Here is a 268,248-nt window from a genome sequence, read left to right as displayed (position 1 = left end):
CTTAGTCCCTGGAAGCTCTGGTTGCTTGGCATTGTTGTACATATGGGGTCTCAAGCCCCTTCAAGCTCTTCCAGTTCTTTCTCTGATTCCTTCAACGGGGGTCCTATTCTCAGTTCAGTGGTTTGCTGCTGGCATTCGCCTCTGTATTTGCTGTATTCTGGCTGTGTCTCTCAGGAGTGATCTACATCTGGCTCCTGTCAGCCTACACTTCTTTGCTTCATCCATCTTGTCTAATTGGATGGCTGTATATGTATGGGCCACCTGTGGGGCAGGCTCTGAATGGGTGTTACTTCTGTGTCTGTTTTAATCTTTGCCTCTCTATTCCTGCCAAGGGTATTCTTGTTCCCCTTTTAAAGAAGGAGTAAAGCATTCACATTTTGATCATCCGTCTTGAGTTTCATTTGTTCTAGGCATCTAGGGTAATTCAAGCATTTGGGCTAATAGCCACTTATCAATGAGTGCATACCATGTATGTCTTTCTGTGATTGGGTTAGCTCACTCAGGATGATGTTTTCCAGTTCCAACCATTTGCCTACGAATTTCATAAAGTCGTTTTTGATAGCTGAGTAATATTCCATTGTGTAGATGTACCACATTTTCTGTATCCATTCCTCTGTTGAAGGGCATCTGGGTTCTTTCCAGCTTCTGGCTATTATAAATAAGGCTGCAATGAACATAGTGGAGCACGTGTCTTTTTTATATGTTGGGGCATCTTTTGGGTATATGCCCAAGAGAGGTATAGCTGGATCCTCAGGCAGTTCAATGTCCAATTTTCTGAGGATCCTCCACACTGATTTCCAGAATGGTTGTACCAGTTTGCAATCCCACCAACAATGGAGGAGTGTTCCTCTTTCTCCACATCCTCGCCAGCATCTGTTGTCCCCTGAGTTTTTGATCTTAGCCATTCTCACTGGTGTGAGGTGAAATCTCAGGGTTGTTTTGATTTGCATTTCCCTTATGACTAAAGATGTTGAACATTTCTTTAGGTGTTTCTCAGCCATTCGGCATTCCTCAGCTGTGAATTCTTTGTTTAGCTCTGAACCCCATTTTTTAATAGGGTTATTTGTTTCCCTGCAGTCTAACTTCTTGAGTTCTTTGTATATTTTGGATATAAGGCCTCTATCTGTTGTAGGATTGGTAAAGATCTTTTCCCAATCTGTTGGTTGCCGTTTTGTCCTAACCACAGTGTCCTTTGCCTCACAGAAGCTTTGCAGTTTTATGAGATCCCATTTGTCGATTCTTGATTAGAGCACATTCTTCTTAACAAAGGCAGAGTCAAGCCTATCATGGCAATACCCGACTCCTGGTACCAACTTCTGTCTTAGTTAGGGTTTTACTGTAAAGAAATGCTATAATAGCAAATATGACAGCCTTTGTGATAAGGGACTGCATGTGATTAGAAAATACTTGACATTGAGGAGAGTAATTGAAAAGCAGCCACGTTCCCAAATCAAATCCTCAATTCCAGACAAAGATGCAAACTAAAAGCTATATTCCTTTTGGGAAGGTCAGGATGGGAAACAAAATCTAAACAAATACTAAGCCTAAATTTAGTAATCATGATTAGGCATCTACCTTGCACAACACAGAAAATACCAAGAAAGAAAATGTTACTTTAAAATTTACACAACAAGAAATATCACTAGTTTATCAGCAAGGACTATGGCAATATCCAGGCAGGCATGGTGCAGGAGGAGCTGAGAGTTCTAGATCTTTATCTGAAGGCTGCTAGCAGAATATTTACTTCCAGGCAGCTGGGACTAGGGTATTAAAGCCCACACCCACAGTGACACACCTACTCCAACAAGGCCATACTTCCTAATAGTCCCACTCCCTGGCCCAAGCATATACAAACAATCACATTGGGTGTAGTGGGCAGACATATCCATTTGAGAAAATGGCTTACTCTCCAGGTGCCAAACCAAGGTAACTTAAAGACAAGCTAAACTCAGTCATGTCAGAGACCTGTAAGTCAGTATTTAAGGTTACAGGTAATGAGGACCTTATCAACCAAAGACTGCTTTGGAGAGGATTACCTAGATAATGAATGGGCATTTTCTGATTAGTATTAACATCTGTTCTTTAAAATCTTTGCATTTGTAATCCCTAGACATGGCTTAGTGTATATGGTGGGGCAAACAACGGAGATTTAAAGTGGGAAGAGCAGCCATATAGAGAATGGTTAAGAGTAAGTAAGTGTCATTGACGAGTAAATGCAAAGGCCAACAAATCATCAGGTCAGGGGTAGCTGCCATTATGAGATACCCTATTCAGGGAACTCATTCTATAACAAGAATCAGAGCAAAATGTTATGAAGTTAATTGGAACCTGCAAAATCTCGTATACCATAATATTCATATCCCCTGAATTCACACACACTGAGATGAGATACACATTAGTAATTCCACACAATAAATACTGCACGTTACCACTTCATATGCCCTTACTACTGCACATGCCCTTAAGACTTCTGTTGGTGGCTGTTCATTGTACGCCTCTATTCTCTCCGAGTATAGCCTAAGTATTGCCCCCGTGAAGCATGTTCTGCCTTCCTCTGTGGGGTGACTTGAGTATGCCATCTTTATCATACAGCACCAATATTATGATCAACCATGAGGTTGAAGTTACCTCACATTTAAAGAAGCACAGTTGCTTCATGACAAATAGACCAACTTAGTAACAGGTTTCCAGTAAGCGAGCAACAGTCCCGAATTGCACTTGTAGCCATCTGGGTAAAAAGACCTTTCTTCCCTTTACCCTTGTTTCTTCACTCAAGAACTACATCATGAACAAAACTATTAGCATGATTGTGCATGCTGCCTTAATTTTCTTTAGACAAAGAGCAAATAATAATAATAATAATAATAATAATAATAATAATAGCAATAATTTAAAAGCTATTTTTAAAAATCACTAAGATTTAAAAGCATTCAGACATACTGGGATTCCTTCTCTATTTGATCAAAGCAAAATAAAACTAGAGGGGAGACAGCAAGTATTTGCCAAGTATTGCCACCATTGAAGGGCAAGACTTGATCATATTCCCTTGGAACCCATTGAGCTCCAAAGGCATTGAGCTTTGAACCATCTAGATAAGGTTTCAACAAGGCGATCTGCCAGACCATTCACCCAAGGGGTTTTATGATGTGTATCAGTGAACAAGACTCTGAACAGCTTCCTGACAAACATGCATGTGAGCTTAGAGTCCATATTTGAAGACTTACTACGTAGACATTTTGGAACAAAATCCAAGTCACACTACAGTAGCACATATGAAGGGGAAGGAATACTCCTCCCTTGGTGAAGCTCTTCTTGCCTTTTCCCAAACCCAGAGAAGCAGAAGCGTACAAGTGATGAGGGGTAGTGAGAGAAAGGGGTAGATCTTCACTCTGCTCCTATGTCCTGAGTTGGAATAGTAGACAAGGCTGCAGAAGAGTGGAAAGGCTATATTGAATTAAAATACAGATGACTAAACAAGGAACCATAGGATCAAAATCAGTGACTGGAGAACAAGTGGACACCATTCCCCATGTTGGTACTCTATCAAGTCAAAAGTGTAGCGTGAATACTGGGCAGCTTGTCTCACATGGGCATTGGAAATAGTCATTTCTTATAAGAGTTACCTAAAAAGAGGCTTGCCCTGAAAGATGCTATGTTCTGGGCAGCTCCATTTAATTTCTCTGGATATATTTTTCTCTGACAGTGTCAGTTGTCTCCAGCCCTTGAGGAGAAATCCTAGTTGATCCCTCCAGTCCCTTAAGGGACAAGGAAAGTCCTTCATCCCTTTTCATGTCAGGTAGCAGGTCACGGTCTACCTCATCTCATTCCTCAACTGCAGTGACTTCTCCTCCTTGAGTGAATTCTCCCTGCTTTCGCAGTCAGCTTATTTATGAAATAAATATGGAGACCATGAAGTAAAACAGCTGGTTACCGAGAGCATCAAAGATCACCCTGTAATTACTCTCAAATGGTACCTGTCTCCCTAAAGAACCATTTCAATTGAAGATGCAAGGTATTGTTGTAGAAAATAAAACTCAACCGCAAGTGCCTAGGCCTAAGGCTATTCAGACATGAATCAAAACTAGCAGTGCCAGTATACTTATTCATATAAATGTTTAATCAGGTGCAATGCGGAATGTCTACCTATCTCGAATTTCCTACAAAATGTGATACGAAAAAAGTGGTTGACAGCAAGACTAATGTATCTCTATTGGGCACTTTAATCTACACTGACAATGAATCATTTATACAGTAGTTGTGGCTTAAGAAAGTTTATATTTTGCTTCCAAAATTCTGAAACTCAAACCTGTGACTCAGACCCAGTTTTCGTCATTCCTTCCCTTTACACATGGAGAAAATGGATAATCCAGAGATTCCCATGAGATGGTAAAAACAGACGAGAGTAGATCATTCTCTATTGTTACATTTATTAAGCTTATCCCACACATTAAACGTGAGAGTGAAGCCCAGAGAAATGATGTAAGAACTAGACACTCTCTTGACAGACAAGAAATGAAGTTGAGAACAAGTGACCTTTAACTGCATCATAGCAGGTGTGACTGCGAAATGGAAGTAATATTTCTTTGTTGAAGCGTGCATCTCTTCAAGTATATTTTGTTAATTGGTCAGCAGATGGTAAAACGGACACGGGCAGGTGAAGAGGTGCAGACAGCACCTGTGGTAAACAGCTAAGGTTCTTGAAAGTGGGGATGATTCGTGCTTCATGCTAATCAAACTGGCTTACAACCATTGGTCTTTCAGCAACCCACTTGGAGCATGTAGGGACACCTACTTCAACATTTTTATTTATTGTGTGCCCTAAAGAATAGCAAAGGGAAAACATGTTTCAGTCTACAGTTTCTCAGCAAAAGGAAAATCATCTTAATTGCTTCTCTCAGCGAAAACCTAATACAGAAAGGAGAACAAATATGTATTCTCACAGGTTAAATCAGAAAACATCTGTTTCATTTGTGAAGCTTTATTATGTAGGCACAGAAGCACTTTTGGCAGCTGTGCCATTAATCGGTAAGAGGCTATAAACTTGTCACGGTAAGGACACTGCAAATTCAGCTTGAATACAGTTTGCTTTTCACATTAATGACACGTAAGGACACTTGTGCCTCTCATCATCACTTCAGAGCTTTGAAAAGACCAATGTGCTTGTTCCCTTCTCAAAGGGCCACTGTCACTTCAGCTCATGACCCATCAGTTCTTTGTGGCATTAACCCTTAGATTAAATTCAATCAGAGTTGAAGATGGCTTCAAGAGCACTTACTTCTCTTTTAAAGATCACATGCATTCTTTCCACCTGGAAATTTCAAAAGTAACCAGACCCTCCACTGTTGATTAAAATCGGCCCAGATATCAATAAGGACATTCAAGCTTCATTTGCTTAGAAGGATTGTCAAGATGTTTGCTCTAAAATAGACTACAGGAAATATATTGAATCTCACAAGAGATCCAGGACGGTTGATGGCCCTTGTTCACTTTGTGCTCACCAGCTAAGGTAAGCTCTAACATTTGTGCTGGATACAAAAATTGCTTCACCTTAATTAAAATTAGCATATGCCACAAACCCTTGGTCTTGTGAGGATCCACAGGTAAACTTAAATAACATCACGTGGCTTCACCCATAGTCCTTCATATTTTAAAAGAATAATATTCTTAAGATGAAGAGGCAAGAGGACTGAGAGGAGGTACCTGGCCATCACTCATGATCATCAGAGCATACTAGCCACTCTAGTTGCAAGAGAAATCTATAGTATTAATAAAATTTGCTACCTATTTGGGGGGCTGACTAGTATAAAAATAACTAGTCCGCTCCATTCAGCGAACTCAAATCTAGCTAAGAATCATTGCCAGAAGCCATCTTAGCACAGGGACTATCAAAAGATCACATGGTCCTATAAGAAGCCTTGGACTGGTAAGGAAGTCACTGGGAAGATGACAGCACCCTCTGCATCCTGTTGCCTGAGGTCAAGAGCTACAGAGGCCCCAAGTATGCCTGGCAAGAACTAGGAGAGGTCTCCTTGAGGAGCTGATGTTGCTATGCCTCAGTTACTCCTCAGCCCTGTGAGGTTAATAAACATACCAGGAAATAAGGATTTAAAACAGACCCATCCTTAAGTAGACAAGAGAATGTGAAGCCAACCTTGTCTTCAAATACTATATGATTATTTTATATAGTAAAAATCCAGAGTCATGGGCTGGAGAGATGGCTCAGCGGTTAAGAGCACCCGACTGCTCTTCCAGAGGTCATGAGTTCAATTCCCAGCAACCACATGGTGGCTCACAACCATCTGTAAAGAGATCTGATGCCCTCTTCTGGTGTATCTGAAGACAGCTACAGTGTACTTATATATAATAAATAAATAAATCTTTAAAAAAAAAAATCCAGAGTCATGAATACGCGAGTTCATGAAAATCAAACCCACTAATGACAATCTTCTACACTGCTCTGAAACCAAATTATGTCGAGTAAGAGTGAGTAGACATATGAAATAGTCACTGAAATAGCTTACAGTAAGTTTTACCTGACTGCAAAAACCACACATTCACTACTGAAAAGCCTAATGGAACAATGAGCCATATATTTCATGAAGGCCTCCCTACCTATCTACTGATGCTGTAAAAGCTATGTCTTTTGAGTGTTTCATTTTTGTCTAAGTGATCATGAGTATCTGCCCCTCACACTGAAGTTGTCTGCTCTTCTAATAGTAGAAGAGACTGAAGACTTGAAATACAGCCATTGTTCCATAGTAATGAATAAAGGCTCTACATATTCCAGTCCAGCCGAGCCCTGTCACTCAATGAATGTGGTTACAGTTCTCACCTATACATATATTCTCCCAACAGCAAGAGAAAATGTTCTTTGAAGCCTTTGGAGTGAAGGTGTTTGTATAAATCACATTAACATGGATAAACTTGCATCTATAAACCAAGGAAGGAAGATTATCTGTGTTCTTTAGGTCGTCGACCATGAGGACCAAGGCAACCATGTTGGTATTGTGTGCTGTCACACACACAGTAAATAAACAATTAAATAAACAAACTAATAATGTAAAAGACATAATAATAGGAAGGACCACCAAAAAAGGAGATAAGGTTTTGTTTTGTTTTGTTGGAAGAGTAATTGATTGACACTAGCTAGTTGCTCCCGCTATGACTGGGAATAATGCAACTAAAAATGGGCTAAAAACATCTGAAAAACAGGTAGCAAGGGAGATTTAACAACTGCCTCTCAGAAACCAACATAGGAAACTACTATGTACAATTACACTTAAAATCTAAATGGAGTAGTAGGTTCTTGAACTTAAATATCCTGTCAACACAGAATTTTTAAAGCGAGAAAGTATGCACAAATAATAGTAGATTGAGATTGAAACAGTAATTCAAATGCCCCCATCTGAAATATTTCCAGGATTTGATGCTTTTCATAACGAACTCTAAAATACTAGTTGAAATAGAACTGACCCCAATTTCCAAACTTTTTCTGAGCAAAACAAATGGTCCTGGAGGCACCATAAATACTGAGGGCAGAAAGCTAACGCAACTGAAAGAGTTGTATACTGACTTTAAAAGTCTACAGACCCATAGCACAGAACGGAGAACCCAAAATGAGCCCATGTTAGTCTATCTAATCGATTTTGGTTAAATGTATAATGGAGGGGAAGATCTCCATAAGACAAGTGCTCTGTAAGACTGGATATGAAAAATTGTAAATGTGAAACTTGTACACAGAAAACTGTACACAAACATCTACTAAATGTGGATCGAATACCTGCTTGCTAAGCTCCCATATATGAAATCCCCACAGGATAAGATAAAATAGGCCCTTCAACAAAATAATGTAAGCATTGATGTTTTACCTAGGACCCTAAATGCATAGAAAACATGTATATTCATACCCAGTGTTTGTACACCAAAGGAAATTATCAATATATTTATGAAATAATATGGAAAATGACTTTCAATTGATTCATCTGAGAAAGTATTGGCATCCAAGATACAGAAAAACAATTTGCGATGAATATGGGAAAAAATAGGCAGCCATAAGCCATGGGCTATGTAAAGACTTAAACAGACACTCCCTAAGATGACAAAAAAAATGGCCAAAGTTTATGAAAAATGTTGAACTCACTAACAAAAGCAAGGTAAATCATAACCATAATTACGATTGTAAAATGAAATCCTAGAAATGTTTTGCAGTCAGCATATGGAGCAGTATAGATTCCTAAAGGGAACTAAAAGTGGGGCTACTATATAACTTAAAAATCGTTGTGTATAAAATCATAGGAGGCGAATTATTATACTCAACCTATCTTCTAATGCTTAGTGGATATGAGAGTTCTATGTTAGTATTAAAATACAGTATTTGCGCATCCTTGTCAGGTACATTATGCTTCCAGTATGGTCCTCAATAGCTAAAGTGTGAAACCAACAAAGATGACATTCAGGGGATGATATATGTATGTCACTGTTATTTGATCAAAAATGAAACCCTGTCCTTTGCAACAACATACATAAACTTAGATCTCATCATGTCAAGTGAAATAAGCTGGCCACAGAAGGACAAATACCACATCTTCTCACATTTGTGGGAATTAGTAAGGCAATGATGTAGAAGAACTGAGTGACTAGTGGTCAGAGGAAACAGCAGGAGAAGTGGGGGAGGGAAATGGAGACAAATTCAATATGGGTCCCTGACACAGAGTGGAGGGAGAAGCTCTTATTTCCCTATGGCGTTGGAATTAAATTATAGTTTAAAACTACCCTTGAGTTTCCTTTAAATGGCTAGAAAAATAGGAGATTCCCAACACAAAAAGCTGATTAATGTTTGGAAACAGAAATACTTATTACTATGATTGGAGTGTTACAGGTTGCAAATTAAGTACTGGATTGGCATAATGCAGCTAATGGGAATGTGTGAGTGCTTTATCTCCAAATGACACAGAATATATTCTTACAGCCTTTAAATATTTTACAAGGAGCAGGAAGCAGACCTTATCACTGATTCAGTTTTATTCTCATTTCCCCAACTTCGCTTATTACACTCTTCCCACATTTAATTCTGTCCTGGGAACCTTCTTCAAGAAATTTAATTATCTAAGTTGGAAAGTTCCCACCAAGTTTCTGGCCCCTTAACATTATTTTGTAATTTTTCTAAAAGCCATTCCACTAATAACTTTGTTGTTACATAAAGCTATACCATGCATCTTCCCTCAATGAACTCTGGCTGGAGATGGACACTTTATATGTTGAGCCACAGTGACAAGTGAGGGGATCTCCAGGACCCACTCACCATCTACATAAGAACTTTTGACTGATGTGTCTTGTACTTTTCCAAATCCAGACCTACATGGGAAAAAACACACATAAAGTTGTTGCTCAATTGTGGTTGTGAAGACCACAAACTTAACATTTATTTACCTTTAAGAACTCGATAGCAAACGAATGTCATATGATAGAGATTCTTAAATCTACCTTGTGATATCCTTTCAATAATGCCCCAGAAAGCTGCATTTAGACCTCTAGTATACTTTTTGACTAAACTTCAGCGACCCAGGAATATGGAAGTTAACACGGTTTCATGCAGAATTTCTTGGCGGCCTCTTAACCAACTTTCGGCTTACCCCACTGCTGACTTTCATGTGTTTTTAGGGAGATTAACTTTAAGCACTTACTGGTTTCATTCTGAGCGAGATGAGTGACCTTTTATTTCCATCAAGGCAGTCAGCTTGCTTTAAATCCGTTGGTGTTAAATTCTGGAAACCTAAAGATTAGCCAGTGCCTCCGGCTTTGCACTCTCGCCTGTTATCTTAAGGCTACAAAATCTCCCTGGTTGGAGAAGCCAGTGGAGCCCATGTGCCAAGAACGAACATACTGAAGAGACATTTTCATAGATAGAAAGACCTTGAAAGGCCTCCAGAGGGCCGTCCTTTTCATCTCCTTGACTCATTTTGTCCTTAAGAGATAGGCATAGAGTGCTATGCAGACCCAGGCATGCCTGGATTTCTAAGGGACCATAGACGACAGTGTAAAGTACTTATGGGTTTTTTTTTTTAGTTATACAAATTAAAATTGAAGCTTATTCTTGACATCTTGTGAGACAAGCTCACATTCAAGTTCTGTTCCAACTTCCACTGAATGTTTAGACACAAGTTTCCTCCTCTGTGTGTGTGTGTGTGTGTGTGTGTGTGTGTGTGTGTGTGTGTAGAGAAAAAGTTAGAGTCTAATTAGCTATAGATCAAATAGTATAAGATGATGTTAAAATTTTAGCCCAAACTAGAAGTCTAGTATGGTAACACTTATAGCTCCATACTTTTCCTTTTGTGAAGGCAACCTTTACTGTTTAGGGGCCCAAAAGAAATGGTATCACTCAAATATAACTAACTTGGGAATTTGGAATTTAATAGACTGGAGTACTTGCACTCACCCAACAAAACTCCCAATGAACTATCATTATTTGCAAGCTTTCATGTTATCTTTAGAGATAGTTCATTATGAATTAATATCTACATCAACTGTACGTGAGTGCTATGGGATGCATTGTATGAATTGGTTGTATGGAACAATACTCTGTAATTCTGAACTCTGCTCAGCTATTGTTATTCATAGTGACTTAGAGAGATGAGCAAACTAGTCATTACTTGTTTACTGGTCTGTAAAAAATAAAAATAAAAAACTAGCACTGTGACTCTTTTATTTTAAAGAACTTGGAAACTCTAATTGTCTTGAAGAGTTAGGAAAGAACTCTTCAAACCTAATTTGGCAGTTCTGAATCCGTGCGTTACAATATGATGCATATCATGTATTTTTTCTTCTGCTTCCTCTCCACCCAGTCCCTTTCCCCTCAACCACTCTTCCCACCCACACCTCCTGCCTGCCCCCTCATTCACTCTTCCTCTGTTTCTTCAGAAAATGGCCAAATTCCATAGATATCAACCAGCCATGGCACATCAAGTTGCAGTAAGACCAGACACCTCCTGATATATTAGCGCAAGGCAAGGCAACCCAGTAGGGGAAAGGGTCCCAGAGACAGGCAACCAAGTCTGAGACAGCTCCTACCCCCACGGTGAGGAGTCCCACAAGACTATCAACCTACACAACTGTATTTTTTTTCAGAGAGCCTAGGTCAGTTCCATGGAGGTTCCCTGATTGTTTGATCTCTTTAAGCCCAGGTTAATCAATTCTTTAGATTTTCTTGTGGTGTCTTTGACCCCTTTGACCCCCTCAGTACTTTCTTCCCTCTTATGTGAGATTCTCCAACATCCGAGTAAGGTTTGGCTGTGGGTCTGTGCAACTGTTTCCATCAGCCATTGGGTGAATCCTCCCTGGTGACACTTAGGCTAGGCACCAATCTGTGAGTAAAGCATACCTATCATTAGGAATCTTTTCATTAATATTTTTTTTGCCAGTCAGATAGTTACAATATGATTTGTATCAGTAGCAAAATTACAGTAGCAACAAAATAATTTTGTGATTGAGAGTCACAATAGGAAGATCTATTAAGGGGTCACAGCTTTTGGAAGGTTGAGATGCAGTGCAGTTTGGAAAGATGGGTTGCTTTGTCCATTATGAATGGTTGCTTTAGTGTATGGTTGGCGATTCTGCTTCTAAGGGAGAAATTGAGCCATTGGGGGAGAGTGACTTCCTCATTTGAGTCATCCCCTCCCAATCAATCTGCACACAGCAATCTGCTCCTTAGTTGCTGTTAAACTGTGGCAGCCTGCTGTGCCTGCTGTCTTGATGCCGCAATTACAGCGGGAGAACAAGACGTTATTATCAATCACTGGATGCCGAAGTGCTGACAGGGCCCCGAAAGGAAGTAAATCAAAGGAAATAGAAGGAAAGGCAGGGAGACAACCACACAGAGAGCAAGGGGATGGGGCGTGCAGGAAATAGATAAAATGATACTCTGCAGGAGAGCGAAGACATGTAAAAAACAAAAACAAATACAGCACCAAAAATTTTGATCTGGGATCAAATTTTATTTCCAATAGACACATTTGGAAGATTTGGCACATTTGATTAATATTGATGAACAAACCCTACAGAAACTGAGAGGCATCATGTGAGGCTATAATTTAGTTTGCACTGCTCAGTCACGGTTTAAGCCAGGTCTACTATCTAGCAACAAAATGGAAAGATGCCCTGGACAGTTTAGAAGATTTGCCAAGTTTTCCACTGAGTTCCTTTGGTCTCATACTGTCGTAGTGCATTGTCCATTGCTAATAACACATTACAACAGGCTTGGCAAGTTTTACCACAGAGTGGCTTACTCTGCCCCAGGTCCTAGAAGTGTAAACAAACAGGAAACATTTGGGTATAGCTTTTTTAACAGTCAGACTGGGAGGCAATTCTGGCACCACATGGCAAGGGACAATGGGTAGATCTCTACGTCTCCTCAGGGTTTCCCGTCTTATTAAGTTATCAGCAGTCAGTAAAGGGGCCCCATGCTCCTGGCCTTTATCTTTTATGAATTTATTCCAAAAGGCACACTCTCTAAACACTGCAGTGAGGTTAAGTTTCTGTTCTAATGTCTTGAAGTTAAGTATTCAATATCAGCATGAACTTTGGAGGGAATAAATCCTACTGAAACATCATATGAGGGGAACGTGCATCACTAGTTCTGATGGTGGAGTCAAGGATAGAAGTGTGATCAGTCTTTCTATTGCTGACGCTTAGCACAGGATAGTGCTACTCGGTTACACAGCCTCTCCCACTGCCTTAGAGAAGTGCTTTTTTTTTTTTTTCCGGAAAAAGTAAAACTCAGGAGTTTTCTCTTCTTTAGTTCTCCAGCTTAAGAACATCTTTTGGCAATATCTGTCATATCATGGCTCTCTGCTAGGTAACAGGCAGTTAAAAAATAAAAATAAAACACAAAAGCAAAACCAACTGTGGGATGGAAAAACACTGGAGTCAAACGGCACATGTGTAAATGACTGAACTGCACATAATGACTCTTAGAGCTTGGATCTAAAATATAACCACGGTTCATGTACAAAAGCCTTTTGGTGCCCAGCCGATGATATATTGAGAAATGGTGGAAATGTTGGGAATGAGGGTCTAGTTGCAGAAGATGGTCACTCTAATTGTGCCCTTGAAAGCATGTTAGGATCCCAGCTCCTTTGTCTCTCTTTCTTAATGCCTGTTCACCATGACAGGAGTATTTGTTCTCTCTTACACAGTTTTTACTTTGCCATCCTATTTGACAGCACATCCACAATGGCATGGATAAGCTACTATGGAAATAAATCTCTGAAACCATGAATCAAAAGGGGCATCTACTTCTATTAAACTGATGTTTTCATAGTAATGGGCTACTCACAACATCAACAAAAATAATAATTATTTTAAACTAGTGATATAGAAAGTATGAAATAAAAAAATGCCATTCTATCTCCTTGGGTTCCATGCTCGCATATTCAAACAACTATGAATAGAAAATATTCTTTAAAAAATTTAAATTGCATCTGTACCAAATTTGAACATGAATTTTTAATTGTTCCTTTGACCTAAATAATGTAACACAGATATTTAGATTGCATTAACATTACATTACAAAATCTACACATTGCTTAAAAGGCACAGGAGACCCTTATGTAAGGAATTTAAGTGCACATTTTTATATCTACTAGGACCCTGGAAATAGTTTCCTTTAGTCACTGGTGGACAACTATATAGTAAGCACTTCTAATAGGATTTCCTTTTAAATTATATTTTGTTAGAATATACTAATTGGACACACTGAGTTTTTCATTAGGACATTTTCATAGAAGTATATAACATATTTTGATCCTATTTACTCCCCTAATTACATTCTCTTGTCCCCCTCACTCCTGCTGCTCCTCTCCCATTCTTACCAGTCTTTCTACTTCCGTAACTTTTTGTTGTTTTTATTGTTAATTGGTTTTGTAGCTAATGAGTTTTTTTTAAAACATTGCTTAACTGAATGTGGGTGAGGCATTAGCAAAAGTATGAACAGCTTACCAGTTACCAGGTGTAACTTAGCAGCTACACCATTGAAGAACATCCCTTCCTCTTCCCCAATGGCCATTAACTATCAATAGTTCTTCTGGGAAGGGAGGGACCATTAAGACTCTCTTCCTTCCATGATGGAATGTTGACTGGCTTAGTTTTATGTTTTATCATAGATGCTTTTTTTGCCTTGATGTGTTTTCACTTTTAGTGAAACAGCAATATGATGCCTAAAAAATAGGAGTTCAAAATACTCTTCCTTTTCCACTGGCTCACGTATTCTAATTGGTCCTTCTTCCATGATGTTCTCTGAACTTTGGATGGAGTGACACTGATGTCCCATTTGGGGCTTAGCATTCAACAGTCACTTATTCTTGGCACTTTGACCAATTTCTTCAGTAACCATGGCCAAGTATGAAAAGAAGTATACCTAACCAAAGCTGAGGGCAGTACTAAAATATGACATGACCAAAAATATTGGAAGACAATTTGGTAAGTACAACTTAATCCTTCTAGAAAATAACATTGGTAACTTCCTTTGCGGGGCCTATCTCTTGCTCAAGCTTTCGGTATTTGAACAGGCTCACAGTACCTAACCTGTATTTCTTCTTGAGGAATGGATCTTTAGTCCAATGAAAAAGCAGTTAGTCACCCACAGGACATGCATGCATTGGATGTTGTACTTAGGCTGGTTTTGTCTGAAGATTGGGAAGGGTAGGGTCAAGGTAGAGTCAAATGGACAGTCTTGCAAGGATGAGAAACCACAGGATGAGTCTGGGCCTGGGGGCTGGATATGGTGAGGAGTACATAGGCTAGGGTGGAGCACATGAAATGTGATTTTAGTATGGAAAGATAATATGCTGAAGGTCAAACTCATGTATTTCTTAAAATTTACAGTGAAGACAAATTCATAATTCATAGGGAATAGTCTTCTATAACTGAATGCCGGATGCTAACCTATTTGTCTATCTTCTATCTCAGGTGAGTAATAACTAACAAAATAATTGTAAAACAGACCACGCTTATACCAATATACTTGTGCTTTTTAACACGCTATATTTTACTTTGTAGCCATGAAACTACTTGCCTTCCCCCTTTAGAGGCATGATGATAAAAATCTTCTAATATAAACTCACAGCAGATTATAAGGGGGGATGTATATAAACATCTCATCATGGCAACATTGAAGGATAGTGAGTACCCATGAGTGTGTCAGAAATGTGAATGTCTTTTTCATAGGAACGAGGGATATGGAGAAAATGGAGTATTTTAGAGGAGGTTTATGGTCACAGAGAATAGCAGTGTTCTGGGCTTTAGGTATAGTTCCGAATCTAGTATTTTTTCTTATTGAATACATCCGTCTTTCCTAACTGATAAGATGTCAGGGAAGAGATTCACCACAATCAATTGTCATCTGGGTGGCTCTGTGATTTCAGGGAGACAGGAAACTCCAGAAAAATCTCTTCGCTGACCTTACTACTCCCTGCTTGTTCTCTTTGGAATTCAAAGCAGTTAATTTCAAGGTGTCATTTGCTAAACTCCAATACTATTGACAGAATATTTTAAATGGCAAATGGAATTTTGAATATTACTACATTTCAACTGTAAGATCTATGTGCTAGAATGGTTTTTCATAAATGAATCTGAAGTTGCAATATACATGAAGGATTCATCAACCCTAGGACCTGAGTCACTTATAATTGAAGCAGAACAGAATTTCACGCCCTCCACTGTCTACACGTATATACATAAATGTTCTGGCCTTTGGTTTGGTCAATACTTCTATAATACTCATTGAATACCTAAGGTCAAAAACTGAGCTGGAAGCAGAAGATGCACCAAAAAAAATCTATACATTTGTCATAGATATTGTATTTGGGGAGGAATAATGTAACACAACCAAATTAAGTACATTACATCAAAGATATAGCAGAAATGAGAAATAGAAAGAATAATATAGTAGGGGATGAGATAATGCATTTGTCTCTAGATCAGCAGAAATTTTAGAACCCAAAGACAAAGAAGACTAAAATGTCAAAGGTGGCAAGTTAGTGACTACTTAATTGAAACAGGAAATGAGCTCATGTATCCACAGTGGGAAGACATTACACCACCTAACATGGCATTTAGGATTAACTACTTTCAGACCAATTATCTGATCCAGTGACCTACGAGGTATGGTTTAACTTGACCAGGTCATTTACCGCCAACGCAGTCCTATTTATCTTCTTATGTGTCTACACATTTCTCTATAACCAGAAACTGGAGTTCACTTATAAAAAACAAGTATCATTCGATTCTCTTAAAAAAAATACCTTTCCTATTTTCAGTATTTCTTCAATGGTTTTATTAATCTATTCTTTGACAATTTCATACATGTATGTCTTCTTCCCTTCTCTACTAACTCATATTCTTCCTCACATCATGTCTGCCTACCACTTTCATGTCTGTTTTGTTTTATTTTTGCTTTGTGTCCCACTGCATCTAGCTAAGACTACCTTCCAGACATGGGTATAACTTGGTCTACTAGAACATGAGTAACTCACGTGTGGCTACATTACTAAAGACAGTGACTTCCTTTCTTCTAGTAGTCCTGAAATGACCTTATGTCTGCTTCATAGATCAAGACCCTATTAGCTTCCCTCCCATCTCTGACTGAATGTTTACTACCCCAATCTTACGCAAGCTCTTATGCAAACAACAGCAGCTGTGGTGCGTTCATGCCTACAATAGTCATGTTGCACCCATATGATAGCAATTGAAAGCTCTTCTTCTATTGGTTGAATCAGCAATTTTGTTGCTTCCTCCTTATCTACAGTATCCTCAAAGTCTTGCAAGGAGGTTCGTATGAGTATCTAGTTTAATGCAGGACAATTAGCAATGAGTTGTGCCAGCACCTTCTCTGGCCATGAGTTTCTTCACTAACTGTTGTTAGCTGCAAAGAGATGCTTCTTTACTGAAGGCCAATGACAGCACTAGTCTGTGATTATAAAAATAAATATTGTAAGGGCTATTTTAACAGCATATTCATTTACTATAACAACAGTTCAGCCCTAGGGCCTATGGCATCCCCAGCAACTGGCCTTTGATCGGATCTACAGCATCCAGCATCGACCAAGAACTGTCTCCCACCGAGCATGCCTCAGATCAAATTGAAAATCAGTGTGTTGTCCCAACAACAGTTATGTCACCATAAGCATGTTTTCTTTTTCTTTCTGACAACTTGAAATGGTAGCATGTAAATCCTGAAGCTGGGTGAAAACCTTCCCTAACTTCTCTATTCTAGCTGTCTGCAGAGTAACTTCCAGAATAATGAAAACTATTCAGCAAAATAGAAGCTCCCAGCTCAATTCTCTGTATTCTACTAACAAAATATATGTTGTCTCCAACCATGGGGTTATAGCATACAAATGTAGAAGACAACCAATTCCAGTGCACATAACATTTAAAGTTTCAATGACCTTTTGGGCCTTTTCTACCAATATATCTCACTCTTGGCATAGGAGTTTACATTTAATAACCCAAGTGTCTATATTTCAAGAGTTGTTTTTTTTAAATTGTCTTTAAATCAATCAGTTTCCATATGATACATCATCTATTATTAGTTAATTATTAGCCTTAAAAACATCCTATATTCTAATCCATTATCCATCCCAGTCATTATTTAAACTTTGCCACCCCTACAGTTCTTTATATGTTATAGCATATGTATTGAACAATACTTAGCCTCCTTAAAGCCTCTGCCATGCTTATTCACAATGGCCACTTTCTCATTTCAAGGTCCTTCTCTGTCGATTTTTCAGTTTGAACAAACAAATTAAAAATTTGAAGTTATGATCCACATATGAGAAGAACATGCAATATTTGACTTTCTGGACCTGAGTTACTTTACTCAGAATAACTTTTCTAGTTTTATCTGTTTGCTTACACCATTCATTTATTAATTTCATTGCTGTTCATAAATTAATAAAGTCCCATTGGGTATATGAACCACATTACAATAAGAGAAAAGAGCCTAGCTGTGTTGTAATTTTCCCCAAATCTTATTGCAGTACTGAAGCATCTTGAGTCATTGACTAGAATATTGTAGAGTAGATAGATGGATACCCATAAAAGTTCTGTCTGTGATGTCTTGGAAATCAATCAGGAGGCCCAATTCATAGTCCCATGGCCTTGATTAGAATCTTTGAATCTCACACTGAGTTGACCTACAGCACAGTTATAATTTGGATGGAGCTGTCATTTGCCCATGTCTTTTGTAAATAACCACATAGTCTTTTCTGATTGTATTGGCCTATTATGGCCCTCAAAGAAGCCAAAGGAGATCCCTGCTTATTCAGCTTTGTTCCCAACAAGACAAATAATCTTCCCTCACACGCTTTGCAGACTTAAACCATAAGGAGCAAATTACGGCTCCACTCAACCATCATCTCAACTGGGCAGAGCATTCTATAGATTGTTCCAGGGAGGTCCTGTGACTTTACATGGAAACCTATACTTCCTACCCTGATAATGGGCACTTGTATAGTTCATGAAATACGGTGTTACCACCATAAAACCGATAGGCACATTATATCTACAGGAAGTACATCATGATCAGAGCTGTGAGCAAATACTTCCCACCTAAAGAAGCTACATCCTAGGCAGGTAATATAGTTTAAGCCATCGAGATGCTTCTGAGCATCACCAAAATTGTTTATAGTTTAAGAAGTTACATAGCTATTGATACTAAAACATTCATACGGTACCAACTCACATCTATCCAAACAAACATGAAGAACACATCAACAACAGTCTAAACCCAAGGACACATCAGCAAAACTCTCACAATTGGAGGCATGACATAGGAGGGTACTTCTTTTTCAGCACATCTTATAATAATGTCTTAATACAAAGCACATGATTTGGTCTCCCACTTGGCTCCTGCAGCACTTGATAAGTAGATTGGTACATAAATAGGTATCAAATTGGTGTCCTTGTAGTGATTTAATGAGTGGGTGATCTTAATCACAAGAATCAACAGAATATCTTACTTTATAAAATATCTTACTTTTAGGAGAAGCAACTGTCTAACTTTATGTTAAAACAAAAACAACAACAACAACACCCAGAGGACAGAAAAAGCAAAATTGTGTGACACTCCCAATGGGAAACAATAATTATCTAGTGACAGTTCACAAAGTAAGGGAAGTTGAAATCTTGTCAAAAAAGAATCCAAAGAATGTTATTTAAACAGAATCCAAAGAATGTTATTTAAACAGAATCCAAAGAATGTTATTTTAAAAAAAGATATAAAAGAACCAAGATTCAAAGAAATGAAGATGATTCATGACATTAATGAGAAAGCTAAATAGATGATAAATAATAGATAGATGATAGATATATAGATAATAGATGGATTCATAGATATATAGGTATGTAAATATTGATACAAATATAACAGATGTGATAGATGATAGATAGGTAGATATGCATATACATAGATGATAAACAGAAAGATGATAGAGAAAGAGATAGATACAGATAAATAGATGTAGATAGATGATAGATAGGTAGATAAGATACATAGATACATAGATAGATAGATACATATATGAGAAATATATAGGTGATGTGCCAAGTCCTGCATGGCCATGTGGAAAGGACAGTATAAGATTTCCCACACCTGAAGCAGAGCCAGCAGGATGGGGGATTCTACAAGTGTTGACAGTTGTTATGGGCACAGGGCTTTTTTTATATAATGTACATAATTTACTTTATGTCCCTCCTTTGGAAAACATTCTCCCTGCCAAAGTTAATGACTCTAACATAATTGAAACAGCAGGAGCCTAGAGGTCAAGTGTGTGTCTTTGCTTTTCAGAAAAAAACAAAAAAAAGGTAAATGCTGTGACCTTCAGGACAGCCCTTTAGGCGCTGGGAAAGGATTCTGAAAGCATGAGCTCAAAAATATACAATTTCTCAACAATGCAAAATAGAAGGATGAAATATCAATTGTATAAGGGCCTTCACTGGCTAAAAGAACAAATGCTGCTGCTTGTCAGAAAAATATATATGCAGGCAGATTCCTGAGTTCAATGTCAGCCTGAGACAGAGTGAGTTTAAGGCCCAGGTATGGTGGGAATGTTAATTTCAGGAGGGGATCTAACCCAGCTAGTAGGGGATCCCACCCAGCTAGCTTATTGTCTGTGCTTACAAAGATAGTCATATCTCTGATTTTAATTGCTATGTTTAAAAAAATGTGCTTGCTGCATTTTCTAAGACTCAAGGGGCTAGGCCATATGATGCTAATTCATCATATAATCAAAGGGGAACCTGGAGTGGAAGATTAAGTTTAAATGAAAATAAAACACAAGGCTTTTTGTCTGTGAGAGCTGAGCTATCTAGATGAGCTGGTTGGAGAACCAGCAGGAGCAGAGCACAGGGATGTCAGCTTGTACCCATGATTGACTTCAAGTCCTTTCTTTCACCACTCCCAAATACCCTTTCCTCAGGAATCCCTCTCCAAGCAAGGCTGGTCCTTGGCAGTAATAGATGATAGATAGATAGATAGATGACAGAAATAGATAAGATAGATAAACAGATGATATTGATAGATGATAGATAAATAGATAAATAGATACATATATGATAGATAAATGATTGATAAAAAGATGATATATAAAAAGATAGATGATAGAAATAGATAGATGATAAATAAAAGGACAGATAGATAGATGATAGATAAAGATGATATGTAGATAAATAATTTAGATAGGTAGACAGATGTGTGTGTGTGTGTTTGTGTGTGTGTGTGTGTGTGTGTGTGTGTGTGTGTGTGTATGAAGGTAGATAGACAGATAGGACTTAAAGAAAGAAAACTGAGAGAAATGCTGGAGAGATGGCTCAGATATTAAAAGAACTTGCTCCTCTTCCTGATAACCCAGGTTGAGTCCCAAAACCAACATGACATTTCACAGCCGTCTGTAACTTCCAGTTCCAGGGTATTTGATGCTTTCTTATGCCTTCAAGAGGTACCAGCACACATGTGGCACCATTTGGCACACAGATATGTTTGTAAGCAAAATACATATATACATTTAAAGAAAAAAACTGGCCAGACTCAAAAAGGTAAATACTTCATGCTTTCCTCACATATGCAGGATCTAGATTAAAGTATGTGTGTGCACGTATGTATGCACATATGAAGAACATAATATAAAGGTAATCATGTGAGGAAAAACACCTTATGAAGGTGGAGAAGAGAATATATTGACATGTATGGTATGAAAGCAGATTGAGATATTATTTGGTGCAGGAAAGGGATCCATAAGAATAGAAAAGGCATTTGGTAATGGAATGAAAATGATGTCACCAGGTCATGAATCTAACTAAGGGAACAGGTAGATCAGTACAGAAGAAAGTGAGAGAAAGCTGAAATGACAATAAATTCATTTTAAAATGACATGAGGAATTATACTTATCTATTTATACTTTCCCTACCAAAAACCCTATAATACATGTAAACATATAGTGTTTAAATAAAATTTTCTCATCTGGACAGGCAATGCTCCCTTTAAGAGCCAAGGAAACTCGCTAATGAAAACCCAAACAGGCATGAAAAGCCCTCTTTTTAATTGTTGGTTAGGGTTTTCTAAAAGATCCCCTCTAAATTACAGGCTATTGTCCTTGATTATCCCCAGAGGTAGAAGCCAAGTCTCTGTGACTGAAGACACCATGTACTTCTGGCATAGTGACTAGAAGGCCCTGAATTAGAACTGAACTGAAAACCCCACCCCACCCCCACTCCAGAGGACTAGCTTTCATGACAATGGAAGGCACCATGCAAGCTTCCAAAAGAGGGAAGCAATCGACATTCCTATCTCGTGTAAGCATCCATGATTCACCGAAGAATGAGACACCAGATTCAAATAGTATGTAAACGCAAAGATTGTTTTATTCCCCAGAACTCCAGCATGCTGGGGTCTCCCCATTACCAAGATAGAGAGACAACCAAATGAGCTTGCAGGCTAGATTTAAAGTACCTTAGGGGATTCTGGAGTAGGTGACCTCTATCTTATGCTATCTCTAAGGGCTTTCCATTACCGGGGCATGGGGGTTGGACATTGTTACTGAGGAAGTCTGGGATAGGTAACCTTTATCTTACTCCATCTCTAGGGACATTCCATTACTGGGGCATGGAGGCTGGAACCTGTTACTGGGGAAGTCTGGAAACTTGTCGATCCATTCATTGTACTTGCTACAAGCTAAGTGGGTGGGCACTTTCTAGTTTCTGACTAGTGGCCTGAAGCCTGGGGTTTTTTGAAGCTTGGGGTTTTTATAACTGACTTGCCTAGTTCTTAGAGCTATTCTTCTAGATTGCTAATTTTAAATGGAGTCAGCCTGTCTCAACTACCTATAACTCTTATGAACTATAACATCAAACACCATGGCACGATAACCATAAATTACATGCATTTGTATATTGGTAATAAGCAATAGTTCTCTAATTGGACTCAGGACCCACTTAGTAAGAAGGAAATTTTGCCTGCTACTGGAAATCTAGCCAGCTACCCAAGGCTAGTGAAATCATGGGTTTTGGAGGAGAACTTATAGCTGCCATTATACTAAGCTAACATAACTTATAAATACATTCTAAATATTTGTGTTTATACCCACATGTAAGTGTACTCCTTAACCCCCATTTATGAAACTTCTCTTAGCAACAAATGGAGAAAGCATTACAGAAAAGCACAACCAACCAAAATGTACATTCTTGGAGCTCACTCCCCATGGATATATCTGCAAAACAGCCCTGTACCTAAGATTCATGCATCATTGCAGAAAAAAGAGTAGAACGCTTGAAGATCCAGGAGATCAGAGGGTTTTCTGTGAGACTGTGTCTCCTACTATTATCAGAAGGTACACCCATAAAATCCCATCAGCATGTCTATCTAATCTTGAGTTTACCAAAGATAGCAGCAGGTTACAGAAGCTACAGATCCAGCCCTCCAGACTCATAGACTCTCATTACCTGGTCCAAAGACCCGGGAACTCTCACCATGTCTCCTGAACACAGTTGCATTTGTGTGTCCTCACCTTCACCTGTCGGGAGATTTCACATCCTTCCACCCCCCACCTTTGAATAGCAAAGTTCTTTTCATTCCTTAACCAGGGTCTTTTTTTTCTCCTACGAGTATTCTCACCCTTTAACCTCAAAAAGTCCCTTCTTAGTCTGCATGGTTACAATGTCCTGCATAATAATGACTATAATGACTTTATTACTTATCCTGATTGTCTTCTTCTTCTTCTTCTTCTTCTTCTTCTTCTTCTTCTTCTTCTTCTTCTTCTTCTTCTTCTTCTTCTTCTTCTTCTTCTTCTTCTTCTTCTTCTTCTTCTTCTTCTTCTTCTGATTCTTCTTCATTGAGGCTGGCATTGAGCTCGTGTCCTTATCTGAAACTCCTGAGTGAATCATTGTGCTCTGCTTTGCAGTTGCTTCCATGAGTTCTCGCTGAGTGCCAGTCCTGTATCTTGATTGACATTGTTCCACTTATGGCCAAGCATGATACAAGTCATAAAATTGGATCAGAGCATATGTTTTTAGAAAGGGCAATTAAATGCAGAGGAATATAGAGATTCCAATTTTAATCTGAATGGGGTCTTGGTTTGGTATTTTGATTGTTGGTTTGTTGGTTGGTTAGTCTATATTCTCTAGTCTTCAGATATTGCAAATGTTCCAAATGCCATTTATTTGTAATCTACAAAAATCATCGCATACAGAGAAAAGCTATTAAATTACAAAAGTGATATCAGTAGTAAAAGGCTTCATGTAGTATGTGGTAGAAGCAGGGATCAGATCTATTGCCTTTAATGATTATGCCATTTCACTTATGGCTGTGGTAAAAGGAAAATACACTTGAATTATCAGCAAGTAGAACCAGAGACATATAATGCAAATGACAATGCTAATCTTATAAACATTGCATTAGACTTAGGTCTATGGGGATGAAATTGATGGTCAATACTGTAGCATTTTGGATACATTTTTTCTTATTAGCATGACAATGAGAAACAGTGAGGAGTTTGAGTCCAATTTTAATTGATAAGCAGATCACTTTCTGCCAAGTATTGAGCTCTAATGGCCCAAGGTCTGCTCACTTTTGCAACATCGTCTGTGTGCAATTGAAATAAAATGATCAATTTGTCTTTTAAGCACAGCATCTGTGTTTTGAGGGCAAGTTGAGAATGGAAGCAGAAATCAATTTCATGGATGGAATCTCAGAGGGGTGCTGGCTCTCTCCCTTCGGGAAAGTTCTCATCTCTGAACAGAAGGTAGCTTCCAGAATAGAAGAGAAATGATAGATAAATGTAAGTTGGTGCCCAGCCTGTGGTGTAGCTTTAATTGAATAATAATAATTGATGTAACAGGATGCAAACCTAGAGATCACTTAGTAGAAAAATACACTGTGACCTAAGAAGAGCTTTAGCTACTCAGCATTATTCAATGAAGGAGAAAGAACTCTGCCATTTGATCCTTTCACTGACTGATAGGCCGCATTGTAATATTACAGAGAAGGAAAAATCTCCTTTGAAAAGAATCCTTTTCCCTCTTCTAGGCAATAGCTTTGACAATTCCCTGGGCTTTGTAATATGTACAAGTCCTTACAAGTATTTGGAGTGTTGTTCTTAATGAATGCATACTTGGAAAATAACATTCCAGAACATTCATACTACTATACAAATGTACACACACACATACACACACACATGATGAATATAATACTATAAGACTACAAGATATGATCTGTGGTAATTAGATGAGTAACAAATGAACAAGACAATCAAAATATGAATAACAGTATCCCAGATGATAACTCTATGCAGCAGCATAGTTTGGTAAAGTTCCATTGACACTGCAGATTTAGGATAAACATATTTTCTCCTTCATTTCACTTCAGTGATAGAATTCCCACTCAGTAGATGCATTCCTTGCCTAACACCACTGGACCATGCAGACAACTGTACCTCTCCCCCAACACTGCACATAGATGAACTCACTTGACTTCACCCTCATAAAAGGGTAAAATTCTTGATGATTTGAGTTATAATTTCAAAAATCACCTCAGTTGCTTGTCTTGGCCATTAAAGTCTTTACATAATGTCCAGGACACAAAAATGTGACCAAAAAGATGCCCATAGTTGCCACGGCTCCAGGGTTTCTTTTGTTAGGGATGATGCTCCTATTGGGTTCCATGGTAATAGACAGTCTGGGGGCTAAAGCATAGAGAATATGAATCTCATATGGTAAGCCAACTTGGATTGAGAGCTGTTAAGTAGGGATGTGGTATTTAAGCTCAAGAGATTCATATAAGAAATTAATGGTAAACATCTAGGGAAGGTCAGGAGATAAGTGAACAACCACGACTTTGTCATTTTCTGGTAAATCTCCACTGTAGGAGGACGTTATGCTTGATTAGGTGGGCTGTAGCCCCAGACACAACTTCCTACTCTGAGTGATTGTTGGCCACTCATTATGTCCTTCCAAGTAGCAGCTGCTGTCAGTTACCACACAGTGTCCCCTGGAATGTTCTGTTAGCAGATAGGGGTGCCTTATTGCCTGCAGTCAACTGACCATTTCTCTGGAGAAGAGAAGAAACTCGGATCATGTGTGTGAGCTGACACTGCTAGCCTATTTAAGATGTTTCCTGATGGGACACATATGGTCACAACCTTAACTGGTTCATTTCCTGCAGCTCCATGATCTCACACAGCCCTAAAAAGCCCATTGTTACATCTGTAGGTTGTAAATGCACTACCGTCTGTGCTTATCTTTTTTTTTGTTTTTTTATTTATTTTTTTTTATTAACTTGAGTATTTCTTATATACATTTCGAGTGTTATTCCCTTTCCCGGTTTCCGGGCAAACATCCCCCTCCCCCCTCCCCTTCCTTATGGGTATTCCCCTCCCAGCCCTCCCCCCATTGCCACCCTCCCCCCATAGTCTAGTTCACTGGGGGTTCAGTCTTAACAGGACCCAGGGCTTCCCCTTCCACTGGTGCTCTTACTAGGATATTCATTGCTACCTATGAGGTCAGAGTCCAGGGTCAGTCCATGTATAGTCTTTAGGTAGTGGCTTAGTCCCTGGAAGCTCTGGTTGCTTGGCATTGTTGTACATATGGGGTCTCGAGCCCCTTCAAGATCTTCCAGTTCTTTCTCTGATTCCTTCAACGGGGGTCCTATTCTCAGTTCAGTGGTTTGCTGCTGGCATTCGCCTCTGTATTTGCTGTATTCTGGAGAAGAATGGATACAGAAATGTGGTACATCTACACAATGGAATATTACTCAGCTATCAAAAACAACGACTTTATGAAATTCGTAGGTAAATGGTTGGAACTGGAAAATATCATTCTGTGCTTATCTTTAAAGCCAACTACAATCTCAATCAGTGGTCAGGTTTTTGCACAGGATATTTCCAGTCATACTCAAGATTTAAAGTATTGACATTTACTTCTACTCTTCAGTTCCATGATTCTAACGCATCATAAGCTGTGTCTCATCCTTCACAGAAAGTGATTTTTGAGGCAAAATATAGCATGTGGATATGGGTTATACTGTGTGATGTGGTTCTTGTTATCTATGTGAATTTACAAAATGCAAGCCTCACTTCTCTAATTCTAACATGGAGGTAATAATACAAAAGAGCAATGGATTATTAAAGTTTTAGTGACAGGACAATTGAAAATACTTATCATATAAATGACACACAGCACTGTTTAATATTCTGCTACTCTTAGTGAAGGGCTCTGGGCGCTCTTGTCCTTCCCACTTCCCTCTCCCTTGCTAAAACATCAACTACATTCCTAAAGCTAGCCTGCCAGGTCTGTTCCCTTACTTGACCTCTTCGTTATGCTCCACTCATTCCTGTCGCTGAGAAAAAAAGATAAAAGATAAAACAAATAAAAAAAGAATAAGATAAAAAAAAAGATAAAAAAAAACAAGATAAAAAAAATCTCCATTTGGTTATCCTAATTAACATATCCAATCAGAACTCATCAACCCACCCTAGCTCATTCTAATAGAGACTCTCCTCTTTTCCCTCTTAAAATTAACACTTACAAACTATTTGCTTTTTCAGATTAAGCCACCTTGACCCTTTACCTTGGTTAATAAAGGATCTTTTTGTGTTGGGAAATTGGTATTGGAGTGTGGTCTGTGTCTAATCCGGGGTTCAGAGGGGGAGCACGCACAGTGTGCAGGTGCACTATCGGCCCCCTATATCTTCGGCAGAAATTCGTACTCTAAACGTTTGGCCTGTTTTAATTCTGTCTCTGTCCCAGCCCTGCAATCTGCTTGATGATACCTACCCTTAGTAAAGTTGACACAACTTTAGAGGAGCAAGTAGCTGTGGAAATATCTCCAGCAGTGTAATTCCCTATGCCCGGATCTTGGAGGCGGAGCCTGAATGGATGGAGCCTCCCTGTGGAGGAGAAATCACATCCTGACAAAACCACTAAAGGTAGGAAATACCAGAGCATTTCCTGGATCTCACTGGGCTTCCAGACCTGATTAGGCTCAGTGAGGGATGGCAGAGATGAGCTGCTTGTCAGCTGGCTCTGTATGCCAGCTTCTTGAGAGAACAGGAGAGTCAGGACGATGAGCGGGACAATACCTCAGCACCGTTCAAACTAACTCAAGAGAGCTCACTGCTGGCTAGTACTCTTTCAGAAGAAAATGTCCATTCCTGGAGTGTAGGAATTGGGCATTAAGCACATCTGGGTAAATCCATGAACTGCTGAACAACCTGAACAACAGCTGTGAGAATGGTCTGAGCAGTACCTCATCCAGAGGGGTACAGAAGCCTTTTGTACGCAGGAGTGGGAGTGGGTGGGGTGAGGGGGGATGCGTAGCACTCACAGAGAGGACAAAATCTAGGACCAGTTGTTACAGGAGTGCCACAGAGTCCTCCTAGCGTCTCCGTTTACTGAGTTCTTCCTTTACAATGTTTTTTTTTTTTTTTTTTTTTTTTATTAACTTGAGTATTTCTTATATACATTTCGAGTGTTATTCCCTTTCCCGGTTTCCGGGCAAACATCCCCCTCCCCCCTCCCCTTCCTTATGGGTGTTCCCCTCCCAACCCTCCCCCCATTGCCGCCCTCCCCCCATAGACTAGTTCACTGGGGGTTCAGTCTTAGCAGGACCCAGGGCTTCCCCTTCCACTGGTGCTCTTACTAGGATATTCATTGCTACCTATACTCTGGTTTCTCTTCAGATCGTATAAATCTTTCGCCTTTTACAATGTTTTACAGAACGTTTTGTGCCTTGACTTGTTGCTTGCCGTTTAAGGGTATAGTTTGATCTGAAGGTGAGAAAGCTAGGCTGATTACATGACAGGCTTCACTTTGACAGTTAAGGAGACTAGGCCTATATCTCTGTTTCCAAGAACTGGGCAATTGCAGGCCATTCCTAGCCTCAGAAGCTACTCACCTTGCGGGAGGCAAGGACAATGGGTCAGCAGCAGTTTCCAGACTTCCTCAGCCACTTCCTCAGCCAACAGTTTCTAGGCGCCCCGCAGCAAGTATCCAGTCCCCACACCCCATAATGGACCCAACAGATTAACATAGAGGTCATCTACCCCGGAAATGCCCTAATGATTTAAAAATCAGGCCTCCAAGCTCACTTGGGTGTCTCTCCGTCTTAGTAATGGGGAGACCCAGCATGCTGGACTTCTGCAGAATAAAACCCTCTTTGTGTTTTTGTACTATTTGAGTCTGAGGTGTCATTCTTCAGCGAATCACGGACTATAACAAAGAAACTTCTTATTCACCAGAGTTTGTGACTGGGGTGGACTAGGGGTGAGCTAGGGAAGCCCGTCCTTGGAAGCCAGAATGTGCTCTCTTGTGGTTCTGCTACAGATCCGTCCCTATATCTGGCCATGAACTCCGAATAGTCTTTTGAGCATGATCCCCAGGCTGTCCCAATTCTTTCAGAAATGCCACCCTGCAAACCCCGATTCACGTAGCTTGCACTAGAATCTAGGAGCAAAAAAAGAGTCCTCCCACACAGGCCTGGGCTTCATCCTGGCTTGCTTTTATGAGTTTTATGTATAACTAGATTCTCATGAAAGACTAAACTGAAGCTGAAACATTAATACAAGTGCTAGTCATTTCAGACAAACCATCGAAGGGTGGTTTGTGACAGTCATTTCTAATTATTGATAATAACATTTTTATTACTGTGGCTCTTTTCTTCTAAGCAATCTTTGGTTTTAGGGTGTTTTAGAAGTCCTCTGCTATTTGCCACAGTTTATTTATTTAAAACCAAGCTGAAATGATATAGAAATAAGCAACCAAGCTTTCTTTTTTTAAAATTACGCTTAACATGCTTTTGTATTGTTGAACTTTTATATTATCAACACTGAATACCTTCCTGTTCTAGTTGAATTATATTTACTCACTTAAAGGTTAATTTCAAAGCTGTAAGTTCAAAGTAATTAATAACTACCAACAAATTCAGTAAGACTGAGTGTCAGCTTAGGTAGGAGAAAGAAAGCCATATACAGAGCAGAAGCCCCAGCCTATTCTAATGCACCACTCTATAAAACATAAATTATTTTAATATAGTAATAATAATAATAATAATAATAATAATAATAATAATAATAATAATAATAAAGGATAAGGACTGAAAGTCAGGTAAGGGCGATTCCAGGACACAGCAATTGTTTACATCATGATCTGTCATGGTTGCCTGGTGTGACAAGTGTGTGCTGTGGATAAAAAGGATCCACTCCAGCTCTTTTTGTCTTTTCCAAATGTTCCCTTTCTCTGTTCTCTATGGGTGCCCCCTCATCCTGCTTCTCTCTCTGCCCCCTCTCTCTGTCTTATGGCTTTGCTCCCATTTGTCTGCCTATCTACACATCTACTTGTCTGTCTCTGTCTCTTTCCAGGTGCCCGTGTCTCTCCCTTCATCCAATAATCTCCTTTAAACCTGGTCTGTTGCAAGGCATAATTTTCCAGAGCACTCCTTGGCATGGGCTTGTCAAAGGTACCCCACGCATGTCATTATATTTCATAACACTGAGTGTGATCAAGTGAATAAAAACTATGAAGTAAGAAGGATAATAATTCTATTTTTCTTGATAATTAGATCATAGAGACTAATCATCACAGAATGGAAGCCAACAGTAAGCTGAAACTAAGGTTTTGATGATGAACTTTGATCAGAAAGTTCATGAGTTCCCATGAACTCCCTGAAGTAATCTATAAAACTGGTGTGCTTCTGCATATGTTAGGATTCATGATGCAAATCACAAGAAATAAGCCAGAACAATTTATCTCAAGGGAATTTAAATTAATGAGAGGTGAAAACCTGGGTATCCTGGGGAAGGTGGTGTGGATCTGGAATCACCAACAATAAGGAAACTGGTTTGCTATGCCATCTTCCTTGGGTTAGGCACTATGTAGTTTAACACAATCAAATAGCTTCCTTATATTTGGTACCTTGACTCAGTTATATCATCTATAGTAGAGAAAAGCTAAAACTGATCTTTTTCAGGTCAAAGATCATCAAATGTATACAACTCCTTCTATCATGGTTAGAAAGCATCTACTGTGGCCGGGAAATATCTGGGATAAGAGATGTGATCACATGTACAATGTAAAATGAGAAGTACAAACCCTTCAGAAAAGCATAAAGGCAGCCATGGTTGGTCATACACATCGGTGATCTCCAATATAAAGGGAGCTGAGGCAGGAGGATAGTAAATTTGGACTGCTTGGGGTACATCATCAGTGAGTTCAAGGCCAGCCTGTGGTAAATCTGTGAGACACTGTTTCAAAGTAAAACTCTATAATAGTAAGAAGGATGAGGGTATAGCTCAGCATGCAAGTGCTTACCTACTGTATTCCAGGTCTGGGTTCAATCCAAACAGTGTGAAAAAATAATAACAGTGATTTAGCATTGCTCCATGAGAACAAAATTCACACATAGGGGCATTTTGTGAGGATTTTCTCTCAAATTTTGAAGTATTCATACATACTCTAGATGAGGTAACATATATATATATATATATATATATATATATATATATTTGATTTGAGAGTTTAAAAGATGTTCGATCATGACAGATACTTGTTAAGATTTCTATGAATATGTGCTTGTTTCCTTCAGTTCTATGATGATTTTAAAAAAAAGCAAAGTGTGATTATGTATAAACTTCAGACGTCAGTTAATAAATTATCAGTATTAAACAAATCATTATTATTCCGATTGCATTTCCAGAAGAACACCGAGGTTTTAGGAGTTCTCAGAGTACTCTGTAAAGCTGGCTAATGCTGTTTAACAAGTGCCAATTAAACCCAACAAATATTTGAGTTGTTTCTGCAAACGTGATTTGAAATGGCCAATGTCAAAAGGTAGTTGTAAGGGAAAAGACCTCTGTTAAGTGTGATGGTTAATATAATAATGTCGCTAGGGTGTGGGCTCCATTGTGTGGTCACTCCTTGGTGTTTGGATGCAATTACATCTAAATACATAGCCACGAGAAAGTAGTGAGCCGCACTTCTCATAGTGTGGCCAGTGTGGTAAGGTGTTTTTCTTCATAAGAATCAGTGCCTCCTGAAGATTAAAACAAAACGTCTATCCCACAGACACTGGATTCTTCCCGAACTGCTAGCCTGCTGGCCTTCTCTACAGATTTTAGACCTATTAGTTCCCACAACTGTAAGAAGATCTTGAGCCTTTCATATTTTCTCTCTGTGTGGGGCACCTGCTGCTGATTGCTGTGACAGAAACGGTGAGTTAAGCACCGTATAAACACAAGCTTTATTTTGCCTTATTACTTTGGAAGCTCCAGTACTATTCGTTGGTTCTGTTGCTAGTGAGGCAGCACGTCATGGTGGTATCACATAGCAAACAAAAAGTGCACTCCATGAGCTTTTGAATCAGGGAGACAGGGAAGAGATAAAGGGAGAAGGAGAGTGTTGTGCTTTATTAAAAAAAAAAAAAAGACAAGGCTGTGTTTTGTAGAGCGAAGTAGGGTGAGGTGATGAGGTGCGAGGGGTGCCTGAGGTACCAGCTAAAAGGCCAGGAACACGTGGGGAGGGGGGTAAGGGGAGAAAGGTAGAAAGGGGTCTGGGAGAGAAAAGAGCCAGTGAAGGGGCAGAGAGAGCTAGGAGGGGCCAAACAACCACTTTTTTTTTTATTAACTTGAGTATTTCTTATATACATTTCGAGTGTTATTCCCTTTCACGGTTTCCGGGCAAACATCCCCCTCCCACCTCCCCTTCTTTATGGGTGTTCCCCTCCCAACCCTCCCCCCATTGCCGCCCTCCCCCCAAGAGTCTAGGTCACTGGGGGTTCAGTCTTAGCAGGACCCAGGGGTTCCCCTTCCACTGGTGCTCTTACTAGGATATTCATTGCTACCTATGAGGTCAGAGTCCAAGGTCAGTCCATGTATAGTCTTTAGGTAGTGGCTTAGTCCCTGGAAGCTCTAGTTGCTTGGTATTGTTGTACATATGGGGTCTCAAGCCCCTTCAAGCTCTTCCAGTTCTTTCTCTGATTCCTTCAACAGGGGTCCTATTCTCAGTTCAGTGGTTTGCTGCTGGCATTCGCCTCTGTATTTGCTGTATTCTGGATGTGTCTCTCAGGAGCGATCTACATCCGGCTCCTGTCAGCCTGTACTTCTTTGCTTCATCCATCTTGTCTATTTGGGTGGCTGTACATGTATGGGCCACATGTGGGGCAGGCTCTGAAGGTATTCCTTCAGTCAATGTTTTAATCTTTGCCTCTCTATTCCCTGCCAAGGGTATTCTTGTTCCCCTTTTAAAGGAGTGAAGCATTCACATTTTGATCATCTGTCTTGAGTTTCATTTGTTCTAGGCATCTAGGGTAATTCAAGCATTTGGGCTAATAGCCACTTATCAATGAGTGCATAACATGTTTGTCTTTCTGTGATTGGGTTACCTCACTCAGGATGATGTTTTCCAGTTCCAACCATTTGCCTATGAATTTCATAAAGTCATTGTTTTTGATAGCTGAGTAATATTCCATTGTGTAGATGTACCACATTTTCTGTATCCATTCCTCTGTTGAAGGGCATCTGGGTTCTTTCCAGCTTCTGGCTATTATAAATAAGGCTGCAATAAACATAGTGGAGCACGTGTCTTTTTTATATGTTGGGGCATCTTTTGGGTATATGCCCAAGAGAGGTATAGCTGGATCCTCAGGCAGTTTAATGTGCAATTTTCTGAGGAACCTCCAGACTGATTTCCAGAATGGTTGTATCAGTCTGCAACCCCACCAACAATGGAGGAGTGTTCCTCTTTCTCCACGTCCTCTCCAGCATCTGCTGTCACCTGAGTTTTTGATCTTAGCCATTCTCACTGGTGTGAGGTGAAATCTCAGGGTTGTTTTGATTTGCATTTCCCTTATGACTAAAGATGTTGAACATTTCTTTAGGTGTTTCTCAGCCATTCGGCATTCCTCAGCTGTGAATTCTTTGTTTAGCTCTGAACCCCATTTTTTAATAGGGTTATTTGTCTCCCTGCGGTCTAACTTCTTGAGTTCTTTGTATATTTTGGATATAAGGCCTCTATTTGTTGTAGGATTGGTAAAGATCTTTTCCCAATCTCTTGGTTCCCGTTTTGTCCTAACCACAGTGTCCTTTGCCTTACAGAAGCTTTGCAGTTTTATGAGATCACATTTGTCAATTCTTGATCTTAGAGCATAAGCCATTGGTGTTTTGTTCAGGAAATTTTTTCCAGTGCCCATGTGTTCCAGATGCTTCCCTAGTTTTTCTTCTATTAGTTTGAGTGTGTCTGGTTTGATGTGGAGGTCCTTGATCCACTTGGACTTAAGCTTTGTACAGGGTGATAAGCATGGATCGATCTGCATTCTTCTGCATGTTGACCTCCAGTTGAACCAGCACCATTTGCTGAAAATGCTATCTTTTTTCCATTGGATGGTTTTGGCTCTTTTGTCAAAAATCAAGTGACCATAGGTGTGTGGGCTCATTTCTGGGTCTTCAATTCTATTCCATTGGTCTATCTGTCTGTCTCTGTACCAATACCATGCAGTTTTTATCACTATTGCTCTGTAATGCTGGTTGAGTTCAGGGATAGTGATTCCCCCTGAAGTCCTTTTATTGTTGAGGATAGCTTTAGCTATCCTGGGTTTTTGTTATTCCAGATGAATTTGCAAATTGTTCTGTCTAACTCTTTGAAGAATTGGATTGGTATTTTGATGGGGATTGCATTGAATCTGTAGATTGCTTTTGGTAAAATGGCCATTTTTACTATATTAATCCTGCCAATCCATGAGCATGGGAGATCTTTCCATCTTCTGAGGTCTTCTTCAATTTCTTTCCTCAGTGTCTTGAAGTTCTTATTGTATAGATCTTTTACTTGCTTGGTTAAAGTCACACCGAGGTACTTTATATTATTTGGGTCTATTATGAAGGGTGTCGTTTCCCTAATTACTTTCTCGGCTTGTTTCTCTTTTGTATAGAGGAAGGCAACTGATTTATTTGAGTTAATTTTATACCCAGCCACTTTGCTGAAGTTGTTTATCAGCTTTAGGAGTTCTCTGGTGGAACTTTTGGGATCACTTAAATACACTATCATATCATCTGCAAATAGTGATATTTTGACTTCTTCTTTTCTGATCTGTATCCCCTTGACCTCCTTTTGTTATCTGATTGCCCTGGCTAGAACTTCAAGAACTATATTGAATAAGTAGGGAGAGAGTGGGCAGCCTTGTCTAGTCCCTGATTTTAGTGGGATTGCTTCAAGTTTCTCTCCATTTAGTTTAATGTTAGCAACTGGTTTGCTGTATATGGCTTTTACTATGTTTAGGTATGGGCCTTGAATTCCTATTCTTTCCAGGACTTTTATCATGAAGGGGTGTTGAATTTTGTCAAATGCTTTCTCAGTATCTAATGAAATGATCATGTGGTTTTGTTCTTTCAGTTGGTTTATATAATGGATCACGTTGATGGTTTTCCGTATATTAAACCATCCCTGCATGCCTGGAATGAAGCCTACTTGATCATGGTGGATGATTGTTTTGATGTGCTCTTGGATTCGGTTTGCCAGAATTTTATTGAGTATTTTTGCGTCGATATTCATAAGGGAAATTGGTCTGAAGTTCTCTTTCTTTGTTGGGTCTTTGTGTGGTTTAGGTATAGGAGTAATTGTGGCTTCATAGAAGGAATTCGGTAGTGCTCCATCTGTTTCAATTTTGTGGAATAGTTTGTATAATACTGGTATGAGGTCTTCTATGAAGGTTTGATAGAATTCTGCACTAAACCCGTCTGGACCTGGGCTCTTTTTGGTTGGGAGACCTTTAATGACTGCTTCTATTTCCTTAGGAGTTATGGGGTTGTTTAACTGGTTTATCTGTTCCTGATTTAACTTCGGTACCTGGTATCTGTCTAGGAAATTGTCCATTTCCTGTAGATTTTCAAGCTTTCTTAAATATAGGCTTTTATAGTAAGTTCTGATGATTTTTTGAATTTCCTCTGAATCTGTAGTTATGTCTCCCTTTTCATTTCTGATTTTGTTAATTTGGACACACTCTCTGTGTCCTCTCGTTAGTCTGGCTAAGGGTTTATCTATCTTGTTGATTTTCTCAAAGAACCAACTTTTGGTTCTGTTGATTCTTTCTATGGTCCTTTTTGTTTCTACTTGGTTAATTTCAGCTCTGAGTTTGATTATTTCCTGCCTTCTACTCCTCCTGGGTGTATTTGCTTCTTTTTGTTCTAGAGCTTTTAGGTGTGCTGTCAAGCTGCTGACATATGCTCTTTCCTGTTTCTTTCTGCAGGCACTCAGCGCTATGAGTTTTCCTCTTAGCACAGCTTTCATTGTGTCCCATAAGTTTGGGTATGTTGTACCTTCATTTTCATTAAATTCTAAAAAGTCTTTAATTTCTTTCTTTATTTCTTCCTTGACCAGGTTATCATTGAGTAGAGCATTGTTCAATTTCCACGTGTATGTGGGCATTCTTCCCTTATTGTTATTGAAGACCAGTTTTAGGCCATGGTGGTCTGATAGCACACATGGGATTATTTCTATCTTTCTGTACCTCAAACAACCACTTTTATAGCAAGCCAGGGTTACCGGACTGTTGCCAAGTAACTGTTGGGAGGAGCCTAGAAGGAATGCCAACAGACAGAGGGAGAAAGGGAGAGAGTGAACTTAGGGTTCAACAATCCAATAAGGGCAAACCCCATTACATCAGAATCTCAGCCCTGACTCTCAAAGATGCAGCCACTTCCTGTGATACTCTGTTGAAAATGAGACAATGAGACATCTCAGTATCTACATTGTATCTCTGTCAAAAATCTTAGAAACACAAAGTAAACGAACTGACTAACCAAAACCAAAACCAAACCAAACCAAAACCAAAACAAAACCAAAAAACAACAAAAAAGTTAAGAAAGTATCCAATACCCAAAGTTAAAATTATCATTATATTGACTGAAATTAGCATAAGAAAAGTTAAAGGATTAAAACTAAACTAAGAAATATGTCCTATACATTCAAATAGCAAAAGTAAATATTGCATTACTTGGCAATACTCTGTTTAACTAAGTTAAGCAACAAGTTGAGATCTGAAATGGGAACTTATACTCATCCTTTTCTTTGACTCTTTGTCCACACAAATGTTCCAGTAGCAATGAAAACCCATATGGTTTCTAAATAAGATTTTTCAATGAAAAAAATCCCATGATAGTGGTGAACCAGCTGATTTCAGCAAGGTGTAGGTCAGTAAATGAAAACATAAACCGAATATAGACACAGTATCATCACAGGAATTAATGGTTCTTGTAGAATACTGGTTACAAAGCACAAGAAAACAAAAGATATGTGGAAAGTACTCCATTATATTGACTGAAATTAGCATAGCTAGAGATTCAAAACAAACAACTGCATCAGAGTTAAATACACAAAACATAAAAATACCATTAGTTCCTGTGAGTCACATAGAAAAGTTATTCCTTGGTCATTGTTTGGAGCTCAAGAGATGCAATTTCATTACTGCCTAAAGGGATACAAGAAGAGGCTAACATCCTCAGGGTCTCTTCTGTAGAAATTCATGTTTGAGATCGTTTCACCAAAGGTGCATATTTTACATACCAAAGCAGTCCTGTCTTCTGGGCTCTCCCAGCATCTCTCAGTCCCTACCTGGCATACCCTTACCCTAACCCTGAAGTTCCCAGTCCAGGGGCTGGGCTGCCTTTCCTCCAGAGCCTCTTCTCTACATAATTCAGACATTCTGGTCTCTCTATCTCTCTTCCTCTCTTTTTTTTCTCTGCCTGATCATCCTTTTTCTGTTTCTCTCCAACCCCTGGCTTGAATTGGCTCATTTCACCTGTAGTGGAGAAATAATCTATCAAGGATAATTAAGTAGGGTGTGTGTGTGTGTGTCTGTGTGTGTGTATGTTTTGTTTGTGTGTGTGTGTGTGCGCTGTATGTGTGTGTTGTGTGTGTATGTTGTATGTGTGCCTTTTATATTTTGAAGAACCTCCTCTAATATGTAGAGCAAAAATAAGAAAATCATCAATATTCAATTTCTAAATTATGACTGCATCTGGTCAATGATGACCAATAGTTGCTAATCTAACAGTGAAAACACTGGTGAGAAACACCTTAATAAAAGGATAAATTTGCCAGCACTTTGAACCCCATATCTAACTGAACAAGACAATTAGGTATTGCAAGCCTCTGATAGGGTTCAAAAGCAGTAGATAGACAACCTCCTCTAAGGCATAATGCACATTCGTTTATGTAATCACACCCAAATCCTTCAAGCATCAAAATCTACCCACAACTTTACAGAGACCACGGAGAGAACAGGGAGAGAAATGAGCTGAATCTATAGTTCTGGGTTGAACTTTAGAGTTTGACCTGAGGAGAGATGTGCAGGGATACATTGGAAGGGATAGAGGCACAGTTACAGAGAAGGAAAGTCATTTCTGTAGCAGCCCACCTACACTACATACTGGATACCCTGCGATATATTACCAAAAGCTGTGGAATAGCAAACGGTTGCAAAAAAAAATAATTACTGTTCATAAATAGTTTTCAGAGATCGGGCGGTAAGTTTCTGGTTCTCTCTCGTATCTACAAGAAGCCTGTGTTCAGGATTACTTATGTCATTTCAGAAGTGAAGAACGCAAGGCACCAGGAAAGTGTAAGAACTTCCTGGGAGCACCCAGAATTTCCACAGTCCAATGTCAATGAGTTCTCTACTTCAGAGTAGCAAATTCACCAACAAGAGTATTATTTCTAGTTCTCTGGTTGTTCATTCATTGTGATTTGTCCTTGGCTTGTTCTCCAGACTAGAATGATTTAAATTTCAATGACTGTAGGACTCACAATTATTTCACATACCAGAAAGTAAAAGCTGTCAATCAATTTATAAACTATGTTTCCTATCTAGTGAAAGAACTCCACTAGTATTATTTAGAAACCCATTTTCAAAATGTGAGACTTTTTCTTTGTTTCCCAGATTAGCTCTGAACTCCAGATATAAGCAATCTTTATGCCCTTGTCTTCCAAGCAGCCCTATAAGTATATACCATTTTTAAATGGATAGGTATGCATCTTTAGACATATGATACTAATATCTTCCTTAAAATAAATCAGAGTTGCAGAGTAAGGTGCCTAAAAATTCATGAACTTTTTATAATCCAAACTATGAATTTCCTACCTTGTTTTTCAATGCAAAGCCATCAAAGTCTGAGTTTCTTTGCACGTTGTACCTTGCCTTATCAAAGGTCTCACTATATTTGAAGTCCATTAGTCCTAGGTTCCTCAGTCAATTCTACAACGAAATAGAGGTATTTCACCCGTGAGCTCCATACAGCTTGCACAAGGCAATAGCATCCTCGATTTCACGTGCAACATACTCAGATTGCATTTTGCAAGTTTCAATGCTGGAACTTTTGATATTTTCATATAAAATGATAGCATTTTCATGGTGGCTGTCATCAAAGAGAGAGGTCATTGACCAGAACTACTGTCTCAATTACAAAGATGATGAGATGGAAGCATGAAAATGATTGCTTTAAGATTGCTGAAATATTGTTGCTGGAAAAATTGGCTAACTATCAGAGGCTGGTAGAAATAGAATTGTTAGTAGATTGCATGGCTGACACTCTCCAATGGGAACCACGCGGCAGCAATGCACCATGCTTTACTACCTTTCCTATTTCCTCTCCTCTTCTCCTGCTTATGTTCTAGAAGTATCTGTTATAAACCCAATATTAGTGTTTAGAGATCTTTACAAAATAAAACGATGACCACAGGCTGAAGAGTTGGATCAGCAGTTAGGGCATTTGTTGCACTTGCAGAGGACCTGGGTTTGATCACAAGCGCTTTTTACAGCCATCTAGTACGATCTGATGCCCTGTCTGACCTCTTTGGATAACAGGTACTCATCTGGTGCATGTACAAGCATGCAGGCAAAACACAGATGTGCATAAAATAACAAATTAATTCAAAAAATAATTAGATGAGGATTATATTCTTATGGTATTAGATTTTAAAGAAAGAAGATTTAAAATTATATAAATGATTACTGTGAAGTGGAAGACATTTTAGATGAACAGTTTAACATAAACAGGCTGACCATGTTAAAATATGCAACATTGTTTTAACTACTAACATATTATCCAGAAAGTTCATGTTTGAGTTGAAATTCCTGTGTTCATACAGTACCTAATTAGCTTATGTGTATGTATGCTACTTTTAAAAACCAAACTACAGCTGGAGAGATGGCTCAGTGGTTAAGAGCACTGACTGCTCTTCCAGAGATCCTGACTTCAAATCTCAGCAACCACGTGCTGGCTCACAACCATCTGTAATGGGATCCAGTGCCCTCTTCTGGTGTGCCTGAAGACAGCTGCAATGTAAGCTTATATATAATAAATAAATCTTTAAAGAAAAAAAAAAACAAATTACAGTGGAAACCATTGTTTATAAGCTATTTTGTATTCTTCAAGGTGAAAAAGAAAAATGCTATGTCTGCTTAAGATGTTGACAGAGGGGTTGGAGAAATGGCCCAGTGGTGAAGACAGAGGCCTTGAGTTCAACTCCCAGCAACCACATGGTAGCTCACAGTCATCTGTAACGGGACCCAATGTCCTCTTTTGGTGTTTGTGAAGACAGCAACAGTGTACTCATATACATAAAATAAATCAGTAGATCTTTTAAAAAATATGATGACAGAGAAATATGGAAAGATAATTTACATAGAAAGTGAAGGATAAATGAAATTTATAATTATGTTTTTTATATGTCTCTAGGGTGTTGTCTGTAGCCCAAATGACCTTTCATCTTAAGATGTGTCTTTTTGGCCAACTAAGCCACCTTGACTGGCAGTCAAGTGTGTTAGAGATTTTGCTTTTCCTCTCTTAAACCCTCGGAGAACAAAAATGCATTTTTGAATACAGTGTTTCCCTGTATTCTTCTATGGAGAAAAATTTGTTATTTTGTACAAGAATATTTTTTCCTTTGCTTGATCTCACATGGTAAAGAGTTTGTCATTCCTCCGCAATTTAAATTTAAATGAATCGGTGAGCTCACTTTGGTTTGCCTCTTTCCCTCCACTGTCACATACAGTAGTTTGCATTAATCAAATTAATAATAAGGGATTAAAGTTGCTAGCTTCTAGGGGAGGGATGTGTCATTGGTATTAATATTTGCATTTGGAATGATTGTCCTTGCATGTTAATTATACACTGTCTGGAATTAAAGAGATGTTGAAGGAAGGCGATTTTTTCTGCGTGTTTTTTTTTTTTTAATTTTAAAGGAGATCCAATAAAGGTTGAATTGCATTGTAATGTCTTTTCTAATCAAACCAGGCATTGACTCAAATTGACTGAGACAACAAATCCTTTAAATCTACTATCGGCAGCAGTAAGCACCCGGATTTTATAAGGTTGTTTACTAAGTTACGTATCAAGTCACGATAGAGGATGGAGTCCCTTACAAGCTAGATTTTGTAACATCCACAATATGAAGATGATCTCATCAGTTACAAGGTTCATTGGACGATTACGTCATTGACAAGCTGGTTATGTCTGTAGAAAAATAAAAAGAAAGCCAGAAAAAGATTAACAATGACTTTTTTTTTTTTTTTTAGTTTGCTGTCTCTTATGGATGTCATATCTCAGTTGTCCACTTTTCCTTTTTTAAGGCTATCTGAAAATATAATAATGTGATAAAAATAACAATTGTTTACTTGATACTGTCTATATCTGGACTTTTATTTCAAATAAAGACCCTTAAGCAGAAGTCGGGCTTATTTTGTATTCCTGCTCTGTGTGGAAACCCCAGTTGGCCACATACATATGAATCTCTCCCGGATAGCACAAACTTTACAGTCTCATGAAATTCTGAAACCTTCGCTCGCTTCGGGAAGAGTCCCAGGTTGGGTGCTAGTCAGCAGCATCGCTTTCAATATAAGGGAAGGTTGTGCTTTGTCTGTTCTGGTCTAGGTCTCTGGCACAGATAGGGAGCTTGGCTATGTTCTCTCTATACCATTTCCCCCTTCCTTTGTGTCTGAAGCTTCAGTCTTCTATGAAGGGAACCTGGGAAGTGCAGAAGGAAAAGAGAAGAAAGCTAGGGAGATTCCTATTTACTGATGCCTTCAAGGTTCCTGCCCTGGAAGGTTAAAGCTGCTTCATTCAATTAATCACATTTTTCCAGAACTTAGAACACAAGGTGATAGAGTTACTTAGAATAGAATCCAAAGGAAGTTAGCAAATCAACTGAAAGAACCAGAACAAGATTTCATACTGTGTTCCTCCATGAATATTAGCTGCTTTGAACCTTGTATTACCACATGATTGTTAATTGCAGCAGAGAGAAAAGCTGAGCTAGGCGCTGGATACCTATGATGAAGACCATGTTGTGAGATCTTTGCCCACAACAAACTTTGTCAACAAACTTTGACTTTACCGGACAACAGCTCAGACATGACTTTAGATAAAATCAAGATTGTCCATCTATTGAAATCATTCCCAGGAATAACTTTGAAGAGCTAGGCTTACATTAGCACAAGAATTAATCCACTGGAGTAGTTACTACCATCAAATCAGCAGTTTACTGACACTGCCTCCCACTGTGGAACCTACTTTTGCTAGAAGTAGGCATCTCTTTTTCATGGTAACCTAATGTGTGTTTCATAGTGAACTCTAGAGCCACGTTCTCTTCCATGTGTGCACATGCATTCTTTTTTTTATTGAAATTTTTCATAAAACATATTCTGGTCATGTTTTACCCCTCCCCATCTCCCCACACACCCTTCCCACTTTCCTACCCAGCCAACTCCGTATCCTTTCTTTCTCTCTTGCTTTCAATAACAGAACAAACAAGCAAAGAACAAAACAAAACAAAAACAAGCAAACCAATCAACACTACCCCCACACTCCACTCTACACACACACACACACACACACACACACACACACACACACACACACGGGGGGGGGGAGAGAGAAAGAGAGAGAGAGTCCAAATTATATATGCAAAAGACCAATAAGACAAAAAATGTGTAAGAAAACAATTTGAAACGAAACATACACCAAAATACCACTGAATTTGTTTTACATTGGATATCTACTACTGGGGTTGCAACCTACCTGGAAATGTGATTAACATTCTCAATGAGAAAGAAACATAGCCATAAAACGATTCCCAAGGCCACTCTACTGTACCCACAGATCAGTGTCTTGCTCAGCTGTCAGCAGAGAACCTGCTTCTTTTTCAATAATTTCTTGTGTTTTTTTTATTGAAACTATTTTTCATGCTTATATTCTGATCATAGTTCCTCTTTCGCAAGTCCTCTGAGAACCTACTCCCCACCCATCCGATGCCTTTTTTCTCTCTCTGAAAGAAAAGAAAACAAACCGGAATTTTTAAAAAGAAAAAATGCACAAGAAATATTCATACACTCCCCCAAATCCAAGTAAGTAAAAAATAAAAACAGAGCTAAAACTCCCACAGAAACATCAAACTGTAACTGTAGTGTACCAGCAAAAGCCTCCTAAAGTAAAACATGCCCAGAGAAAGCATATGGACCAAAACCTCCAAAGGTGCCTTACAGTATATTGTGTGCTGTCTTCTTCTAGGCATGGGGCTACCCTTAAGTGAGACTCTGTTGGAGAAAACTAACTTTCCCTTGGCAAGCAGGTATCAATTGGAGATAGCTTCTTGGTTATGTGTGGAATATCTTGTCCACTTCAGTCTCTCAGTGCTCAGGCCCCATCTGGCTTGGCCCTGTGCAGGACCTGTGCATGCTGTCACAGTCTCTGTGAGTACACGTGTGCATCAGTCCTTTTGTGTCTGATATCCTCTCCTTCATGTCTTCTATCCCCACTGACTCTGAGAATCATCGCCTCCTCTTCAGCACAGTTCCCTGATCCCTGCGTGGGCCGATCACCCTCTTTTCCCTCACATCATCATCACCATTATGATATCTAGGATATGGTATAATAGGCAGAGCATTTGAGTATTTTGGGGAAATTTTGGTGAGCGTTTACCCATGACTGGGCATGTTTTATAGATCCTTTACAGCTGTTTGCCTTTCCAACAGTGCTATCCTAATTTATTTTCACCCCTTTCTTGGACCTTACCACTGCACACTTTATAGGACTGGAGAGAGGTACCTGATGTGTGCAAACCTAAGGAAAAGGTCAATGAAAGCAAGGAGAAAATTAGGAATTTTCTTGCATGATCTTTTTGCTTCACATTTGGATTTAGTGGTTGGGGACCCGAGTGCTTGCTGACTTGTGTGATTGTCCTAGTGACCAGTGGCATGAATTACAGAAAACCTAATTAGGCCTTTTGAGCTGAGAATATTTTTCGAGACACTGACATTTAGTGAGGAGTGTGGTGTCAGCAGAATATCTGTGCTGAATATAATTTCTAATTTGAGGAAAGGTATTGGCATGCAATTATGTAGGCAGATAAAAAGAGCAATTATACAAAACTATCTTGAGTGATGAACTTTGGAACAATGGGAAAGGACAAAGGCAAGTCACAAACCCTACTATCACAGACTTGTATATGTAGACAGATCTCTAGATAGTTAACCAGTAGGACTAAAACTGATTTTAAATGTTAATTCAAAAGGATAATAAGAGTCTACTGAAGGTAAGGGTAGTAAGTCCTTGTTCCAGAATGTTCAGAAAAGAGGGGAACATTTTCAAAGTACAAAATGACTCATCCATGTAGAGTTAATTAAAATATACGTCAACTTTGTAAAAAATATAGTTCTGGTAGTTTCCTGATCTAATAAGCAAACCAGGAACTCAGTTGACCCTGAAGGTAGATTCGAGTTAGCTATTACTGAGCAACAATAGACTCAGATCTCAGTGACCTAGAACACTAATTAATTATTAACGTACCACACACATCTGTAGGCCATCTGTGAGCCAGGTTATCTGCATTGGGCTCAGATGGTCTTTTGTGCAACTCTCATGGTGTACCTAACCTGGTATAGACCTTTGCTGTGCCTCTCCCACCCCTGAGGACTCAGCTGGCCTTTCTCATGTAGCGACTGAAGCACAAAGCAGCAAGAGGAGAGACTTGGTGGACACTTAGACACTTAGCAAACCACACATGATTTTAGTGGCTGAGGCAAATCACTCTGGTCAAGGTTAGGAACACAGGCTCAAGTCCTTCTGAGCATGAACGAGAGAGTCAAAGAAAAAGATTATGGACAGTGTAGAGTGAAGAATTTGGACATCTAGTACACAACATGGAGCATACAAACCCAGAGTAGAACTTTCTGCAAAAATATTGAAATTGGAAAGGAGTCTTTTGAATTCTGCACAGAGTGGTACAGATGAGAAAGAGCAATACTGTGGTAGCTTCTTTGTAAAAGCTATTGTGAACCAGGGACAAACATCAAAGACTGTGTAGGCTGGGGCTGCTGATGGGATTTTGTGCTTCATCCATGAAGGCCAGCATTTATCAAATGTTCAACTAATTGTGGTTATAAAATCACAGGATTTACAGCTAAAATCCCTGGTTAATTGTGAGACTCAAACCATAACCTGAGTTCCCATCTCTCTAAACATCAGTTGCTCCATTCTGGTCTTTCATTGATAACGTACAAAACAAAGTATTTCATTTCATTTGTACCAATATGATTTCCCCACTGGATAGAAAGTTAGAAATCTTTTAACTAAAACTTTAAAGTTAAGATGGCAGCTGGAAAACAGACACCCAAGCACCCACACTGGCCATACCAACCCAAGTAGGAAGGCAGACATAAAAAAAAAACAGTGAAACAACAGCTGCAGGAACCACCATAATGGATGAATGTATGGCGAAGTACAAGTCAGAGAGATGGGAGAGAAAGAGAAGCAGAGGGGTTTTTAACTTTTGGAGAAAGGCGGAACTGGAGACTCAGTGGTGGTGAGCTAAAGGTAGATATGAGGAGGGGTGAAGTACTGGTCTGGGCTGCCATCAAGAGCCTTGTCTTGGACCTTGGTCTTGCTGCAGCTGGGGTCTGTGTAGATGTTTGTGGCCTAAATTACCACCAAGGGTCAAGCAGATGTCTGTGGTCTGGGCTGCCACTAGAGACCAAGTGGGTATCTGAGGGCCATGCTGCTGTGAGGGTCATGTCTATGATCTTATGTCAGTTGAGGTCTAGGTTGATATACCAAGGCCTGTGTTACCATTAAAGGCAGTGCAGATATACCTGGCTTGGACTGCTGCCTCAGGCATTGTATTCAGCTGTCCCTGTCCCTCACTGGCCACCACAATCTGGAATGCTGACCTTATTCCTATTTTGGGCAGCATGGTAGAGGTAACCCTAAGAGCAGGGAAGCTGGGAAGTCATCTCCAAGGACTTGGGAGAGCTGGCCCCATGCCTCATATACCATAGGGTGGTGTGGGCAAGGGAAAGATACCCTCTAATACCTCTCGCCAAGTAGGATAGGCATGTGAGCTGTCCCTAAGGCCATGAGAGCAGAAGAGCTGGCTCTGCCTTTCACTGGCTGTAGCACTCAGGAAAATGGGTCCTGCAACCCACCTGGGCAGCACAGTAAAGCTGTCCCTAGTGGCAAAGTCAAGACTCCCACCCCTTAGTGGTTGTGACACTGGATGTGCAACCTGGAGCAGTATTGGAGAACTCGACCTGGTGGTGTGAGTACAGAAGTGGGCTGATCAACTCAGCAACTTCCCATCACATCCAGGACTCTGAGTTGGTCCATCCCTAAATGAATTGGGGATTGGGGTGCATCACAAAAATTTATAAAATTTTGTTTTAAAGAGTAAAAGAATTAAAGTTAAAAGGCAATTATGTTGATGTTGTTTATCCCTTCCCTTTCTTCCTACCAACCCCTCCCATGAATCTCATATAGCTCCCAGAAATCATGGCCTCTTTTTCTGTGACCCAGACCCAGACCCAGACCCAGACACAGACACAGACACAGACACAGACAGATAGATAGATAGACAGACAGACACACACACACACACACACACACACACACACACACACACAAATAAATTCAACCTGCTCAGCTTACTAACTGTTACTGACATGTATATAATTTTAAAGCTGGCCAATTGGTATTGGATAATCTATTAAAGGGCTCATCTCTGGGGAAGACTATTTCTTCTGATGTCAGCATTCCTCAGTCCCTGTAGTTCTTTGTTGAAGAGTGGGGCTCTATGAATTGAAAAGCAGATATTCTGCCTCAACACACCCACATATCCATAGCCCCCTTCTAATAGTCATGATCTGATGCAATTGGACTGAAGCCACATAAACTACTCTCTATCTGGGTGTCAGGAGACAACTGGACAAGCACGCTGAAGGTATTAATAGAAACATCACATCTTCTGTGTTTCAGAAACCTCACAAAACAAGACATTTATTAACCAGTCAAATTCTTTGTGTACCAATAATAATTATTATTGTTGTCAGTAAGACAACAAGAATATAATACTGTGGTGGTGACAATTGTGGAATATGTATTTGATTATACAGGCAATTTATTCAAGAAAAATCAGAGGTTAGGGATTTAGCTCAGTAGTAGAGCGCTTGACTAGCAAGCACAAGGCCCTGGGTTTGGTCCTTAGCTCTGGAAAAAAAAATCAAACCCAAATGAATGGAATAGTAGCAAAGCCACTGTGGGAAACCTTTAAGTTACATTTTTCGAAAAAAAATTCACCAGCCAGCAACATGTGGGAAGATGAATTTGTTGTTTGCCTGAAGCTGTTATAAATGTGAAGAAAAGCCCATTATTATGTAAATGGTGTGTATATAACGATTAAATATGAAAACAAGGGCCCCTAGATCAAGAAAAATGGGAGGGAGATTATTACTGTAAGTGAATCCAAAAAGTGCAAAATAATAGCCATTTCCCTTGAAATCAGAATCAATAAATGATGCCTTTTTCCCATAAAAGACTATTTTAAAGCTAACAGTGGACAGACTATTAGAGCAAGAGGGAAAAAAAATCACCAAAAGCATATTTTTATCAGCTATTTTGCCTTCAGGATACCATAACACGTGCTGTTTAGAATATAAGACTTTTCCAGATTGTAACACCTTGTAGTGAGATCTTGATGATGTTGAGTCCTCAATATTTACCGATCGTTTAGAGCTTACACACTTATGTTTACTTGTGTATATTTCATTGCAACTGCTGGCCTTCAAGTAGCCTTGGACTATTGTGGAATGTCAACCATGAAAGGATTATGAGAGGCCAAAGAGATGGCTCAGCAGTTAAGAGCACTGACTGCTCTCCCAGAGGTCCTGAGTTCAATTCCTAGCAACCATATGATGGCTCGCAACCATCTGTAATGGAATCCAATGCCCTCTTCTGGTGTCTCAAGACACCTACAGAGTACTCATATACATAAGATAAATAAATAAATAAGTTTATTTATTTAAAAAAAAAGAAGTATGTTTATTCCATGCCTTTTCTGCTTCCTATGTTGTGATCATTTAAATACAAATCCTTTTTTTTGATAATCAAATTGTGTTTCCTCATCCATACAATAGTACTAAAATGTTCCCCCTCCTCCTCCTTCTTCTCTCTCTCTCCTTCTCTCTCTCTCTCTCTCTCTCTCTCTCTCTCTCTCTCTGTGTTCACATACATGTTCGTGCATATCCATAACTGAAGCCATTTTCTCTCATTCTCCTTTCTTCTGTTGCAGAGGAAAACGTTCCGAAGAGAGAGCTAATAAAAGGAGACAAGACAAGTAACCTGAGCACGGGTTGCACTTTTGAAGTTCTATGCCCGTCCATTTGTTTTCTAAGGAATATTTTTGCATGTAAAAGGCATTTATAAGGAAAAATGAGGAAGGCAATTTGGGGGGAAATGAATTGGATTTGAATGAGGATGATGAATTGGTGAAGACAGAGAAGCAAAGGAAAATGAGCTCCAGGTTTCTGCCTTCATGTTTCCCTAATAAAGTGCATTTTTAGGAAGAGTTTTTATAAAGGAGGTCACATAAGACAGCCATCCTACTCTTAACTGAACTGCATTCTTTTGTAAATGCAGGATGTGCATAATGCCAAGTACACTGCACCCACTTCAAAAGTAACGCCATTGGTATCAGATTCTTAGACTTGGGACTTACAACTTGGGACTAACTTTTTCATAAGTAGCTATGTTTTCTGAAGAAAATGGCATGGTTTTTTTTATTAACTTAATTTTAATGAGCATCTGATATTTAATAGAGGAAGCATTGGGTATTGAATGTTAGTCTGTTCTTTTGGGAGTCTTCAGAAGTACCGAGAGATGTATACTTCCATAAAAGAGGTAGTAAGTGTAGGATGGGTCCAGCCTGCCTTTTGGAATCTTGGCCATAAGTAGTGTGTCAATGCTGCCCCCAACCCAAACTTATTCATTTTGCCCCCATCTGTGGGCTTAGGAGAGGATCATGTCTAATATGATAATGAGAAAAAAAGCCAATAAATAATGAAATAATACACGTACTTCATGTCTGTCTTAGAGCTACTTAAATAGGATGTAATGTGCATGTTTAAAATGCACTGTTGAATGGGGAGCTGAAGAGGCAGTCTTCTCCAGGATTGAGCACGTTGAATGATTGGCCCTGTAAACACACATACTGGCGATGCTATACAAACTGAGCCAGTTATATTTAACAGTATATATGCAAATGCATAGTCACATGTGCATGCAATAATGACTAGTGAAAAAAGAAGAGGCCATGAGTTTGAAGGAGAATGTGGAGGGATATATAGGAAAAAAGGGAAGGGAGAGATATCACTACGCTAAAATGTAAAAGAGAGACAAAGCATCCAAGTGCATTTCACTTACAGATGTGAAGGATTACATGATACTGACAATTATGGAGCCATCTTAAAATAATCTCTTAGGATCTATCAACTGATATGTCAATCATGATCTTTCCATTTCATTAACTTGAAGGAGTGTGTTTCCAGAAACTTTGAGATTTACCAGTAGTAGCCTGGGTCAAAGCATCAGGAATCCATTTTGCAGAAATGTGCTGCTGGGGGCCAAGACCTCATCCCTGAGCTTCCAGCTGGGAAGTGAGATGTGTGATATCCGTGACTGGTGAGGGGATGAGTGAATGGCCTCAAAGAAGCTGCTCCAGACTTTGTTTTTTGTTTTGTTTTGTTTTGTTTTTTTTGTTTTGTTTTTTAACTTTTGGCAATACGGCTTTACTCTGTAGTCCATGCTGGCTCGGAGGTCATGGCGTAGCACAGACTAGCATGGACCTCCTCAAACACCTGCCTTAGCCTCCCAAATGCTTGGATTAGGTGCTTGTGCCATGGCCAGTTGACTGTCCCCAAAGCATTCATTGTCACCTCTGATGAATATAGGTAGCTTCTTTTATTGGAAAGACAGCACATTTCTGTGAAAAAACCATGCATAGATGATTTCAAATGGTGATCTAAACAGAAGTTTAGAAAAAAAAAGAAAGGAAAATATGCCCTTAATCAAAAGCTAGGGATAGTAATCTGGTGCCGTAACTCTAAGAGTGAAGGCAGGCACCTTCAGAAACTCCTGGGTAAAAACTCAAGGGAACTCCCTCCAGGAAGAAGTCCCGCTAGTTTTATTCTTTTATAATCCGTTTTCAGAGCGATGGACAATCACAACAACATTTCCACCTTTTATTAAAGAAAATCACTTCTTGTACATGAACATCCTGTTGCAGTCAAGAGGCAGACAGCTATGAGGGATATGTGAAGACATATTTTTTATTTTTTTATTTTTTTTAGGCATAAAGGGGTATGTTAATCCATTGCCACATACAATTCCTATAATTACATATAGGGGGTGAACTGTGAACCAGTTAGAAACCTGTATCTAGTTGCCAACGAGTGCCACTGGAGAAAAGAAACTCCACAAGTTGAAGACTGAGAATTAGCTTCCTTCCAGTGTGACGCGGTACACGGAGGTGCTCTCGAGCGAGTGAGCTTCCTCCTTTCGCAGACGCTAATGCAGTAGTAGCAATCAATCTTGTCCTCTCTTGTAAACATCTGCTGGTGGTCCAGAGCTCTGAGCCAGTCATGCTGCTGTCTAGGTTCTAACAGCTGTTTGTGGACTCAGTTACCATTGCAAGTGGACACCTTACCCGACTAGAAATAAACATTTTCCCTGCTCTCCTGATGCCCCGTTCCTTCTTTCTGCAAACACATCTTAGGAGTAAGACTTTAAACCTTTGATCTCCCACACCAAAAAAAAAAATGAAGAAAGAAAGAAAGGAAGGAAGGAAGGAAGGGAGGAAGGAAGGAAGGAAAAAAAAGACCAACCAAACAAAAAGAATTAACAGGGAACTAATCTCACTGCTCACTGTAGTGTTCATGGCTTATTGTGGAAAGCAGGTGTTTAAAACTTTTAGAATTTCTTTAACAAAATTCTAAAGAGAAAACAAAAAGAAATCATATTATTTACAGAGATATACTGAATGGCGTAACCATGTAAAACAAAGAACTTTGGTTTGGTTTTGGTTTTCCCTTTTCCCTTTGGTTTAAATATTGATCAAGATTCAATTTTTTTCTTGCCTAATAAAACTTCAATAAATCAAAGTTTAGAGGCAAAATAACGTTTTCTCCCCCCCCCCCATATTTTATATAGCATGGAGTCTAATAGAATATTTTATCTGTTTAATCCATACCAATGTACTATAGGAAGCTTTTATTAAACTGAGACACTACTGCTCAGATATCATATGGTTACAAATGTACAATGACACATCTCTCAGTATGCAGAAGTGGCAAGACGTTATCCCCAACCTCGAGCAGAGATTAATCTTTGATTAGTTTCTCATCGCCTTCAAAATAGTTTTATTGTTTGAGTCTAAAAGGAAACACCGTATTTCCTTTCCCTCTCAAAGAACACAGTTCTATACCTGGAAATCTAATAGGCATATTTTTTTCTTTTCTCAGTTAAAGTTATACACATAAATCTGGGACAAAATTGCGGTGCAGTGTGGTCCCAGAACTGAAGCTTCCGCCTGAAAGAGCAAAGTTTAAAGTCTAGTCGCAAGTCGCTACTGGCCCTTATCCAATCTACTTCAAAAAGGTCTCATGTACAACACTACCTCCTTAAAAAGTACCTCAGGCAGAAAACATATTTATAAAGTTACAAATCTGAATGTAACTAAAGATACATAGACATTTTATTATTACACTTTCATGTACTGCTTGATAAATTATGTACCAGTTAAAAACACTAAATTATCTCAAGGTGCATTCAATATCTGTAGCGTAGTTAACAAAAACACACACGAAAAAAATATATATTCTATATTCTGTGGAAAATAACACAGCTTTAATAATGACCACTGTTAAAAATCTGCAATTCTGACTGATATCTCTTCTTTTCTTTTCTTTTTTTTTTAAGGAAATAAGTGTCATTTTAAGGCAGTGGATAACCCAAAGGATTTAACACCAATTTTAATTACAGTGATTTACATCGTGATCTGCGACTATGGGGATGCGAGCTGTGATTTGTTTCCAACTTTCTCTGACATATTAGATATTCTTCTTTACATTTTCCTTATTTTTTTTAAAAACAGAATGTAATTTTCTAGCAAGTGTCGTTAAGTAAAGTGTTATACAAACTCTGTGTATGTCTTTTTTCAGAGAAGACGAAATTGTCAGTTTAAAAGTATCATTCACATGTGGTGTTGCCGTATGTGTTTGTGACCCGCTTCGGGGAACCCGTTGGCACATAGAGACCATCATATCTTATGGTGCTCCTGACTCTCCAGGTTTTTTTTTTTAAAAAAAAAACAGCTTCTGATTGGGCAAGATCCATGTCCCAATCTCATAACTGCCACCTTTGGGTTTCAGATCCTCACAAGAAAGTTTGGGGCATTACTGATAGCAATCAGAATCAGAACCGCACCTGCTCAGACTATCCATATAAACAATTGAAATAAACATTACATTGTACATCCAATTAACAGCCACTCCCAGAACAAAGCTTACAGTGTATAAAAATAGCTACGTAAAAAATTTACATAAAAGGCAAACTGAAAGAAATCCTCAGTGCAGACATTTACAGAAAAAAAAAATCAAACGAAATACAACATATGACCTATTATCATGGCTGCCAAATCTTGTTGTAATTTTATAACTTTATTTCATTGTTTTACTTGAGATAATTCTCTAAGATCCCAGGACAGCTTAGTAGGATGAACATCTTAATACTTGAACCATGAATTGCTGTCATTGTCTTTGTATATGTCTTAAATACAATCCACGTTCATGCTTCAATTTCTTTATATGTTTTTTTCTCTGCAATGATGAAAAACATAAAAGGAAATAAGTAAGTTACCATAACAATCACTTTTCTTCCATAAACAACAGATCCTTTGTACTAAAAGTGACAATAATTACATCATAGAGGGGACTGTTTAAAGAAACCTCATGTCCTGGGTCCACCTATAAACACAGCCCTATTCATTTTATGAAATAGTTTTGGAATTCATGACTCCTTCATTTCTTCTGTCCTCTCTCCATTCTTCCTCCTTTGCCCCCTCCCTCGTTCTGTAAGACATGGCTAATTCATATAAAGTTAGGGGAATAAAGATGTTTCATGACAACATTTCAGTTCAAATTTAAAATTCATCTATCCCTATAAATCACTGTCCAATTTGGGGACTTGTCTTCAGTTTTACAGTGAGATGGAACTTAATCCAATTTTGAGGAAAGCAGAGTTGAGAATCAATAGCTTGCTTACATGGAATTGAGGAAAAGAGGGTAGAGAAGTGGAGAGGAAAGGGTGAAATTGCTACTAGGCATTTGGGTCTCACTGAGCAGAACAGGGGAATGAAATCCATTCTGATTCCTCAATCTTTTTGCCCAGCTGTCAGACTTTACGCATTGACCTTACTTCAATTATCCGAGATTTTTCTCCTAGGTACAGCATTCCGAAGACAATTGTTTCCCATGCCCACCATCTTTGGTATGAAATTAACTCAAATGATTCATTCAGATTGTAACTTGTGGTTAATGTATATTAAACCTAAAGTTCACAGAAGTTGGGCTTTTTACATGTTGTTAGTAGTAGCAGTTACTTCCACGAACACAGGCTAATTAATCCCACGGGTGGCTTTGTTGGTGTCAAGGGGCACACAGAAGAATGGAGGAATTGTATTTGGTGACACCATTGAGTCATACAACTTTGTGGGGCAGTCTTAAAAATCATACTGATAAGTTAATAAATGTGAATATAAGCAACTGTCATAGCACTCACACATATATTATGCACACATATGTGAATATGTAGGTAATTGTATGCATACATACACCAACATACTATACATGCACCCTCAAGAAGACAGCCTGTGTGTGTGTGTGTGTGTGTGTCTGTCTGTCTCTCTCTGTGTGTTTGTGTTTGTGTGAGTGTGGGTCTGTCTGTCTCTCTGTGTGAGTGTGTCTGTCTCTCTGTCTGTGTGTGTGTGTGGGGGGGGTGGGGCTGTCTGTCTCTCTGTGTGAGTGTGTCTGTCTGTCTCTGTGTGTGTGTCTGTGTGTAAGTCTGTCTGTCTCTGTGTGTATCTGTCTGTGTGTCTGTCTCTCTGTGTGTCTATCTCTGTCTCTGTCTCTGTGTGTGTGTGTGTGTGTGTGTGTGTGTGTGTGTGTGTGTAGGTCTGCCTGTCTCTGTGTGTGTCTGTGTGTGTGTCTGTGTGTCTGTCTGTCTTTCTGTCTCTCTCTCTCTCTCTCTCTCTCTCTCTCTGTGTGTGTGTGTGTGTGTGCACTAGCTTGTCAGTCTGTTCATTAAATTGACTTGGGAGATAGCCGTATAAATATACTCACAATTATGCCACATCCTTAGATTAAAGTATTTATATATTAAAATTTATTCTAATGGATTTTAAAAATAAATTTAGAGTTTGTGCTTACTGAACCCAAATACCAACTTAGAAAATAAAGCCTCTTCGTACGCAGCTAACGTTTTGGCATTAAAAAACAAAATGTAAATGAGATGCTAAGAATCTCAAAAGTGGGTTCCATTATTCAGTGGATAATAATTATGCAGAGGTGGTTATGGATCCTAGAGCCCACTGGGGAGCTGCAATTAAGAAGTACCTGCAGGTGAAGCTTGGGTTTCATCCCCTAGGGCTTCCCCACTTCCTAGGAGTGACTTCTACAAACAGCCCCCAATTCCACTTACCAGGACATCTAAACAACTCCTCTCTTAGGCTTCTGTTTTGTGATTGTTTTCTTCTAGCTTTTTATTCTCCTCCATATTACCAAGGTCCTTGTTTACATGTTTTGATGCAGTTCTACAAGAGAAAGAAATAAATATCGCACAGTCACTCAAAACAAAACAGTGTTCTAGTTTGAAAATATTTCTGAAAAGTAAGCGTCAGGATGGGAAATTACAGATCTGTAAAGATTGGCTGAGAACAACACAGTGGAAAGAAAAAAGTAAGTAAGTCTTTAAGTTGAATAGTATTAACTAATCTTGAATTTAGATTTTACAATTTTGTTGCACTCTGGCATAAGTTGGGCTGATTTTCCTCATGCTACCAGAGAAGTACTTGTTATCATTTCTGATCAGATTTTTATTCTTGGTGTAAAAAAATTTTTGATGTGTCTTCCTTATCCCAATAAACATGCCTTGCTATGAATTTCAACAGGCCCAACGCAATGAACCAAGCCAATGATGGATGAAAACTCTAACTAGAGGGCCAAATTAAGTTTTTCCTTTTTTCTTGTTTATCTCAAAATTTTCCATGCCTCCCCCAAATCTGACTAATATAAATTATAGATATGAAGGTGGGGAGGTGGGTTTGCATGATTTCTCAGACTTTGAGTACATCTGTGTATCTGTGGAGAAGTACTATACTGAACACCTAATACCCACCCAAGCCAATGCACCTATCTGAGGAAAATTTGGTGACTTTTGAAAAATTACCTATATAAATATAAATAGTACTGAACTCAAGAAATCAAACAGTGACAGACCTTTACATTCCAACAGCTACTCCTTCCTCCCCAAGGAGCCCTAACTCAGTTTCCACAGGTTAGATTTAGCTGTTCATGCAATTTATAGATTAATAGGATCATATCCTACCTATTCATTGGTATTTGACTTTTTAGTGAAAGTCAGCTTTTAAGTCTGTTACCTGACTCATTGAGGTAAAAGAAGTCTGTGGGGTAATGGATCATGCCAAGAAACTTGGTAAGGTTGAGTGAATTTAAAAAACCCGGCATCTGCCTGAGGACCATAGGAGTTTGCCTGCTTCTGACCAGATTCCTGGCCTAGAGCAAGTGCCTTACCTATATTTTATCCACAACACATAACATAATGGATGGAATATGGGTGGGAACAGAGCCATTTATTCTACTGCACTGACCAATTCAACACACTATGCTTCAATGTCCACCTTCTCATCTTCCTGACATTATCGTCACATCTTACTCCTGTCGCACGTGGAGGAAGTTAAAACTCCTATACTGTAACGACAGAACTAGAATGATATCATACTTCATGATTTCAGGAGCTGCTGTGGTCATTCAGACAGGGTATCCCAAATATCCTATGAGATATTAATCATATATTTTAATAACTGTAGTTTTTGTACAGTCAAGAAATCATGACAATTGAGAGAACACATCTCTTATAAAATTATTGCTTTTATATTTTGGTATTATGATTTAATTATATCATTTCCCCATTCCATTTCCATTCTACTCTAATGAGATGCTTTTTAAACGTAGAGTTAAATGACTGAAGATAAAAAAATGAAGAATACAAACTTATAAAAATACAATGTGGTTAGTATAGCTGTGCTAATATCAGACAATCAGAGACTCATAAGGCACATTGGTAGGCTATATTTTACCTGCAATAATAAATTTTGATAGATCAAGAAGACATACCAATTAAAAGGCTATGCACCTAATAAAAGTAAAAATAAAAAGTAATATAAAGTAAAAATTAATAGAACTACAGGGGTGAATAGATAGAGAATAGAATTCAATATCTCTTTCAGAATAACCGAACGGACAGTTAGATGAATAATTGGTGTGTGTGAGCATGCAAAAATGATATGTTCTAGGCTACCTCTCTGCTCACAGATATTTTAAAATATTAAAACATAAAAATGAGCACCTCAATTTTCCGCTGAGAGGGTGGGAAACAGGAATAAAAAAGGTCTGTGATTTCTAAGAGAAGAAAATCAAATGAGCTGTCCTCTCTGATCACATGGGTTTCTTGCCAGTAGGCACTGTCTGGACTGTGTTTCAAAAATGAGGGCACAAGCAAAACACAGATCTCGGGAAAAGTCCAATGTGGGGGCAGAATGAAGTCAGGGGACTTACTGGAGACGGTGAAACTATGTAGAGACGAATACGGGCAATTCATAGGGGGCGTTCCTTGATTCCTTGTCTGCCTATGACATCAGATGTGCCTATCCTAAAGACATTTAAGATGAACCTTCAAAGGTATTAAGCCAATTCATAAATAGTTTGAATGTGACTCTAAACAGAAATCAGTGTGTAACAGCACAGCGCCAAAGTGCACACCGACTAATAGAAAATTACTGAAATTAGGTAGAACAGACGTCATAGTAACTATGTGAAAACTGGGTGAATACAGACTCAAGTAATTAAATTGGCAGTCGTGCCTGATAAAGGAGGAATTAAAATGTTTTCAAACTTGTAAAGAAAAAGATGTATGGGAACCAGGAAATTCTAAAACTGAAAAACACCTTGAGCCAAGAGCTACAAATTAGAAACTGCAAAATCATGGTGATTCATCTGATAAGCTTATTAACACCTCAAGCACTGAGATAAAAAAATACCTGAAAAAAGAATATAACTATAAAAATAGTTCAATAGAAATTCTAAAATGAAACAGGCAAAGTTTTGTGGATGTGCATGCACATGCTTGTGTGCACGCGCACGTATTGTGTGTGTTGTGTGTGTGTGTGTGTGTGTTGTGTGTGTGTATGTGTTTGCAGGTGCATGCATATGGAGGCTGAAGGAAAACCTGGATGTTTCTACAGAAGTACCATTACCTCTGTCTGTCTGTCTGTCTGTCTGTCTGTCTGTCTGTCTATCTGTCTAAGCCTTTCACTGGTCTAGAACTCGAGACATCTTTAAATTGTTCAATATTCTGAAGATTGAAGGCTTGAAACTCTCTACAAAAGAGTACATATCCAAAAGAACTGAAAGTGGAAGACTAACATCATTCTGAAGAACCAATCTGTCAAATTTGAAAACCTTCCTGTCAGCAGACGTGAACCCCGGTGACGTCACGGTTTTAGACTGCAGCAGTGGATCTCAAACTTCCTCATGCTGTGCCTCTTTAGTACAGTTCTTCATGTCGTGGTGACCTCCCAACCACAGAGTTATTTTCCTGGCTACCTCATAACTGCAATTTGGTACTGTTCTGAGTCTGTATCTGATGTGCTGGGTGTCTGATATGTGCCCCCTATGAAAAGGTCATTTGACCCTCAGAAGTGTCGTGACACACAGGGTGAGAACCACTGGACTAGAGTAAAGTGATACCACAAACATCCATTCAAACTAAGTACAGCTCTAGAAGGAGGAACTGAGAAGGAAATTGAAAAGGATACTGCTCATTATTCTAAGAAACAATAAACTGGACATGGTGGAACACAGCTTTGATCTCAGAAATAGAGATTCTGGGGCAGAAGTGCACTAGACCAAGATCAGCCTGTGCTACACAATGAGATCCTACTCTAATGACAACAAAAGAAAAAAAAATGTTGGAGCAAAAAATTATATCAAAGATTGTGACGATTATAAATATGTTGACATAAGTAATACCCTAAAATACCATTACAAAATATGTAAATATCATTACAAAAATATGTAATGGAAACAGGAAAGCACATGCTTGCAAATTTTTCACATTACGCAGCATATAATTTCATATATTGGAAGACACATAAAGGACTAAGATGATTTAAATGGTTATTTTTCACTTGACCCTGATCATTCCAGAAGACTTCACCCATCCATCACAAACGCACTTTTGTTTCAAGTGCTCTCAGGAATCATTTGAATACAAACAAATCCTAATCTAGTTCATACCAAAATGCTTACAGGAGCAGACAGTGTTACCAACAGTAACCAAAGTTATATGACTAATATGTGGGATTCAATAGACCGCTAGTCATGTGATCACAAAGAATGCACTGAGGGATTTAAAAAATATTTTAAACCTAATAAGTAGAAAAACATGACATACTGCTATGTACGGAATGTACGTAGCACAGTGGTGGGCTGGGGTGATGGGTAGGCAGTTAGGACCACTGCCAGCTCTTGCAGAAGACCTGGATTTAATTTCCAAAACCCACATGGTGACTCACAACCATCCATAACTCCAGTCTCACACCATCTTCTGAACTGTATGAGGACCAGGCACACACACGATACACATATACCTGCATAAACAAAATACCTGTATATTTAAATAAATACAAATTAAAAACAAAACACTTAAATAGTAGGTGGTACCTTACTCCATGTGATATTGGTGCTTTAAATGCTGTGGTATAAAACACAAAAGCTTTAAAAAAAATCCTTGTCCTCTATTTTTATTTCACACACTTAGGGAAAAAAGAGCATGTTAAATCTAAATAGCATGGAAAGTGAAGAACTATCTATGCATGAAAAGAGTGAAATCGAAGGAACCGGGAAAGGTACAATAAAAAAGCTGATGGGATTTTAATTTCCATCCTGTTTACTTTATAGGTGGTAACAGTTGCCCGGAAATTCATTGCACATTATGTGAAATCATAAAATATGAAAGAAAAGAAAGAGGCACCAAGATGAGAGTGGTGAAGTGATTTTCTGGAGGGAAGTTACAGTCCTCGGGACGATTCTGGGTTTTCTTCAGTGTGCCAATCCCAGACAAAAGCAGTTGGAGTCATCCTTGTGTGACGTAAGGGAAAAGAGACTGCCACATATAACACAAAACTTGAAGTGTATTTATGGAATATGTGTTGGTCAGCTTGAGGCCGGTGGCTTTAAAATTTATAAATGAACAGGAAACAAACCAATAAAGAAGAGTAAAGAGATAGAAGTTAACAGCAAGGACTTCGTGTCTTAGTGCCACTTGCTGACACTGTCACCGCTACCTCCAAGGTCAAGTGCTTCACAAGAACGACACTGTTTATTCTCAATACATTCCATTTTTACAAGGAAATCAGTAAGCCTGTCTGCAGTTACATTGCTGGTAAGTAGCAAAGACAGGAATCAGACTTGGATCTAGACTCTCTACACAGTGCTGTTCAGGTGTGCTACCCTGCTAAGCTCTACTACTGTCAGATAGGCTGATGGTGGCGTGGGAGGAGTGGGAAGAAAGGAAGGAGGACACCCTTGAGTGCACGTGTACAGGTAAGGTTTGCACACACTTTAGTGAGAACTTCTCTCTTAAACAATTTTTATTTTATTTTTGAGTTTATAATATAATTATATCATTTCCTTTTTCTCTTCCTCCCTACAAAATTTCTGTATGTCTCTCCTTGGTCTCTTCCAAATGCATGGCCTTTTTTTTTTCATTAGGTGGAATTTTTGAAATATGTATCTTTTAATCTTGGAAAGATTCTAGAGATTGGAAAGAATTACATGGGTTATATCTTCATTTCCAACAAACAAAGGTAAGATTTTTTTTAAGTCACTCCCTTTAGTAAAGTATGTATTAACTGATTTGAAGGACAAAACACTTCTAAAGCACTTGTCCTTTATAAATGGATTAATCTATAAATTATGATCACTTCTTGTATTAAATATTTTTTTATCAATAACTTTTTGGTAACTTTGGTTGTAAGAGAAAATTTAAATCATAGAACTTTTGATATATATTTATTTACATTTCAAATATTATTCCCCTTCCTGGTTTCCCCTCTGGAATTCCCTATCCCATCCTCCCTTCCCCTGCTTTTATGAGCGTGCTCTTCCACCCACCCACCCACCCAGCCACCCACTCCCCCCTCCCTGCCCTGGCATTTCCCTACACTGGGGCATTGAGCCTTCCCAGGACCAAGGGCCTCTCCTTCTATTGATGTCTGACAAGGCCATCCTCTGCTATACATGAGGCTGGAAATCAAGGAATCTTAATAAATGAAGATGGGAGTGGAAAGAAATTCTAGCTTACACCATGAAGTGTAACGTGTGAGGCAGAGAGGGGAAGCATGAGCTTCCTTGGTGTCCTGGCTAGTTTTACGCCATCTTGACACAGATAAAGTCATCTGATGAAGGAAACCTCAACTGAGAAATATGGCTACAGGCAAACCTGTTGTGGTGGATGCCATGCAGAAGGGTCTGCATTGGGTTGGTGAGCTTACTGGAGATAGCCCACTCTTGGACAATTTTCCTGCAGATAAATATGAAAACAAACTTTCATAAAAATAATATTGTCTAGGTGAATTAATGATTTTACAGAACTCCTGATTTGATTTAAATAGTTTTAGGAAGATGGGGGTAATTGATAGAAAATTTAAGGAGATGGTTTAAGTTGTTTTGCCAGAAACATATAATAAAGTTAGAACTAAGAGCAGAAAGTGCTCCCTCCTTTGTAGAACAGTAGGGGCTGCACAGGTTAGAGGAGAAGGTCGGTGAGCTTCCATGCATCGTGGTTACATAATTGTACTAGGAAGAGAGACGTAGGCTTGCGGCAAGTTAATGATCAAAGGAAAGGTTTCATTCTAGGTAGGTTCTGAGTTTCTGGATTGTGTGATCTAGGGATGTGGTCACAGGCTTTGGTGTGCACCGTGAAAAGGCATGGCCGTGAACAAAGAAAGTAATTCTGAGCACAGCATAGAGAATGGGTGTTCAGTCTAGCTGAACAAAACTTCAAAACTAGGATGTAAGATTGATTATCTTTTTCTTGGTAAATACAAATTGTTGTCAGGTAAGCATAGGAAAAAACTTGCTACTATAGACTTGGCTTGCTTAAACTTTGTTAATCAGTGACAAAAGAATTGTTGCTCTGGGGTTAGGATGAATTTGTGGAGAGAAAGCTAGACGGGAAATGTTTACTTAGGTATGAGTTTCAAAGGAGGATTACACAATCAATAATCCTGTTGTAGTTTCCTTTCATGTAATGAGTTAATCTTTTTTTGAAGAGTATGCTTTTGTGATTGTTTTTTAGAGAATATGTAACTTGTGGTATGAGATAACCGTTTTCTTCCAGAGAACATTGTTGTGGATGCTATAAAAAGGTTAAGAGAATAAAAAATAAAGTTGTTGGAGCCTGTTGCAACTTTGCTCCATACATCCATACGCCAAATGTATATAGGAGCATGTATGCACAGTAGTTAGAGTTTCGCTCCATCCATGAAATGTGAGTATGTGTATGTATGTATATATGTAAAATGGTTGGCATTTGCCCATTGGAGCATGCTTCATCCACCAAGTGTGTGTGACTGTGTGACTGCTTTACACCATAGCTGACCCCACGTTCCTTCCTTGGATCACTGAACACATTGTTAGAGCTGGTTTTAATGCTATTTTCTTAATTAGCGATTGATATGGGAGGACAAAGCCCACTGTGGGTGGTGCCAAACCAAGGCTGTGGGGTCTGGGGCAAGCCAGTAAGCAGTTCCCCTCCATTGCCTCTGCATCAGCTCCAAGCTCTAGGTTCCTGCCCTGTTTGGTTCAGGTCCTGACTTCCTTTGATGATAAACAGTGACTTGGAAATGTAAGCCAAATGAATGCCTTCCTACCCAAGTAGCTTTGGTCCTGGTGCTAAACGATCTCGTTCTCTATAACAGAGGAAAGAAACAGCACACAGGGATGGTGTGCGGTTCCAACACGAGAAATGTCTAGTTGAAGAACAGAGCCCAACAACTCATGTCACAGAGCTGTAGCCAAAGGCCACATGACTATTAGGCAGACCAGTCTAAATCCACATCTCATTTCACATCTGAAAATGCAGTGCTGTGAAGAATCTGAGGATGTGATTTTAAGAACCTCTCAAGAAGCTCTTACCAATGATATCATTAAGTGATTACTTGGTTTTAGAGTTCTAGGAAAGAAGGTAGAGAGGTAATGTGTGCTTCCCTCTATGGGTGGCTTTATTTTAGCAATAATTTAGTGGGGGTGGGGGAGTGGGAAACTGAAAAGAGGTTCTTGAGCATGTAAAGCCAACAAATACAGCCTAATGCTGGGAGGTATCATTAAAATAAATAAATAACCCTAGAATTTTATATTTGTATAACAAAATACATCATACTGAAACGATTCAATAGGTTTTATAGTTTTCAAAAATAGGCATGCATGTATCCAATCCACGCAAAACCCTCTTAAAGAGAGAAGAAGTCTTAACTCTTCCTGACCGCAGGGTTAAATCCTGTGATTTATATTTTATGCTATGCCTAAAATATACCACATAAAGGTGCCAAAGCTGTGAGTTTCAGGACAGGCACCTCGGCATTGGAAAATTGCTGCTGCCAGCAGACTGACCATTGACTCCTGTGCAGGTGATTAGGGGCATAGCCAAGATGATACTTATTTTCCCCTCTTCCCTGGTCACAACTGTCAGCAGAATGAGTTTGCTCTTGGGTCAACCTTAATGAAAAACCAGACGTGGAGGAGAGAGCTCTAATCCCAGCTGAGAGGGGGCAGCAATTTCTTGACTTAGAGAACAAACAGTGGGTTTATGGCTATCACTGTCAGATTGCTGTCCCTAGACTTTGAGACTGTTCTGAGAAATTCCTCACGAAAATAAGGAATGTGTATATCCTCTGCTTTAAAAAAAAAAGTAAAAAGGAAACATCAGGAATAGCCTTTCCATTTCAGCTAACAGTGACTACTTGGACCTTACAGCGAGCAGAATATTGAAGGATAAAAATGAAGATAATAACCCTGAGTCTCCATGAAAACAAGAAGATCCTATTGCACTCCACAGCATGACTCTGTGTCTGTTAACTGTTCTGATACTGAGAGAGAAAACAGCCTGGTTCACGGCAGGGAGAGATATGCTTTCCTCACCTTGGAAAAGATAACGAAAACAACAATGATTTGCTTTTCTCTGAGAGCTTCATTTATAAGTTTACACACTACAAATACTAAAAGGCACCTATTTCTTTCTTGCTACAGAGGTAGAAATTGAGTTTGTGAGATATTAATAACTTCAATTTCTTCCAAATACACACGGATCCAAGGTTACTCATGACAGGGTCAGGTAGTTATAGTTTTCCTCACAAACACACTGTGATCTTTTAAAAATATAAATGCTCTGTTTTGACGTGAGCCCTTCCCACTGAGGGCTTTGGGGTCAGAACGATATTAAGAGAGGAGCCCTGGTTCCGCACTTAGTGGTCAATGGCGCTGTAATTAAGAAGACAGGCCACCATATCCTCTTCACCCCATTTCCCTTTTCCTTTATGATTTATAATTTATGGTTGGAAGGAATAACGGGACACTTTCTTTTTTTTTTTTTTCTTTTTCCTTCTGGATGCTTGCCAAATTGTAAGTAGAAAAAAAGAAAAGGCCAAAGTTGGATGACCCTGTCTTTTAATGCAAATGGAGAGGCCATGCCAACCCCGATTGTGTGGCATGTTCCTTCCTGTGGCACGATGCTAAATGTACAAAGGCAAAGTCCGATGAGGCATCTTAATCGAAAAGCAGTACTACTGAGGCCACAGCATGCATATGAATTTATAGAAGCATATGAATATATAAACGAATGTTCTCTTTAAACCCACTTGGTAATAATTTTTTCCCTTATCTTTCCAATGATGTTTACCGTAACTGATTCAAAGAACATCCCTCAGATGTTGCTAAACCTCCACTGCTTTGCTAAGTGCATTGCAAAACGCTGGTCTTAGAGACTGAACTGAAATCTCTCACGTTGAGTCTGCACTTCCTCTGCCAGTATCTAAAGGGGCTCAACACTCACTCATATTGCATGAATGTCAGCTTATTCCAGAGGATCAGGCAAGGGATTGAAAGCGTTTAGAAATCTGAAGCATCCCACACATTTTTTCAGAAAAGTCTCTTTGTTATATAAGATGAGAGCTTCTGTTATTATGATTACCGATGATATTAAGTCTATCAAATTTGTTACACTTTTCAGTTAAGTAGTAGTCAAGGCTGGACCTTAACTTAAAGGGAGTGCTGGAAGCTTGAATTAATGACAGTATTAAAGAAAGTGTCCAGCATTTTTTTTTAATCTGTGATTTGAATTTGTGGTTGCCATATGGTAAGAGTTAATGTAACACAAGGATACATTCCTTTTAGTTATAGAATATTTGATGTCTGATGAGAAACTAGCCATTAACAGAGTATGATTAAGATGTTGATGGTTCTCTTAGGACTTGGAATTCATTTACCCCTAATGCAGAGGTCCAAAGTCCATGTCTCAGCTTGTTTTTCTGATACAGAGACTTTTGTGTCATTTTTAAAATAGGAAGTCCTAGAAGAAAGAATGAAACCTAGATCCTAGGCTTTCAGATGTGTTTCTCATCATGCATTTATGAGTTGGGATGTATTTTTGATCATAAAGAAACTTTTGCAAATACAGGGAGAATTAGTATAAGATTACTATATTGCTGTATTAGAATACTACTTCATGGCAATTTTGCATTTCTTCTCACATGGTATAAGCACTCCTCTTTAGATTTTCCATAGGTTCCCTACCTGTAACTCTATTGGTATATTTGGACGCTAAATGTTCATATATAATATCCATCATCAACTGTAATGGCTAACTTTATATATCAACTTGATTGGGCTATGTCATATCCAGACATTTGTCATACTGTATTCTATTGTGTCACTGGGTGTTTCTAGATGTGATGAACATAGTTATCAGTAGACCTGGTAAAGCTGATTGTTTTCTCTTATGTCTGTTTGTCATCCAACCGTTAAAGGTACCAAGAGAATGGGAAGGCTTAGTAGGGGAGCAGGACCACCTCCAGCCCCAGCACTTACTTTGGAACTTGTTCTACTCTCTAGGCTCAGGCTGAAACTCTGACCCTTCCCACTCTCCATCCCATTGGGTCTAGATTGAAACTTATCCCATCGGTTTTCCTAGGCCTCAGCCTTTTGGACAGAGGCTCGAGCTGGACACCTATTCTCATGCACCTCCAGGTTCTGGCTTAAAGATCTGGAGACTGCAGCTTCAACGACCATGTAAGGTAATTCTCCACCCTGCCTCTTCCCCCTTCCTCCCTCATTCCCTCTTACATACTTCCTGCCTTCCATCCCACCCATGTCTGAACACACATTCCATTCTCTGAGAAAGTCTAACCAACATACCACCTTTCCCAGCTGTGTCTCCCTGCCACAAACTCCACTCAGCTCTGGAGCTCGCACAGTTAAGGGGTGAGATTAAGATTATGTAGGTTTGAGTTCACTTCATCTCTTTTACTAAGATGTATGTCTTGATATTTTTAGACAGATTAATTCAGACATAATAAAGCATAAAAAAAAATAAGTTCCAGATTGGTACGAGCTACAGATATTCTGTTGTGGAATATCTGTGTAGTTTATTCACTTAGAAGAGGTAATTTTAGAGTCCTTATCTGAATCCAGGATTGTGTCCTAGAGTCACCAATGGGACTTTCAAAGTTCCAAAAGGCAAGCCAAACACACAAGTAAACTAAACCAAATCAAACCAAAACCAAAATAAGTAGTAATACAAAATTCCACATTCCATTTTTCCCTTCTGTTGGCAATGTAGTCACTGTGAACTCACATACAATGTCATCAGCCTAATGAGGAGGATGTGTCTGTCTTACAGAAATAATGTACTTCTAAATCTTGACATGTACTTACCAGTAATCATCATTAACTTCACCAGATACTTACTATAAGCCCTGTTAGAAGACCTTAAAGGCCCATCCTGCATGCCGTACTTTATGATTCTAATAATTTTTAATCTATCCTTATGTAAAGTGTTTTAAAGGCATTTGTAGTATTTTATCTAATCAATGTTTTCATTAGGGCCAAAGTAATGATTTTTTTCCACCTCTTAATTAGGTTCTTACATGGGATAAAGTCATTTAACTAGAACATAGATGATCTCCTCAGTTCAGTGGCAATTTTATTTCTGGCCAGTTCAGGCACACCTCAGTCACAGGCCCCGGACTATGGACCTTCTTTGAACTAATCTTTATGAACTTCAAACAAAAACTTTAAAATGTTTTACATTTAGGTCATATGTGCTTTAAAAAAATTACCTAGGTAGAAAACAACAACAACAAAAATAACTGGTCTCAGAACGTTGACTTAACAATGCTAAGGAGACATGAGCACAGTCCAGGCCACATCCTTGATGGTTGGTCCTGCACTCTCTATGAAGTAAAAGAAAATGTGGTGTGCTCCATTTGGTGATGTGTCCATATTAGTCTAGAAATTGCCCACAGCAGGGGCAAGCACACTCCGCATGCTGGTTTGGTTCAGGTCAGAGGCTGTGAAGAGCAAGAACCTTTCTGTACAACTTACTTCGATTTCTTCATGTACAGCCAGTAGACGACACCGGCGACGAGGGCGGCGAGGAGGAGACCAACCACAATGCCCACAATTAGTTTGGCCTGGTCATTCACCTTTTCTCTGTTTTCATCTACGACAAAGAAGAAAAGTCCGTGTAGCTATAGCCAGTGCTACGGAGTTTAAAAGGAAGTTGGTGTTGTGTTGACAGATTGTTAATGACAGCTAAGGATCACTACTGTGGTTTACATGCAAACTTGTGATTTTTTTGAAGGGTAAAGTTTATTTTTTAGAATTTTGACTATCTTGTCTCATTTGGTATTGAAATTCAAGTCAAATTTTTGGACAGCTAAGAAAGTCACTCAGACAAGGACACTTCGTAAGTCTTGAGCTGATAGTCAAGGAAGGAGAGTCTGTGGCATAGTACCTACCACTTATATCGTCTGCCTCATCGTGTTCTGGAATACTTACTGAAATGAAAAATGTTAATATGAAATTAAAAACAAAATCTGTTGATAAATGAAAGACACCTTTACCATTATAGTATGATGTAATAATACTTAGATAAAACAGCTATTCTAGAGCTAAGGGTAAAGAAAAATCACACTTCATAGAGCAAAAATTTCCCTACAATGTTCGTACAGAGGAATTAATCTTAAGGACAAGAGTTAAGAATACACATATTTTAATGTGCTAGAGAAAATTTATAACCAATAAGCTGCAGTATTTATCTAAAATCTATATTAATTCCCTACTGTCTGTGTCTTTCACTAGAATTCCTTTTTGGGAGGAACAAGAGGCCCCTGTTAAATCTATAATACTGTGTTTCTCATCTGTGCTCGACTTTCTCTGCCCCTATTTAGGAGAATTCATTTCCATTTGTTGGTGTAAAGGGCTAGTAATGACGTCCTCAAATCAGGAGTTGGGGTTGAGGTTATATGTAGGGTACTTTGGGGATTACATCATCCCCTATATGATATTTGCCAGACTTCCAGGTTGCTGATTGTGCTGTGGTTTTAGGTTTCATTAAAATTCAGTGCACTCCTGGATTATAGTTAAATTACATAAATATTCTTTAGCGTGCCTAGAAATGCATCAGAATTCTCCGTGGTGTTAGATTACAATTCACTCCTACATTCCTCATCTTAAGTGCTCAGATAGGACAAAGTTTGAAGATGACTGCTTTACATATTGAGAAAGCTGAACTATCTCATTTAACAGGTTAGTGTTTAAAAAAAAAGTTCCGTTAAAACAAAAGAATAAGGCTGGGTTCTCTCTAGGTAGTGCAAATCAATACCCAGTGAATTGCATTGTGAGAAGTCAATGATTGTATTTTAAAGTTAATTTTGTTTAGTTCTTCTCTCCAGCTCATCCACTGGGCCTTTATATTCCAGTAGGAATGTGAGGGACCATTATCTTTTGAAAATGTTTTGTCCTATAAATTCCTAGCTATTACATTCGAAACATACCAATGTAAGGATTCCAACTGGTCAAGAAATAAACATTTGGCAGCAGGTCAGCTAACATCCTGTGTAAAAGTGAACCTTACTCTAGGTCAGTCCTGGTTTAACGTTGCCATGGTAACATAGCAATGGGAATAGTAACGGGCCTGAAAATGGTATCTAATTTTCCAATAAATCATGGTTTTCAAAATGTTTTCTCTCTCTCTGAAAAATATATAAGCTAGGATTTCAATATTGACAGATACTTCAATTTTCTCTAAGATGATTTCACCTATTTTCATTATGATTCAAAATCAATGAGAGAAGGGAAACTTTACAACCTGATTTGTATTAATTCTTGTAACATTTTTGCTACCAATTTGTTAATTGGCCTAATTTGTGGCATTTCTGTATACAATAGGGGTAGGATAAAGATATAACAAACTGTAATGCAAACTAATGGGGAAACTAAAAATTTATTGATTGTATACCTTTTACAAGATTATTTTAAAATAATCATGGAATTCTCTGACTCTGGTTCCTTAGTGTGGATTAAGTACGGGCAACTGGTTTCTTATTTTCTCATCCTATCCTGGGAAAAGTGTCTGAGTCCTAATATATGAAGTGACTTAAACTGTGAAGACAAGGGTAGTAGAAAAATGGAAACCAGGAAAAAAGAAAACAGAACCTCATGGCGATGATACCAAAAATGCCAAACAAAAGCGTGAAACTTACCATGATGCAGTACAGGGAGATGGAGCTGAAGATGTTAAGCTAATGAAGAATAACTTCAAATTTTCTTACGGTTTTAATGCCAGAAATGAAATACTCACTCGCAGAGACATTCAGGGAGTTTACTGTTCTCTCCAGTTGGTTTTCTGCTGTGCAAGTTAATGTAACATTCTCCTCAGGGGAAATGATAATTTTACTATAATACCTGCCATTAATATAAGGAGACTCCTCTGTCTGGAAGAAGAAAGGAGAAGAGTTTAGAGATGGAGATGCACTTTGAGTCTGGGAAAGAATAGTGGCAGATGCCATGGGCCAGTGCGATGTCCTACGGTCTGTTTTTAAGGGAGTGTGGAATCCATAGATAAGGACCGTCCAGGTCATCTACAGCTTTATAGTGGGCAGAAATGAGATTAATAAAGCAATGATAGCATCTCTCTGTCTATGATTCTTTGGGGAATTTTAACACAGCAATCAGCCTCCCTCCCCCCACTTCCATAGATGCTCAGTGTCAGTTAAATTTTTCATGATACTTGTTCCTAAGCATATTATTAATCTTGTTCCCTTCGAATGTGTTTGTGAATGAGGTCAGTGGTTTTTTTTTTTTTTTTTTTTTGAGGGAGGGTAGACATCTATCCTCTTATATCAATTCTTTACAGAGGGCATCTATTCTCTTATCTCATATCTCTTAATCATAAGATGTTACATCCAAGTGCAATATATATAGGATTTGTTTTTTGATAAATAAAACTATTTGTTTCTCTTAGACTTTTTCTTTGTCAATAAAAAAGGTGGATCTTTCAATGATGGCTTAAGTGCTTTGGTTTTTCTGAGGTACAAATCGGGCTGTTTCTGGATGTGATACACTCAAATGTAAGAAACAATGCAACAGTTTTGATTTGTATTTCCTTACTAGGAACATTTCCTTAAGTGCTTCTCAGCTATTTCTGTCTGATCTCTCAAGAATTTCCTGTTTAGATTTGTATCCCATTTTTTGAGGTTCTTTTGTTTTTTACTTAACAGACTTTTCACATATATATTATGGTTTCCAATTTTGTATTTCTATGGGACCTTTGAGGTGAGAATGTATGTATTTATGTGTTTCTTGTGCCTTTTCTTTCCCATATTCCAGTTTGTTTTTAATCTTACTTTATTTCTTTTTAATGCTTGTTTGTTTTCAAATGAGAGAAAGAAAGGGTATGATTTCAGTGGACATGGGAGTAGGGAAACTGTAGAACTGTAGTTAGAACATATTGCATGAACATAGTTTTCAATAAAAGAAGGAAAAATAAAAAAAAAGGAGTGCACATATTGCCTGAAAAGTTTTGAAAATATTTTTAAAACATTAAAAAGGAAACAATGTAGTTCGGTCATTCTTAGGATTAGACACCAACACAATGCAACTCAAGCAAGTATGCCTTCATACCCTTTCCTTGGTCACTTATTTTGACTGTATCATCTGTTTTTCTGTCGTGGCTTTGTTTTTAACTGTACTGTATGTGTCTTGAGGATAAGTGTGCAGTAGCCTCTATTCCTGGGAGCTACCTCATGGCTGTAAACTACCAGGTTCATCATACCTTGGAGGGGGGAACAAATAAAACACTATGAATGAACCAGCTCAGACCTAGAACAAGGAAAATAACACATTGTCCCTCAGGCCAGACTCAAACCTTCTCTGTGACAATGAAGAATAGCGTTATTATTTCTATCCTGTGGATGCATGCACCTGCTGTATTCCCTGAGTCTTTTGGCTTGCTACTTCAGTCTTTACAAAATATACTTGCTTACTTCTAGCACGTTCTTACATTTTTATATTCATTCATTCATTCATTCATCAGATTTATATTTTTATATTCATTCATTCATCAGGTTTACATTTTTATATTCATTCATTCATTCATTCATTCACTCATTTATCAGATATATGCATACTTTTTAAAAGTATACTTTCCAGGAACTACCGGTTCTTATCAATCACACTTACCACTAAACTAGCGAGAGTAAAAAAAAGTAGTGTAGGAAAGTAACTTTTATAATCATTTAGCATTTCACTTTTAGCATTTGGTGCTAAAAAGTATTTCTGCACATTGTCAGCAAGTCAAGACTTTATTCCAAATAAGGAAGCATGCATCTTCTCATGTTTGACGGCCTTCTTGCCTCTCTGTGCTCCGGGGCATGGGCTTTTTACCAGTGTGTCTTTAGTGTATTTAACCCAGTCATAAGTCATTGGCTTCAAGTGGGAGCGGACTACGCTGAGGAGTCCCATTGCTTTAACATATGCAAATGTATTTGTATGAGTCCCAGGCAAGAGCCCAGATCCCTCACTCATGCTTAGCAAATGATGTTATATGAGCTGAACTAGTGGTTCATGTTTCCACAGAGGAACATGTTGTAAAACTTAAATTTAACTTGCTTCTTTTTGCTTAAAAGGTGACTGCTAAAACATTAAATGGAGAGTCTATGTCTACGAACTGGTTCTATGTCTATGACTCTTCAACTGGTTCTAACAATTGAAGGAGACATGAGGACCACTTCAGAAAGAACATTTAACGTTATATTAGTACACCAAACATTGATTAGAGGGATTAATGGTCTGAAATCTTAGCAAACAACTGTTCTTTCTTTGTCTATATTTTTCTCCGTGTGTCTGACTTTGTATTAAGAATGAAATATTCATAGCATTGATAAGCTGCAATAATTTGTGGCATCCAAAGTACCTTACCAAGACTACAGATATTAAGTTTAAATTGATGTCCTCTATTGTCCAGGAGGGTATAACCAAGATGCTACACTTGGGGCAGCCTTCTTCTGGTCCTAGCCCTGTGACAAGTAGACTAGAGCATGTATTTCCAAGCAGTGACTATGCTGGTTACTAGAAATAGGGCCCAGGTTCAATATGGAATAGCCTTTAAACAGTAAACAGGCAAAGTCAGGGCATCAACTTATATTTTGATGTCCAAGTTTGTGGTTCAGAAAAGTATACATATAAATGATTTAATTACTTGTGTCTCAGAAATTGATGACCATGGAGAATCACCCAAGTTTAATTCTTTTAAAAGAAGATACCACAACACAGTATTCTAAAAAAGTTTTCCATGGGTCTCGGATTGAAATATTTTATTTGAGGAATGATCTCCTTCAGAAAAAATGATGATGTCGGCAAGCACTTTCTCTGAGCTTTTGTTGCATATTCTATGTTCGATATTCAGTATTTTATATTCTACATTCCAACCAAACCTACCTACATTTCAAGTATCTAAAGAAAACTCAACTTAGCTCAGAACAAAAATTAAAATACTTGCTTGGTTTATGACGCTTCCACTGCCGGTAATGGTCCACTGTATAGCTGGCTTTGGAAACCCTTCCACATGGCAGATTATAGTCTTAGACAGTCCACTGGGATCAGTTTTCTTTGTCATTTTGATTTGAGGTTTTCCTGAAATATTATTACAATTAGAATCTTACTTTTGGAATATTAAAAGCAACCCGATATCAAATTTTGAAGAGCAAAATAATTACTGCTAAATCATTTCATTTCACTACCTTCTACGATGAGGGTCAGCGACTCCCTTTTCTTCAGTCCCTCAACCTCCTGAAGAGCAGTTTCACAGACATAGTTCCCAGCATCCTGATAATGAAGACTAGAAAAGGATGGACTAGATCGGAGCCTGATGTTATCCTGGTGAAACACATAGCACCATTACTTCAGGGGGGGTACAACAATATTTTATTTATTACAGTTTAATTACTGTGTATGACATTGTGTGTGTGTGTGTGTGTGTGTGTGTGTGTGTGTGTGTGTGTGTGTGTGTAGTATATGTGTGAGGTACATGCGCCTGCATGTCTGGTTGAGCACACCTGTGCATGAGTGTAGCATGGAGACCAGTGTAGGTCATCTGGGGTTTCCTTCTATCTCCTGCCCCATTATTGCCTTGTGATGGGATCTTTCACTGAACCAAAATCTGTGTCTGGATCCCAAGACTGGGGTTTCAGACACTCCTTGTAGAATCTGGAGGGTGCTGGGGATTTATTCAAGGTCCTCATGTGTTGAATGAAGGTGAGTTCTTTCTAAACTAGTTATGCCACCTCACCTCACAATTGTGACTTTAGCTGTATGTGTTCTATAATAATTAAGCCTAAGGTTATTCTGTGGGTCTTAAGAACCTTTCGAGTCAGACAATGTAGAGCTATAGTTCATAGACCCCTATCCTAGTGTTGGTAATTTGGAACAAGTTCATATTTTCCTTTATATGGAGGATGAGGTCTTCTTTTTACTGCATCCAATTGTTTTGAGGGTTAACTAATGAGTAGTACAATAGATTTACATTGAGCAAAAGTCTTAATTGTCAGTTCCTACTACTGTGTTAACACTGTCCCATAAGCATGAAACAGAAACAGTGCTGGGCGAAATGCTCAACACTTAGTTTAGCTGGATGGCTGTCAACACTGGAGTTTCATTATAAAATCACAAGAACATTAGGAAAAAACGCAATCAGTAAGAAAGTCTTACTACTTCAATTTCAAGAAAGAAAGGGAAATTATATCTATATTAGAAAGTTATTTGACATCATCAGAAGATAATCGTATTTCCAGGATATCAAATTAAAAAGCAGCTAATATGACCAGAATTCTGAGATTGTAGGTCTTTGGATCTCGGATTATCTTTTGTCTGCTTCCTCATCGACAAGTGTTGAGTAGGACCGTTCCTTAGCAGTACCGACATTAGGGATCAACCAATAACAGGGACTGCATTGCATGTTTACTGTAGCAGACTTATTTCTCAAATAGAACACCGTTGTGTTTTGTACAGTCATTGACTGCTCTATTTGCTTATAAATCATTTACCTATTTGTTAATTATCATACATAGTATACATATTAACTAAGGGTGATGAAGAGCGATGTTGTAATCATTTGGGAGAAGAACATTTGTGGCAAGGTTGTAACCAAGAGAAAGTAAAGGAAAATGCTCGAAGAGTGAGAGGATGCTGCATGTGGTAGTGACAGATTCAATTCCAGAACTCAGAAGCTGGAGGCCAGCCCAGTCTACATAGCTAGATTGAGGCTAGTGAGTGCTACATAGTGAGACCTGGCTTCAGAGAGGAAAAGAGAGGACAGGCGGGGAAGGGAAGGAGTGGGAAAGACAGAGAGACAAAAACTGAGACAAAGACTGGGTGTTTATAGTTTTATTTGTAGTATATTGCATTATACAACAACAATTTGCCCAGAAGTCTTAGTAAGAAATTTCTTCATGATTATTATATAGATAATTTGAACTCCTGTGTCAAATGACATATAGATTTATTTTCTCAGATTTTCTCTGGTTAGCTGCTCCTGACAGTTTTATACTCTGAATGTTGGGAAACAGTAGCCAATGATGTAAATGGTGATTTCATGGTCAGAAACTTCTGCTTTAAGGATAAGATGGACTCAAAACGCCAACTATATATCCTCCTTTCTCATTCTAAGAAAGAAATATTGGGCCTCAAGTCACACTCTTTATTTTAGAGTTTTGTGACTACATGAGCTTACACAGGGGACCCCAAACAAGACTTTAGAATGTTCTAGTTGTTTCTTAAGGGCTAGAAGTGAAAGGATCTTTCTAGCATCAAAGACCTCACAATTACAAAGAAATATCTTTTAGTGACAAAACTTCCAAAGCGGAAGAAGGCATGGGCTTGAGCCTCTATCATACTTGTGAGTTTTCTGATCGATCTGGTCTGATATCATTATAAATGATGGGAAAAATAATCCACAGCTACATTTTCCACAGAGATACTACAGCCAGGATGTCAAAAAATATCAGCTAAAATCAACTCTATAAGGTTTGTTCTTAAAGGATTTAATTGTCTGTGCTTGTGTGTGCATGTGCGTGTGTGGATCCCTCTTCAAAATATGCTTTACTCATAAAGCAACGCACCACGCTGTGCCACAGCCCATCTATTAACAACACCATGGTGTGACTGAATGCCTCTACAAATTACTGTGATTTGACAAATGCTAGAGAGGAGAGGAGTGAAAGGGCACATGGATGAGGGCATACGAACCAAGCTGAAATATACATATTAAGGTGTGAAACAAAATACAAAAGTATGCTTCAAGAACGCATGCTAAGGAGCAGGACAGCAGTGGAAGACCTGGACTTACCTTCATCCACACCACAGTTGCATTCCTACTTGCAGATATTGTGCAAGACACAGGCAGGGTATCACCGATCTGCTTGGTCACTTCCCCACTTGGGTTTAAGGATAAATCCAAGTCTGTGAGGCAGGAAAAAAATGTTTGAAATGAAAACTGCTAGAAAGCAAGACAGTAATAATATTTTGGATGTGAAAAAATGGAATAAAAACCAAAACCACATTTTTCATCTATACCTGAAATATTAGAATTGACTTATATGAGTAAAGAAACTAGATTGGAGAAGATTCAGCTTAGCCTTACAAGGTAGCATTGATGTCAGCTTGGACAAGCATGTGGTCGATCTAATTGATTTCACATTGATTTTCTGTTACCATAACGATGTTTGGGGTGGATATAAATATTTCTTTGGGAAGTATCGCCTTAAGAAAAACATACCAGTTCACTTCAAGAAGGAAATAAAAATGAGTAGATAAATATTATAAAAAAAGAGTTGATAAGACATAGCAGTAGAAAATCACACATATTTAGACAGCAGGTGACAAATGGAAAAAGTATCAGATAGTGTAGATGTTTCTTCAGAGGAAATTGACAAATAGTTGAATTATTTCTGAAGTGCTATTCCATTTTCTGTGCAGTTGAAATTTTGAATAAGACCAATTATTGGGTATACTTTCAACAGATAATTTTTAAAATTACATAGGATAAATATGTCTAAGGATGTACAGCCTTTCAGGTAAAAAAATGACTTTTAAAATGTAAACTTATAATATTTCTTGTAGGAAGAGAATGCAATTCAATGGAACAAATAATGTCATAGGGCAACCATGTTCTAGGCACGAATGGAAGCTCTGTACACGAGCGCTGACTTGACACTATAGTGTGCAGGTCCATGCACTCTACCACAGTCCATCGCCCATGAATTCAGAACCTGGTATCAAACTGATTACACATCCAGAGATCACTAATTACTTGTTAACGTCTTAAGTAATTCCATTAGCAAAAACTAAAGGAGTAAAGAGAACAGAATCAAGCTGAGTTTCAAAGCAGAAAGGCTTTGTATAATAGACACAATAGTGTCATAGCCTCCTGACAGCTAAGTGCTTTGGTAGGTGGGGATCTAAGGTCAACTTTTCCACATGGTCAAAATAAAAAACAACAAAAAAATGAGAGTGATCATCAGGCTGTTCAATGTTGCATCATTCGGTACTGCTATCTTAACTCATAGAATGTATATCAAGCTATAGAATTAAGTCAAGACTACAAAGATTTTTGTGCTTTTTGTCTCTTTCATGATTTGGTTGCAGCTTGCCCATCATTTTCTGTGTCATTTTCAAAAATAAATATGTATGATATATGGATGTGCACACATAAGTGTGTATGCGTGTGGACTTGTGTGTAGGAACATATGGAAGCCAGGTGTCAATATCTGCTGGCTTCCTACATCATTCTCCACAAACCCCCATCCTATACTCTTCTCCCCGCTCCCCTTTGCCTGTATGAGGGTGCTCCTCCCACTCCTGCCTCACTACTCTAGCATCCCCCTATGCTGCGGCATCAAGCCTCCTAAAATTGTCTGTACTTATGTGCCAGAGACTTACCATTTTTCTCTATACTGGCTGGCCAATGAACTTCAGAGATCTGGCTGTGTCTCATTTTCCCTACCCACCCTCTCCAGCTCTGGGGTTACAGACTTCTATCTATGCATGCCTTTTTCCTTGGTTGCTGGGGATTGGAATCCAAGTTCTCACAATTGTGCAGTAGGCTGAGGACTGACAGAGGCGTTTGCTGAACCCATCAGTGTTAGTCTCAGTAGTTGTCTTTGCTGTTGAGCAGTATCCATCATGAGAGTAAAGGCTATGAACTGATTTTCTCTGATACAGCCACAAGACCTGACATATCAAGGCTCAGAGGAGACACGATTATTAAAGGAGTGATTTAAGTATACTTTCTAGTTTACACTAATATTAGCAGTGAAGCATCTTGTAGAAAAAGTTGTTTTGTTAGAACGTGTATGTTTATTACATTTGTATGAAAATTGTAAAAAAAAAAAAAAGAAAAAAAGGAAACTTAGGAGCCTTTACTCATGGAGTCTAGAACCTGTCAGTGAAAAGACTCAAGTCTATAAAGGATAAAGATGGACTCTAAAGGCTATAATGAAGAATTTGTCTGTAAGATGGGACAGAAGCTGTTTCAACAGTGACTCAGGATCTGTAGGAATATGGGCACATTGCGAGGTCTGTTCTGCATCCCTGTGTATGCACTGATGCAGCTTTTCGACCAACCTACACTTTGCCTAATTTTTATGAGGAAAACAAGGAGCTTTTGTAAAACAAGGAGCCAAAAATGGGCAAGATATAGTTTTCATGCATTTAATGGAGAATAAAATGATGATGAATATTAGAATTCATTAGCTCATAAGGAGATCGATATTCAGGCCTTAGAACTTAAAGTTATAGTCAGTCTGTCAAAACCAGAATACATTGGAATCTAATGCAATGCACCAGAACTAAATTACCTTTCCCAGTACTTTCTTTGATTTATTTCCTGTTACTTTTTATCATTGAAGTTTGATGTAGTTGCCACCAAGTCTTCTTCCTTGGAATGTGTGGTCTAGCCATCCCTGCATGTTCTACCACCATATGCATGATAGCTCTCCCCTCTTTAGAGCCTGTGTACTCAACATCTCTTAAACACAAGCACATGTCTAAGGATCTGGAATATTGGTAATTAGCCTCAAGATATGATGGACAGGATATCAGAGGACTATTCACAGACATTTGTATTTGTTGTGTGTATTCCTTTGCTTTCCTTCTTAGAACAGGGTTAGATAAATGGCCCCAGGACTAACTGGTCCCCAGAAGGGAAAAATAGCACTATTGTTCTATGTAGACATCATTGTTTTCGCACTAATGAGCTCCGGATGGCAGACACAGTCAAACCCATGAGCAGGAGGGCAGAAGAGACAACAAATCGGCTTGGCTGTTAACAGTTTTCAACACTTCACTGTTCCCACAGGGCTCCCCAGGGTACATGTTGAACATCAATCAAAAGCAACCATCTGGTCGCATTCTTGCTCACTGTGCCCTCCTGTGTCTCCTTCCAAATTTTGCTTCCATGCCTACATATTTTCCAAAGTTTGAGATAGACAACACAGCACCATGTGCTTAGAGCAGTTTCCTTGAATGCTTTCTGGTCTTGCTTCCTTCTTCTCTTCTGTCTAATCAAATTTCACTCCAATTGTATGGGAGCTCCCTGTCCTCCATATTGCTCTCTGGTGATAAGTTTGGACAACTGCTTGGTGTTTGTCTTCAGGGGACATAGTCAAGATGGTTAGCTCAGGTCCCTTGCTTAAAGCTTACAGATGTTTCAGTTCCTCAGAGCCCCTGTGCTGCAGAGAAACCTTTACCAAACATGCAGGGCATTCTCTTTGATGACCTTCAATGTCTTTGCTTCACTACTGTTCAATCTCATTTAACTAAAAAAACAAAACAAAACGACCACCTCCTGTTCTGCTGGATTACAACCGCTCATTTCTAGGAGAAATCTTTCTGACTGCACTGTTGTGTGAAGGGTTCATTCAGCCTACAGCCCCAAATAAGTCTCACAGTTATCCAAAGCAATGTATGAATTCTATTCTTTCCAGGGGGTCATGGCAATAAAAAAATAAATCATTACTTTTAAGAAGCATATGATATATTAATACTATGAGCTTTCGTGATTTGCAAATTAATCAAGGTTCCGGGCTATTCTTTTTCTGTTTGGTAGATTGCTCTATTTCATTGTTTTGTGTGGAGGAGAGGTTTGCCTGCATGTATGTGTATGTAATATGTGTGCCCTTGGTGCTCTCTGATGTCAGAAGAGAGTTGGATTCTCTGGGACTAGAGTTACAGGTAGTTGTGACTCACTATATGGGTGCTGGGAATTGAACCTGGGTCATCTACAAGAACAATAAGTGCTCTTAACCCCTAAGCCATATCTCCAGCCCCCTACATGGCTGTTCCTAATAGATCATTCCTGCTTTCCCATCATATTCTTAGAGACTAAATATAATTTTGGAGTCCCTGGAGTCCTTCAAGAAGATTAAAATTTAACAAAAGGTGTCACTCAAGGCGATTTTGAAGAGTTCTCTTTCCTTCAATTCACATAGGGTAAACTCAGCTAATAAATGGCCTGTAGTCACCTCCACTTTGTCTTCTAGTGCTGAATCTATAGTAACTCCGTGTTGCCTGAAATGACTGCTAATATTATTCTGTTATTTAAAAATGAGATATATACTCTAAATTCTTTGTGGTAAAATGCAAATCCTGTTAATATCAACACTATATAAAAAGAGCCTGAGGGCACAGCTCAGTGACAGAAGGCTTGCTTAGCATGTACAAAGCCCTGGGCTCCATTTCCAGAACTGCATAAAATAAATTATGTATATTATACATACATATATTTATATATTCTGTATACATATATTTAAATATATAATGAGTTATTTAAGGTTCATACGAAAATTACTTAGTGCTACAGTTGACTGAAGACATTTAGAGGAAAAGGTTTTTTTTTTTTTTTCTTTAACCAATTACAAGTTGGCAGTTCCCACTCTAGTGGTTACCTGCAAGAAAGCTCAGAACTTTTTCTGACGGTTTTAACAGAGTGCTTAGAAGAGTTAGCCAGGTTATATTATTAAAGGCCATTGAGGTAAAGCAGGTCTCCAGGAGGTGACTTACATGAACTGTGATGGCTGTTGAAGCCATGGAGGAGGTGACTTACAGTGAACAGTGATGGTTGTTGAAGCTGCCATGTTTCTTTGGTCGATGAGAGAACATTTGTAGTCCCCGGTGGCATTGCGTCTCACGTCTGTCAGTGTGTAAGTGTTTGAGCTTCTTATGCCTTCAGCCTGCCCCTTTAGATGGAGGCAAAATGTCAGATGGTTACGCTTGGTAGCTACAATGAGAACGCTTACAATTCTTGAGGAAAGATGCCATTTTCTCAGCTATGAGAAAAAGGCAACCAAATTTCAGATAAGACATGAACAATTAAAACCTGTTCAGCAAAGCTTTGAGAAACAATTCATATTTTGGAACTGATTTTAAAGAGATATTTCATATTGTGTTGATGACATCCGTTTTCTGAGAGTATAGAGTTAGAATTTTAAAGGGGGTATTTAAGATATCCATTATCATTTTTTCTGCTGTCTTATCTACATTGACAAAAAGACTTGAGAAATTATAAAAGAAAACATGAATTTGGTCTTGGGATACATGCCTAGACTTGCGGCACTCAGGATTGGAAAGCAGGAGGATTGCATGTTTTAGGAAGGCTGGGTGGCATAGTGAGTTCAAGGTCAGCCTAAGCTGTATAGTAAGGCTATATAGTGACCATGGAATGGGGTTGTAGATTAATGGCAGAGAGCTTGCCTGACATGTGCAAAGCCCTAGTGTCACTCCAAGTATGAGGTAGAGGGAAGGAAGGAGAGAGATGGAAAGAGTAAAAGAAGAGAGAGAGAAAAAGAGCTAGAGATAGAGAGAGTCAGAGATGGGGAGACAGAAAGAGAGAACAAGAGAGATAAAGGGAGGGGGAGGGTTGGGGAGAGGGAGGAAGGGAGAGAGAGACAGAGACAGAGACAGAGACAGAGAGACAGAAAGAGAGAGAGAGAGAGAGAGAGAGAGAGAGAGAGAGAGAGAACAGAGAAAACAAGCAAGCAGATGGGAAAGGCAGCCGTATATCCAAACAGCAGTGATAGACAGAAATGAAGGAAGAGAAGAGAAGAAGGCAAAGCAGTAAAAGCCGGAAGGAGGAAAGTGATTCAAAGAAAGGAAGGAAGGAAGGCAAACACAGATGCCAAGAACAACGAAGAAAAGCAGCAGACACGATATCTAATGCTAGAACATGAGCTCCGCTCTGTCAACCCTGATGTCCAAAGTGAAAACTCGATTTCAAAACTTTTCACTGTAAACAAGAAAATGTTAGTATGTACATTTAACAGGGGACAATGCTGTCTGCCAATATTTTTAAGAAGTTCTTTCTAACACATATCTTCTTAGTAATACCTTGGGTGATACTGTGAAATACTAGCAGTCATGTGAGCAGGAAATTCATAATTTTCCCACGATTGAAGGAAATTCAATCGAAATTCAATCGAAATTCAATCGTTCATTAGAGCTCCGCCCCCTCCAGCCGGAAGAGGATGGTGGAGATGCTGCTCTTCCCGTTAGATCCCTGATCACTAAAAATGCAAATATTTAGAGGACTTTCCCAAAGTATCCTGCATGCAGAACGTTTCTTTCAATGACGATAAATACTGTAATAAAGAGCCCACATGATTATTCCATGAAGCAAGCTAAACTACACAGCTTCAAACGATCTGCGCATGCTCAGAGACTCCTGTGGGCGGATCCACATCAGTTCTTTGCGAGCATCTCTTGATTTTTACAGGGATCTACTTTTGCAGAGCAGACTTTATGTCTTATTTAGATGATTATACCCTGAGCTTCTGCAATCATGGTTTCCTGTGGTTGCCTCTTTTTCCTCTTTGTCTCTGAATTCTCTAAACATTGAGAGAGAGAAAAACCCAGAGGATTGGTGCCACAGAGGCTTCAATGGCCATTCTACAGGTGGTGTTTTCTTTCTTTTTCCATTCCCAAGAATAACACTTTTTTTCCTCACTTAAGCTTCCCAAGTACATACAACTGTTAATGTCAGTTAGAAGCCAGACAATAGGACAAAATGATAGTAGTCAGGTTCAACTAATGCTTAAGCACTCACTGGTAAGTAAAACATGAACTCCTCAGGAGGTGGGTTGCCATTCCCCAAGCACTGAAGGGTGATGTTGTCCCCTTCTTTGATGGCATTTTTTGGTGGCAGTACTTGTATTGTCACCTGCTCTGTAGGATCTGCAAGAGTCACAAGCAGAAGTTAACCATTTTTGTCAAGTACCAAATTACTCTGTGCATACAATGTAAATGACTAAATTATACACAATTTTCTCAAGAAGCTAGTAATGGTAATTACTTAAATGTATCTTTTTATGGAGGGATTGAAGTTAATAGCCACTTGCTATACCAAGTACTAATCTTGGTTAGAGCAAACTACAAAGAACTGTGTTACATAAAAATCAATTTCTTCTTAGCAAAATGTCTTTAACTGAGGTGGCAATGACTGTAATTATTTTATGTGTAAAAGACCAGTAGAACAATCTCACCGTGTGACTTCATTATAAGGAAATTGAATGGTGTTATATGAATCTTATAGCTGGGAAAGACTAAATCAGGTAGCAAAGCCACTAAAGCTCCTGGATAGAATTGCACTCTTACTATAGAGTAGTAAAAATAGAATGAAGAGACATGAGCTAAACAATACCAGCAGTGTTTTTGGCATGCAGGAGACTATATCTATATGTAAAACATAACTGGGGGGGGGGAGACAGAGACAGAGAGAGACAGAGAGAGACAGAGACACAGAGACAGAGTCACAGAGAGAAAAACAGAGACAGAGACAGAAACAGAGAGAGAGAGAGAGAGAGAGAGAGAGAGAGAGAGAGAGAGAGAGGGAGGGACGGAGGGGGAGAGAGAGAGAGAGAGAGAGAGAGAGAGAGAGAGAGAGAGAGAGAGGCAGACAGAGAGACAGAGGAGGACAGGGATTGAGACTGAAATTGCTATATAATCGTCAGGATCACAAATATGCTGTCATTTTATCCTGCTTTTAGAAACAACATTATACCTTGGTTATTTTTTTGCAGAGTAAATAGAGATATTGAGCATTTTAAAAATACACATTCCTACCCAACACTCAAGTGCCAAGTGAATGAAATGTTCTACACATTGGGACATTATCTAGTAAACAGGTCATAAAAGGAGGTAGTGATGGCTTTACAAACGTTTGACTTTCTATAACGTCCATGCCTGCTTTACATGCAGGACAATGCCATGAAGGATACATTTTGAAACTGATTCAGAAGGATAGACAAAAATGAACAGCGACTGAGTTATTTGTCTGTTTTCAAATTTGCGAGCAAAATCTCTACCTACAAAGGCCTATTTTATTATTAGCTAATAAAGTGAAGCTGACGAGTTGTGGTTTTAGAAGCACCCTCCATTTCTTGCAGCCATTTATGTACCTCTTACAATTAAATGGCAGAGGAAAATTTAAAACGATTGTTGTACATTGTCTCTTTGACACTGATCCCTGTGTGGTATCTGGGCATTGCCATGTCCTAGAGGCTCACATACTGTACAGTTTTTTTTTTAAAAATGTATTATTTCTGGATTGGTTGGTGATAGTCCTCCAGCCAGCAGGCTCCTGTGGAATTGAAGAAATGAATAAAGCTTGCTTTTGGCAAGCCCAGAAATCTGCCATTTCTGGGTCCCCCACCACCATCACCACCTCTTCCTACTCTTTCTTTTTTCCTTCCCATTATTTGTTTGTGTACCTTAATTGTATGAAGCAATGGGACCCATCATACGCTTTTCTGTAAAAAGATTTAAATCTTTTCGAAATTTAATGTGGCCGTTCCCAGAGTGTGTCACTGGCCCACCTCTGATTAAGGCTGAAACTAGGAGAGCCAAAGCCACTTCCTCCTGGATTCCAACTCTCCTTCTCTGCTCTGCTTTTCAATCTGTTCTTCACTAGAGAGGTGAAGAGCTAAGGTGTCATCACAGGATCATTGTGACATATTTGCATTTCTATGGTAGTATTCTAGTCTGTCACATGTAACAAAAGTGATGAACACTTGTGGTCCTCTTGTTCCGGACTTCGGGTTTTACTCTGTTTCTCAGTAATAAGTCATCGTTCTCTCCATCACTCTGACTTTCTGGTTTGCCTCCTCTAGCCCACTCTAGCACCAAGTCTCAGTGGTTTGTGCTTTAGTGTATTTTACATTTGATTCTCCCCACTGATTCACACTTAGCACTTTCCTAGGCTATGCCCCAATTAACCTATACCCAAGACACTGACATCAATTTTATTTGCCCCCTCACCCTGTGCCTTCCTTTTGTTTTCTATAATTCTATAAGTATTTCCTTTAAACTAGTTTTCTAAGACAATTATTTGACTATTATAATGATATTCAGATTCCTTCATACTTTTCCTACACATAAACATTTAAAAGGAATACTCCTTTAGTATACATGGGTATCTGGAATTTACATCAAGTGAGATGGTTGTGTTTTCCCACTTTACATGAATCCCTGCCAATATAGTCTATTAATTTTCTTCTACCTATTCGTTCACTTGTCCTTCCACCTAGGTAAAGACTTGATAGTTGGTAACAATTCACACTATTACATTACGTATCACAGGAAGAATAAAACAGATGTGTGAGCTTAAGAGGAGCCTAAGGAATTAATTCCTTCCAGAGCTGTGTTTTAAAGAATAAGTAGGGGCTTGCTACATGATAAAGGCAAGGCATGGAGAATGCGTGGAAAGGGATGGGAATTGTATTCTCCCAGAGGAATGTGAACAATAGACAGGTATGAAGTGTGTATCCTGCGGAGATGAAGGTCGACATCCAGTGCATGGTGGTGGCTGACACAGACTCAGAGAAAGCAGCAGCCAGAAGCAGGGCGATGAACCTGAGCATTCTGAGGTGTCAGTGAAGGTCAGTCACAGCAGGAATGCCACAGCTGTGGGTGTAGACAGAGATTTCCGGTGGCAGCTTCATGGACAGTTTGTTTATGGTGAGCAGAGAGAGGTAAACAGTAGTGAATTCCATTTCGTCAATTGTTGCCCAAAACACTGGAAACAGGGACGGCTGGGTGAAGTCAGTACCGGGGCAGAAGTCAGATGAACACAGAGACTGGAGTGGAGGAGGACTAGTGTATCACTGAGGCCCGCTCAGGTTGAGTTCTCCCATCCATCTTTCTTGAGTGTCTTCTTCTATCAGTTAGCTCTTGCTCTTCTCTGAAGTCCCTCTACTGCACTGCTTTCCCATAATTAGTAATATTACAATGTTATTTTTTTTTTACAACAAATTCACTGTGAAGCATCTCTTTACATCCACTGGGTTGTTGTACTTGAGTGACGTCCAGTAATATCTGTTCTAGCCAATCCTTCATATTCCACTAATATTTTCAAGAGTCTCCGAATCACTGTCTTTGGACACCTGACCTTTCAGGAATGGCCCTTCTGTTCCTGTGACATTTGTCACTTGCAACATCACACTGACAAATTCCTTCTGATGTAAGTGTCTTGATTCTCAGCTGGAAGAGTAACCTCCTTAAATGTGCTATGTTGTATTATCATCAAGAGGTTCAATAGTGTCATTGTTGGCTTTCTCTTGCCAAATACTCTCCCCACATGCCTGTGGCATTTCTGTGTCAATCTCATGCATCCGAAGATTCATCCACCAGCCTGTCTGTCTTCCTGGCAATCACATGCACACTAGTTCCTTCTGAAACCAAATTTCACAAGTCTTAGTATTCACCTTAGTGATGCTAAACTTAGGAAGTTAACCAGTCATAAGGCAGTATTCTCCATTTTTCTTTTGTTCTAGGAAATGGTAAGGAGGCATTAAGAATTCCTATAAGACTCACAGCAATATGCTATGCTGGAGAGAGTGGGAAGGAAATGGTGAAGTTAGAGGACAAATCTACAAGGAAGATAGCACCTCAAAGAGTATCAAACACATATTCATAAATAATATAGTAAGAAATGGAATCTATTCTTAAGTGGTGAGCAGTTTATTTTTCGGTAGGTTTTCCAAGGAAGAAGAGATAATTTGTATATCAGAGTTTTGTGGTGAGGATTGACAGTAGAATATTAAGAGAAATTGATGAGGATTTTGAAGATTTAAAGTATTTGAATAGAATTTCTAATACATAAAACTGTAACTTGGTTACTTACAGTAAATATCAAAGATTGCTTGTTCAGAATAAATTGTTTTCTGGCCCGAAGGTCCATAATATGTCACAGAACAGGTGAATGGCATTTGTATGTCAGACTTGGTTGTCTTGTACTCCAAGGAGGAAGTCATGGTATACAACTGAGTACCTGGATCAATTTCCTTTTTAAAAAGTATGGACACCTCTAAAGAAAGTAAAGAACATCGATGATAACATTTTTCACTAGAAAAATCACAATCCATAATTAAATATCCCAACGCCCTTGAAATGTGAGTTCGTCCTTCTAATTGTATTTAGCAGGAGAGAAAGCTGATACTCAGGGAGGTAAGATGTCATTTCAAAACGATGAATCAGAGACATAGGCAAAAATAGAATCCTGGAATCCCATCTCCCACTCAATTTAATTAACTTCCAGAGAATGCCATATATAGAAATATTCTATTCTGCTTTTGACTCTTCCACACAAGGGATAAATGATGTCTAAAAAAAATGCCCAATGAATTAAAGGGCACTTAATTTAATTGAACCATAGAGTTGTAAATAAAGAAAGGGACGGCATATTTGATTCTGGACAGCTGATAGAATGACTAGCCTGTACAATATACAAATAGTTCACAGGAGGTCATTGTCTGCCCCAGACTCACCTCCATCAACAGGCTGTAGCACTTTCCCATTCCTATACCACGTGATGTTGCCGTCTGGGTAACTGTCTCTTGAAATGCAGTCACCTAACTGAAAAATGTAAAGGAAAATTTCCCCACTTTAGTTTCAAATCCTTATTTCAACATGGAAACCACAGAATCTCCAGCCAAAGATCTTCAACCATTTATTTTCCAACTCTAAGAGTCACCCCATGAACCTTATATAAAACTAATGCTTTGTATTAAATATTACAGTCACGCCCATTTTGAAATGTACAATAAAGCTTCCCACTATGCATAAAATCACATCCACTTAAAGGCATTACCAAATTCATTTTGATGCTATCCGTTTTTAATGTTAACTAAATGACATTATAACTATATTAATATTGATTATTGCTGTGCTTCATAGATCTTCAAATGCAAGAATCATTTAGTGTTAAAATGTGGCACCTCTCCAATTCGATTTTCATTTCACAGTATAAATACTTGCCACATTCTATAATCCTCAGTTCAGTCTTCGAGTGGGGTTTTAACTATATTATTCAACATTTGTCAAATACTGGGTAATAAAAATAAGTAGTACTCAAAAACACTTGATCTTGTGCCCTACACAAACACAAAGGAATATCGAGGTATTTTAGTTAATGAAGATGAAATTATTACCCAGTTGATGTGCTCACAAGTGGGACTTCATCTTTGCCTGCCTATTAATTTGACTTCCTCTCATACCTGTGATTGTATCTGCTGTCTTTCACCATGCTCTTCAAGCTTTCAGTGATTTACTTTAATAAAGTCTAAGTGTTACACACAAGTTTTGATTAATCTAAGAACTTTTTATGCCTCCAAGTTTATTTCCTAGTGCCCTCTCTTGCCTTGAATTTTCATGCCCAAACTTTCTGAGACACCCAATGCCGATGTTCACCAGTCAAATCACGCTCCCTCACATCAGATGACTCTATCTAGTTAGAAAGCCTTTCCCATGTTTGGACTGTAGGAAATCCACTTGCTGTTCAGTGATTCTAGCAAGCATTTGGTTCATTCACGAGGTTCTCCTCATGAGAAACGACTGTGCCTCCTTCCACATATCCATTGTCGTGAACAACACAAGTGGTCACATTACTCACACTTTGTGTTTCTTCCCTCTCTGATTGGAACTGAAGTAATCGTAAGCGAACTCCATAAGAGCAAGCACATCTTGTTTGTCTGGACATCTAGGGGCACCTAGATCGAGCAAAGCAGATAACGAAAACAACTCCTCACCTTTTTTAGCTGCTCTGTTTCAAGAAACGCTGCTCTGTTTACAATTTCAGGTTTAGATGGTTGCTCTAAAGTTAAATAGAAAAAAGTTTAAGTAGACAGGAAGAGAAGAAGGGCATGCATGAGTATGAAGGAAAGAGTCCATATCCTCAAGGCAAAAGCACAAACAATACGGAGTGGATTATTCCCAAGCATCTAGATTTATGGAATACAGTAATATAACCTGTGAAGTAAAGTATTTGCTTTATGACTTTAAATATTGTTTTTAAGAGCTTATAACTCCTTTGAATAAAATATCTCCAGTGTTCTCTAGATGTTTTATGAGGTGAATCTAGGTTTGATGATAAGCATAGGTCAATGTTTTAATTAGGATACATTATTTCTAGTTGCTAAGCATGGCTACTTTCTGCTTATTAAGGAGAAGGCCTCCAAATCATTAGTTGATGTTATGGTGCATAAATCCAAATCACAGAGATTTTTATAGGAAGCCAAATTTCTGAGGCTTAAGCAGCTCTAGGATCTCCAGAAAAAATCCCACTGGTCTCTACTCTATACCAGGTTTTTAGGGGATTCCTAAGCACAACGAAGCGCAAGAAACATGAGTATAAACAATTGAGAAAGCTGTGCAGTGAGACTCATGCCCCGAATTCTCAAATGAACCAATGCATATCTCTTCTCTCGTCCAGTGAAATTATGAAAATATGAGAACATCTTTCCAATTTGGGAATTGAGATGGCAGGCAAAGAGTTTGTAGAAAGTTCTACCAACAAATTCTAGATGTCGCGTCAGGTGCAGTTGATTAAAATTTCAGCAATGATTTCTCAAACTAATTTAACTAATCATACTTCTATTAGTATGAACTCGTTGTTCAATACAATAGAAACTTTCTTTGTGACATTTGCATACAACTCTGTTATGGAATCTGATCCCGCTTACCCCATTGTCGTCTTCTGTAACCCCCACTGGTTATTTTCCTTTTTCTACCCTTGATCTTAGCCAAAAGGCCGAGAAGCGATTATTTTCCTTTTTCTAAATAGTACCTTCTGTATCTTAAAATCTTATGCTTTTAAGTATAGATTTCATGTATGTGCGAAACAGCACTCTTCTTTCTTAGCATACCTTGTTTTGCTTAATATGATGGCCTTGAGTTTTTCCATTTTCTGCAAACATATTTTCTGAAAAAACTAACAATCATCTATATCTATATCTATATCTATATCTATATCTATATCTATATCTATATCTATATCTATATCTATATCTATATCTATATCTATATCTATATCTATATCTATATCTATCTATATCTATCATCTATATCTATATCTATATCCATCCATCCATCCATCCATCCATCTATCTATCTATCTATCTATCTATCTATCTATCTATCTATCTATCTATCTATCTATCTATCTATCTATCTGATTGTCAAGTGTTGGTGGACACCTGAGCTGAATCTACAATTCACCTAAGGGGTATAGTGAAGTGATGAAAATGGTCGTTATGTAGCTTTGTTGCATTTTAATGTGAATTTCCATTGAGTTCACACCTAAGGATAGCACAGTTGCATTCTATAGTGCTTCTGCTTTCAATTCTTTGAGAAGCCATTATTCTGGTTGTCACAGTGCCCTAATTTGTATTCCCACCAGCTTTACTTAAAATTTTCTTCCTTGTAGCCATGAGAATTTATTGTATGATTTCTTAAAACAGCCGTTCTCACCTCAGTAGGAGAGAATCTTAATGTGGTTTTGCCTTTGAATACCCTCAAGGCCAAGAAAGTAAAATCTTTTAACCTAATATTTATTGGCAGTTTGTACTTCTCAGAACTGCTTATTCTGTTTGTCTAGTTATCATACTGGAGTTTGGTTTGTGTGTGTGTGTGTGTGTGCATGTGTGTGTCAGTGTGTGTGTCAGTGTGTGTGTGTCAGTGTGTGTGTGTCAGTGTGTGTGTCAGTGTGTGTGTATGTGTGTGTGTATGTGTGTATGTGTGTGTGTCAATGTGTGTGTATGTGTGTGTGTATTTTGAGCTTTTTACATAGTCTCAATATAAGATGTATATTCTTCTAGTTTTCTATAAATAATGAGTTTTATATTTTACAATCAGATCATCTAATCTGGGAATGGTGGCACATGCCTTTAATCCCATGACTCCCAAGGCAGAGGCAGGTAGATTTTTGACTTCAAGGCCAGTCTGCTTTACAATGCGAGTTCCAGGACAGCCTGGGCTACACAGAGAAACTCTGTCTCAAAAATCAAACAAGCAAGCAAGAAACAAACAAGAAACAACTCAACGGTTTGCAAACCCACATTAATTGGAATAAAAACTTGATGGGTAATTTTGTTAAATTTTACTACTTTTCAATTCACAAGTAGTTTAAAGAGGATAAAATAGACTCATTTATCCTTTATAGTCAAATTATTTTCATTTTATATACACATGAAACTAATTATTTTTCCATTCATAGTTTTAATGTTTATATTTTCAAATATTTTTGATTTCCACACTAAACTAAATTGACTTTTGGATACTTACTACTTAATTTGGAATTCAGTTGAAAAGACTTACCTAACCAGACCATATAGTAATAGAACACAAAAACCTTTTGAGTTACAACATAGTTATCACTAGAATGTATATTTAAAAAGTTACATTTCTTTCTCTTTTTTTTTTTTGGTTCTTTTTTTTTGGAACTGGGGACCGAACCCAGGGCCTTGAGCTTCCTAGGTAAGCGCTCTACCACTGAGCTAAATCCCCAGCCCCAAAAGTTACATTTCTTAATCTAAGTGACAAAAAATTAGAAAAAGTTAACAAAATTTCCTCTCACAATAGTGACTAGTTCGTGGGAACATATAGTATGAAGTTAAATCCTTTTGCATGTTAGTACAACTTAATGCTGTCAGCATTTTAATGGAATACTACAAATTAAAACTGAATTATTGATCAAACATTGACTTTTGCTTAGAACCCATGCTATCAAAGACAAACATTTAATATATTTGAGAAACGAATGCACCCAGAATATTTAAACAAATGAAAAGTCGGATCTTAATTAAATAAAGCGAAGTTTCCAAGACCCAGAAGCAAGCTATTAAGTGACACCAACCTTTAAAATTCAAGAGACAGAACATGTTAATAAATTTACTTAATTTTTAAAAAAAGTGTCAAAATTAAGAGAAATGAAAAGACAACTGACATTTAATTTCTTCATCAGTAGTAATATGTTTGGAAAGATAAGGAGTGGTTTGCAAATCACACAAATTTAGGGTTTTAATAAAAACTTACTGGGTTATTTTGCCAAATTTTACTACTTTTCAGTTCACTAAGTAAAACAAAAAAAGTTCATATTTACTTCCTCTTACTATGTAGCAAGTCTAACTCTTATTTTGTATTAAACCTGGTGGTCCTTTATCAATAAGGCATTATCACAAATACTGTTTGTATGCCAAATTTATAAAATACTTTGCATTAATTATTTCTAAAATTCATCATTGTTTTACTAAATTTAAGCTATAGAAAACAAAAGAAAAAAGAAGACCCAATGAAAGGGTGCTTAATTTTAGTCCTTAAATTTTTATTCATCTTTTCTTTGGAAAAGTCACTATGAATTTTGTGATTTAATGATAATTTAAAAATAGCTATTCTGTTTCCTTGAATTATTTTCTCATAGATTCTTGCTTCAAATCCTTTGCATTAACTACATTTTTTGTATGTAATTTTCTTTTATATTAGCTTGCAACAATCAATGGATATTAGTTGGAAGACTATTAAAAGGACACATACTATTTTAGCAAAATTGCATATCGATTCCCAAGTAGTGTTTTTGTAAAACGAATAATTCATGTGAATTATGTCTTAATATGATTCAAGGATTCATAGCCAAGGATAAAATCAAAAGAAAAAGCAGCACTACAAATTCGTTTACAGCTTTAATTTAGTCAAGTTGACTTATTTAAAATTAAGCCAAAGTTTACCTCAGAACTCTCTTGAGTAATCTGTCTAAATTTTTTTACTGGACCATGTATCAACTATAGAATTATGTCATAGTTCATATTTTCCTTCTTTGATGGCCTGACTTAATTGAAGTAGCTAGGAGTATATTATTGTAGGGACAACTGTGGTGGTACATTAGAAATTTTAGGGCAGGAAGATTTTAAAAACAAATCATGTAAGTACCAGAACACTGCTAATACAGTAGTTTGTTGCATGTGTAGGTTTGTGTGTGTGTGTGCGCACAAGCATGTGTGTGTGTGTGCGCGCACGTGTGTGTGCCTATTGTGTGTTTCTCTGTGTGTCTGTGTGTGTCTGTGTATCTCTGTGTGTGTCAGTATGTGTGTGTGTGTATGCCTATTTGTGTGTTTCTCTGTGTGTGTCTGTGTGTGTATGAGTATGTGTGTGCCTGTGTGTGTTTGTATAAGTATCTCTGTGTGTATGCCTATTTGTGTGTTTCTCTGTGTCTGTGTATGAGTATGTGTGCCTGTGTGTGTCTATGTGTGTCTGTGTAATTATCTCTGTGTGTGTCAGTGTGTGTGTGTGTGTCAGTGTGTGTGTGTGTCAGTGTGTGTCAGTGTGTGTGTGTCTGTGTGTGTGTCAGTGTGTGTCAGTGTGTGTGTCAGTGTGTGTCAGTGTGTGTCAGTGTATGTGTGTGTCAGTGTGTGTGTCAGTGTGTGTCAGTGTGTGTGTGTCAGTGTGTGTGTCAATGTGTGTCAGTGTGTGTGTGTCAGTGTGTGTCAGTGTGTGTGTGTGTCAGTGTGTATCAGTGTGTGTGTGTCAGTGTGTGTCAGTGTGTGTCAGTGTATGTGTGTGTCAGTGTGTGTCAGTGTGTGTGTGTCAGTGTGTGTGTGTCAGTGTGTGTCAGTGTGTGTGTGTCAGTGTGTGTGTGTGTGTGTGTGTGTGTTTGTGTGTGTGTGTTTAGGTTTTGGCATCATGTGTCATATAGCAGTCTCTATAACAATAGAATACTATTCCAAGCCTGAAAAAAAATGATTTCTTTTTAACTAAAGACATCACAGGCTTTCATTAATATGCTTTGAACGCGAACCACAAACGACTAAAAGCTAAGCTAGATATAAAATGCTGCATAATTCCCAGGGTTTTGGAAACAGAAGCTTTGTTTTGTAACAGGTTTTTCTGAGAAGAAGAAACTGGTACAGAGACAAGGACTGATTAGGAGTAAATGTACTAAAATAGATACCCGAATTCCTAGCTCTTACTCTCAGGCTGTATAGTCAGTGAATGCTATGAATATTGATTTTCAGAAAGAAGTAGACATCAATCAATACCTTCTAAAAGTTACAGTTTGGGCACCCAGCTCTGTCATCGACAGATCAAGATGAAGTTCTGGGTAGATTCGCTCTTTATCGTCTAGGATAACCTTGCCTTACTCTATAGACCACACACAGACTACTCAGTAAAAGAGCAAGAAGTGACAAGTGCCCTGGCAGGTTTGTGCAGGGCCGAGAATCTCAATCCCTGTTTACAATCGAATTCCTAATAAGTTACCAAGCAGTTAAGCTGGTGCATCTATGGAAGAATGTTATGTTTTTTCTCATTGTGTTGGGAAATGTTTTTATCACTAATTTTTTTTTTAGTAATTAAAGAATCAAAGTGACTTGAGAATAGTGATACATGTATGATTTCAATACTTGGAAGATGAAAGGAGGAGGAAGAATTCAAGGACAGCCTTGGCTATAAAGCATGTTTGTGGAATAGCCTGGGCTGTATGTGACCGACCATGTTTCAATCCCCTTGATTTATCTCCCCCCTGCCAAATGGAAGAATAAAACTGTAACACAGTTTAGGTATTATTTGTTAAATAGCTCATTTTCTATTTCTTTCCCCTTGAAAAACATTTCTTTACTATTTTCTGGTTTAACAATTTCTACTGGAGGGAGGAGAGATTCTCAATTTTCCAATTCGATGAAGCATTAAGAGTCATATCCAAGTAGGACCTGTGAAATTATGTGTGGAGCCAGCATTGGCCAACCCCTTGAAGACTGGCCCCACTGTACAGAGACCCAGTCTTGGAGACAGGCTTTCATCTAATACCAAGCACACCAGCAGAGCAGAGACAACTGGAAAATTAGCACCAAAGGTTCACCAAGAGCTGCTATACATCCTTAAAAGAGCAAGATTGGTCTTTTTATGTTCCCCATGCTGACTCTGAATTTGGACTTGACCTCCTAAATGTCTTAGGCTGCCTTTCCTTTTTCTTTTCCTCAAATAGTTATTGCAAATAACAGAAACACCGAGAAGGATTCTAACCGCTTGAATAGAAGCAGCTCCTTACCATGCTAGACCCCGTTCCTTAGTTCCCGGACAGGGCTCTAATAGCAGTAGATAGTATCCTTCCATGTAATCTAAAGCATTCATTCCACTCAAGAGGCTGTTTTAACCCCAGGCAGGTGAAGAGACTTGCCAAGGTCAGAACTTAGTGGCAGCCCAGACAGAGCAAGGTCTTCTGGTGACTAACTTACAGATTTTTCCGTCACATCAATGACAGCCATTTGGCTCTCTTGGCACCTGTTTGACCTCGGAGCCTTTTGCAGTCATTGGAATGAATCTCTGGGAACTTTCTTGCTTCCAAACAGTTTTATTACTCTCAAACGCGCACTAAATGCAAAGGCAGTTTGATTTTGATGCCATTCACAAGCTAGTTAGTGGTGACAAGGCACGTTACTCGCTTGGACTGGGGTTGGCTTGTGAATATAATTTCTTACATCAGAGATGTAGGTTAAAACAAAACAAACAAACCTACATTGAAGGTAAAATCATCAGTCAGGCCCTCTGGCTTGAATAAAAGCAATTTGATTTTGCTCCTGGCACTGGCAGTCCGCAGACGCTGATCTGAGATTGGCTCATATGAGCCACACTTGATGCAGTGGTACATGGTTCGCGTTGCTAGGTGATTCAATAGAGGGAAACAGAGGACTGATTGATGAGCACAGTAACTCCTAAGTGACTGAAATATACACACGCATAGGATGAAAATCTGCCTGCCACAGCTGCTGCCCGATTCACAAAATGTGGCCTGAGGTAAATTCCTGATTCAATGAAAAGAAGCGAGGTTCCTATAGGATCTTGCTGGACTACCACAATCATCAGGGTTGTCATTAGTTTTCTTAGATTTGGAGGGGCTTTCTAGGCTTCTCAGATGCAATGCCATTTCCAAGACTGTGTAACTTGCTATGTAAATTCTCTCTGGCCCACAGCCTGGAATGCAAATTCTGTTTCTGAGAATTGCTTTGTTTTCAACTGCATTCAAAAGAGCAGGGGGCCTGGGTTCTGGAGGTATGTGGCACATGACTGTTTTAAGCACAACACAAAGCCTCTGCACTTTAAAGTAACTTACAAATTTTATTAAATTAAACCAATTGGATTTGTACTCTTAGATATTTACATAGCGATTTTTTTTAAGAAAGAAAACTTGGGAAATGTCACAAATGACTCTTATAATTATGAATTGGAATGTGGTTGACTTGTTTGGGTACTACTGTGATGCTCGATAATTTCAAGACAATTTACAGAAAACTGAAGATGGCAAATTAATTCACATAATGGTTAGAGTTATGAGTTAGCCTACCCACATTTTTGGTATTCAAGATATCAAAGCCTATGGGAATTTTTATTGTTGCTATTCTGCTTTTAGGGGAAAAATGCCATTAGCAAATTTACTGTCCATCTCTCTAATGAAAGTAAAACAGAAGAAAATAAGAGAAAAAAAGAAAACTAAAAAGCTGACATGGCCAATGATAAATTTAGAACACTAGTTCTTCACGTATCCCAGGGAAGAACGATAGGCTGGTAAATAGTTGGGACAGAACTTGATTAAAATTATAGTACAGAGGTGTAGATGACTTCTAGAAAGTACCTTCTAACCTAAAAGGCAATCAACTGAAGCATGTACTACACATTTACAAGGCTTTTCTGGAGAACAAAGGTTTCCTCTGACAGTGTTAGTACTCTTTGAATCCACATCCTGAACCCAACAGAGCTTTGAAGTCTACATAAATACTTAAGGGACAGCCCTACTTAGCTGCATAGGTTATTAAAGAGAAACACGAAAAATCCATGGTTGTTCACTCCAGTTGGAAGCCTCCAGGGTTTCTTTCTTTACTATTTATTTGAGTCATTTCTAGGAGCTGTCAAACCATCAGAAACAAGATTGGGAGAGTGGGAAAGTAAGATCCACCCCCCTTTTTTTCTAATTAGGCAAGATTGATATTCTGAAATATTTAAGACCTGCTTTTTCCTCTGCAGTTTCTAAAGCACTATGATGTAACTGAGGTGGGACCTTTTATTTGAATCTTAAAAGAAGATCTCCCTTAATTATACATTGCAAGGCACTCATTTGCTGTTTGCTATTTGCACAGTAACATTAACTATATATAATTAGGTGAAGTTACTGTGTCATGGTAACTACAGTAATTATGTCGAGTCTCTTCTACTAGTCTCTTTTCTTCTAACCCTACCTTATCTTTTTGGTGTATCCCTCCCTCTGTAATCCCATGCACATTCTCAGTGTGGTGAGTTTTATTATTTTAGGGAAATTTTATTAACCATTTTAGCAGGTTAAAGACTAAACCAATAAACGTTGAAGGTCAGAAAATACACCACACACACACACACACACACACACACACACACACACACACACACACAAACACATTACATATATGCATGTACACAAATCAAGATCTTAGATCTTTAGCTCATAGAATAGCTTAAATTTGTATTTTTTTATTTTATATATCAGGATGACAATTTCATGTGATTCACTGTAACATTTATATGATATGCATGAGTAGGTATATATCTTATATTTATATAAGATTACTACTTTTTTCCTTTGGAAAAATATCAATGGAAGTCAGAGGGCATATGACAGTTGTCAATGGCAGCACTTCATATCCAAGGGAAAATTACATGGCAAAAAAAAAAAAATCCAACCAACCAACCAAACAAACAAACAAAAAACCAGAACATTGTTCCAACTCTTCATTGTTCATCTCCCATTAATGCCAGATGTATCTTCCTGCTAGAGGCATGCACAAGTAGATTAAAGAGCTCTAGAAACTCCCTATGAAGAGGCATTGCAGAAACTCAAGCCTCTCCCTGGAGAACACCTTCTAACACCAGCCATCACTTAACATCAACCCCACTTAACAGTTTTACTGCAGTCTACTTACTGAACACCTTGACCAGGGTAGGTGCCTCAAACACGTTGTCCTCGGTCACTAGCATGCACACAAATCTCTTTTCGTCACTGATCTTTGCATTGTTGATAGACAGAGTGTAGTTTTCTGAGAGGCTCAGTCTGTCCTTGTACTCTGGTACATCATCATACTGCACACTTTTCTTTGTAGAAGATCTGAATGCAATAAATACTGGGGACCCATCAGGCTTTTCCTAAAAGTTAAAATAACAACATTGAAAATAAACATAATTCATGTATTTCAGAGCCATATTATTCCCTTCCATGCTCTTTTATATGGAATTTTGTTGCTGGTGATGTTGAAGCATGATGGTTTTTAGGTACCAGAATCACTTAAATCTTTGATTACTGAAAGAAAAATCACACTTCACATGGAGTGAAACTGTTGGTTCCCTCACAGGTTCATACAAATGGGGGAAATGAAAAGACCGAGCTCTCAGAGTTGGCACTCAACTTACACCTGTGGGACATCAATGGCTGTTTTGAATGGGTGTGATATGGTCTTGTTTACTATACATCTAAAAAATAGATAAAAACAAACACAAAAATAAAAAAAAAGTTCAGAAAAAAAATCGCTGAGGTGGTCAGTCACACAGTTGAGCTTGATATATGGCCTTAGGGATATCGGGCAGCTCTACCAGAAGCATTCGTTGCTTTAATTCCCACAGTTTAAATGTTCATATCTGACACCTAGCCTTGATGTGGTTGTCCATTACACCATGTACTCAATTTTCTTGGAGGAACGACATTCACCCTGACAAACCATCCTTTTCACTAAACAAGACTGAGATTAACCACTGAAAACTCGAGTGTTGCACCTAAGGTTTAAAATTGACTTTAAAAGGTTATCCTGAAAACATCAATGTAAGATGTAATCTGGCATAGGAAATGGTGCCAGGAACACTGGTCCATATGGCACCTTTCCCCCTCTGGTCTCACAAAATTTCCCTTACCTAGGGAACAAGTTAGTCTAAGATAGGGGCCAACTATTCCCTGTTATTTTCCTAACAAAGGTTTTGAGAACCTAACGTATAAAGAAACATGGTTAAAGGCTAAGCAAATATTAATATTCTATAGAAGCTTATTAGTTTGATTGGTTTCATTTTAAAATAACTATTAGTTTTGATTGCCAAGAATTTTTTTTAGGAACTCAAAAGTTTTAGTTTCTTATGTATATATGCACATATGTAAACATATCAAGAATATTTGTCTTAAATTTTTAGTCTTATCCCAGTTTAATAATACGAATATTTGCTTTAAGTTATTCCTTTATTGTGGGATATATGTTATCAGGATACCTTAGGTTTCCATACTCACTCTCTTGGCAAAAAATAATAATTGTTAATATTTTAGTACTTAATTACATGCCAGGTACTTACTTCAGGTTATCTGTATAGTGATTAGTGGTTATAACATTTATAAATACTTGTAAATTAGATTTACGTATCAGTCTTACTTGTAGGTTGGCCAATGAAAGTCACATTTTGTAGGATGACTTCTTATGGTCCCCACCAGTAAACCTCACTAGTGCAGAGATTTGAGAGCAGCCTGTCTGCCTTTAAAGGACACTGCAGTAATTCTGACAGTGATGAGATTCCTCTTCTGTATCAGTCATTGTGGTAGATATTCATGAAGAGGTTGAGGGAGGGGTAGGCTGGGGAAGGGTGAACAACTATTGTCCCCACCCAAGGGGAGTCTACAGTGATGGGGGGGGGAAGTCTAGCTCTCTTCTCCTTATGTTTGCTCACTTTCAGTTTTTCCAATCATTCTGCTCTTCTTCCAGCTGATTACATTAAATTAGAGCATGCACAGTGTTTCTGCAAATCAACACTGACTTGAGAGTCACTCAAATGCATCTCATTAAATTATTCCTGGAGCTTTGTGCTTAACTAACAATTTGAAAATAGCCATTATTGATTGGCTTCCAGCACTACTGTGTCAATTCAGCTTGTGTGGAATCTGGTTCCTATGTTATTCTTAAGATGTGCTTTTCTCTCACAAGAGTTCATTTTTCTTTTAGTTGATTCCATTTAGTTTGGTGGTCAATTTGTTCCTTGAGAACATGACATGGTAGAGTCAACGACTTGGAACTGGAGGATTTTGAATAGACTCTTTCCTCAACATTGCTCTTCCTCCTTTACAGAGAACAAGGAGTTCAGAATGACCTTGAGTGACCCGATAATGAGCACATACTAATGACACAGTGGGATGTGTCACCTACTTATCTTTTTTTCTGACATACATGCACAGCGTGGCTGGGTAGATGAACCCCATAGTTATAGCTGCTGACGTCTTAAGTCTGTACTTAGCAGTCAAATACTGCTACTGCGAAGTAGTTCGTTATGAATTAATCACTTAGCCCTCCCAACACTGTGAGGAAGATATCTCATTTTCATAGTGAGAAAATATGCTTAATTCACCTGTCAACAGATGACTCCATTGGTCTAATTTCAGAGCTGACTTTATAAGTGGCCATGCCTCTTTATTCCTTGAGTGTAAGCTTAGGCACTTTTGACAAAATGTATTTATTATAACACTTTTTTTAATAGGAGATATTTTAGGTAAAAAAAAGTTTGTGGTCAAATAAACCTAACAAATTAATCCAATCAAGGTCTCACACAATTCACAATACATTTAAACATAACTACTACTCTGAGAAATGTTGTAATAAACAGTTAATAAATCACCTGGTAACCAACAATGTTCTCCTTATGCAAATATCTGCAAATATTCAGGGACTAGGGAAATATGCTATTGTATTCCAGGAAGTGTCTATGTACTTGAACCTTACTCACTGCCACAAGTCCCTTGTGACCCTGCATTGGGAAACTGTACCACAAAGACCCCATCTGTTGATCTGTGTTCAACATTAATCTGTTAGCTTAGCTACCACTGCCACTTCCAGGATCTGTATTCTCCATTTCTAGACCCATCTGCACTGTTTTACCTGACATGCGATGAAGAACATAAGTGCAAGCAGTGGGTAAGATCAGCAGTCAAATGTACAGTTGATCTGTGATACCAACACAGAGAAGACTCAGCAACAGAAACAAAGTTGCTTGCCAGTTCTCATAGGAAATTTGAGTTCTCTAGGTTCTGGGATTCTAGGTACTAGGCTCTCTAGGTTCATCTAGCCTTTGCAGTAGCTGTACCACACAGAAACTAGTGAAGATGAAATGATTTCCTCCATAGAACTGTACTCTATACTCCCCTGAGAGTATTCCAGAACTCTGCCTTTCCCTGTGCCTCTAACACAGATGGACGGTTTAGACATAGATGATCTATGACTTTTGAGTTATTTATTAGATTCATTTAAAATAGCATTAGTTATATAAGCATGGGTTTTATCAACATATTCAATGCATTACATTTTTATATAGGTATGTACAGATAAAATAATATCATATGTCAGTATTATATTCTCATATATTTTCAAAACAAAAAAAAAAGAAAGAAAGAAAGAAAGAAGGAAAGAGGGAGGGAGAGTTTTATTTTAAAAACCAGAGGAAATTCATCAAGCCCCAGGAGGCTCACACTTACATATTTCCATTTGCCAAACATGAGGTTCTGAGGTACATCCAGTCTGCAAGGCATGACAATGGTATCTCCGTATGCTGAGTTGACAGTGTACCATCCGAGGCCTTAGGGCAAAAGGGAAAAGAGATTATGAGTGTTGTCCTGAAGCTATAGTCGAGGAACGCAGGAGAATTTACAAGCTGATTATGGCCTTTGCTGTATTTACTAGGAGTATATTTCAGAGAAACACGAAGCTGTACCAAAAATAGCATGCTCAGAGATCTCAAAATAGTTTGAAATACATTTTCAGGGAACCGATTATCAAATTTACCTCTTACAAAATTAAAACTAAGCGTCAAGGTCTAAAAAAATAGCTTAAGTAAGAACAAAACTTAACTTTATCTGGATGGAGAAAAGCTAGCATTTAAATAGCTGATTTTACAGACAAAAAAATCCCACTAAATTTTAACTTCTCATAATATATTAACATGCTAAAATTATAATACAAAAATCCCGTCCTCACAAAGAGATATTCACAAAGTGGCTAGTTGCTGCATTAGGGCATCAATCTAATTTATAATGTTGTTTGTTAGTCTGATACAGAAGAGAGAAAGAAACAGGTCATTTCATTCTTTATTCAGCTAAGTAATAAAAAATTAAAATGTGAAAAGAATAATTTTGATTAAAAATGTAAAATGCACTTTTCATAACCATGGAGTTTTGAAAAACCTTAAGGCTTTACAGACAAAGAAAAACAAATACCTTACATCCTTCCCCAAAAGGACCCTGTGAAAATACATTAATAACCTAGAAAGAGGAAATTGGAAGATGTAAGGGTAGGAGGGCGATTAAAACAAAACGAACAAACAAAAAACAGATAAGAGGGAGAATTTCCAGTCCTGGGGAGCACAGCAGTATGACTATAGCTCACAATAGCTTGCCATATGCTTTATAAGGAACTGGATGAGAGGAGCTTACATACATGAAACCATTATGAAGAAACGGTTACCTGATCCCAACAGGTTACCTGCCTGTTACCCTGATCCCATCAGAACATATAGATACACTACATCCTACTCTGTAAATACATAACTCATATGTGCTTATTAAAGAGAAAAATCACTGTGATATTTTCATTGGCAATAGTAGCAAGGAAGCATCTCAGATACTTCATCTTATTAGGCGTACAAAGCTCTTTAAGGTTTAAGAAACCCCCAGGTGAGAATCCATCAAGGAATGCCATAGGACCGAGCATGAAGGGGCTATTTTTCATCTGCAGGGGGAAAGCATAAGCAGATGTTATTTCATCCAGCAGGTGGTGCTAAAGGGCAAAGCTAAGGCAATCTGCGACACTCAATAAATAAAACCATCTTGGGACTTTCTGAACAGGGACCACTGGTAGCTGGATGGTAACTTTCACTGTTACCCATGATCTGTGTAGTATACAAGAAAAGCTTTACACCGGGATAGAAATCACCTATGTTATTAAGAGAGGAAGGTGACCAAATTCCTATTCTAAAATTCAATTGGTCAGGGGGCTACTTCTTCTCTAAACATGTCTCTAGGAACAAGAATACAAGGAGGAAATGTGTAGCACAGACTGTTTAAGCACTTTTTATCACTGTTAAGACACAGGATACTATGCAGAAGCTGCAAGACTATATTTTCATTTGGTATTTTAAAATAAAAGAATACATAAAATTGTTCATCATATACCCATTATCTGTTAAACTTTCCCATATTCTGTTCCTCATACTGAAATTATAACTCCCTTTGACATTAAACTATCAGATGTCAGAGGATCATAAAAGAACAGATGATATTTTATTCTTTAGTTTTCATTTCATATATTTTGCAATAAGAAGGATTAAACCCAGGGCCTCAGGCATGCTAGCCAAGTGAGCATACCAGGTCTAATACTGGACGTTCTTTTTTATTTTATCATCTTTTTAAGAATTGAAAATAGATTTTTTTCCTCTCATACAATACATCCCAAGTACAGTTACCCATCCCTCCACTCCTCCTAGCACCCCAACCTCCCCCAGATGCACTCTCCTTCCTTTACTTTTTCAGAAAAGAACAGGCCTCCAAAACCACAGCCAAACAGGACAAAAACAGATCCAACAAGACAAAATGAAAGCTCCCATATCAAGGCTGGCCAAAGCAGACCAATAGGAGCAAAAGAATCTCAACGGCATGTATACTGGCTTCCGTGGTTAGCGGTCTCACAAAAACACCCAAGCAAAAACACCCATAACATATATGCAGAGGACCTTGTGCAAACCTACGCACGTCCTATGCTTGCTGCTTCAATCCTTGTGGGCCCATGTGAGCCCCGCTTAGTTGATTCAGTGGACCATGGTCCCTTGGTGTCCTCCAACACCTCTGACTGCTACATAACACTGGACTTTTACATGTGTGATCTCTGACACGCACACTAGCATTGACTGGACTGCTCTAATCAAGACCCCGCTCTGGTTTTCTGCATCGGGTTCCTGCACGTGGGAATTTTCCCATGCATTTTGATTTGAGGCTAATCACAGAAACAGACCAACAAAGCCGCAGGAAGCCTGTGATTTCACCTTTTCTGGTAAAGCACTTGAGGGCAATGAGGAGTTGGCATCTCACCTTCGTCTGTGTCAGGTTGCTCCCTGCTAATCGGCTCCTGATTAGAAGGCGTTTTTTAGGAAACACCTTCTTTGACAATTGGTGCTGATTCCAAGGTGGGCGGAGCAATGCAGTTTGCAGAGCTTGGCATCCCTTTGTGTGAATCCTTCACAAGGCAAAGGGGAGTAAGCAAAGGCCTTTTCCAAAATGGTGATCGTTGCTCTTACCAGATACCATGTTTCTCTCCTACCCTTATGGAAGCTTCATGTTGTATACATATGCCAGATTTTATGACAGGTTTTAAAGCTGCATAAAGCCGAACTGTATCTTGTATTATTGCTATGAGCAGAGCACAACTGTGGCAAAGAACACACATTTTCAAATTTAGAAAAGTGATTTATTGCTTGAATGTGGTGACATCCTTTCCATTTTAATTATCTAATTAATGTATTTTGAGATCAGAAATAACTTATGACAATGGAACCTTGAGATATTCTTATTGCTTCCTCATATTTTTTTTTTTTTTGGTTCTTTTTTTCGGAGCTGGGGACCGAACCCAGGGCCTTGTGCTTCCTAGGTAAGCGCTCTACCACTGAGCTAAATCCCCAGCCCCTGCTTCCTCATATTTTAAAGGAATATTTTACATGGGTAGAGAACATGGATTTTTATCCTCTTAGGTTATTTACCATCATGAGGAGGAAAAACAAAACCTAAAAATAAACACAGTCCATAGTAGTTCAGGGAAGTCTCTCTTCCCTTTCCAGTGAGATTAAGAACTGTTTCTGCTTTTCGATTTACAAACAATACAAGAACATGCCCCTTTCATCTCTCGAGACCTCAAAGGAAAGAGTCATTGCTTTACTTGGTTTGAAAACTCCTGGGTCTCATTGTGTAGTGACAATGCTACATTGAAATCAGCTAGGACAGAACTCTAATAAAAGAAGAAACGCAAAGAAAATAAGACACACAACAAAAACAGGATGGCAGAGAAGGACCAACAGTAACAGACAGGATCTCTGTTCCATGGGCTCAGAAAAGGATAAGTACATTGGACCTCATGAGGAGCCATAAGAGTGCTTACCTGAGAATCAATTTTCAAGTTGGTTACAGTCATCAACTTGCTTCTAGTAAGTGCATATGACTTCCTGGTTCATCTGAGTGAATAATGAAAAATGTGCCTCTGTGGGAGAGCTGAGGTGTCTAACCTCCTAGAGATACAGTAACTGCAAAGGCCATGGCGATTTGGTGATGAATTAGTGTCCTAACTCCTGCAGATGTCTAAATCTTTGAGAGAAAGGGGCAGCAAGACCCAGAAAAACCTGTCACCCTGTGTGATTGTGTTTACGCCTTTTGTAGAAGAAAAAGACTTTTATCTTTAAACTACCAAATCTGAAAATTGAGTTCGGCTTACTGGAATTCTCCTGCAGTTTTCTTCCTGTAATAGTCATTAACTAAATTATTGAATTTTGTTCTCTACAGGTTATTTGGCACTATTAAAGCTATAAACCCTTTGTCATGTACTCTTTCATGAAGAGGCTGAACATACAACATAACACAGTAGACTGTGGATGTGCACAAAATGCTTGCATATGTGCATGCATATCCACGTGTTTATGTGTATATGTTTTTGTGCCTGAAGGTGCATCTGGGTGTGAATGAATGTGTCTATCTGGATAAAGAACAACCTCAAGTGTCTTTCTTCAGGTGCCATCTTTTTATGATGCCACCATTTCTCAGTGGACTGAAACTAAACAAGAAGGGTAGACTGGCTTGTCAGGGAGCATAGTGGCTATACCGATCCCCATCTTCCTGGTGCTGATATTACAAATGCCCAGATGAGCCATGGTACCTAGTTCTTCCTAACTCAGGCTCCTGTGTATGCAAGATAAGCACTTCACCAACAGCATTCCGTCCCTAGCCCATGATGTGCTGGTATACTCAGTCCATGTCATGTCTACACATGCAGTTTAGCTGGGTTAGAATGGTCCCTATGTAACGTGCCCTACCAATTCAAGGCACTTTGCTGAATACAATAGCTTGCAAAATGTCCTGACATAAAACAACATAATTTTTTATGCCGAGAAGTAGCGTATAATTAAAGCACTTTTTATAAAGTAGTATTATCCAACAAGCAAACACCCCAAAAGCAAAACAATAGAATTGGAAAGAAAGTAAAATGTAATAAACAAAATTTAAAAAAGATCTCTTGACCAAGTAATCCTGACCCATAACATCTCAAACAACTGAGTGTAAAATGCCCACTAATTATAACTGTGTATTTCTAAAGCAAACGATATGAAACATGTATCAAAAGAGAAATACTGAATTGTAAGTTAGGTGAATACTTTTGACTTCCAACAGAAATAATCATGAATGTAATGACTTTTATCATATTGGCGGCAAATGACTTTTCTATATAAATGAATTCTAAAGGTCAGAGTAATGATTCTCTTTGTATCACTGATGGAGTTCATACTCCTCTCTCATATTCTGGGCAGAAACAGAAGAGTATAGATGACAGAATGAGACTCAGATCCAGTATACTTCTGCATGCTCTAATTTAGCACGTGTAATTATTATTTGTTACTCTGATATTTTAATAGCATCTTTGTCCTTAGAAGCACTCATGGAGCTTTGAAGCTCTGTGTGGTGCCATGAAAGGGCTAAGCTGAGTTATAATGGGTTCAGAGCTTGTGATGTAAGAACTAAATCATAGTTTCACTGAGATTTCACACAACTTGAACAAATTGCTGGGGTGGGGTGAGGTAGAAAGATGTTTGTTACTGAAAACTCCCTTTGTGCTTACTTGGTTGATTGTGATATGTAACTGTGCTGATACTCTTCTCTACCATAGCAATACTTGAACTGAGCAGCTCTAGATGATGTGTAAATACTTTTTGATTTTAGTTTATAGCAGTTTTGGTGACATCTGACATTTTAGGTTAGAGCTACCTTCATTATAAGAGGGACTGGACTGTGTCTTTTGAGGTTCTTGGGGCACCTCTAACAGTACTCCTCTTCCCCCTCTATGAAAATTCAAAGCCTATAGAAGTGATAATTGTCATTTCATACACAAAATTACCCCAAACCCTATCCACTCAGAAACTTGGGTTGATTTATAGCTATTGTTTTTTTCCCATGAAACTATTTTTTTTTTTTTTTGGTCTTCTACATTTGGTTGTTTGTTTGAGAGTCTCTCTGTATAGCCTTGGTTGACCTGAAACTTGCACTGTAGATCAGGTTGGCCGAAAACTCAACAATCCATATGCCTCTGTCTCCCAAGTACTAGGATTAAAGACTAAGTTCTGTAAGGCAAAGGACACCATAAATAAGACAAAATGGCAGCCTGCAATGAGAAAGATTTTGACTAAGTCTACAGCTGATAGTGGGCTGATATCCAAAAATGTATAAAGAACTCAAGAATCTTGGCATCAACAAATCAAATAATCCAATTTTAAAAATGGTGTACAAAAAATGGGCTACAGATCTAAACAGAGAATTCTTGATAAAGACATCTCTAATGGCCAAGAAGCACTTAAGAGATGTTCAAAATCCTTAGTCATCAGGATTAGGAAAATCAAAACAGCTCTGAGATTCCAAAATCTTAGCTAAGATTAAAACAACAACAACAGATTGCTCATGCTGGAAAGGGTGTAGAGCAAGGGAACACCCCTCCATTGTTGCTAGAAGTGCAAACTTGTACAACTACTAAAAATTTGGGGGTTATCAGAAATTTGGGAATAGATATACCTCAACTCCCTGGTATACCACTCCTGGGCATATACCCAAAAGATGCTCCACTGTAACACATGGACACTTGTGCAACTATGTTCATAGCAGCCTTATTTATATTAGCCAGAAGCTGGAAAGAATCCAGATGCCCTTCAACAGAGGAATGGATACAGAAAATGTGGTACATCTAGACAATTGAGTATCAACCAACCATTAGAAAAAACAGTATCATGAAATTTGCAAGCAAATAGATGGAACTTGAGAAGATCATCCTGAGTGAGTAACCCAGACAGAGAAAGACAAACATGTACTCATGAGTGGATATTAGCCCTAAAGTACAGGATAACTGTGCTATAATCTACATATCCAAAGAAACTAAATAGTGAGGAGGGACCAATGGGGGGCACTTGAGTCTCTCTAAGGGGAAATACCTTAGACACTTGGGTTGGATGGAGGGAGGTGACTGGATAGGGAAGGGGTTGGGAATGGGAAGAGGAGGGATTAGGTCTGGGGAGGATGGAGATAGAGAGTACTGGGAAAGATAGCTGGATGCTGGAGCATTTCTGGGATGAGCTAGAACCCTAGGACAATGGAAAATCCCAGGAATCTATGAGGATGACCCTAGCTAATACTCTTAGCAATGGCGGACAAAGAGCCTGAACTGGCCATCTCCTGTAACCAGGCAAAATTTCTAATGGTTGGGACACCAACCCTGTCATGAACCCTTAGACCCATGACTTTTCCTGATGACAAGACATGCAGAAATAAAGATGAAGCATAAATTGAGGGACTGTCCAAACAATGAGTGGCCCAATTTGAGAACCGTGCCATGAGAGAACCCACTGTGACACTAGTAATGATATTCTCCTCTGAGTGGAGACAGAAGCCTAGCGTAACTGTTATCTGAGACAGCAGCAGATGGAAACAGATACAAAGACCCACAGCCAAACATTGAGTGGAACTTGTGGAATCCTGTGGAAGAGGAAGAGAAAGAATGGAAGGAGTCATAAACGTAAAGAACACTGTAAGAAAACCTAAAGAAGCAATTAACTTGGGCATATAGGTACTGAACTGTCAAATAAGAAGCATGCATGGGTCCAAAGTAGGCCTTCTGATCATATGTCACAGTTGTGCAGCTGGGTCTCCACACAGGACTCAGGAGCAGATGCTCTCTCTGACTACATTGTCTACCTTTGGATCCCTTTCCCCTAACTGGGCTGCCTTGTCTAGCATCAAAAGATAGAAGACGTTCCTAGTCTTACTGCAATTTGATATGCCAATGCTGGTTGATATTCGTGGGAGACCTCCCCTCTTCTGAAGAGAAGGGAGAAGTTATATAAAGTAAATAAATAACTTAATAAAGAAAAAAACTGGACATGTGCCACCTCCACCCACCAAAACTGGCTCCAATGAAACTGTGGTTTTCAGTGAAGAAATTTTTGAAGTAAAATAAAATCTTAATGTAGGACAAAATAATGACCGAATTCAGGTGGAGGGATAGAGGTAGAAGTGGCATACAGAGACACTTCCTTTCCACCAAATCTGAACTCCCCACTTAATGCTTTACAGTGGATTGCAACTCTAGGATTTGATTTCCAATCATTTTATAGAAAAGACAATTTTTTAGAATTCACAAATCAACGACAGTATGGATCATACCACTAATGAATTATAAACCATATATACCATGCATATTTTATTTAATACAACAAGATATCATAGTTCTAATGGTGAAGAGTGAAGTTCACATTTTGAAAGTGCTAGCTAACCCTACTATTTTATGATTTAGACATTGGTAGTTTTTCATCTTAGAATTGCTCTGATAACCCTTTACATTGAAGTAGAATTTAAGATTTTCTTCACAGTTATATATACACATAAATTAATTGTCAATATATACATACATGGTCAAATATGTGTGTGTGTGTGTGTGTGTGTGTGTGTGTGTGTGTGTGTGTGCACTCAGGTGTGTGAATTTGCAATGGATGATTGATAGAGTAGAATATTTGATAAAATCTAATGTCATTTTGACAAACAGAGTGAAGAACTTTTCCCTCCCTTCTCCATTGTTTTTGTCAATTTTCCTTCAACTAACTTGGGAACTTAGAAATTGAGTTGGGTCTTTCAATATCAGGAAACCTTGCTCAAAGTTGACCTTCAGTGTGGCCTACCACAAATGTCACATCTTATCACTCACATACAACTGAATTATGCCCGTGAATAAGAAAAATAGCAATTTTCTCCTCCCTTCCCTCTCCACTTCCTGTAATTAAAAATATGTCACAGTAGACATTTTAGAGTAATGATCAGGCCACTGTGGAATAATACTTGAAAGGAAACGACTATCCCATTAAACTATAAATTAGCATTAGTACTGAGATTGTATTTTAAGGTGTATACTTTTCATTTTCACCTGCAAAATTGGCAGTTTATAATACTCTAAGTAGTCATCACTTCATCAGATTATAGGTCAACATAATAATCCTTGTTATGTGACAGGACCACATAAATGAAGTTCAAAATATTATATTGGGGCTTGCACTGCTGTGCTGACATTACCATTTATGTCTACCTGCACATGTATATCATAAGGAAACATGGACTGGCCTATCTTGCTAGGTAATTAGGGATTCTTCCACTATTAAGGGTAATGACCTATTGCTTCCTCTTTTTATTTTTTAGCATTCTTTGGGCCCATCCATTCTGACTGATTTTTCCATGCATCTTTCACAAGGCCTGTCTACTCATATATTAAGTCAAGCATCAAGTGTTTAGCAAGCATATATTTCAGGCAGAATGCTAGGTGTGCTTTGTGAAGGAAATAAATAAATGAAATAAGGGGTCTGCTTCCTTAATATGGGTGCATAACAAAGCCTGTGCTACAGGAATGTGAACAAGGAATCCCAACAATGAGTCTGGGGATATTGCTTAAAGCTCCTTAGAGGAAATTCCACTGGACTGGAACAGTAAAAGGTTTTCATAAGTGGGAGATAACAGACTGCCTCAGAGGTGCATGAGGCAGGGCATCAAGAAGTGCTGGTGGAATTTTTGGGGTCACTTAAGTATACAATCATATCACCTGCAAATAGTGATATTTTAACATCTTCCTTTACAATGTCTATACCTTTATCTCCTTTGTTGTCTAATTGCCTTTGCTAGGACTTTGAGTACTATATAAAATAGGTAGGGAGAGAGTGGGCAGCCTTGTCTAGTCCCTGATTTTAGTGGTATTGCTTCAAGTTTCTCTCCATTTAGTTTGATATTGGCTACTGGTTTGCTGTATATTGCTTCTACTATGATTAGGTTTGGGCCTTGAATTCCTGATTGTTCCAAGATTTTATCATGCAGAGAATCCCTAAACCTGATAAAGAATGACAGTAAAGAAGATGGATATAAAATTAACTCAAACAAATCAGTAGCTTTTCTCTACCCAAAGGATAAACAGGTCGAGAAAGAAATTAGGGAATTGAAACCCTTCATAATAGTCACAAATAATATGAAATACCCTGGTGTGACTCTAACCAAGCAAGTGAAAGATCTGTATGACAAGAACTTCAAGTCTCTGAAGAAAGAAATTGAGGAAGATCTCAGAACATAGAAAGCTCTCCCATGCTCATGGATTGGCAGGATTAATATTGTAAAAATGGCCATCTTTCTGAAAGCAATCTACAAATTCAATGTAATACCTATCAAAAATCCATCTCAATTCTTCATAGAGTTAGAAGAGCAATTTGCAAATTCATTTGGAATAACAAAATCCCAGGAAAGTGGAAACTACTTTCAACAATAAGAGAACTTCCAGGGAAAACACCATCCCTGACGTCAAGCAGTATTACAAAGCAGTAGTCATAAAAACTGTATGGTATTAGTACAGAGACAGGTAGATAGATAAGTGGAATAGAACTGAAGACCAAAAATGAACCCACACACCTATGGTCACTTGATCTTTGACAAAGGGGCTAAAACCATCCAATGGAAAAAAAGAGCATTTTCAACAAATGGTGCTGATTCACCTTGCCATCAACATGTAGAAAAATGCAAATTGATTCATTCTTATCTCCTTGTACAAAGCTCCAGTCCAAGTGAATCAAGGACCTCCACATAAAACCAGATACACTGAAACTAATAGAAGAGAAAGTAGGGAAGAGCCTCGAACACATGGAAGCAGGGGAAAATTCCCTGAACAGAGTACCAATGGCTTATGCTCTAAGATCAAGAATTGACAAATAGGACTGCAGAAAATTGTAAAGCTTTTGTAAGGCAAAAGACATTGTCAATAGGACAAAATGGCAACAAACAGATTGGAAAAAGATCTTTACCAATCCTAAATCTGATAGAGGGCTAGTATCAAATATATACAAAGAACTCAAGAAGTTAGACTCAAGAGAACCAAACAACCCTATTAAAAATGGTGTACAGAAATCAAAACAACCCTGAGATTTCACCTCACACAAGTGAGAATGGCTAAGATCAAAAACTCAGGTGACAGCAAATGCTGGCGAGGATGTGGAGAAAGAGGAACACTCCTCCATTGTTGGTGGTATTGCAGACTGGTACAACCATTCTGGAAATCAGTCTGGAGGTTCCTCAGAAAATTGGACATTGAACTGCCTGAGGATCCAGCTATACCTCTCTTGGGCATATACCCACAAGATGCCCCAACATATAAAAAAGACACGTGCTCCACTATGTTCATCGCAGCCTTATTTATAATAGCCAGAAGCTGGAAAGAACCCAGATGCTCTTCAACAGAGGAATGGATACAGAAAATGTGGTACATCTACACAATGGAATATTACTCAGCTATCAAAAACAACGACTTTATGAAATTCGTAGGCAAATGGTTGGAACTGGAAAATATCATCCTGAGTGAGCTAACCCAATCACAGAAAGACAAACATGGTATGCACTCATTGATAAGTGGCTATTAGCCCAAATGCTTGAATTACCCTAGATGCCTAGAACACATGAAACTCAAGATGGATGATCAAAATGTGAATGCTTCACTCCTTCTTTAAAAGGGGAACAAGAATACCCTTGGCAGGGAATAGAGAGGCAAAGATTAAAACAGAGACAGAAGGAACACCCATTCAGAGCCTGCCCCACATGTGGCCCATGCATATACAGCCACCCAATTAGACAAGATGGATGAAGCAAAGAAGTGCAGGCAGACAGGAGCCGGATGTAGATCTCTCCTGAGAGACACAGCCAGAATACAGCAAATACAGAGGCGAATGCCAGCAGCAAACCACTGAACTGAGAACAGGACCCCCGTTGAAGGAATCAGAGAAAGAACTGGAAAGCTTGAAGGGGCTCGAGACCCCATATGAACAACAATGCCAAGCAACCAGAGCTTCCAGGGACTAAGCCACTACCTAAAGACTATACATGGACTGACCCTGGACTCTGACCTCATAGGTAGCAATGAATATCCTAGTAAGATCACCAGTGTAAGGGGAAGCCCTGGGTCCTGCTAAGACAGAACCCCCAGTGAATGTGATTGTTGGGGGGAGGGCAGGAATGGGGGGAGGATGGGGAGGGGAACATCCATAAAGAAGGGGAGGGGGAGGGGTTAGGGGGATGTTGGCCCGTAAACCAGGAAAGGGAATAACACTCGAAATGTAAATAAGAAATACTCAAGTTAATAAAAAAATGGTGTACAGAGATAAACAAAGAATTTCCAACTGAAAAATATTGAATGGATAAGAAGCACCTAAAGAGATGTTTGATATCCTTAGTCATCAGCAAAATACAAATCACAACAACCCTGAGATTCTACCTCACACCAGTCAGAATGACTAAGATAATTAACTCAGGTTACAGCAGATGCTGGAGAGGATTTGGAGAAAGAGGAACACTTCTTCAATGTTGGTGGGATTGCAGACTGGTACAAATATTATGGAAATCAGTCCGGTGGTTCCTCAGAATACTGGACATAGTACTACTCAGCTATACCACTCTGGGTTATATACTCAAAAGATGCTCCAACATATCACAAGGACACATGCTCTTCTATGTTTATAGCAGCCTTATCTATAAGAGTCAGAAGCTTGAAAGAACCTAGATGTCTTTCAACAGAGGAATGGATACAGAAACTGTGGTACATGTACACAATGGAGTACTACTCAGTTATTAAAAATAATGAGTTCATGAAATTCTTAGGCAAATGGATTGAACTAGAAAATATCATCCTGTGTGATGTAACCCAGTTGCAAAAGAAAACACATGGTATGCACTCACTGAGAAGTGGATATTAACCCAGAAGCTTAGAACACCCAAGGTACAATTCACAGATCACATGAAGTTCAAGAGGAAGGAAGACCAATGTGTGGATGCTTCAATCTTCTTAGAAAGGGGAGCAAAATTCTCAAGGGAGGAAATATGGAGACAAACTGTGGAGCCAAAAGAAACACCATGCAGAGACTGCACCACCTGAGGATCCACCCCATATATTGACACCAAACCCAGATACTATTGTGGATGCCATGAATTACTTGCTGACAGGAGCCTGATATAGCTGTCTCCTGAGAGACTCTGCCAGAATCTGACAAATAATACAGAGGTGGATGCTCTGAGTTAACCAATGGACTGAGCTTGGGGTCTCCAATGGAGGAGTTAGAGAAAGGACTGAAGGCACTGAAGGGGTTTGCAACCCCATATGAAGAACAATAATATTAATGAACCAGACCTCCCAGAGCTCCCAGGAACTAAACCAACAACCAAAGAGTACTTATGAAGGAACCTATGGCTCCAACTGCATATGTATCAGAGGATGGCATTTTCCGGAATTAATAGGAGGAGAGGCCCTTGGTCCTGGGAAGGCTTCATGCCCCAGTGCAGGGAAATGCCAGGGCATGGAGGCGGGATTGGGTAGATAGGTGGGGGATCACCTTCATAGAAGCAGGGTGAGGGGGGAAAGGATAAGGGCTTTCCAGAGGAGGGGAAATGTAAATAAATAAAGTATCTGACAGACAGAGAGATGGAGAAGAGAGAGAGAGAGAGAGAGAGAGAGAGAGAGAGAGAGAGAGAGAGAGAGAGAGAGAGAGAGAGATATGCTGGTGACATGGCTTTGTCTCTTAGGGCAGACTCAATTTTATTATTATTATTAATTGCCACAGAACAGATCTTTAGTTTTCACAAAGAACACGTCCTAACGCAGGCACTTTTCCAGATTCACAAATCACATAAGGCTTCTCTCGTATAATGAAATGAGATAGTAGAGATTGTTACTTTCTTCTTTCTTTTGTTAGCAGCATTTGCACTGACATTTTATTTTTGAGCAGGTTAAGAATTTTATTTAGAAAAAAATCCAAAATCAATATTTAAGAAATCATTTTTGTCATTATGATAAAATTACATAATTTTTCCCTTGCCTTTCATTTGTCCAAACTCTTCCACATAATCCTCCTTGCCCTCTCTCAAATTCATGGCCTTTTTTTTTCATTGATTTGCGTTGTGTTGCATGTGCTAATGCACACGCAAGCACACATGCACGCACACACACATGCACACACACACACACACACACACACTACACATTCCTAACATTCCTAAATATAACCTTCTCACTCTCATAATACCATTTCTATGCATACTTTTCAGAGCTGACCATTTGGTGTTGGATAACCAAGGGATGTGCTCTTCCCTGGGGAAGTGAAGTCATGGATCTTGCAGGAGATCTGCAGCTACCCCCTTACTAAAACAGCATAATCCCTAACTACTCTCTCATGTTTTTGTCCTTGTACTCACAGTAGTTATCACCCATCTGAGAAGGAACTTCTCACTGCGACAAAGTCCATTACAGAAAACCACAACCTATCAAGGTGCAGAGTTGGGGAGCCCAGTCTCAATGAATACACCAGAAAGCAATTCCTTCACCCTTAGAAGGTTCAGGAGCATTGTGCAAGAAGGAAAAGAAGAGCCAGAGGTTCAGGAAGTTTGTTGTAAAATTATGTTTTCTAGGGGTTTCAGGAGCTATACCCATGAAGTTTCACCAATACGACTGCCTAAATATGAGCTGAAAAGGATAACAACAATAGCAAGCCAAATTGAACTGGGAATACAGGCAACTAAGGAATGCTCACAGAGAGACACCAACAAACAATCAAACAAACAAAAAGTAACTTGTGGACAATTCCTTTATTGAGAGTTATCTCTTGGACTTTTAGTCCAGAAATTTTTCTGTATTTGTCATAATTCCTTAATTTGGGGATCCATGAATAAGATTTAAGACATCTGTAAGTCCTCTTAAATAACACTCAAAAACATGTTAGTTTATGAAATAGTAAAATGAATATTTATAGGAAGAGGATGTAAATAATAAATTGAATTGCTAAAGGTAATGTAGATGAGGAATAGAAACTTGAAGTTCGCTCTAAGCTGAACAGAACTTAGAGAAGTACAATTATCTATATAGAGATGCCTACCATTTCCCTTCCTGGAAATCTGTTCTACAACAGCATGCACATGTATGTACAGTCATACAGAGCAGCATTACTACAAATGCTGGACACTGAAAGAACAAAAATGTGTATTAATATAAAATAACATTTTTTAGACATTTATCTTTATGAACACCTTGGGAAGAAATGAGAACACATATAACATTTTTCTTCATTATGTAAATGTTTTTGTTTAATAATTTAAAGTAAACAATCATTAATTTATTTATTGAACAATGGGTAGTCACTTGGTGCCAAGTGCTGCTGGAGGTGAGGTGTTTGGATTTATGTATTTTAAATCCTTTTTTAAAAAAGGATTTTAAGAAAGGGAGAAATTTCCATTTTATTTCTTCATTATCCTGACAGACATTTGATGGCAATTCCAGTGTTTTATTTTGAAATTTTCTGATATATTCTCAAGTTTGGAGAACCACAGTCATAATGTTTAAGCTAGCCTAACAGTGTGTTATACATGTGTAATCCAAGAATTTGGGAGATGTATCTAGGAGGAAACAAGTTACACTGTAAGTTTTAGGCTACCCTGGGCTATGGGAGATCCAGTCTCAACCCTATCCCCACACAGTGTACAAGTTGAAGTCCATGTATACAAAACTGAGAGAAAATCTGTAACATCAATTAGTCCACATCTTTTCTAACAGATGTGAACTTACTTTTGCAATGTTACTAATGACTCTAATATCTTGGTATTGTTTTTTTTTCTTTCTCCAGGAACTCCATACATTGTTTTGTTCTGAGAAGGGAATTGAAATGATTGTGTCACAATGGGATCTTTGTGTTACAAGTCATCACTCATTCTTAAGAGATGAGTTTTTGAATAAGCAATAAAAGCCATGCCAATGGACCAAGGTACAGGTTCTTAAACAGTTGACCAGCTCAAGCACTTAAAAATGTTTCTTGCTCTGATTCTTTGTGGGAAGAGGTATACAGTGAGCCAAAATATTTAGATTGCATATATAAAATCGAAATTTTATTTTAAAGAAAATTCCCACAATGAATGAAAACAAATAGAAGAAATTATTGTGTTTTCTTTTTTTTTTGCATTTACTCATGATAAAAGTAAAAATTATGTATGTGAATTAGAAATTTATGTGAACTGGTTACAGGCTATTTTTTTTAATCCATCTAATTATTTAGACTTGATGATACATCTTTAAGAGCTGCATGAAAAGATTCTCTGCTCAGAGACTTGGCTCATATAATGAAAATAATGAACAAAATCTTACTTTTCATTTGTCCATTCCCTCAATTCATTTTCTCACATTAGATTGTTCCTGTCCAGGGTTTGTCTGTTTGTTTGCTTAACTACTTGAACTAAAGAAGAAGTGGAAAAAATAAACTTATTTTGAACACTCCCTGGGTTTAAATAATGCAATCATTTAGGCATTATCTCAGCAGGAAACACCAGGTTAACTATTAGCACAGTATCATTGCTATGCTAGTGGATAGAAACCCCATAGAGTTTACCATGTGAGTAATTTGAAGTTGTGGATACACTTGAATTACTTTAGCCAGAAGAATAGCGGTACTGTATTCACACAAACACAACCAACAGAAAGCAGCCCCAAGGCTTCACAAAGGACTTTAAGTACATCATGTGAAGTAATGGAAACTTCTGGAATTTAGGCAAGTCTGTCTTCAGAAAGAGTTCACAGCTATTATGACATGATTAACTTTGTTTTCTTCAAATATTGCAATACCATGACAACAAAGGACATCTTGATAAGAGAAAGTCAAAGGCTTCCTTGATAGCTAAGTCAAACTCCCAAACAACAAACTTCTAATAACCTTAATAGTTCTTAATATGCCTTAGAAAAAATATATCCCAAAGAGTTTTAAGCAGTAAGATTACCATTGTTGTCAGACAGCATTCTCTAATAAGAGCTTGTTTTATTGTGTTGCAATAGCATTTTTAGAAAGGTTCAACCCCACTGGAATAACAGACATAAAGAAGTCAATTTCATATTACTAAGGCTAACAAGTGGATTGATGGGGCTTCAAATAAACAGTAGATTTCTGCTTCTGGGTTGGTTGAACGATTTGTTTTGGGATACTGCATTTTGCATATTTCACATTAAGCATGTGAGTTAGTTTGAGAAATGTCTACATTGGTTGAAACTGATCTTTCTTGTTTTTTCCTCATGCATCCCAATTCACATTTTCTGTATCTCTCTTAGTTATAGAGCTGTGTAATCAAACATGATAAATCACAAAGTTTAAAAGCTATTTATTAAGTTGATCAACATAGCTGATGAGACTACTAGATGATTCCCAAGCTAAGATGCTTTTAATCAGTATATATCAGGGAATTTTCCATGTAAGTTAAAGTCTTAGGAAGAAAATTACATTTCTGTGACTTTTTTTTCTATTCCCGATAAACCAAACCCAAATTATTTTCAGTTTCAAGCATGACAGAAAAGTGTAAAGTGGTCCAAGATATGTTTTTGAGAAAGATTAAAAGCACAAAAAGGACAGAAAAAACCCCAGCATTATACATTATGGGAATTTATATGTAGTTGAATTCTTTTTTTATCTTAGGAGATCTTTGTAGCCTCAAGGACTGAATGAGAATGAGAACAGACAATGTCCATTGTAGCTTTTCTACAATGTAGCTCAATCGGGCAATACTAGGATGCATGAACTTAGAGATATAATGCTGACATCTATTAATATTTTAACAATCACTTTTCATATATTCCATTTTCTCTGACACTCATTATTCTTAATTGATGAGTGGGAGGAAAAGTGGGAAAGAACAAGATAATTTAGGAAGGTGAAGAGTAGAATAGGAAATAGAAGAAGTTCTATTGAAAGGTAATTTTATCGTTTGTAAAGGTGTCAGAATAGAGAAATGTTGTAATATGGGTGAAATTTGCCCCTGAAGTTGCCTCCAGCTTTGAAACTTTTCCTTATTCCTCAAAGCTTTAACTCTTTGCAAACTTCTTCTGGCCCCAGAATCCAGGTCTTGTTCATAACTCACATGTACCTGTCCTATGATTTCAGAGTGACTTAATATTCTCTCCCATGAAGAATTGTTGGACTCCTGGCTACTATAGACAAGGCACCAAAACAAAAGCAAAAGTAGAGAAAGGAAGAAATTTGGAAAGTAAACAGGGCTTGCAATCTGTGCCTGCAGTCTGATGAGCATGTGGACAGTGCTATCAAGCCCTATCCGTGATTTCTGCTTACCAGGACATGCCTGCCTTTAGCTAGATTTCTGTATAGCAGCATGGCATGCACTATTTGTCACCAGTTTTGATGTCACATACCAAAGTTGAAAACCTGGCAATATAAAGAATTCATATTTTCTGCTGTTATTTAGGGTATACTTCTGGAGTGCAGTTGATATAAAATTGTACACCTCCAATTTCTACCATCAGGAAAGGCTAACTTACCAAGTTGCTATGTCTGTATACAAAATATGTATGCTAATGCCACGTTTTCATCTAGTTCTACTTAGTATAAGGCTGAAGAACAAGGATACAAAGATGGCAAGTTCATGAGAAAGAGGTTTCTCCCATGTTGACGACCCCCTTGCTCACTCTTCAATGTCCCATGACACCTCAGTTGGAGCACTTTAGAGGGCTTTCCCTTAGCCTTCTGCCCCTGCTTTCAACCTTGGGTTCTATTTACACTGTTGTCTGATGACTCCTCTAAGGCTATCTTTCCTCCTTTATTTTCACACAATTGTCATCAATATTTGACATCTGCCATGCAGAGCACCTCAACTAAAACATGGGAGAAACCGGGATGGTGATGATGACAGTGTTTTGTTGAAATTAGTAGGGTAGGTGAACATATTCTAGAAAACTAGAGTTTCAGTATAAAATAAGTGAGGGTAAAAATACATCAGTGGAATTAAAATTAAATAATACACTCACAAAAGTAGTTCAAAATAGTTGAGAGGTTTGAATATTATACCCAAAGCCATTACACCCATAAAGAAAACAGAGGTGAGGTCTCCCTGGTTGCTGCCGCTGCAGAGAGCCCCTGGGCAGCACCCCACGAGCGAACCTGAGCCTCGGGACCACAGGTAAGACCAAATTTTCTGCTGCAAGAAAGCTGCCTGGTGAGCTTGGGACACGGAAGCAGAATTTCTCTAGGAGGCACGGTCTGTGTTTACCGGAAGTCCCACACCCGCGGATCCCTGCCCGCAGCAGCTCTCTGCTCCCAGACCCGGTGAGAGAGAGACCCAACCGCCTGGTCAGGTGGGCACTCCTGAGGCTGCAGAGCGGAAGAGACCACCAACACTGCTCACCCCTGCCCACATCCCTGGCCCAAGAGGAAACTGTATAAGGCCTCTGGGCTCCCGTGGGGGAGGGCCCAGGAGCGGCAGGACTTCTGCGCCTGAGACACCGCCGGAACCTGAAAGAAACAGACCGGATAAACAGTTCTCTGCACCCAAATCCCGTGGGAGGGAGAGCTAAACCTTCAGAGAGGCAGACAAGCCTGGGAAACCAGAAGAGACTGCTCCCTGCACACACATCTCGGACGCCAGAGGAAAAAGCCAAAGACCATCTGGAACCCTGGTGCACTGAAGCTCCCGGAAGGGGCGGCACAGGTCTTCCTGGTTGCTGCCGCTGCAGAGAGCCCCTGGGCAGCACCCCACGAGCGAACCTGAACCTCGGGACCACAGGTAAGACCAAATTTTCTGCTGCAAGAAAGCTGCCTGGTGAACTCAAGACACAGGCCCACAAGAACAGCTGAAGACCTGTAGAGAGGAAAAACTACACGCCGGAAAGCAGAACACACTGTCCCCATAACTGACTGAAAGAGAGGAAAACAGGTCTACAGCACTCCTGACACACAGGCTTATAGGTCAGTCTAGCCACTGTCAGAAATAGCAGAACAAAGTAACACTAGAGATAATCTGATGGCGAGAGGCAAGCGCAGGAACCCAAGCAACAGAAACCAAGACTGCATGCCATCATCGGAGCCCAATTCTCCCGCCAAAACAAACATGGAATATCCAAACACACCAGAAAAGCAAGATCTAGTTTCAAAATCATATTTGATCATGATGCTGGAGGACTTCAAGAAAGACATGAACACACTTAGGGAAACACAGGAAATCATTAATAAACAAGTAGAGGCCTACAGAGAGGAATGGCAAAAATCCCTGAAAGAATTCCAGGAAAACACAATCAAACAGATGAAGGAATTAAAAATGGAAATAGAAGCAATCAAGAAAGAACACATGGAAACAACCCTGGATATAGAAAACCAAAAGAAGAGACAAGGAGCTGTAGATACAAGCTTCACCAACAGAATACAAGAGATGGAAGAGAGAATCTCAGGAGCAGAAGATTCCATAGAAATCATTGACTCAACTGTCAAAGATAATGTAAAGCGGAAAAAGCTACTGGTCCAAAACATACAGGAAATCCAGGACTCAATGAGAAGATCAAACCTAAGGATAATAGGTATAGAAGAGAGTGAAGACTCCCAGCTCAAAGGACCAGTAAATATCTTCAACAAAATCATAGAAGAAAACTTCCCTAACCTAAAAAAAGAGATACCCATAGGCATACAAGAAGCCTACAGAACTCCAAATAGATTGGACCAGAAAAGAAACACCTCCCGTCACATAATTGTCAAAACACCAAACGCACAAAATAAAGAAAGAATATTAAAAGCAGTAAGGGAAAAAGGTCAAGTAACATATAAAGGCAGACCTATCAGAATCACACCAGACTTCTCGCCAGAAACTATGAAGGCCAGAAGATCCTGGACTGATGTCATACAGACCCTAAGAGAACACAAATGCCAGCCCAGGTTACTGTATCCAGCAAAACTCTCAATTAACATTGATGGAGAAACCAAGATATTCCATGACAAAACCAAATTTACACAATATCTTTCTACAAATCCAGCACTACAAAGGATAATAAATGGTAAAGCCCAACATAAGGAGGCAAGCTATACCCTAGAAGAAGCAAGAAACTAATCGTCTTGGCAACAAAACAAAGAGAATGAAAGCACACAAACATAACCTCACATCCAAATATGAATATAAAGGGAAACAATAATCACTATTCCTTAATATCTCTCAATATCAATGGCCTCAACTCCCCAATAAAAAGACATAGATTAACAAACTGGATACGCAACGAGGACCCTGCATTCTGCTGCCTACAGGAAACACACCTCAGAGACAAAGACAGACACTACCTCAGAGTGAAAGGCTGGAAAACAACTTTCCAAGCAAATGGTCAGAAGAAGCAAGCTGGAGTAGCCATTCTAATATCAAATAAAATCAATTTCCAACTAAAAGTCATCAAAAAAGATAAGGAAGGACACTTCATATTCATCAAAGGAAAAATCCACCAAGATGAACTCTCAATCCTAAATATCTATGCCCCAAATACAAGGGCACCTACATACGTAAAAGAAACCTTACTAAAGCTCAAAACACACATTGCACCTCACACAATAATAGTGGGAGATTTCAACACCCCACTCTCATCAATGGACAGATCATGGAAACAGAAATTAAACAGTGATGTCGACAGACTAAGAGAAGTCATGAGCCAAATGGACTTAACGGATATTTATAGAACATTCTATCCTAAAGCAAAAGGATATACCTTCTTCTCAGCTCCTCATGGTACTTTCTCCAAAATTGACCATACAATTGGTCAAAAAACGGGCCTCAACAGGTACAGAAAGATAGAAATAATCCCATGCGTGCTATCGGACCACCACGGCCTAAAACTGGTCTTCAATAACAATAAGGGAAGAATGCCCACATATACGTGGAAATTGAACAATGCTCTACTCAATGATAACCTGGTCAAGGAAGAAATAAAGAAAGAAATTAAAAACTTTTTAGAATTTAATGAAAATGAAGATACAACATACTCAAACTTATGGGACACAATGAAAGCTGTGCTAAGAGGAAAACTCATAGCGCTGAGTGCCTGCAAAAAGAAACAGGAAAGAGCATATGTCAGCAGCTTGACAGCACACCTAAAAGCTCTAGAACAAAAAGAAGCAAATACACCCAGGAGGAGTAGAAGGCAGGAAATAATCAAACTCAGAGCTGAAATCAACCAAGTAGAAACAAAAAGGACCATAGAAAGAATCAACAGGACCAAAAGTTGGTTCTTTGAGAAAATCAACAAGATAGATAAACCCTTAGCCAGACTAACGAGAGGACACAGAGAGTGCGTCCAAATTAACAAAATCAGAAATGAAAAGGGAGACATAACTACAGATTCAGAGGAAATTCAAAAAATCATCAGATCTTACTATAAAAACCTATATTCAACAAAATTTGAAAATCTTCAGGAAATGGACTATTTCCTAGACAGATACCAGGTATCAAAGTTAAATCAGGAACAGATAAACCAGTTAAACAACCCCATAACTCCTAAGGAAATAGAAGCAGTCATTAAAGGTCTCCCAACCAAAAAGAGCCCAGGTCCAGATGGGTTTAGTGCAGAATTCTATCAAACCTTCATAGAAGACCTCATACCAATATTATCCAAACTATTCCACAAAATTGAAACAGATGGAGCCCTACCGAATTCCTTCTACGAATCTACAATTACTCTTATACCTAAACCACACAAAGACACAACAAAGAAAGAGAACTTCAGACCAATTTCCCTTATGAATATCGACGCAAAAATACTCAATAAAATTCTGGCAAACCGAATTCAAGAGCACATCAAAACAATCATCCACCATGATCAAGTAGGCTTCATCCCAGGCATGCAGGGATGGTTTAATATACGGAAAACCATCAACGTGATCCATTATATAAACAAACTGAAAGAACAGAACCACATGATCATTTCATTAGATGCTGAGAAAGCATTTGACAAAATTCAACACCCCTTCATGATAAAAGTCCTGGAAAGAATAGGAATTCAAGGCCCATACCTAAACATAGTAAAAGCCATATACAGCAAACCAGTTGCTAACATTAAACTAAATGGAGAGAAACTTGAAGCAATCCCACTAAAATCAGGGACTAGACAAGGCTGCCCACTCTCTCCCTACTTATTCAATATAGTTCTTGAAGTTCTAGCCAGAGCAATCAGACAACAAAAGGAGATCAAAGGGATACAGATCGGAAAAGAAGAGGTCAAAATATCACTATTTGCAGATGATATGATAGTATATTTAAGTGATCCCAAAAGTTCCACCAGAGAACTACTAAAGCTGATAAACAACTTCAGCAAAGTGGCTGGGTATAAAATTAACTCAAATAAATCAGTTGCCTTCCTCTATACAAAAGAGAAACAAGCCGAGAAAGAAATTAGGGAAACGACACCCTTCATAATAGACCCAAATAATATAAAGTACCTCGGTGTGACTTTAACCAAGCAAGTAAAAGATCTGTACAATAAGAACTTCAAGACACTGAAGAAAGAAATTGAAGAAGACCTCAGAAGATGGAAAGATCTCCCATGCTCATGGATTGGCAGGATTAATATAGTAAAAATGGCCATTTTACCAAAAGCAATCTACAGATTCAATGCAATCCCCATCAAAATACCAATCCAATTCTTCAAAGAGTTAGACAGAACAATTTGCAAATTCATCTGGAATAACAAAAAACCCAGGATAGCTAAAGCTATCCTCAACAATAAAAGGACTTCAGGGGGAATCACTATCCCTGAACTCAAGCAGTATTACAGAGCAATAGTGATAAAAACTGCATGGTATTGGTACAGAGACAGACAGATAGACCAATGGAATAGAATTGAAGACCCAGAAATGAACCCACACACCTATGGTCACTTGATTTTTGACAAAGGAGCCAAAACCATCCAATGGAAAAAAGATAGCATTTTCAGCAAATGGTGCTGGTTCAACTGGAGGGCAACATGTAGAAGAATGCAGATCGATCCATGCTTATCACCCTGTACAAAGCTTAAGTCGAAGTGGATCAAGGACCTCCACATCAAACCAGACACACTCAAACTAATAGAAGAAAAACTAGGGAAGCATCTGGAACACATGGGCACTGGAAAAAATTTCCTGAACAAAACACCAATGGCTTATGCTCTAAGATCAAGAATTGACAAATGGGATCTCATAAAACTGCAAAGCTTCTGTAAGGCAAAGGACACTGTGGTTAGGACAAAACGGCAACCAACAGATTGGGAAAAGATCTTTACCAACCCTACAACAGATAGAGGCCTTATATCCAAAATATACAAAGAACTCAAGAAGTTAGACCGCAGGGAAACAAATAACCCTATTAAAAAATGGGGTTCAGAGCTAAACAAAGAATTCACAGCTGAGGAATGCCGAATGGCTGAGAAACACCTAAAGAAATGTTCAACATCTTTAGTCATAAGGGAAATGCAAATCAAAACAACCCTGAGATTTCACCTCACACCAGTGCGATTGGCTAAGATCAAAAACTCAGGTGACAGCAGATGCTGGCGAGGTTGTGGAGAAAGAGGAACACTCCTCCATTGTTGGTGGGATTGCAGACTGGTAAAACCATTCTGGAAATCAGTCTGGAGGTTCCTCAGAAAATTGGACATTGAACTGCCTGAGGATCCAGCTATACCTCTCTTGGGCATATACCCAAAAGATGCCTCAACATATAAAAGAGACACGTGCTCCACTATGTTCATCGCAGCCTTATTTATAATAGCCAGAAAATGGAAAGAACCCAGATGCCCTTCAACAGAGGAATGGATACAGAAAATGTGGTACATCTACACAATGGAATACTACTCAGCTATCAAAAACAACGAGTTTATGAAATTCGTAGGCAAATGGTTGGAACTGGAAAATATCATCCTGAGTGAACTAACCCAATCACAGAAAGACATACATGGTATGCACTCATTGATAAGTGGCTATTAGCCCAAATGCTTGAATTACCCTAGATCCCTAGAACAAACGAAACTCAAGACGGATGATCAAAATGTGAATGCTTCACTCCTTCTTTAAATGAGGAAAAAGAATACCCTTGGCAGGGAAGGGAGAGGCAAAGATTAAAACAGAGACTGAAGGAACACCCATTCAGAGCCTGTCCCACATTTGGCCCATACATATACAGCCACCCAATTGGACTAGATGGATGAAGCAAAGAAGTGCAGACCGACAGGAGCCGGATGTAGATCGCTCCTGAGAGACACAGCCAGAATACAGCAAATACAGAGGCGAATGCCAGCAGCAAACCACTGAACTGAGAATAGGTCCCCTATTGAAGGAATCAGAGAAAGAACTGGAAGAGCTTGAAGGGGCTCGAGACCCCAAAAGTACAACAATGCCAAGCAACCAGAGCTTCCAGGGACTAAGCCACTACCTAAAGACTATACATGGACTGACCCTGGACTCTGACCCCATAGGTAGCAATGAATATCCTAGTAAGAGCACCAGTGGAAGGGGAAGCCCTGGGTCCTGCTAAGACTGAACCCCCAGTGAACTAGACTATGGGGGGAGGGCGGCAATGGTGGGAGGGTTGGGAGGGGAACACCCATAAGGAAGGGGAGGGGGGAGGGGGATGTTTGCCCGGAAACCGGGAAAGGGAATAACACTCGAAATGTATATAAGAAATACTCAAGTTAATAAAAAAAAAAAAAAAAAAAAAAAAAAAAAAAAAAAAAAAGAAAACAGAGGTGAGACATTCTTGATGTTGGTTTTGGAAAACTACTTTTGGATTTGACACTAAATTCCAGGTAAACAAACCGACAGAATTATATTAAATTATAAAGTATCTATCAAAAATCAGCCATCAGGGAGAAAACCTTTGTAATGAAAAATAATTCTAAGATTTAGCAGAAGATATTTTAAACATTATATTTAGTACAAGATTAATATCCAAAATTTAAAAAGAACCACCCCCCTCTAAAAAGACCCAACAATTCCCTAATCCAAAATTCAGAAGTGATTCACTGTACATAGTAAAGAATATGGTAAATTAAAAACGGGGGAAGAGGCTACAAATATAGACAATTTGCCCAAAAAAACTTAGAAATGACCTGTAGGAACATGCAGAAGTATTTAATGTCTTAAAGAAGAGAAATGAAAATCAAAGCTACTAGAAAGAATATTAACTCATATCTATATAAAGTATACTGATAACTATAGTTAGTAACATTATTTTTTAAAACTGTATTTTATAGAAAGAAAATTTACAGAGGAAATATCAGGTATTCTTATCACACACCAAAACAGTAACTAGTGAGGTGATGAAAATGTTCATTGGTTTGAAAACAGAAAAACATATATATATTTCAATGTTGTGCTGTATCAATATGTACAAGAAAGAACATATTAAATAGTCCTAAGGTATTTTAAATAATAAGTAGTATGTAATTTATCAGATTTTCTAAGTTGTAACATTCTCATGCATTACAATTTTATTTACTTTATGATTTATTAATTAAATAATTAAGTTGCATCAAGTAACATCTTTTAAAAAATATAATTAATCAATTTTCATTTATTCATTTCATATCCTGCTCATTGCTCTGTTCACAGTCACCCCTCCCACAATCCTTCCCCTCTCCTCTAAGAAGGTGGGGAACCTCCTGGATATCCCCCACCCTGGCACATCAAGTTCCTGAAAGGCTAGATACATCCTCTTCCACTGAGGCTAGACAAGGCAGTCCAAGGAGAGGTAACAAGTTGTGGGGTAGCCCCCGATCCAGATGTTTGGAACTCACATGAAGACCAAGCTGTACATCTTTTATATATGTGCAGGGAGGCCTAAGCCCAGCCTGCATATGCTCTTTGGTTGGTGGTTCAGCCTCTCAGATCCCCAAGGGTCCAGGTTAGTTGACTCTATTGGTCTTCCAGTGGAGTCCCTAAACCCTTTGGGGTACATAATCCTTCCCCTTATTCTTTCATAGGAGTCCTCAAGCTGTGTCCACTGTTTTGTTGTGGGTGCCTTCATGCATTGTAACTTTAGGGGAGGAGTTATCGTCACAAAAATCCTGTGAGATGAGCAAAATTGCTTGCATAACGAACAAATATGCCTAAAATCTACCACACAAAGCCCAAAGACTATACCACCATCATCAAACCAGGGTAAGGTATATCTAGAGTTCAAAAATAAAAGTTCAAATCTCCCATTGATGCCAGACAAGGCCATGTAGCTTTTGGAGTGGAAACTGGGAAGGATGATAACATTTGAAATAACATTTGAAATGTAAATAACCAAAATAATGAATATTTTTTTTAAAGTACAAGTCTCATATTTAACAGAGAATAATTCAATGTTATTGATCCATTTTCTCTTATGGACAATTAATTTATACCCTTCAAAGGTATTTAAAATTGTACATACTTATTTGCAAATAGTTTTGAAAACTATGGATGTGAGAGGTTAGAAAGGAATTTAGTTATTTCATGTGATCACATTTCTCAATGGGATGAGTATGTTTGCCAGTAAATGTAAGTCTTGCTGCAAGCAGTTCATCTAATTGGAAGGCAAGACAGAGGCCTTACATGATCAAGCTTTAGACATCTTCCTAACAGGAATCAGAGAACTGATAAGGCACAGGAATGTGGAAAATACCGTCAGTGAACAGAAGATCCTTGTATGCATTTGTAGCACTTACATCACCAGAGACGGAATGGCTGACCACCAGGAAAAACCCTGAAAGATCCAGCTTAGAATTGGAACTAGAAGTTTCCAGTTTCAAAGCCTACTGGTATTCCTGTGCATCTAAACTACTGCTCGCGATCGTGCCTTTTAAATGACTTGAAATTATCTGTGCTCACACGAACATGTACAAACCTTTCATAGAAGGTTTTAGTTTCCCACACTGGGAAGCCACCAACTGCAGGAAGCGTTAAGTGATCTGTGCGACATCTACCCAGGGGCACACTACTCAACACTGAAAAGGGATAGGCAGTCTGCTGTGGAAAGACATGGAGCAACCTGAAATATACATGGGTAAATGAAGGAGGCCACTTGGAGAGGCTGTCTATTTATTGCATAAAACTGCCGTGTGACTTGTAGATAAGACAAAGCCAAGGAGAAAGTAATGAGTAGATTGGTAGTTGATCAGTAGGTTCCTGGGAGGATGAAATGAATGACCAGATCAAGCAGTGGAAAAACTTTTTAGGGCACTGAAATTCTTCGGACACTGTAAGATACATATATGCTATTAAATATACATCAAAGTCCTAAATGGTCCAAAAAAAAAAAAAAAAGAGAGAGAGGAAAAACTATGTACCTATGGACTTTAGTTAATAGTATTGCAATGATATTGGGTCATGGATTTTATCAAATGTGCCACACTAATGTGAAGCTGACTGTGAGAGAGAAAAGATGGTAATGGTAGGGTGGCTGAAAGAAGTCTATGAGAACCTTCACTTCCATTCAGGTTCTTTACGAAATACTTGATCAGGATGAAAAGTGATAATGGACATAATTCCTTTATCTTTTGAGATATAGTATATTTGGAGAGTCTGACTTAAATTCTTTTACTCTGGGGAGGGAGCGCTCATCATAGATGAACCTAGTCCTAGTGCTGAACTTGCAGGCAATGAGTGTTGAGATCCAACAGCATCCAGACCTGTCTGGTGGGAGGGGCCTGGTAGTGCTGTCTCCACTGCTGTTAGGAGGCTGTTTCCTACATATTACCTATCCCACTGAGGTGATAATAGATGCACTTTAGATTTCCATTTAAAAGAGACAATGTCTTTGCAAATCTACTCATGGTTACTGCTTAGGGAGATAATGACACTTGAAATTCCCCTAACTGGATATTATAATATTGCCTCTTTGGCACTGCTATTTTTAACAGCTTTTAAAGGCAATGGTGTCATTTGGGTTAAATAAGAGTTCACTGTTTCTTACACGTTCAAAGCATGCCAGGTTATAGATATGACCTATTAAGAGTTCCAGGAAGGACTGCAGGTAATAGCATGTTTTGTTTATGAATCTCATCAGGAAAGAACTAAAACTTCCCCCAGGAAATGATTCACTGCAAACCAAACAAACCACACACAGAAGAAGAGAATGCTTGGACTCTGCCACTCTGTGAAAAATCCAATGGTGCTTTTCAAGTTACCTATCATCTATTTATCTATCTATATCTATCTACCTCTCTCTCTCTCTCTCTCTCTATCTATCTATCTATCATCTACGCATTACAAAATTTTTATTCTGCCTCAGTATCTCCTATGTTCAGAACAGATAAGAACATCACTCACATAGGTTAAAGTTTTTTCTAAAAGAATCCAATTCTTAACTTATAAATCTGATAATCACTATATGTCTGCTAATACGTAAAATCGGAAATGTCTTCTAGGTCATTAGTATGTCTTCAGAGACTTGTTTGTGTACATATCTGGTTTTGTCTCTAATTTTATTGCTTTCTTTTATTCAAAATAGATATTTTCCTTGCATAATAAATCCTAATTCCTGGTTTCCTTTTCTTCAACTCTCCCCAATTCCTCTCCACCTCCCTCCCATCCACATCTACTTTCCTTCTGTGTCTCATCAGAAAACGGATTTCTAAGTGACAACAATGCAAAATAAAACTAACACATCTGAGTTGGACAAGACAAACCAAATGAAGAAAAAGAGCCTGAGAAAAGGCATAGACTCAGAGACCCACTGGTACGCACTCTCAGAAATCCCAAAAAAAAAAACTAAACTGAAAGCTATATTACATACACAGAGGACCTGGTGCAGAACCACGTAGTCCTGGAGCACGCTGCTGTAGTCTCTGTGAGTTCATATCAGTTTTGCTTGTAACGATTATTTTCTTGATGTCCTCCAGTCCCTCTGACTCTTAAACTCTCTCTGCCTCCTCTAATGTGGTCTAAATTGAAAGCTTGGGAGACTTCCCATGAAGAAATGCCTAGCACAGCATCTCTACTAACAGCTGTCAATTTGAAAATATGTTCTATGAATATAACAGACTTGAATTTCTGAAACATATAATCGTGGAAGTTTGCTATTTTCTCCTAAACCTTTGTAACATTAAACAATTTCTGATACACACACACACACACACACACACACACACACACACACGTGTGTGTATATAAATATATGAAAAATGTCTGAAAAAGGAAGCAGAGTAAGTGTATGTTAAATTTAATGGCATTTGTTGACCTGATAAAAATATTGTAGTATATGTCATTGAAATGAAAGACATTTTTATTATTGATCATGGTAAATATTCCTCAATTCTCAGAATTTACTGCACACACTACTACAGAGATGCTTGCTTATCCATGCTAACCATTGCTTGGTTTATAACAACAAGCAATTAGAAGCAACCTAGATGTCCACCAGCTGATGAATGGCTAATGGACATGTGGTACATTTACACAGTAGAATATTATTCAGCTGTTGAAAACAATGATATAACGAAATCGGCAGTTATATGGATAGAGCTAGGAAAAAAACATCATGAATGAGGTAACCCAGTCCCAAAAGACAAATACTACATGTTTCCTTTTAAATATGAATGTTAACTTTTAACTTTTAGTTGTGTGTGCTACAAATGAAACACATCTCAATGTTAAATATCGAGTAAGGAACCCGAGGAGGAAATCTCCCAAGAAAGGAGAAACAGAATATAGTGTTACAAAAAGACTGGGTATGAAGGGCTGTGGAAGAGAGGGGTGAAGAAGAAAATATGGGGAGGAACAGAAAGACTAAAGGCTTCTTGAAAGATATATGGAAGCTACAATATAGTATTTCAGTAGATATATTGTGCTACCAAGTAAAACCTCCAGTTCCAGATGCATTACATTCTGTTGAGTCATTGGCCAAGGGGTTGTCCCATGGACTCCTCAAACATTATAGGTGGTTGCCAAGGCTCTCAGATGCTTCTCACAACCTGACAGTAAGCCCCTATTTCTAAAGGCATCACTTACACACATCATTGAACATGGAGAAGTCAAGCTGGTGCACAACTAGAAGCTTCTTTCCTCCTGATTAGCATCCATAGTGAAGGGAAGTTCTATGCATGCTACCGGAGGAGAAAGGTAACAATGAATATCACCCAGATACAAGTCATGAGAGCTAGAACAGAGACCTGCCTGCAAGATATGCTGGTGTCATAGTGGTGCAAAGGGTGTGGGAGTGACCCACTTTATTTTGATTGGATTTAAGGACCACTAAAGGAGGTTACCCATATCAGACAATACTAAAGTGGCCACTGACTTGGAATTATATAGGTCTAGGGAAAACCCCACTGCTACCATTAAGCAATCATAGCAATCATAGCAATTAAAAGAATCATAGCAATAGAAGATTACTAGTGACATTCTGCTATTCCCATAGATCAGTACCATGCTCGACCTTCATCAGAGAAGCTCCTTCTCAGAGTGGATAGAAATGAACACAAAGGCCTACAACTGGACAGGATGCAAACAAATGAAGTATTCAGTCCTACATGGGATGTTGTCATCAGAGTCCTCCACTCAAAGCTCAATGGTATCTGTGGAAGAGGAGGCAGAAAGATTTTTAAGAGACAGAGGTGAAAGGTAACTCAAAGGTAACACAACACGCGGATACATATGTGATCTCCCACAGACTGTGGCAGCATGCACAACAAGGTTTTCATGAGCTCATGGGTTCAGGGTCAAGAAGGTGGTTCTAGATGAGAGAGAAGAGAGAGAGAGAGGGAGAGGGAGGGTGAAGGAGGGAGGGGAGGGAAAGGGACAGAGATATTGAGAGAAAGAGACTGACAGAAAGATAGAGTGACACAGAGAGAGACAAAGACAGAAAGAGACAGGGGGAGAGGTGTGGGCTACGGGTCCCACCTCTAACAAGTTGCTATCTTGAATTGATACCTTTTGACAACAGGAAAACTAGTTTTCTTCAGTTCTTCAGTGGAATTTTATTAGGTATATTAGACACTGTCCAGATCAGGAACCATGCTGAGAAGTAGTTGGCCAGCACAAAAAAAGCTCAATGACTTTTTTTTAGTAGGTTTTTGTTTTGTCTTATTTGGGCATTTGGGCATTTTGCATCATTATCATCATTATTATTGTTGTTGCTGTTGTTATTATTATTAGTGTGTGTGTGTGTGTGTGTGTGTGTGTGTGTGTGTGTGTGTGTGTGTTTGAAAGAGAAGGGGTGGGGAAAGGTGACATAAAGTTGGGTGGGTAGAGAGATGGAAAGGATCTGGAAAAAGTTGCAGAACGCACTGTATACGGCCACACCAGTCAAACTGCACTTGCAGCTAAAGCATGGTCCTTGTGCTCAGCATGTGTGGACCTGTACCAAGCTTCATTCCACACAAGCCAGACAATCTCTAGTAGTTACTTAACCAGTGTGTATTTATATAGTCTGGCTATAACATTAAGGCCAATGATGGTATCAAGTCCACAGTGTTATCACTAATGTACAGATAACTATGCATTAAGTTTTGTTAAGAAGTAATTGCCAGGCACCATGTCCGCACTAATTGCTAGCCACCGTACCTGCCTGGCTTATATTTATTAGGGTAAAAGAAACAGTGCACCCAGCATTGTGGGATGAGGGATTGATGGACAGGATGCAGAAGGCATTGCCCCGAAAGGACCACGTGTATTGAGTTCTCTCGGATGAAAACCCCATCAGGTGGAAGAAATCTGGATGAAACTCAGTGAATTGGGGGCACAGGTTCTCACCTGTACAGCCAGTGCTGGCTGAGAGTTGGGTCTAGTTAGAGGCAATGGAGGAAAACACACCTGAGAGAAATCTGAGAAAGCTATCTGGAAAATGGTTAAAGCAAAGCTTAAAGAATTTAGATTTTCTTGACCTCTTGCTCTTGCTCTTACCTCTTGTTCCTGCTCTCCCCCTCTCCACATTCTCCTCCCCACTCTTTCTCCATGTGCTCAAGGTCATCCTCTCTCTCTCTCTCTCTCTCTCTCTCTCCCCTTTACTCTCCCCCTTCTCCCTCTCTGCCTTTCTCTCAATTCCCCTCACCATGTTCTGAATAAACTCTGTTCTATACTATAAAAAAAAGAACTTAGATTTTATCCCACAATGACTGTAGAGGTAAGGAAGGGAATGGTGTGTGATTTTGAGGATAGCAGTTATGTGCACAGGTTTTTAGCACTTGATAGTTATTGTTACTAGCAATGGGGAGCAAACACAGCTAGAGAAGGCCCAAGAGTTCCAGAGCCCCGTGCAAAACTTCAATTTCCTATATAATTGTGAGGAAATAGGGCAGTGGGGACAAATAAAGGTAGACATAGTGAATAAAGAGACAGGATGAATGTTTTCAAAGTAAAATCGGTAAGAGTTTCCGTACGTCTGCTGACTCCTCAAGCTCCAAAGTTCACATTTCCCAACATAGCTAAGTACACTGCTCACTTGAAGAACAGCTAATACAGAGCCTCTGTGGGAGTGTACCATACACAGTGTGTGAAATCACACACTAGCTAGGCAAACAGGAATGCGGACTTTTGTGTTAGTTCTTTGGAGAAGCTTGAGACTAAATACGCAGAACAGTCCAAAGCAAATATTAACACGGGCAACGTTAGGTGCCTGGGTTTCTAAATGAAAATTGTTAATATAAAATGCTTTAACACCTTCAGGCCCTGTTTATTGTGTGCTTCAGATTATGGAAATAGGAGAACTAAAATGGGAATGTAAATAATTCCCTTTCTGTTTTATTTGAGTTTTGTGTGTTTACTAGTTGGAGCATTTGACCAAGGGGCCACAATTGAAATGCACAAAAAGCCCCAGACTTTTGTCCTTGTAATTTATAGTTATTTTCCTTTCCTTCTAGAAGTCTCTAAATTAATTGGAGCATCCGGTGTTTTGGAAATGCTTCTGTTTAAATGGAGGACACCGCAAGTCTCTGATGTCAAGTGTAAAGACCTTGCAGGAGTGTGGCATCTGTACTCCAGTTCAAGGTGTCATATGACCAAGATAGTTGCCAATGACAACTGTTGCCAGCCTCACTTGCTAGAAATCTTCAAGGGTAACATGATGCAGAGTGCATTTCCTGTATGGAGAGCATGGAGCTGTTTATTTTTGTATCTCTAACAATGTCTTTGGAATGTTCCTTGTAACTGAGGCTTAGAGTCTAGTCTGTTCTTGGGTTTCCGTCCAAGCTGCACAAAAGGGTAATAGAGCAAACTGTGCTCTGCTCTGCCTGGAAGTCAATCCATCTGTCTAACCTGCAGCTGCCTGGCTGATGGCCTCTCTTCCATTCACCAACTCGGTCGCTTTTGTATGCTCTCCTCAGATGCCCTGTGCTTGAGAAGTGTTTCCAAAGCATAGCATCAAGCACCCACCATGGCAGATTCTGACTCTCTTGTATATGTTCTTTTTTGAAATGTCTGCCATTGAGGTTGAATAACAGATAAGATATCTTTATTCGAAATCTACCATAGGGGTTATAGTGATGGTTCAGTGGTTAGAAGCACTTGCTGCCCCTTCAGGGGACCAGGGTTCCAGTCCTAGCACTTTCACGGTGGCTCCCCACTCTCTGAAACTTTACTTCCAGGAAACCATCACCCTCTGCTAGCTTTGATTGGAGGCAGGCGTGCACTAGGATGAACACACACACACACACACACACACACACACACACACACACGCACATCTGTAACACATACATACATGCAGGCAAAACCTGCATACACCAAAACCTGAAATCTTCCCAGCAACACAACAGGAAATATCAGTTGTTAGCCTACGGTCGAAAAAACACCAGCATAAGAGAGCAAACAAGCAAGGTTTTCTCATTAAATACTTGCTTTCTTGCAACACAGCTAACTTTTGGTTTACAGAACAGAAAGCTTAAATGTTCTCCAATGCACACTCCCCACTATGAGGAAAGGAAAGGGTTAATATTCTGTTGAGATCTGATACTTCATTGCTTTTGTTACCTTACTGTTACTCCGCTGACAAATGCTGAGTACAGTATGTCAGACTTCTTAGTTTACCATAGGAGTTTCCTATTAACAATTAGTAATGATACTGAAAGCACATTGGTTTGAGTTTCTAATTGGTGCTGTATTTAATATATATATATATTATATATGTATGTATGTACATATATATGTATGTCTATGTCTATGTATGTATGTACATATACACACATAAATATATATTTGAAAATAAATATATAAATTAATAAGAAAAATAGAGTATATATTCTTTTTTGCTTATTTATTTTTCGTGTGTGTGTGTGTGTGTGTGTGTGTGTGTGTGTGTGTGTTGAGTGCTTTTGTGTGATGGTTCAACTAGCAGAAGTCAGTTCTTTTCTTCTACCATATGGAACAGGCTTAGGTGGTCAAGCTTGGCACTGAGAACACTTATCTGCTGAGACATCTCAGTGGCCCTGCTGGTGACAAACAATTTAGCTATGCTTTGCGCTTCCTTTGGATTGATTGTCACTATCTCTTACAAATTATTAAACATTTAATTCCATTGCTGAAGCATAGCACATGGTTTGGACGTTAGCAAGCCCCATGGTTTTTAACTTTTGGATTGCCTTGCGAGGGTAAGAGCACGTTGGAGAAAGTCCTACCACAAGCAGAAGACCCCTGGGTCTCAAACGTAAGGGAACAGATTATTATCTTCAGAGCTGTCGCGGGGACAATGAAAATCTGACTTCACATTTCAAAACTACACAGAATATTTAATTTTCCAGGACCATGTAGCTATAATTTTCAAAGAATTTATAATGTAGCCTATCTTTTGTGTCATTTGCATTTTTGTTCTTTAAGGGGCGAGCACTCGGGCAAGCTACAGGTTACATGTTTTCCTGACATCGTATTTTGCGGGCTGGAAAGGAGCCTTACCATGATAACCCAGTCATTCCCACGAGCATGTACTAGGCTACAGATCTGGGACTACCTTGGAAATAATCAAAGTGAGTAAACCCATTCACTGATGTTCTGAGAAGCCCACCCAAACAGGATTTGGAATTCCTGTGCTGTCTCTGACCCGATCTGTTAATCTTTTCTGTCACAGTTCCTGCCAGGTGTCAGTCATTCTGGCTAATGACATCTAACATCTGCCAGCAGCTCAGAACCTACAAAGCACTTTTCCATATATCGGTCTGTTTCCTCACAGTCCCTCTCCAATTTGCCACTAATGTGCCAGGCCTTTGAAAACAATATAATCAAACATAAAAGAGAGGCTATTTAAAGAGTAAACAGAAGCCTAGTGAGAGGCCCCTGGAGTTTCCTTAGAACAAGGCTTAGTTCACGAACATTAGCATTTATTTTGGCTACTCAGACATTTGTGTTTCCCAAGGACTCTTGGCTATGCCTGGAATGGGTGAGGTTGGTAGATAAGAAAATGCTAGCTTTATTAAATATTTTTATTATTGTGCTTGAAAATTAATCATTGTACATTCAAGTGAGACATGACTTAGAGTTTATTTAATGTAGGTTGCTCACTGTATAATTAAAGATGTAGAAGACTAGAAAATCTTAAGTGTTGAAGTCAGAGCTCAGTCAAGAAAATGAATCTTTCAGCTCTTAGTCTCATATTCTTTCCATTAGTATTCCCAGCTTGCAATCTTCTAAGTTGCCTTGATTTTTTAAAAGTAGTCCTCATCGGGAGGTTATTTAATACTTCCTAGGGGCTGCTTAAATCTTCAGGTGATACCAACTCTCTCTATCACACACAGACACGCATACAAACACAAACATACACGGATATACACACACAAACATGTAGGCATGAACACGTCCCCACACACACATGTAACTGTGATACAGTTTACTTTGTAAATAAAGCCCTATAAGAGATTATTAACAATAGTATCTAAGGATAGTCTTGCTTGAACAATTATAACAACGTGCTGTCATGAAACCATCACCACTACTCTTGTACTGATAAAAATAAATAAGCGTTACCGAACAAAAATACTAGGATATGCATAGAACGACATTCTTGCAACTGAGACAGCATTGTTGCACCACGCAGTGTGGATACTGTACACAGCTTAGGCCTGCTGGGCACAAGCAACAGTCATGTCCTGGGTAAGAAGGAGCAAGATAGCTCAAGACTTTACCATGGTGCTCACCAATGTAATTTGAAGTTTGCGAATTGTTTGTTCCTGAAAATTTTAACATGCTACATTTGAATTTCTATGGTCCATGATTAACTCTAACATGGGAAACGGTGAATAAGAAGTTGTACTCTCCCAAATATTGGAATCTTTGACAATGATGTCATAATGACGGCAACACATTTCAAGTACAGTTGTTACCATACAAAATGAGGCCTGTATGAAAATTACCTTTTATTTATTGGATATTTTATTTATTTACAGTACAAATGTTATCCCCTCTCCCGATTTCCCCTCTGGGAACCCCCTATCGCACCCTCCCTTCCCCTGCTTCTAAATCACCTTTCTTACAGTTGAACTGCTAATGTCACCTAAGTATTTTTTTTTCATATGTCTTAAAATTAGAGAAGTAATAGGGAAAAAGTTGAGTTGAAAACATTTCACGGAACCATCTACCGCACACAAAATGTAGATCATGGAAATGCAGAAGCCTAAAAGGGGAAAGAGGATGGGCAAGAGTACAAGGAGAGCGACAGGAAAGGAGTTCAGGTGCCCTGTGAGTGCAGTGCTGGAGGAGAGGGCAGTGTCTTAAGTCAATGATCTTCTCCCATCACTGGACGTAGCTGGTGGTTAAAGCTTTTATTGATTTTCTGGCTGGGAAGGAAAGGGTAGTAAGATACGTTCCGTCTGTGGTAAAGTGGTGGTTTGACTGCAGAGCTGACGCTCGTTCCTCCTAATACTTCCCTTTTCATTCACCGACAGAGTCAGCAGGCATCTCAGTGTTAAGATGAGGGCCTGATCTAATTTCACATGTAATTTATTTATTGGAGCTAAGAAGAGAGTGGAAATCATTGCCCACTCCAGCCGTGAATGCATAAGAACAACTGAATAGATAGCTTGAAATTATGCTCAATGAATCTTCTTGAAATAAGTTTAGTTCATACAACGTTAATGCCAGAGTCTTAGCATTTTATTACCTTACAATGTTGCTCGTGCTTTGTATGTTTAAATGTTTTTAAGTTAAAAAGAAAAAAAAAGATGGCCATGGTACTCCATTTCTGTAACTGCAACCCTGGGGAAGCAGAGGCAGAAGAACCCTTGGGCTTGATGGCCACCTAGACAATTCGCCAACTGGGTAAACTCAGTGAGAGAGCCCGTCTCAAAACAGAAGGTGGACCAACTTTTAGGGAGCGATTTGACATTGACATCGGTGTATTCTACACTAAGACACACAGATATGAGCATGTAGATACATGCGTATGGTGCACACCAAATAAATTTTAAAAAAAGTAAACTACTTCTTACCTTGGGTAGTCAAACTTGGCTTGAAAACTTGCATGCAGACTCATGGCATACTCGTGAGGATTTGTGATTGGGAGGGGAATTGTGTAGATGAAATTCTATCGTGAAGCAATGTAAAGACCATGGTGATAAATCCCCACACAGAATTTAGAAAGAACCTTAGAAAACTTCAGTTGCAGTGAGTCCTAGGACAGCAAGCCATTAATGAAGACCTTGTGCAGAGGGCACAAGTGAAGGAAACTTGCACTTCCCGACCTTCGGTGACGAGGTTTGGGAACAAAGCATCTGTTAGATGAAGCAACCGGGAGTTTTTTATGAGATAGGAGGCATATTAATTTAAAGAGACTGAAATCCAGTAAAACAACAACAGTTCTAAAATTATCATTGTAAAATCTGTTCTCCATGAGGACTCTGTAATTGATTGGATGTAGAATGAGGAAGAGCGTGGAAGGAAGAGTGGGTCACGTGTGAATCTGTGCACTTCTAGAGTCGCGTCAGCTCTCTGCCAAAAGGAACCTGGGAAAATGGACTTGCTTTTATTTGGCAACCTTGCTAATGCTCATCCCACTTAATAATTCGCATGTATACTCGAGAACACGATAGTATCAAGTAACTACAGTATCATCTGTGTAGACTTCAATAAAAGAATAGGAATGAACACATATGTAGGATGGACATGACTTGTTTTATAGACCATTTTTAAAGGACCAAATAAATATTTTAAACAACACAGGGTTTTAGACATCAATATATGTTTGGAAATAATACAATATTAAATTTACCTGAGTTTTTTTTTTTAACCAGGAGTTTGGAAATAATCAATAAAAAATTAACTTGTCACCAGGTTAATGATACATACTTTCTTTTTGAGGCAGGGAGCAGGTTTCTCTTCACAGCAGCCCTGGCTCTTCTGGAACTACGTTGTAGAACAGGTTAGCATCAAACTCACAGAGATTCGCTTGCCTTTGCCTCTGAGCGCTAAGGCAAATCAGGCACCACCATGCCGGGCTGGCGATGCACACCTTCAATTCTAGTACTGGAAAGTCAGAGGCAGATAGAGCTCTGCGAGTTCAAGGCCAATCTGATCTACACAGAGAGTTCCAGGCCAGTCGTCAGGGCTACGCAATAAAACCATGTCTCAAAATAAGCAAACACAACAAAAACAAAAACCAAGAAAACACTCCCTCTAAGGAAACCAGTCTAAATAGTCATGGGCTCATTTACTAAATCCCTTAATTCTATGGTAGGAAAAATTCTGAAGACTCTTCTCTTATACTTTTATTCTCTGGTAGCTATAATTTGACATTATAATTTGACTTTGAAACTTTTTTATTTATCTTACTAGTACCACATATATCATTTTTTCCTTTTACTTAAAATACTTACAAATTATATGTAATGTGTGCACATGTAAAAGGTTTTCTACCTCTTAGATATTAGATAAGTTGACTATGAAACTTGAAAATTCTACTTTGTTTTGTTGTTGTTTCCTTTGCGGGACAACAGAGAACAGTACTTCTCACATGCTAGACAAGCATTCTACCACTGAACTACACCCCCAGTCCACCTACAGTTTTATGGTTATTTAAGCACTATATTTCCCTAGTACACTTTAATTACTTTCACTAACTCAGAAGTGGGGCAGTGTTGGTGTGCTGTTAAAACTTCCACCATTCATTTTCCTGAAGAAAAGTGAGAACTGGGAGTTATTTATTACTAAGCCAACTCATGATTCATAAGGTAAAGAAATCCTTGGAGGTGTTAACATTTGTTTAATATGAAGAAATGGGAAAAGAAAATGATAAAGCTAATATATGATATCCTATAATTTTATGTTACATCTCATTCATTCATTCTATATGTGAGTTTGTACAAGCACGCCATGTAACACTTGCAAAGATCAGATAACAACTTTCAATTGTTGGTTGCCTCTTTCTACCATACAGGTTCTGAGAATTAAACTCAGATTGTCAGCCTTGGCAGCAAGCGTCTTTATGCGCAGAACCATTTTACTGGTTCCTATGGTTACCATGTGATTTGCAGCTACAGCATGATAGCAGCTAGGTTTCCAACTTTGAGAAGCAGCACTGTGACTCTTTTCTACCCTGTGACTTCTGAGTTTCCCACATGTGACTAGTCCTGAGTCATCACATATTCATCTTTGGACAGCTACCTAAAATCTTATATACTTTGTTTTAATGACCACAAGACACAGATGGAGAAATAGAATGTTATATAGATAGCTATGAACACAATCTGATGCTTCACTAAAGAAATGTCTGGGTTACAACTCTGATATTTTTGACTTCTCATCTATATAATCTCAGGCATATATTAAGCACTATTTGTCTTCTTCACAAAGTAAAAGTAAGAGTAATTATAACTGTATTTTATCAGTAAGTAGATGATGAATATAAGAAATTAGTCTCCCTTATACATGATAGCTGTTTTAAGAGGGATAGCACTGTCTTCCTTTCAAACAACAGGACTCAAAATATTCTGCTGGCCAACAACATGTGTTCGGTTATAAAATCTTAGTCTGAAAAGTTAGAACACTCATGAAAACAGAAATTGCAGTACATTTTGACTGAATAATTTGGATAAACATTGCCCATGTTCTAACAAATGTAGACAATAGGATGGTAGCCAAGAATATTTATTTTTAATGGGATTTTTATTTGCCAGTAACCCTTGTCATTTTTACCTGAAAATCAAAAACCAGTCCCTCCATACTATAATATCTGTATAGAAAATATTTTCTTTGACAATATATACATTGAATGGGTCCCCATTGGAGGAGTTAGAGAAAGGATTGAAGGAGCTGAAGGGGCTTGCAACTCCACAGGAGGAACAATACCAACCAACCAGAGCTCCCAGGGACTAAACCACTACCCAAAGAGTACACATGAACAGACCCATCGGTCCAGCTGCATATGTAGCAGAGGATGTACTTATTGGGCATCAATGGGAGAAGAGACCTTGGTCTTGCCAAGGCTGGACTCCCCCACCCCCCAGTGTAGGAGAATGTCAGAGCAGGGAGGCAGGAAGGAGTGGGTGGTTGGGGAGGGAGAACACCCTTATAGAAGAAAGGGGGGGATGGGATAGGGGTTTATGGACAGGAAACCAGGAAAGGGAATAATATTTGAAATGTAAATAAAAATATCCAATAAAAGATAAATTAAAAATAAAAAAGAAAATATATGCAATCTCAAACTATTGCAAATTAGAGTGGTGGAAAATTTAGAAATACATATTCTCCTGTAATAATAGGAATGCTTAACAGACATAGCTTAGCATTTTGAATTATCTGGAGAATGTTTCTCTTTCATAGAGTCTATAGATAGAAACCATTTCTTGTCCACAAAACATTCAGTGAGGTTTCTAAGTCCTCCTTTCATCACCAGAATGAGTCATTGTTTGGAGAGAACCCTCTCAAGTGTTCCTTAGTCCTGGTGAGAAGTGCACTTCATCTGAATTCCTCTCTTTAAAGTTTTATCCACTAAGAACAGCTTGAAAGTGTAAGGGGAACAGTAGAGAGGAGAAAATCCTGTTTAGTTCCTTTCTTGTTTGTGGCCTATCTCACCTTTATTGGATTACTCCTTATGGTTTTATTTCTGTAAGTCCCGTCCTATGTTGCCCAGTCCCTCCCTTTTCCACATCCCCAGGCATTCAGATGTGTGTAAAATGAACAAGAATTCTAACTTCTCTGGGCAGAGTGAGCAGCAATCTTGTCTGGAAGGAACTCTTCTGATAACAAAGGACCTCGCAATCTTACTTAAAGATAAGTTTTATCAACTTCAGTCACTCTGTTCTGATAATGGGTTGAATACAAAGAATGTCAAGAGGCCTGTCCGGGTGTGGCAAGCCAGAGCAGGCACATGATGCTTGCAGTGAGTGTCACACCACTTCTAGTAGAGCTGTAGATGTTGAAGGAGATAGGAAACCAACATTTACACTGCAGGGTGGACTAGCTCAGATTTCAGAACAGTCTGTTCAGTGCCAACTTCCCTCTTCACTTCTTTCTATCCCTTTCCTGTCTTGTATACACTGAATTAGTCACAAAGCTCGTGGCAAATTACTGGAATAGAGTTGAGTCTATTGGAGTATGGTCATCAACTAGTTACTCTCTTTCTTCCCTCTCTCCCTCTTCCCTTCCCTCCCTCCCTCATGTTTCTTTGTTTCTTTCTTTCTTTCTTTTTTGTTTGTTTGTTTGTTTCTTCTTTCTTTTTTTTTTTCTTTTTTCTTTTTTTTTTTTTTTTTCGGAGCTGGGGACCGAACCCAGGGCCTTGCACTTGCTAGGCAAGCGCTCTACCGCTGAGCTAAACCCTCAACCCCTTCTTTCTTCTTTCTGTTCTTTTCCTCTGTGATAATAAAAGTCAAAACCATAGTCTCCCGTTGTTTTACAACTGTTCCACTATAAACGTCATCCCCAGCCCTGCCTTTCCACTTAGAATGACTTGGAAATAATAACATAAAATGGTATTACATAACAAGGAGGAACTGTAGAGTTTTAGTTTATCTATAAACTGAATCCCTTGGGCATGACCTTGTTTATTTATCTTGTGAAGTTACCATGTAGTCTACAATGACAAATATTATGACTTAAACAGAGCCACAGTGCATTATGCACTTGAGCATTGACTTGTGAAGTGTTCTATGTGTGTAGAAAACCATTTACTAATCACACCTCTCAATTTGTCTCCTTGAAAGTGCCCCCACAAGAAGGACTATTTTTAAAATATGGATTTCTAAAGAGATTTGAAGGGAAGCTATCATCACTTCTGCTAACTACTTGAAGTTTATAATTAACAAAGGTGTTTATGCTTTGACAACAATCTGTCGCTAAAAGTTAGGAGAGAACATGAAAGAAAAAGCAGCCCTAGTTTCACTTCTCCTGTAAAAAGTTATGTTATTTAACTTAAGATAATACTACAATTTTTAATGCCTTCAACACTTATTTTGATTAGATACCTATAAATCTATTCTCAGGTAACAATTTGTTTCCAACCATAATGGTAATTTAATATTTGGTAATTTTAGATATAAATTGTTTCTGAATGTTTATGGTGCAATATGTCTTCTACTTTGTCTTGAGCACTTTTAGTGCAACCTCAGTTTCTTCATACAAAATAATTGTTACTTATATTCTAATAATTTTTCTCCTTTAAAAGTAGGTGTTTGCAAATAGAAACCAACAGCCAGATATTATTGAAAGAGGGAGGGAGCTGGGGACACTCAGTCCTAAGTGGGAAATCTTCATCAAATCTTATCCCTTATGGTTCAGAGAACCCTGCAGGAGAGAAGGCAGAAAGATTGTTAGAGCCAGGGGGGATGGAGGACACCAAGGAAACAAGGCCTTCTCAAACAGCATGATCAAAGCACCCATGAATTCACAGAGACTGAGGCAGCATGCAAAGGGCCATCATGGGTCTGTACCAGATAGGGTACAAAGATGTGAGAGGTAAGAAGATACATGCATCTACTCTTAACCTAGAAGATCACTTCCAATTGATAACCACTTGCAAAATAAATTTTAGTTATTTCCCAAGGGATTTTCACTGGGGAAACAAATTACTCTTAAGGGTAGGCACATGCCCAGCAGTAGAATAAATGACCAAAATAAAATGAACTCAGTGGCATCTTTTGAGGCTTCGTGTCTTATAATGTTGTGTCAAGATTTTTTTCTTTTAATAATTTTATTACACATGAATATCTATCTATCTATCTATCTATCTATCTATCTATCTATCTATCTATCTATCTATCTATCTATCATCTATCTATCTTCCCTACGGGTCCTTTGGTCCTTTGCATATATATTATGGCTTCTAGTTTAGTGTTTTTATGGGATTCCTTAATGTGAAAATTAATATGTTTCTGCATCTGTATCCATTTTCTGCACCTTTTCTTGGGCTCTTATCCTTCTGTGTTATGTTTTGCTTTACTTTATTAATATTCTGTAGAAGCCTGCTGTTTTTTAATGAGACATAAAGGGTAGGAATCGGGAAGAGAGGGGAGATGGGGAGGAACTGGGAGGAGTAGAAGGAGGGGAACCCATAGTCAGGATATGTTACATGAGAACATAGATATTTTTGATAAAAGAAAAATAGATAAATAAAAACTAAAAGTTGGAATTCAACAATCCTATTCCCTGGGCTCATTACTGCAATTTCTAACCAGGACTCAACTTACACATTCCCCTTTCTAAACATTCCTATCTTCTCTATCTGTGCTGAAAATCCAGCTTTTATCCTGTTCTTTCTCTCAGTAATCAAGCTAAAATGATTGTGGTCTTCAGTTCTTATCAAAGGTTAACCTGCTCACAAAGAATCTAAGACATTGGAAGCCTCTAGTGTTTTCAAGGGTTTCTTCCTGATGTGCAATGTGGTCTCATGTGTTGTGAGGAGCAGACAAGGTATATTTCACCAGCTCTTCACATCCATTGACACAGATGGAGTGGTGTTATTTTCATGACAAGGTTATAAAATGAGAACTCCCAAGAAAAAGCTCTCATTTTGAATGAGTAAATGGGGACATAAGGTATGTAAGGGAGCAGAGAAGGACCAAGAATGAGACGATAAATATTTGAGGCACAGTAGCCTTAACAATGAGTAATGCATGTCTTTCTCAGGAGGGCACAAACTTGGCTTCCTTTGTTCTTTCAGGAGTGTGTTGATGATTGAATGAAAAAGAGGATGGATGAGACTTTTAATGACAAACATCTATATCCATGGATCAGTGCCTTGCCTAACTATCATCAGAGAAGCTTCTCGCAGTAGATGGTGGTTAACACATTGATCCACAACTGGTCAATGCACAGAGAGTGAGAGTCTTTGGAGGACAAGGTCTAAAACGGATGTCTTTATCAAACCTCTTCTCTCAAAGGTCAACGATCTATGTGAAAGAGGAAGTGGAAAGGTTGTAAGAAAGATGACTCCAAGCACATAGTGCTGTTCAGACATGAGGATTGATGCACACATGACCTCACAGAGATTTATAGTACACACCAGATCTGCACAAGTACGAACTAGATAAAATCCCAGAATAGAAAGGGAAAGTAAACAAAGTCCCTAACCAAGGTTTTGTTTTGTTTTGCTTTGTTTTCCAATTGATACTTATTGGGGATGGAAAAAGTCAATCACTTTTCCTCAATGAAGTGACCCTTCAAGGCAGAAGCCATGTCCAGACCTATTTGGTGAACACAAAATAAATTGCAGTTTTGTTTTGTTTTTGTTCTTGTTTTTATTTTTACTAATTATTAGGTTTTTGCTTGGTTGGTTTGATTTTTGTTTTTTGAGAGAGAGAAAGTGTGGAGTTAGTAAGAGTGTTGGAGAAGATCTAGTAAAAATTAGAAGATGGGAAATACTGTAATAAAATACATTGCATGAAAACATGATAAAGTAGAAAGGGAAAAAGGAAAGAGAGAAGGGAGGTGACAGGCAAAGAAGGGAAGGGTACGAAGTGAGTACATTCTGATAAAATACAGTATATTTGTGGGATGGTGTCATAGGTGAGGCAGGTACAAGAATGAAGCCTGTCATTGGACAAGAAGGAAGAGGATGGGTGGGAGAAAAGTTTGAGGGAAGGGGAGGAGACTGGAAAGGAAAGGAAGAAGAGGAGGAGACTGCAGGGTAGCTGCCGAGAGAGGACACGGAAGCTGATGTTAAGATTCCATGCTGTACCTTTACAGGTTGGTATGAATGTTCTTAAGGGATGGATGTGTGCAGGGCTTTGTGTGTTTAGGTGGGCAATTCTATCTTATCGATTGGACCAAATGTTATTGTGTCGTGTGTTCTTTCAGGTGCAGATTTAAGTGTAAGAGAGTGTGCTTTGCTAGTCTGCGCTGCTGCAGAATTGGGATGTGTGCTTCTGCATGATATCTAGCAGATATCTTGGGGCACTGCAGTGCCAGATCTAGTGGGGGCAAAGAAAATTATTTTAATATAATTTTACAACAACATATATTTTTTATACTGTATATAACGAGAGACTGGTGACATCACTTCTATTCTTTCCTCATAAAATACTTATATATCATTGACTTCTGGAGAAAATTGAAAGATGGTGATTTTAATATAGAAAATAAGACAACTTTGAAAAATACCTATAACCCTCTCCTCTTAGAACTTTTGGATTATTTTCAATTTCCTCACTTTCTGGCATCAATTGTTAGAGAGGAAGTTCTTATCTACAATAAATCAAATGAAGCTAGAAACGTTAAGTGTCTTAGAAAAATTGGAAGGTTTTAAGCATATGGTCCTAAGTAGAAGTGTCCATGGATTAAATACTTGGTTCATTCCTTATAGACTGTGAGTCTGACATGTTATTTCTATATAATCTATAGGAAATATAGCTACTTATTTTTTTAGGGTTGTTGTGAGGCTCAGATGAGTTCATACAAAGAACTTGGCACAAGGTCTACTGTATGTGAATGATCAGTGCTGTAACAAATCACAAACCACACAGTAACTCAAAAAAAAAAAAAGTAAGCCAATTGTCCTGAAGGCTATGGAGGCCAATAGTCTCGCATGAGTCTCATTAGGTGTCACGTGGTTCATCCTCAGCTCTTGAGGTTCACAGGAGATCGTTCCCTAGTTCTACCCAAAACTTCAAAGATGTCTGACTCTCTCGTCTTTAAATCTTATTCCTCTAGTCTCCAATCTAGGACCTAATTTTATATCTTTTCAACTGAGGGCAGAATGTTCTCCTGTTTTTAAGTGGTGGTAATGCCGAGTGGTCTAGATAATCCATGATATCTACTCTAGTGCAATGTCCTTATCGATAACTACATGATGAAATTTCTTGAGCGTGTAAAGTTCTATGTTACAGGTTCTAAATCAACGCACAGACATGACTGGGGAATATCTATTGTCTTCATTAGAATGTCATCATCATGGGGTGCTAAATGATTGGGACTTGCTGACATTACCATGACTTTTGCTATTTCATTGGCATTAGTCTGAACATACATCCTGAGTTTATTTTATTTTATTTTATTTTTTACAGCATGGGTGTTATTTAATGACTTTCCATCGGCACAGTTCTCTGATAATCAGCAAGTGACTTGAAGCCCTTTAGACAAGGTCTGTCAGCCAGCCGGTGATTATTTTGCACAGTGCTGATGCTTAGTATTTTCCTTATTGAGGTGCTGACAATAGTAGTATAAAATTTATAACCAATGTTTACATAGAGTTTAAAATTGAATTAAAAGTAATATGAGAATATCGAGCTAAATTATTGGATTTGCATAATCAACGAAAAAAATCAAAATTTTATGGTACATAGAAATTATCCTAAAACATATTAAGGAAAACGTTTCTAATTGTTAGAATACTTGAAATGAAGTAAAAATTTAATTTGCGATAAAGTAAACTTTTAGAGCCCCAATATTAATTTTTTTACTTATTTTTCTTTGTGGCTTCTTATTTTCTTTCCTCCTTGCTTTGCATAGTTCTGAATTAACATAATTGCTTAGTGAGAAAACAACAATCCGAGGTGTGAACACTTAATCTCTTTTCTAATTTATCACAGTGCCATATTGCTAATGCAATACTATAGTATTTCTTTAGAAAGAATTTATATCGGTTCAAACGAACCATTGAAATATTTTATGACTTATCTGGATAACAGTTTGACAAGGTCTAACCACAAACCACAATGCTTACTTTCAATCCATCTTTAACTGTCTTCTTAACTAACCTACACACACACACACACACACACACACACACACACACACACACACACACACACAGTTGTACCTCAGCAATAACGTATATTCCCCTACTTTAAGGAGCACTAAGATCAAGAGTGTTCCGCGTCATAAGACTGACCAGAACTGGCTCTTCCATACATTTATTTTGTGCCATTAAAGCAATTTGATCTATCATGGTCACTTGACATCACTCTTCTGGTACAAGGCATCTGCTAAATGTTTGAGAAAGGGTTGAGACAAAGGATCTAAACGCTATGGCATCTAGGAAATGTGCAATAATGAAATCTTGTCTACAGTGCCTAAGTAAGGAAGGGTTGGGGAAACAAGGACCTCTCCAAAGAGAAACACAGGAATGAAAGGACTGTTTCAAGTCTCGTTTCTCTAAAGGGCTTTGGTAGGTGAACAGAGTATCTTAAAATAGACACCACTGCTCAATCAGAGTAGCATCAGCTGAAGGCAGCAACACTTCAGTCACTTTCTGAAGTGTCCCTGGTGTGGCTGGAATGAGATAAAGCAACACGGTGAAAACCAGGGGTGACCCAGCTGGGTGCGTTCAAGTGATACACGGAAAGTGCAGTCGAAGGAAGTTTTATTTTTTAAACAGTAGTAAAAATTTTTGTATCCTCTATTTCTGCACAGCACGAAGAGAATCAAGTTCACATCATCTCAATAAACTAGATAAAATCATGCCTAAACACATGTCAAATGTGTGCACTTATTCATCTATCTATCTATCTATCTATCTATCTATCTATCTATCTAATTTTTTTCTGGGTGATGAGATGCTCTGAAAGAGAAAATTTTCAAAATAACTAATACATATCCATTCACTGGGTAACAATTTTTCTAAAGGCATTGAACCCTCCATTGACTTCTTTACCAGACTAGGCAATGGGGTAAGCATACTCTATCCTGTTCTTCACTAGAGGGAATGATCGCTTTTGTCCTGCATTTTTGAGAACATATGTCTTGATACACAGCTAGTTCTGGATGACTATACTCACCAATGCCAAATGTCTGGAATTTCAAAACATACAGTACACACAAATTTGCTTTTTCCCCTCAAGTCATCAAAAGTGATGTGCATGGCGGTAAAAAAGCACAGTGGCGCTTTCTGGCATCACAGGGGTGCATGTGAGAAGTGAAATCGTCAGCATTTCCTGACACCAGATCTGACTGAATCACAGACACCTTGTGTGCAAGTCAAGCATGAGAGCTCTGAATTAGAACTCAGCAGAAGCACAAGCAGAAGGCGGAGATGGACTGTCTTTACTAAAGACATCATGGTTTCATTTTATTCATCTCATTTTCTCCTTTTGATAGTCTTCAGTCCACTCTCCAAGATCTTTTTTAAATTAAATTTTAGTTTTTTTTTTACTTATTCACATTACATCCTGCTCACTGCCCATTCCGGATTGCCCCTCCCACAGTCTTCTCCCATCCCTCCTCCCCTTCTCTCCTGAGTGGGTGGGGCCCCTGGGTATACCCTCTGTGCTGAAGCTTCAAGGCTCTGCTAGGCTAGCTGCTTCCTTTCCCACTGGGGCCAGACAAGGCATCCCAGCTAGGAAGAACATATCCCCCGTACAGGCAACAGCTTTTGGGGTAGTCCCTGTTCCAGTTGTTCAGGACCCACATGAAGAGCAAGGTGCACATCTGCTACATATGTGCAGGGAGGCCTGGGTGCAGCCTATGTATGTTCTTTGGTTGGTGGTTCAGACTCTGAGTGCCTGTGCCCCATCCTTGTTTTAAAAATACTTTGCTGCTAAGTACGGTTTAAATAAGCTACTATATTCATTGTTACAAATGCATCTGCTATCAGGCTTGCTTTTGTCTTGAATCAGATGTTTTCAAGACATTAAATGGCATATTATACTGTTTCAGTCCAATCCCTTCTTTGTGCAAAATAGGAAACAAATCCTGATAGGTCGAGTATCTCATTTATGATATTAATCATACACACTCCAGTGTTTTAGGCTCTCTTCATACAGGTCTATATATTCACTCTTACTCAATTCCTTCCTCCCTTTTCCTGCATCCTCTCTTCTCCCATTTACATAGACAGTGTCTTATGGATGTAGTCTATGTTCTGTCCGACATGTGTTCACTGACAACCTTTATTAAAGCTCTGATTCATTATTGGCTTACATTTAGTTCTGTCTTTGCTGAAGGAGCACGGTATAAGCCAGAGTTTGTTTCCCTCAGAGTTCTGGTCCCATTTCTGCCTTCACTTCCCTTTATACTCAGGATAGAAGTAACTTTCGAACTCTTTGATCAGTGTTGGCTCAAACCAGGCACTCTTTTAACCTTTCAACTCAATCTTCTCCACCTCTATCACTAGCTTTCCCGTGTGGACTTTGTTTTCTAGCTGTGTCTTTAGAGCTACATCTCTGGGGTTCAGAGGAAACAACCAGCCAAACAATCACCAGCAGCACCGCCAAAAGTCCACTGTGTACCCTCCGTGTTCCATAATACTTTAAAAAGTACTGATGTTCGTTATTGCAGAAGTAGAATTGTTATGAAGCCACAGCTTCTACTGAAAGAAACATGCTTGAGAAATCTTTTTCCCTAGTACATATTTCATGAGGTCTCTTTGAGCTCATAGATTATTAATCTCTTCGCATTGTTTTTCTTGAAACATCTGTTTAGAAGATAGAGGAACATGGGAGAGGAATACTTATTCCCTAATTTCAAACCCATTGCAGAAATCAGAAGCTGGCATTGCTGAATTGAATTTCAGTGTAAAGCTCCTCCAAGCCTATACTCTGATATAGGTCCAGTGCTTAAGGGCAGAGACTGCATAAAGACCTAAGCTTAAACCCAAACTCATCTGTAACAAGGAAAATTAATTTATCTGGGATCTCAATTGGCAAGAATTCTATGATTTTTTTCATTTTTTTACTTATTTATTTTATATGTGATATTACACTGTTGCTGTCTACAGACACACCAGTATAGGACATCGGATCCCATTACAGATAGTTACAAGTAACCATGTGGTTACTGGGAATTGAAGTCAGAACCTCTGGAAGAGCAGTCAGTGCTCTTAACCACTGAGCTATCTTTCCAGTCTCCTGAAGAAAACTTCTTTATGAGGATCTGAAAGTTAGACACCGGTGAAGGAAGAAGGAGGGAGCTCTGGGGAAGGAAAGCAGAATGAACTCAAGGACATTTCACATGGTTTGATTTAAATAATAATTAAAAATACAACTGGTTATTTTGTCTTTGAAATTCATGCTTCCTGAATCTTAGCTAGTTTCCCAAATGAAAGCCTTCCCTATTTTTAGAGCATATAGATAAAACTCTTGCAAGACTAGGCAGAAATTCTCTTGCTTCACTGGTAACCTACTTTGAATCTTAGCCTAGCAGAATAATAACTGAATAAATAAATATGTAAGCATGTTGTATGCTGTGTTTAGAGAGATAGTATATGAGCAATTCACTACTTTAAATAACCCAATTTTAATTCAAGTAGTTTTAAAAATATAACCTATACATTTTAAAGCTAGATTTTACGCTACTAATTTTAATAGAAAATAAGCATTAAAAGATACATGGAAGTTATTTCCTGAAGCAAGCTTTTCACCTATATATTTAGAAATTCTTTTGGACTGGTTAATTTCCAGAAGCTGACCTTGCTAAATGTCCCTTATCTAGAACATTCATTTAGCTGTCCATAAATGTCTCCTGCTCCACTATAAATCATATTCTACAAAACAATGCAATTACAACAGATGTGCACTCTCTATGCGGCACAAGATGAGATTTTACAATGATGCAGAGTGACACATAAGAAAAGGTGAAGTGCTTTCTGTGAAACATGAAGGGCCTGGGTTCAGACCTGCAGCACCCAAGTAAGAAGGCAGGACTCTAATTTCAGCACTAGAGGGGTCAATACAGGAACGTTCTTGAGGCTAGCTGGCCCACCAACCTCGACCAACATAAACCTTAGCTCTAGGTTCAGTTGAGGATCTTTACTTAAAATAAGGTGGGAAGTTGATACTGATTTCTGAGCCCATGAACATTGTGCACATACATGATACGTGTATACACATGCATATGAAGGCAGACAGACGTCACACACAATGATGTAGAACGCACCCTTTCCTTATTAAAACAAAAAGTTCAATGAAGTTTGTCGTGTAACTTGTTCCCTTTCTACCTTCTTTCTTTAAGACGAGTGATTGAGTCACACAAGAATTATACGAAGACACAATCGAAGCTTGTCGAATGTCCATTTGGAAGGTAAAAATATACAGGGCTTTATACGCTAGTACAATAGATTTATTCACAGAAGAGCAATTCATGTGAAAATTTGGTAAGTGCTATAGTACCTCAAATAGCCGAGTACAGTAAGCATGCACTATGCAGAAAATGCCTTTTAGAAATCAAGCTGAGCTTTAGAAGTATCCATGACGCCAATAAGCTGTCTATTCAATACACCGGACTCATGTCTCTCCCAGTAGGACTATCACTGCCATGACAGCTCCGTGGGATGCTGGTTTATGAAGCATGAGACGATCAAAGCTTTCATCTAAAGACTTTAAATTTAGACAGCTTCAAAGTTACTAAAAATAGACAAACCCATAATTTTAAGGACTTGTTAAAAGTTCTTGAAATCTCCCCAATTTTGTACATAATAATTTCCTAATACAAGTTTGACCTTGGTATGAGTCTAGCAGTAGGTAAAAATTCAAGAGAGAAGCCCTTACTAGTCTGATTTTAGAGATGATTCTTTTAGGCAAATTGATATAATTTGTGCTAATCTATGCAGTTGAGCCCCAGTTTAACACTGCATGGCGTTATTTTGGTTCATTATAATTGCATGCTTTCTTTAAGTCGCCCTTCTAGGCTATCAAATTAGCATTTATCATTAGGGTGGTTGGTGGTAAATCAATGCTACTTTAAAAAATATATAAAGTAGCTCTTTTAACTTAAAAATAATCAGGTGTGGGTAACTTCACATTGCTCAACCTAAAATTAAGGTTAGTAAATCCATTAATTTCATTAATCTCACAATCATTCAACAGCATAGTTAGGTGGACCACCACATCTAGGAAAAATGACACTTTACCTATTCATCATTTTTCTGATTTGTGCAGGTGTGTGTGTGTATCTGTGTGTGTGTGTGTGTGTGTCTGTGTGTGTATGTGTATGTATGTGTGTGTGTGTATGTGGGACTGTGTATGTGTGTGCGTGTGTATGTGGGAGTGTGTATGTGTGTATGTGTGTGTTTATGTGTCTGTGTGTGTATGTGTGTCTGTGTGTGTGTGCATGTGTGTGTGTGTTTATGTGTGTGTGTGAGTGTGTCTGTGTGTCTGTGTGTGTGTGTGTGTGTGTGTGCATGCGTGTGTGTTGCTTTGACTCAAACCCAATCCTTTATATGTATTAGGTATACATTATTTCATATTCCTGCCTTTCATCTTACTTGACTTGATCATTTTAATTTTCTTGTTTTATGTAATATCGTTTTCCTGTCTCTCTCTGCCTCCTATGATGCCAAATGACACCCCCCAAACACACACATAAATTATCACCTAAAAAATGAGGATTACCGACTGAGATTTTTTTCCCTCAACTTTAATGTACTATTTATTTGAAACACTTATTAACACCACCCTCGAGACATCGTGGTAGAAGGGCTTTTTCTACCAGGATCAGTGTGTGCCTAAACGTGCATGGGAGCAGTTAGTACATACCATCACAACTTTTTCTCCATGCAGCATTAGAGATACAGAACTTGGTGTCGTCAAATGCATTTTTTTTTATTTCTATCCCCATATGTGAAGCAAATCTAGCTAATTTCAATAACTCAAGATTTACTAGGTAAAAACAGAACAATGAAATCGAAGCAGATGATTATATTTTAATTTTAGATGATTTTAGAATCTTTTCAAGATTGCAGCCCTTTTTAAAGCAGTCATTTCTGATTTGAATGCTTGTCTATGGGCTCAGTTTAGAATATTTGTTTTCCTGAGGTATGAACAGGTCCCAGCTCACTACCCTGCCAATTGCTTTCTGGCTGAGCAAAGACTTCTTTATGGGGGCCATAGCCACAACATCTGTTTAGTTCTCATGCTTCTACTGAGATAATAGTAGCCTGAGCGCCTGGGGGTAATTGCTTCCATGTACAATGTCTTCAGAGTCTAGTGCTCCATCTCCTGCCATCTCTCATCACTGCCTTCACGCTGATATTAATATTCACATTACCTTCAGATCTTCATGGTGAGAATCCCTTTCTGAATGTCACATAGATTTTGCTTAAGACTTTTGCTTGGTCATGTACTTCTCAATCATTGTCCCCGCAGAAAATATATAGACCCTTCTGCTTCAGGAGATCATGTTTTAATATTGACAAGTTATGTGATCTATTGATCATTTAGTCATCCCAAATTATCGTAATCTTTTTGTAACGATCTAACTGGCAGTTGCTTGTTATCAATGTGCCCATTGAGGATCTCTTCCATTTCTTTTCCCAGTTCCTGCAGAAGAGAACTCATGGACCTGGCAGAAAGACACTTGCTTGGCCTTGCTTTTCTTATACAAAATGTGAATTTGACATTTGATGGCTGTTTATTTCCTGAGATTGCATCAGATCAACGGTGTCTTCCTTCCTGTTTCCAATATTGTATGTACAATATTGGAACATAGAGGGAACTTTGACATTATTTGATCAATTCTCATTTTTACCTTAAAGTAAGGAAAAAGAACAAAGGATGACACTGAGTGACTTAACAATTCACCACTTAAAATAGTCTGCCTAATGGAACTGGGTTGGCATTCAGCATGTGGCAAGTTATGAACTTAATAAAAATTATTTCGTTTTTGTACGCTGCACATCTCATCTTTTCTTGGCTTCATCTAACTTTTGTTTATAAGCATTCTCCATTTACATGTCCTACTTGTCCTTCATGAATTATGTTTACCTTTTTGTGTCTGTTCTTGCTACGTGTGTGTTCATGTGTCTTTGTGTGGGTGGGGGTTTGGGTGGGTGCATGCACATATCTCTGTGTCTGTCTGTCTGTCTGTGTGTGTGTGTGTGTGTGTGTGTGTGTGTGTGTGTTTGCGCAGGCCATTGGATGACGCCAGGTATCATGGCTCAGATTCTGGGAACATTAGTGATCTAAGGTCTCTCATTGAGTCTGGAACTTGCCAAGTAGGCTAGAGTAGCAGCCCAGCATCCCCCAGGAGCCCAGCGTTCTCTTCCTCCCCAGTGATGGAGTTGTATATGTGTGCCCTCACACTTTACTTTCATTTTAATGTGGGTTCTGGAGGTTGAGCTCAGGTTCTCATACTGTCAAGGCAAATACTTTCCTGGCTGAGTCATCTCCTCAGCCCCCTTACCCTTTCTTAGTGGCCTCCCTAGGATGACATTGGCTTTATCATTTTCTGTAGGTTTCTCTCTCTGTCTGTATGAGCAACACCAACAATAAACAGGGACTCTAGAACCACATGTGCGCTTTTTATCAGTCCTCTCACTTGGGCATTCTCAGGCATATTAAACTCAATCTAGCATTCTAAGTGAACTAATATTTCATGTTCCTTTATATTCTCCTGCTACCGTCATTGGTGGGTTTTTTCTTTTAGATTTTCTAGTCCATTATTAAATTTATCCATCAATAGAGGCAACCAAACAAGGGATGTTGGAATACCCCTGGATTTGTCCATCACCAACAGCCCTAGTAATGGTAAGTTCAAAGTCGTCTACTCTCCTTTACTGATGCCTATCATGTGATCAGTCATTCCCCAATTATCCCACAGGGCACTTTAATGCCTAATATATAGTAGGTACTAAATAATTATTTCATTGATGAATAAATTAAATAAAAATGAATAAATGAGAAAGTTGTTCTTCCTGACGTCACCCTGTTCATCACGTAGCCACATGATATCTCCTAGCTCCACTGTGGAGCCTGCTTGTCTACGAATGGCATGTCTTCATTCAAGCCAAAGTTTTAAGATATGTTTTTAAGGATAAAGTTCTAGATATAAAAATGAAATTTATCCTCTAGTTGTCTATGAGTGCATTTAGGTTTACTACCGGAACAATGAGAAATTTAATGATTTCCATAATGACCAATCTAGCTTTTCTTCTTCCAGTTAGCTATCAACTCTTGAAGCTCAGTCTTTCCCTACGGGACCTCAGTTCTTTGTTCTGAATAGTGAATGACTCACAGAAAAATCCTGACTACATATTTTAGCTATAAATCATGAAAAATCCAAATAACCCTGTTCTATCAGTTTTATATAGAAAGTCATAGCAGGAACAATGTAATCAAAATGAGTCACGTATTTGAAAATGAAATATAGGCTGTACAAATACAACAATAAAGCTACGGATTAACTTTAATCTCAGATTTATTGCGATATATGCCCCCATTCTGGCCTGGTCTCAACCATGTGGTTGTATTCAAAATGGGCAAGCTCGTCTGATGATCTTAACATTACATATTTATCTTGAAAGGCACAAATCACATACTGACAATTTTAATGACTCAGCTTTGCCTAACACCTTCTCTGTGTTACCTCAGCGCTTACTTGAGAATTCACAAACACTTTCCTTTACAATGTTAATTAACTTTGGGGAAAAACAACCAAGCTTTCAGCAAGATTTTCCTAAGTTTTATTAAAATATCTTCTCAATATAAGTTTATTGTCATGAAAATGGATTTAAGACCTTTATGTAAACCAGAAATTTCAGGTATAATTCATTCAGTAGTGAAGAAGCTAAGGCAATTCTTTTATTGGAGCTAAAGATCCAGTTGATCTTTAATATATTGACAACTAGCTCAACGCTACCTTTAAGACTTTATAAAGAATAAGAAATATCCATGACAAAAGAAAACATGGCTTTGTGGTTTTCCATCATGAAAACCTCTGTTGTCTGGAGACACAGGTCAGTAACCAGCATGCTAGAGGTCATGGGTTTGATGCCTTACATTGGAAAAATCAAAACATAAAATAGGAAAAAAATTACCTTTCATGTGTAGTTACATGAAATTTTCTTTTTCTTCTATTTTTAAGATGTGTGTGTGTGTGTGTGTGTAATTAAATCACCTCTCCCATCCCTTCCTTTCTCCCCCCAAAACCCTCCTACAAACCTGTCTAGCTCTTTTTCAAATTCATGACCTCTTTTTTCATTAATTTAAACTAGAAAATGACAATTTATTTCCTATTAAATGAGCTGCTTTATGCATTTCTGCATTCTCCACATTAAGATATACTGCCTGCTTTCTTCATTTCCTTATTAATTTTTAAGTTGTTATACAAGGTAATGGGCTTCATTATATTTTTACACAGGCATGTCTCATCCTTTATCTCCATTTATGTTATGCATTCCAAGAAATTCTGTAAAATGAAAGCACTCCCTGAATCAGATTTTTTTTTGCAAAGATACCATGTAAATTCTGTCTGGCTTCTGGACTTGTATAGCATTATTCATCCTGAAAGAGATAAAGACAACCCACTAATTCAGAACTAAATGCCACTTTAATCCACTTTGAGGAGTCTAATGCTGGTTATTGTATCTCTAACATGGTAACCTCTAACCAATGCTGTAAATGGTCCCCACACACAAAGAGAGTGTAAACTACTGCTTCCATTAGTGGAAGATGAAATTATAGTTATTTCTCATATGGGACAATGAGTAGAAGTCAGCTACAGGCAATCTAAGTCTGGCCTCATCCTCTTTGTGTAAAGATGCCAACGTCTGATTATAGACTATAGGCTACGGTCATAGACTTAGTTGGGGGATAGGAAATCAGCAGTTTTTAGTGTTGTATGTAAAGTCTAAAAACTAGTGATATTGTCATTTCTGGTCTTGTCCAGTAAACAGTATTCAGCAATTTTGTCTTAACTTTTTGAATGAAAGACACATACCCCTTTTCTCTCTCACAGCTGCTGATGCTTCCTACATTTATAAATAGTCTTAGCAGAAGAAAAAAGAAAACATCCCCAAATCTCTCATGCCTCGAGGTTGTGCTTCTTTAGGCCTTTCTGGGGGGTCGGGAGAGGTCAGAGACTGGAACGATGCATTGCCATGGCCTGAGCACAAACCCATCCATCAGACCTAGGGGCTTTGCTCTCCTCTGCCTTCTTTGCACTAGAGTGGAAACAACAGAAAGAACCCCCCAAAAGCAATTCCATTGAATTACTTTGTAGAACTCAGGTAATAAATGACACAGCTTGTCTCTCTAGTAAGCACTTTCCAACACGAATACATTGTGCCTAGGAAATACATTTTATGTGAAATTTTATTTCATACACACAAGGGGTTTAAATACCAGCATATAAAAGTGAAACAAGAAAAGGAAGCAAACACCTAAAGTCAAGCTTTATGCTGTGCACGGGGAACAGTTCTTACCCTGACAAGTTCTTTTATATTGTATATTAGCCTAGCCTGGCCTTTAAGAATCTCAGATGACTGTCCTGCTGAAGCCAGGCTCAGGGAGGATTTGGATGTGAGCTCTGTGATTTTCTGTTAGGTCAAAGGCTCTTAATCCTGCTCTTTCCAAACCACATCTTTAGACCGATTTCTGATTTCACAGCACGCACACATATTCTCTCTCCCTCTCTCTCTCCCTCTCCCCCTCCCTCTCTCCCTCTCTCTCTCTCTCTATCTGAAAGTGATGGTAGAGAGGAATGGGTAGAAAAGATAATGCTTGAATATTTTCTCAATTGGGAGAAGGACATAATTTTGCAGCTTTAAGAAACACAACCAACCTATGCCAGGTGGGGTGGCTTGTTTTCACACCAACACTTGGGAAGCAGAGACAGGCATGTCTTTGAGTTTAAGGCCAGCCTAGTCTGCAGAGTAAATTCATCCCAAGACAGCCAGAAATACAAAAACCTCAGGCATTTGAAGTTCAATATGAGAACTAGAAACTTTATTACCAAACATTTGAAAAACGAAGAGAAAAATCTTGAAGTAAGAAAGAGGCAATTGATTTGTTGCTTGGAGTCCAGTAATGAGTCATATGACTTCTGTTTTCTAATTAGAAACAACTGGTGCAAGAAGATAGACATTCAACATCGCTATAGAAAGGAAGAAAGTCATTTCAGACAGAATTACGTAGAGAGAAAAAACATTCTATAGAATGAAATGCTGGCATTTGTTCACCATTCTGAGGAGAACTGATAGCCAAGAAGCTGCAACTTCAGAAGACAATGGCAGGCATTAGAAAAGGTAATTAATTAAGTGGTTGACTATAAAAGTTACTTCTTTTTGATGTCTATAATGTAGTTGAAACCTGTTAGATATGGGGCTCAAGACAATAGACATGCAATATTCTTGTGCATTTTTTATTTATACAATAAATGCATGGATGTAATGAACAAAGGGCTCCCTGGATCCTACTTGGTCAACACAAGGGACAGTGATGTCACTTACTGAGGTGGCGAAGATGGAAAAATAAAGATTTGCAGAAGGGGCCAGAGTGTGTGAGACATTCATAGGAAAAGCATAGGTGTATAACTCAATATACAGGTGTGGGTGTTAGAGAGAGCCTTTAATGCAGGGGTATATGTTTGGAAATCATTAGAACAAAACCAACAGAAGCCAGGTTTGTGACTGCAAATGCCTAGAAAAGATCACTACCGAAATATGTCATATGATACATGATACTCTGGACTTCTATTCATTAGCGTATATGACTAAGGACAGTTTCCCAAGAAGGTGCATGATATCCAGTATTGCTTCCTGTGGAGTTATGACATTTCCAGGACTGCTTCCCATTTGGGTACATGATATGTAGACCTGCTTCCGGTGTGGGTACATGATAGGAAGGACTTGTAACTCTACTGATACGAAGAACTTGGCTGTTTCAAAATTAGATGTTTAAGGGTGACCAGCCAAGAAGGCCACGGATAAGAGATGACCCCATATTCGTTGCAGGCAAAAATAGAGGCTTTAATAGAAAAGATCAGTAATCAGCCACTTGTAATCCACAGAGAAATCATGCAAAGCAAAGATGGGGAAAGGTCAGTGGCTTGAAGCTGCCATTGCTGGCGGTTTTGTGAAGGGCTGAAAGTTGACCAAAGCAGATTCTAGTCATAGGGAGTGCAACCGTGATACACTTGGAGCTCAGTAAACTGGAGGCCCCGAGTTCACCTCTGAGCACAAACACAATCAGAAACACAAAATAGGCAAATGGACAAAACCCCTTCAAGATGAAGTGTGTATGGACAATGAAGATGTAGAAGCCAGGATGATCGATGGCTGCCGACACACTGTCTGACCAGAAGAAGTTGTAAAGAGGTAGCCGCGAGAAGTGTAAGGCAAAGGAGGGATGTGGGACCAGCTTCAGGATACTTATCTCCAAGTGTGATGGTGTAGCCAGGATCTTGTTTAGAGAGCGAGTGGGCAGAGAAACAAGGACTGTGGGAGATTTGATTTATTTCACCTTTAGGTTCATCCAATAAGAAAAACTTTTAGCAAAAGTACTTTCCCTTTAAATTTATGTGAACAAATGTTGTGCTGAGCAGGACATTTGAAAGTAGCTATCCTTAATCCTGAAAAACTTTATTACTAAATTATGTGTATGATTAAGTCCTCCTTATTTAAAGCTTATGCCTCAGTTAACGAAAAGTTATAGATATATTTTATCTAACTCAGCAAAGGCCTTTACAAAATGATCTAAACTTAGCTTGAAAGTTATTTTCAGCCAGCACCCAACAGAAATGGGTGAACAGAAAACATCTTGCAATTTAATATTCATTTTTGCAAATTTTCCTGAACAATGTCACCTCAGAAAAGATATATTTTTATGTCAATCTCATTTTAAATTTGACCAGTATACAAACATAAGTCACTGGAAGGGTGTTGTTTATTTATCTGTATCATCTCAAATGTACTCTTTCAGTAAACTGTAAAGACAAACACCAAGAGACTTTGTTTGATGGTTGAAATGAAACTTGAAATTAAATCCTAGGCTTCAAAACAACCACACTGTCCATGTAAGCAAATACCTTATAGGAGGTAGGTAGGTGAGGCTGTGCCTTACAGCTTCAGTGAGGACTAGAGAGGAGATTGTGGCTAAGCTTGTAAGGACCACACAGAACCTTCTGAGGTGATGAATTCATCAACTGCGTCTTACCCACTGAACGGCTGGAGTGACAGCTATCACTGTCTACAATTCGTCTGCTGTGGGAATGCTCTTTAAGTTGACAGATGAATACATAAACTGGCTGGAATCTCTAAAGCATTTAACATGTAATACTAAACAAACATACAAACAATTAAATAAATGAACCTGGGAGACCCAAAGTGACTGGAAAACGGTAATTATATTTTAAGTGCGAGACTTTCCCTATTTTTCTCTTACTGCCAATAAAATTTTTCCCAGACAAAATATATACTGATTTCCGTTTCCAAGCTCTTCACTTCCTTCCATTTCTTCCTACCTCCGGTCCCATTGGATCTAATTTCTTTCTGTCTTGTGTTACAAAACAAACAGGCTTCTAAGGGATTATAATATAATACAATTTATATGATATAATAAATATATAATTAATATAAAACAATGTTGAAACAAAAACTAAAACATTAGTACTGGCTAAAGTAAACAGAAGAGAAGAGCCCAAGAGAGTGCAGAAGAATCAGAGGTCCACTCATTCTCACACTCAGGAATCTCAAAGAACATTAAAGTGGAAACCATGGTTCAAACCCGTGCAGACCTACACAGGCCTTGTGCATGCATTCTCAACCTCTGTGACTCAACATGAGCTTTGATCACACTGAAGGTCTCCTTGATCCCCTCGATGGCTCTTACTTTCTCTCTGCCTTCTCTTCAGCAGATTTCTCAGAACCCTGAGGAGAGATTTGATGGATACATCCCATTTAGGGCTGAATGTTCCAAGCTCCCTCAACTCTGAATATTGTCTGCCTGTGGTTCTCTGTATTTGTTTCCATCTGCTTCAGGAGGAAGCTTCTCTGTTAATGGCTGAGCAAGGTACTGATCTATGAGTATATCAAAATGCCGTTAGGAGTCATTTTATTGCAATGAAAAATAGTGTTTTCTAAATCGTTGTATGTTTATGGTGAGCGAGCATGTGTGTGCTTATGTGTGACTGGGTATACAAAACATGTCACAGCCACCTGTGTAGGTCAGCAGAAAGTGCCTGGTGTCCATCTCGACTCTCTACCTTATTTTAGAAGGGGTCTCTTTGTTGTTCTTTGCTATAAAACTAGCTGCTGCACAAGTTTCCAGGAATTCTTCTGTCTGCTCATCCCATCTTGCTGTACATCCCTGGGTCTACAGAAGCTCCTCGACCTAGCGTTATGAGGGTTCTAGATATCTACACTCGGGTCTTCACTTATTAAGCAATGGACCATTAAGTCATTTCTCCTGCTGTAAAGCAGTAATTCTTATAGCTAAGTTATATTGAGTGTTTACAAAAATAATTTAAATACCTGGTTACTCATTGTCAGTACGTTCAAAATTCTTATCAATGTAGTTGATGCACATCATATGTTCATAAATAAGAATCTCTTATGAATGTGAGAGAGTACTGCTGCTTCTCTATTCTTCTCTTAACCCCCCGCCACCTCTTCACAAGAAAAGGGTGACATCTGCATTTATTCACGTGTCATTGAAAGCAGGGTTTCTTAGCAAATTAAGCCAATTATAAATGAAGTTACATACGGTAGCTGTAAATCTCTTAGGTATTACCCTCATGTTCCAGGAACAGTTTAATCAGCCTGAACATCCTCCCATGTAACCAGAGAAATACATTAGTAGGAGATTTTCCACATAATACCTTCATCCAGTGCAAGAACGATTTTGTTCAACGAGCCCATGCACAAATGCAGGAAGCTGCCTCATGCATACCACAGAGAGGCGTTGGCATGCTGAGTGCATGCCAGCCAGTCTGTTCAGTGCCTAATTACATCTTTAATTCAAATGTATGGGGGGGAGGTAACAGAAAAGCATCAAGATTCTTGTAACAGTCTACATAATCTATTTGATGTTGTTGGAAAAACAGCACATGCTGCGGGTAATTGCCAAAACCCCAAAGGATAATTTCCCAATTACTGACAGTGTAACTAAACGCTCCCAAACCTATAGGTACTGATAGAACCACAGGTATATAATGAGGAGGATGGAGTTACCAGTTATCTGTCCATTGCCATTTAAAAGCAGCATTTCAAGCTCTGGAATAATTGGATGCAGTAGAGACTTATGATGGCAAACGTCTTAGACAGTGTTCTATCGCTGTGGAAAGACATCATGGCCACAGCAACTCTTATAAAAGAAAACATTTATTTGGGGTTTGGTTACAGTTTCAGAGGTCTAGCCCATTACTATCATGGTGGGATCCTGGTGGTACACAGACAGACAAGGTACTAGAGGGGTAGCTCAGTATTCTATATCTGGATCCAAAGGCATCAGGAAGAGAAAGACTCTGGGCTTGGAATGGGTTGGGGCCATTCTTATTCAAAACACCAATCAACATAGCTTAAAAATGTCTCATTATAAAAAGCTGATATCTAGTGGTTTATCTGAGCTAAATGCCTTTCCTGATCCCTTATTTAAAGCCAGCCTTTAGTCCTAACACCAGAGGCAGAGGCAGAGGCAGAGGCAGAGGCAGAGGCAGAGGCAGAGGCAGAGGCAGAGGCAGAGGCAGAGGCAGAGGCAGAGGCAGAGGCAGAGGCAGAGGCAGAGGCAGAGGCAGAGGAGGCAGAGGCAGAGGCAGAGGCAGAGGCAGAGGCAGAGGAGGCAGGGGCAGGGGCAGGGGCAGGGGCAGGGGCAGGGGCAGGGGCAGGGGCAGGGGCAGGGGCAGGGGCAGGGGCAGGGGCAGGGGCAGGGGCAGGGGCAGGGGCAGAGGCAGAGGCAGAGGCAGGCAAGTCTCTCAGTTTTTGGTCACCCTGCTCTACAGAGCAAATTCAAGGACAGCCAGGACTACATAGAAAAACCCTATCTTGAAATACAAGACAAAGAAACAGAAACCCTGAACCACTATTTGAGGCAAAATTGTATATTCCATTTAATTGGAACATACCACAAAACCTTGTGATGCAAGTCCTAAGTGCACCCTCCCTTGTCATGATATATGTAGTGAAAAATATGAGCATTTGGACAAATAATTCCATAGCACTACACTTTCTGACAATTGAGGTCAGGTACTTTACTTAGCATCAGTCATAATAATTGCATATTTTCATCCAGCTATGTTCATGAGTTTGTGAATAAGTTTGAAGGGATCAATAGCTGGGTTTAAATAACAGAAATTTGACCCTCACTAAATACAGAACGTGGAAATGAAAGGTACAAGGGAGGTAGAGTTTATGATGTTCTGACTGCACTAAAGGCTCATGCAGTACATGTTATAGATCAGAAAGTCAGAACGAGCTGGGGAAAGGCTAAATACTTTATTATTATTCTGTTAGATTGTTTGGGTGTAAGCTAATGAAAGAAAGTAACCTATGAGCATATGCCATTTTAGTGAAAAACTGGGACAAATAAGCCAGCATTGACTCAAATTGAAATTATTATTGGGTTAATGTAATGATATCCTGCTCTGTTAACAGCTCTATATCTTTAATATACATTGTCATGAAATATAATAGCTGTTTAACATAACTGTAAATATTCTTATTTATATATAGTCCTATATTATATTAATCATTTTTCATATGTTGTTTCACTTAGTCACCCTAATTATATTTAAATGTTCTAATTTTCATCATGGATGAGAATGTTTGGAACTCATAAGTATATTAGATACTGTTGGGGGCAATAAAACAAAATAATAATTGAGATCCCATGTTTTACTTGTTAGTATTTGAAAACTGAACTCTGTAAATTATTACTATGCTAACTCTTCAGTCATCTTAATCTGGACAACAGGAATGTTTGTTGTCCAGAACAGTGAGCTAAATGGATGAATCTGTTCGTATTTTACATCATTTGCTTCTCGGTTTCTAAATTCATGACCAATATGTCATACTTTGTGCTCCTTTGTCCAGATAAAATAAATGGATTAAAAGCCTACGAGGTCAATAGAACTAAGGGAATTCTAGCTAATGTACCACTTCTTGGGAGAGCTAAGCCACTTGAAGCTGATCAAAGCAGCTTGCCTTGTAACTGATTCCAAGGACTGTATGATATTAAGTCGGATTCTGAAAGATTTAAGTTGAGCATTGGAACTCCTTCTGATCTATCTTCTTCCAGAGAAATATAATACAAATTAGGAAATTAATTCTTAGTCAAGGAAACCATCGATGTATTTCCTTTCCAAGACAGAATAATTAACCTAAAGACATTAATTCATAAAAGGATGAGCCCTGGGAAAGATTAGTCCTACACAAGGTTGATGATCCAGTCGCCATGGAGAACATGAAGTGGGTGTGAAACCTGTTGGCCAAGCATGTTCATTCTAATTCTCATAATTCAGCAACGTCTATCGAATGTTATCCTGCATATAGTGATAGAACTTACCCAGATGATGAGTCAGATACACACCAGCTCTTTCTAGATGAGGGCTAATAGAACTATAAAAATAAACTTATATATTTAAGACAAAACATAATCTAATCCTAATTTATTTAACTACTAAAATAAATTTAAGCTGAAAAGTAAAATAAAAATAAATATTAAAATTATCCCAAATGTTTGGTTTTGCAGCACATATTAGATAATATTCACTTCCACATATTATACATAATTTTAAATAATCATAGTAACTAATATCAACTAACTGGACACCTCTAAGCCCATAGGGACTAAGCCATAAACCAAAGACCATACATGGACTGGTTTGTGGCGCCTGCTATGAGGACTGCCTTTTCTGGCCTCAGTGGGAGGTGACATGCTTGGTCCTGTAGATGCTTGATACCCCAGAGAAGGAGATGCTAGAGGGGTGAGGTGGGATTGGGTGGGTGGGTGGGAGAGCACCCTTTTAGAGGTTAATGAGAGGGAGGTGGGGGTAGGTTCATGTAGCCTTTCAGAAAATGGGTATAACATTTGAAATGTAAGTAAATAAAATAATAACTCAGCCAGAGCAGAAGAACCAGAGTGGTGGTGGTGGGGGTGGGGGTGGGGGGCTGGGAAGGGCCCTTTTCTGGATGTAGAGGCTGGTAAAATAAAAGTCTATTTTTACCTTTGCATTATTTTCTGAGTTAATAATTTCATGTGAAAGGGAAAAAAAAGCTTCAAAAACCTAAAAGGTATGGAAAGAAAAATCCACACTAGTGTTATCCAGAAGTTGTTTTTCTTCTCTAATAGAGTTATTTTATAAAGGGGCACAAAGTGAATCTCTCTCCTGTTAACCATGTAGAAATGCTACACATTAGATCTCAGATGATGAGCTTGGGTTAACAGCCCAGGGGATGATCATTCTACGATGAAGTACCCTGTGTGTAGGAGCTCTTCACATTACTACATTCCCCCCCCTAAGGTCGATTCCCTTTACTTCGACCTCTTTTTCATATGCTGATCTTTTCACAGAAGACTAATCAGGCTTTTTACAGCCAAGAGGTTCTTAGAAAACTCTGTTTTTCCTGTCTATAAATTTCTTTTTCCTTTGATTTTTTTTCTGTCCCGTTAGCAAATCTAATTAGCAATGTTATATGTAAACTCTGACTTACATACTAGAACATGAAGAATCTTATTCCCTATACTATCAAATTCATCTATTTCAAAATAAGCAATATTCTAATTTTTAAAAAGCAGAAATCAATAAATTGTTTATATGTGCGAGAATGCACAGCTCACATATGTTCCTGTGTTGTCCTTTCTACTTTCATTTTCTGCTGGACAATTAATAGTTTCTTGTCAGGACAGGAATATAGCATAAAATTCAATGAAGCCTTTCATACAGCAATGCTTTGGTTGAAAAAAACCTCTATACAATAATACACTCTATAATATTCAGAGAATGGGATGTTCTGGCCATTGAATTTTCTCATGAACTTAAGGCACACAAAGGAAACACAAATCCCATAGTTTTATTTTAATTATTCTTAAAAAATCTTCTGAAGATGATTTAGTCTCTTTCTTGGTTTATGAAGCAGAATCCATAAAGGAGAGTAATCATTCCTGAAGAGAAAAATGGCTTGAGTCAGAGTCATCATTATTAGCAACGGCATTTATTGTAGAGTTTGGGGATGGTGGGATACATTTGTGTTTATGGATCCAACCCTCTAAATAAAGACTATTTATCACTTGCTTTCTTGTGTAATTTCTCTCTTTGCTCAAAATCTGATGAAAGGAAATTACAGTAAATTTACTCATAAAGCATACACACTGACCTTAGAGGTAACAGAGAGGAATTGTTTTGATCATAAATACTAATCATTTATTTTCTAAGTTATGAGAGATTCCTTCTGTACTAATAAAGCCATTTCTTGATACATATGTAGAACATACTGAACAAAAAAATTCATTTACCATAATCATCCTTTTGAGCTATTGATTCATCAATCTCAATGCTTCCTTTTCATTCTGGTGCTATGGTTCAGGTGTGAGTTGTCCTTTGTGGAAGGCTCATTTCACAGAGTGGTGGTGGTGTGGCTGGACTTGTAAGAGCCTAGTGAGAGGCCCTTGAGTTATTGAGAATATCTTCCCCTGGGACCCCGTGTTAGCCCCCATGAAATCTACTGTGAATGAGATCCTGAGGCTGAGTCCTGAGTTGTTCTTATACTTCCTGCTCCACAGTGTGGTCTGGATTCCCAAATATGCTCCCACAAGTGAAGTGCCATTCTTCATAATGTACTCGTCACGGTAAGACAGCACTAGTTCCACACCCTTGAATTCCCACAATCATGAGCTAAATGGAAGTGTTCTCTTTATTAAGTAGCCTGCTTCAAAGCTTCCACTGAAGTGAGGAAAAACAGGCTCATGTACAAGAGCAGGAATGAGAAACTTAGAGAATATTTCTACAGTAAGAGGGCTTACATTGATTCTTAACATAGAATGCACAGAAGGTGAATCTCTTACTCCAAGGATAGGTAAGGGATGCTGCATACTCATAGACATTTTCAGGGTTTTTGGTAGTAATATCTGTAACCCACTGTGGATAAGATATTTAAATTTCTGATGGCAACTGAAAAGTGTGGAACTTTCCAGTTTAAATAAAAGCAGCAGAACAAAATTTTAAAATCACTCTCTGAGCTTTTGTTACACAGCCACAGTAAAATATATGTGAATCACTACATGTGTATATGACATATGGTATCCATGTTATTATTATTACTCATTATCTTTTATGAAATAAGAATTATTATTTATTTACTTATATATATGAAAATTGAGTTCAGACAGCACAAGTTTGGTGGAGAGTTTGTTACAGTATGAGATGAAGATCACTCAGGAAGTCAGCTAAATGGTCTCTTCCTTTTTGCTTTTAACCCTCTGGCAACATTATTAAATCCAATATAGTAATGGAATTATTAACTAAAACAGTAAGATAACAGTGAAGAAGATACAGATATATCAGGAAGAAGTCCAATATCTTTATTTACAGATGATATGATTTATCTACATTAGACCCTACACAGATGTCACTAGAAACTCTCAGAACTGATAAGCACTTTCAGCAAAGTGTCAGGATGGAAAATAAACATTCACACATCAGTAGCCTTTTAATCTGCCACCAACAAGCCTGGTGAGAAAGAAATCAGGAAACACCCTCTTTCTTTCACTGTGGAGAAGAAATAAAACACTTGGAATAAATATAGCCAGAGAAGTTACAAGATCTTTCACAATGAAACCTATAAAACACTCAAGAAGTTATAAAGATGCAAAGACCAAAGGCCTGTCATCATGTAGTGAAACAAAGATTACTGAGAAAGTGGCCACAGGACCCAAAAGCTATCTACAGATTCAACATTATTCCCACCAAGTTTCTAATGCTATCCTTCACAGGGATAGAAAGAGAGAATCCTACAATTCATTTGGAAACACACAAGATCATGGATAGCCAATGGAATCCTGATTGGGGGGGAAAATCATGTTGGTGAGGAGCTGGAAAGTTGACTCAGTTGGTAATAGGCCTTGCCTTGGAGACTGATAACCAAACTTCTAGGCTTGGAACTCCCTTAAGTTTCATTCTGATCTCCATTCTCCCAAAGGCATGCTTATGCTTCTTTCTCAAATTTACAATAAATAAAAGTAAAAATTAAAAAAAGAAAATGTTGAAGCTACCACCAAACATATTTCATAGTTAGTTAGACTACTGAGACATAGTATTAAAAAACAACAACAAAATAACCCATGGTATTAAAACAAACACAGGCACGTAGAACCATGGAACAAAAGACACCCACATAAACTCATGCAGTTCCAATTAGGTGAGTGCTTTGACAATGATGCCAAAAAATTACATATTGGAGAATAGATGGCCTCTTTAACAAATGGTGTTGGGAAAACTGGATACCTACGTGCAGAAGGAGGAAGCCATTGTGTTGGGAAATGTGCATATCTTCACGTTAAAGAGTGAAACCAGAGCATTGCGCTTTCTGATGACTGCTGACTACTTTTTGTGTATCATTTGCTTGGCTTTCTTTCTTCAAGTTGTGTAAATAAAAGTAATGCCCTAGTGTCAATGGTTTACAAAACAGAACAGGGAATCCTGTGCACCTGTAAAGAAAGACCTAAAGCCCTGAGGAGAGCCTGGAAAGAGGTGAAGTAAACGCTAAATAGGAACGATGCCAAACTACAGGACTCTGAGCTATCAAGAAAAAAAATAATCCGTCTCGGAACAGAAAATTCAGTTGTGACCTATGATGGTGGGATGAGTATGGAATTGTGACACAGCGCAAGCGCACGAGAGTGCACAGACAGACACACCTACCCATGCCCCGCCACAAACTTTGTTTGAATGAAAACAACAAAATCTAATGTTTGTTCAGTAATGCACAATATCCAGCATATTATTCATAATTTCTCCACCTGTGGTAAAATTGAGGCATTGCTGCCCAAATTTGTTGTGAGAAAAATTACCTAGGGAGACTATCATTCCTGGGATCCATAAGTTCCAAGCAAGCAAGGGTTCTAAAGCACTTTCATAATGGCATTTAGGACAATAAAGTTTATATTTAAAATAAATAGAAGGATGATGACAGAGAAATTTTAAAAGGGAACCAAATGAAATTCTAACACTGAAAATACAATGCCAAAATTTTAAAGGTTTTCAGTAGCACTTGTCCCACGAAACATCAATACATGTAGATAAAGCAACTTCGTATTTTTTATACAAACACATCATAAAATTAAATTGATCATTGTTTTTACATACATTAGATTTGTCATTAATTATGGTCCCTTTCAAGTACAGTGGTAAGGAATTCTTTCTTAGAAAGGTAAGAGAGATGACCTGTATATCATACATATATATTGGTGAGGTTATTTTATTTTATTTATTTATTTTTTACACTAGAAGGCTGAAAGATGGTTCTTATTTTTTATTTGTTTTCACGACATCTAAATGATGGATGATAGCCAAAGTTTCAGAAGCCTTCTGACCTCAAGAAAATAAAACACAGGACTGACTATAATTCTCTGAAAAGGTATGAAGCAATGAAAACCACTCATTGTATCAAAGCATGACTTTCACATCAACCAATGAACCAGTGGCTGATCAGCGGAACTCCTTTTAAACTTATCCTTATTAAATGGAAAATTTGAAGGCATTTTTAGTACCCTTTCAAATACTTTATAACATAATGTGGTATCAGGAAAGGATGGTAGAAAAATGCAAAAATTCTGGCCATAGATTCTGACCTAACTTCGGGTACATACTCGTTTGAATCGGACATTTTCATTTTCATTTGTTCTCACACACTGCATACATGATTCAGTGATGAAATTAGTGTGTCCACTGCTGCTCATGCCTGAATCTCCTACCATTTTTAAATTACTTGTGCACTAGGATTACACATTACCACTATTTTTTTCTGTCAGTAAGCATGAAAGAGATTCCTTAAATGTGTTTTGTAAGCTCCCATCATCCCAGCAATACTTAAGGAGAATGATGAAACACGAAGAAAGAACTTGTCTAAGATCTCCAAGGCAGTATTGGGAATGATGTGTAGCAATAGGTGTTGCAATGATACTCGGAAAAGTGAGATACTTCGTATCAATTATGTATGACCTCAATTTTAACTGCTCTTGCCACACCAAAATGTGTATTTTCTCTTTAGAGTGTTTGAAGACTCTAAAGTTACAGAAACCATATCTAATTATTCCTAACAAGGTTGAATCTTCATCAAATATCTTAAAATACCTTTTTATAAAAAGATGTGAGAATCTGAGGATGGAGAAGAGAGCGCTGAAGCAGTGATGTTTAGATATTTATTACGTGTGAGTTGAAATTATGGACACACCATAGCAGGAGATGTGTGCTTACCACAATAGCCCCTCGCCCTGTACTGAGAAACTACTGGCTGTTAATGATTGTTTTTGTGTAGGTGTCGTTTTCCTCATATGGCGTGGCCACTGCTTGGAAAGAAGAAGGGCATGATGGGAAGGAAAAGGTGATAACAGAATTCAGAGTGAGTCAATATTGCCACCGTAAAACTGTCAAAATGAATAAGGAGGAGCAGGAGGAAGAGGAGGAGGAGGAGAAGGAGACAAAGATGACATTGTGTCACAAACGTGTAGGAATCAAATTAACTGAGAATGTCACTTTCTAAGTCTGATCATAATAGGAGAAGTTAGAATATTATTAGATAAATATATACAACACACTGTGGGATAAAGCTTGTACACTTTGTCCATTTCCACAAGAGATGCAATCAATATTCAAGGCTAGTTAGCTACAAAGACACGTGTCTAGGTAGATTAGTCACTATTAGTTAAACGCATTCTGGTTAATAATGTGGTGAAATGCCATGTTTGTTACTTGTGGTGGTTTGAATAAAAATAGTCCCATAGCCCCATAGGGAGTAGCATTATTAAGAGGTGTGGTGTTGCTGGAGTCGGTGTGACCTTGTTGGAGGAAATGGTCACTGGGCGTGGCCTCTGAGGATTTAGATCTCAAGCCACACCTGTGTGGTATCTGCCACTTTCTGCTGCATGCCTAACGGATGTAAAACTTACAGCCCCTTCTCCAGCACCGTGTCTACCTGTATGCCGTCATGCTTTCCACCATGACAATAATGCACTAAACCTCTGAAACTGAAAACCACGCCCAATGAAACACACATTTCCATTCATCCGTTGCTGTGGTCAAACTACAGCCCAAGATTCTGATCTGCTGTTGTAAAAATATAAAAAATAAAAATGCTCTCTTTTATCCCCCACTAGATCTAGCACTGCAGTGCCCCAAGATATCTGCTGGATATCTTAAACCTTAGTCAGCAAAGCCTCTCACCTGCTCTGCACCATCCCATAGCACACTGCCGAAGGCCTCTCTCTGAGCCTGGCAGCAATCTCTCTACCTATCTAGTTCCCAAGGCAGGTTGCCACCATGGCAGAAGCACACATCCCAACTCTGTGGCAGCCCAGACCAGCCACCACATACTCTCTTAGCATATGAAAGAACATACAACACAATAACTTTTGATCAAATTGATAAGTAATTGCCCACCTAAACATACAAATCTAACCATCACATGCTTACTATGTAAATGTTTTTGTGCTAAACACAGGACTTCTTCTATTTCATCATGTATTTCCTAGAGTTTCTTTTTTTTTCTCCATCTTTATTTTTTTTCCTGTTCTTTTTTTTTAGGAGCTGGGGACTGAACCCAGGGCCTTGGGCTTCCTAGGCAAGTGCTCTACCACTGAGCTAAATCCCCAACCCCCATTTCTCCATCTTTATTAACTTGGGTATTTCTTATTTACATTTCAATTGTTATTCCCCTTCCAGGTTTCTGGGCCAACATCCCCCAACCCCTCCCCCTCCCCTTTGATATGGGTGTTCCCCTCCCCATCCTCCCCCACTACTGCCCTCCCTGCAACAATCCCTTTCAATGGGGCTTCAGTCTTGGCAGGACCAAGGGCTTCCCCTTCCACTGGTGCTCTTACTAGGATATTCATTGCTACCTATGCGGTTGGAGCCCAGGGTCAGTCCATGTATAGTCTTTGGGTAGTGGCTTAGTCCCTGGAAGCTCTGGTTTTTCCTAGAGTTTCTTGAGAAATCCTCTGCTAATCCATGAAAACTGTCCCTAGAGTCCCATGAGTATTGCACTCATTTTACCAATGGGAAAAATAAATTCTGAGATATGGAGTGACATTTTCAAAGCTCCATATCTAATTAAATGGTGATGTCAATCCCAGACAGTCTCAAAATCCATATCCTTGTTATTGTACCTGAAATTTTATATAATGGCATTTATTTCCACGAACCAGTTTCCGATGAGCTCCTTTGGTTTTAATCACTTCTCAGAAGGTGACTCCCTCTGTGGGATTCACTCTATCCTGCTAAATACAAACTCTAACTCCTTGAAACCGTTAAGAGTCAGCACCAGGACTTCTGACAGGCAACCCCACAGCTAAGCTTCTAACATGTGAGGCTACAAGTCAGATATCTACTTGTTCATTTGACCAGATGTAGACAGAATCAATTCAGGTCATTCGCTTCTAATTAATATGTGCTGAAACCATGTCCTGAGCACCCTGCCTTCATAACCTTTTCATTCCACATGTCTAAAGACACCAGACTACAGATACCTCTTGATTAAACTCTATGGACAAGTTCACCTTTGAGCTTCATGTGGTAGGTGAAAAAGAATGGCTTTGAAAACTAATGGAGCTGGGGAAAGGAGGCTTTTTTTTTTTGAAAAGTGCTTATGTACTTCTTGTGTGTCTTCAGAATATAGTGAAGCCATAAGAATTGAATAACCATTAAATGGAATTGTGAAGATGGGCAATGACGGCAAATGCTTTTGCTGGGTCTCTGGCCCCGATTGCTGCAATGTCTGCTATTTGAACCTAGGAACATAGCCGTCCAGGACTATTTATCCATGCTTCCTTGGACAATGTTCAAGTTGGCCAGAGCTGCCTTTATTAAATAGACAGAGGACTGTAAATGAGGGAAATCCTGACCTACGAGGGCAAGAGTTCCCACCAAATGTTGAGGAGTTAAGAGAGCACAGCAACAGAGCGGGAACAAAACGGCAGCTGTCGCCACATTCTCTGAGCTGGAACGTGACTACCAAGAAATAAATAGTAAAAGAAAAATTAATAAGAAAATGTTCGAAACTGAACATGAACTGCTTTGGATTAACGAGAAAAGGCAAAACCCTGTATTTTCAGAATCTATGACAGTCTCTAAGCCAGTGTTACTTTGTTAGTGAAGGCACTGTGAGGTTGAGTTTCTAAGGAGCTCGCAGAATCCATTTCAGTTGATGGGCAATAGTCAGGATTCTGGTCTAGTCTGCTCAGAGATCTATGAGTTTTGTAAGAAACAAGAATCTACATAAATATGTCACGTGTCTTGAAGTATCTCATTAATAGCTGTGTATAAATGCTTACTTATAAGACAGTTGGAATAGCCTAAACATGAGGTGAAAAGCAACAACAGACACACCAAGTGGATGAGAAAGACCAGAGGCCTCAGTCCTGCCCAAAGAGCTGCAAGCATTCAAGGAATGCTGACAGCAGGAGAAATAGTCTCTCCCAGGGAGCGTCATATCAACTGATTATCCAATACTGAATCTCAGTCCTGAAGAAACACACACATGCATATAGGTGTTTGCATGTAACCACAATTAATGAGTAAAGAGATTATGAGTTTGAAATGCAGTAGAGAAGGGTATGATAAGGTTTGGAACAAGAAAAGAAAAGGGAGAACTGTTGTTATTACTTTATAATCTCAAAAGTAAAAGAAATAATAAAAGAAAAATATGGGGGGTAGAGATTATAATAAACCATTTCCTGAACACACTGAAGATTATCGCCCATGTGTTCAGTTGAAAAATATGATGAGTAATGCTGTTGGTTTTACAGGATCAGTAATAAATAATCTAGACAGACAAGCCTCCAGGCAAAACTGTGAGGGTTCAGTTTGGACTAGGTCAGCCTCTACGGATGCTTGTGAGAGAAGATCTAAACACTGGGTTAATGAAGGGTGTAAGAAACATCTCCTACTTATTAATATATTGACTTTAATGTTTCCAGCTGAGCTATAATTGCATCGTTCTCTCCTCCCTTCCTCACATTCCACCCAACTATCTTTCCTTGAACCCCTCCAATGTCTTTCCATCATTTTCAATTGAGGGTCCTGGAGTGAAGAGGAAGGAGACAGTGAGCTGAGAATCGGTCACTCTCTGCTTCCCGCCTGTGAATGTGATTAGCTGCCTCAAGTACCTGCAATCAAGATTTGCGCAGCATGCTGTGACGTACACAAATCCCTTGTCTCTTAAATTGCTTGCGTTTAGGGTGTTGAACACTAACCAATAAGAGCACAGTCCTTCTTTGCAGGTGAGGTGAGAACCGAAAGATGATACATTCAGACACACGGATAGTATCCAAAACTACCTAGTGTCTTAGAGATTGCCATTCCTTTGGTCCCCACCAGTCTGCCCTCCCCTTCCCACGGTTCCCTCAGTCCTCGGTAGCACTGCACTGTGGTCATTTCCTGTGCCCACTCGCTCATGAATCATCTCAGAGACGCATCGTGTCTTCAGAGTTCCCTGCATCCAGCTCCTAGCTCCTCGAAATTTTCTGGAGAAGAAAGTCATGTTTTGTCTGATGCTTTTGTGAATGTACTTTTCTACTCAGAACACTTCCGATAACAGAGATGCTTCTCCTCTGTGAAACTGTCTCGCTGCCTGGGTCATGTTTGGTTCCTTCCACGTATTTCTTTGCCACAGACTCTTAACTGTGCTCAGTAGCGGTTTAAAGCAGCCTCCTTTACTTTGGGAATATCATCTCACCTCTTCTACTAGGTGACCCTATATTTTCTCATTTCATTCACAATCAATGACTCTAAACATGGGTGAAATTGTTACATCATAGGGACCCATCCTTTGGTGATAGAAACAGAACTATTCCTCAAAGACTACAAGCTATGTATCCCAAACAGTATTCTTAGATGGAACCTGCTTTCCTCTCCCAAACAATTAACTTTTTAAAAACTTCCAGTGTTGGGGTTTTAACCATCATCTTCCTGGGCCTACAGTTGTGGATATAAAAAGAATCCTTACATTTAAAATCCCATTCACTCAGAAAGTGAGGTTCCTTCTTAGAAAACAGATTTCTCCATAAATGTTGAAACATTTTTGGTAACATACAGATTCCCCCAAAGTATAACATATTTCATGTTTTTCTAAAGGCATATACATGTCTAAAGGTCATGTTAGTTTCTAATGTGACTACCATTACAAGGCAGAAAATATAAAGAGATTGTGCGTCTCCTCATTCAAATACATTTCAAAAGTTCTTAATGATTGAAATTGTCCTAGGATAACAAAAACCCTGTATGTATCTGTAGAAATGTCAGCTTTCTGAAATTTCTCACAAATTTCTTCACCTACAAAATAATCTTTACATAGAGTGTACCTGTTTTGAAATCAAGATCATAATAATACTAAAACACAAACATTAATATTTTCAACATTGCTCCGCTATACCGCCTTCCTTCATCAAATGTTCCTTTGGGTAGTTCCACTGAAAATTTTGATGAAAAGAGTGAGATAGTTTATCAGGATTTTCTAATTTAGTTGGAAAAGAAAAAACATATTCAAGTATCAATGTCCAGTCTGGTGCCCGCTCCATGCCCTCTACAGCACTGTTGTGAAGGTTGCAAGATCAGTTCTATGAGAACAACATAGTTCACAGGCAAAACATGGGGGGGGCAACTATTTTGTAGACAAATTCCTGTGCTTATGATGAATGAAGATACCTTTTTGTTAAAAAGGCCTTTCTCAAAAGGGACACAAATTTACAAGTTGTCATTCATCAAAATAATGTCATTTACAGACCCTGAGAACCTATGTTATCACTGATGACTAAATGGCCTCTGAGAAAACAGCTTAGTAATAAACAACACAAAACAAACAAAAAACTTCTGCATAGTGTTGCTTTCTCTGAATCCACAGCCTCTGTACCTGAGGTGAAAGGCTATGACACCTTCACTGTGGAAATAAAGAGGACACAGGCATTGTATCCAGAAAGCAACAAGAGATTTTTAGAAGCAAACACACATTTCAAGTTCTAAGAAGAAACTATTAGATTACCCTTACAAGCCTCAAATCCACATTTTTAGAAATTATAAACTAATTCACAATAATGTGTTATATTTCATAAAAGCACCCCTGTAAAGGTTCATGAACTTACTTATTATCAAAATTTCTATTTTGGATGTTTTAGAACCTGACAGGAACGGAACTGTATGTTTTTAGCATAAGACTAAAGCTTACAAGGCACAGAAATAGACAAATTAGGTAGCAAATTCATGAAGATAAAAATTCCATCAGAGCAGGCAGTAAAATAAACACAAGAGAGTCAGCAACGGGGAGAAAACCACGCTAATGGCTGCGGTCTGAGATAATGTTGTGCTGACACAGTAGAACCAGGGCTGCAGGAGGTGAAATATGACTAAAATCCAGAGGCTGGAATCCCTTTTGAGTGTACATTTTTAAATCAAAGTATTAAGTGAATATTGACTTTTTTACCCCCTTTCATGATTGAGGTATGGTTTTCAAAAGGTATGCAACAAATAAGTCTATGTAGTGTGTCGGTTATGAAGAGGCCGTTTTGAAAACGAATATTCCGGACGATCGCATTGACACTTTATTTTTCTTGTACATATGGATCTGATCTTTCTTGATTTTCAAGTTCAACTGAGAGAGAGCAGAGCTTATATTCTGTGTGTCTTGGAAACATGCCTGGAGAGCAGGGCTCGGAGAAATAGATGGGTGGCGTAAGCTGGCAGCAGCAGTTTCTGAGTGCAATGTGATGCACTGTAGGACTTTCAAGTCCATATTTCTTACTAAGTTGCCTAAACTCTCCAGCTCTTGGCACAGCTTTCAACCGTTTGATCATATTTTAAAAGTAATGCAAGACTCGAGATATCAGCGTAGATGTTTTGCTAACTTTATACTTTTGCAGACTGCTGTGGCATATGAATGAATGCTTGGAGCAAGTTTCTCCAAGTACAGTTAACTCACATTGATTGGTCAGCTCAGTAATCACCTTTTAAACAAATTATGATGTGCACTCTGGATCATGTATCCATTGTCCTTTGTCTATATAATATGCTCAATTGCAAACTTGAGATAGGTGCCATATTTGAGAAAGATGTTACCTACCTTTAATATAGCTGAAAGGCCATTTAAACTGTGTGTACGTACTATTTACCTCTCTATAAAGTAAAGTGTAGATGTTACATATTCAAGGGAGTTTCTTCATGTATGCCAGTACTGATTTTCCGAAATCTGATATTTTTATTTTCTCTACCTCTCATCTTTCTAAATATTCATATACTTTCCTATACAAGTGTATATAAGATCCAAGGATATGAATTATTAAAATATTACCAGGCTGATTTTAATATGTTCTGATAAGTATCCATTCGATGACAGCAGAAGATAGGATATGCATCCGGCTGCTCCTACTTATACATAATTTATGCAAACATGGCATTGAATTATTCTCATTTGCTTTCAGAATGTTGGACACAAATATTTGACATGGTACAGAATTCCCATTTACTAGTTCATTTCTTCAGGATTCCAGAAATTCTCACGTAACTTGATCTCCTTCTATAACATGTTAAGCATGGTGAGTGTGGCTGACCATGTCCTCAAGTTGGAATAAAGTGAGATCCAATCAATGTCTGCACGTAAGAGAAAGCATGCGCATGAAATCAATCTGATATCTACTGTGAGGTTTGAATCAATGCTGGGTACATAACATATTTTATAAATATTTTCTAAGTAAGCATGCAGTATATCTTTTTGATTGGAGTCAGATGGGAGATTGGAGGAGGCTAAACAATGCCCTGTGGTAGAGTAGAAAGTCTCCAGAGCACTCTTGTGCACAGGTTAAGTCATTTGTGCTCTGCTTATATTATAATTGTTATTACTTCTTCTTTGTTTACTCCAGCTGATAACAACCTGACCTTCACGTTTCAGGGAAATCCCCACTTCAACATGTAATGTGGACTAAACCTTTGCACACAAGTTCATCCAATGACTTTCATTTCATTTCCCATCAAATGAGATGGTGGCTTATACTAAATTACTTAACATATTATAAACCTTTTAAACACTACAACCCAGTGGTTTTATTAGCCTGCAAAAATAAATTTAGATTACATGTATATTTTATTTGGTCATCATGCAATTGTAATTCTTAATTGAAACAGCCACACAGTATGTTTTGAAACAGTAATTTTGTAGTTTTTCCTAGAAAACAACAACACCCTAAGGTTAAGAATCAGGAAGCATGTGGTTTTATTTTTCAATTATGAATCTGAGTTGAATAGTTACTGTAGTATTTATCTGGAGACCTCCCTACCTTTCCACATCTGGCTTCATTTATTTATCCTTTTGCACTCTGTATAGATGTGAGTTTTAATTGTTCATAATATATCATATTAATGTACCAATTTCAATATATACATGTGTGTTTCTCAAGACTCAGCTATGTTACTCTTGACCATATACCCAAAAGATGGTCCATCCTCCCACAGGAACACTTGCATAGTCCTGTTCACTGAGGCTTTATTAATAATAAGCAGAAACTGGAACACTCCTAGATATCCCTACTAGAAGAATGGATCAGCAAAGTGTGGAACATTTAGACAATGGAGTACTACTCAGCTGTTAGAAAAATGAGATCATGAAATTTTCGGGCAAATGAATAGAATTAAGAAAAGAAAAACATCCTGAGTGAGGTGACACAGACCCAGAGAGACAAATGTGACATGTATTTATGTATAAGTGGATATTAGCTGTTAAATAAATGATAACCATGTTAAAATCTTTAGATCCAGAGAGGTTAGGTAAAGAGGGAGGCTGTTAGAGATCTAGGAATCTCTATGGTTCAGAAATAGAACAGATATGGGTAGACTGGTGTAATGGGGATGGGAGTGAGAAGGAACAGGTAGAGGGAGATGGATGGATAGCGAGTGCCCAGAGACATGGATGAAGTGTGGGTTGGGAGCAGAGCAGCCTTTGAGCTGCAGTGTGTAAACCTAATCCTGTGGAACCTTCCTGGAGTCTATGAAGGTAATTTTAATAAGGATTCCTAGAAACAGGGGATACAGAATCTCAACTGTCCATCCCACAGCCAGGTAAGGCTTTTAGTGAATGGACTGGGTTGCATTTAATAAAGTTCCAAGGGGGTCCCATGGAAATCCCCAAACAACCCAAGCTGAGGCTAAGAACTAGGGTTGTCCTGCACAAACTGACAGTGAGGCTGAATTGCCTAGGAAACGATCTACACAATTTACTGAACAGGGCGAGGTCATGCTGGTACCTACAAGGATCCTTCTCCACTAAGTTCTAGCCCCTTTGGTGCAGGAAAGTACTCTGCAGGCTACCAAAAGAGAAACATGGACACCAACCCAGCCATAAAACCTTTGACTTGCAGTTTGCCCTGCCTTAAAATCATGCTAGGACAACGGTGGCACAGAACTTTTGGAAGTAGCCAACCGATCTCGGATTTGACTTCAAGTCCATTCCACAAGAAGGAAGCCACAACTGACGCTGTTTAAGTAGCCAAGAACAAGAGACTTGATAGCCCAGAGACCTAGGGTAAAACCGAACAATACGCATGTTTAAAAAAAAGTCAATAAAATGTTTACTAATTACATTCTCCTGTATTCATCGATCAGGGCTGTTTTCAGCCATTATTGGACAGAATTCCTTTGGCAACGTGTGGAACTAGTTTCAGAGATCAACAGCCAGAAATTATGCAGAAAGAGAAGGGGAGGGGGAGGGACATGCGGAGGGGAAGGGAGAGGGAGAGAATTGGAAGACTCTATCAAATCTCTCCCCTCATATCCCTCCCCTCAGTGCTTAGGAAACCTGTGGAAGAGGAGGAAGAAAGATTGATTGCCAGGGTCACAGAGGATGGACACACCGGGCAAACATGGCCTTCTGAATGAACTGAGCAAGGTGCATATGGGCTCCCAGACACAGAAGCAGCAAGCATAGGGTCAATACTGGTGTACACCAGGTCCTCTGTGTGTATATTATAGCTATCAGTTTAGCAATTATTTTGTGACTCCTGACTATGGGAACAAGTGAGTCTCTGACTCTTTAGCCAGCTCTTAGAACACTTTTCCTACTGTCTGGTTGCTGTGTCCAACTTCGATAGGAAATCCTTTGCTTCATCTTACTATATTTTTTTATTGTCATGTCTAGCTATTATCTCTTAGAAACAGGCTCTTTTCTAGTGAGACAAAAAGCAAGTGGACCTGGAGAGGAGGGGCAGTAGGGAGGAACTCGATGGAGTAGAGGGAGGGGTAACTATAATCAGGATATAATGTATGAAAAACATCCTATTTTTAATAAAAATACACATCTGTGCATACACATAACATGAAAACACAAACACACATGCGAACACAAACATAGATACAAACATGCATGCATACACACTCCAAACAAGTTACAGATCCCTCAAAATATCTTAGAACTGTAACTATATTTCTCCCAGGGATTTGATATTTGAGAGTAACATAATTTTTACATCGTTGACTCCCATTTCCTATATATCATCAGAATAGAATTCAAAGCACATGGATGTTACACCTCCTGCTTCTTGAATTTCTTTCTTTTTTGTTGGACAATCAGAAATGAGAGAGCCATTGGACTCCTAGTTTCACAGGCCTATACCTGTTCATTTCCCAGGTTCTGTCAGAAGAAGGGTGAAGGGAAAGGGTGTGTGTTTCCTGTACTGTTTTTCTATTGCCTCTGACCCCAGAATCTGTGCCTGATAAAATTTTGACACAGCTCCTAACCCCTGCAGTGAGGATTATTGTCCTCAAATTTAACACAGATTCCTTATGAAGCTGTTTCTCTTTGGCTCCAGATGCTGATAACTATTGTCAATTTACAGTCAATAGTGAAAGAAATGTACAACCCACTCACATCCGTGAGCCTGCAACAGCATTTTGAAACATTTACAACATCTAAAGTCTATTGGGGAAGAGTTTTGGCACCAGCATGTCTGGCTCGCAACCCTCAAGACAAGAAGCATTTTGACCTGTATCCTACTTGACTTTCTCTATTAGAGGCAGGACATGTAAGGAAACAGGAAATCTGTGCAGCACTTTTAAAGCAATGTGGTAAATTATAAATTAATGAGGGTTTAGTATGGGAAGGGAATAACATCTGTAGAAGAACAGATTTCATAATGACAAAAGGGAAAAGGGTTCCCTTAATAAAACATAACCTTTCTGCATGCCCAATCAATTCTCAATTAGTCACGGCATAGAGAGTGCCCACCACTGTCCGTCAAAGTTATCTCAATTGACTGTTCCCCTCCCATGCTGTTTTGAGTTTGTCTCCTCTTACCCAGGGTGCTCCTTGAGTTGTGTTCTGAAGCATTTCTTGTGAACCTTTCCTCAATCAGAAAACCCTTTAAAATGTGCCTGTGGCATTTCCGTCTGGCAAGCTTTTACCACCACAGGTTGCTGTTCTTTTTTGTCCAAGCCTAGTGATCAATTAGAATGTTGTATAAGCCGAGGAGAGCATCTAAGAGGGGAAATTGTCCTACGAAGCTAACCCATTCTTTCTGCGTGGCTCTTAATAATCGTACAACGAAGTAGACATCATTTTTTTTAACTTTAAAATACATTACAGGAGAATTTGTGATGTTTTTTAACCCTCAATAATTACAAACTGAGTCCTCATTATGCATAGAAAATTTACAAAACAAAATATAACACAGGGGAGATAACCGACTCTCCTCTAGCTTGTGATAGAATTTTAAGGTAAAGTAAAAGACAATTTTTAACCACTAACCAACATTTTGACATGGATCATCATCTAAGCCACTGATGTAAAGCAAGCAGCGAGTCAGCTAATAATCTCGTCAGTGGATATCATTAATTTTATATCTGCTGTTGACCACTGGCATAAGGTGAGTAAGATGATACCCATTCTGACCCGTCTCCTAGGTAACATGCGAGCACCTTGGTTTAATGGTAGGTAAGTAGGGAAAGCATGTCTGTCTGAGCAATATTCTTTGAGAGGTGATGTGATCCCCAGATAAAGAGACAGATGACTATCTCACAGTAGTGCCATTTCAGCAGTACAATGTAGCTTGTGGCACAGCTGAATGAGAAGACATGAGAGGATTCAAAATTAAAGAATTTCTGAGGCCTGCGAATGGGTAGTGCTGACTTTCATAGATTCAGGGAGAAAAAAAAACATGGCCAGTATCTACTTTGTCATGTATTCATAAGAAGACCCTCCGGGACCAATGGCAGAGAGTCTTTATTTTAATTTAGATAATTTTAAAATAAGCTACACTTTGCACATCCAATCTGCATTGGAAACTAAAATGCTGAGTACATAATTATCCAGAAAACATACATGAAAGTTGATGGATTAATCTCCCAAAGCAAAATCCGATCCCAAAATACAAAACCAAAACAACCATCCAAGGCAATACTTATTTTTGGCATGCTTAGTGGCATTTTTATATATGTACTTACTGGAATAGCATCTACCCCTGGCCCACATAAGGGTACAGGACTTGGCTGGCTTTTTTTTTTAAACAAAAATCAGTGATTTAGCCAGTCTCACAGGTAAACTGCATGTTTTGTACTTAGGGAATAACCTAAAATTATGAGAGTTTAAAGAAATATTAAGCTTATTATGTCCCAATATAGATTCTGTGCTGTGTTGAAATAGCTTCTTAGACTTAGTGAGGATCTGCAGTCTCTTCAAATGGATCGAAGTCTTCAAGTTGGAGATTTTGAAAAAAGACACTGTGTAGCTGCTTGCGCGCGCGCGCGTGTGTGTGTGTGTGTGTGTATGTCTGTGTCCATGCATGTATGTGAAAATTCAGTGTACAAAAAGCTTTTAAGTTAGAGCTAAGGTATTTGTTTTTATATTTATTATAAATATGTCTAGCCACTTTCTTCTACATTTTCCTAGCTTTCTTTTACTCATTCAAGTTATATGTTTTGTTTAACTGTGATTTTTCCTATATTTCTACCAGGTTTTGAGATGCATGAATAGATGTCAGATAGCTGCTGTCATTAACATTTCAAGATGACTCAACAAATGTTCCTGGTGTGTGATGTTAGTATGGTGATGCAGACATTACTCAGTTGGTCCTATGGCAAAGAAGAAACTCCTGACAGCATCTTTCAGGAATGCGTGAGGAATTTCTGAACTGTGGGGGCTGGGAGTGATCCAGGGGGAATGGACAGTGTGTAAGTGTGATAAGATGTGCGGGCACAGAAGGAACACCAGTCTGATTTCTAAGCCCTTGAATACAAAGATTTGCATCCCACTACTCCGCCCCATTTATTGGGCTACTGCTCATGTGTGACTTTTCCCAACGTATCTTATCACATATCCTATCCCACATATCCTATCCCACATATCCTACCCCATCCTACAATCTTAGCCCACACATACCTTATCAATTTTACTTAATATACTTATGTCCTAGTTTTCTGTAGAACCACAGGGAAAACAGAGAAAGAAGTCTAGGAAACGTGTACACAGTTGCTCAATAGCTTTTACTCAAATTTGAATAGACAATCATCACAACTTTGTGATGATGCTTTTTGTCAGAAATGCATAGAATCTGATTCAAAAGGAAGATTGGACCTAATACATTATTTGTAAAGTTCAACTTAGTAAATAATATCCTAGTGGCAGTTTGCATCTTGTTGACAGTTTGTAACACAGTAAGCCACTCTACTCCATGTATATACGTGCTTGCTTGTAATTTGACAATTTCTGCATTGGATTTTCATATTTTAAACTATGACATCTATAACTATTTAAATAAATGAAACTTCAGAAAGATCTCAATATACAATTATAAGGTTCATCAACAGCACTTTACACTGTTATGAGCTCATGCGTCGTCGTCATCGTCATCGTCATCGTCATCGTCATCGTCATCGTCATCGTCATCATCATCATCATCATCATCATCATCATCATCCTTTTGTGCTTCTGTTATTGTTGTGGGCTTTGGCCTGTATCTTAATAGCTGGATGTAACAGCATTAAACCAGGATATTAGGAGCTAATAAAGCTGTGATTTAAGTCCCGGGTATCATAGGTGGCTGTTTCATATTCAGATAACCTACAAGGAGCTAAGCATTCATAGAACTTGTTCTGCAACTGCTGATGGCATTAAAGGAGAATTAAATGTTTCCCAGAAGGCAGTAAAGGCATAGACCATAGGTTTCTTCAGAGACCTGGGTTTGTATCACACTTCACCCACTAATGAGTGCAGGGTCAGAGACTGGTCTCCGTTCAATCAGTGGTATGTTTTAAATTCCTCGTCTGGAAAATCAGGAGAAAACACCCTGCTTAATAAAACGTTGTGTTCTGCCTTGAGGTGTCCAAGAAGAGCCAACATTCTCCTGCTGCTTTGTCCGTCCTATTTCTCATTAGTTTCGACCCATTAAAAATTTCTGACAAATGTAAATCCTATAAGGCTGATTGGTTTGATTAACCTGATAAAGAAAAAGGAAGCCAACTTCTTATCAACCTTCACCTGACATTGACATAAAGTCTTTTTGTAGCCCAGTTTCTGGGTTTTGTCATTTGAAGCGGGGTGAGAAACTGCTGTGAGGATGAATAGGGTCGCAGAGCAACAGATTAATTAAGCAGTGCAGGAGCGATATTGAAAGGCAACTGATTAATTGAACATTGAAGCCATCTAATCAAATAGCGGACACAATAAATATGTTTCTTCAGAGATAAATTATGCACTGATTAGCATATTCATTTATACACTTGATTTAACTCCTTAGGTGCTTTTAGTTCTGCCTGGCTGAAAATAGCCACCAGCTATAGATTCTCTTTCAAGACATTCTAAACATGTCTGGGAAGAACATGCCTGCATTCTTTTCAAGATTTGAACAGAACATTCCTTACATGGGCAAACATTATGTTCTCCAGTTCTCAAACAGTTGAAGAAATCTTCCAAATGTTCCTGAAGTCAAGCCGAGCATGTAAGACTAATCAGAATGGACAAGGAAGGTATTTTATGTAGCATATAGAGTTGAGGGGGGTGGGAGGAGGGGAGAAAGGAGGAAGGGAGGGAGAGAGAGAGAGAGAGAGAGAGAGAGAGAGAGAGAGAGAAGGGGGAGGAGGAGGGAGAGGAGGAGGAAGAAGAGGAGGAGGAGGAGGAGGAGGAAGAGGGGAACATACAGAGATAAATAGATAGACCCAGGAGGCAGACATATACAGGAAGGCAGACAGAAAGAAAGAAATACAAGCACACCGACACAGGCAGGCAGATAGACAGACACAGGCAGAGCAGCTACTGATGAACGACCAACATCAAGGAAGCATGAAGGCAGTCATATGTACAAATAGATGTTTTGTAGCATGAACCATGGCCATTGGAAGCTTCTTCAATCTGAGCTTACAGCGAGAGAATTAACACTGTAAGTATGAAGTCTCAGCCACACAAAGGTTAGATCTTACATCTCAGGTTTTACAAGCAGAAAGAAATCCAGAATCTAAAGCAGTTCCCTCTCTGGAACTGTCTTCCCTTTCACCTAAACTGAAGCCCTCCCCCACTTGTAACACAAGGCCATTGCCACAGCTGTGCAGCAGGATGAATAGCAAGAGTCTGCCCACTGTGTCTGTGGGTGCTGGTCATCAAAGGGGGTCTGTCACCCTCTCGTCCATAGATGAATTCCCTGCCAGCTTGCAGGGCCATAACTTCTTGGGGGGGATGGGCATAAAATCACAGAGATAAGAAATCTTTTCTTGTTCCACCCCATAGTCCTGGCAGCTTCTAGTCTTAATGTAGAGTCCATACTGGATTCCTGTCGTTAACTCTCTTATAGAAACTCGAGCTCTACCTATGGGAGAGCTCTCTGGGAGATGGCTCTGTGAATGGCTCTCAGCCGCTGATGTCATGTGGAAAATGGGATGGAGCCATGGTTACTCATCGTTCTAAGCTGGAATTGACTGAGGGCCCCATCACGTGTAGGAACAAGATATTATAGTGCTGTCGGTGGGGAAGAATTGAGAAGATTAAGGGCTTATTTTTGCTAGATGTGAAAAACTGCAAGGGACCTTTTAATTTATATAGGAAATTATATTCTTCTCTTAGCGTAAAGGTATTCCAAAAAGGCACTCACCAGCCAATGACACGCTGCTCCATAACAGACTTTACAACTTCTATCAAGTTAACAATCCAAACAGTAGACTTCATCCTGACACATTCACATGATGTACATTATGTACTTTGTCCCTTTTCACATACTCTTTACCCTTTCTTGGCTTTTTAGAGATGTTTACCTTTAGGGTTTTATAAATGGTGCAAACATGCTGATCAAGGGAAGACATTAAGTGGGAACCAGATGATCTTATCACTTTTATGGTCATAATTAGGCTAGCTTCCAATGAACTTTAGATAAATAAAACTATTTTTTTTCTTTTTCCCCCCCAAAAAACTATTTTTTTAAAAAAAAAATCAGGATAACATAGTGTTAGACTGCAATCCTAACTTCATTTCTTTGTTTTATAAGTTTTTTTTTGAGATTATAATTACATAAATTTACTCTTCCCATTTCTCTCCCCACATCCTTTCAGGTACATCCACCCCAGCCCCCACTGTCTTTCAAATTCCTATCCTCCTTTGCTTTAATTATTGTTAGATTTTTTTTGTTTGGTTTGTTTGAGCAGTGTTTTCGTTGTTTTTGTTTCTGATGCAGACAAGTTTATTTTTCTTCTCCTATTGGTCATTTTATTTATTTACATTTCAAATGTTCCCCTTCCCAGTTTCCCCTCTACAAACCCCCCTGTCCTATCCCCTGACTCCCATCTCCCTCCCCTTGGCTCTATGAGGGTGCTCTCTCACCCACCCACCCACTCCCACCTCACTTCCCTGGCACTCCCTACACCATGACATTGAGCCTCCACAGGACCAAGGGCCTCCCCTCCCATTGAGAGCAGTGTTTTTTATTAAAAGAGTTCATGGCTTAAAAGTACAGCTGTGGAAAATTAGAGATGAGGCTTCAAATACAGAAGTTGAATTTAAAACCTATAATTAACAGAAGCACCAAACATCTAATGTCTTCTTGCACATGCATTTCACATATTTCTCAGGACGTTAAAAAGAGAAGAATGATTGCAGTTTTGCATTCTTTGGCTTTCTCTCTCTCTTTCTTTCTTTCTTTATTTTTAATATAAAGATAGCAGGAAGGAGTACTGGATCTTTTATTGGCAAACACCAGCACTATTTGTTAGCAAAAGTGAAGAACTTTTCAAAAAGATGCTAAAGCTTTCAAAATTATATTAACAAAAAGCACAGCATGAATGTGATTCTCTCTACAGGAGGCAACTTGTGTACAAGAATTGTATTGTCTTAAAATTGCGAAACACTCTTTTGCACTGAAAGTATTTTTTAAAGCACTGCCCTATTAGATAACCTCTGTAGATTTTATGGGGAAAATAGCCTGTGCATGTTAGCTACTCACCTTTCACAGGACCTGGATAATCAGAAAACACATCCTGGCTGGATTCCATGGATGATCTCAGTGCGATTTCTTCCATTTCTTTCGTGGTTATTGCTCTTTGAGCACATTATGATACAATCGGGCTGAGACTATAGGAGACTTATCTTAGTCTGCAGGCTACAGTAGTAAGATAAATTCACTTAGATAAATGTTGCATACATTATATATCATTTAAATTTGCAATTGTCTCCTGTGTGTACATGGGATGTAGAAGTCACTACACATTTGCATGATCATAAACAGGCATCTATGGGATTTCTTTCTTTGGATGTTTCCAAATGAAAGGTAACTTCATATTTGTTGAGGGAACACATGTTGGTATCATAATTTACTGGGATTTAAATCTTCCTGACGGATTGCTTAGCTAGGAGATTTCTTATCTTAAACAAGATATCAGAGTTAGGAGATAAAGAACCCACAACACAAGTGCTTTCTAAAAGTCTATCTGAAACTTAAATAAATTACCAGGCACTTTGGTTTAATTGGAGACATATGTTTGTTTTTCAGATTTGAAGGATTTGGGGAGGAAGTGGGCGGGGGGGAACACCCAGTCTTCTGAGCTCTTCATCCATCACCTCTCCATTTGGTCAATATTTCTGCATATTTATAGAAGTAATCATTGTGTTTTACAACAAAGAGAATGAAATGCAAAGGAAACACGACCCCCTCTATTTCGAAATCTAGTAGAAGTGAAGCTTCTTGCTATACGGAAGGTGTTTCATGCTATTCTGTCAAATCTTTAAAAGGTCCTTTTAGAAACTATGGATGGTTTTGCTTTGTTTGAAAGGTATCACATGGGGACAGCACTGAGGCTGTATTACAGAATCACCCAGGTTTTCTTTATGGTCCACATCTGTTGACATTGTGACAGCAGTCCTTAAACTTCAATGTGGATTGGAAGAAAGCCGGAATCACAGGACCATGGCAGTACGAGTTTTGAATTTAGTTCAAAGAACGAAAACTATACCTGGCCTGATTTGAAAATAAGCTTGTTAGCAAGTGTCTGTACGAACCCATTGGAAGCCTGCCTTAGTCTTTGAAACAGCAAAGAGCTTTTGTAACGGAGTGACCCAATGCTTAAGACAGAAGTGTGTGTACCCTCGAATTATCATCATTGCAAAAGCAGCTGTACTTATCAGGTGCCATTATCTTTATTTAAAATATGTATTTTTAAAACTCCAGATAGATTTTTTATTGATGAATAGTTAGATCCTATTGTAGACCTGCTTTTGTTATTCGATATCTTTCGAATAGCTACATTTTAAGTCAATATTTCTCAATGTTTTTCAGCTTTTAGGAAACTCATTTGAACGGCCACCTCCATTCAGACCCTGTACATTGGAAAGTCTGTTTTTCATACAGTAGAAATGAGGAGCCAAGAAAAAGCCTCCTGGGATTTGAAAACTTGCTGAGGTAGAAACACAGTTATAAAAAAGACTTTCGGCATGTACTTGTCCTCGTGTGCAAACTGGTATATAAATGGATAAATTTTAATTTCACTTTCTAAACAGTACATAAAACATCTTTTTTTATGTGTAATATTTGAGAAGTCTACACTGAGAAAAGGAATAAAAATATTTTAAAGTGGAAAGAATCCACTTGTATTAAGTTGAAATTTTTTTCTTGACATAATTTATTTGACAGGGTTGTGTGTGTGTGTGTGTGTGTGTGTGTGTGTGTGTGTGTGTGTGTGTGTGTTTTCAGACAGGGCCTCACAGTAGAGCTCAGGCTGTGCTGGAATTCACAGCAATTCTGCTGTGACCTCCCAAGTGGTGTTTACAGGTATGACAAACTAAGTCTGGTTTAACAGCGTTCTGATACATTGGATGTTTCTTCCCATATGAGGACATAATTTGTTCATTTTTCTCAGAATTACTGATATAAAAAACAAGCTGTTTTTCAAATATTTCTTCTTCTCCCCACCCTCCTTGACTACGCTAAGCAACGCAGAAAAAATATTTTCACTAATGTATAAAAATTTAGTTGCCCAGCATCTTGCAATATTTCAAAATATTTTTTAAAAAATCAAGTTTATTCTTTTAAGACAAAGAGTCTCTAAGAGCAAAATGTTTCCTAATGGCTTACATCTGTACCTATGAAATAGAACAGGGTACAAACCCCAAGAGAGATCAGTTCTGCCTGGATTCTAACCTCATAGTGTAAAATCATAACCAACCTACATAACAATTTTTTAGCATCTTTCCCAAGATATTCAGAAACACACGGAGAAAAAAATAAAAAATGATGATGTCAAACATGGTTTGTTAGTTTTCTTTTAATTCTTGAAAATAAATACTAAACTGTATTAGTCCAAAGGCAATAGCAGAAACAACCTCTATGAAAGCTCCCACCAAATAAATGCATCCTCCCTCGGGGCAACCCCTATGGAACAATAGAGCATTCACACAGACACTTCAGAACAACTGGGCTTTTACAATGACTAATTTGTTTAGTTCATTATTTTACAGGCATATTTCACTAATGAGATGTGCTTAAGTCTTTCTAATATGAAATATATAGAAACGATTGGAGCGTATTGAGAAGGGAACATATTTGAGAGATGACTAACTTGTTTGGAAAGAACAGACAGGAGGAGGTGAGCTTTGAGGGGGTGGAATACCATTCCTCTTATTGATCTCAGGATGTTTGAGAAGAAACAAGGTGGGGATACAGAGTTGAGGTCAGTTGTACCTTTAAAAGTGTCAAGGGAGGGACCTTGGATGAAGTGTTCTACAGTGGGGAGGGGGAACTTGTAGAATCCACCTCCAGCACAAGGAGAGGGCATCAAGTTAGGGATGAGGTTACCATCCCACAGTCAAAAGCTCTGACCCAGAATTGTTCCTGTCTGAAGCAACTGCAGGGAGAAACATGGAGAAGAGCCTGAGAGAAAGGAGGTCCAGTGACAGGCCCACATTGGGGTCCAGCTCAAGGATCCCCTGGGCTTACACTGTTAGTGATGCTGTGATGTGCTTGCAAACAGGAGCCTAGCATGGCTGCCCTCTGAGAGGCCCAACAAGCAGCAGAAAGAGTCAGATACAGAAACTAGCACCCAACCAATGGCAGAAGCCAGGGACCCCTGTGGTTGAATTGGGGAAAAGCAGGAAGAAGCTGAGGATGAGGGCTGCCCCATGGGAAGACCAGCAGGCTCAACTGACATGGACCCCTGAGATCTCTCAGACACTGAGCTACAAAGCAGGCAGCAGACACCAGCTGGTACGATGCTCCCCATACATAAAGCCTGGTCTGGCTTTAGTGAGAAGATGCACCTAGCCCTTGAGGAACTTGAGTTTCCAGGGAGTAAGGAAGTCTGGTGAGGCAGAGGTAGGGGGTGGGGACATCCTGGGATGGGGAAAGGTCCGGGATGTAGACTTGGAGGGGGGATGAAGATTGGACTGTAAAAATGGATTAATGGATTAAAAAAAAAAGTATCTTCACACAGTGCTGAAGAACTACTGCTCACCCACGTGTTTCTTCCTAAATGTCTGTAAGGCCTTTTTCCTACAATTGATTAAGGCAAAAGGAAGTTGACAGGGAACTAAGGAGCTATTCATAATGAATAGGGTGGCCTTGCTTTCTTCCAGTCAGTCTTCTCTCGTCTAAGAAGGGGAGCAGGAACCTCAGTCCTTCGCCATAGTTTCATCTGTGGGGAACTTCAACCATAAAGCAATACTCTGGGATCTTTTTGTTAACTGGGTTTTCTAAGATTTGTCTAAACAGAAAACAAAGTGAGTACCTAGCTCAGAGCTAAGGGAAAGCTAAAGAAAAAAACTTTTCAAAGACTGATAGGATTCCTTTCCATCGTGTCTGGTCCGAGTGTCACAAAGCTTTTGCAACTGTTTCAATATTTGCACCTCCGTTCATAATCATATGAATATGATTGAGGCACAGAGCCAAGCCAAAAATCCAGACTGTGTGATTTCACATTAACTCAAACCAAACAATTTATAGTACATATTCTAAAAAAAGTTAAAACTACCATAGGCACCAATAAATTCAGAAATGTCTTTCACCTTGGCTGTTTTTTCCTCTACCTTTGCCTTACTTTCTTGTCCCAATGCCCTCAACCATTTCTATTCTCTCAGCCAGATTCACTAACATCTACAGGACTAGGGCACCTAAGAAAATTCACACCCAAACTCCACAACATGAAAACACTTACCACACATGCGCACACGCACACACAATACCCCCACCCTACACAAAAGACTGCATAGGTAATTAAGAAGAAAACCAATGTGATTATTTGACGGAGGTGATTAACTGCAAGGGTGAATTGACTTAACTCTCTTAGCTTTTAAGCGAGGCTTATTTTCATAAACTTGGTTAGTAACTGGAGATTCAGGGCTTGGACTCTGCAAACATCTTCCCCAGGGCATCCTGGAGATAAAAGCCAGAGACTCCACCCTTTGAAGGTTGCCAGGAACAACACCAACTTTTGCTTTTAACTGAAGGTTTCCAGTCTGGTGCTTCTGAGATACAGTCTCTGAACACGGCCATTTGTTCTCAACCTTTGAGAATCTACAGCTTGGGTTTATTTTCTGAGAACGCGTCTTCTAACCCACTCTAACAACACTCCAAATGTAAGCAAAATAAAAATAAGCCAGGAAGGTTCATCCATGCGACTCTCGAATGGACAGTAGACAACTTGTTCTTCAACTTCAGGCTGGTCAAGGTTTGTTTATTTCTCCTGTCTCGGGGACTCTTATTGGGGCACGGAGGAGAGGGCTCGCCCTGGGTTTTTTGTTTGCTTGTTTGTTTGTTTCTTGATATATCGGTCCCTCACTTCACACAACGGTTATGGATTTTATTCCCTCTCCTCAGTCATTCCACTGAGCTTCTCTACTGCTGTGTTTGTTTACTTCTTAATCCATGAAGAGTATTTTTAATCTCACCAACTTTATGTTCATTAACTAATGCAGTTCTTGCACATATCAAACAGCCTTTTCATGCTGCTGAGTAATGAACAACTGACAATTTCCTACAGATAAGAAATGACAGTATTTTGAGATTAAAAAATACCTAACACAAGGCCATACCTTTACATGACTTTTGGATACAAGATGACCAGTCATAAGCCATCACCAAATATATAAAGTTCAAAATAAAGGTATTAGATAATAAAGAAATTGTCAACTTTCACTGAAACTTCAACTCAACAAAATGCTGAAAAATAATCTCTGAGGCATAAATGTCATGTTCACTACCCTGTTAATGGAAACTTTGGTGTAAATTTCATGTGTACAAACAAAACCAATGGGCATCTTTCAGTCATTCATGAATTTCATTCATTAAACATTGTCTCCTGTGTTTAAAGTGTCAGTAAGGACATAATTAAGAAATTATTTCTATATAGTTTACTTTATGACAGAATTTATCCACATTTTAGACCCAGTAGTATGCTTCATTTGTTATAGTGAATTCTACAGCTAAAGAGGAAATTACTATCATTATTCTAATTGTCAATGCTACAAGTTGGACATTTGCACTAAAGGTATTGACTTACGTTCTGAATTAAATCAGTAATGTCATGACAGGAAAGAAATAGCATATAGATCTAAAGATACTCATTATTCATTAGATTATTTTATGGTAAAAAATTGAAAACAAAATTTAAGAGGTAATGAAATAAAAGTCTTTTTAAAGTACTAAATAACCACAAACAGAGACATATTTTTTTAAAAATTTTACAAGTATATTGGTATATAGTCATACTCGTTGATAGCATGAAGATTTCTCAAAACAAACAAACAAACAAACAAGCAAGCAAACTAATGTGTGATCAGCAATCATATTGCTGGGTACTTATTCAAAACAAAACAATGTGGCTACCATATTTATCACAGCACTATTAGTAAGACATAAGCTGTAGAATCAGCCTAAAGCTCCAACAGTGGATGAATAGACAAAGAAAAGAGCCATAGCCTATAAAGGGTTGAAATCCTTTTATCTACCACAAATGGATGCACATAGGCATCATGTTAAGTGAAACAATGCACGTACAGAAAGAGAGCCAGACACTTTTGAGTACAATGTACGCAATGCTTACCTCAAAGAAGTTAAAGATAGAACTGAGGTTACCAGATGATAGGGAAAGTACAGGAAGAGAAACCAGAGAAGAGCAGAGACCAGAGAAGTCTATTAAGAGATACAATGTTACAGTAAAATACAGGGAATAAATTCAGACATCATGTTGCACACTAGAGTGAGAAGGGTAATAATGATTGCATTCTCAAAATAGCAGAAAAAGGACTTCAAAGATCTTCATTACAAAGAACTAAATATTAAGGTAATATGCTGGCTACTAAGCTATTTCATTATGCAACAGATATATGCATATGAATGTTTAGATACATGAATCTACACATCACATTGTACCCTGCAAATACATATGATTACTGTGGGCCAGTCAAAATGATTTTTTAAAGGTTGATAAAACAAAAATATTGAATTTTCATGTTGAATTTTAAGGTTAAAAACAGTAAAATGAGGTTTACTTTTATTCATATATTTAGTGCCCTTTCAAAAATTAATAGAAAAAGGTCATGTAGACAAGATAAACTAATATAATTTTCTTTTTGAGTTATTTGACACTCAGCTCTCAGCCCCAGGAACCTAGACTTCAGTTTACATCTTTAACTTATGAAGTCATAATTCCTGATATGCATTCTCTGAAGATGGTTAGCCTAAAAGAGAAAAAATAAAATCAAAATTGACAATGGGAGAGCAGGTTATAGTCTACAATGATTGCTAGGGATTTTCACATATCTTTATTTAATACAATCTCAAAGTCAAGAAGAATTATTGGTAGACACAAACACATGGGCTAAGGTTGTACCTAACAAACACATAGGCAAAGACATAGCTATACAATGGCCATTCTCTATGAAGCTTCGTGCCTGTGGATCGTGTGAACACTGAGACATTTTGGGAAAACATTGCATGTGCACTGGACATGACCTGTGTTACTGTCATTATTCCCTAAGCAGTGAACAGCTATTTACATAGCATTCATTGTATTCGATACTGTAAGTAAGCCAGAGATTACTTTTTCTGGACAGGAGGATTGATACAGGTCATGCAAACACAATGTCATTTTATATAATGGACTTAATCATCCATGGATTTTGGTATTCGAGTTGAAAGTGTTTTTAGAACAAACTCCCTTGAAATACAGAGAAATGACTCTACGTATTACTGGAGAAAAATAAATTACATCATTAGAATGGCTTGAAGACATACTAACCGAACTGCTGACGATTCTCATATATTCAAATTGAAATGTATCCATCCCCACATTTCTCCCAAATTTCGGCCAAAGATCAATAAGGTCAGGAAGAAATGTAGGAAGTTTGACAGATGCAGAAGTCTGTTCTCCTGAAACAACTTTTGGTCCCAAGGCTTAGTCTCCTTCAGAAATCGAAAATGGGCCACAGAAATGATTCCCTCTGCCTGGGGTTGAGTTTCTTCTGCCCTGAATATTTGCTTCCTGCTCTCACTGTGCCTGACCTCTGCAAGTCTAGAACAAAACTGCTCCACTTTCCCTCTTTAGAACACAGGAACCTCAGAATTCCACGCGAAGCCTACATTCTTCACACGCTCAGGTTCCACTCATTGGTATTACTTTCATCCCAACTGAATCAGAAGCTACTTTAGAACTGAACTATGTTTTATCTCCGTGGTGGTAATTATCATTTATTGAGCTCTTGTACAGCAGGAACATTCCATATGGTTTTCTATATATGAAAAAAGACATCACCTATAAGGTGTTTGGTGGCTGTCTTATTTTATTTTTGCTTTATTTTATTATTATAACAGACTAAAGTGTATTTTAATTCCATGAGCCATCCAAAAGTACAATTGTTCCACCAGAGATTTTAGTCCAAACTGAATTATTACAACAGGCCTATAATATATTTATAGTTTAAATGAAATATGAGGTCTACCTATGGTCCTAGGTTGAAGTAATGATTATGAAATTATTGGTTCCTAATGACCATGAAATTCAGATTGCTGCCCTTTATCCTAATGCCAGTCATGGCCTTAGATACCAGCAAGTGAAAAGACAGTTATTCTCCTTTTAAACTTGAACTGGTCACTGTGGATGGTTCTCCAACTACTTCACTTAGGCAATGAGAGCAAAGTTAATGGCCACTTTGGAATTGCTGTATATCCAGTTCTCATTCCTTGTTCCACCACAATAGAAGATTATTTCAGTAAGATTTTATACATTGTCATCGCCTATATCTTTGCTCTGATGAATCATTCATCAGGGGATTAAGTATTTGAATTTCTTTTTTTTCATCTCAACACTAGCCGGTAACATCTGAGATAATATCCAAGTAGTTTCAAAGAATAATAACAATTTATATGTCATAAAGAATATATTTGCATAATACTAAAATCCAGTCATAGGAGAGATAATACTTAATTCTATTTTTATTTTAGTTCTGTGTATGGCTATGACAACACAGTGCAAATATCTATTAAGGGCAGAGGTATTAAAGCCCTTTACGAGCTGTCATGATCTGAATCCCTAAGGCAGACTCTTTCTTTAGGATTTACACAAGAACTTTTACCTCACAGGAAACTGCATGCACATGCTATTGCTGCTGGGATTTGTTGTGCTCTTCTGAACAAGTTTTGAAGTTTCATTAGCAGTAAAACAAGATGCTGCACGTCTCTGACACAAAGATAAGCAAAATGCCAAGACATTATAATGTTGAAAGCTAATTGTGGAAGTTATGAGATCTCAAATGTGTTAAATTAATCATAAACCACTATAAGACTATAAAAATGAAAGATTCTCTATCAAGCTCTAAAGCAAGAGATATTTAGTTGCAACTTGAAGCTCATATGTTCAGGGCATTGTTTCCCCACCTTCCTAACGCTATGATCCTTTAATACAGCTATTTCCTCATGTCATGGTGGCTCCCAAACGCAAAATTATTTCCGTTGCTACAGCATAACTATAATTCTGCTTCTGGTATGGAGCACAATATAAATATCTGTGTTTTTCAGATGGTCTTAGGCAACTCTTATAAAAAATGTTGTTCAACCCCCTCTAGGGGGTTTGTGATTCATAGGTTGAGAACCATTGTCATATAGGTAAGACTGCTTAGTTTAAAAATGGCAAGTATACTTTAAACCATGGCATACAGAGAACGTCACATTGCAAAAGGGGATAGGTGGCATCTTTATTTACTAAGCAGTTCTAAGTTCAGACCACGCCTTTTTTTAAAAAAAAAAATTACATGTTAGCCAGATTTAACACTAAATTTTTTTTTCTTTTTTTCGGAGCTGGGGACCGAACCTAGGGCCTTGTGGTTGCTAGGCAAGCGCTCTACCACTGAGCTAAATCCCCAACCCCAACACTAAATGTTTTAAAGATGCGTTTTCCTGATTTAATATATGAGCACTTAGGAGTTAATTCAGACACATACCTGTAAAAATGAGTGGCTTTAACTTTGCAGAGGATACTTAAAGAACGCTATTTTATATTGGTCTGTAGTTTGAAAGTGCTTTCCTTGCACTGTAATGGACTTTTAGGGCATAGCAGAAAGCGTCTTTTTATGTTAATTTAGATACCCTTTTGCCCCTATGGGATAAAGCAAAATGAGATTTCAGAAGAGCTTATTATCCTAGGAAGGTGGTAAACCTATTAAGAGAGTAGTTCCTAAAATTTTAGAGCTAATCAGAGGGTCTTCCCACTCTGGTACCGGGATCATCAAATATGGGTGAGTTAATCACAATATCTTTGCCCATTAGAACTTTCTTTCTTTTTAACCACTGTGGAGGAATTGTCCTGATGCTTCAACATTTAAGAAACAGCTAGAATTTCTTTCACAAAGAACTCAAAGATTTTTTTTAATGTTTTATTTTTATTCACTCAGAAAAGCAGAAAAATGTATCTGTCGAGGTACTAACAAGATCACTAAGGAATCCTCATTTTCAAATGTTCTGGCCGTGGGGACTGTGAAGTACTGTGGGGTGGTGGAGGAGTAGGAGGATAAAGAGAATAAAAACTAATTTTATCTTATGCCACAAAGTCATATTATTCTCACAGAAACACTTAGTATTCAAGAAAGTGAGAAAGGGTTTCTAAAGAACCGCTGAAGAAATCTTCAAAAGGCATACGAGAAATCATGTTCCTGATGAAATTCAAAGATTGATGATCTATATTGTAAGGGTTTTAAAATTCTATAACTACATCTTTGTCTTTAGAGATTTGGTGTCTAATATAGACGATATTTAGCTGTGAGGAGAATGTTTTAACAATCTCAGGTAACTTTGTACTTGCTTGTCTTAGTTAGGGTTTTACTGCTGTGATCAGATACCACAACTAAGACAACTCTTTTTTTTTTCCCCCGGAGCTGGGGACCAAACCCAGGGCCTTGTGCTTGCTAGGCAAGCGCTCTACTACTGAGCCAAATCCCCAACCCCAACCAAGGCAACTCTTTCTTATAAGATAAATATTTAATTGCGGTGGCTGGCTGTCAGGTTCAGAGATTCAGTCCATTATCATCGAGGCGGGAATATGGCAACATCCAGGCAGGCATGGTGCAGGAGGAGCTGAGAGTTCCACATCTTCATCTGAAGGCTGCTAGCAGAATACAGGCCTTCGGGCAGCTAGGATTAGGATCTTAAAGCCCAAGCCCACAGTGACATATCTATTCCGACAAGGCCACACCTCCAAATAGTGCCACTCCCTGGGCCAAGCATATTCAAACCATGACAATGCTGAAAAGTATTTGGCTACAAATCAAAAATAAAATAATCTAGCAAAGCCAGACTATTATTCACAATCCAGTAATTCACATAGTATAAATAGTGCATGGACTCTGTCAGGATTCCGCTTTTCCCAGCACAGTAAACTATGTAAACTAGGCCAAGGATTTTGCCTATGTATGACACCTGGATCCTTAGTACATTGGACAATAGGAGCACTCGAAACATACTAAGATCATAGTGCTTCTAAATATGTATACATATGAATAACACTAAGTGGACTTAGTAGGTTTATATGTGGAGGTGTTCACAGAGAGAGAGAGAGAGAGAGAGAGAGAGAGAGAGAGAGAGAGAGAGAGAGAGAGATAGGTCAACAATGATTAAGATAAAGTAAATAATTTGAGAGAAAATTTTGGGGCATAGCAGGAGTTGGAGGTGGGGAGGAAAGGGTTGAAATAGTATAAAATAAAGAACTTATATTTGATTCTTCAAAAAAATTAAAGAAAAGAAGGAAAGAATAGTTCTTCTTTTTTGATGCTCGTTTCTTCTTCCTCCTAGAAACGGGTTACCTAAAACTAGTGCCAGCCCGGCAGTCACCCCTGGGATCAGAAGTCCAGAACAATTTCTTCCTAATCCTCAACCTGTGCACATCAGGGTGGGTGACATATTGGCCTCTAATCCAGCTAACTCTAGAGTAAAATCCACCATGCAAAATGACCCACATTGCTGTCCATGTGGGCACGTGGCCTTTTTCATATTTAGCAGATGGCTGAAGAACTTTTAACTCTGTTAAGAAAGAGGCTTACATAAAGTTGCTTATATAAAGTTCCTTACATTGCTTACATAAAGTTGGCCAGTGGAATTTTTGTTCTGTGTGACCCTCTAAGACATCATGGAAAAACACACTGCCCAGGTAAAGGGAAATCTAGCCAGATGGCGGCAAGCAGTAGTCCATCTTGCCATCTTACAAACTCCATATTCTAGGATATAGCCTTTCTCATCATTAATCTGAAGTTATGAGAGATGCATAGAAACCAAACATAACAACACCTAGCCAAATGTTTGATTTCTTGGCTTTACATTTAAAAAAAAAAATAAAGGTTGACTGGTCAAATGTAGGCTGCTGTCATTATGCAGGTGAAGGTAAGTACAAGGTAAAATGAGGTCTGTCATTGCACGAGAAGAAAGGGAGGTGAGAGCAGGTTTTAGAAGGAGAGGGAGGAGAGAAAGAGAGAAGAAACATGGAGGCAGACTTAAATGATCCTCGCCATGCATCTCTACATAGATAGAGGTTGTTATGAATATTCTTTAAGGGATGAATTTCTATAGGCAAATTTATCTTATCTAAGTGGGCTGTCTACATTTTTATCAATTGGTTGCAAATTAATTGTGTAGATGTATTTTACATTATTTGACATAAATCTGGTTGTTGGGTTACAGTCTGTTGAATCTGTTTCCACTAGATTGTTGTTAATGTGAACAGAGTCTGTGTCAGGAAGCTGTGCTAGGCTATACAATGCTTGGGGCTAGCGTGGTGTGGGGCCATGCTAGTAAGGCCTGAGGAACGCTATGTGTGTGTCAGGTGTGGTAACAACCGGCCAAAGGGACAGTATGTGAAAGCAGCTGACAGAAACAGCTAGAGTGCAAGGATCCGCAGGAACTGGTTGTGTACATTTACTAATTACACCGCAACAATCGACCTCTTTTTATATTTGTTAAAGAAGAAGAAAAAGTAGTAGTAGTAGTAGTAGTAGTAGTAGTAGTAGTAGTAGTAGTAGTAGCAGCAGGAGTGGTGGTGGTGGTGGTGGTGGTGGTGGTGGTGGTGGTGGTAGTAGTAGTAGTAGTAATAGTAGTAGTAGTAATAGTAGCAGCAGCAGCAGCAGGAGTGGTGGTGGTGGTAGTAGTAGTAGTAGTAATAGTAGTAGTAGTAGAGGCAGCAGCAGGAGTGGAGGTGGTGGTGATGGTGGTGGTTGTGGTGGTAGTAGTAATAGTAGTAGTAGTAGTAATAGTAGTAATTTGTACTCAGGTTTGAAACAGAGTCCCCCTTTTAATAACCCGCCTAAGCTATTCATATTCTAATTCTAATAATTTTCGCCCTCTCTACAATAATCAGCAGCAGGCCAATGTTGAGTCCTACAGTAACAGTTGGGAGGAAGGCTTTCCTTCTTCTCATTTAAGTTTCAGAAGAAGGAAGAACATTCATTTCCTTGCCCATAGCTTTGGATGGTAATTTCATCTCTGTGTAACGTTCCAACTGTTAGTTCGGTATTGCTGACTATGGCAGTGAGGTAAGTTAAGATCAAGCCTTAGTTTGCTTGACCAACAGAAGACAACCTCGGACATGCTTTAGGAAGGGAAAAACAATTAATTCCACGTAGAGTTGGAATGTATTCATTCACATCTGCATTTTACAGTTAAGACAGTGAAGGGACAGGTCGACGCAGTGTCAGGATGCGTGGCATAGGCAAACACCAACCTGACAGGGCACATTGTGACTTTGATTAGTTCCCACATGCTGCTTCTTGCACAGGAGTTTGGAAATCACAAACAAAAGAATTTTAAAACACGATCAGATCTTAGATTTCTAGTCACACGTGGAAAAACAAATTAATTTCTCTGTCCCTGTGATAAGGCGTGAGCAGAGTGGCAAGGAATTCTAAAGTGCGTTCCACTAAATAAAAGTGAGCTAGACAGTGGGTTCATTAGCACCCTCAAAATCCAATATAAACTTAATCCTAGAGTTAAGTCATAAACAGCTTCATTTCTGTAGAATTGGTTATCTTTTAGGTTGATGGAACATAATTTATCTAATGCTTCTTTGGTGTCCTGACAAATTTAATTTATCCCTCCTCACTGGTAGGAACAGGTCTATGAATTACTTTAGTAATTGCCCAAGAGGATTAAAAGGCCAATGTAGAATACATTTGCATATATTAATATATGCAATTTTTACTGAGGGAACCTAAAGTCTGAGACAGAATATTCCCTACAATATATTTTAAAAATAAAGACAAATTATTCTATGCTAAAGTCCAATTTAAAAGAAACAGATGTTACAAAGCCAGCTCCCTGCTAAGTGGAAGTAAATTTCCTCCTAATTTATCATAAACACTAAAGAGATAAGAGAACTAGTTAAGATGAGATGCGAGTGCTTGAGAATTTCCCCCAAATTACACTTTGTTTTTCTCAATGTTTCCTCAGTTTGATATTAATCATAAAGACAATTGACAGCTATACTACATAGTGAGAGTGTGTGTCCAAAAAAAGTGCCCTTTGAAATTTCCTGGATGAAAGGCTTGATGTTTATACAACATATTATTAATTCCATGAGTGTCATGTAACTTAAAGAGAAACTCACTTATATGAAGCATAAGGAATTCCTCCTGTGACTGTAGTCTTATATTTAAGGGTGGCATATCTTACAATTAAGAGTTCTGTGTGTATTTCCTTTCGAAAAGGAAGTACTGATCAGTACTGAGTAGATCAGTAATTACTGATGTTGGGTAGATGGAAATGAAGTCCAAGCTACCTCAATTGTTCTGACTCAGTCTCTTTCACAGACATAGAAACAGTAAAGGGGACCAAGTCTTAATTCTAGACCCACTCCAATGCAGACAAACCCTGTCAGGAAAAACCAAATGTGTGTGTTTATCTGTATATTAATGGTTGTAATAATACTGATCTGTAGCATTTGCTGTGCTCATATTATGGAGAGACTTTTTGTTCTAGGATGAAAAGGGCAGCAATTGGATCATTAGATGTCCATCACACAACTTAAACACATAGTCTATCATCCAGTTTTTATATATTATGCATAACATGTTTTTCAGTTGATGAGGGGAAAGCTGAACTCTGTTTAAAAATTGAGACTTGTCCTTAACCCCAATTCTAGAGATAAGGGAGGAATTTGGTAGGTGGACATGGTTCCTATGAATGCATTCTTTGTAATGAACCCTTTAAGCTCTTGGGACAAGCACATGCTGAATTATTAGAATGTTTGATTGAACCAGGGAATGTTTTCAGGGAAAAACTGCACAGTGAACATCTATTGATCAATTGAGCACATTTCATCTTTATGCTGGCTATGGAGGACTGAGTCATTGTTCATAATATCTGTGACAAGCACCTTGAGTTTGCAGTGGCAGAAATTTATCTTACACTGTGGCATGGTCATTATAAGCTATAAGCACAAGTTTCCACTGTCTTTGCAAGATGAAAAGGTGGTGTGTAAACTATAGCTTAATGCCCATTGTCCTATGTGACCATGTCTTGAAATACTGTGAACAGAGCTCTCCAGAATAATATACTTGAACATATTTTAATGCTGACATCAGTTGATAAGATTGTGTATATTGTGTTTTGGGCCAGGCATAGTGCCTTTAATCCAGCACTTGGGAGACAGAGGCATGTAGATAGATCTCTTGACATTTGAGGATAACATAATCTCGAGAGCAGCCAGAGCTCTTCAGAGAATTCCTGCCTCAAAAATTAAACCAGAAATAAAAACAACACAAAAACTTAGGTGTGTTAATCCTTATAATAACAAATCAATTTGTTGGTTATCATTTGCTGTGCTCATGTTATGCAAAGACTAATTTCATTCTAGAATGAAAAGGGCAGCAAATGGGGAAAACTTAAATAAATTAATAGAAGTGGGCGTCCTGGATGTCAAACTATTAATGAGTTTGTTGTATGCTAACAACTGTGCTGTTTTAGCATTTTATTCATCTTTTAATTCTCATTAAAATTTTATAAGATAGACATATTACTTCTAATGTAGAGATGAATGAACAACACAAGCTTGAGATGTTTGTGAGGGGGTAAAAAAATCTAAACTTACTCTATAAAAGATGGAGATTGGCATCTCTACCGAAGTTGACAATACTTTGACTCCACTATGAAACGTTAACTCTACTACAGCTGCAGGGTCTTTCTCTACAAACCACTACCTCATTCATGAGCAACCATTTAAGGGCCTTCTAGCAGATACTGTTTCATCTGGGATGGTATTTAGAATATAAAACATAAACATTAAGCAATGCTTAATTATACCTTAAATATTATTTTCAGAAAAACATTTCAGTTTGAGTTATTTTACTAAAAAAAAAAGCAAATTTGTATAAGCCTGAATTCTTAGAGGCGTCACTCAAACTCTACAACATCTGTTTTGCAAGCTGTATTCTCTGTAATCGTTCATAGTTCTGTTTGCCGAAGCATTTCCTTGGGGAGCTTTCTATATGCAAGAGTCTCCTCTTTCCTGAATATGCGCCGAATAATAGACTGCTCTTGTGTCTCGTTCTAGTCCACATGCATGTGAGATGATTCATATGACTGGGTTGAGTCTTCAGCCTTACAGACCTGTTCGTTATCATATTTCAAGTTCTGCTGTTTGAACTCATTCATATCGAGAGCAGATGCCTGTTACAAGTATCCATTTGCTAATATTTCACTAGACTAGAAGATGTGTGTAGACTTGAAAAGTAAACCACTATTTTATATTTCTAAGTGGTTTCGTCATCAGTTGGAATAAAACTGCTCCTGAACTATTGTTGAATGATAACTTTGGCTTTTTCCACTTGTTGTCACAATTAATAATACAACAAAGTAAACACTGATTTCAGAAAGAATAAACAGGCACATGAGAGGTTAGACTTTCCCCCATGTATACCAAGTCTATTCTTGGTAGATTGATCACTCCATTGACCCCTACTACGTTCTCCTTTTTCTATATGCTACATGTGCCATGAGACCTGGTGCTTCTTCTCACCTTTTAAGAGATGAGGCATAAGTCATACTCTATTTCTGAATCTGGGATCATTTCTGCCTTGCGTTGCCTACTGGATTGATAATAATCATGACTATGATCATACCACTTTCTTTTTTCTGCTCACTCCAGCTCTTGGCTATCTCTACGAAACTACGCTCAGGCTGCCCACAACTAGATAAGGGGCAGCCTGGGCCCGACTGGGTCCCACCAGCTGTGAGACCAAAGGCATAATCAGCACCAGCTGACCAAACCTGACTGCAAACCCACACCACCTTGTGCCTGCTACACTTAGATCATTTAGAAGAGCCAAAGTCAACCAGATATAGCTCCAGTCAGTTGATCCTCATGCTTGCAACCAAGATTGATAGCTGTGAATAAGCCCACATGACTGTGGCAGTATCTGTTTTAACCTCCCTCATCTTGTGTCCCACTCCCATCACTAGTGTAGGTGACACTCTCCAAATAAGGATCAAATGAATATTGATAAAGAATGATTTCCTTTTTAAACTAAGATGTAGTCTATAAGCCAATTTCTCTGATGAGATTTACTTTAAATGATAATTTACTGGATATCAATGATGCCTTTGTAACTCTGCCAGGAACTTTACATATGAATAAACCCCTCCAACAATAACTTGGATGTTTAAGAAAGCAAGTAAAATTGTAGTAGTGAACTGAAATCCTACCTGTAAATACCCACGACCCCCTCCCTCCCACATTATAAATGATTAAAACTTTGAGTGGAGAATAAGTAGACCTTCCACACAAACTAATTACAATAGATAGCCTATCCTGAATGGATACAGAAAAGGAGGTTCATTTACACAAGGAAATATTACTCATCTATTAAGAAGGAAGACATCCTGAGTTTTGCAGGCAAATGGATGGAACTAGAAAATATCATCTTGAGTGAGGTAACTCACACCCAAAAGGACATGCAAATATGTTCTCAGTAATTAGTGGATATTATCCCCCCCAAAAAGTACAGAATACCCAAGATACAGTCTACAGAACTCAAAAAGTCAACAAGCTGAAGGGCCCAAGTGAGGACGCCTCAGTCCCACTTGGAAGGCAGAAGAAAGCAACCACAAGTGGGGAGGAAGGGAGAGACAGGAGAGGGAAAGGGGATGGGGGTGGGGGGGAGAGAGGAGAGGGGAACATGATCTGGTATTGGGTGGGGGAAAAGGACTGAAGCCCTGAGGGCCAGCAGAAAGAATGAAAACAGGTGACCACAGGAGGAAGGAGGTTGGGAGGACACTCTAGAATGTACCAGAGACCTGGAAAGTGAGAGGTCCTTAGGACTCAAAGAGTGGGGGAACCCTAGATGAAACGCCCTACAGTGGGGAGAGGGAACTTGTTAATCCCACCTCCAGCAGAAAGGCAGGTCATCAAGTGAGGGATGGGGTTGCTATCCCACAGTCAAAGCTCTGACCCATAATTCTTCCTGTCTGAAAGAAATGCAGGGATGGAAATGGAGAAGAGCCTGAGGAAAAGAAGGTTCAGCAACAGGTCCAAAGTGGGTTCCAGCTCAAGGAGAGGTTTCAAGACCTGACACCATTACTGAGACTATGGAGTGTTCACAAAAAGGGACCTAACATGACTGACCTCCAAAAGACCCAACAAGCAGCTGAAAGAGTCAGATGCCAATATGTGAAGCCAACAAATCAGAACAGAAGCTGCTGACTCCTCTGGTTGAATTAAGGAAAAGCCTGAGGAAGCTGAGGAGGAGAGCAACCCTGTAGGAGGACCAGCAGTCTCAATTAACCTGGACCCCGGAGATCTTTCAGACACTGGATCACCAACCAGGAAGCATACACCAACTTATATGAGGCCCCCAAAACATGTACAGCAGAGGGCTGCTTGATCTGAAGATTCACCTAACCCTTGAGAGACTTTAGGCCCCAGGAAGTGGGGAGGTTTGGTGGGGTGGTGGTGGGGTGTGGTGACATCCTTTTGGAGACAGGGGAGGAGGTATGAGAGGAGGAACAGTTAGAGGGTGGACCAGGAAGGGCATAATGACTGGACTGTTTAAAAGATCAAAGAATAATAATTTAAAAATAAATAAATAAAAGAATTAAAAGGCCTAAGAAATGAAAAATAAAATACTGTGTCCAAAACGGCTGGGACTCACTCAGTAAGATGCTTGCAAACACGAGATTACATTTCTATACCCAGCATCCAAGTCAAAGCAAGGCATGGTGGAAAACATCTGTACTCTAGTCTATTTGAAGAAGTCAGGGGATGATAGAGACAGTCAGATCCTCAAAGTTCATTGGCTCATGAATCTAACCAAGCCATAGAATTACAGGTAGTGTGAGAAATTCTGCCTCAACTAGTAAGGTGGTGAGTGAAAGTAAAACATCCAATAATGATCTCTGGCTTCTTCCCTTCAAACACTCACAGTTGTGCATACACATATTTGTGTATACACGTGCATATACACATACCCCAAAATGAAAAGAAACTATAATGTTCATGAAAATATGTACCAAGAAAAACATATAGTTTTAATAGTCACTAACATCTACGGGTTCAAGGTTTCGAAAGACTGATTACTCTTAATGAATTTCCTCTTCACTGTGGATTTGTTTAGTGCCTATTTCAGTGTCTACGTGGGATTATTTGGGCTTTCAGGAGTCATTTAATAATTTTCAAGATTTGATTTGCCTAACTGTGCCATGCCAAAAAATAAATTAACGGAACTACTGATTATTATATGTAAATAAAATAAAATCGCAGTTTAAAACGTGATAGAAATTTCATGGGTGAAATCAGTTTAATTCCATGATGCACTTAAATGAGTAGAATCCATTCAGTTTTTTGAAATAACATGCAAATTGCAGCATCAGTTGGCTTTTGCTAACAGTTTCTAAAATTATTATTGGATATCACTTCTTGTCACACACACTCTCTGGAGAAGATTAATGGTATGATCACAGAGACACCAGCTGTTTCAATACTGTTTTGTATTTACTGTGCTAGCTTAATAAACTACAGATTCTCTTAGCTGCTATAACCTATTTCTGCTAGAAACCTTCCATGGATATTATTTGTGTGTAGATAACTGTTTTAACACGAGGCCATTATCGTAGCATTTAATATTATAAGGGAAAATTTCACCATTGCCACAGAACAACAGTCTGTTCCTATTTCAGAAGCTTTTAGACAGTCTGGGACATCAAAAAAGCATTGGCACACATATCTGAATGATAACCGAAACAGGTGTTGGTGACATTTAATAAAACAAATCTCTCTCTCTCTCTCTTTTTTTTTTTTTTTGCTCACTCTCTGTTTGGTTTCCTAGGACTCTGTTTGGCAGTGAACTCAAGTGTATTTGCTCCAGGGAAATTCTTAGATTATCAGAGTCTAGTGACATGGCAACCCAAAGATGGATCACAGAAACTGTGCCTAAAACCTAATATTAATTTCTAAGAGGATAAATAGCGTTTTTGATGGCAGAACTAGGATTATCAACAACTAAGCCCTGATATTTATGTGGATTACATGAGCTCAGGCAATTTCTGTTTGCAGAGTCTAACCATAGGTCGTAGTGGGTCACATTTAGTCTGGGATTTTGTCTAATTCATACAAATGTCAACTAACTTCACCTACAATGTTTCTTTTGCATTTGTGTAATGTAAGTGAAAAAATGTAACTGAGTTATAGAAATAAGAGTGGTTTCTTCTCTTAAAGGCTCATGCATATGTCAGTTCTAGACCACAAGTAAACTTTAGTGTAGTGGATCACTATATCATTTTTTCTGATGGCCTTTCTACAATGTTCTAATTTTTTCTGTCAATTTGCAGATATTAGACTATCTTCATTTTTCAGACTGGCCCTCACATCAACATATAACAAACTTTAACACATTAAATTTAGGAAAAGACATATGAAATGTAGTATTTGATTAACCTTTCAAAGTGTCAGTTATGAAACATTTAATATTGGGGATTATCATGCCTATCTTTGCACAGTTATTTAATGTTTAATTCTCCCACTGGTGATATAAACAGAAAATTAAACAATATCTTTGCTATAATGAGTGTATTATGTGTTAGGCATTTAAAATATTTATAGAATATTTAAATCTGTTCTCCCAATGATAACCCACTGCTTTGTAAAGTAGAATTGCTCAAAAATGTTTTCAGATAGTGTTTCAATTAAGAATAGGCAAAACCAAAGTTAAGAAGTACGAATCTCATACCTGCATGGTTTTCTTTCTGAGTGTATTTCTTTGATGGGGCTAAAATTAATGTGAAACATTTTCTGTCTTTTTAACATGACTTCTTAGATCTTTAAAAACTTAGGCAAACCACTAATAATGTAATTAGAAGACTGTCTGATCATATGTAGTAAGTTCTGGAAGCTAACATAACATGAGGAGTATCCAAAGTTCACACAGCTAATCCAGGCCACTTTGAGCATTTGGATACTTAATTTAAATGCCTTGATAATAAATGAAGGAGCTGAAATAACTTACCCTCTTCTTCAACAATTTTTTATCTGGTCATTTGTGTAGGGAACATACGTATCTTAGTTGAATATTTGATTTCCACACTATCTTATTTAAAGATACAGGTTTTCTTGAAATTATTTGTCTGGAAACTTACTTTGCGTATCTTTTTTAGCTATAAGGTTACTCAGAAGAGGGTGTATATTGAGGGTGAGGATTTATAGGGGAAAAGCCAAGCAAGAAGTTTCCAAAGCATTCTCCATAGGGAATGTTGGAGCAAAGGTAGTCTGTAATCTAAGACGGTAGGAAGTGATGGAATCTAAAAGACAAGGCGTCCTTGCCTTTAACATCATAAATAAAAGACATGTTATTTATTCGAGAATGGCCAGGAGCACAGAGACTATGCCTCGGGCAACTGTCAGACACACCAAGTGACAAGGGTACAGAGCCTTGATTCTGAAGAAAATCAGGGCTTTCCTATCCCCAGGTACCTCTTTCTTTCCATCTTTCTCAATGACAATTATTAGTCTGTGGCAATAAAATAGGTAAGTAATGACAACAGTAAAAGCAGAGACTGAAGGAAAGGCCCAGAGACTGTCCCACCTGGGAATCCATCCAATATGCAGTCACCAAACCCATCACTATTGCTGATGCTAAGAAGTGCTTGCTGACAGGAGCCTGATATGAATGTCTCGAGAGGCTCTGCCAGAGCCTTACTGATACAAATGTGGATGGTTGCAGCTAACCACTGGACTGAGCACAGGGACCTTAATGGAGGAGTTAGAGAAAGGACTGAAGGAGCTGAAGGGGTTTGCAACCCTATAGGAAGAACAGCAATGTCAACCAAAAGAGTACACATGGAGGGACCCATGGCTCCAACTGCATATGTAGCAGAGGATGGTATTGTCTGGCATCAATGGGAGGAGGAGTCTGTGAAGGCCCATTTCTCCAGCGTAGGAGAATGCCAGGGAGCTGAAGTGGGAGAGGGTGGGGGAGGGGAGCATCCTCATAGAAGCAAGGGGAAGGGGTTTGGGAGAGGGGAGGAACTGGGAAAGGGGATAACATTTGAAATGTAAATTTATAGAATATCCAATAAAAAAGTTTTCTGAAGGCCTTGATTTTTAACTGATATATAACTATATATTCTTACATATTCTTACTGTTTTAGGTGGTTTTGTTCAGTACATACATTGTGAAAAATCTCAATCAGATAATTAATATAGCTATTACATCTCTAAGTTACCATTTTTTGATGTTAGAATGTTTTAACGTTTATTCTTTTAGCAATTCTGAAACATAAAATACATTATCCTCAACTGTGGCCACTGGTCAGTGCAGTTAATCAGTGAAAGGTTTTCCTCCACTCTGACTGCATCTTTTAACATTTGATCAACACCTCCTCATGATTTCTTGTTCTTTCCCCAACTTCAGCCTCTGGTAACCTTATCTCTCTTTTAATAAGATCATCTTTTTAAGACTTCACATATATGTGTGTTAACATTTGCTATTCTGTGCCTGGATTGCTGTATTTAACCAAGTGTCTTCCAGTTACATCCAGGTTGTCTCAACATGGCTTTATACTACATACAACATTCTATCACACACACACACACACACACACACACACAAGATTAATTCATTGTGTGTGTGGTGCAGATGTGTGCAGATACAAGCCCATGTGTTCACACATATACATGTTTGTGTTCATGTGGACATGGGGTGAGGACTGAAGTTGACATGAGGAATCTTCTAATAATTCTCCATTCATGGAGGGAGAAGCTGGAGATTTCAGTTCTAGTTTTTGCCTCCCTGTAAATTGAGATCCCTAGTGGGGTTACACACACACACACACACACACACACACACACACACACACACACACACAGATTTTTGTGTGCTCTGGGGATTCTGGTCATCATGCTTGTTCATCAACAGTTTCACCCACTGGGCCATCTCCCCACAAGTGGCTTAATTTACTTTTATTCAACAATGTTAAGGGATATATTATGTTCACCCCCACAAATATTGCAATAAGAACAAAGGTTATTTTTATATGTATTCACTATATTATAACAAAATAAAATCCTCACTCTAAAGACTTAAATTACATCCTCTAATACAGGAATGTACATTTTGTACAAAAATTCTATCTCATCCTGCTGTTTCAGAAAACGCCCTTGTGGCCAGTTGTTTCTTTCAGTGCTAACAGTAAGAACTTACACCAGAAGATTTCAGTAAAATTATACGACTTAACTATATGCCATGCTGTAAAAAGAAATAGCTACTACATTTTCAGAGCATAACTTGTACAACTCTTAGTTATGAATTTAATCATTTCTAAAAGAAATATCCAGCGGTTGAGCTGTCATTCCCTAGTGTATGGACTATGCTCACCTTGTCTGTCATTCATTTTCTTCATTAACTATTTTATGTCCCAGAAACTTTTTAAGTGGCCGAAGAACAAATCAAGTACATCTGGCATAATTTTATAAGTAGTGGTAATTTGAACACAAGTTCTTTAAAAGATTGTTCTATTTTATCATTGTTCAATATTCTGCTCCATAGTGCACCAAGTAAAACCCTGGTGTGGGAACACATACCACAACAAACATGTGAGGATAACAGTGACAGCCCACACAACAGAGGGAAGATGTTTTCTCTATCATGTGTGACCCAGAAGAGTATATTTTCTTTTAGCCCAAATCTACAAAATATCTTATGGAAAATAACACATTCATAAGTAGCAGATTCATTCATTGCTAACCCAACGGTACACAGACTCAGATAAATTGAAAAAAAGTCAAGCAATTTTCCTGCGTGAACAAATGACCATTACCTCTAGAAGTAATGTAGGAATAAGTAATTGCTTTAAAGTGTGTTTATATAGAGAAACCAAAGTCATTCAAAACTGAGAACCTGTTTGTATTTTTCAATGAATGTTAGTTTGAAAAAAAAATACGTGTCTTTGATATCTGGTGTTTTAAATGCTATGTTCAATACAAGGATGAAGCTGATTTATTACAGACCTTAAATCACAACAGGCACCATTCTCCTTTTTCATCAATGCCATCAACTTTCTTCTCACTTCTATATGGCCCTGTCCTCCATTTAATTCACACAGCAAGGCTGATGGTAATAATTGAAGTCTGAACCCCACACTAAGGCTGTCTGAAAGGATTTCTTCATCTACAACCAAACAACTCTTACACTAGAGGACTCACCGTTACGTCTAATGGAAGTAAAGCTCCTAATATGTGAAATCATTGCTTTCTATGGAGTCTCAGCAGCAGCCCTATGCATATATTATAGACCATTTACTCACAGTTATCAGTCCTAGAAAGATAATTCTCTATTATTCATCACTATAATCCATCATTGACTTCACAACTTAAAATAAAAACAAAGAGTGGCAAAAGTTTCTATTCTCCTTCTTCTATACTCTGTGGGAGGTGATAAATTCTTTGCTTTTTCCTTCCTCTTTTGAACAAATAAATGCAGTGTCTGCCTCCTGTATTGCTTCCTTGTTTCAGTTCCCACATCAGTGTGTCCACATTGGGGCTCAGGCTCAGAGAGCCTCATAACCTGTTCAGAACTAGCCCTTTCTGCAAACCATCTCACGTAAGTATTTACTTTGCTCTATCCCAGGCTTTTGATGATCTGGTACTTGTGTGGAATATGGTAGGATCTCTCTGAATGATACATAGCTTAATAAGTGGATGGGATTAAAAGATAGTTTTTGTCTGACAGAACACATATTTCCCAAAATTCAAATATGTAATTTGTATAATACACCCAGTAAATTAATTTATTCACCTCGATTATGTAGTTAGCTCTTCTTTTATTTTTTTAAAGATTTATTTATTGTTTTTGCTTTATACATTTGAGCATTTGGCTAATAGATATCTGTGGACTATTGTGTGCATGGTGCCAGCAGAGGCCAGGAGTGAGCATGAGGTCCCCTAGAAATAAATAGTTACAAATAGTTGTGGGCCACTTTGTGGGTGCTGGAATTGAATCCAGATCCCCCCTCAAGGGCAACCAGTGCTCTTACCTATTTACCAGCCTCTGTAATTAGCTCTTTTTCTCTGAGACATGTAGAGAACAAACATTCTCAGAAGTAAACTGAGAGTAAATTTTTAAATAGTGGAAGCCAGAACAAAATATATCCTCGAATTTCTTTTTTGTTTGTTTGGTTGGTTTTTGGTATTTGTTTGTTTATTTATTTATTTATCTATCTATTTATTTATGTCTTTACTCATTTCATGCATGTGGGTACATTGTCACTGTCTTCAGACACATCAGAAGAGGACATCTGGTTCCATTACAGACGGCTGTGAGCCACCATGTGGTTGCTGGGATTTGAACTCAGGAACTCTGGAAGAGCAGTCAGTGCTCTTAACTGCTGAGCCCTCTTTCCAGCCCCTTGAATTTCTTTAATTGAAATATAGGTTTTTAAACATTTTTATCAGCAAAATATAAGAATGAAATAAAAAACGTTATTTCTATATGCATTGAGAACTTTTAAACATGGGCAGTTTGATGATTATTTTTTAAAGAAAAGAACGTAGATTTTTCTATGCAATTGTGTGTGTGTGTGTGTGTGTGTGTGTGTGTGTGTGTGTGTGTGCGTGTGTGGGTACACACACACAAAAGGCAAACGTTTATTAGGGTAGTCTTTCCTCCTCGCATTTGTTTCATATGATGAGAGAATATCTGCTTTTCTTTAGAAGCATGACAACACAACTAACCTACTGTTACCCACGCCCTCTTAAAGAGCGTGATATTTGACAAAGACAGTCACAGAAATCTGTGAACTCTCCCTTCTGGCTCTTCAAGTTTTGCCTCTCCGATGGGTACATGCATTCTTGAGTGACTTTGTTCATAAATTCATGAGTGTGTGTGTGTCCGTACATGATATTACAGGTACATGATTGTATGCAAAGAGGTCTCATGCACATAGAGGCCAAAAGTAAGAATTTAGTGTCTTTGTCAATCATTAGCCACTCTCAAACATACAAGCATTTTTTTTTTAGATTTTGAGACAAAAATCTATCTATCAAAGGCTCATCAATTATTCTAGGCTACAGCCCCTTTGCCTGTGGTTGCTAGGATAGAACTCTGGTCCTCGTGACTGTTACAAATCCTTCAGTGACTGAGTCATCTCAACCACAGGGAAATAAAAATTTTCACAGAAATTAAAGGTAAGCAGGTACCACAGTTTTTGTCAAAGGATTTGCAGATGCTTTAGTCTGTCCATGGAGTCTGCAGCATACCCCATTCCTTCCATTAAGACAGACCACTGAAATCATGTAGGAACTACATTCTAACTATTTACAGACATGACTCAAAACCAGTCCTATGCCAATAGACCGTTCAGTGGTTGTGAGAATTAAAACAAATGTTATTACCTAAGGAATCTCCCCGGGTCTGGCTGCAGATAAATCTGCATTCAGTACATTCCTCAAAGCATTAGAAACAAGAGGACCTTTACACTGAATATCTTCCATTTACATTTTTCAAGATGGAAGCTATACAAATAGCTTGTCATCCTCTTTCTTTTGGGTTCAGAGAAGTATAAGGGAAGTGGACAGAACAAGGGCCTTTTATGTGTAGGGGACTGTGCAAGATGGCCCATACATTTACAGCCACCCAATTAGAGAGGATGGATGAAGCAAAGAAGTGCAGGCCCACAGGAGCCGGATGTAGATCGCTCCTGAGAGAGACAGTCAGAATACAGCAAATACAGAGGCGAATGCCAGCAGCAAACCACTGAACTGAGAACGGGACCCCCGTTGAAGGAATCAGAGAAAGAACTGGAAGAGCTGAAGGGGCTCGAGACCCCATATGTACAACAATGCCAAGCAACCAGAGCTTCCAGGGACTAAGCCACTACCTAAAGACTAAACATGGACTGACCCTGGGCTCCAACCTCATGGGTAGCAATGAATAGCCTAGTAAGAGCACCAGTGGAAGGGGAAGCCCTGGGTCCTGCCAAGACTGAACACCCAGTGAACGTGGTTGTTGGGGGGAGGGCGGCAATGGGGGGAAGATGGGGAGGGGAAGCCCATATCGAAGGGGAGGGGGAGGGGTTAGGGGGATGTTGGCCTGGAAACCGGGAAGGGTAATAACAATCAAAATTTAAATAAGAAATACTCAAGTTAATAAAGATAGAAAAAATGTAAATAAGAAATACCCAACTTAATAAAAATGGAAGAAAAAATTAAAAAAAAAGATGTGGTACATGTTTGGTTTATAAAACTATTATTCTAATGCTAAAGAATACTTTATTAACAATGCTTTAGACATGAGTTTATTAAAAGATTCAGTAACTAAGCTCATCAGATTACACCATCAAATTTCTTTCTAGTATAATAGTATACATTTATAGTATAATATATATTCTAATAGTATAATATATATAATATACTAGTATACTAACTGGTATGTTAAAATGGATAATAATAAAATATCCTGTAGGATTAAAATAATTAAAAACTAGAACATATAAGTCCCAAGTAATTCTTATTTAGATTGACCTGGCTGCTGCTCATTTAATTTAGCAGTATGTTGTAGCAAAAACAAGCTGAAGAACGTTAGATTGGCCATGCTTTAGACATGACTTTACTAAAAGGTTCAGGGGTCTGCAAATTATATTTGCATCTATTTTAATATGTTTTGTGAACAATGACAGTTACTACTCATGCATCCTCTCAGTTAATAGCATCTACTTTCTTTTCTAACCATTTTCTTCTTTTGCCTTGTATTTCAAATACCCTTCCAACATAAGTCTCAACTTTGTAAGTAATTTCACTTTACTTATATGAATGAAAAATAAAATAAAATAAATGTGAATGTGAAAGACAGAAGAGACAGAAGAAGAGAGAGAAATGAAAAACCCTCAGGGGAATTCCTTCTAAGATGTGCGACAAGGCAGCTTTCTCTATGACAAACTTGGAATGTTTGCCTTTTAGTCAAATACACTGAAGAGTTTAATGGCTGCTAACCTTTCTGTCTACAGTTCTATAACAGTCCCAGAGTGACGATTATATTTGTGCCTATACACATTCAGAGACTTTATCTCCATTTTAGACCTATCTATCTTTAATATTCATGTCTAGGATGGCGAGTCGATGAGCTGTGTCAGGCATCCAGCTACATTTGAAAGTCAAAGTTCCTTCAGAAGAATGGCCTTGGCTCCCATGTTCACTCTGGGCATGTAGATGACATTGTTGTGTGACATCAAAAATACTTAACCACTATCATTATTATTTTTGTAGGGACCAGGAAAATTTAATTTCTTATAACTACTTGCTTGTCTTTGTTACCATATTCTGCTAAATCAAATTAGTAGCAGCCACTTCAACTGGGAAAGTAAGATTTCCTTGGGTCTTATATTTTCTAGTTTGTTAACTTAAAAAAAATCCTATAGGAAATTTTATTATTGCCGATTTTAAGGCTTAAGAAAATCTGGCACTTTATATTCATTCCTTCCTTGCCTCTGGACTTAGGTTGTGAAAATGAACCTTGAAAGATCATTGACTTATTATGGGTTGGATAATGTAATCTGGGACATCGCCTTCCCCAGCTGTCAAGGTGAAGGCAGTGACATTCTCACTGGAACCACATCCTCTTTTTTCCGTAGTGTTGTACAATCACGAGTGTCCCCCTGATCCTTGCATTGTGTTTTCATATGTACCGGCCATCCCTCACAGATCTAGTCTTAATCAAATTACTCAAGTACCTCCATGAAAATACACAGCATCAACTTGAATGGAACTCAAAAGTCATAGCTGGAAAGTTCGCACATGATGTGGGTGGTTTTTTCTTGTTTGTTTGTTTGTTTTTTGTTTTTTGCTTTTTGAAACTCCGTGACCTTGACATCACTATAGTTTCCAGGAGTTCAATAAGGAACACCAACTTTAAACTGTAAGGTCACATTATGCTCTCTTTCAGAGAAAAATGAGAAATAATTTGTTATGTATATAAAATATAATAACCTCTACAATAATTATGCAACTCAGAGGCCCAATGCATGCTCTGGAATGTGATGTGAATGGAAGGTAGGAGGTATCGATTGTTCAAAGAAACCCAGGTAGGGAAATCAATCAAGGAGATATTTATTTGTAGAAATATTCTGAATAGGCGGATAAATGGTATCTGAGAAACGATCTTATACTTTTGCTGTTTAAAAACACAGAGGCAGGGAAAATGCCATTTTGTGGCTAGCAGCTCTTGCTTTCTAGTTTGAACGAACAACTAGATAACTAAGGGAGCTGACATTACTTTAGTTGGAATAGGGCATATTATTGGGTCTTAAGTTTATTCTTTGCTAAAAGTCCAACTTTTATCCCCTCATGTGTATTCTGAGGTTAGTCTTCTAATGCCAGCTCCCCCTCACATTGTGAGGCAGATGAGATGTGACGCACCAAATTAACTTAGGAAAGCAAAACGAATAGAAACAGAGACTTGCGAAACATGATTCAGTTCCTCACCACATTGGTGTGCTGCCTTGGGACGCTGGCCTTCATGGAATGGATGTGGTCTGTCAGTCATTACTGTTTGTTGTTGATAATGTTGTTTTGTTTTTGTTTTAATCTCATGATAGTGAGTGCAGGCTGGCAGAAAGAAGCTCATTTGCCTGACAGCAGATTCAAGGAAAGGTGCATTGTACCATATTCAACCTCTCAGCTGTTTCTGAACAGAGAATCCACTTCAAAGCCTTCTGGACATGTAAATTCTTACACTGCTGCCAGCTAGGACACAAAATGCACCATGCAGGAAAATGAAAACTCATTTAAAAACAGACAGCTGGTAATGGTGGTACTTTCGTACGAAAACCAAGAGTAACACCTTTAACCTCATTATTCTGGTTCTTACCTTTTACAAGACAAGTTAGAGACACTTTAAAAACATGCAGGATTGACACTGGCAGTCACATGTGCTGCGTTTACAGAACTGTGTGTGGAAGAATGCACACAGCCACACAGTAATGGGATGTCAGGATGCAGCACAGTTCGTAGTCAGGGTGAGTCAGCACAAATGCAGTCAGTACACAGTTCAGGCCTCACAAGCAGGAAAATGGCAGACAATCTCTTGGCACCAGGAGGTCAACTATTTCCCCAAATCATTGCAAACATCAACAACAGCAACAAATCTACGAAGAAAAACATGATAATAGTCTCCCCAACACTAAAATGACTCATTAACAGACTTTGATAGAATACTGACAAAAGCGGGGGAGGGGTGGGGCACTCCAAGTGTCCAAAGAGAAGATACAATGGGGTAGCATGACATTTTCACCTGGGCGGAATGGGTTTTTTTTTTTTTTCAACAGAAAAACTGTGCATATAAATGGAAAATAGAGGAAGTAACATTTATAGAGAACTCATTCTGAAAAAGCTAACTGTTTTGCATGTTTACTCATTTAACTCTCACAACAAAGACAGAGTATAATTATCTCACTGTTTCCTGCTCTAAGGAAAAAGCAAACAGACTAAATAATGTGCTCAAAGTAGTAGAGTAATGAAGAGGTCAAGATGAAATGAGAGACGGGGTCTGAAGGGAGAAGTCAGTATTCTCATTAAAGTCCACTCAGTTCAACAACTGTATTGTTTTGAGTATAATAATTCTATATTAAGTTGTATTTATAGTTTATATTTGGTCCAAATTGGTATTAAAAATAAAATTGTCTCTGTCTTCAGAGATCTTATGCCTCAGTGTAGGAGAATGCCAGAGTGGAGAGGTGAGAGGAAGTAGGTAAGTGAGTGGGGGAGCATCCTCATAGAAGCAGGGGATAACATTTGAAATGTAAATAAAGAAACTATCCAATAAAATTAAAGAAAGAATCCTCATTATAATAACATGTAGAGTGCAAAAAAAAAAAAAAAAAACAAAACCAAAAACAGAAACAAAACAAACAAAAAAAAAAAACCAAAAAAAAAAAAAACAAAAGACACCACCACCACCAACAACAACAAAAGAATCCTACATTGAAGTAGAAAATACAACAGTGTGTGTGTGTGTGTGTGTGTGTGTGTGTGTGTGTGTGTGTGTGTGTGTGTGTTTGTGTGTGTGTGTGTGTGGTGTTAAACTATAGAATACCTCAGGATTAACAGTAGGATAGAAGGGCTGAGATGAGGAAAATGGGAGTTATCAGAGAAACTTTCGGAAAAGGTTGCTAGACCTCTTGAAGAGCAGCTAGGAGCTCAAAGTTTCTTCCAGGCTGAAGTGAGGTGCACAGAGGCATTCTGAGAGTGGGTTGGGTGACAGTGGGGGCGGGAACTGAGCCTTGAAGACAGAGATGGCAAAGAGCAGATGAACAGGAAGGAATTAAGCAAAGAGAAAGAAGCACCAGGAGTTCTAATACAGTTGGTTTCGATAATTCTATGCTTTAGACTAGAGGTGAGAGGCAGTTGAAAATTTTAAACACGAAGTAACACCATTAGGTTTGAATTTTCTAAAAGTCTGAAATTATCATTTATTAGTCACAAGTCATGAAAGAGAAATGTGAAGAGATGAGCTCTCAACCAGAAAAGTTAATTCAAGAAACGATGGTGGGTGGGCAGGGGGTGACAGCAGCATAAATAAGCAAGGCAGAAACGTTGAAATGCAAGTGTTAACAAGAAAAAAAATGAACAGAATTTCCTATATGACTGTACATAGGATATAATGGATGGAAGCAGGTGGAAAATCATTTAAGAGAATGGTCTAAGGCCAGGTTCTACTGCATACTTGTATTCCCAGCTCTTGCAAGGTTAAGTCAGAGGATGGTGAATTCAAGGTCAGATAAGCCTGTAATACATAATAAAACCCTGACCTGAAGATATTCAGATAAGTAACAACAACATCAACAACAACAACAACCAAAAAAAAAAAATGAGCCTGTTTTTTAAAAAGGTGAACATGTCAAACTGGATAGCAAGAAGTCCATGAGGTATCAAGTCCTCCCAAAGAAATAGGCAGCTGAGTAAATTCAAGAGTGCGAGATGGATCCTCAAGAGGGGGAGCGCGCCAACTGACCAGTTGGTTAATTGTCCAGCACCAAATGGTCACCACTGACATCATAATACAATTAGTGTTACATGGTCTCAACAGGTTAAATTTAGGAATACATATGCATATAATGACAATTAATGAAAAGAAAAGAGGCCTTGAATTTGAAAGAGAGCAGGAAAGGGTTTATAGGAGGGTATGGAGGGAGGAAAGGCAAGGGGAAAAATAAATTATGGTTCAAAATTATACAAACAAACATGCTATGAAAAGAGTAGCATGTGACTGGCGAGACAGCTCATTGGATAAAGCACTTGCTGGGCAAGCATGAAGCCTAAAGTTTGGATTTCCAGCATCCACATAAAAGGGAAGGTATATGTCATAGCCACCTAATCCTCCAGCACTTGGAGGCAGAGACAAGGGATCTTGAGAGCAAGATGATTAACTAGATGAGGTACAAATGACCTGTGAGTGATTCTGTCTCAAAAAATAACTGATTAACTATTAAGGTACATCAGAAACTGGCATACATACATAGCTAAGTTATTACAAATATATGATTATAGCTCAATTAATATACCAATATATAAATACATGAATATAGTTCAATAAGAAACATACAGAAATTAGACTCTTATAATGTTTTAACCATGACGCCCAAGGCCAGGGACACAATGAACAAAGCTAAAAACAACCAAAGAAATAACAAAACCAACCATGCGCAGGTTCAGTGAGCCTGGATCATAGATTTTCATCTCTTCTGTCAGCAATTAAGGATTCATGCTTCTAAAGAAACGAAGTATGAAGTACAACTTGTCTTGAGATCTGCAATTCTATACACACGTATCCCAGTCTATGTTTGTGGAGTGATTAAAATAAAACGAAAAACTCTATGTAGTTAAAGATAAGCAAGAAGCACTAATAGCAAGTTCCTCAGGACTAGCTCTGATGTGGGTAATGTTCATTTTTAAAATAGCTTTATTGTGTAAGAAACGACTTTGTGAGGAGGCCAAAAGCCACGGTGAAGTCAGCCATTAAACCATTTACAGGTTCTCTTCTGAAGCCATAAGTTTGGACATTTTGAGTTAAACTGAATTATACATGGGTTTTTTTTTTTAACCTAAGTCTTTTTTTCTTCTTTTGAGCCCTTTAGTTCTCTTGAAGTAATCTTACAGATGCATGTCAAATTTTCTGTGTCTCTTATATCTTTACCAATGGCTAGTCTTCAATGCAACAATAAAGGGACATTCCTAGACTTTGCTTAGAACGCTCATCTTTTAGTGTCTGTTACTGTGCTATGCTTCCAAATATACTGCATGCACACATTACATGCTGGCATCAGAGGCATCTCTCTTATATAAACAATGGTTCTTTTCTCTCCTTTGCTCCAGGAAATTTGATGTTTTCCTAATATATCCAAAGGAATATCAAAAGGCCTTGGTCTACGCTCTTGTATTTGTCTACTACTGCACTGACTTCTGTGTCTTTTACAAATAAACGTAAAATCACACAAACACAGATGCACAAATACATCTTGGATTTCATTTCCGTGAAGAGCGTTCTAAGCATCCTCAGATCTAATTTGTTTTCTAGACAGCAGAGCTTCATGCTGGACCAGAGACCTCTCTAGTTCATCCCACTTACAGCGCGTCTTTCTTTTCTAATCTCATAATACTTTAAATGCACACATCTTTAAAGGCTTTTCATTGCTCTGGTTCTGTGAACCAGTGAATGTTAAGCCACAAAATACCAGAACTGTATCTAATTTATTTACATTTTTCTTATATTGGGCATGGTGCTTTGCATAAGGAAGGCATTAAATCCTCTAAATTGAACTAAATAATATTTAATAAGTGACATTCCAGGACATGACATACCGTCTTAGGCACAAGTGCATGAATAAACTAATTTACTGAGCCATTTTGTTTTTTTAATCGGTACAAATTTTCCATCAAAAATAATGTGTGTATTAAGTTCAATTCATATTTCTTTTTGCTTTCCTTCAACAAAGAATTGCAATGACAAGGAATCCTATAAGAATCAAATACATATTGCAATAAAGGGGAACTGTGAACATATTACTTAGTGACTAGCAAGCGTCTTCTGTGTTAATCATAGCGATCACTAACTTGGCTTTATCCACACTTCCATGCAATGTATAGAAAACCATCAGTTTTCTTATATTACAGATGACTCTCAAGGGTAGGAGTGGATTAAGTGACTTATTCAACCTCCTATTAGGGACCAGAGAAGAAAATACAAATTATATGGTTGATTATAGAACTGACACAATTTAAACTATGACACAACGCCTCAGGTCTGCAAGATTAGAATGATGTGAAAATGTACATAAAGAAAATGGATAGACAATTTCATATATGTATTCAACAATCAATTCAGGCAGAAATTAATGCTAGAAAGAAATACTTGCCCCTTTATAACTGCCTAGCCTTTCTTAGCCTAAATTACAGGGTACTGCTTTCAGATTTTCATTTAAAATATGGTCTTCATTGATGCATATCACACACTGTTCATCCTGTGAAGCACTTAATACATGAATTGATTTCATCCTCACAAGTAGACGGAGATATCTTTAACACATTTTACAAGAAAAGAAACAAAACAGAGGTATCATATCTAAGTTAACTGTGTCACCGGGTTAAGTGATGTAAGAACTGTGATTTACAATGTTTATTCAAGAAGATAGATTTCCTAACTTTGTGCATGAACTCACAGAATTCAAAAAAGTATAAGTATTTGAAACACTAAATTTATCAAAATGCTCTATCATTTCTTAGCATATGATTAAGAGTATGAGATTTGTCACCCTTTACTTTGAAAAATATGTTTGGAAAAATTCTAATTATTAACCTCATTAACATACCTACCAATTGACACCCGATATATAAACTTATACATAGCAGATACACATGAATGTAGACTCCACAATTTTATTCACGTGTTCTTATATTATTTTACCAACATGTTGAGGTGGAGGAATTTTCTCAAATGATACAACAAGCGCCATTTGTTTCATGCTCACACTGACTTCAGCAGTGTGTCAGTCACTTTACCCCTGAAGAGGATAGCACTTGAGACTGTCAGTCATCTCAGACAAGAAACAATTCAGGGTTTGAAAAAGTCCAATTCTGAATTAAAGATTGTATCTTTCTTAAACAGAAACTAGACCAGAGAATTAACATTTACGTGCATTATATCAGATGCGCGTATGGGTCACTGTTTACTTGATGAACTAAAAAAAAAATCTATCTTATTTTACCTATAACCTTAGAAGCAACATATTTGCATCAATGTTGAAAACAGTGCATTTTGGGTTAATTATAATGATTCAGTTCAAGCATTATCTACCATATCCATTTCCAAGGAGAAGGGCATTGGCTTCTAATATTTTTTGACCTTGGTGTTCTTTTGTTACAGTCCTCAAGGTTGCTAAGGCATATCTTGAGGAAACAGGGTCCAATTATATGGACACGAAGATTCTTCCCTCTCTTCCCAAACACAGTTCCGAGATATTAAAAAATTAAATTACTTTATAAAATTATAGTGAAAAAGGACTCTGGAGGCTTATTCGTTCCTTCTGCGGGCTTTACCTTTATCATTCACTGTGGAAGCTATTAGTTCTGCCATTAAATTTCTCCAGGGAAAAAGATTCCATTTTCTTCTTAGCAACCTGTTTTAGTTTATAAAGATGTCCTCACTGCTGGTAGACTTTCCCCTTCTCTTGTTTCATCATATAGATGATGTTGGTATGTGATTCATCCGGTCGATTTTTATTATTTCCATCTTTCGGTGAAAAGTACTGTCCTCTTTTGTGTTAGCTTCTACTTCTCTCCTCTGTTTATGAAACCCATAACACATAGTGACTGCTATGCTCTCTTCGTTATCCCGGAAGCTGTCTCTGCTGGAAGATGCCGAAAGAGCCTTTGAAGAAGGCTAAGAAGAGCTTCAGTAGCCCCAGTCAGGTGACTTGCCAGCACCTCTAACCTGTAAACACCACGCATTCACCCACTGGCCTGTTGCTGCATTTTGATGAAATTTGTTCTTAATGAAGATAGTTCCTAAAATAAAGTGTCATGATAATGAAACCATTGTGGGGATGAGAAGAATTATATCAAGCAAACATATTGGAAGGATGCCTAGCACACAATGGATCATATCCATTGTTTCTGATAGCATGGCTGTTATTTCTCCTCATCCAGCTAATGTTGGTTTACTGTTGCTGTTATCTGTGGTATGTAGCTGCTACTGATGTCTCTGCCCCTGGGAGTAGTTTGCTACGAGCATTAGTACTGGGATGTCTGCTTCTTCTGTACATGCCTCTGTTTACTCTCTGATTAACGCACTTTCTTCTATCAAGTAGGACGTCCAACTGATCTAGAGTTTTGAATGTCTTGTGGAATTGGGAGATGCCTCTGCAGAACTCCCAATTCCTCATAATTGTATAGTTTGACTGACTGGGTTTTCCCTCTTTCCAAAATCTTGAAGACAACCACTTGACAAAGATACTTCAACAAATTTATTCAGATCGGAGGCTGCAGGTCTCTGGCCCTTCCTTTTTCTCCTGAGATCACTTTCCGACAGGCTGTCATCTTATAAGCTGTGCGTTAAAGTTTTCCATTAACATGAATAATTGAAAGCTTATATAACAGAAATATCATTCAATATTGTATGATGATAACCAACCCTATTATTATCAGGAGAGGAAGGATACTTGAATATTGGGAATTGTCATGATAAACAAAATGTTAAGATCCATTTATAATGCTATAATGAGAAATATTGGGGTTTTTTTTGGACAAATATCAGTGGACACTGAAAAATAATTAACTTCTTTTCATAACAATTTGAATCTTTAAAGTGGCCCACAATCATTTTTAGGATTCGATCCTCACAGAAAGCCTGTGTGCTGAAGAAGGTCTTCTTCTAGCGTTTTTCACCCAGGAAGAGTCTGAAGCATGGTAAAGAGGCAGTTTAACAGTGGTCAAAATGTAATTAGATTTCTCTGTCTAGAAGTTGCTAGCATGCTGTTAGGCCAATTGAAGCCCGTCTGTCTCTGACAGGCAAACCGAATACAAGAGTTAACATTTAGATTTCTTAGTGAATCAACAACAGATCGCGCTCCCAAGTTTGCTGAGTCTGTTATCAGTACTGTGGGTAGAAAAACATACATGTACCCTCCTCCTCTGAACACACATACAACACCCTCAAAATTGACATAAACCCATAAATTTTGAACCAGCTAATCCTCTGATAGATTTTACAGTAAATGTCACATCACACTTTTTCCTTTTTTCCTCAACTAAGGACAGCATGTCTTTGTGGTTTCTGTCTCAGCCTACCCAGCCAGCTTAACCCATTTTACAAATTCTGGGTGACCCAGATCTGCAATCTTGGAGACAGACCTTGCTTATGGTAAGGCAAGGCATTCCCATAATATCCAAAGGTGACTATTAAGGCATAATAACACCAGCATTTTTAAGGTTACAAACATCAAATTCAAAATTATGTGGCTACCTCTATTTTGTAAATACACATCAATGTGAGTATGCATTCCTTATACCCAGAATATGTCCTCTAGGAATGAAACCCAATCTGCTCTCTCATGGGAGATGGTGATGCTTCAGTATAGGTTCCTGAGTTGTAGCATTCACAGCATTCTGGTGACAGAAAGTGGCAGTGGAGGGTCCCGGATGTGTGGCAAAGAAAATGCTGTATAATGACTCCCAGCACCATACATCACAATTGCTGGGAACTTAGAACTTCCCTGAAAAAATAAATTCCTGAAAGTACAGATCTATCTGATCTAAATTCATTGTATTCATACGGTTCCCACTGACAATGCATGACATAATTTTCCCTTGTGGTAAGGACAGGGAATTCTTATCACTGTGACAAAGTGCCTGACACACTTCTCAACAGAAAATTCCCATTGTGAAAGATGTCACTGAAAAAGGTAACCGAAGGTTCTTAATCAACTTCTGTGTAAATTTTTGACTTGAGATGGGGAAATCTGGTAAAGTTCCCAAGTTTTATTATAGTCACTTGCTTCTCATGACATCTGTCATCCCAGAATCACATGGTCATTGCTATTTCTCTATTTGTCTAATCTAAGTAGTGCTTCTCAGTCATAGCTACATTTCAGAGTCTGTTCCAAAGCTCCCCAAAAGTATAGACGGCAGTCCCAGACCTATGAAGTCAGTAACTAGATCTTTCTTCTAATTCTAGGCACACTTCCTGGAACCCACATGGTAGAAGAGAACCAAGTCTAATGTCCTGTGGACCTTCACATGACCCCTATGGCACATACACACTCACATGTACACACACACACACACACACACACACACACACACACACACACCGATGTGTTTATAAAAAGATAAAGAGAGGATATACCCTGGGTTTTGGCACTAATGTTGCATTTATGTTTATAAAAAGATAAAAAGGGTGTGGGGTTATGTTCTTTGGGAGTGTGGTGAGGTATGGAGAAAAGGGGTGCCTCAAGAGATCTAGGCTGAGACATCCCTTCCACCTGAGGGACTAGCCATATGATGGTATAGTGTAGAATAGAGTTTATTAGGAGCATGAGGAGGGGAGTTAAGAGGGTAGTAGGGCAGAGAAAGAGAGAAGTAGAGAAGAAGAGAAGTATAAAAGTAGAGAGAAAAAGAAGAGCAAGAGAGAGCAGGAGCAAGAGAGCGAGGAGGGGGCAAGCAGCCTCTTTTATCTTGTAAGGCATACCTGGAGCTGCCAGGGAACTATGGGGCAGAGCATACCTGGCTGTTGCCAGGTTACTGTGGGGGTGAAGCTTAGACAGAGTGCTGACACACACACACCACACACAACACACACACACACACACACACACACACACACACACATTTCCATGGAGTTGTTAAGTTTAGCAATCATCACTTTCACCTACTCTTACCAGCAGATATTGTATAACACGTTTAGTGTGCCATTAGCAAGGAACTTCACATTTTCTTCAGTGGTTCACAACACATTTGTTAAGTTTCCCATGATTCTGTAAATTACCCATCATCCATGTTCCTGCAAACAATTATATTTGACCTAACATCTTCACACACGGAAAAGAAAGTGAAGCATAATTTCAAAAGAACAGTGAGGTCAGCAGGATTGAGAAGACAAGACAGGGTAATGAGGGGTAAATATGATAAAAATCATTTAATATATATGTATGGACATATCATAATGGAGCCCACCATTATATATGATAAATAGATGTAGACAAAATACACTTTAAAAATAAATTTTACAAATAGCTCTTACCTACTTGGTGAAATAGTATGTTTTAAAATGTAACATGTTATTGATTCTTGTGGACTTTCATACATACATACAATTTATTTTGGTCAAATGTAACTTAACTCCTCTCTCTGACTAACTTAGATACATCACCCAACATCTCAAAACCTTACTCCATTTGTTATAACCCAGCAAGTACAAATTGTGCTGCCCAGGCACTCATGTATAGTTCTCTGCACTCTGAATAATTGTGATGTGTGTGTCATATATATGTATTATGACTATGCATTTATGTATGCATTTTTATATGTATGTATCATATACATGTATGTATCATATACATGTATGTATATTTATGAATATATGTATGTGTTTTTGTGTACACCATATATGTATGCATGTTTACGAATACATGTTTGTGTGTTTGTATTTAGGAAGTTTATAGTGTGCTTCCATATGACTCTTTCAACCATCCTTAGTGTTTTCCCTTTCTTCACCCCTCCGACAGTCTACCTTCTCAACCATCGCCCAACTAAACCGCCCTCCCCATTACTTTTCTTTTTTTCATAGCACACATTCTAAATATTCAATATCCCCATTGTAAGACAGACATTACTTGCCCTATTTTACAGGTGGAAATCAAAAAAATCAAAAGCCTGAATCAAGCATCTCAAATAAATATGGCATGACAGTGAGGGCTGAAACTGGTCATTGCTCTATGTAAGGTATCTAAAATGAACAGGTTAATATCTCTCTGCTTGACCGTGGACACGTCAACCCCTCCACATTCACACCTCCGTTTGACTATTCAGTGCTGTCTAGGCCTGACTCTTTCCATCTCTATGCATTCCAACAGCCTTTTGCCAGCTCTGATAACATGGTTAAGACCTTTTAACATTCCTCTCTTTTCCGTATCATGACTGCAAATGTCTGTTACAGAAGGGCATTAATAAACTTGTTATGTAAGTGTAATACATTATGTCAGATCAGTTTGGACTTCCTGAACACCCTAAAATTCAGTTAAAACATTTGTATCTATAAATGACAATCCTTTAATTTGCTACTCAGAAGTGAAATAAGACCTAGAACATTTGGACACTTGGATGTCAAAGATAGTCTTTAAAACGTTATTTAAACAAACAAACAACAAAACAAGAATAACAAGAAGAAAACCCTATATCTATTTGTAGTGACAGAATAAAAGTTTTCAAATACTTCCAAACATGCTCTAAGAAATACAGTCCATCATAGTGGTGAGGATCCAAAAGAATGATATTTATTTTCTCATTCTTCCTTTGGTTATTTAAATTTGCCTATAGTATTTTATTGTCTTGTACAGCACAACGTAGTTACTCCAGTCAGCTGCTATATTTAAGGAGAGGAGTAACGTGTAAAATCATCTTAAAAATAAAGATTAAAAATGGGTTGGAGGCTCTATTAATTGCCAGAGTGATTTTTGTATGGGCCAGGCCTTGGCTTCTATTCCTAGCACTGCAGTACTAGGAGATAAATAAAAATAAAGATGATAGTAACAAGTCATTGACAGAGAAGTAGTAGTTGTGAGGAAGAGAGTGTGGAGATCTAGGACAAGTCTAGTTGCTCTTCAGAAGGTTTTTGTACAAAGGGATGCAGGCTGTCTGATAAGCAAGTTAATTTTAGCCAGAAAGTGAGAGTGCTCTGTGTTCTCCAGCCCAAGGCAAATGCTGAAAAGGAGCCAAAGTTTAGCAAACAGAGTGAGTCTTGTTGTCTTTGTGTGAGCAGTTCATTTTAGATTTTCCAGGGAAGACAGGTTTTGTACTGTTTTGGTGTACGGGACAAGACACCCTAAAACAGCAGTCCAAGAACCATTAGCAAGATTTAATCTCAAATCATAAAATGCTGAAAAAAATATTACAGACATTGACTCAGTATAGTCTTTGCTTCTTTCTTTAGATTTATTACTTGTTTGTTTGTTTGTTTGTTTGCCTCAGCAAAACCCAGTAAGAGACTGAAAGGACTGCAGAGCATGAAAGTGAGTAGGCTAATGAGAGCATGTCCATGTGACGGCCTGTATGTACTGCCTATGGAAATTCCTTATTAAGTTACTGATTTTAGCTAGCTTTTGATATGGGTACTAACTAATAACACTCTGACAAATTCTATAGCATAATTTTTTTAGATCTTTAATATTCAATACATAAATTGACTATTGCTATGGCAACAATGGACTAACCCTACCCAGAAAGGCAACAGGCATTCAATTTGCTTTGAAGCTAAACTGTAAAAAATAAAAATAACTTTTCTAGAACTTGAAGTACATTTATTTTTTGAAATAAGAAAGGTGGCCAGCCACAAGTAGTACTCTTTTTTTTATGAGTCTTTTTCTATCTCCATTTTAATGGGCTTTCAAATGAATCTTAAAAGAAACTCACATTTATTCTTAAAATTCTTAAAAGAAACCTAGCCACTGAGAGCAAACTGCCCTTTGTCATGTTAGAGTCATAAGCTAGAGAACTGGGACTAAATAAAAATATGAATGTAAAAAAAAAACCAAGAAATTACGTTTACACATCTTAGGAGGTATTTTTTTTTCTACCCTGTTCCTTGGCAGAAGTAATGTAAGAGGCAATTCCCAAGTACAAAGAAAAGTGTAGATGTGAATTAATAGTTATCGGAAATTAGTAAATGTGACGAACTTCCTTATAAATAGTGTTCTGAAACATGTTGTGGCTAATGGCTTAGGATGCAAGAGATAGGACTAGAGCGATAGCCATAAAAGAGGCTTTCATCCCAGGGAAATAATTTACACACTCAACACAAGTGCAGTCATTGCACTGGTGTGCTGCTATCCATCTTAATTATCGCAATAAATGAACACTGGCCATCACACTTAAAAGACTATGGGACACTGCATGTTTACCCAAAGATCAGAAAGGAAAGCTTTATGTTACAATCAAGGGAAGATGAAATTGGAAATTAGGCTACTAATCTGATGAAATATTTTTTACTGAGTAAACAAGGAGCCTTTGGCATTGAAAATTTTTTCCACTCGACCTTGTAAATTTGTCGATATTTTGGTTTAAGTCATACACTTTGACCAACACGCAGAAATCAGATTGGAGTCATGAAAAATTATTTCTCTTATTGGCAATAATTAATCAGAAGCAGTTGTTGTAGGCTTGGCCTGGTAGAGTCTCAGCAGATAAACAATAGTGTCCCTCCTCACACAGCTGCTTTCACAGTGTGGGTCCAGGACAAGCCTTCTCTGCAGCATATGGTCAATGCTAGAAATGCAAATTTTACACCCCCCATGCCAGAAATGGGGAATCTGGAACTCTAGGGGCTGGGCCTAAAAGTCCGTTTGAATAAGCATTGTGGTCATTCTAATGCATGCCCAAATTTGAGAACTACCAGACAACCAAAACATAAGGTGCCTAGAGAGACATTCATTCTTTATTCTTTTCTTGCCAACACCTACCCCAGTACACTGGCTGACTCTAAGTAGTTACTAAAAAGAACATGTAAAGTATTGACCTCATGTCAATTTCAGTAGATAATTCCAATCATTGTCCTGGGTATTTTCAACTACCTGTAGATTATTAATTTAACTTACAAAAGTTTTTCAGTTGTCTTAGAGTCTTTAATATGAATGAATTTTTATGTACAGTTAGAGTAAAAATTAATTTATCAAAAATATTATTTATGATACATTAACTGGATGAATAGTGTTGAATTTTTATGTGGGTGCTTTTGGCCTCTTTGCCATTATTGGAAAATTGATAAGATGGTTCCTTGACAAGGTAGAAGTCACGAATCACGGACTCAGGGACCTGTTATGCTGTATCTCTGACCTGTTAGTCTCTATGACTAGCATAAGTTTGAAAATTTACTGACTTAACATTTACAATTTTTATTCCTTATTATTAATTCAACACAATAATTCAACATAATATGCAATGTTTTTTTAATTACACATAAACTCTAGTACTTTGGATAGATTCAGTTTACACGTCACATATATAATCTGCAAAAACCATGGTTTATTTTCCCAAGGCAATGTTTAAACAGAATGAGCAAAAAAAGAGAAACTTGATGAATGAACTGGGATGTGACTGTGGGAAGTCTCCACTTGCATTTCCAGCTAAAGGCCGGAAGGTGCATAAGGGGTAGTGCGATGGCCATCCTCATCTCTCAAAGCACTTTACGAGACGCCCTGTAGTTTTGTTTGCATTAAAGTCCCCTGAAGAAAATGGGTTGGGCAGAGTATTACCTTTCGTTTCTAGCGTCTCTAGCAAGTGGTAACTTGATACAACCTAACAAAACATTATTATAAAAAATTCATTAACAATAGAGGGCTTGATGACATAAATTAAAAGTAAGATTAGACTCCACAAACAGAAAGCATACGGACCTTTTAATACCCTCTCAAGGTATGTATGTATGTATGTATGTATGTATGTATGTATGTATGTATGTATGTGTGTATATATATATGTACATATGTATGAAACCACTTCACATATTATTAAAAGAACTCCAAAACTATTAAGACACTAAAACAATCTCTTTTCCTTGAATGTTCTCTGTGGAGTAGGGCACAGAATGCACTGTGCTCTGTGTTGTCTGGTTCTACTGCTGAGAACTAGGCCTATCATAACAGTTCACTTCACTTTAAGACTTAATCAGTCTTTTTTTTTTATTTCCATGTTCAACCCCTCCCCTTTAGCTTGCCTCTTCATTCTTTCTCACCCCACACATGGTTATTGCTGTTATTGTTGCCGTTCAAATATTCCAGAAGTACAAACTCCTCCTAGCTATGCAATCTAAACACTAAATACACTGTATTTCTGTGGCTTCTTCGGCTGCTGTACTCCTGAATACCTGGAAACTGACTCTAAGTTAGGGGTAGTGGCTGCCTCATAACTGTCTGTTAAACTGTTTTGTGTCTCCCCAGTTGCCCTTTCTTTAGGTTTTTTTGAACTTGCCTAGAAACCCACCAGTTCTCCTTCCCAGTTGTTTGGTTTAAACCAGCACCTGACTCATACTGAGCCAATCAGAACCCTTCCCCTGTGACTTTGGAATCAGATCTAGGCAAAATGTGTTGGCTACTTTTCTGAGTGGAAAGAAAGAAGGTTAATTTAGAAGTGAATAGCTGTCATTTCCCCCTTAGGATCAAGGTGGGATCGCACACTGGGAGAGCAAGACAGAGGAATAAAGAATCAAAGGTTACAAGGTAGGAAGAGGAACCTGATGCTGCTCCTGCCCTGGGGACTGATTTGGTCCCCAGACCTTCCTTCTAGCTTCCATAGCATCCCTTGCTGGTATGTCTCTTCTATTCTCATTACCGTAATTACAGTGAGAAATTACAAAAACAAAATCTGTGGAACATGGTCAGTGCTATCGAATCCATATTTTCCTCCCCAGTTATGAGATGGCTACTACTTCTGACAAGGCCATTGTTCTGCGTCCAGGAGAAACAATGGCTAGCTCTGTAAGCTGTAGACTACGCGGGATGATTCTCCAGAATACAGACAATGGCTCGATGTAGATTTTATTTGGCCACAATTAATATTAAGGTGGGAAAGGAATGGCACCACCAAAGACCAATGTTGCTACGATAATGAGTCCATACAAAGCCAAGGAAGCCCTAGTGGTGTGGTTCTATGGGCACACCCAACTGTGAAATATGAAACATTATGTCTACGGGTACATTGTGGAATTTGTTTGATGTCTCCTTTGTGCTGTTTGTTTGTTTGTTTGTTTTAATACTGACAAGCTCTAAAATGTTCTCTTCAGTTCAGGCTTATAAATCAGCACGGGATAAAGGAGTCGCAGAAACTCTCTGGCACCTCAGTAAGTGTTAACTATCCCAACAAAGCAGAGACCGCTCCGTGTGTCTGCTGAAGGGGGATGATGGATGGAGAGAAGTGTGGGTAGTGGGTATTTATCCAGACCTGTGGCCAGTGTTTTCACAGACTGGGACTGTGTGATCTGCAGCAGACTCAAGCCTCAGGACTGCTAAGCTGACCTCGGCTCCCCACCTCCATTTTCTGTATCCCTATCTGAGATATCAACTCACAGGGAATGCCGTGGGCAGCCGTGGAGAAACAGTGGAAGACACACAAGCGATCTACTGTCCCCCAATATCCTACTTTTAAGTTTCTTCAATTATCTAAGAAATAAAACCGAATTTTCCCCATCCTGTGTATGTTTTGCAGGCAACCTCTTAGCATTTTCATTGAGATTACAACAACAGCTGGTCACTGACACAGCGCTGCTGAGAAAACACACTGACCTGTTCTGTAGAAAACACAGGCATTTTGTTTAGCTCAGGAGCGGTTAGACTCATTTTGTGATTTGAACAGATTCACAGTGCTTTGGAACCCATGCAGCCCAGCTCATAACTTGGAGGCACCTTTCCCTTGAATCAGCCCAGTTCCAGTAGGTGATGAGTGACGTCACTTAGAGCACTCTGGGATAGCTCATTACCTGCAGGCAGGTGTTTGCTGTATTTTTAAATTTTTAAGAAGTACAAGTTTACATCTTGTCTTAATTTTATCATCTTTCTTTCGGGTATATATGTGTATTTGTCATGTTTCTTAGCTGTTTCTTTATAAACATGCTGACATATATTTTAAAGTCTAATATCTTTCAAATTAGCTTTTCCCTACCTGTGAACAAAATGTCAGATACAAAAGAAGGCCTGGAAACCAGGAGAATTTGCTAAAGTACATTCTAAAAGGAGCGAAGCGATTCCCTAGATTGTCTATTACCCGAGAGCCATTTCATAAGTGATGTTTCTAAAAGGTTCCAGAGATGACAGCTATGCAGAGACTGAAGCCTTTTGGAGCCTCTCTGCATCTGATAAGTTATGCATACATTCCATATGAATTTAAAACTAAAAAAAACCTGTAATATTGTTGTTATGGCTGTTCCCTGAGAAGTTCTAACCAGCCCATGAGCAATACAGGCGCAGATACCCACAGTTTCTTCTCAAGAGCCTTTGTCTATCACCTCACAGGGGAACCTCTTACACTGACCAGCTCTTCTCTCCTTGGTGATATCTTGTCAGCTAAATCTCTATCCACAAACCTCTTAACCAATCAAAACTTAATCTAAGCAGCCTCATCTTGCATGACGGAATTCTTTAAATACCTATGAACATGGAGAATTACTTCAATTCTGTCTTCAAGTTTTTTTTTTTTAAGTCAGAATGCTAACACGTGCCATAGAAAAGAAAGAAAACAGAAGTAACAAAAAATGTGTATGATTAGGGGCTGGGGATTTAGCTCAGTGGTAGAGCGCTTACCTAGGAAGCACAAGGCCCTGGGTTCGGTCCCCAGCTCCGGAAAAAAAAAAAAAAGAAAAAAAAATGTGTATGATTGTCACCAAAATCTTTAAAGGATCGTATCTACATGTGTCCCATTTATTTAGTCTTAGAGACAATATTGCTGTCTATATTCTTGGCAGTAACCTTTTAAAATACTTTTGATATTTATAGTTTTTTAAAAGAATAGAAAATTTTAAATATCATGATGATATGAAATATTTTAGAATTAAAAAAAATACTTATTCCCAGGGATCCTTTGCAGAGCAAACATAACTGTTCTGTGCATTGTATATGTGTGTATATGTTGGAGGGTGGATTTGTACAGGCAAAAATGTAAGGAATTTGTTTTGGAATGTCCTCTACTCCTTGTCTGGTATCATCACAGAAAGGCACATAATTCTGCCGCTCTGTGTTTCTTACTTTCTATAGTTTAGTAAATAAGAACAAACGTAATTATAACCACAATTTTCTACTTGCTATGGGTCCCCTTCTTTTCTACTATGGTTGAGTACATTGAATATCTTACCTCCCTTTAGAAGGCCTATTACATTAAAGCATTCTCCTTAAGATGTTAATAGCAATGGAGATACAAACAACAATAGGCAGCGTCCCCAGGCTGGTCCTAATCGCCTTCCCTTTGCTAATCACTTTCTAAACATTATCTCACCTCCTTCTTTCAACAAATGTCTCCAGTAATTACTATTATTCTTTTCTCTGTGCAGATAGAAAAATAGGCTTAGAGACAGCATGGGGCCTGCCCAGTTATGTAACTTGTTTTAGATGTTTCTCTTTCTTTTTCTCTTAATAGAGTCATTTCATTCATACTATGTAAATCCTACTTTTTATTGGAAATAATTGTTCATGCAGTATGCTCTGATCACTGTGTCTGCTTCCCCAATCTCTCCTAGAACCTCTGCCTCACCCCCATTCACTCAACTCCATACCCTCTTTATCTCTTTCTTTTGAAAATATTTCCCAATGCAGCCTCTTGAGTTTAACTCCTTAAGAGTCAAGGTCCACAGGGTGTTGTGGAAACCATTTTGAATCTAATTATTAAGTTACAAATGAACCCCCCTCTACAGCTAAAATGTACTAATGGGAAGTACATGTTTCTCATTCAAAATAAGTTTTCTTAAGTAAGAATTTCTGTAATCATAAGCCTTTAGGTTCAACGACTTCGAACATCAAGGCGCATCTGCAGAATTAGAAACCGTAACCTTCCATTCTTACTGCTTTGTGGGTAAGGAAAGCCAGTCCCTGCTCACTAAATTTTATCAATGTTTTTCTTCTTTCATAGGAATTTCTAAGTTGAAAAAAATCAAAAAAATCTTTACCTAGAGTATGCTAACATAGAAAATATTGCAGACAGAAATGTAGCTGTCATTTTTTTACAGTATTATTAAAAATAGTGGTGACTAATCTTTCTTTGAAGCACATTAAACTACGCCAAAGGACTAGCTTTTGCTTTCAGCGGCCAAATGAATTTTTTCCTGTTATCGGCCATTTATTCTCCTTCCTCTCCCTTCTCCAGAGTCTCCTCCTTACAGACAGGTATTATGTTTAATTAGTTGGGTGGTTTCTCTGCAGGCCAACACCAACTTCTATAGAGCTTTATTTAAATTGTGGAAAATGCAATAAAGCATTATGAAAAAAAATGATTTAGCTAGATGTAGAGGCACACGCTAGTAATTGCAACTCTAAGGAGATTATGTAAGAACACTGTCCAGGCTAACCTGGGCTACACAGCAAGCCCCCGACTTAAAGAGAAAATGACAAGTCATTAAAAACATGTAGTTTTAGGGTTGGGGATTTAGCTTAGTGGTAGAGCGCTTGCCTAGGAAGTGCAAGGCCCTGGGTTTGGTCCCCAGCTCTCGGAAAAAAAAAACAAAACCCCAAAACATGTAGTTTTGGCAATGGTATAAGGAAGAGCTTACATTGCTCCTTGTCTAACCTAATTTCATACTCTGCTTGTGACATTTTTTTATTTCAATATTTCTATTATTTTATTTATGGTCCACTATCACTTGGGATCCTAATCTGTAAAGCTTTACATGGTTAGCTCTTAATAATGCATAGTTACGAGGACAAATAAAGCACAAATAATACGGAACAGACATGGGGAAGTGATTATTTTCATACGGCAGAGGAGCAAAATCACACAATTACCACGGAAGGGAGCCAAGTAGGCTCCAGTCTAACATCACCATTGAACAATACTTAGAGAAAAAGTACACAGTGACTAACCTGACTAAGTACAAACCCTAAGCCGAGTCCTTTGTTCCTTCTCCAATCTTAGATGTCACAGTGTCACCAATCACTGAGTAGCCAGGAAACATCTAGGATCCAGACTCATTTACAAGCACAATAGCGATAAACCAACATTCAGTTTACGTGCTAGTTAAGCCACTGAGTAATGAAGTACATAGAATGTTTGCATAAGGTCAGTTTTCTAAGTTTCTCTTCATTTTATTATGTGTGAAAAAAAACCTTTAATAGTACAAATTGCGGTTCATGCATATGGACACGGAGTCTGCACTTAAGTCCCTCATCTTGAAACATCTAAAGAGGAAAAGCAAACTGATTGGGCAATATTTTCAGAAAGAAAAATAAACAAGAAAAAGTAAACAAAGACGACCTTACATTTCAAGTGTTTGAGCTTTGCTTCAAGGTTTCTTTCCTTCTTCTTTATTTCACTCTTTCTATTTTTCTCTTTCTTTCTTCCAGGCTTTATTCTATTTCTATTTCCTCCTGACATTCCTGTGATAACCTCATTTGGAAACACCCAGAGTGACTACTACTTACCACTGTGGAAAACATAATTACTCCCAAGTTATTCTAGCTATTCATGGAGAAATCAACAAACTTCTATTTTAGAAGTAAACTGCGGTAAAAATACGAGGGAAACTAACACTCTATCGGCTTGAACTGTCATCAATTAATATGACTTTAAGCACAGGCAGATTGAAACTTGGAAAAAAGGACGTCTGTTGAGTAATTTGCTCAGACTACCTTTGATTGCTTTGGGGTTAAAGGACGAAGTTTGGAATGAAAGCGTTTGGAACTGTAGACACTGAGTTTGACCAAGAGCAGAAGGGTATCATTTCTTCCCTATCTGTTCTGTATAAATCTGCCCACAAGTGTGCCTACCAATGTCTCTAGCTTGATAGTGAGGAACATAATTTGAGTTTATATGAAACTCTTGTATTTTAAAAGAAAACCCCACCATTCACAAGGGAACACAAACAGATGTTTGCTCTGGGATGACAGGTCTCTGAGGAATCAAGGTCTAAAGGCCAGAGAGAAGAATCATGGGAAACAGAGGGAAGAGATAAGAATATAGTGCACAGAAGATTAAACAGCCAGACAAAGACTTAGTGTGAGGAGTAACGCTCTTAGCTCCTGAAAACGGATTTAACTAAGTTCTATTTATGAATACCCACCCCCAGTAGAGCCTGCGCCCAGACCCTAGCCTCTGTTTAAGCACTGAGCACTACCCCAGCCACTGTGAAGCTACCTCAGAACAGACAAAGGCAACTGTCCTAACCAGACAGCCTCTGTTCACTGAGTTATCCTGCCAGTTATTTTGCAGTAAATATCAAATATCATCTTTCAGCAGAGACAAGACCTCACTGCCTATCTCAGACAAGCCATAAACCTGTTCCTTCCTCAGCATCTCCAGTGCTGGGACTATAGGCCTTACCCAGCATGCCCTGTCTTCTGAAGGTTTGTTGATGAGTCTTCATTATAATTCATTTGAGAATGTGACATCAGATTTTTTTCCAAATTATATTTTATTGTACTATATTTGATAAGCATTAATGATAAATGTTTTTATGTGCCTACGTGACTTTTGCTCACGAAATCTCTGACTCCAGCAAGTTGTCCTCACAGGCAATCACACTTGTATTTGGATGCACACACACACACACATACACACATACACACACACACACACACACAGAGGCATGCCTATACACACTCACATGTACATGTGTGCTTACACACAAAATAAAAAAAATATAAAATAAAACTTGAAAGAATAGGAAAACTTGGAATTTCACATTATTTGTATGAGACAGGGTCTCACTATGTAGCACTGGCTGTCTCGGAAATCTCTATGTAGACCAGGCTAGTCTACTACAATGTATTAGAGACCTGCCTATCTCCATCTCCCAAATACTCTTAAGTTTTAAAAGAATTTTTAAAACCTTCCTAAATTTCTGAAGGAAACTGTGTACCATTTACAGTTATTTTTATTCACATGAGAATATATATTGTTATTTAAAATATGCTTCTGGAGCAGTGAGATAGATAAGTTATTAAAGGAATGTGCCACTGAGTGTGATGACCAAAACTCCACATTGACAATGACATGGCATGATGAGAAAACTGATTTCTTTCTGTTGTTTTCTGGACCCCATGTATGACATGACATATGATTTCTCCTCTAGATAAATAAATACAAACATAAAGATATGTCTTCTTTATTACAAAGAATTGAGGTTTTTTTTTTCTTATTCAGTTACACAGGATACGCTGAATAGAGAAAGATTATGAAACCATAGTCCCTGTCTCCAGGAATCTGAAGACTCTTGAACAAAGAGAAACAAGAATAAATAGGAAACACGCAACAATGAAATGAACTTCAGGACTGCAGAGGAAAGGAGGCTCAGGGAGACTCTTTGAAGGAAGGAATACCTCACCAGCAGTCCTGAAGCTGGAAACAACACATTCAGTTAAAGGATGGCTTATAGGAGGATGGGAGGAATGCTGCAACATAAGAGGCCAGGGGTGTGTGTAAACAACCCTGAGAATGAAAGGGCATGATATGTTGTTCCAACATGGATTCCAAGGACTGCGTAAGAAAGTCTTAAGGACCATAAATGCTAGGCTAAAAGCTCACCTTTACCCTAACTATACAGAGAAGCCATGGATGTATTGTAAGCAGACAGCACACTAGGATTCAAATCTGGTATCCCTCTGATGGCAGTAGAAGAGGATGTGATTAAAGGGAGTTTAGAATGACATTCAGGAGAAGTCACATCGTGTTTGTTCTGTTGAGTTTCTTTTATATTGATGTTACTGTACTCCACTTTAGGCTACAGAAGCTACTCAAGTCATTCTTTGAGCATCCACACATGAGAGCTCCTACCTACACACCCGTGACCTAACCAGTTGCTCTCAGACACGGTGAACAATAGATTATATTGCAGCTTTCATTTTATACTCAAAGTTAGATGTCGCTCCAGTTTTGCAATCCAATGTTGTTTCATTATCAGTTAAGAACTCTATCATAATGACAGGCTATTGTAATTAAAGAATAGTCTGGAGTTTGCACATTACTTGTTGATGGTGAAAAAAAATCAAAGTTCTGCCAAATAAATGATAACCAGGAACCTACATTCAAATTCCATTTATTGTATAGGAAAAAAATGTGAAGAGCAACAGTATAGCCAACAATTTCATAATTCATTTGAATAACCCGTGACTTCTCTTCTTTGTACCGGTGTGAGCACATCAACTATATTTGGAAAGAAAAGTTTAATGATGAAATACATAAACAGTCTTCACATTTATTAAGAACTCACACCTCGACAACCACAGGATTGAATGAGCTTTATGTGTAGTAATATTTTATTATCAATTCCAACTGCTCTACTGTGTCCAATCCCTTCAGGGGACACATGGTCCTCAGAGCATCGGCAGCTTTGGGGATGGGGTGAAACAACTGACCCAGTCACTCAGTTGGGACAGTAAAGCATGGGGATAAAAGTCTCACGGTACAGTGTTTTACAGAAGCCACTTTTTGAAATTCGACCTTGTAATGAAAGACACAATCATATGAGCGCTCGCCTTATAGAAGTCCAGTATAAGTCAGGAGTTTAGAGGCGACAAAAAGAATCTACATTTCCATGTCCCAACCCGAGTAATATCTTCCATTGCAATCCAGTTACAAAGTAAATAAGCAGACAGGACGATAGACATCCAGGGAGCAAACTACAGCTCTAGGGATGCACATTAAGGGAGTTTTAAAGAAAATAAGAAAGCATACAGATTGGGGGTAGACCATTTCCTTGTAGAAATCTAGAAACTTAGAACAAGATACATTTTCTACTAGTCAGTTAAATCTGTTCTAATTGAATATTTGTCATAGATCATTACAGAGACATGCAATAATTTTGTCAATAGCAAACAACGCCTTCTTTGTGCATTGCTATATCCTTCCTGTCTGCTACCTGCAGTAGATTCCTCTGACAAATTGTTATGGACAACAAAACCTGTTAGCTTATTGAGTATTAATATCGTATTAATATTAGAAGCGGTTGTTAAGTACTAGTAATAAAGGAGAATAATGCTCAACTTTTATTATAGCTTTAATACTATTCCTGAGAATGGAATGCAAACCATTCGTAACAATTCATTTGTAACTCCAGTGTGTGTCAGGCCTGGGGAAATACCAGATCAACTCATTACCTTTTTGAATATTCACATTAATTAAACTTGGTAATTACCATTCTCAACATACAAATGAGAAGACAGACAAATGCTAGAAAACTAGAAAACCATGTGAAAGCCTGACCGCAGGTACACAGATCTCCAGCTTTTTAACAGAAGCCCAGTCTGGAAGGCATGGGCACTGACTGTAACTAGCAGAATGGGTGAACACACAGTGTGGATCATTATCGCCCACACTGGGAAGTTATTGTGCAAGGAGTTCTAATGATTTCCCTCTGAGAGTTTGGATTAATTTTAGAACACGCTCCAGAACCATACTGTGAATCTCAGCTCCCTGTCTTTCAAACCCTTCCCCCCTTCTCCCTCCCCTTCTCCGCCTCTCCCTCTCCCTCCCTCCCTCTCCCTCTTCCTCTTCTTCCCCACACCCCCCTCCTGCTTCTCTCAGCATCAATTAGGCCACCCATAGTGTATTGAATCTACAGTGAATGAACACATAGATTTGGAAACTATTTGTGTATGGAAAGGCAGTGTCAAACACTCATAAGCCACACAAGTGGCTTCTTCTGAATCAACTTTCAGGCCAACCAAACTGATTCTACAGTTATGAATGGAGGAGAACATGGCTGCCAACTACAGTTTAGGTTCTGGAAGCTGAGAGTTTTAGGAGTTAGGTGTCAAATTATATGTAAGGAAAAAATGATTAAAACACTCGTACAAATCAGGTTTCCCTTCATCAATTTTGGCTATGTAAAATGCAGTTAGGCAAGAATTTGTTAACTTCTGTTCTCTCTACATACATAGTTTATGTGTGTCCATTGCTCTTATAACCTTATTTTTCCAATACGTTTTGAATATATGAAATTACTCGTTGTTGCTAAAAATCTGGCAGCAACACAATTTCAGAAGGAGCATGCTCTTTTAAGTATGATTTTAGAATTTCTCTTCAAATAATAAATGTATTATTTAACTGAGCAATTCCGTTCTAACATAATGGTTCCTATGGGAAACTAAATCTGGTGGGATGGTCACATTATAACTACATGCATACTGTTTTGGTTTTATGTGGGGTGGAGCAAACATGCCAACCCAACACAGTTTCTTAATCTTTAGACCATATTGATAAAGAAAAAGAAAAAGAAAAGAAACACACAAACCTGTAGATACAATGAGTCTTTACTCCTCCTAAAGGAGGAGGGTGTATATGCAAATCTGTGCCACTGTGTGAGTACTTGGAATTTCTGAGTCTCACACTGGCAAGCAAATTAGCAGGTTGCAGGGAAGTATTAAACAACCCCAAGAACCCCTCAGTGTCTGTGTCAACTCTTACTGCTTTTTTAGCTTCACTGAAAAGAGACAGGTACCACTTCCCTCTGGGACTGAGAGCTGCCTCCTTCCCCCCAAGTCTCCTAATTCTACCTACTCTCTTCCACTACTGGTTTTGCTTTGGTTCCTTCTCAGCACGGGCTTCAGATATCTCTTCAGAGTCTTTTCCAAGTGTATCCTGACCTCAGCCAGACCCAGCTGCTGTCATACAAATTGCTCTCTACATTTGTGAACGTTTGCAGCACCTAGCAATCCCTCTACCTCCAGTTCCACCCTTTCCTCAGGCTCCTGCTTCCCAGAGAAAATAGTGCTGGTGGGATGGCCTCTTAGCTGTTGAGTAATTAGTTCACTTCTTCACCCTAGAACATTGGTGCTTCGCTGTGCGCACTCCAAGGACTGGGGGATTATTGACTATTATATACATTGAGTAGTCACATGAGTTCTGAATTAGTATTGTCCAATAATGTGACTTTTGACTGATAACAGATTCCCAGATTCCTTATTAACAGATTCCAAACTAACCTATGCCATTACTTTGACATGACATAGCAAGGGTCTTGGTCTCTGTCTCTCTCCCCGACAGGAAACTTTCAGTTTTCTTATTCTACAGATTAAGATTTTTAAATAGATTATTTTTAATGGAAAACATTGGTAAATCTCTCTGTGTATCTATCACACACACATACAAACACACACACACACACACACACACACACACACACACACACACATTTGCTATGTAGGGTTGGAATGTTTGCTCTACCCTACCTCAAAACCTAAAACCAAAAATAATATGCATTTAATTATGTTGTGACCATCTTTCCAGATGCTGTTTCCCATATGAACCATTATATTAGAACTGGAATTGCTCAGTTAAATAATATATTTATTGTTTGAAGAGAAATATATATATATATATGTATATATATATATCATAGAGTAAACATATAGACAGAGGCATTAGTAATAATTTTGCTCTACTAGTTAGTTTTGTGTTACTATAATGAAAAACTGGGGGTAATTAACTTCTAAAGAGAAAAAGTTTTGGATCAGGGTTCTGGAGGTTCTAGCTAGAATTCAATTGACATCTTTGTTTTGGGCCTGTGGTGACACAGTACTTTCGTGGCAGGAGGACACCACAGAACAAACACTATGAGCCAGGGAGAAAAAGGAGAAACAGGAGGAAAAGGACTAAGGCAAGAAAGATGCTGAAAATTTGTGCCTCGAGTAATTTTTAAGGGCTTCAATTAGGGCTCCTTTTCCAAAATGCCATCACTTATCAGTATTGCCCAGAAGACAAAACCTTTTAAACACAGTCCTTTGGAGGATATTCAACATGCATAACGGAGCAGATGGTCCATAAGACTTGTTAGCCAAACTTCAGCAGTCAAAAGGAGTCCACTGAATTTGAGTGTTACAACACTTGCCTGGTGAGTGCCGGGCCCCAGGTTTGACTCCCAGAAGTATAAATAAAGGAAAAAAAAGACATGAAATCCTAATAACTGGCTCGGTTCTAACTTTAACAGTCCACAAACTTATGGAATGTGGTAAAAACAAGTGAGATAAAAATCTGAGAACCTGACATTAAAAATCAGTCAATTGATTGGTCGATCAAAACCATAGCCAATAGAGCACCATGCATATGCTATGTCCATTCTGTCTTGGTTACGCCAGGGGTCATGGTCATCCTATTAGTAATAGATGTATCAATCTCAATAAAACTGAAGGGTAAATAAAGATTACCTACAGGAAACACAGAAGACCACAAAGTGTGATATAGAGCTGTAACAGGAACTTCCTGGAGAATGCTAGTTGACTGCCTGTCAAGAGGCTGTGCGCTTTCACGGTTTCCTTCTGCTCCCACAGACAACATTTCTTTCAATATGGTTATATTTTCTAGTTTAATACCCAGGGAGCTATAATATACCTCTAATTCTGAGTCTCTTTAGGAAGAGAATATTTTCAACTCATGAGTGGGCGGTGAGGCTTCAGACAAATCTCTGCTTATGGCTTTCATGCAAAGAAGAAAAAAACAGCTCAGAAGCTTACAGGTGTCTCTCTGTGTGTAGGACTAACAATCCCACAGAAGAAGATAACATGTGATATCGTAAACGTTCCTGGTCAAATCAGAGACAAGTAATAAATGCATATTTTATTACAGTGGGGCAAAGGCCATAGCAAAGTTAAGTGCTGGAAAAGGGTAATGTCGAGACACAGTTTGGTCATTGCAATCCTGATTTAATACAAAGGCAGAAATTCCATGCAAGGATTTACAGTTCTAATGAGAGAGCCTAAAGACCTGAAAGCTACTCCTCCTGAACAGGCTAAAAATCTCTACCAGGCTAAGTGCAACTCAACGGTACAGTTCTCTCATTGCACACAACATGAAAAGCTCATTGTTTGATTCTTAGAACTGAAGACATCTACACCAATTTGTGAAGTGAGAGTCTTTGGATATATGTCCCTGAAATGTTGAATTGGAACACCAGTTGATGTCTTAAAAAAAAATTAGATAACTTCTCTGTTGACATCATCGCTATAAAGTTCTTTTAAATTAATCTCCTCTGTTATTTATAAATTTTTACATTGCTGGTTGCCACTGTTTGCAGTGACCTTAAAATCCACTACATGCACTACTGTTTTTACTCAGAGTATGTACACAGTCTTTAAAGAATCAATCTACCAAGCTGCCAAGCTAACTTAGATCAAGAGAAAGGAATTTCCTTTTTATTTATTCACAGAGTTTCACATAATGTAATGGAACCAACTTACTAAGATAGTAGTCACTTAGTGAAGACAAAATCTTACGCAATCTGGAAGGTGTGACTTTGCCCATTTACATGAGTGACATGTGATTGGAAAGTTGAAGATTCGACGAAATAATGTGACCTTAGGGTGTTTTCCTTGTATCTGGCAAAAACCCATGCTATTTCTACCAAATGAAACAACTATAAAACTTAATTGGGTCTAATGCTGTTTTAAGTCTTACATCTTTACTTTGACCAAGTCTTCACATTACTTTTGAAGAGACACAGAAAGCAGAGAAGAGAGTGGAGACTCCAGTGGCACAGTTGAGATCTAATTTCTGAATTATAGTTTCACCACATAGTTTGGTTCCATTACATTTCAATACAATCATTCCTTAGAAGACCAGATACAGGCATGCTCATTAAGTACCTCAACTTAAAGTTACATTAAATAATCCTTTCATTAGAACTGCTATGCACTGCCTGTAACTCTGATTTCCTCTTCAATGCAATGGGTAATTGAGAACTGACTAGATAAATAAGAAGAAGCATTAAAAGCTAATTTCATTCTTGGAACATACACTACAATAATGGGCAATGATAATAGGTTACCATAAAACAATTACTGAATATCACAGCATTTTGGAGTCATTTTTTTCCTGAAATATATGCTGCTCTATTCAACGACAAAGACTATAAAGAATGCAAGGTTTGTCATATAAACACATAATTAGCTGGATGAAAATATTTCTAACTCTAGAAATAGGTAACCCTTTATTTATAGCAAAAATACTTTAGTAAAGGTAGGCTACAACTTTGTCAAATAGCATATAATAATCTTATATATATATAATATTATATATAATATATATGTATATATAATAATATATATGAATATATAATATAATATTTATATATATACATTCATAGGGAAATGAAATTGCTGCTCAAATAAGAAAGTAAATAAAAGAAGAAATGGACACATTTCCAGCCTTTTTAGTCATTGTCGAGAATAAAATTATCTGAAATTTGATAGTAGTAATCAAACAACCATTAATTTATCATCATCCCCAAGAAAATATTCTTGGTGGTTTTTGCTATTTCAATAAATGATGTAATTCTTCGTACATCACAAGAGTTTTACGCCAGCAGTGGCATGGAGCTGTGTGAACACTTAAAAACATAGAAGAAACTTAACCCTTTGAAGGGACGGAATCTACTTGCCCATACGAAAGCACACACTTTTACTTTTATCATGGGGCTCCTCTATGTCTCACTTCCATACTTCCGGATATAAATGGCATGTGTCTACTTGAATTATGGAACCTCTTTGATCCTGTTTGATGCTAAACAAGTGGTCAGAAGAGAAAGAGGTGTGTCTGGACTATGCTCATAAAGCATTCTTAAAAATACTGCTGTTAAACACCAAAACCACGCTGACAACTCAGATCACTCTTGGCTTCTGTAAGATCTGGGTTTAATGAGAATTGGTGGAATTAAAAAGAAAGGCCTAAGAAAACAGAATGGAAAGATATATTTTGGTTTTATTAAAAACGATAAAGTCATCATTGGAAGGGATTAAAATGCTTTGTTAGCAATATGCTAAAGGTTTAATATAGCACATCGTACGTACAGCTAACAATTTCCAAAACGCAGTTCTAGGCAATGATTAATCTCACTACAATCAGAACCAGGCATGACATAAAAGGAGAGCTTGGCAGCCAGGGAAACAAACAGGGACAGCACAGTAACTCTCAAGGTCACAGCATTCTTCGATGGCACAGGTAAGAACGGAACTCTGGAATCCCAGCTTGGACATAAATAGGAAGTCAGACCACTGAGTGGGCTCCAGTTCACTGCCCACTTCTTAACCAGCCAACAATAAATGCACATTTGCATACGAATTGCTATTACAAAAACAGTGAGCTTGGATATCCTAAAATGTCAGAAATGTTGGGAATTAGCAATGCAAAACGGTTTGGATTTCTATAGCTTTAACAAAATGACATGAACGACGGTGGTGCGTTCCAATCCCTGTATCATATGAGCATCATTAGTTTGAGTAGAACCAAGTTTTGTCACAAGGGCATTCCTTCTAGCAACAGCCAGCGTTTACCCCTAATCACACATGCAGTGGACAGTGAGGCCGATGGCTACATCACCAGTTTTTCTAAGATCTAAAACCTTTTCCACTCCTAGGTGAATGGTAGACTAATTTCACTCTGTCACATTTTTTTAAAAAAAAATTGTTCCAATTGGACCTGGAAAAATAAGCCTAACACATTTTTATGAGTTCTCTTATAAAAGTAGAAAGGCCGAAATCTATCAATTGGGATACACACGGAGACCCTCCTAGCAATACAGTTGAGATGAATTTCGACTGGGAGTGTATGAGAAACAAATGATTGGGGAATGAATCTGCCAGGGTAAATATCTTTACCTTAATACTAGAAGCAGTGTCTGAACTGGAGGAAATCTCAAGGAATAGATTCACGGTCCCCCCCCCCCCTTTTTTGTTTTCTGTTTTTTTAAGAAAGCTGAATCCCCAAAAGGTTTCTTGTCTTGTCCCAGTGCCCGCATGTAGACCTAGGTCCTGAGCCAAGCCTAGAAAAGCAATTTGCTGCAAGCAGTTCTCCATTACATTATAAACTGCTCTCAGATCAAATCAATCAAGCAAACAACAACCATAGCGGCCACGAGGCAGTTTGTACTTGGAAAAATTAATAAACTTTAACAATCCCGGGTGAATAATCTGAAAGGACTTGACTTGAGTGACCGCCTTTTTCCCCATCCCTGTAGAGCTAAGTTGATAAACATGGCACCGAACTGAGAACGGCCTTGTGCATCCTTGAGTCTTAGAGTGAACCTTGTATTCTGAGAAATGGAAGAGGGGGAAAAAAAAAATCTCAGGGAGGGCTGTGCTTAGAGGGCTCAAGGGAAGAAAGGGTTAACCACAACGCCACTCCTCCTTGCAAATAACCAAGGAAAGCTGTCTTTAAAGCAGTACAAAATGTCACCACAGGCTGACGCTCTTTCTACGAGAATAATGAGGTTTTTGCTACCTAGGATGCTGAGTACACACTTCACTGCTTTTATCATAGTCAGATTTTGTTGAAGTCTTGACTCCCCCTCCTTTCAAAACAGTAGTTATACAAGAGGCCCCAAACCATGGATGGTTACTGTGGGGACGATAAGTCAAAAGACCTCGGGGAGCAGCTTCTGTCCTCTGGCAGCTGAGACAGACTTTAAAACCGCTCTAGAAATAAAGCGAGGCAGCCTGGAAGTGAGTCCCACGGATGAAGCCAGGCAACACTTCCCTCCCAAGGCTCTGCTCTGCAGAGGACACTGCAGGAGGCGCAGTTCCAGTCTAGGATTTGGCTGTGTCTTTAGTCACTGTGCCTTTAGAAACTACAATCTTTTCATTAAAAGCACACTGACTTTCCGTGGAGAAGTTTGCACAACATCAGCGCAATCATTCAAGGGGAAAAGCGAATTTGAGGGTTTGTGGCTGGCGACCGTGCATCAGCAGGCGCGCTCCTGCAGGAAAGCGCCCAGCTGGTGGCTTGGAGAGGAGCCTGCGGGGTGCTGAAAGGACCGCCATCAGGTCTGAAAGCGGAACCTCTCCCCTCCTGGCAGTTCTGAGTGAAGAAAAACCTGTTTTTCGACCGGGCCAACTGAAAATAAATTCCAAAGCAACCGCAGGAAAAGGTTAAACAGCTATGTGCTGCAGTCCGGGGGTGGAAGTGTAGCTAGATGACAGCCTCAGAAGTAGGTGTGAGAGGGTTAAAGCCAACACCGGAGATGGGCGTGTGGATTTTCACATTTCACAAACTGGCCGTCTTCCCGTGGGTTCCAAAGTGCCCTTCCCCCAACCTATACTGGGATTCCAGAAAAAAAAGTGAGACGACACTGTGCAAGACTAGAGGTGCTCGTGGCTCATATCCCGAGTGATTTCACTCTGCCCTACCTGCCTTAAAATCTGGTTCTACTCAGGCGTCAGGATCCCCGCCCCCAGAGCCTGAGATTGGTCATTGATATTTTTTCCCAGCTTCAGAAACAGTAAGTTCATTACCTCACCCAGAAATGTAACTTTGATATAGAGATATGGAGAAGCAACCTTCCCCCACTCTGACAGCCACCCCCTCCCCAACACACACAAAGCAGCGGCTCCCAAGCCCTGAGGATCTCAGGCTCATGTCCTCCTTACTTTCTCCTCCTCCCTAGAAGGATTCAGAGTCTTTCAAACACTCCTCTGTGGCTTCAGATAGCCAACAACTGAAGGAGTGGGCAGAAATAAAAGAGGGGGAAAGAAAGTGAGACCTGTTTTTCTCCTCCGAGAGAGAGAGAGAGAGAGAGAGAGAGAGAGAGAGAGAGAGAGAGAGAGAGAAGGGGGGTGCGCAGCCAAAATAACAGGGAGTAGTTTAACCCCCAACTATCCAAGAAACAGTGGGAAATCAAAACTTCAAAGGATTAGATCCTCAGGCTCCGCAAGGGAAAGTACCTGCCACAAGGGTGAATGACTGAGAGTGCTTATTGGGCGGGCAGGACCGGGGCATGTCAACCAGCAGGCCAGCTGGTGGACCTCGGGTCAGGGATGTCCCCTGGGGTTGAGAAAAGGGGTTTCCCCCCCCACACGCAAGACATTCTGGTTGGTGGGAATTTTGTCGTTTTTCTTCGAGGGCTCACTCTAGAAGTGAGAGCTGAGGCACTACACTGGGTGTGGAAACCAAGAAATCCCTCCCTTCAAGGCTCACAAACCTGGCTGCTAACCCAGTCCACGCTGCGTGACTCGGCTGCCATCAACTCTACACTAGCTACCCACGAGACAATGCAGCTGCTATTTCAGTGTTGTTGTTATTATTATTTTTTAAAAGATGATCAAAGCCCTCCTTATCCCCCGCCCTGCCTCCCAGGTCTTCACATTATGACCAAGAGGAAGTTACTTAGGGGATTTATCATGACAAAGTGCAGGCAGTTATTTCACCTCAAAGCCCAGCAAAAGGAAACTGCTCTGAGTGCAGTGAAACGTACTTTGATACCGAAAGACTGGAGGGACCGTGTGCGGGGGAGAGAGTTCAGCAGATCTTGCCTGGGGGCTCCTGCACCCTCAAGCTAAGCCTCACCCAAAGTTCCTGGAGATGTGCTCAGTTTTCAATCTCACTGCCCAAACTTGAGCAGACCAGTCAAGCCTAAAACGTGTGACACAGGTGACTGTTCTCAGGGACAGATCTGTGTCCCCGCGCGCCTTTATGGCTCCCATACTTCGCTAAGCACACGCTAGAGCGCACAGCCCCAGGCCACCCAGGGAACCGCCCCCGCTCCGTAACAACCGCGACAGTGGGTGCTCAGAGGCCAGAGGCTTACCTGGTCTGAGGACCGCGGCGGAGATCAAGAGGCAGAAAACCAGACGGCAAGAAGGGGACCCTTTAGATGCCATATTCCTCCTCCTAGAAGGCCACCGACAAAGTCCACGCCGCAGGAGGGGGCGTCGTCCCCGGGCCCACGGGGCCCGCTCGCTTGTGGGTCTCGCTTTAGGGGGACAGCGACTTTTTTTTCCAAGACACACGATCCCCCGGGCGCTGTGGCGCTGCGCCGTCGGGTCTGTGCCACACGCAACTTTCCTCCACGCGGAACCCGCAACTCCTCCCTCCCCCCTCCACACCCTCCCTCAGCGTCTTTGGCTGCTACTCCCAAGGCGGGCGACCCTCTTATTCCAGGAGACGCTTCAGTAGTCTGTCAAGGTAGACGCGGTTTCTTTTTGGCTGCTGTCTCCGAGGAGTTTCTCTTCTTGCAAAGGAGAGGATAAGAAGAGCAAGGAGAGTTGCACGGCGCAGGGATCTCCCGGGACCTGAGAAGGGTCGGCGGGGCAGCGCCGCGGGTCTGGACCGTGGGTCTCCTCAGGTGGCAGCCGAGGCAGAGGCAGTAGCGGCGGCAGCTGGAGCAGTGGCGGCGGCCGCGGGCTCCGGCTGCTCTGAGTGGAGGACAGGAAGGCGTGTGTAAGCTGCCTGTCTCCTCCTCCCGCTCTTCCCGCCCCTCCCGCTCCTCCCTCCCGCCCAGCTTCCCCCGCCGCAGCGCGGAGCAGGTGGTTGGAGCGCCGATCCGCAGCCTAGAGGCGCTGCAGGACCAAGTCGGAGACTGAGCGGAGCTGGCCGCCCCTGGTGGGAGGAGAGTCTGATGCCCCAGCCCCCGCGCTCCGGTGGGCGGAGCTGCCCTTGACTCCGCCTTTCAAAGGACACACCCGCCAATGAGGAGCGGGCTTCAGAGCAGGGGGGCGGGGGGGCAGGATTCGCCCTGGACTGGCTCTTGCCAGGGGGTTAGCGCCCCCAAGACACACGATCTGAGACATTTGCAGTCCGCCCAGCCTGGCCACATAGCTGTCTTCTTGCACTCCGAAGCCCAGTACACTGGCTCGCTCCTTAGGGATTTTCTCCTCAGCGACGGTACTCCTTCACCTTCTGTAGAGTTGTTGGGGCAGCTCAGTGGTAGGTGAGGAGCTCACCTTGGGTCCTCTTGGACTAGGACTGAGGAGGTGAAAAAGATGGAAATTCTCCACCCGGAGGCTCACGGAAACAGCTACTGGTGGTTGAGGATAATTTCCCCCACTTTTAAAGAAGGTTACTCCTTCTCGAATTCGCCGTCCTTCTGTTCCCCTAATCCTGGCTGGCGCACACTTTATCAAAGCAAATCATTTAGTCAAATATCCAGTACCAAAAAGCAGAAGAGATTTTTGTGCTTCCCCTTCCCCCCATTTCCTTCCCAGTGAGAATTGAGACTCTAGACCATAACACAGGTCGCCACACTGATTTTCCAAACGTCCCTTTAAAAAAAAAATAGTCATGTTTACTTTTAATTAGGCGACGATTTTAAGTTACAAAACAAAATCCAGAGTTACTCAGATTAAAAGCCAATGCCTCCTGGCCCTTTCCAGAAAACCAGGCATCTAGCAGATGGACGGGGCTTCTCAGGCAATTTCTAAAGCTTGAACCACCTCCCAGGCGTAGCATCCGGAAGCCGTGTCGCTTTCAGTTCAGGCAGAAAGCATGAAGGAATATTTTCCTCTAAAACACCAGGGTGGAGCTGTTGGGATCCTAAGTGGCTCTAACTCAGGAATGCAGGATCACAACTCTTATACCCGCAGCATAATAAAATCCCGGTCCCTGAACCACCTCGCAAGGACATTAAATAGTCTTTGGTGCATCACCGGGTCACCCCCTGTGGGAAACCAGTCTCCAGCCGGGAATGCTAACTATCCTCACCCCGCTCTGTCTTCAGAAGATTGGGAACCACCAGCTACTTGCGATTGGAAATGGTGGTGTCTAACTATGCTGCCAGAAGCTTCGTGTACACACACACACACACACACACACACACACACACACACACACACACACACACACACACACACTAACGCGCAAATGCGCAAGCGCACTCCCAAACACAAACTCGGATCTTTATCCCTTTCCTTTCGTGCTTGAAATTATTAAGTTCTGTCTTCAGCTGTGATTTTTTTCCCCTCAGCGCCTCTCTGTCTTGTTCTTGCGTTTACAGTATTAGAGGATAGAGCTCTTATAGTTTTCCTCTGAAATTCGTTTTTCCCACATGGTTTTAACATTTACATTTCATTTGCATCTTATGAATCAACAGGGAGGCTAAATGCTAGGAGGCAAATGCCTGTTAACTCTGCATTCGGTGCACAGAGCTAAACCGCTTGTATGCTCCTGGGAACTCTATTAGATTTCCTTTGGGGATTTTTTTCTTCTAACTGCAGCTAGCCTGAAGTTGAGTGTTTAGGAGCAAATCATTCTAACTGCGTCTCTCCTGGATCTTCTGACTATATGACTGTTTTGAGGTGAAACCTAACGTAGCATATAGCGCTTAAAAAACGGCAAAAGACGGAATGTCAAATCCAGGGCTCTGACTGTGTCTGATGAGCATAGTCAATTCAACCTCTCTAAGCCTCACTGTCTTCACTTTCGAAAGGGGATATCAGTTGCTCAAGACTCATTGGATTGATTATTCTGAGTAAATGAGATCTCATAGGTCACTGGCCAGCCACAGTAGCAGGTGCTGGGCGTTGGGAAACACACAGAACCTAGGGAAATCATTGATTTGCACTTTGTGAGTGACCTTACTCAAAAGTCAACCTCTCACAATTAAATTGCAATGACACATTAGCAGACCACTGTTCAAGATACATCATCTAAAACAATTACAGAATTTAGCATGCACACAGTTCTAAGCAGCTAGCTATATATGCATGCATGTACTGTGCACACCAGATGTATGCATAGATATTTGAATATGTAGCCAGTTGTCTTCAGAATTTCCATTAGAGAGGAATATATTCTACTTTAGGAAAATGTCTTGGTAAACTGCTCGGAATGGAATAATAACTCCAAAGGCAACGGTTCATATATAGCTACCACCACAAAAAGTAATAGGGGAACTGTTCTATATTAAATAAAATAATAAAAGTGTTAAGATAGAAGTCTAGCAGAACAATGTTGTAGGAGAATAAAAACAGAGGAAGAGACACAAACATTATATTTGCTAGAATTTGGAAATGATCAGAGGTCTTTAAATGATTTCAATTAATTAGCCACTTTTACTGAACACTCATGTTAGACAATTATATGACATTTACATGAATTATATGAATTCACCCTCGATTACATCCCATCAGTATTTTACTTACTGAAGGCCAGAATTAGAAGTACCTTCCTCAAGGCCACACAATGATTCCTAGCACCAAAACAGCTAGATTTTTAGATCTGAACCTCTGACTCTAGTACTGAATTGCTGCCTGCCTTGCTCATTGGATTTGTATTGCAGTGACTTTATACCTTTGGGAATATGGAGTCTCCATTTAAACATAAATTCTTAGATCTTCTCAAAACTTTAATAAAGCCTGCTATGGTCAAACACATCTTTGTTTTGAGGAAATTAATAAGGCAGCGAACAGTATGTGATTGTGCAAGGTAGCCCTTCGTGAGAAGTCAGGGAAGGGAAACCTTGTCTAAGGAAGATGGTGTTCATTCATGAATAAGGGCCAAGAGTCAGAAGTAAACAGGGGGATGTGAACTCCACAAAGCAGTTCAGTAGGAAGGCGTTCTAATTTTGTTTATGTTGTCATGATAAAATACCAGACACAGAACAGGGAGAAGAGGTTCAACCAAAAATTTCAGATTATGATCCCTGACTGCCTAGAAGTGAAAACAGTACTTTGAAGCAAGTACAAGCTGGTTGCAGCATAAGAAAAGAGAGAAATAAATGTATCCATATTTACTATTCAGCTAGATTTCTCTTCATATATAATTCAGAAACACTGCCTAAGAAAGAGGGCTGCTCACAGTAACCTGGGTTTTCCCACATCAGTTACCAAGGATGACATGTTCCCTCATAGCCAGCTCACAGAGCAACTTAATCTAAACAACCCAACCTCCTCTAGAAATCCCTCATTAATATTCTTTTCAGATTATTTTATTAAATTTAGTACCATCACAGGAAAGAATTTGTTTTCTTAGAATCTAGGAAACAGGTGTTGAGACCCCCTCCCCCTCTCTTCTTGGTCCTTAAAAGGAGGGAAGCTGTTAGCTGATCAAATCAAGGACGTTTTTGTGAAGATCAAAAATATATGATATTCCAATGACCATTGTCAGCTTAGCCTTGGCTCAGAGTGTCCTGATTGGATAAGGTAAAAATGAATAATGCTTATGTAGTACCTAAACATTTTATATTGTCTAAAACATAAGAAGACCTTTCCATTATAAAGTATAAAATATTTTATCATCAGTCAGGATAGTATATGCAAAGGAAGTGACCCGATAGAAAGACATTTCCTATTTAATACACAACACATTTTCTATCTAAGTTCTACTGAGATCAGAACTCAGCATCCCATCTGCATCCCACTTCCAAGGCTCTTTTCCCTTTATAAAACCTATCCCATCACTATGTGGCAGCATTCTCTGATGAGTATGTATGGTTTTAAAGAGAGAGGAGATTTTTCTCCCCCAGCTAATCAGAACTTCTTACTGTAGATGAAATGTCGACAAAGATAGTCTGGAAGCTGGAGAAAAATGTTTCTCATTCTAGTATATCAGAATGGTTTGGGTGTCTTTCTATTTTTTTAACCAAGGGTGTTTCCAGCCCAAGGTAACAAATTTGATACACATTCTCATAAACCCTATTTGTGAATGCATTTGTCTAGGTGTGTGATGGCTAATTTTTGTATCAATTTGGCACAGGCTAGAATCATCTGAGAGAAAGACCCCCAACTGGGAAAAATGCTTTCAAAAGACCAGGCTGTATGCAAGTTTGTAGGGTATTTTCTTAATTCGTGATTAAAGTAGGAGGGCCCAGCTTATTGTGGGTTGGGATGTCCCTGAACTAGTGGCCCTCCTATGTGCTGTAAGAAATCAGACTGAGCAGGCCATGAGGAGCAAACCAATAGGCAGCACAGCTCCAGCACTGCATCAGCTCCTGCCTTCAAGCCCCTGCCGGGTTTGAGTTCCTGTCCCGACTGCCTTGGTTAATAAAGTGTGATATTGAAGTGTAAGTGAAATAAATGATTCTTCCCCCACCCCAAGATGCTTTTGGTCATGAGGTTTCATCACGGCAATGAAAACCTTGGCTAAGACAAGTTGTATTTTACAAATAGATTGTAGATCCCACCAATAATTGTGAATGAATGACAGGTGGTGAAGAACTCTTTACAGAAATCCTTGACAAAGGATGGCTATAAGTTCTCAACATGAAAAGGAGCTCAGTGAAGTACAAGCTGACCATTCCTTTTTTTTTTTTTTTTTTTTTTGGTTCTTTTTTTTTTCCCAGAGCTGGGGACAGAACCCAGGGCCTTGTGCTTCCTAGGCAAGCGCTCTACCACTGAGCTAAATCCCCAACCCCCAAGCTGACCATTCCTAACCTGACAACTAATCCCCTAAAGGTTCCCTCACAATTGAACCTCATTCAGGGCTAACATAAGGCAACAGATAGAGAAGATCTTATACCTGACCTCAGAAGGCAAGTCCAAGTCAAACACAGTAGCATCAAAAATATTATCTAAACTTTCAGGATGTACATGCAAGACAATTGTGATGGGTTCAAGTGAGTAGGAACTCATGGGCAAAGTTTGAATCAACTTTGATGAATGTATGGATTTTGTGCTGAGACCTTCAAGACAGTTCTTTTTAATATGCACATATTCTAAAACAAACAAACAAACAAACAAACAAACAAAAGTGCTCCAAAATTCAAGACTCTTGGTACTAAGCAGTTTGTATAAGGTTATCTTATGTATTTAATATGAAGGGCCAATTTTGGGGGGAAATGATAGAAAAATAATTTGTTGTCCAGAAGAATAAAACCAAAGAATCCAGATATTGAATTAGTAAATTTTGTAAGTGATGAGACAAGGGTCTGAGCTTATTATGTATGGAAGAAAAACCGATCTATAGGACTAAGTTGGGTTTATTTTAACTATTAGGAGATATAAAAATTCGAAGAGTCAGAAAGACTAGATCTATATACAACATAAAACTTCTTTGTTTCTGGATTCCAAGGCTTTTTAAAAAGTAATTTATTTCTCAAATTTCTGCAGATATGTACCGGGATTAATTGGTATCTGTCTTCCTATGACATATCCTAATGGACTTAATTACTTCACTTCTCTTTTTAAAGGTAACCCTGTTCATTAAATAACTAAGATACAGCTGTTCACAGCCTCAGTACTTAATAAAGATACCACAGCAGCACAGGAGAGCAAAAGCTGTCAAAGTCCTTGGTAAACATTCAGTTCTTATTGCAGGCTGCAGTGTGTTCAACGTTAGGTACAAAAGGACATGAATAGCTATTTCAGCACAGCTCCAAATCCACTTAGTCATTTTCATTCCTGCCTCAGACATGAGGAATGGGGAGAGTCCTGCAGAGCCATTCAGCTATGGAACGAACACACACCATATAAAATGAATGTCAGAAACTCGAAGTGTGTTAAACACCCATAACTCATTAGTGTTTTTACTAAGGGTACAGAACTGAGTTAAAAATTTAACACAATGTGGGAGTTTCTCCTCAAAGGTTCCTCGGTGATTTTGACTTTCCACTGAGATCAACAGCTTGATTCAATTTGAGACTACAGAAAATGACTCTGGGTATGTACAGAAGTCAGAAGTCTGATGAGAAATTTCAAACTCACTGGAGTCATCTCTATTTTTTTTGTCATATGCTAAAGCTTCCTTTATTACACAAAGTCACTTACTTGAATGATACCAATTAGACAAGTTATAGTTCAAATATATCCTAATCATGTATATTGTTTTAAAAAAACAAACAAATCCTCATAGATACTATGGACTTCTGTAAAGTCATATTAACACCAGGCTTTGGCAATCCATTCTGTTTTCCTTATAATAAGTAAGATATTTGAATTTATATGAGAGTATTACAAATCCATTCTTGGAAAAACTTGCAATTCCTGAGTAGCAAAGACTTTTTAAGTATCGAAACAAGATTGATAATGCTGAATCAAGGCTCATTGGCCACATAATTCAAGTGATTATATTTTTAATTTTAACATTCTATTTTTATTGGTTATTTGGAAATTTCACATAATGCACCAGATCACGTTCCCTTGCCAGCCCTCCTTGGTCCACCCACCAAGCCTTGTAACCTCCCCCAAAACAAAATTAAAACAAGAGAGAGAGAGAGAGGGAAAACAACAGTAGCAGCAGCAGCAGCAACAACAACAACAACAGCAACAACAACAACAACAACAAAACAAGTTCAATTTGTGTTGCCCATGTACTCACTTGGATCACAGTCATTCTCCCAGTGGCCAGCTCCTTGAAAGAAAACTAAATCCTACCACACTCCACAACAGACAGAAGCCATCATCTGTAAGAGCTACAAGTCAGTATTCCTATCATAACTTTTAAGAGTTCTCTTCAAACAGGATTGTAGAATGTTTCCTTTCTTTCTTCCTTTCTTTCTTTCTTTCTTTCTTTCTTTCTTTCTTTCTTTCTTTCTTTCTTTCTTTCTTTCTTCCTTCCTTCCTTCCTTCCTTCTTTCTTTCCTTCTTTCCTTCCTTTCTTTCCTTCTTTCCTTCTTCCCTTCCTTCCCTCCTTCCTTCCTTCCTTCCTTCTTTCTTTTCTTTTCTTTTCTTTTCTTTTTTTTTTTTTTTTGGCCAGGGAAGGGTGGGGTTAGAGGAGAGCGGTTGTCACAGAAGCCTTCTGTGCCTCTTACTCTCAACCTTGGCCCACAGTCATCAATACCACTGCAAAATAAGCTCTTTTTTTTTTTCTTTTTTGTCCCCTATAGTCAGCAGCAGCGTGGATCACGGAGTTCCTTGTGAAAACCTTGAAAACATAAAGCTGTTTAAGGCCATTCAAGAAATTTAAAAATCTTCAAAAATTATTTTATAACAGAACTTTTTCCTTCTAATATACATTGTTTGGTATCCACATTCCCATTCCCCCTTACGTCCATTCAAATCAAAGTGATTTCTTCATTGCTCCTGTCAGGGCTTTTTCTAGCTATCTGTCAAATGCATACCCCAGGGATCTTGCACTGGGCGTTTCTATTCCTTGGAAATCTTTCCCCCAGAGTAGATCACTCTGTTGCCACCTTTAAGGAATTTGCTCATATTTTGCCTTCTCATTTAAGTTTTCCAACAACAACTATAAATGTTTTCAACCTGGATCCCAGGTCCTTCATATTGATTTTCCATGTTTCCTGGTTTGGGTTTCCCCACAGACTCTATTATCATATAGGATAAAGGGTATATTAAGCACTGTTTTGATTGTTATTATCTGTTCTGTTATGGCAGTGAAAGCTCAGGGAAGACAGAGGTTTGCTTCTATTTCATTTACTGTCTGAAGCAGATAACACAGAGTATGCTAATGATACTATTTGACTAATGAATTCAATAATATGTGAATGAAGAAATAGATCATTGTGCAAGTTACTTAACAACCAGATAATTGTGGCTCTTCTTACCGGATTTTGGTAGGCAGCCCAAAGCTTTACTTCGTTTTGTAGACATTCCAAGGCTCTCCAGAATAGCTAGAAAAAGCACTGAGAGGCACTGCCTGCCTCATAGGACAGAGAAAGTAATACACATCTCAAGAGTCAAAGAAGTTACAGACATTCTGCAGCTTTGGGTATCTCTGTTTAAATGCAAATGATAAATGCTCTTTCAAATAGAGCACATATACAAGATACCCTGTCACTTTTAAGTTAAAATTCCCGGAATTAAAAAAAAATCGGGATATATATCAGACAGCGTTAACCAATTTTAAATATAGCACATCTAGCCAAGTTCTTTTTGAGCAAACATTCTGCATAACATTCAGTATAACTTTTCACCAAGGCAAGATTATGCATTCAGTACCAATATCACAAGGTCTACAGTCTTAGGACAGCATTGAAGATTCTAAGCCTCAGTGTTCTTTACACTTTATAAGGAGTAAACTTGGTACAGTTAAAATTCTGAGCAACATATTCTGCAAACATGGATGACTCATAACCTATTCGGTTCACAGTGCTATAGGACAAATATTTAATTTTACTTATTGTCCAGCATTTCAAGATTTCTTGCAGGTACTTAATAGGTTTACTTTTCTTCGTAAGGGCAGGAGATTCACTTAATGATTGTACCTTAAGGTGAGAGGCTTTGAGACGATGCAGTGCATAGTAAGAGGTCTGTGCAGACAAAGATGTGAATATAGTGAACATATTTCCACCGACATGACTAGAATTAGTTACTCGGTCTAGCTAACTTACAGGAGACAGAGGAGAGGAACTTTGACCAATGATTATGGATTTATTTTTACTATAACTAGTTAGCAAACATCTCTAGGCCTGAGAATGATTTCTCTTGTGATATAGAAGAGGTATCTGCTACATTGCTTTGGTAAACACGGGCCAAAAACCACTTGAAGAGCAAACAGTTGATTTGGATTGAAGGTTACAGTCTATCATTAAGAGAAGTCAAGGCAGGAACTCAGAAACTTAAAGCACTGGTCATGGAGAAATAATCCTTACTGGCTTGCTTCTCTGACTTGCTTGGTTACCTATCTTATGCAGTCTAGACACACATCCCAGTGATGGCACTGCCCACAGTGGGCTGGGCCCTTCTATATCAATTAGCAATCAAAGAAACACCCTTCATAGACATGTCCAGAGGATACTCTGAGGCAGCAGATTCTCCACTGAGATTCTCTCTTCTCAGGAGTGTCATGGTTTGTGTTATGCTGATCAAAGCAAAGACAGCACACAAATAATTTTAAAAAATGAGTCAGTTCTGTCCAGATAGTCCAACAAACTAATCAGACTATCTCTAAAAATATACTTCTCCAATTCTTGAGACTTGATATTGATATTTCAAAGGGCTCTCTCTCTCTCTCTCTCTCTCTCTCTCTCTCTCTCTCTCTCTCTGTGTGTGTGTGTGTGTGTGTGTGTGTGTTCATTCCTTTTTTGTCTTGAGATTTTTAAGGCTAAGGCAAATATTTGAGTTCAGGATTAAATGGGCATTCATTTTATCAATTCGCCCAGTAATGACACACGGTTGGCCAGGGGAAACCTGAGAAGAGGAGGAGGAGATGACATCATTCAGCACTACAAGAAGATAGATTTGGGTTACTTAGATCTTCCCACACTCAGTACTGAGCCACATATTTTCATTTCTCCTGGACTACCTACCTTCCATAGATGCCGGGATATTCATAGTAGATTTGAAAGCTCTCAGCGGTTTATTCAACCTTTTCCCATCCATACTAATTCCTGCTATGGATTGGAAAAAAATTCCTATGCTGATTTGCCCTTTCAATTCAAAGCAATTAACATCTCTTCTGCCTGTTTTCTTTTCCAACTTAATGTCATGTTTTTCTATGTTCTCTGAAGGTAGCATGCTGAGTTAAGCAAGAAAGCCATGATGATTTATGTGATGGTATCAAGAATAAGTGTGTGGCGATCTCTGTGTCAACCAGAAGAAATAAGGTACACTAAATTTATGTCCTGCTTATATTTCAATGATTATTATGTCCAGTATACCTCTTTATCCAGATTGCACACAACAGAGCTTTTTGATTAACAGATCAAGAAAGCAAGAACACACAAACAAAAGACAAAACAGGAAACAGGAATACTATGCAATCGGGAACTCTACTTTTACATCCTTTCATCTAAATGAGTGGGGCAGAGGAGAAGCATTATATGAAGGTAAGGCTAATGTCTGCTCCTGTCACTGTCATATACACCAGCTGTATGTTGTTACTGTCTCTACAACATGTGAGATGAAAAGACAAAATGAAAGGATTTGCAAATGTAGTTCTTTCTCCTACATACAAGGACAGTGCTAAATACATTCAGTTTTGCAGAGTAGCTTTGGAAGGTTGAGAACCAAGAAAGCTCCTTTCAACTTCATTGGCTACATTTTTTCCTGAGGCACACTTTTAATCAATATATTACCTTCAACAGTTTGGTGTTGTCCTTGCCAGAAGGGATAAGAAAAGCAGAAAAATAAAAACAAAACCCTACAGAAATTCATATTGAGCTAAGCTTTATGACTCACGATTAGAGTAACTTCATATGCTATCAGTTTTAATAGTTATTAAAAGGAGAACTTAGCACAAGTTCTTTCTTTATGTCTTGTGCTTTTTTATTTTAATATTTTAATTTACATTACAGTTGTTATCCCTTTTCCTGTTTTCCCCTGCAGAAACCCTTTTATCTCCCTCTGCTTCTATCAGGGTGCTCCCCCATCAACCCACCCACTCCCTCCCATATCCCTGCCCTGATATTCCCCTAACACTGGGGCATCTAACGGTAACAGGACAAAGGGCCTCTCCTCCCACTGATGCCCCCAACGGCCATCCTCTGCTACATATGCAGCTGGAGCCATAGTTTCATACCCCTGTACTCTTGTGATGGTGGTTTAGTCCTTGAGAACTCTGGAGGGTCTGATTGGTTGATATTGTTGTTTTTCTTATGGGGTTGCAAACCCCTTCAGCTCCTTCAATCCTTTCTCTAACTATTTCATTGGGGATCCTGTTCTCAGTTCAATGGTTGGCTGCAAGCATCCATCTCTGTATTTGTCATGCTCTGGCAGAGCCTCTCAGGAGACAGCTATATCAGGCTCCTGTCAGCCTGCACTTCTTGCCATCCACAATATTGTCTGGGTTTGATGGCTTTATATGTAATGGATCCCCAGGTTGTGCAGTCTCTGGATGGCCTTTCCTTAAGTCTGTGCTCCAAACTTTGTCTCCATATTTTCTCCTGTGAGTATTTTTGTTAACCCTTTTAAGAAGGTTTGAAGCATCCACACTTTGTTCTTTTTTCTTCTTGAACTTCATGTGGTTTGTGAACTGTATCTTGCATATTCCGAGCTTTTGGGCTAATATCCAGTTATCAGTGAGTGCATAACTTATGGGTTCTTTTGTGATTGGGTTACCTCAGGATGATACTTTCTAGCTCCATCCATTTGCCTATGAATTTCATGAAGTCATTGTTTTTAATTGCCGAGTAGTGTAAATGTAACACATTTTTCTGTACTAATTCCTCTATTGAGGAATATCTAGATTCTTAAAGCTTCTGGCTATTATAAATAAGGCTGTGATGGATATAGTGGAGCATGTGTCTTGTTGTATGTTGGAGCGTCTTTTGGGTATATGCCCAGGAGAGGTATAGCTGGGTCCTCGGGTAGTACTAGGTTCAGTTTTCTGAGGAACATTCAGATTGATTTCCAGAGTGGTTGTACAGCTTGTAATCCCACCAACAATGGAGGAATGCTCCTCTTTCTCCAAATCTTCGCCAGCATCTGTTGTCACCAGAGTTTTTAATCTTAGCCATTCTGGTGGTATGAGGTGGAATCTCAGGGTTGTTTTGATTTGCATTTTCCTGATGACTAAAGATGTTGAACATTTCTTTAGGTGCTTCTCGTCCATTTGATATTCCTCAGTTGAGAATTCTTTGTTTAGCTCTGTACCCCATTTTTTAGCAGGGTTATTTGATTCTCTGGAGGGTAACTTCTTGAGTTCTTTGTAAATATTGGATATTAGCCCTCTATCGGATGTATGATTGATAAAAAATATTTTCCCAATGTGTTTATTGCCATTTTGTCCTAATGACAGTGTCCTTTTTGCCTTATAGAAGCTTTGTAATTTTATGAGGCCCCACTTGTGGATTCTAGATCTTAGAGCATAAGGGATTGGTGTTCTGCTCAGAAAAAAATTTCCCTGTGCCCATGTGTTCGATGTTCTTCCCCACTTTCTCTTCTATCAGTTTCAGTGTATCTGTTTTATGTGGAGGTCCTTGATCCACTTGGATTTGACCTCCATACAAGCCCATAAGAATAGATCACTTTGCATTTTTCTACATGCTGACCACCAGTTGAAACAGCACCATATGTTGAAAATGCTGTCTTTTTATCCATTGGATGGTTTAATTCCTTTGTCAATTCTATTCCTCTGTACCAATATCATACAGTTGTTTTTTGTTGTTGTTTTTGTTTTTTTAAATCATGATTGCTCTGTAATACAACAGGAATGATGTTCCTCCCAGAAGTTCTTTTATTGTTGAGAACTGTTTTCGTTATCCTGAGTTTTCTGTTATACCAAATACATTTTCAAATTGCTCTTTCACCCTCTGTGAAGAATTGAGTAGGAATTTTGATGGGGATCGCATCAAATCTGTAGATTGCTTTAGGCAAGATGCCCATTTTTACTATATTAATCCTGCCAATCCATGACCATAGGAGTTTTTTTTTTTTATCTTCTGAGATCTTCTTCATTCTCTTTCTTCAGAGACTTGAAGCTCTTGTCATACAGATCTTTCACTTGCTTGGTTAGAGTCATAGCAAGGTATTTTACATTATTTGTATTGTGAAGGGCATCATTTCCCTAATTTCTTTCTCACCCTATTTAACCTTTGAGTAGAGGAAGGCTACTGGTTTGATTGAGCGAATTTTATATCCAGACACTTTGCTGAAGTTGTTTTTCAGGTTTAGGAGTTCTCTGGTAGAATTTTTGGGGTCACTTAAGTATACTGTTATATTATTCATAAATAATGATATTATGGTTTCTTTCTTTGCAATTTGTATCCCTTTAATCTCCTTTTGTTGTCAAATTGCTCAGGCTAGGACTTTGAGTATTATATTGATGAGTAGGGAGAGAGTGGGCAGCCTTGTCTAGTCTCTGATTTTAGTGGGGTTGCTTCAAGTCTCTTTCCATTTAGTTTGATGTTAGCTACTGGTTTGCTGTATACTGCTTTTACTATGATTAGGTATGGGCTTTAAATTCCTTATTTTTCCAAGACTTTTACTATGAATGCTTTCTCAGCATCTAATGAGACAATCATGTGGTCTTTTTTCCTTTGGTTTGTTTATATAGTGGATTACATTGATGGATTTGTGTATATTGAACCATCCCAGCATCCCTGGGATGAAGCCTACTTGATCATAATTGATGGACATTTTGTTGTATTCTTGGATTCTGTTTGTGAGAATTATATTGAGTATTTTTGCATTGATATTCACAATGGAAATTGGTTTGAAATTCTCTTTCTCTGTTGGGTCTTTGTGTGGTTTAGGTATAAGCATAATAGTGGCTTCAAAGAATGAATTGGATAGTGTTCCTTTTGTTTCTATTTCGTGGAATAGTTTGGACAGTATTGGTGTTAGGTCTTCTTTGAAGGTCTGATAGACCCATCTTGTCCTGGGCTTTTTTTGGTTGGGAGACTTTCAATAACTGCTTCTACTTCTTAGGGTTTATGGGACGGTTTAGATGGTTTATCTGATGCTGATTTAACTTTGTTATCTGGTATCTGTTTATTGTCTGTCTAGAAAATTGTCCATTTCATCCAGAATTTCCATTTTTATAGAATATAGGCTTTTGTAGTAGGGTCTGAGAATTATTTGAATTTCCTCAGTTTCTGTTGTTTTGTCTTCCTTTTTCATTTCTGATTTTGTTAATTTGGAAACTGTCTCTGTTCTCTCAGGTTAGTCTGGCTAACGGTTTATCTATCTTGTTGATTTTCTTGAAGAACCAGCTCCTGTTCTTAATGATTCTTTGTTTAGTTCTTTTTATTTCTACTTGGTTGATTTTATCTCTGAGTCTGATTATTGTCTGCCATCTACTCCTCTAGGGTGTATTTGCTTCTTTTTCTTCCATAGCTTTGAAGTGTGCTGTCAAGCTGCTAGTGTATGTTCTCTCCAGTTTCTTTTTGGAGGCACTCAGAGCTGTAAGTTTTCCTCTTAGTACTGCTTTTATTTTAATATATTTTCACATATTGTGCTTTCATTTTCATTAAATTCTAAAAAACCTTTAATTTCTCTCTTTATTTCTTCCTTGACCAGGTTATCATTGAGTAGAGTATTGTTCAGCTTCCATATTTATGTGGGCTTCTATCATTTTTGTTGTTACTGAAAATCAGCCTTTGCCTGTGGTGATAGGATGCTTGGGATTATTTCTATCTTCTTATATCTGTTGAGGCCTGTTTTGTGACTGACTATATGATCAATTTTGGAGACGGTACCATGAGGTGCCAAGAAGAAGTTATATTCTTTTGTTTTTGGATGAAATGTTTTATAGCTATCTGTTAAACCCATTTGGTTCATAACTTCTGTTAATTAACACTGTGTCTCTGTTTCGCTTCTGTTTCCATGATCTGTCCATTGATGAGAGTGGCGTGTTGAAGTCTTTCACTATTACGTTTTAAGGGGCAATGTGTTCTTTGAAGTTTGGTAAACTTTCTTTTATTAATGTGAGTGCCCTTGAAATTTGGAGCCTAGATATTCAGAATTCAGAGTTCATCTTGGTAGGTTTTTCCTTTGAAGAGTATGAAGTGCCCTTACTTAACTTTTTTGATAACTTTTGGTTGAACGTCAATTTTATTCGATATTACATGGCTTCTCCAGCTTGTTCCTTGGGATCGGTTTCTTGGAAATTTTTTTCCCAGTCTTTAATTCTGAGGAAGTATCTGTCTTTGTTTATGAGGTATATTTTCTTATGTAGCAAAATGCTGGGTCCTATTTACATATCCAGTCTGATAGTCTATGTCTTTTTATTAGGGAATTGAGTCCATTGATGTTGAGAGATATTAGGGACCAATGAATATTATTTCCTATTATTTTTGTTGTTAGAGGTGGAATTATGTTTGTGTGACTATCTTCTTTTGGGTTAGTTGAAAGAAGATTGGTTTCTTGCTTTTTCTAGGGTGTAGTTTCCCTCCTTGTGTTGGAGTTTCCCATTAATTATCCTTTAATGGCTGCATTTGTGGAAACATATTATGAAAATTTGGTTTTGTCATGGAGTATCTTGGTTTCTCCATCTATTGAATTGAGTGTTTTGCTGGATATAGTAGCCTGGGCTGGCATTTGTGTTCTCTTAGGAGCTGAATGACATCTGCCTAGGATCTTCTGGCTTTCATAGTCTCTGGTGAGAAGTCTGGTGTAATTTTTATAGGTTTGCCTTTATATGTCAGTTGACCTTTTTCACTTACTGCTCTTAATATTCTTTGTTTGTTTTGTGCATTTGGTGTTTTGACTATTATGTGACAGGAGGAGTTTCTTTTCTGATTCAATCTATTTGTAGTTCTGTAAGCTTCTTGTATGTTTATGGGCATCTCTTTCTTTAGGTTAGGGAAGTTTTCTTCTATAATTTTGTTGAAGATATTTTCTGTCCCTTCAATTTGGGAATCTCCCCTCTCCTCTGTACCTATTATCCTTAGGTATGATCTTCTCATCGTGTCCTGAATTTCCTGGATATTTTGGGTTAGGAGCTTTTTGCACTTTGCATTTTCTTCGACTTTTGTGTCAATATTTTCTATGGTATCTTTGTCAGAAATTCTTAATATAGGTCATCATTTGTCTTCTTTTTCTGAAGAAATGTTGATCATTCAGGATTAGTATTCTTAAGGAAGTAAGAATTGTCCCAAACTCCTTTTTCTATTTCATGGAAGCAGAGGCTGTTGGCTCATCTGCCTATCTTTCTTAGAATAACAAAGGAATCACTGGTCAAGCATTCACTTTCCATTTCTATTTCTGTAAAGATTAAGCCAGTTCTCTGACACTTTGCCTCTAAAACTAAGGCTCATGCACTTCCTCCTCGAATGAGCTGGATGTGCGTGCAGGTTGGTGTTCCTGCTTTTAGTTATACATGCAGGCAGCTTGGAGAACAACATGGTACAATATTTTTTTCTCCTATAGAACCTGGAAGTTACCAAACTTTCAAAATTGTTCTTGTTTGTTGGTTGTTGGTTTTAATTTTGAGTCCTGGT

At 38.7% G+C, this 268,248-nt stretch overlaps 1 protein-coding gene and 1 long non-coding RNA gene across 9 annotated transcripts; one reads left to right on the top strand and one right to left on the bottom strand.

Moving 5' to 3' along the window:
• The first annotated feature begins 31,511 nt into the window (after positions 1–31,511).
• On the top strand, positions 31,512–41,254 carry LOC148002584 (uncharacterized). The gene is made up of 3 exons (XR_015633744.1): positions 31,512–31,749; positions 39,725–39,867; positions 39,961–41,254. It is a non-coding gene; the product is annotated as an uncharacterized LOC148002584 (long non-coding RNA).
• An 8,905-nt stretch (positions 41,255–50,159) lies between these two features.
• Positions 50,160–251,952, bottom strand: Alcam (activated leukocyte cell adhesion molecule). 8 transcript variants are annotated; one of them, NM_001431413.1, is made up of 16 exons: positions 251,344–251,952; positions 100,645–100,745; positions 97,079–97,298; positions 87,893–87,957; positions 86,633–86,720; positions 85,990–86,172; positions 81,916–82,043; positions 79,921–80,053; positions 75,166–75,278; positions 72,563–72,698; positions 72,318–72,455; positions 69,124–69,252; positions 67,280–67,318; positions 66,864–66,981; positions 54,604–54,715; positions 50,160–52,724 (listed from the first exon to the last, which is right to left on the bottom strand). In NM_001431413.1, exons 1-15 carry the CDS (start codon positions 251,414–251,416, stop codon positions 54,628–54,630), a joined length of 1,752 nt encoding a protein of 583 aa, NP_001418342.1. In that variant the 5' UTR covers positions 251,417–251,952; the 3' UTR covers positions 50,160–52,724; positions 54,604–54,627. The 8 variants fall into 8 exon arrangements, with proteins under 8 accessions (NP_001418342.1, NP_113941.1, NP_001418343.1 ...); NM_031753.3 differs by having other exon boundaries at positions 69,124–69,256; positions 72,322–72,455; NM_001431414.1 differs by lacking the exon at positions 67,280–67,318.
• Between the last annotated feature and the right edge of the window lie 16,296 nt (positions 251,953–268,248).

Source organism: Rattus norvegicus, chromosome 11 (genome assembly GCF_021556685.1).
Source record: "Rattus norvegicus strain SHRSP/BbbUtx chromosome 11, alternate assembly SHRSP_T2T, whole genome shotgun sequence".
Lineage (NCBI taxonomy): Eukaryota > Metazoa > Chordata > Mammalia > Rodentia > Muridae > Rattus > Rattus norvegicus.
Note: the sequence above shows the minus strand (reverse complement) of the source record. Positions and strands in the feature narration are given on the sequence as shown.

Bases quoted from the DNA above. Each gene is read 5' to 3' on its own strand.
- Alcam (NM_001431413.1), bottom strand. From the start codon at position 251,416: ATGGCATCTAAAGGGTCCCCTTCTTGCCGTCTGGTTTTCTGCCTCTTG. The intron at 72,699-75,165 runs GTAAGTCCAGGT...GTGTTTCACCAG, and splicing joins CAACTGTGGTGTGGATGAAG to GATAACATCAGGCTCCGATC. The intron at 69,253-72,317 runs GTATTTTAATTT...TCTTCCAGACAG, and splicing joins AAGCGTCATAAACCAAGCAA to AGGAGTCTCCTTATATTAAT.